This window comes from Apodemus sylvaticus, chromosome 21 (genome assembly GCF_947179515.1).
Source record: "Apodemus sylvaticus chromosome 21, mApoSyl1.1, whole genome shotgun sequence".
Taxonomy (NCBI): Eukaryota; Metazoa; Chordata; class Mammalia; order Rodentia; family Muridae; genus Apodemus; species Apodemus sylvaticus.
In genome coordinates, this window is record NC_067492.1 from 6670304 (window position 1) to 6948631 (window position 278328).

The following is a 278328-nucleotide window of genomic DNA, read 5'->3' on the forward strand; positions in this document are numbered from 1 at the left end:
CAGAGCTTCCCTGCTGCGCTGGAGTGCGGACAGGGGACCACATGGCTGGGTGGGGTTTGGCTTGGCTCTGAAGATCTGATTGCAGATCTGATGTGCACACAGTAGCCACTCCTCGTCAGCATCACCATGGGTTTCAGAAGCAGGGTCTGCGCACCTATAATGTTTAAAGAAGCACAGACGATCCTGTTAAATCTGTTTAACAGCACAGAAGGAAACAGGAGTCAAGAGTGTCACATGCATGTCCGCCCCAGTAGCTCATCACACACACACACACACACACACACACACACACACACACACACACACCGGCTCTCCATCTTCCTTTGTGTTCAAACTGTGTTCATGGGGGTATCTTTCTTCACATCTCTGAGGAGAGCCGTGAACAACTCTGAGGTACAACCTTCAGACACAGGTCTCCAGGGCAGCTCTGGGAAGGCTTGAGGTATGTGTGTGTGTGTGTGTGCATGTGTATGTGTGTGTGTCTGCATGCATGTATGTCTACATGCGTGTGGTGAGCTTGTGCATGGTGCGTGCACATCTGCATGCACACATGCATGTGTGTGTGAGTGTGTGTGTGTGTGTGTGGTGTGCATGCATGTGCTATGGGAGTGGTATGGTGGTGTGCATGTGCATGGGGTGGTGATGGCCTACCACAGCTGGCTTCATCTCTGAGCTGCTACACAGCCAAGGCTGTCTGTCCCCTTGCCCCAGGAGACAGTGCAGCTTGATATGAGACTTCAATGATTTATCTACCCAAGCCCCGAAGATATTTCTCTGCTACTTCCAAATTTATTGTTTAAATAAATTGATGTGTTTAATGCAATGCTTTACATGTGGCATTTAAACAAACTGATTAATCCAGCACAAGTTGTCCTGGGCTATGGCTTAGGTTCCGCTCTGACCCTTCAGGGACAGCAGCCGCCTGGGACAGCAGCTGGCCCTCTGCTCCTCAGCTCCCGCAGCCATTTCCACAGCCATAGATTCTGTTTTGCATTCTATCATGACTTCAGACTCACTTGCCCAGCCACTGGCACAAAGATCCACCTGCCTGTCTCTTGGGTGCTGGGGTTAGAGGTGTGTGTCACCATACCCTGATTGACACCACTTTGTTGTCCTGTTTTTTTTGGGGGGGGCATCAATTTTTGATAGCGTAGTTGAGCTGTGATTGACATGTAACACAATGCACATATTTAAAATGTGTATCCCTGGGCTCATGAGGTGGTTCAGAGGTTTAAAAAAAAAAGTGCTTATTATGCAAGTCTGACTTTCTGAGGTGAATCCCTGGAACCCACTGTGGGGAAAAAAATTTTGACTCCCAAACCTGTCCTCTGATTTCTACATGTGCACAGTGGCACAAGTGTACCCTTCCTTCTCTCTCTCTCTCTCTCTCTCTCTCTCTCTCTCTCTCTCTCTCTCTCTCCCTCCCTCCCTCCCTTCCTTCCCCTCCCCTTCCCCCTCTCTGCGTGCAAGTGTGTAATGCATGAGTGTCTGCACTGTGGCAGGTGTGTGGAGGTCAGGACAACCTCAGGTGTCAGGTGTCAGTCGGGCGTCAGTCCTTGCCTTCCCCCTGGTCTGAGGCACCATCGCGGTGGCTCTTTTCCATTCCATACACCAGGCTCGCTACCCCTTGAGCTGCCAAGGCGTCTCCTACAGGTGTGTTGGCTCTGACATGGATTACAGTGTATCACAGTGTACCTGCGGCTGTTTGGAATCGTCTTAGCTTCAGGATGGTGCTAAGTTCACAAAAATGTCTCAGAAATTGTTCCGTCCATTTGAAATTTCTGGAAGAGTTTGAGGGGTACTGGGGTTCAGAGTTTCCAGAATGCTTGACAGAGTGTCCCAGTGAGTGGACCTGGGATTGGAGACTTCCTCTGGAGGGCTCTGCAGGTGATAAATTCAACCTCCCCAGTGGGTGTGCAATATGCAGACAGCCCATCTCGTCTCGGTTGAGACTTGGTATTCTGTGCTCTGGGGCAATCCACTCGCCTTCTCTGGGTTGTGGAGTGTGTGAGCAGGGCATGACCATGGCGGTCCTCTGCTGCCTCTTCCTGTCTGCAGAAGCTCATCAGTGTTACAGTAGCAATCTCCTCAGTGAACAGCCTTTGCACTGAAATATACAAATAAAGCAAATGTCTTCGAAAAAACGTGGACAAAATCAATTATCTCAAGATTGGAGGTGACTACTAAAGTTTACATGGTCCTCTCAAACTTTGACTAATCAAATTAGCAAAAAGAAATTTTTTAGAGGAACTGAGAACTATTGTTAATTAAGTTAAACAAGTAGATCCAAATTTAACCTCTGCACCGTCCCTTCAGGAAACACCCTTCTTTTCAAATTCCCTTGTAGCAAGTCCTACAACGGCTCATGTTTTAGGTGCTTTGGAAGTTTTGGAAAATTCCCCAAAGCAGAGTGGCATGACCAAGCCTGGTTTGCCCAGGACTTGCCCAGTAAGAGCGGTAGAGGGCTTGTGTCCTAGGAAACTAAACCTGAATGACCAGACGTGCCTGAATCAACCAGGCCGCCTTCTCAAACCCCAGCACGCTAAGATCAATGGTTAGTAGCCTGCCACATCCCAACTTTGGAAGAAAAACACAATTTGCTTGATTATTTTAATAAAAAAAAAAGCACATACTTTTTATTTTTATTTTTTTTTTTATGTTTTGGTTTTTCGAGACAGGGCTTCTCTGTGTAGCCCTGGCTGTCCTGGAACTCACTCTGTAGACCAGGCTGGCCTCCAGCTCACAGTGATCTGCCTGCCTCTGCCTCTTGAGTGCTGGGGTTAAAGGTGTGTGCCAGCACCACTTAGCAGGAAACAAATACTTTAATTACACACTATTTAAAAAGAATACGCAGGCACCTAGACTTTTGTCTTATACAAACTGCTAAAGATTGTCGGCCACACAGTGTCTGTCACCTGGGGGAGGGTACACATGCAGGGGGGGGTATCTAAACCCGAAGTAAAGGTGACAAATAAAGGTAAGGCAGGACAAATCAAGCAGGGTAGAAAGTCTTGACAGAGATGTTGAGAGATGCCTCAGTGAAGTGGCAGCCGGCTGTGAACTAGGCCAGCACTTCTCCTTAGAGTGACAGGGACCCAGGGACAGGAAACAGGGGAAGTGACACTAGCTTGAGGACTTTCCAAATCATGAGGACATGTGCCCAAGCGCCCTCCAATGGCTTCTAGGGATTGTTGAAATGCACACATATTTGTAGGGAATATAAGAAACAAAAAGTCGCCTAAAGTAGTATAAAATGCAAACAAGCCAAAAAACAAAAAAAGAAATGGAAATGTTCCTTTAGAAGATACTCCAAAATGCACACACACCAGGTTCAGGAAATTTGATATTTAAATTCTTCATAATAATCAAAGAGAACTGATCTCCAAGATTATTTACAAAGATGGGGGAACCGGGCATCAAAACCAAAGCCATCATATTTCCAGAAAGGACCCCAGAGAGCCCACCCTGAAGAAACGTAGCCACAGCAGGAAATGGATACTAGAAATGGAATTTTATGGGAAACATTTTCCCACCCCTCCTTCTCCTCCACCTCCTCCATCTCTTTCTCCCCCTCTTCCCTTTGTTGTATGGAAGCTGGAACCAGGACTCCATGCATGCATACACAGGGGAGCTGGACCCAGGACTCCATGCATGCATGCACAGGGGAGCTGGGACCAGGACTCCATGCATGCATACACAGGGGAGCTGGACCCAGGACTCCATGCATGCATGCACAGGGGAGCTGGGACCAGGACTCCATGCATGCATGCACAGGGGAGCTGGGACCAGGACTCCATGCAGGCATGCATGCACAGGGGAGCTGGGACCAGGACTCCATGCAGGCATGCATGCACAGGGGAGCTGGGACCAGGACTCCATGCATGCATGCATGCACAGGGGAGCTGGGACCAGGACTCCATGCATGCATACACAGGGGAGCTGGACCCAGGACTCCATGCATGCATGCACAGGGGAGCTGGGACCAGGACTCCATGCAGGCATGCATGAACAGGGGAGCTGGGATCAGGACTCCATGTATGCATGCACAGGGGAGCTGGGACCAGGACTCCATGCAGGCATGCATGAACAGGGGAGCTGGGACCAGGACTCCATGCATGCATGCACAGGGGAGCTGGGACCAGGACTCCATGCAGGCATGCACAGGGGAACTGGGACCAGGACTCCATGCAGGCATGCATGCACAGGGGAGCTGGGACCAGGACTCAATGCAGGCATGCATGCACAGGGGAGCTGGGATCAGGACTCCATGCATGCATACACAGGGGAGATGGATCCAGGACTCCATGCATGCATGCACAGGTGAGCTGGGACCAGGACTCCGTGAACACAGAAAAAGAAAGTCCTTTCTTGGTTTGCCTTCTGTTCATGTGATAAACACCAGTACTGAAAGCAACTTGGGGAGAAAAGCTCTATCTCAGATTAATTTGTAATCCAGTATGAAGGAAGCCAGGGCAGGGACTCAAGGCAAGGACAGACGCAGAAGGCGGGAGGAACACTGCTTAGTGACTTGCTCCTCATGGCTTGCACAGTCTGCATTCTTGTACAACCCAGGACCACCTGCCAAGGGGTGGCCCCACCTACAGTGGCCTGGACCCTTCCACATCAATCAATCAAAAAATTGCTCCACAGACTTCCCTACAGGTCAATCTGATGGAAGTATTTCCTCAGCTGAGGTTTTCTTCTTCCCATGGGACCCTAGCTTTGTGTCAGGTTGACAAGACAAACAAACAAAAACCTAACCAGAAAAATCTCTTTTTCAGTTTTTCATTTTGAGAGAGGGCCTCTCCGGGCAGTGGTGGTGTATGCTTCTAATCCCAGCACTTGGGAGGCAGAGGCAGGCAGGTCTCTGAATTCGAGGCCAGCCTGTTTTACAGAGTGAGTTCCAGGACAGCCAGGGCTACACAGATAAACCCTGTCTCGAAAGGAAAAAAAAAAAAAAGCCAGGTGGTGGTGGCACACGCCTGTAATCCCAGCACTTGGGAGGCAGAGGCAATCGGATTTCTGACTTCAAGGCCATCCTGGTCTACAGAGTGAGTTCCAGGACAGCCAGGCCTATACAGAGAAACCCTGTCTTGAAAAAAAAATCAACCCCCCCCAAATAAATAAGAGATAGATAGATAGATAGTCTCAAGAGTTTCCCTAGGCTGGATTTAAACTCACTTTGTAGTCTAAGCTAGTCTTAATCTCTATCCTCCTGCCTTAGTTTCCTGAGTAGTTGCGATGACAGGCCTGCGTCAGGCCCTGGGACCTTGTCCACTGCCATCCTATAGGGGAGTGAACATTTACTTCTGATCAGGTTGACATAATCCCAAACTTGCAGACAATTTGGAAGAAGATGCAGAGAACAGACACGTTTCCCACCCAGGTTCTCTCCTTGTGTTTCTCTCCTTCCTCACCTCCGTCTCCACAGACACGATGTTGTACACTAAGACTTTACAATTACATTCACATTCATTCATTCATTCATTCATTCGTGTGTGTGTGTGTGTGTGTGTGTGTGTGTGTGTGTGTTTGTACCTAAAATAGCTCTGGGAAGCTCTTGTCCTAACAGGACAAGATGGTCCACCAGCCCAACGGTGTGTGCTAAGAGTCAGCAAGTAGGTACCAATCTCCAATATCCCAGGACATCCATAGCTATGGAAGGCAGGTCTTGACTACACTGCTGTCACAGGACAGAGAGGACTCCAGAAGGCTGGGAGGCTTGGGGGGGCTTGCAGGGATATAGAATTAGAGCACCTTTGCCAGACTTAGACTTGGGGTGTGGGTATGAACCAGGAGGGGATGGTTCCTGATCTTCATTTTGGGTGTGTTTCAAACCAGAGAAGAAATATCACCGCGAAGGCAAGTGGCTCCAGGAGAAGGCCTCGCTGCCCTGGGGCAGTCAGCTGGAGTCTAACCACATTCCTCTTTTCCCATCTTCAACCCTCAACCTCGGGCCGGTCTTGACTCTCGTGCGCTTTGGGGACCTCACCTGGTCTCCCCAGACTTACTTAGCTCAGGACCTGAAGGTGCGCCCAAAATATCTATCAACCTCTGTCCTGTAGCTGCTAGACCCGCTTGCCCAGCAAGCAGGCCACGTCAGAGTCCTCAGCATGGTCTCCAGAATTGGTTTCAAAAATCAATATCCTACCAGGAATGGGCACCAGGGGTGGACGAGGTCACCAAGCACGGGCCAGTTGGGGTGTCCGGCGGTGTAAAACACAATGACGGAGACCATCAGCTAGGCAGGGTTCAGGACAGCTGAGACCGGAGCATGCTTGGAAAGACCAAGCCGGTTATAAGGTGTATCCAATCAGGAGGCTCCAAAATGTGACATGGATTTGCGTTTCCTTTTGATTCCTTCCTGGTGGTTTACGTAAGAGGCAGCGCATTGGGGCCAGGAAGGACAGAACCATGGGGCTGGGTTTACACCAGCTATGCGAAGCCCCTCCGCTCTGCCCCTGCCTGCGAGGGGCTTTCTTGGCTGGGTCTGTTCCTGACAGAAGGGAAACGTGTTGTTGGGGGTGGGGGCTTGGCATGTGTTTGTGAGTGTGTGTGTGTGTGTGTGTGTGTGTTTAAAATACAAAAAAAAAAAAAGAAGAAGAAGAAGCATGGCTTTTCTCAGCTGCAGAGGCGGGCTGGGTTCTGTCTGTCGGTGCCAACTCCCTCAGAGCGGGCACTGTAGGGACACAGGAGGCACAAGAAGGCTGCAGAGGTGAGGGACGGTTGTGGAGAAAGATGGACGTTTGCCATCTCAAGCGCCAGCGGCTGCGTGAGGCCAGACCCTAAGAACAAAACCCACAGCAGATCTCTGGCAGCCCATGTTAGGAGGCAGAAGACAGTTGGCAGCGCTGCCGCAGAGGACAGCCTGGGATGTAGCCAAGGCCAGCATGGAACAGGTAAGGATGGGGTGGGGCTCCCTTAAGTATAGGCACCTGGTGTCTGTGCTGAGGTACCTGTGGGGGCGGAGTCGGATGTGGGTACGCGGGTGCCATGCCAAGAAAGCTTTCCGAGGGCCAGATCTGAGGGAGTCTGTCTGTCTAGTGTCCAGAACATCTCTGTGTAACCTCTGGGCCCCTTCATATGTCTTGGCGCCTGCTGCTTGCCTATGTGTGCCTCGCTGATATTCTAACGATGTGGGGTGGGTTGGCCTGGGTGGGCCATCTGGAACTGTGAATGCGGCAGCCGCGACCCATGGTGGTCTCATGGCTGCGTCATCTCCGCCGATGTCCGTCCTCCCAGGGATGGTCCTCTCTACACTGATTACGCTAGGTCCCCTGGCCGTGAAGGGATAGCTCTGTTTCCTTTTGCAGGTAGGTTAGGGTGGGCTGGGGCTATGCTGGGGGTTCCGGAGCGTCCGGCACTGCACTCTCTCAGTTCTCCCAGAGCCCTCATCCTTACCCACAGCCAGGCTTGGCACCTCGGTGCCTGTGTGCGGATCAGTGGGACTGCAGCCAAATGCTGTCAAAGGGATCCGGGTGCCAGTGCCAAGGAGCCAGCTGCTGAGGGCACGGGTGGGGTGGGCTCTGGAGGGGAGGAGCGTGTGGCTGGGCTTTCCTGACAGCTCCGAGGACAAAGCCCACTCCCTTGCTAGTGGTCATAGGCTGGGTGGGCTGAGGGATGGGGGACATTCCGTCCGGTATGGCTTGCGTGGTCCCAGGTGGCCAGTGCGGGTCAGGCAAAGCTATGGGCACTGTCCTTGTGCCCAGGTACTCTTCCTTAAGCCAGGTCCCAGGCAAACATAGAAATCCGATTTCTTCCTTTTCCCTCCCACCCTTCCTTTCCGTTCTCCATCTCCAACAGGGGCTGGCATGGGGCTCTGGGGTTCATGCCTCAGGCTCGTGGGATAGCAAGAGGGCCAGTGCGGCCATATTGGTACTCGGGCTGCTCTGTTCCAGTGTGATGCTCTAGGAAGTCTCTTTAATCCCAGAAAGGTCTCTCGAGGAGGTCTGGGCACTCAGGAAAGCCAAACCATTAGCTCTGGTGCTGGCTCCATGGTGCCCGGCATCCTCCGCAGGCAGGTTGGGCCAGGCTTTCTGACCAAGAGTGTAACTGGGAGAGCAGAGCAGCGCAGCGCAGAGGAGCCTCCCCAGAAGCACTGGGAGGGGCCTTGAGATAAAGACATTGAGGAGCATGGTCCAGAACCTGAGAGGAACAGGGACTGGAACAGGCATCTGGGAAGGAGAGAGAGAGAGAGAGAGAGAGAGAGAGAGAGAGAGAGAGAGAGAGAGAGAGAGAGCTAGCTTCCAGGGGAGGCTCAGAGCCCAGCAAAGGCTAAACTGTAGATGTCCCACGGGCAACCCAGTTGGAGAGGGCTACCAGGCATCCATACTGCCTGGTATGGATGCCTATGATTGCCTCAGGTCAATCAGAGACCTCTTCTTACAGCCCAGGGAGGCACCGCCACAGTGGGCTACAGCCTTTAGACAGACTCTGGCTAAAGCCTCGTGAGGAGTGAACTCCCTTTAAAGATCCTGGGAGGGGCTAGTCTCGTGTCCGTCTCTGCACAGCGCTGAGGATGCATAGGCATCCCCACAGGGCATTGGGAGACGTTGATGTGAGAAGACACGGACCTGCCGTGGTCATGGTACACACAGGGCCAGAGGGCTCATTGTCAGCTGGAAGCAAGGTGACAAATCTGTGTTCTCACGGGAAGGACTCAACGGGGCGTCCAGTCAGGCTTCCTGGCTCCAAACCACAGGCTCAACGTCATCAATGCTGAGTCTGGAATTCTCAGAAGTAAACTTTGGGCTGACAGTGCTAACACAATCTGACCTAGCTCTGGGCCCAGTTGATGACAAGGACCAGTCTGGTTGATAGTGCTCTGGGTAGAACCTCTGGTTCTGGGGACCAGGTGGATGATATAGTGGGATGGGCAGGAGTGAAGGAGCTGGAACTGGCTGCGGAGACTTTATTCGCTGAGTCTGGGTTCACTCAGCTGGCAAGTTGTTATTGGTCATATGTGCCCCTGCAACGGAACATGTTGGCCTGCTTTAGAATCCCTGGTCTGAGTTCCCAGGAGTCCTCAGGTGGTTCTAGCTGTCCACTGCAGCCCCATGGCCCTTTCCATAGCCTTAGTCCACAACACAAACACACTTTTCAGAAGAGAGACCCTGGCTACCCACTGGGCCTTCCACCCAGCTCCAGGCTGGTCACCTCTGCCTGTGGAGAGTATTGGCTTGTCCCCAGGATGGAAGGGACCCTCCCACCCAGAGTTGCTGTGGCCTGATCAGGAGCGTAAGTACAGGGGGTTGATTTCCCCATGCTGAGTAAGTCTGCTCTTGATGCTACTAGAGATAAAAACACAGTGAGGCTGGGGGCCCCTGGGTGCAGAAGAGCTGTGAACCCTGCTTCCCCTTTGTCCTGGCCTCTACAGCATCTGAGGATCGAGAGGTAGGCAGAGAGGTTGGCATCCACCTGCCTCCTGGCTCCTTCCTCCCGCTCTGCCTCCCAAATTTCACAGTGCCTGCTTTCTGCGCTGGCCCAGCTCCCTGGAGACTCCACCAGATGTTCCTGGGCCGCATGTTTGCTCCCTAATGAAATATTCATGCAGTTGGTCTGCCTCTTGACACAAAACCTCCTGCAGCTTCCCTACCACCAGGAGCCCCCCTTCCCTGCAGCGTCGCCCCAATGCCGACTGCGAGCAGGCACCTACTAGGAGCACTCCACGGGTTCTAAACTGGATCAGTCTTGTGTCCTGAGCAGGGTCAGGGTCTCTTGTGACTTCACCCTACCCTGGATGCTACTCTAACTCCCAGGGCCCGGGCTCAGCATCTAAGCATATCACCATGGTCTTGGTTCTGAAAGGCTGGAGAGACCATTCTGCATGGGACAAGCTAACCAACGGGGGACAGACACCCCAAGGAGCAGCCCACTCTATCCTGTGAGTCCAGGGAGGACGGGCTGTGGATGTCTTCCATTGTCTCATGCTAGTAAGCTCCTGTGACCCACCCATATTCCTCTTGATGGGAGTGGCTGACCAGCCTGATTCCTGACCTCCATCACTGGCTCCTCGAACATACAGACACAGGCTCTCTAAATGGAAGCTGGCCTCGCTAATATGGAGCAAAAGACCCGCTGTGCCTTCTATGCATCGAGCTCCCCCGCAGCCCTCAAAGGTCCTCAGGAAAGTGTAGCTACTGCATTCAAAGGAGAGTTGTCCTGCCTAGTCTGGCAATATGATGGACAGAAAGCAGAAAGTCGTGCAGAAAGTCGGGCACGGACTGAGGCTAGTATTGGCATCGGAGAGCAAGGTACCCACACCAGCCGTATATTGGGACAGGTTCCTGTGGTCAGTTTGTGTCTCTTCTTTTAGAGTCAGTGATCAGAGCCGATCTCTTGTCCCTCTACCCTGTGCTAAGCTGCTCTGTCAGGCCCTAGGCCTGGCTCCCTCCTGGCAAGAGCTTCAACTTGCAGGGTTTGACCATCACATAGGAACTCTCTGCCTGGTGGAACTCTGGGTTGTCACTCTGGGGATGAGTGGGATATTTAGTCTACTTTATGCCCTGGGTGTTGTGCTTTATAAAAATGAAAGGGATGCCAGGAATGTGTTCGGTAAAGGTGCACTATGGTGTGGGGGAAGGGGGTACCTCTGCAGACCCACGCTAAGGCGTCCCTTTTCCCTAAGGGACCAGCCATAGGATGGGCGTAGTATAGAATAGAGCTTATTAAGGGCATGGGGAAGGGAGTTGAGGGGGTAGTAGAGACAGAGAAAGGAGGAGGGAGGAGGAGGGGAGAGGGAGAGGGAGAGGGAGAGGGAGAGGGAGAGGGAGAGGGAGAGGGAGAGGGAGAGGGAGAGGGAGAGAGAGTAAAGGCTGGCCGTGAGCATGTGGAGGGGGAGAATGGAGAGAGAAGGGGCAGAGAGAATAAGAGGGTAAGAGAGCAAGGAGGGGGCAAGCAGCCCCTTTTATAGTGAGTCAGGTACAGCTGGCTGTTGCCAGGTTACTGTGGGGCGGAGCCTAGAAGAAATGCTAACACCAAAGAGCTCTGAGTCTGGCCTGTCTGGATATCATGCCCCACTCACGTCTCCTCTAGGCCTGAGTCTCCATATTCCTGACCTTGACCCTGGTACCTGTGATATCAGGACATCTGAATGTCACCCACTTGATCCAATGTCACTAACAGCCCCAGACAGCTCAGCAGTTACAGAGTCTATGGGGACCGTCCTTTTCACTGTCCTCACCTGAGGGTAGCTGTTGTTCTGCCTGCAGCAGAGACCCTCAGGTGGCTCAGCAGCTTCAGGAACCCCTTACCAAATGCCATGCTTAGGTTCCCACAACGTCAAGGCTCTGCCAGCTCTTGCTCCACGAGGAGAAGGTAGTGTGCCCACATGCCATTCGGCATGGGCGTGTGTGTGTGTGACTTGCTGAGTCTCTAAGCAGAGTCACAGAGGCGCTCCCATGACTCCTGGCGTCAACCTCACTGGTTCTCTCTGGTCCTGTCCTTTGATAGGATTCTCCAGTCATGGTTCTGAGTGGGAAGAAATGGGTGGGACTGAGAGAGAGGCCACGGGGGAGAGTTACATGGCCACGGGGGAGAGTTACATGCTGCGATCATGGCGCACAATCGATAGCCGTGGGTCAAGTTCTCCCGTGTGTGTAACGATGACCCCAGTCACAAACTCGAGCGAGAGCCCTTGGCCCAGCAGCTGCCCAAATCTCACCCTTCAGAATGGCAGCTGGTGGTGCACGGGGTCACTCCGCCACGGCCACTGACTTCGTGGGGTTTAGACATGTTCTTTCACCTTTTCCTGGAATCACCCTCATGGAGGACTAGGAGATGTAAGAGTCGCTGGTCTGACTACTTTCACAAAGGATGGGCCCGAGCGTCTGCCAGTGTCCCAGTAAAGAGGACCCAAAGTCCTTGAGAACATGATTCCTGGCCTTTAGATGGCGGCTCCTGGCCTCATGGTCCTTCCCTGGGTAAGCTATGAGGCTGTCCGGCTGTCCCGTGGGCTGCTACAGCGGAATGCCACTCTGAGACCCTCAGGACACTGCTGCACTTGGGGACCTGTAAATTGGGGCAAAGGTTCAAGAAGAGTAGGGTTCACTGAGATGGAGGGAGGTCTTGGGGCAGTGGCCGGGGAAGGGGTCAGACACTGTCCCCTGGAGAGGGTCTACACTCCTGGGTCAGAGGAGAAGGAAAGGGCTGAGTAGGCCATCTACAAAGACTCCATACCACCCAGTGGGGTTGCCAAGGCTCCCTGGTCAGCAGAGAGGCAAAGCCAGACCTAGATCATCGACCAGAGGGTAACACATGCTATTAGTCACTACTGTGGCACTGTGAGACTCTGGGGCTGCTGTTCTTGACTGACAGGCACAGTAGGTTGAATAAAAACTCATATTCTCTTCCCACCTGCCTGAGGACCAAGAAGTCCTTTGGTCTGACCAGGCTGGGGGAGGGCTAGTCCCATGGGAGTAGCCCGGCAGGTTCACTGAGATGCCAGGGCCATCTGCTTCCACATGGCCTTGTCTCTGTCAGTTGTCTGACTTGGTTGACTGTCTCTGACCAGAGAACTAGGAGCCATACTGCTGGATGCTAGTTCAGTGCCTCCTCAGCTAAAAAAGGAAACAGCTCAGAGAGGTTACACTGCTTCTGGGAGGCCACAGAGCTGCCCGGAGCCAGCGGCAGGATCGAACAGCTTAGGACCCTTTACCTGGAGCACTGGCCTCCTTTTGGGGACCAGCCACCAGGAACTGGAGTGGCAACCGCCCTTCCCTAGGATCTCCCCACAGGGACTCCCATCCCTTGGAAGTTCACTGAGGACAAGAATCCAGGACTAATGCCCTTCCCCCACCCAGGCAATGGGTTTGAGAGAATGGCTTTGAGTCAGGAAGGGTCTGGGCCACATCTTCCCTCCCTTCCCTAGCCCCCGCTGCCTCTCCCCACGCTGCCAGCGAGGTAATAAGCTATGCGTGTCGTGTAGAAACGAAACATGCTCCACAGAACAAATGGTGTTAATTTGCAGTAAGCTCCACAGCCCAGCATTACAGAGCGCCTGGAGGGCGGCTGCGGCAGCTGCGCCAGAATTAACAGCCTCGCGCAGCGAATTAGCGGGGGGCCATGCATCACCATCAGAGGGACAAAGCTCCCCGAACCCCAAGACTCCCACAGCTCTGAGCTCCAGGGAGGAAGCTGGCTCCTTGTGGTGAAAGCTGTGTCTCTTCCCTTTTGGAGGTCCTAGCCCAGAGGGGTCAGCGGCTCCACCTAGGCCACATGTGGCTGGACTTCCAGAATAGGGGGTCACTGCATGGCCAGCCGTTGTCCAAAGACATCTGGGGCCAGTCCTAGTGAGAGCCCGAGCTCTCGGATGCCCACTGAAGCGGCCTCACAAGAGAACACCTCCTCCTGTTTTCTTGCCTGTGGACTGTGCTCCAGGCCTCTCCCACCCCTCCCACAAGGGGCCTAATTAATCTGCCTGTCTATTTACTTCTGCTATTGCTCGCCTATCGGGCTGCTCGGAGCTGGAGCTGCCGGTCTGGATCGATCGATCGTTCAGAGATGCACCATCTCCCTGGCGATCCGTCTTCCTCTGCGGCCCCCGCCATCCATCCCGCTGGCTGACGAGTGTCTGCCCTGGGTGTTAGGAGAAGCTGCAAATTGCACGTTACATCTTAATGGGCAATTCCAGTAACTTCATTGCATCTGATGAATATTTAACATCACCCATCCATCCCCCTGTCACTACCCAACAGAGACTGGGGGGGGGGGGATTCGGGGGGGGGTGGCGTCCGAGACTTCCACTTGCTGCCTTCTGCCTTGTGCCTTCTGAATTTGGAAGTCTGGATGCTCCCCCTGGACAGGTGGGAAGGTGGCAGGTGGGGCAGGGCGGGCGGGCTCATCTGTCTGTGCTATGCAGAGTTTAGGCACTGTCTCCTTTTTCCCAGCCCTGGTCTTGCTTTGGCTATAGATCCTCACCTCTCTTCTCTGTGAGCCGTTCAGGAGTGCATGTCTTCTCTTGGAAACCAAGGTATACTGTTTTTGAGAGCCATGCTGACCACTGAAGGCTTCCTAAGAACACTGCTAGAGTGATAAACCAATGGGCAGATGTGCCAACAGGAGCCTGGGCTCAGAATCACAGAACTCCAGGCAAGTGTCTAGAAAGTCGCTCGTCTAACATCTGAGGGCAGCTGAGATGACTTGCTCAGTCACAGCTCTGGGTCTGAGGTGTGGCTTGTGGAAGTCCACTAGCCGCGCTTGCCTCCTCTGAGCCTGGTCCCACCAGAGGAGTGGACGGGAGGCCTGGATTCCCATCCAACCAAGATCAGGGATGGCGTGCAGGTCCTGGGTGGTCTCTGAGGCCACAGCCCACTGCCTCTTGGAAAGGATACCTGTATCAGAAGACACTACAGCTGAGTCTGATTCACTGCCCACAGCTGCCTCTGGCCCTCTGCACACATTCTGACAGAGAGGTAAGGGCGTCTGTAATTGCAAAATCATTCTTAGTTATCTTGATAAGTAAGAACACACACTGTTTCAAGTCCCCCGGGCCGTGAATTTGGCACACCACTGACTCAGCTTCCAGGCAGAAAGCAGCAGCCTCCACGTCTGGGGCGCACATTGCTTTGTTTCTCATCCCTAAATCGGAAGGCATGGCGCTGAGGGATGAGAAGAAGCAGGATGTAGAGAGAGCGTTTAACTTGGGAGGCCAGCACTGGGGCAAGCTCTGTCTCTGCCTTTAGCAAAGCCAATTACGTTATCTGTAGACAGAAGACTGTTATTCGGTGTGCGGAGTGTGAGGATTTGGTGAAAGTATAATTTGCACTTTTGGTACAAAGTTGGCCTTGTGAGGGTAATGATGGTGATGATGCTGATGCTGTTGATGGCGATGGTAATCAAGATCCTGACAGTGATGGTGATGATGGTGGTGGCGGTGATGGGGGTAGAGATGCTTGTGATAAGGACTGTAACTAGTACTGATGGCGGCACTAGTGGTGATTATGTGGTGACGGCAATGATGGCTGTGGTGGTGGCATCGTAGGGGTTGTGCTGCTTGACAGTCACAGTGACCGTTATGATTGTCACACTGCTTGCAGTGTAAGTGGATTTGGATCTCCAAATCCTCCCAGGACCTCCCACACTGCTTGGCCTACATTTCAGCAAGGAGTTTCCTCTTTTGTAGCTATACCTTGCGGTCTGCCCAGCAGATGGGGGCAGTCCTATCAATCCTTCCCCCAGCTTCCCGACAGGTAGATCTTTAAGTACATTGAGGTAAGGGCCTGGGCCCACGGTCACTGTTGAGATAACAGGACAGGTGTTCTGCAGACATGTAGAGATAAAGGGAAGGGCTCACACAGACTCTTGGAGCAGTAAACCTCTAGGCTCCATGCGCACTGAAGGGTTAGTGTGAATCCTCACAAGAAAAGCGGTCAGGACACGTTGGGAACAGAATGTGCCCTGGACTCAGGCAGTCAGTATTGCCAAACCCAGCAGCCAGGGCACTGAGATAGAACCAGAGCAGATGCTGTGCCAAGGCTTCCATGACCATAAGACCAGGCAGGAAGGGGCGGTAAGCCTCTCCACAGCAGAGATAGAGGTTGGGAGGCCGTGACTGGTACGCAAAGAGAGTAGACTTCATTAAGGAATGAAGAATTCCAGGTCCAGACCCATCTTCAGCTTCCAGAGGGTCCCGAGTTCCTGAGCCCAGCTCCTCTGCCACCCCTATGCATTGCTGGCACCAGACAATGTCTATTTTATGTTTCTTCCTGTTACTCAAATTCCCATTTTTTTTCTGAGAAACTCCACTTCAGATGAATATTCACCTACCACAGCAGCAAGACATTGAAGTGTGTGCCCCAAATGCTCAACCGTCATCTGCCCTGTACGGGGCTCCTTCGTGACCTTCGGGGCTCTACCAGAAAGGGCCTGAGAGACACCTCACCCTTCTCTCTACGGCTGGGCACTGCTGACAGTGCCCTACACAGCATCCCTTCCTGTGGTGCTGGCTGTGGGCAGGAGCAATGCGGAAGGCCTGTGGGGGAGGCTCGTGTTTGTCAGGGCCAGGATGGAGGTGCTTAGCTGGTGACTAATTGGGGAGGGGATGGCTAGGCATGGTCTCTGCTCTCCCTGAAGAGCTCAGTCAGAGCAGTCCCTGGCCTCTGAACCCACCTCCAGCCCAGGGGTGGCTGGCGGTTGGTCACCGCTTGGTTACATCTGCTGTGCACCGAGAGCACTTCCAGATGTCCCAGAAGGACCCGCTCGAATGTCAATTCCATCTTCTCACAATCATTTTCCGCATCCTCTTAGCGCCGCAAGAACGCAGCCTGCTCGTTTGAATGCATAATTAGCCCAAGCATTCTACCTCGCTAATTTCAAGGCAGGGGACGCCAGTGGAGGGGGCTTAGGAATTTGCATATTAATTTAGCCGAGGGAGAGAAAAATTGTTTACCACTTTCTTCTCGCAGTTGCTCATGGAGGACTTAACTCTTTCTGCACTCCATCTGGAGCCTCCAGCAGGGAGCATGTGGGGGTGCAGCTAACCCTCCCCGAAGATGCTACCAACTTAAACCAGACCACGGAGGCCCTGTGGGACCACTCCAGAGTGCTCCTGCACACACTTCTGGGTTCAGCTAGCTGCCCCTGGCTTTGCAAGGCTATGTATCTGGCTACTTCAATATTAGACTGTGTGGGGTCCCACAGATGACCCCAAGTATCCCTCCTTAGATGATCTGCATATGTAACCATTGGAAGTCAGGCATCTGGATCCCTTTGGCCACCCCGTTGACTTTATCTGTTTGCTGTTTCAGTCCACAATTGTTCACTAGGGCCAGTATAGCACTGGGTGCATAGGAAGTGGCAGGCTATGGCTGCCCTGCCTTCTCTACAGGTCAACCACTGGCTGCAGTGACTAACAATGAGAGTGATACAGCAATAGAAATAGCGGGGTGTTGTTGCTCCCTGCATCCTCTGAAGCGAGCATCCGCTGGAGAGTCCGTACCTGGAGGGGGTAGCACCCTCCTTGGCTCTGGCAGAGTGAGGATGCTTCTCCATCAATGGAGATGCTGTGAGGAAAGAGGCAACGGGCAACTGAGACACAGGGGGATGGGCCACTTGTCCCCACCATATTTAGGGGCGTGTGATATGTCAGGCCAGGACTGAATGGTGGACTCAAGTCTGTGTCCTAAGCATAGCCAGATCTCCCTTACCCTGTGTGCTGCGGGATACAGTGATTGCTGGTTCTCACTGAGACGGTGTGTTTCCACAGTGCAGAAATGACAGTACATGCTGTGCTTGATGATTTCAGAGAGGACCAAGCTGTGATGGTCCTAAGTACTGGACAAGGGCTCCATACGCTTCTGCTTTTTTAGAACAGGAAGCTTTGCTGGAGGCAGGTTAAGGCCTATCAGGATGGTCAGGCAGAGGGCTGCTAGGGTCCTGAGCACCTGTGGGGGACAGGAGGCAAAGGTCAGAAACAGAAATCAAGACTCTTGGAATCCAGAGTTCTAGGGAGCCATAGTTGAAGTCTTTTGGCCACATAATAAATGAACGGCAAGATGTCCCCTTTCTAAGGTCCTCTCTAGACAACAAGGTCCCCATGCAAGTTCCACAAGTCCATGTGGACCCCAGGGATGTTCCCACAGAGACACATGCAAGTTCCATAGATCCATATGGATCCTATGCAAGTTCCCACGGAGCCACACAGACTCCATGCAAGTTCCCATGGAGCCACACAGACTCCATGCAAATTCCCACGGAACCACACAGACTCCATGCAAGTTCCCATGGAAACACAAAGACTCCATGCAAGTTCCCATGGAACCACAAAGACTCCATGCAAGTTCCCATGGAACCACAAAGACTCCATGCAAGTTCCCACGGAACCACAAAGACTCCATGCAAGTTCCCATGGAACCACAAAGACTCCATGCAAGTTCCCACGGAACCACAAAGACTCCATGCAAGTTCCCACGGAACCACAAAGACTCCATGCAAGTTCCCACGGAACCACAAAGACTCCATGCAAGTTCCCATGGAACCACAAAGACTCCATGCAAGTTCCCATGGAGCCACACAGACTCCATGCAAGTTCCCACGGAACCACAAAGACTCCATGCAAGTTCCCACGGAACCACAAAGACTCCATGCAAGTTCCCACGGAACCACAAAGACTCCATGCAAGTTCCCATGGAACCACAAAGACTCCATGCAAGTTCCCATGGAGTCACACAGACTCCATGCAAGTTCCCACGGAACCACAAAGACTCCATGCAAGTTCCCACGGAACCACAAAGACTCCATGCAAGTTCCCACGGAACCACAAAGACTCCATGCAAGTTCCCATGGAACCACAAAGACTCCATGCAAGTTCCCATGGAACCACAAAGACTCCATGCAAGTTCCCATGGAACCACAAAGACTCCATGCAAGTTCCCACGGAACCACAAAGACTCCATGCAAGTTCCCATGGAACCACACAGACTCCATGCAAGTTCCCACAGAGCCACATAGACTCCATCACATCCCACAGAGCCTGTGTGGACCCCAGGGAAGTTTCACAAAGGCACATGCATTTCATGCAAGTTCCCACAGAGCCCACATGGCCTTGGCATTGAAGAACAGTAGAAGCAGGGAGTCAAGTCTTCATTGCAATATCAGTGGCCCAGAGACCCAGAGGCAAACCACTCACCGTTGGTGGCCTTCGTGGGATTCTTAGAGTCCCCGGTCCACCTATGTGCATTGTGGCCCATGGTGAACACCAGAGGGCCTTGCGCTGACCTGACACTTGGCACATGCCCAGTAAGACCAGTTCCCAGAAGAACTGATGCGTGTGTTCAGCAGATGGGTCTGATAACTACAGGTGCCTATCATTTGGCTGCAGAGTGAGGGTCTTGGTGACCAAAATGAAGGCCGAGCCACTCAAGGGCTATGACTGAAGTCAAAGAGGCAGGGTGATCGGAGCACCCTGGAGCAGGCCTGTGTCAGCTCTTCCAGAAGTCTATTTCGGGTAGGACAGAATAACTAAAGGTAAAATGAGACATAGAACGGGAAAATGGCCATGATGGAGGGGCTGTGAGCGAGGGGCTTCTGGGGCCATGCACACTGGCAGGTTCGTGCAGGAGGAAGGGACGGTGTTGAAGATACTCCTAGTCTCCATAGAAGGAGTCGGAGCCCCAACCCAGCTCCGCTCACAGACTCAGAGGGCTGGAGGCAGGGCTGAACCTTCTGTGGTTTAAGCAAGCTCAGCTCAGCTCTGTGCCTCTAACGCCAGAAGAAAAGGCACACAGGGGTCAGTAGCTCACCACATGGCTGCAGCAGAACATTCTCCCAGTGTGTTTGGAGGGGTAGTCTTACAGAATGAAGATCTGATAGTGCTGGAAGACCTTAGGGACACACCTCAGAGTCCAGACAGCCCAGGGGTTAGCTCCTAGGGAAAGAGATGGTCCAGAGAATACGTGAGGACCAGGTCATCTGGGGTCACAGTCACTATTCTGTTAGGTAAAGGGGAGGGATGGGCTGCGCCCCCAATCCTGTATCCACCTTTTCTGAGGCCACACACATCTCTTCTCCCATGATTCCCTGGGGCCTCCTGCACAGGAAGAGGCAAGGCCCATGAACTAAAAGTCCGAGGCCTTCTTTGAAAGAGCGGAGGCCCAAGGATCCCAGGTGTGCAGCCATTGCAGGCCCAGAGGCCAGACTCCCTCTGGGGGCCTCTACCAAAGTTCTCAACCACCTAGGGCCTCCAAGCTCCAGGGAGCTAAAGGAGCTCCCTCCACACCTCACCCCTAGCCAAGACCAGCTGAGAGAAAGTCGGTTCCAGCTGTTTGTCCTCTCCGGCTTCCTTCTCTCTGTGGCCTCCCTCTCTCACGAAGATCCCCTCTCCCATGGATCTCCATTTCTTGACTCTGACCCTCAATTCCCTTTGGTTTCTGGGGCCCTTGTTTCTCTCAGCGCAGTAGCTGCTCATCAGGGACTCCTGAGACGGATGGCTAAGAGACGGATGGGAAGCTGCTCTTTGACAGGAGACAGGGCTGTGTCTGGGAGAGGATCTTGTGCATCTGAACTCTGAGGGCCAGGGCCAGAAGGCTGTAGCCAGGCTGCCCTTATTATACAGGGGGGCAGGCGCTGCCCTGTGGCGGGGCAGGAGCCTTGAGGAAGCTGGAATGGCTTGCTCGAGCCTCCTGCTGCTTCTGCTCATCCAAGTGAGGCAGGCTGGCTTCCTTTGTGTGGCTGCGTGGGCGGTGTTGTGGGCTGGGTCTGGAGGTAATTTGTCTGCCTCCTGCAGCTGCCTGTCACCTCACATCTGTGAAGCAGTTTCACTTCACTGTCATTAAAAATCCCAGGTCTGACAGGTAGCAAAAAATCCAACGGGAAAACAACAACCTAGGGACCAGCCTTGGCTCCTGTGGGAATCCTGCGCCTCCCCCCACCCCCAGCCAATCTACTCCTTCAGGGAGGCCAGGTGGGAGTTGGCCTTCTGCTCTGTCCTGGCGTGGGCAGGCTCAGTCGAACAGGTGTTCCCTGCTACCCGATACAGAAGAATCAGAGAGTTAAAGGGATGGTATGTGTGTGTGTGTGTGTGTGTGTGTGTGTGTGTGTGTGTGTGTATGTATGTGTGTATGTGTGTGGTGTGTGTGTGTATGTGTGTGGTGTGTATGTATGTGTGTGTATATGTATGGTGTGTGTGTATGTGTGTATATGTGTGTATGTGTGTATGTGTATGTGGTGTGTGTGTGGTGTGTGTGTGTGTGTGTGTTGTGTGTATAAGGAGGGGAAGCTGTGGGAAGGCAGAGACCCACCCCAGACACCTGTTGCCTCGGCTGTACCACGCAGAAATCTCGAGGGGCCAAGTATTGCCCATCCATAGATGAGGTGAGGAGACCCCAGAAACCTGGGCACACATCCAGGTCCTATGCCTGTGGCCAGGCCGACTAACCCTCGGGATGCTTCCTTTGCCTACTTGACAGCTCTTTTATTTCTGACTAAGGGCAAGAAAGTCCCAGTCTTTCTCTCTCCCCCTTATCCCCTTGCCCCTCTGAGACCTTCAGTATAGGGTCTGGACCCCAGGAGCTGGGTGGGACTCCAGCCCCACCTCTCAAAACCTCTCCAGGAAGTGTAGCATCTGCCGGCTTCTCTGAACATCCGAGGGTTGCAGTTCTAACGCACAGCACGTGGAAGGGATGCACGCAGTCTTGGCGTGTGGAATGTACTGGGTCTTGAACTCAAGGAGGAGACAAGCTCTGCTGTGGGACCATTACCCACAGCTCTGCTGTGGTCGTTGGGAAGCACATGCGTCCTGGCATGGAGAATGGCAGTGGCTGAAGCCCTCCTCCCATGGGAGGTAGATACCAGGCCCCACCACAGATCTGGCACCTTGCCTATCCACCAAGAGTCAGGCTCAGCGGTAGCCTGCATCGTGGCCCTGGACCTGTCCCAGGCCACTGTAGGCCTGTATGTACCTATCCCCACCAGAACCATGGTCTCATCAGGACTTCCTCAGTGAAGGCTGTTACCTGGATATGGATTGGGCTGAGCCTGCAGTCTTGCCCCACCCATGCCCCCACCCCCACTTCCCACCCCCACCCCGCCCCACCCCATCCCACCCCCATCCCCACCCCCACCCCACCCCACGCCTGCCCCCACCCCCACCTCCCACCCCCACCCCACCCCCACCCCCACCCCACCCCTACCCCCATCCCCACCCCACCCCCATCCCCACCCCCCATCCCCACCCCCACCCCCACTTTCCCCCCACCCCACCCCACCCCCACCCGCCCCTACCCCCCCCACACCCACTTCCCCCCCACCCCCCACCCCGGACCCAGAGCATAACATAAGCACTATTCCCATCTAGAGATTTCAGCAGACTCTAAGCTTTAGAGATCCTTCCTGCGGGTGGGTAAGGAGCCCCTCCCAAGGCCCGGAGCCCCTCCTGGAGCAGAGGGGTCCAGCACACGGAGGGTTAAACGCTGATGATGGCTTTGTCTCTGCATCAGTGTACATAATGGGCTGTGCATTTGCATACTGCAGTGTGCGCTCAATTAAAATGAACTTTTAATTTCTTCTAAGTAAATTACTTCTTGCCGGTACGTGATGTGCACAAATGTCAGAATAATGGGAGAGCCTTAATGAGCTGGGGAGTGGATCTTGTGGGGGCTGCCTGAGACAACCCCCGAAACACACATGTCTACATGCCACGCCAACACGGGGCACACGCTGTCCCTCGGGCAGTCCGCACACCAACCTGTGACTGCTGGGTGTATCCATTCCACAGTCGCTGTACGCTCCCTAGCTGAGCCATGGACGCCCACTCACACCGTCTCTCACTCAGCAGCGATCTTCTCCTTGTGTGCCTCAGACACTTCACACTTACATATAGAGGGTTTCCCTGAGGGACGTGTGGATCCACCCAGCCTCAGTTTCCCTGCCTACTCCTTATTTTGGCTGTACATGATAGTGTAAGTTTAAAGAGCTTGAAACAATGGTCACTGAAATCAACAGGAAGGCAGTGGCAAACACGGCTCCCTCCACCCCCAGGGGTCCAGTAGCCTGAGCCCAGACGTGTAGCGCCCTCATGAGGGCAGGTAACGCACTGCATCTGGTCAGAGGAAGAATGGACGATCAGACCAAGACGCGCAGCAATTGCGGGGATGAGGCTGTCACCCCAAGGTCTCACCTTACCCATTTATTTTAAGTATTAGAAACTACAAGGAACACCAGTGGCCAGTACAATAGGCACGGACGGGCGGGGGGAGCCCAGCAGAGCTCCCAGGCCCCCCGGCACCTGGCACAACTCATAGGCCTCGCCTGGACGTGTTTCAGTACCTTGGAGAGGTCCAGAATCAGGTTGAAGACCTTCACCTCAGCCCTGTTAATCATGCCCTGCCCTTGTCCACAGAGGCAGCAGACCGGACACCAATGTGGTTTTGCGAGCCTAGATCAGCCCTAGCTTCAGCACCACAGGACTCATGGACCTGATGTAAATCCCTGGGAAGCTCTTAGCACCTTGTCTGTGCCTGGGCCTGCGGGTGCTCCAGGCCACATTTAAATCCCCTGCTCTAGGGGTCTGCAGGATGGCTCAGAGGGTAAAAGGTGCTTGCCACTGAGTGTGATGATCTGAGTTTGATCCCTGGGACCCACATGGTAGAAGACAAATGACTCATACAAAGTTATCCTCCCATCTTCCACATGTACTTGGTAGCGTGTGCATGCCCACATGCATGCATACACACACGCACACACACCTGCACACAGAAGTGCACATACACATGAATGCACACACACACACCTGCACACACGTACACTAAGAATAAATGAAATGCATATTTCCCCCTCCAATCCCAAGTTGTGTTGAAAGCTACTCCTAAATGTCTCTAGGACCTGAAACCATATGTGGAACACAAATGGGTCTCCCTGGGTCTGAGCCACTGCCTGGTATGTGGCCGCACCGTGGCCTCACCGTTAGCACAGCAGAGGCGACAGTGCCAGTCACTGCTCTCTTTAGCTGCTACGATTCAGACTTCTGACAGCCCCGACTTGGCCTCTCCTATCTCCCCCACCCCCCTTGGGGCTGGACTTGTCAACAGATCTTTCTGTGCCAGTAGCAACTGTGCCAGGAGGAGGAGGTCTACAGTCCGAGGCCTCCGTGGAAAAAGGTGGCGCCAGCCGCACAAACCTTGCTGATAAGGTATCACTGCGCAAGGCGGCTGCGTGCATCCTGCTCTGCAGGGGGAGGTCAGGGAGGGTTTCCTGGAAGACAGAAGCAGCATGCTGATTGTGGAGACTGTGTGAGGATGAGTGGCCCTGAGGGGACACGGGGTGAGGAGTCTGCCCGCCTGCCTGCCTGGGCAGGAGGAGTGTGTTCATTTTGAGCTCGCATCTGGGGAACTGCAAGGTGCAGTTAGCATGGAGGAGGGGGTGAGGGGAGCATCAGTGAGAGGCACAGGCTCCACAGCCCACATGGTTGGAGAGACAAACATGGGGTGGTGGTCCTCACGGCTATAGATGCTGAAGGATGCAGAAGAGGAACAGATGGCAAACCATTTTCATACTGGACAGATAGTGAGGGAAGGGCTTTAGGGGAAGCCTCACCAAGCAGCAGGGGTGGGGACTGTGCTGGAGCCCAGCACTGTGCACACACGAGGTCGGAAAGTTGAGTCTGGGAATGCAGAAAGTCCAGTGAGCTGGCATTGTTCCAGACAAGGAAGGTGACCCTGGTGGAGTCCAGTGTAGGGCAGAAACCTTTGGAGATATTGCCTAGGACCAGCCCAGGTTGACAGATGGGGAACCTAGCCACGATCCTCCCTGGGAAAGTATAACAATTAAAAACCAGCAGGCCACACAGTCACTGAAACAGAAGAAAGGAGCCAGTCCCAGCCTGGCAGGGTTGCCTGTGTGTGGTCTCTGTGAAGCAGTGCCTGGTGCTTCTGCATGTCTGCCTTCCCTGGGGTGGAGGGGGCCCTGCAGGCTCACGGGAGGTCTCCGGGGTGCAGGAGAATGGGAAGAGAAAGCAGTGCTCTAAACACACTCCTCAGCTGGGCACCCACCCTCTAGGACCTCTGACCAGCCAAGCTATGCATTCTGGTCCTCCCTCCAAGGAACTATCCGTCTCCTGACCCCACTTTGTCACTAGGTCCTGCCTGTCCCCCAGCCACAGTCCCCAGGAAGTTTTCTCTCTCTCCTTTCTGATCATATACAGCTGGGGGCTGAGTCAAGGACAGGCCCAGCACATGGTGGGGAGCAGGCCCAGCACACGGTGGGGAGCAGGCCCAGCACACAGTGGGGAGCAGGCCCAGCACACGGTGGAGAGCAGGCTCAGCACACAGTGGGGAGCAGGCCCAGCACACAGTGGGGAGCAGGCCCAGCACACAGTGGGGAGCAGGCCCAGCACATGGTGGGGAACAGGCCCAGCACACAGTGGGGAACAGGTTGGTGAGGCCCCAGCTGCAGCTTTATGTGCATTCAAGGTATAGATAACTGTCAGACTCCAGCTCTTGTGATGCCCCAGGACCCACCCAGCTCCACCAGCTGTGCTTTCTCCATTGAGTCTCTTCTCCTTCAGTGGGGAGGAAGCATCTTCCACAATCCCAGTGGCTGAATCTGACAGGATGATCTCTTCTCAGGTGCCTCCTTCCTGTTTCTCATACTCATTTTTTCCCTGAAGAGGTTTGACAACTGCCACTCCCTTGGAATTTCGGATCTGTGTATTCAGGTAGGTGTGTGTGTGTGTGTGTGTGTGTGTGTGTGTGTGCACGCGCGCACTCGTGTATGCATGTGGGCATGTCAGGTATGTAGGCACGCCTGTGTGCACACATGAGGTGACTACAGCCCAGCTCTACCCCCACACTGGTGAAATTTACATTGAACCACAAATTAATTTCATAATTTTTTTCTCTCTAATTATGCCAACATCTGTTGCAAGGCAAGCTGTGTGCGCGCATTTTAATGTCCCCCCACCCCCACCCCCCGCGCCGCTCGCCTGCCTGCTCACAGCCCTGCTGTCTGTCTCTGACTGAACTTTTCAATAATTATCACCAAGAGAAGATCTAGACTTTCATTTCTCTTGCCGCTCCTGAGGGGGAGAGAGATGATGGGAGAGGGAAAGGGAATGAGGGGCAGATGGTAAGGAAGACCAGGGCCGGCCAAAGGGAGTCATGGCCCATGGGTGCACTGGAGGGACTCCTTCGCAGACTGGGTGAGCTGGAAGCCACCTGACATGGCTGCTCTATTTTACTTTTTTAATAAGATTTATTTATTATTATATGTATGTACACTGTAGCTGTCTTCAGACACACCAGAAGAGGGCATTGGATCCCATTACAGATGGTTGTAAATCACCATATGGTTGCTGGGATTTGAACTCAGGACCTTCGGAAGAGCAGTCAGTGCTCTTAACCTCTGAGCCAACTCTCCATGGCTGCTCTTTCAAGGCCTGAGCGCAGAGGTGTGCAGTCACAACCCCAGAATCATCAGAGACAAAGGGATCTCCAGAGAGGATCCTCTGCCCTACCCTTGGACCAAGTGTAAGCATTCCCATGCCTGAATGTGTGAGGGCATGTGTGAGCATGTTGTATGTGTAAGCTTGAGGACTGTGTACACGTATGTGTGATCTGTGCTCAGGCACACATATTTAAGCGCAAGTCATCTGTGTGTCTATGCACATGGATGTGCCTGTGTGGACCTGCACATACTAACCTCTGCTCAGCCCTGCCTGGCAATGGACCCCAGGGAGAGTGTATCCACCAGGGCACTTGCTTGCAGGCAAGCCTGGCATCTGACTGTGTATCTTGTGTGCATCTTGTGAGTTTGGGCAGACACTGGCCCTCTCCCGTGAGCGTCGGTCCCCTCGTGCATTTGACAAGAGTCAAGCGTCCGACAGGCACAGAGAAGTCACGTGCACATAGCGACTGCTTCCTGCCCCAAGAGGAGAAGTGTGCTCTTGACTCTTCCTTGGAGATGGAGACTCATACTCCAGAAGTCTGTCTGCACGCCCCAAGCCTCACTTCCTCTCTTCTCATCCCTCAAACAGTCCCCATTTGTCCCCCTTGCAGCCCATCCACCCAACAGCAGCCACAGTGGAGGTTATGAGCATCATGACTAGCTTGGAGCCACCTGTCACTCCTCACTGACATTCAGATCACACCCACCGTCCTATGACAGCATTCTGAGCCCCATCCCTCATCCCTAGTGTTTGTGAAGTGCTCCAGAGCTCCAGCCTCTGGGGACTCCCAGCCCTTCCACACGTCCTCCTTCCCAACCCTCCTCCTCTGTGACTCATGACCTTGCTCGGTGCCTCCTAGGAGGGCTTGCAGACTTGCTCCAGGTGGGCTGAGGTTGCCCAAGCTTGTGACATACAGGCTTCCCAGCAGACATCACGAGCCTCTGACCTCCCTCCCCTCCCCCCGCCTCCACGCACACTTTTATTCTAGGCTCATAGCTTTTCAGGGCAGAGTGTTTTTCTCTCACTTCTAGAGCCTGAACCACTGTTGATGTTTAAGGGCGTTCTGTTAAACACTGAACAAATTCCAAAGCAGAAACACAAGTCATCTGTGAGTCTATACACATGGATGTGCCTGTGTGGACCTGCACATACTAACTTCTGCTCAGCCCTGCCCAGCAAATGGACCAGTTTCTGGGGTTGTGGCATCCAAAGACCCTCATATAAACATTCTAGATGTCCACTGTGCCCAACAGAAAGTAAGCGGGGGTTGGGAAGAGCGGCTGTCACCCAAAGCCATGTCTCTAAACACTGCTGGCACCACCAAGGTGCCCAGGGAGGTCCATGAGAACCTGGGCACTTTCCTCAAATGCCCAGGTTCTGCCTTTGGGCACCTGCAGATCACTGACAGGCTCATTCCTCTGGCAAGAGACCCCCAAATATACGCAACAGCATAGTATCGGAGCGATCCTGGGGCAAGGAATGCAGAAGGGTCTAGCAGGCCCAGGATATTGGAGGACTCTCATCACAGGGTCTAGCAGGCCCAGGATATTGGAGGAATCTCATCACGGACGGAAGGACAGACAGTTGTGGAAGGAAGTAGATTATGACACTGCTCTGGCCACGAATAACAGACGCCAGAATTCCACGCCTGCCAACGACAGCTGCTTAGCTGCACTTCTGCAGCACCATGGTTTGGATGTGGAATGCCTCCTGAAAGGCACGGCTGCGCAGTGCTTGGTTCCCAGCTACGGATCCAATCCGAGAGGTGCCAGGACCCTGGGGGTTCCAACCTCCTCAGAACCTAGATCCAACAAGCAATCTATGCTATGGTGGCGCTACTGGGAGGCAGGGCCTCGTGGGAGGCGGAACCCACTGGGTGCATGCCCTGAGGGACTACCTTGCCCAAGGCTCTTCCTGTCTGCTCTCTCCCCCTTCTTTCTCTTCTTTGCCTGCCCTGTCCTCCCCTCTTCTCTTCTCTTCCCTTCCTTGCCCTCTCTCCTCCATCCCCTCTCCTTCTTTTCCCCTACCTTTGTGAAACTTAAGCCAACCTGACTCTGCTCTCCTCTGGGTGCTGGTCTGCCACAGCAACAAAACTGTGATCAACTGAATGGAAGAAGTGTTTCCAGGTGCTGCACAGAGAGCTGCAGGCCACCCTCAGCTTTCTGCCTGGAGAAGGTTCTCAGGCCCCTGCTGAGTGCTGTGGAGGCCAGGACAGCACAGTGGTCTTAGGAGATTCAGGAAGCAGAGGTTGGCGCTCAAGGGTACTGAGGTGTGTGCAATTTACGAAGTATATAGAGAAGGAAGTAATACTATGAGAGGCCAGAGCAGCACACAGGAGTGCCCTGGAACCACATGCGCCATGGGTAGGACTGTCACCAGGTGATGTGGCACTACTGACGGTGTTCAGCTCAGACACACAGCGTGCAGATGTTGGCTAAAGGGCATGGAAAGTTGGGTCTTGAGAACAGCGTGGTGACAGTCCTAGCATAAGGCAGGCCATGTCACCCCTCTTTGTGAACAGCTTTGCCGGGTAAGGCTTCTTGGCTGAAACAAGCATCACTCTGTTTATAGCAATGATCTCAGAGGACAGACCCAGAGGTGACCCAGGTGTTGGAATTAGAAGGGAAAGATTTGAAAGAAGAACAGATGAGCAGCAGTTTGGACCACAGGAACGAAAGGTAAGGGGACATGAGATGGATCCATTTAAAGGACACAAATGTAAACATAAATGTGAAGGCTCAGTATGGCTGTAGGTGTGTGTCAGCCTTGAAGCTCTGGATTTGGTCCCCAGCACTACATAAACCAGGCATGATGGTAGCTCACACCTGTACAAGAACTCAGGATGTGGCTCTAGGGGAATCAGCAGTTCAGGGTCATCCTCAACTACAGATCGAGTTTGAGGAGGCCATTCTTGGATATGAGAAACCCGGTCTTAAAAACTAAACAAAGGGTCTGGAGAGATGGCTCAGTGGTTAAGAGCACTGACTGCTCTTTCAGAGGTCCTGAGTTCAATTCCCAGCAACTACATGGTGGCTCACAACCAACTGTAGTGGGGACCTGATGTCCTCTTCTGGTGTGTCTGAAGACAATGACAGTGTACTCACATACATGAAATAAATAAATCTTAAAAAAAAAACCAGAACAAAGATCCTACCACTTGTGGTAGAATATGAAGTCGTGTCACATCACATGTATGTGATTGGGATGTGGAAGAAGACAGAGATTCAGAGCAGATGAAAAACTTTACAAACCAATGAAGGTTACATGGCACTAAAAACTAAGAAGCAGGGCTGGAGCGGCAAAGAGCACCGACTGCTCTTCCGGAGGTCCTGAGTTCAAATCCCAGTGACCGCATGGTGGTTCACAACCATCTGTAATGAGAGCTGACGCCTTCTTCTGTTGTGTCTGAAGACAGCTACAGTGTAGTTAGTAACAAGAACAATAAATAAATCTTTAAAAAAAATCAAAAACAAAAAAATATGGAGCAGGTATGTCATAGGCAAACTACTGAAACCAAAGCTAAAGTGATCGCTCCAGAAGCAGGTAGAGACAGAGACAGACACACAGACACACAGACACACAGACACAGACACACAGACACACAGACACAGACACACAGACACACAGACACACAGACTGTAAGGAACACTGGTGACCTCCAATCAGAAGCAACGCGAGACAGAAGGCAGCAGGAGAGTGTCTTTAAAATGTTGAAACAAATGTATGAACAAAGGAAATTGAAACACCCTTCAAGAATTAAGCTGAAACATTTTCTGATAATGTCTGAGACAGTCCATCACAGCAGACACACACACACACACACACACAACATGCGTGTGTGTGTGTGTGTGTGTGTGTGTGTGTGTGTAGAGTGCAGAAGTCTTTGAAGAGGGAAGATGGTCTGGAACACCTTGGGCCTCCTGAGAGAGGAAGCTGTAGGAAGTTGGAATGTGGTAATACAAAGCCCTCATCTCATTTCCAACCTTCTTTTGATGCGAATGAGACAGACATAACAGTGTTTGGTGGGAAGTATGGTGTCTGCAGAAGAGGCATGTGGGCTTTCAACACAAGAGTAGAGGCACTGCACTATCATTTCCTTTCAGAGCATGAGATCATATTTATAGATGTGGTGTGAGTCCAGAATCAAGATATCATTATCCTCAGAGCAGCTGCCAAAAATAAAAGAAGCTAAAAGCTCTATCTCCTGAATAAAACCAAATGTTGCAGAGTAATCAAATAATTCAGGTAGGCAAGAAGGTAAATATGAAGCAAAACCCCAAGTTTCTATATAAAACAAGTAGCAAGATAGTTTTAGCTTATTCATGTTCATGATTAAATTAAATATAAATGTGTTAATATCTGAGTTAAAAGGCAGAAGTCGAAGGGCCAGCGTGTGTGGTTCAACCTTCCTACCATGTTAGAAGTCCCAGGTTGGTTGAATCCCCAGTACCATGAGGAAGGAAAGGAAGCAAAATGGGGACCAGTCAGATGTCTCAGTGGGAAGCGGTGCTTACCACTAAACCTGATAACCTGAGTTTGATTCCCCAAACTCACATGGTGGAAGGAGAGAACCGACCCCTGAAAGCTCTCCTCTGATCTCCACAAACATGCTATGACATTTGAGCATACATGTGCATGAATGGACAAACACACACACACAAACATATATACACACCACTTTTCAAAAATTGAGAGGAAATGAGGAAATGCTAATACACAGAGTCGCCTGCAGATGAGAAGTCCTATTAGCGCTGGAGAGGGACACACCAGTTATGAGTTCAGAGGAGGAGCCCCGGGGCCTGCTCTTAAGAAGTTCAAAACACATGACACAAATCCAAAGGGAAACAGACAAACTCATAGTCACCCTTGGAGGTCCCAAAATCCCTGCCAAATATATAACCAGAAAATCAGGAGGAGGGAGGAATAGGGAGAAGGCAGGAGCTTCAGCCACATGGCCTCATTGATAGAGATAGGGCCCTTCGTCCAGCAGCAACAGATTACACAAGGTTTCCCCCATAGGCAAACAGAAGAAAAGTGTAGCGATATTTTAACAATTTTATTTCAATACATTTGACACTGAAGGAGGTTGGGTAAATCTGACACCGTCAGAGACCAAGATCTCTTTTGAGGTTTCCACAGCTGACAGAGCTCCATCCGCCAAAGCTCCCCAGTCTCCCACCACAACACAAACAAAACCAAGAAAATCTGAACGTATATCTAACAAGTGCCTCTTCTTTCCCATGTTGCTTTAGGTGCCCGGAACCCAGAACAGGACCCCAGACTCAACAGAGTAATCTGTGGTGTAGACAACCTGCTGTTTCTACAACTGATATTTTGTTTTGTGACGTTTCTCAAGCTTGCATTGGAAGCAGATGTGTATGTATTATAAATAAAGTTTCCAGAGCAACCAGTCTTTGTGTACAGCAGACGTTGACATCTGCTGGCCTGAGTTTGGCATTCTGAGGACCATTCACCTGGAATGCCCAGCTGTGGCTTCTCTAGACACCTCTGGTTTCTGCACCTGAGGAAACCCCACCCTTACTCAGCCTGGCTCAGGTAACCCCATCCTATCAGCCTTCCTAAGCTCCAGCCCTGTAGCACAGAGGCTCGGGACCCTCCTGGAGCCACTGCCGCCAAGCACAGACTTAAGAACCACGGGATTCACTGAACACTGAGCGTGCTCTGCTCCGTCCACTCGCTCAGGGGCCCGGAGCCAGCCCCGCCTTTACTTTCAGCCCCTATAGGATTCTGAAACATTGAAGGGGTGTCTAGAAGCTCCTTCCGAGGCTAAGCCATGGCTGCCCCCTGCACGTGTGTATGTGTGAATCTTGGACTCTGCTCATGTGTCATCTGCCTGGACCCTGCAGACCATAAACATGCCCAACAGCTGGGTGGCTACCTGGCCACACATGTGACAATCGTTGGCAGACACATGTGGAAAGTTAAGTTGTGGCCTTCTGTAGCCTGAGTCCGCTCAACTTGGAGGGGTAAAGTGGCTGCCTGTCCCGCACAGAGAAGGACACAGACCATTCCTAGGTTGACGCCTTTCCTGGACTCAGTGGTGACAGTGTGCTTCTCAGACTGTCGTGGAGGGAAAGGCGGAGGCCAAGCATGTATACCCATCCCCAGTTCTGGAAGAAGCAGAATGCCCGACCACCCCTCCTCTGATGTTTGCTGTTTTGTTGTTGTTGTTAATCCTTCACCAGGTGGAACCAGCACTGTGGGGCTTAATTAAGCTCAGCCAGCTGTTGCTGAACACAGGAAAGCAGAGTGTGGCAGAGTCAGCCTGGAGCTGTGAGGTGGGGAGGGCTGGGGCCGCAGCATCCCTGGGCTGGAGCGAAGGTGGTCTGAGAATGAGGGGCAGAGAGTTGGGGCTGGCAGGGGGACTCTGGGCAGGTCCAAGGATGCTTCCCTCCCACCCCCCCACCCCCCCCACCCCCCCCCCCCCCCCCCCCGTGCATTGAAAGATCTCAGCTCCCTGGAGAACTGAGACCCTCCTGCCCTCATAAAGGACAAAGGGAAACCTCAGGGAGCCCGGGGGAGATCTTAAGAGTGCCACTGCCATGCTCAACCCTGGGGCTGGAGTTCTGGAATGAGTATACGAGATAGAGGTACAGAGAGATGGAGGGGAGGGGAGGGAGAGAAAGAAAGAAAGGAGAAAGAGGGAATCGGTGTGGTAGAGAGAGGAGTGCATGTAGTTTGGGGGGATGCATGTAGGAGAGTATATATACATGTGTATTGTAGGGGAAGTATGTATGTGGAGGGGATGTGTGTTTACACATGCATGCAGTTATATAGAACATGGGAACATATATACACAGGGCTGTGTGTATGGGAACATTATACATAGGGCTTGGGGGGAACATTATACACAGGTCTGTGTGTGGAAACATACATGAGTCTGTGTGTATGGGAACATGTATACACAGGTCTGTGTGTGGGAGCATGTATACACAGGGCTGTGTGTGTTGTGTTGTGTGCATGGGGACACTACACACAGGGCTGTGGGGGGGTCAGGGTGGGGCGTACAGAGGTTCTCTGCTCACACCTGCATTGCTTGAGGAGTTCCGCTGCCCCTCACATTTCCCTTGCGACATTAATAGATTAACAAACTGCTTATTTGGGAGCGCAGACCACGGCACCCACGAAGAGCTGCTGTGCTGCCATGGCTCATCTCCGCCCTTGCAGCCGTCCTTGCCAGGGCAAGGTGGGGCACCCCGAATCCCCCTTAGCCAAGGTGTCAGTGAGTTGAACACAGACTAGCAAATGTCTGTTTAGAGGCGTCGGGTGCATAAAGGTAGGGAACAGGAGCTGACATGCATAAGTAAACAAATGGGGCACATGCACGCCTCGAGCACCAACTCCCTCAAACCATCAGAACCCCAAAGGTATAAAGAACTTCTGGACCTAACGGAAGATACTCAAGTGTCCAACAGAGGTGCCCAACCCTGTGTGGGACACTGCCACACATCAACGATGACGACAAGAACTGTATAGCCAGGACTAGTGAGGGCTAAGAGTGATGGGCACACCTGCTCGCAGGCCGCAGGGGCTAAACTGCCCCTCGTTCTAGAAAGCTGTTGGCTAGAGGAGAAACAGCCACCCGTGTCATCTGCACTCTGCTTGTCATCCCTGCCTATCCATGGACCTGCACTCTGCTTGTCATCCCTGCCAACCATAACCTCTAGGGGTGAAGTGAGTTCACTTCTGTGGCTGGATAGGAAGTAGACTAAACATACTGTTCTGGGGTTACCCTCCAGTCTCATCAGTCCTTCAAACAGAGGGGGCAGCACTGCCCTGAGGAACGAGCAAGCCAGCAGGCAGGTGAAGGCTTCAGTTGGTGTGTGTCTGGATGGATGGAACTCTACGCAGTGTCTGGCTGGGGGCCAGGCATGTGCCTGGAGCACGGTTAGCTCTCACTTTCTCAGCTGTGCACAGCAGTCAGCTGGCCCCACTGCTGCTCAGTGTGTGTTCCTGTCACTACCCGGGCGGGACCTAAGGTCTTCAGAGCCAGATGAGGAGCAGGTATCTCCAGAGCCCACACAGATGTCTTTGTTCTGGCTAAGAACAGGACTCAGCCCTGGGTCCCAGCCCCCTCTCCACCTTGAAGAGGTGAGCCCTCTGCTCCCAGCTGCCTGTAGGGAAGAGACTGAGGGGCAGGTGGGGAGCCAGCCCCACTGCCCTCCTGGCGCTCATAGCCTGGCTTCACCTGCTCTGAGATCACCTGAAACCACAACGGAGCAGCTGGCTCTGGCCCTGCCCACAAATGTCCCTCCCCTCCCCCATATTACTAGTTTCCTACCCCGTTCCCAGGTGATAAAAACGATCTTTGGATGATTGACACTTATCTCATCCAAAGAGTTAGCAGGTCCATTTAGATGATTGACATATATCTCACCCAATGAAAAACCAGGTCCATTTTGACTCCTGCTAAGGACATGTGCTTTGAGACTGAAATACATCAGGGTTATGCTTTGTGAAGATGGGGTCTTTGGCTTTCTAGCATGGTCTGCAGGTAGATTGTTCTGACCTGGGCACTTTATACTAATCAGATGAGGGATAGGGAGGTTCCCAGACACCTTTTGTATCTGCTCTCTGTTGTGTCTTGGATTTTTTTTTTAATGGGTCTGCATTGCTGGGTTTGAATCCAGGGTTTTGTGCATCTAAACAAGCAATCCAGCACTGAACTACGATCCAAATTTGCTCTGGGTGAGATCATCTCCTTTAGAAAGATCCCCAAAATCGTGGTATTTTTGTAGGATGGCCGTGCAAGGAATATCTTTGGTGAGGTTGGAGGAGAGAGCCAGCACTGTCACTAGGAGTTTTGATGTGAAGTTGACATAGGCTGAGGAAGAAGAGCCCAGGGGAAGGGGACCTCAGAGTCCCCAGCTCCTGCCCAGTACCTGGGGGCTGAAGTTCCCTTAGAGCTGCAGGCCTCATGACAATGTGTAAGCTTCTGAGAAATTCTCTTTTGGGGAGAGCAGGGTTTGGCCTGCATAGACTGGGGATCCCCTGATGGGCAGGGAAGGTTAACCAGTCACTTGGTCCCAGGAGCATCCAGCCCCAGTGCTGGCCCTGCCCACGTTCTAGGAAGGGACTTTCACTCAGAAATAGCCAAAGACTAAGACAACCTTCCCAACACACTTATTTATAATTTGATTTAATTATTTTCTATTTAAAATAATTAAATAATCAAAGTCTCGAGTCAACAGACTTACTATCAGGTGCCTTTAACTGCTGAGCCATCAGCCCCAAAACAATTTAAAACAGCTTTTCTCACATATCTGTTCTAGTGAAGAAACACTGGCTAAACACAATACATGTGTCCACTTGTATATCCATATGTCCCCAATAACATAAATTGAATGCTTACAATTATATAAGTTGACGTGCCCTAGTTATAGATCCATATACATCAACCTATGCACCTCCAGGTAATATACCTTCAGATAACCCAATTGTATACCATCCATATCCAATCATCCATTCATACACCACCAGATATATACCCTCAGATAGCCCATCTCCAATCACACATCCCACACCCCGTGGATTTGAATGTGGTCTGTTCCCCCGAGTTCCAATGGCTGTTCATGCCACCTTCCCCACCAGCAACCTGAAAGGGATCCTGGGAAACAGATAGTGGGAAATAATCAAAGGAAAAGTCACACCCTAGAAACTTGAGTGCTGGGAAATGACATCCAGACACAAGCCTCTCCCTTTTCCTCTCTCCTTGTCTTTTCCTTCCCCTCTGTCTCTCCCTGTCTCCATCCCTCTCCGAGCCCTGTCTGGTGACTCCCATCCCTCTCCTGCATCTGCATATCCAGGCCTTGGACCAGCCACAAATGACCGTTGTGAAGGCTGCAAGGCAGATGCCTCCTTTCCCACCAATGAGAGGACAGTGTCATGGGTAGAACAGTGGCCCCAGGCCCCTTCTCAAACTTTTAAAAACTACATGGGGGAGCCCTGAACACCCCCCCCAAACTCTTTAACATTTCCATTTATCCCAGGCATGGATAAACCTGGGATATCAGGTTTCAGCCTGGTGTCTAGAGCAGTGTCTAGACACTCCTCTGTGTCCACATACGTTGTCTCCTTTTCCATCCCCACAGTGGCCAGCGGGTCCCACAAACCATAACAATGAGATTGTCACCAACCAGCCACCAGACCCCCATTTCCTGTGTCTTATTTGCACAGCTGAGGTGGTGGTGCTGGTGGCCAGCTCTGAAGGACACTGGGCTCATCACCCAGTTTGCTGCTCCCTGAGGTCACCTGTCACAGAAGTCATGCCCTTTGAGGATTATCTGTCCTCCAGAGTCAGCAGCCCAGCCATGGTACGGTTTCTTGCTTATTTTTGTTTCTTGTTTGCTGAGCTAGGTTAGCCTATTAGGAGCCATTTAGGAAAGACCGTGTTTATTTTAACTCATCGTCCCGGGTTATAGTCCATCATAGGAAGACTCAGAAGCAAGTGCGTGAGAAAACTGGTCGTGTTACTTGTGCAGTCAAGGGCAGAGGGCAGTGGGCTAGCTCACGCTAGCACTCGGCTTACGCTTATTCAGCCTGGGAATGCTGCTCCACACGCAAGGGGTCACCCACAGTGTGTGAACAACTATCTCAATTAGTGTAGTCAACACAATAATCCTCACCGACCATCCCAACCTTGGCAGAGCTTCACCGAGACTCCCAGGGGGTCCAGACTGCACCATGTTGACGATTCAAACTGACTATCACACCATCAGACTTTGATGCAGACATGTGGGCAGGTCATTGAGCCCCTGCCACCTCTATAACCCACTCTCAAGAGAGAGACCCTCTTGTCTCCGTTCCCAACCCTCTGCTTATTATTCTAATGGATGACAACATGGCTGATATTTACCTGAGTCTTCTGGCCCTTGCTGCTCTGCCATTTGGTCAATGGAGAGTCAGTCCTAAAATAGACGCTCTCTCGGGGAGCTGGGTGGGGGGCTGGGAGGGGAGTTAAGGCTGAGAACAGGCCACTGGGATGTGACAGGACCAGATTTAGAGGCAGGGCCAGGTTCCTCCAAAGCCTGAAAGGATCCTGTCAGTCAAAATCTCATCTCAAAGGGGAGGGTTCCAGCAGGTTCCTGCCCCCTCTTCAGAAGTCATTTCTCACTGTAATCAGGACACTTTCCTGAGGCACAGCCAGGCCTGGACCCTGTGCTGTCTGCTGACTGGCATTAAGAGGCAGCAAAGACAGCGAAGTGTGGAGCAGGGGGCACAGCCATGCTGCGTCCCCATTTGCACCCCCAGCATCCTTGTTGGTTCCTGTGTCAAGCTCACTCACAGGAGACCAGACAGTCTCAGAGGGTGACTTTCAGACATGTCTGAAGTCATTTAAGCAGGAAGGGTGTGTGATCCAGTTTTGCCTTTTCCAAAGTCCACCTAAGTTCAGGCAAAGTAGCCCTCTGTGCCTCGGTTTCCCCGGCTATAGTAGGGTTGTGAGAAGCAACTGCTCAGCGAGTCTGGCGCTCATCTCCCACGGCCCTTCTCAAGGCCTTTCCCAATTAATACTAGGACACTTCCTGGAGGGGAGGGAGCAGGCTGGGGCCTGGAAGATGGCCAGGGTTTCTTTTCCTTGGGCGACACCCTCGGCAGTCTTGTCTGCTTAGCCTGGAAGTACTTACATGTAGCTAGAGAATGTTTGACCCTGGGGTGTGAGGCAGGACCTGCAGGAGTCTGACAGGGGTGTGGCTTCCAAGAGAGGTGAAGCCCCATCTGGGCTCTTGGAGCTAAGCACCATGCCAGCTACGAGCTCTGCGGGGCACTGAGCTCATCCTGTGGGTATGGTGATGCCCCAACTCTGCCTTGCTCAGTGCAGGACCTTGTCTCTCTCTGGCATCTCTTTATCTGGCTCTTAGAGCCCTCTCTCGAGTTTGCAGCAAACCAGAGAGACGGGGGCAATGGAGAGACTGTTCAGCCAATGGCTAAGAGCTCTGGCTGGTTTTCCAGAGGACCCTGGCTCGGTTCCCAGCACTTATATGGCGTCTCACAACCACCTGTAACTCCAGTCCCAGGGGATCCTATGCCCTCTTCTGGCTTCAAAGCATCCTGCCCACACGCAGTACCCAGAAATATGTGCAAGCAAGACCTTCACACATGTAAAACAAAAATAAAGCAAATCCTGAGATGGGGCTGGGGGATCTCTTGAGCAGGGAAAGGGACATTGGAACTCCCACTTCCGCAAGTAGATTGGGGGTGTATGGTGTCTACACCTCATGTCTCTGGCATCTCGCCTGGACCGTGCTCTGGTACAAGCTCCTGCTGGGGCCTGGAGAGATGGCTCAGCGGTTAAGAGCACTGGCTGCTCTTCCAGAGGTCCTGAGTTCAAGTCCCAGCAACCACATGGTGGCTCACAACCATCTGTAATGGGATCTGGTGCACTATTCTGGTGTGTCTGAAGACAGCTACAGTGTACGCATATACATAAAATAAATAAATTTAAAAAAAAAAAACAAAACAAGCTCGCGCTGGATCTACATCCTTGGCAAATGGCCCTTCCAAAAGGCCATTTGGCCACAAGATCCTGCCTCAGGTATGCTGCTAAGGAGCCCAACTAAGATCTCCAAACACAAACTGCGTGGTACGTTAGGGCGCTGTGCCAGAGGCAGAGGCATGCCAAGCACCGCTCTCTCCTTTCCAGTCATTGCTCCACGCAGTGCCTCTGCCAGGACCATCTCTCCTGACCTGACCTTAGGCTGTCCATCCTGTATCTTCTGCTCCACCCAGCATCCAAGCCTGGGGAATCTTTCTCCTTCCCCTCCCAATGTGCTCGGGAGTTCCCAGCTCTGGGGCAGAAACACAGGTGAGACGGTGCTTCCTGGTGAGTGGGGAGAGCCTCAGGATGAACAAGGTAGGCAGAAGAAGGCCTCCGTAGAGGAGGTGTCTCAATAGAGACGTGACACGAGGAGCCAGCTGCCTGGGCACCTGGCCCCTGTCAAGGCCACTTACAAAGAGAGACTGGCACCGAAGTCAAACAGACCACAGGAGACCAAGTCAGGAGGCCCTATTGCACACTGTGCCAGCCAGGAGCCGTGGGGTGTGGGCAGGCGAGCAGCCTTGGCTGGCCCGGGTTCAGCAGTAACCCCGCTGCTCAGGGCATGTCCCTCTTCTCCCTTCCTGTGATAAATGTGCTTGTGTGCGCCAGCATCCAGTCAGGCTCTGACAGCGTGAGGGGAGAGGGAAGCTGGATGCCAGCACACACTTCTCAGAGCGGGTGAGGTCTGCCCTGAGAAAGCATTCAGAGCTCAGGAGGACTCCAGGGACAGCTGTAACCCCCGGCATCCCCACCCACCGCCAGGTGTTTGCATCCTCCCCACCTGGTCTCTCCATCTGCATGCAAAAAAACCTCATCTCTAAGAGAAAGTTGAGACCCAGAGACAATGGGGAGGAGAGGAGCTGCAAGGAAACCCTTTGATGATGAGTCGAGCTGGTGATGGTTTCGCTCACCGCCCCCCCCCCCCCCCGTATTTTCCACTGCCTTTAAATGCCCGCAAGCGGATTAATAAGGTCTTGGTAATAGCTGGCAGTCTGTATTTATTCTATCTGCGATGCCAGTTGGTCAGGCCCTGTGAATATTGATGATGGCCGGGATTGAGGGCAGCGGCGCCTAGCTTTATCTTGCCCGTGCAGGCTGCCAGAACCCTTATCAGCCCGGCCGGCTGCTGCAGCTGCGTCTCCCGCAGGCCCGCCCCACCCCGCCTCCACTGCTCGCTTTATAATCAGAAGAGAAGTTGCTGCCTTGATATTTCCATTTTTATCTCTCCTATTTACTTCATTTAATGTCTTTCACGGAATATTTTCTCTGCAAGAAGGCAAGTCTGCGGGTCGCCTACATCTTGCGCCCCCCTCTCCCCCGCCCCTTGTCTACTTTGGGGGAAAGGGGGAGAGGTGGAGCCCCCTCTAGCCCTTTGGTTCCTCTGTCTCCCTGTCTGTCTGCAGTGGGGACTATGGCTTCCCCATGGCTCCGCACTTTCTGCTTCTTTCCCCCCTGCCTGTTTTTTGCCCCTCACCCAGGGCGTGGATTCCCACGCCATCTGTCTCCTCCAAGTGACCCACGGCTCAGCATCCCCTTGGCGGTTAAGGAGCCTGACCCACAAGCCCCTGAGACCACACCTCATGCTGGCTGACCCTGCAGGCTCTGAGGCTGCTCTGAGGGCCTGGGCTGCCTGCCCGGGGTTCAGAGCTCCTGGCCTGTGTCTGCACACAGCCCCTGATTTCAGGAGATGTGGTTATCTTCTTTTCACAGATGAGGAAACCAAGGTTCTGGGAGGTTATCAGCTGTGGCCACTTGCTTCTGGCTGGAAACTTGTGACAGAGTGGGCGGGACAGCAGGCCGTCTGACAGGTCGCGTATACACCAGACTCTGGAAGGAGCTGGTGCTGAGCCTCAGCCCTGCTTACCTTCGAAGAGGGCAACGCTGCCCTTACTGCCCCCTTTAGGCAGCGCGAGGGAGGTGTACCTTGAGGCATTTCTTGGGGAAGAAGTCTCCTGGCCTGGAAGTCCCACTGCCTAACCCCACTCCCCCTGCAGCCCCACACTGCCTCATGTCTGTCTTCTTTCTGACAGTCTGTGCCCCTGGCCCTGCCCCCGCCAACTCTCACCCCCAACTGCCAACAGTTCCCTGGTCTTTGCAGATGACATTAAGTGAAGGCTCTTTGTGATGAGGTCACTGGAGCAGTCGTAAATCCACTGGCAGCATTCTTAGAAAAGAAAGATTCAGACACACTTGGGCACTGCCCTAGGAGGCCGGCACTTCAGGAGGGAGCCAGCCTGGCATCCAGGTAGTGGTGATGGGAGCTGTGTGTGTGTGTGTGTGTGTGTGTGTGTGTCACTGAACCTGAAACTCTCCATTTTGAGCCTGTTTCTCTGCCTACCAATACTGCAGTTACAGTCAAACACAGCCATGTCTGGCATTTACATGGGATCTGGGGATTTGAACTAAGATCTTGGTTTCACAGCAAATACTCTTATACACTGAGCACCTGCCCAATCCCTGCTTCTATTTTAAGCCTGCACTATGGAGTCTTCTGTTCCAGCAGTCCCAGGAAGCTTTCACTATGCCCGCTACAATCTGTGAACCTCTCTCGGCTCCAACAGAGACCTAGTCCACCCTTTATCCTCAATAGTGACTCCTGCCCAAAGCTGCCCAAAGGGGTGTGTGTGTGTGTGTGTGTGTGTGTTCGAGACAGGGTTTCTCTGTGTAGCCCTGGCTGTCCTGGAACTCACTTTGTAGACCAGGCTGGCCTCGAACTCAAAAATCCACCTGCCTCTGCCTCCCAAGTGCTGGGATTAAAGGCGTGCACCACCACCGTCTGGCCTTGTGTGTATAATAAATGGTTAACTTACAGGGAGGGGTTGGCGGGTTGTCAGGAGGCTCTAGCATGCCTGGAGCCAGCTAAGAGGTTCACGGGCGTCAAGTTCGGGAAACCTAGAACCATGTAGCAGCCATTACCATGGGTCTCCAAGCATGAACCCTGATTCACAGTTAGGGTGTGAATCATCCTTCTTCCTGGGAGTTCTGAGCCTCTGTCCAAAAATCTGAGCTCTGGCAATTCCCAACTCCCTCATGGAGGAGCCAAACTGCCCAGCTGATCCAGATGTTTCCACAAGGACCTATGAGTCCACTGAGACCCGACCTGAAATATTCTGCCCTGGGATTAGAAAGTCCTAGAGGGCCGGGCGGTGGTGGCGCACGCCTGTAATCCCAGCACTCTGGGAGGCAGAGGCAGGCAGATTTCTGAGTTTGAGGCCAGCCTGGATTACAGAGTGAGTTCCAGGACAGCCAGGGCTATACAGAGAAACCCTGTCTTGAAAAAAACAAATCCAAAAAAACAAAAAGAAAGAAAGAAAGAAAGTCCTAGAGCCCAGCAGAACTCCAAGTGATTTTTGTCAGCGAAGAGAAGGATCAGGGGTTACAGGGAGGAACGTCCCCTCATCCTCTTTCTTTGGAGATGGTGAAACTTTGCTCACACCTGAACAGCTCAGTTAGACACCTGGGGGTCAGATCCTCCTTGCATGGTGAATCACCTGCCCTGTGACTCTTCCAACACAGAAAGGGTCTGGCCATTCCCCAGTAGTTTAAAGGAGAATATCCAGATGTTCAGGCCAGAGGAAGCAGAGAAATAGACGGGATGGAGGACAAAGGGGCTGCTGAGATGGCAAGCTTGGGTGTCAGAGGGACATGCTGGACCCTGGGCGGGGCCCATGGCAGTGGGGACATCGGAGACAGTAGATCTCATAAGATGGATGCCTGACGTGGTCAGAGAGGAGGTTTCTTCTCCAGGTGGCCCTGTTAAGCAGGAGGTGCTGGGGAATCCCCGATGTGGCCCCAGCCTCAGGTCCAAGGAAGAGGCCCTAGGAAGCTGAGAAACCAGTTTTCTGTCTTACGTGCAGGTGGCCTGGCACAGGTGGGCACTGGGTGTTGAGAGGAGCAGATGGCGTAGGCAAACTGAGCTGAGAGGCCTGGAGTAAGAGTCACAGTACCCTGGAGTGGGGGGACCGGATAGAAACCAGAGACAGTAACAAAGGTCACCCGGGGCCACACAGGTGATGCTGTCAAGGGCCCATGTTTCCTCTCGATAGAAAGAATGAATTAATCTGGGCGGTGGTGGCACACGCCTTTAATCCCAGCACTTGGGAGGCAAAGGTCGGCAGATTTCTGAGTTTGAGGCCAGCCTGGTCTACAGAGTGGGTTCCAGGTAAGAAAGAATGAATTATACACCCAACAGGGACACATCTGGAATTGAACCAGGAGAGCTAAAAAGCTGCATGGAAAAGCCTGTGCTATGACCATTTTCATGGGGTCTTAAGCTGGCACCTCAAGTGGAGGCAGGGATAGGAATCACATCAAAATTACTAAGAGGTCGTGGATTTATGCAAGCTGACTGGGGTACAGTGCATACAGCAGACAGGGGACAGTGTATACAGCAGACAGGGGAGAGTGTATACAGCAGACAGGGGAGAGTATATACAGCAGACATGAGGACAGTGTATACAGCAGACATGAGGACAGTGTATACAGCAGACAGGGGGACAGTGTATACAGCAGACATGAGGACAGTGTATACAGCAGACATGAGGACAGTGTATACAGCAGACATGAGGACAATGTATACAGCAGACAGGGGGACATTGCATACAGCAGACAGGGGGACAGTGTATACAGCAAACAGGGACAGTGTATACAGCAGGGGACAGTGTATACAGCAGACGTGGGACAGTGCATACAGCAGACGTGGGGACAGTGTATACAGTAGACGGGACAGTGTATATAGCAGACAGGGGACATTGTATACAGCAGATGTGGGGACAGTGCATACAGCAGACGGGACAGTGTATACAGCAGACGTGGGGACAGTGCATACAGCAGACAGGGGACAGTGCATACAGCAGACAGGACAATGTATACAGCAGACAGGGGACAGTGAGTTCGGCAGGACCTGGAATTTGTCCAAAGGGATTTAGCTGTCAGCTTGTGATGTGTTCACTTTGCTGTGTGTAAATTCCACGGGGTGACACTGATTGCAGTAGGTCACAGTGTTTGGGAGATGGTGACACGGCAGAGACACTGGCTGCTGACTACTGCTCAGTGTGTCTGTCAGCCCTGCCTCAGGAGCAAACATCCTGTCATGGCAGGTCCCTGAACTTCCTGTGCAGTTATCAGGGCTGTCCCAGACTGATGGTGGCTGTTCCTCTCATGAGGGATACAGGCTCAGCACCCAGAGGCCATCGAGGAGCTGGTCGTGGGACCTCGCCATGCAGAGCTGCTGCTACGACATGTAAAATACAGACCCCGCATTTCACAGGCTTAGGAGACGGAGAGGTAGGGGAGTCCTCGGGCAAGGCCAGGAGGGAGGAGGGCTTGGGGTCCTGGTCAAGTTGGCACTACCTGACACCTGGGAGGTGCCATAGGCTCCAGGTGAGGAAAGAAGAGTAAGACAGACAGGGGGAGGGGGACAGACGGACTCACTCCAGAGCTCGGAGGAACAGAATCCCAGGTGGGCTGGAGCCACGGCCGGCACTGGCTTCTCTGCACCCTTGATGTGTTTTCACTCCCTTGTTCCCCTTGTGGCCATTGTGGATGGGATCATAAGGAAGAAAAAGAAGCACAGGCAGCTGTGTGCCAAGAGCGCACCCGCAGGAGGCGGAACAGTCTACCTACAGCTTTGCTGACATCTGGGACATGGGCGGCGGAGAGCGGTCTGGGGCTACCTGGGCCCTAGAGTCTCTGCCGTGGACCAGTCTCACCCTCAGCTTGCAGCCTCCTTTGCAGAGGATGCTCCATTTACTCTTCGTGCCAGTCGGGCGATCTGCCAGGCTGCACAGCTGTGTGCCAGATGCAGAAGGCCAGGGGGCAGCTGTCCGTCTGCCTCTTCTCCCAGGCTGCACCTATTTTTAGAGGCAAAGCCTCAAAGCTGGGAATCGGGCAAGCCTGCCAGCTGTGGGTGGGCCGGAGAGGGCTCGGCCAGGACTACTCCAGCAAGAGGCCAGCATCCACGACAGTGTGCCCAAGGTCTCGGCCGGGGTCCCGAGGCCCAGGCCGTCTGCTTCTTCTCAGTCTTGCTGTTCCTTACTCTCGCCTCTCTGGGAACACCTACGCTTGCCTGGCCTGCAGCTCCCCACTTTCCCAGGGCTTCTTGCCTATCACCTTCCAAAAGCTAGGGTTCGCTTTGGTCTCTTCCTTCTCTGTTCCACAGCTCTGGTGTCATGTTATGAGATAGGGGACATGACCCTTGACCTCTGCCCCACCACCCTAATATCTCCCAAGGGCCACCTCTACTGGCTCCTCCTACATGGCATCGTCTGGATCCTTCCGGTCCTGCCAGCAGATGCCATGAGTGTCTCGCTCGCTCTGCTCCGCCCATCCTGGATGCCGTTAGCTCTCACTCCCAGCTCCATGGCAGCTGCCTAGCTCCCCTGGCAAAGCCTGGTTACCCCGTCTCACCTCTGGTCTCATCTAACTGTGGCTTCACCCATATAGAGCCTGCAATGCCAAGTCATCTCTGATGGCGCCTCCACGCCAGCCACCCTCGCACTGGGCACCAAGACCTCCCTGCCACGGGCCTTTTTGCCTCCTGTGACCTGACACCGAGGTTCCCGGCCCCTCCCTTCCAAGCGCTTGCCCCAGCTTCCACTTTCCGAAGCTGGGAAATCCCTGACCCACACCCAGCCTCCCCTGACCTCTCCCTGCTATGGTGTTTTTCACTGGGTGTGGTCAGAAGTGCTCAGCGGTGTCCTCCAAGTTGACCTGACCGTCACCCTGTGGAAATGAAGCAGCTGTTATCACCCCCATGAGACCCTGTCAATGGAGGGAGCACGGAGCTCACGGGACTCATGGGACTCACCAGATCCCTTCCCCAGACTGTATCAGAGACAGGAGGTTGTTGGGGACAGGACTCTTGCCCGTAAATTACCTGGAAAAGTTCTGTTAGTATAGGTATCTGTGAGCTCCCCATGTCCCTGTAAGTAACTCCAATTCTTTCTTCGGTCTGTGAGTGTCTTCTCTATCTGGGGTGAGTGACATTTCTTCACCTCCCCTGGTGGGGATCACTCAACAGTAGGGTAAATTTCAGACTTTACCACCACCTTCCAAGGACTGGGAGAGATCTGGTGCTACCCTCAAAGACAGAGACTCCGGCATAGAGCCTTGTTACAACTTTGGGTCTAGGCCATATGAAAGCCAGAGAATGACTGTCACCAACAGAACCAAACACCCAAACTGTAGGTATGTGCCAGCTGTGGGCGCCATGGTGCAGTCCCGGGGTGTGACCCCCGTCTGCCACCACTTTTCCCAATTCCATGCCTTCGAGGGTCCCAGAGGTCGCCCCTTCATACGGGGTCTGTAGAGCAGTGGTACCAATGGCCATGCCAATTTGGGATACAAGACCTGCATGTCAACAGTGTGCCACCGCTGTCAACAGGTTCACGCGCTGTAAGCAGGCAGGGGAGGTCTGCTGGAGTGGTAGAGGGGACGTATTACCACCATGGTGCTGCAGCTATCCAGAGAGTCAGGAGCCCACCGTAGTGAAGCTTCTGCCCTTCCTAGGCCCTGGGACTCAGAGAGGACTCAGCCATACTTGGAACATAACTGTGCCTGTGTTCAGGGAAATAGAGGGGTTCCAAGCGGAGGCGGGCCTGTAGCTCTTGGTTAGCAGTTAGTGGGCACAGGAAGACACACAAAGCCAAAGGAAAAGGCCCAGCTGCCTCGGTGCCACATACCCACTGAGGAACCATGTGCAGCCTTCCTGACACTTAGGCAGGTCAGGATGGTCTAATGGCATCCTGCTGATGTCCCAAACAGGCCCATCGGGCCCCACGGAGGCTTGGAAGTCATCCCAGTATGTCGAATGACCTTGTACACTGCAGCCTGGGCCAGTGCAGCTCCTAGTGCCCCATGGTATCAGACAAGGCAGAGGAAGTTTGTCCCCAAGTGACTACACTGTCACCAAGTACAGACCCCATAGCATCTGCCTGTGCTTTAGGATCCCTCCACGTGGATGCTGGCTCTGACAGGCTTTGTTTTAGGGCCTTTGCAAGCTAATCCATCAGCGGTCCCAAGCCACTCAGACTCGAGGCCCTATCAAGGGTAACTTGAGGGTCTGTTGAAGCTAACAAGATTCAGGGGCCGGGAACAAATGTGTGTTCCTGTCTAGATCCTGGGGAACGGCCCAAGCCAGGGCAGAATGAGAAACAAGAGGTCGGCTCCTTACAAAGGAGGCAGAGCTGTGTCTGATCCTGCTCAGGTGGACAATAAGACCTCTGTTAAGGGATACTCGCAGACAGAGGGGAAGTGGAAAGGCGGGACTGTTGGAGGCCTGGTCCTTTAGGTGCGCACATCACAGCTAAAAGGCCAGGACGACACAAGACCAAATAAAACCAGAACCATGGCCACCTTTGGGGTGTGAGGGTAAGCGTACGTGGAGTAACGGGCACGTGCAAACAAGCTTTGCAGACGCATGTGCCTGTCAGTTACATGCATGTGTCAGTCACACGCATGTGCCAAGCACATGCTTGCTGTCCTCAAAACATACATGCCTGAGTACCGGGCAGAAATATAGTTAATAACTCTTCAGAGAGCTGGAGAAACCCCAGTAAAATACTTCCTTCTGGCATCCATTTTACAGATGAGCAAACCGGCTTCTAGTGGCTGAAGCCAGCTAGGGTGCTGCAGTTGGAGTGCGGAGCCAGGCCCAGGCAGAGTTCTCCCGTCGTCCTTGTCACGGCCCCTTGTGGGTACCAGGAGTCCAGCATGGTTCGGAGTCTGCTGGCTTAGAGGCCATGGCTGCTTCTGGGACGCCACTTCTCAGGGACCACATGGTGAAGACTGACAGGGTCCACAGCTCAGCTCTGCAGTTACGATTGTCCCACCTTGTCCTGAGGAGACTCAGCTTTATCATACTCATAGGAGGGGAGGGGGCAATGGTGTAGGAGAAAGTTTATCAAAGGGAGACAGACCCATCTGCCCATCCACAGTCCCGCTGCCCACCCACAGTACCCAAGCCACATGCAAAGCCAAGGCATGAGCTGAGAGGAGGCCATTGTGATAGTGCCTCGTCAGGGGCCTCCACTGTTCTGGTGCGATGTCCCACGACACTTGACCAAGCTCATATGTCTCCAATAATCTTCCCTAGCCTCAGGGACCAGGTTCCCTCTGGGCAGTTCCTGGCTCCTGTCCAGATAGCAGGACTTCAGCCACCCATAACTACATCACAGTGACTTCAGCAAAAGCCATGCACATAGGCGGCACCTGTCAGATCAAAGGGGGGCAGCATCGGTGGAACCCAGGGTGTCCCAGGGAACGCCGGGAACAGGACGTCTCACCTCCAGGAAAACACGGTCCTGATCCCTTCTACCATGTGTGGCAGCATCTCCACAGCACACATGGCCTCCCGCTTGTTCTGCCTCCTTCTGCATTGTCACCACTGGGGACTAAAGCACCAGTGAAGACTCTATGTGTGTAGACCTCTCTCGACATGAAGCCCAAGGCAAAACCCAAACCATCAGATTAGCTAAGCCCCAGCATGTATCTGAGCAGAGAACTAAAGGCAGCAAAGGTGAGGCCCGCCTGGCCCCTGGGGAAGGTGTTCTAGGCAGGAGGCAGGTGCAAAGGTCCTGGGGTGGCCATACCCTTGCATGCTAAGCTGTTGTGTCTCTCAGTTCAGAGGCACTGCATGGTCCAGGTCAGGCTCAAAGTAGGAGCACAGGTCAAAGGGCCCCAGCTGGACCCCAGATCCCCCCTACCCTCCCAGACGGTGGGTGAAACTTTTTGTAGGTCAGTCTCAGGCTGTTCCCTTGGCCTCTTCCGGGAGCTCTGGGGGCTGGGAGTAGGGCAGAATGGGGGGCTGGGGATCAGGCAGCAGGTGCTGCTTCTAACAGCCCTGACTGTCTGCCAGTCGCCTCTGAGATCCACAGCACATCTGTGCTCCTCAGTTGGCGGACAGATGGGCCCCAGCTTAGTATTTCTGGATTCAGTTAGACTTGGGGGCTGATGTAAGTAACACTCCACACAGGTGCCCTGGGTGGTCGGGCAGGAGAGGAAGGCAGGCTCGGAAGGAGGGACAGAGCGAGATGCTGATCGTGCTTGGGGCTGAGGACCATGTACTTAGGCCACTGCGGAGGACTCTGCTGTGCACCTTGGCTGTAGATTTCGATAGGCATGCCTTGTAGACCTGACAGTGCTGTGACACCCCCCACACCCCAGTTCATTCCAGTTGTGGCAACGGCTGGCTGCCAGGCTGAGCCCTGGAAGATAAACTCAGGCGAAGCTGAACCAAAGGGTGAGCGCCTCCGCCGATTCCGCCACCAGCAACTGCTATGCCCTTTAATCAAGTCGCAGCAGGAAAGCCCAGACCCACGCCCAGTACACCCCCCCACCTCCTGCACACACACACACCCCTCCGCCCCCCGCTCCCCCCAACCCCTGCCACCTTTCTGGTTGGCCAGGGGGAAGTTCCCAGGAAGGAGATAAGGCTTCGGATGTGGGTGTGCCCACGCTTCACAGTTCCAACCAGATCCTGTGAGACAATGACCCTGGTGAGCACGCAGGGTGGGAAGTGGGAGAGAGAAGGCTTGGCTGTGACGTCCGGCACAGGAAAGCAGCCTGCTCCTGTGGCCAAGGCCTCCTGGCTGCACTGATAGTTCCTCTCCCAACACCCTCCCAGGCCCGTGCGAGAGTGGAGAAACTGAGAGCTTTCGCGGTGAGGGAGCCTGGCCCACATCACAGACGTGTCTGTGGAATACAGAAGCTATTTGTCTTTGCCTGTGTACAGTGGCACCTCTGCCTCCTAGAGGGGGTACCCAGGAGACCTGCTGGCTGTGTGCCTTTCCATCATCTGTGAGGACCGGAGGGTCTGCTGCTCATCCAGCCCATATCTCGAGTCCCACATGTCACCGGCTGTGGACTATCTTTCCAGTAGGTACCAAACTCCTACCCTGGGGCTATGTGGAGGGTACTTCAATAAAACAACCCCAAGCCAGCAAGCAAGCTGTGCTCTGCATGGTGGAGCCCGCGGCCTGTGTGGTTGAATGCACAGCATCCAGATGGTCACACCTAGTCCTGGACGGGGACACAGAGCGTCTGCTCTTTCCTTAGTTATGTGGAGATGAGAGGAGCAACAACTACCCGTCAGGATTGAGCCAGGACCCTGCAAAGAAACAGCACAGGCTTGTGTTGTGCTGAAGCAGAGGATTGGAACTCAGGTCCAAGGGCAGGAAGAGCCTTCATCTGGGCTCCTCATATACTCAAAGATAGACTTCCAGCAGAGCCACGTAAAGACCTCATGGTCTTCAGAAGGGACAGTGGGGCTCTGGACTTGCTACTCAGCATGCACACAGCTGGCAGCAGGACAGCGTTTGATGGGTGGCCCAGATGGAGGGTGTATGAAGGGCACCCTGGGGGTCTGCATGTTTGCAGTTCTGGGCTTTGCCCAGGAGGGGAGGGTGTGGCTCTGTGGCCTGAGCTGTTCTCAATGTATCTAGGCTTGCCAGGGCAGCTGGAGCTAAAGTGTGGTTCACATCCAGGTAAGTCACAAGGTGTCTTGTGTTGACCCTAGTGCACAGTAAGGCCAGATGGGGTGTCTCTGTGGTACGTCCTCTGTGCTCACCCTACAGCTCCCCACTACTGTGTATCCCTTCTTAGATGCACACAGCATCTCTGTGCACTGCCCAAAGCAACAGCACTCTGGCCCCGCCAACCTCCCTGAAAAGCAATGCCCAGCCAACAAGCCCATTGACCAAGTACATTCAGAGAGCTAGAGTCCCCCTAAGGACACCATGGCCTCTACATGCCTCATCGAGACATCTGGACTAGTCATAGACATGTGGGCCTGCGCCTGGACATGGACCACACAACCTTAGAGAAGGCATCAAAGTCCTTGACTGAGACCCATAGGAACCATTGCCCCCCTTCCATATCTACGGGTTCTCTATCTCTTCCGGAACTTCATGTCTGTCTGGAAAGCCCTCAGATAGACAAGGAGGAAAGAACGGGTTGGGAGTCCATGGGTGCTGTGGGCACCAAGAGGGGCTGTCCAGCCTGGAGCGCAGAGATTGGGACTTGTACCTTGATTAGAAAGGAGAAGGAGTAGGCATGTTTTATTTTATTACTGTATTTTCTGCAGACATAGGCAGGAAGTTAGTGTCCTCTGATGCCAGGGAGCACTCACCACTGAGCCACACAGCCCAGCGCACGTCCTGACTGAAGACACGGGTACCATCTGTCCACGATTTGGTCTTCAGCAGTGCTCCAGGTCTTCTGAAGGACATTCAATCCTCATGGGGACACAAGACAGGAGTTCTGAGCTGCCTCACACAGCCGGGAAGAACCCTGAGGGCATGCTCCTGTGTGAGCCATCTGGCTACCACACTGGGCCGCCAGTCTCTTCCTAACCACAGCCCACCAGGGTTGGAGAAGCGGAGAAGGGAAGGATGGCATCAAGGGACGTGTGTGTCACCCTAGCTGGGTTGCTGAGGCCCCTCCTGCATGTGTCCTCACTTCGTCCTCACAGCCAGGGCAGCAGGTACAGCCTGTACTAGGTAAGGGAGGTGGGCACATCCAACCAGGGACAGGTTGAACCCAGGCCTGTTCACCAAGCTGCCAACAGCCTGTGCACAGCCTGGCCTCACCACCCTGCCTCACAGCCTCCGGAGGATGGTGGTATAGCTTGGGAGGAACCCATCTGGCCCCGACTCTGGGCTTCTGCAGAGACGCTCGCTCCCGAGGAGGGCCCCATCTCCCAGCTGCTCTCCCCGCTGAAAATATTTACATCCAAATATGTCCCCGTGTGCCATGCTTCTGCCTCAAGCCAGCCCGGGCGTCTGTCCTCACCACCTGGGAGGCACGATGTAACTTCATCAGCCGCAGCTCCACAGAGCCCAGAGAGAACAGGGAGCCAGGCTGGCTCGCCGCCACCCACCCTGCGAGGCGCTCTGCTCTGGGGCCTTTGCACCTGCTCCTGGCGTTGCTCCAAGCTGCTTCCCCCGCAGAGTGTGTACAGTTCACTTGGGTCACATGGGGTCACAGGCTCCTGTCACCTCCCCAAGAGGCCTTTTCTGCCCAACATCATGTCACATCTCCCTGTGGTGACGCCAACCTCTGGGACAGACGCTACACTATTAGCAGCTTCCGGTTTCCAGCTTCCAGATGGGTCTTGAGAAATGTTGGCGAATGGTTCTGATGAGTGGGCGTAGGGTGAGCGCACAGGGTACAGAACCCTGGCTTCAGATGCTAACAGGGACCTCCAGCAGTCACCCAAATCCATGCCACTGCTTCCTGATTCCAAATGAGGACAGACAGTAACCACCACAGAGCTGGCCGTGAGAACGGCCTGGAGCCCCCATCCTGGAGGACCACAGCTTTGGGGGTGGCGGGGAAACAGCCCTGTCTGAAGTCATGTCTGAGGTCAGGACATGAGGATAGGGCTCTCACCCTCAGAGGTTTGGGAACGAGTCACAAGCTTTAATGTTACAAGTTAAAATGAGGTCCCCGGGGACTAGAAAGATGTCCCAGTGGTTAGGAGATCGTTCTGCTCTTGCAGGTGACCTGAGTGTCGTTCTCAGCTCCCACACTGGGTGACACACAAACTCTTGTAACCCAGCGTCAGGGAATCCATCGCCTCTGGTCTCTTCAGGCACTATACTCACATGTGTGCATATACAGCGGACACATAATTAGAAGTAATAAATAATAAAATGAGGGGCTGCAGAGATGACTCAGCGGTTAAGAGCACCAACTGCTCTTCCGAAGGTCCTGAGTTCAAATTCCAGCAACCACATGGTGGCTCACAACCATCTGTAATGAGATCTAACACCCTCTTCTGGAGTGTCTGAAGACAGCTACAGTGACCTCACATATAATAAATCAATAAATAAATCTTTAAAAATAATAATAAAATGAAAACAATGAGCCGCCCCCCCCAAGACAGTGCCCTACCTCATTCAACCCAGATGTTTGTATGAAGACAGAGACATCCGGCTGTGTGGACATAGAGGAAGGTCTCCTAAGGATTCCACGGAAGATGGCCATCAGGAAAGACAAGGAGCGAGGCTTCAGAAGAACTGCAGCCTCCAGAACGTGAGCTGAGTGATACAGCAGCCTCCTGCCCCCTCCACACCCTGGGAACTATGTGCAGTTAATCCTGCTCGGCCCTAGACAGTGGCCACATTCCTGCAATATTTGCCTCTGTCTTCTGAAACCCATATGCCTTGTTCCCTCCTACACTGAGATGCCAGGGTAGCACCCAGGTGCCATCAGCAGCCGGGCTGGCAGTTCTATTCAGTGCAGGTCACTTGGGTCACATGGGGTCACAGGCTCACGTGACCTCCCCAGGAAGCCTTTCTGGTTCTGAAGAAACTGGTTCCGTTCAGTGGGCGGCGGGAAACTTCTTTGCTCCCAGCTCTGCCCTCTCCCCCTGTATGGCCAGGACAGCCCTGGGTCCTTTCTGGCTTACTTCCTTATTTCTCAAATGAGATATGGAATAGCTTCCATGAGGAAACGTCTTTCCTTGAGGCCTGAAAATAACCACAAAGCCTGTCACCCTCTCTGGTGAATAATAGGGTCAGTGTCCTCAAGCTTCTAAGACAGACCACAGGAAAGGTGCAATGTGGTTTTTCTAGGTTAGAAAGCAAAACACGGGGCTGGAGCGACAGCTCAGTGCCAAAGAGTGCTTGCTGCTCCCCCAAAGGACACAAGGCCGGTTCCCAGCTCACAACTGTCCCTAACTCCAGCTCTGGCACACATGCCACCTTCTTCTGTCTCTTCAAATATCTGTGTGCGCATTTGCATACACATATAGACACACACACACACACACAGAGGACTAGGGGATAAAAATAAATCTAGAAAGAAACAAAGAAACAGCATCTGGAACAACATAGCATCTGTTTTGTTACTTAAACACCACTCAGCGGCCCTGAGCTGTCAGGTGGATTCCTGATACTTTGGTCACGTCAGAATGGCACCTGGTAGACTAGAGGCAGTGGAGGAAGAGCACAGGCAAGGTTGGCCCTGAGGCGGAGGTTGAGAAGGCAGACTGAAAGAGCGTGCGGGCGGAGAGTCCTGACAGCAGGAGCAGTGTCAGGGCCCAGGGCCCTGTGTGTACAAAGGCCCTGGAGCAAGCTGTAGCTATACCTGCCAAGTCCTGACTAGCACACAGACCAGCGTGAGTGACCTCAGAAGAGTTCTCAGACCCTCAATTAGAAAGATCCCCAAGTCCCTCCCGTCCCCCACACCCTCAAATCGCTAAAAACCCAGAGGTCTGGCATTGGGTTAGCCCACTGGAATTCCTAGGAGAACCAGTGCCCCAGGGACCTTACATGAGTGTCTCCCCACACCAGGCATGCTTGACCAAACATACAAAAAGCAGAGTGGTTCCGGAAGCAGGGGACACAGGGAGGGTCCTTGGCTGAGAAGAGTCCTGACTGTCCTGCAATGCTAACTTCCTGGTGGACGCCTGTCAGACAGGGAATGGAGGGAGGTGGGGTGAGAGGGTCAGGCCCTCTAATGGCTATTCCTGGTTGTCAACTTGACTATATCTGGAATGAACTCTGGCCTGGGTCTTGGCTTGGAGATCTTGAGGTACAGAGGCTATGAATCCTAGAAGATAAAGACAGGGAGATCTCTGAATTCAAGGTCATCTGGGACAAAGCAAGTCCCAGATCTAGGCGTGGTGGCACACACCTTTAATCTGGTCCAAACCTTCTGCTGGAGACCTACAGAAGGACGTTAGAAGAAGGAAGATTCACTTCCTCTCTTCTTTGCCTGCTTGCCTTGTGAGACCGAGCGACTGCTAGATCCTCGGACTTCCATCTGCAGCTGCCGATGACCATTGTTGGGGAGTTGGACTGTAAGTCATCAACAAATTCCCTTGCCGGGTAGTGGTGGTGCACACTTTTAATCCCAGCACTCTGGGAGGCAGAGGCAGGCAGATTTCTGACTTCGAGGCCAGCCTGGTCTACAGAGTGAGTTCCAGGACAGTCGGGGCTATACAGAGAAACCCTGTCTCAAATCCAAAAAACCAAACCAAACAAAACAAAACAAAACAAATTCCCTTACTAGATAGAGACTACCCATACGTTCTGTGACTCTAGAGAACCCTAACACAGGTCCCTTCTCTCTCCTCTCTTCTGTCCCCTCCCCATCCTCCCTCCTCCCAGTCAGGTCATCAGGGGTCAAGTCTCATGTCCCCCAAGCTCAGTACTCTAGTGTTCTGAGTTCAGGAGGCCTCCGCAAACTCCTGCCTGCCGTGAACACAGACCCAGCATAATGGGCACATATGTGTCCCTCCACGGTGTGGCCGCTAACCCTGAAGGATGTCTGAGCTTGAAACAGGACAGATTTATAGGCTGTGCTGCCTCAGACTGACCTGCTTGAGAGGAGCCAGGAACAGGTGACGAGGTCAAGCCAAAATCAACCTATGCACAGATTGGCACCTGTCCGTCTGGACTGTCCTGACCGCAACAGTCTACCGCATGCATACATTGGTCACCCCTAGATCGTTCAGAAGCGCCTCAGACATTGTTTCCAGTGATTCAGTGTTGGCTCTGGTCTCCCAGTTGCCATTGTTCCACAACAGTCCCCCTGGGGCAGCTGCCAACTCATGCCCATCCTACTCCTAGAGGACAAAAAGAAACCTTCTCGACAAAGGCTTGTGGGCCAGCATCAGATGGGACAGGTGGGCCACACTGTGTCACCGTGGTGGAATGGGTAGACAGAGCAATTGGCCACTCAGAATGAAGTTCTCAGAAGAACAAAGAGGCTGCTGAGGAGGAGAACACCAGTCAGGAGCTCCTGCTTTCTGCTTGGTCCTCAATGCTCTGCTGACCTGAGGAGACCAAAGAGGAAGGGAGGAGGCGGGGGCGGGGGGGGGGGGACAGGGGAAGTTTGTGGAGGAGTCGCCCTGCAAGCTGTGTTGTGTCCCCCCAGGTCAGGGACTGGGGTTGCTTGTGTGGAACTGGCCCTACCCACGAAGAGCCAGGGGTTCTGAGGCCCTCACTCTCTGCCAGGCTGGAAGCTTAGACCATAGCAGAATCTTCCCTCACACTGAGGGCGAGTCTCCTTGTCAGCCTCTGCTGTCCTCACATGCCACGTGACCATCTCTTTCAGAGTCCCAGCAACATGTGCTCAGGTGAACATATGTGTGCTTGAGTAGAACATATGTGTGCTCAGGAGAACATACGTGTGCTCAGTCCCTCTGGCACAGAGACCCTTGCTTTGGAGACCACCCAAACCCCAAATCATCAATACCTACAGATGTGGCACGAAACACACAGTGACTACGTGTAGAACACTGCCGGACACAGAAGCATAAAGAAAAGGAGGCATCTCAGAGGGACTGAGAGAGAAGCCAGGCAAGGGGGGGTGTGTGTTCAGCACAGGGCAAATCAGCTGGCAGAGTGCTTGTCTATCACGGACAATGTCCCACAACATAACCTCACCACTGCATAAACCTGCCACGGTGGCCAACCTAAGCGCTCAGGGAGTGGAAGCAGAAGGGCCAGGGGTTCAAGGCCAGTCTAGGATAGATAGATGAGACTGCAAAAGAAGAAAAAGGGGAGGGAGGGATGGAGGGAAAGAGGAAGAGGGAGAAACAGACAGACAGACAGACAGACTTGGTATGTTGATTCTGACCACAGGAAATTCTAGAAAATGCAAACACTGTGATAGAGCAGGTGTGGGGGGGGCTATAGGGGGAGGGGAGGCCACCGGACTGTGAGGACCACCCTAGGACAGTGCGAGCTGTCCCAGCACCACCTGGACCCACTTCCAGCTCTTTCCCCTCTAGATGGAGGTTTGAGTAAGAATGGCCCCTATAGGCTCATAGAGTTAAACGCTTAGTTACCAGGGAATGGAACTCCTTGAAAAGCTTTGAAGGAGTAGGTGGTGTGGCCTTGTTGGAGGACGTATGTCTCTGAGGGTGATGCACCTGAGTGTCCAGGAGCCCAGGCCATCACTAGGCGCTCCCTGTCTACAGATCAGGATGTAGCTCCCCACCATGACGACAGTGGACTAAACCTGAAACCGTAAGCAAGCCCCCAGTACAATGCTTTCACTTCTAAGTCGCCTTGGTCATGGTGTCTCTTCACAGCAATGGGACAGTAACTAAAACAGGTTTGGCTGCCTTTGGCCCACATGTCTCTGAAGGAGAAGGAACTAGCTCAGAAGAGACTGGGAAACCAAGAAGCCTTCCAGAAGGACCACAAAGCATGAGGCAGGATCGGAGAGCATGTGTCCTAGAGATCAAGTGATGTCAGAAAAGACAGGTCCCTCGGTCCCTCTCTGTCACCTCCCTGTCACCTCCCCCTTGCATCCCTGCAGGTCCATCCCTTGCCCCTCAGTCCCTGAGGGCTCACGGGAACAGACTCAAATGCCCCCAGGGTGTCTGCCTCTGCGGGTATCATGACTAATGCCCTTGGTCAAGCATACTGTGGGGTGCCTGCCCCTCCCTTCCAGCCCTTTGCCTTCACCCCTCCGCAGTGTCTGGAACTTGTATGAAGACACGAGGTAGGACAGGGTTTGAGCCGTGTGTAGCACTTGGGACACGGGGACAGCGGGCATTCAGAGAGCAGAATCATGGGCTGGGCTGAGCCCTAGGGGTCCAGAGAGTCACTGCTCTGGAGATGAAAATGCTTAAGTTGAAGAGAAAAAGGAAAGTAATTTGCAGCCTAGAGAAAGCAACCCTCCCCTGCCATACCCTCTGGGATGAACCCCAAACTCTGAAGTGAAACAAAAGGCAGCAGCAGCAGCAGGCAGAGTCCATAGTGAGACCTTTGTGAGACCAGATACTCATCAAGGAGGCACCGGAGAGCATCCGGAAGCCATGGAGAGACTGCTGCTGTGTGAACAGTACAGTCTGGGCCTCCAGGGGGCCGGGACCTGATTTAAAATTTTCTATTACATTGTACTCTCTCTTTCTCTTTCTATGTGTGTGTGTGTGTGTGTGTGTGTATTTGTTTGTCTGTGTGTTTCTGTGTATGTGCAAGTGTGTGCATGTGAGTGTGTGCATCTGTATGTGTGTATGTGTGTGTTTATGTGAGTGTGTGCATCAATGTACATACTTGTGTGTAAGTATGAGTATGTGTGTCTGTGTGTATGTGTGTCTGTGCATTTGCCTGTGCATGTGTCTCTGTGTGTACATGTGAGTGTGTGTGCATGCATGCATGTGTGCATGCGTGTGTGTGTGTGTGTGTGTGTGTGTGTGTGTGTGTGTGTGTAGGTCAGAGAACAGAGAAGCACAGAGAGTTGCCTCTCTCATTCCACTTACTCTCAGGTTGTCAAGCTTGGTAGCTAGTGCCTTCACCCACCGACCAATTCCACCTGCCCTACCTGATGTTTAAGATTACAGATAAGAGCCAGACATGGTAGTGCATGCCTGTATTTCCAACATTCAGGACGTAGAGGCAGGAAAATCAGGGGTTCAAGACCTGTCTCAGTTATATAGTAAGGTGGAGGTCAGCCTGGGCTACTTGAGCCCTCATCTTAAAAAAAGAGAGAGAGATAGATAGATAAAGAGAGAGAGAGAAAGAGAAAGAGAGAGAGAGAGAGACAGAGTGAAAGCGGGTTGTCAGAGGAGCATGGGCACTACAGCCTCTAAACTGGAACGTGTCTGGCACGTGCACAGAAAAATGTTACTAGAAACTTCATTTTTAAAAAGCAATGCAAATTTGTTTTCCTGGCAGATACAGGTTCAGTCCCAAGGCCACTTCGACGGCAGCGCTAGTTTGCACTGAGGGGGCAGTTTCAGGAGGAAACCTGGCTGGCCACTTCGGTGACTAACCAGATCATACAGTTTTAACTCCAAGAGTCTCCCAAATCCTTCCAGGTGACTAGAACACCAGTCACCCTCTCAGCCAGGCCCATGACCATGACACACCTGCAAACAGTCCACCCATGGGAGGAAGGGCGGCACCCTTGGTGTGGCTGTAAAGGCGGAGTTGGAAGTCCTGAGGGAGGCTGGCCAGCGGGCACTAGATACGATGGCTGCCTGCTCATTCCGTGTCAGCTATAGGCAACGGAGTATTCAGAATGTTCTAGAACATGAGTACGCTGTCTAAGCCTATTTAAAGCTCTTTTAAAGCTACCTCCAACACCAAGGAAGGATAGATGGAACAAGAAATCACAAAGGAAACAATGACCGTGCCTAAGGCAGCTTCTCTGGCTCTGCCTCTGTTTCTGCCTCTGCGGTTCAGGCACCTGCTGCCCAGGCCAGCTGCACTGCTGGCTTCCCAGACTCAAAGGAAGTGAAATTAGAAGAGATTGCTGAGGAGAGCAACTCCCCAAGAAGGGTGAGCCTCCAGCCCCGACCTCACAGTCATAAAGAAACCAGGGGCTGCCCTACACACTGGCCCCTTAAAGAGAAAGTGGCTCCAGGAGGGGCTTCCCCACCGATGGGCAGGCGGCTCTCAGGCTCTCTGCATGCCTGCCTCTGTGGTCATTGCACAGTGTGCTGGGCCGTGTAGAGGCTGGACTCTCCCATAGGGAGCCTTGCTTTCCTGGGGCTGAGGGACCGGGTCTTGATGTAACAGTAGCCAAGGTAGATAGGACTTTGTGTCTGAAAGTGAGGGTCATAGATGCCTATAGATTCACCAATCTGGGTTAAGCCTGGCTGGAAAATCCCAGCCCTCTTACAGCTGCAGGGTGACCTTGCTGAGACTCTGGGTGATGTGCTGGTGGCAGTAATGACACCTTGTGACACTTGTACCTCACCAGAAGCTGAGTGGGTTCTCCGAGGTCACAGGCAGGCCTCGCACATCCAGGTGTTCAGCAGATGCGCTTCCTGTGTGGTTTGCTGAATTTATTTCTGTTCTCAGAAGCACCTTAAGGAGCAGCCATAGAGTTTACCAGAGGTGTAAGCAAACTCCCCCCAGAAGATGAGGACCCCAATTCTAGCCCAGCCCTCACAAGGGGTTAATTTCACCCTAGGGACCCAAAAACAGGCTTGTCCTCTCCAGATGTACATCTGGTGATCACAATCCCCGTCCCGGATTTCCACGTGTCACCCGGCCACATGCTAGCTATCTCACCTGCTCTCTGGTTCTGAGTTTGCTCAGCCCCACCCTGCGCTGGGCAGGGTTGGTGACCAGCACTGGACGGGCTCACCTGGCATCCTGCTACCCACCCTGACTGGACACACCTCACTTGGGACCTAGAAGCAGAAGTTGGTAGCCTGCCACTCAGCTCACAAGGAGTTGCACATGTCACTGTCCCCCCTAATCTGGGGTGGCAGGGACTTACGGCCCTCTTTTATGGGTTCAGTGACTAAAGACATCAACCTGCAGAGCCTGTCCGTTCTGTGTAAGGCGGGCTGCTATGAGACTTGCGTAGCCTCTGCTTTTCATCCATCTGTCTGTCCACCCATGCATTATCTGTCTAGTCATCTACCTACCCAGCATTCATGGAGTCTCACAACCTAGGAGAGGAGACCGAGTAAGTGGAGGAGACCGTGTAAGCGGAGGGCCTCCTTGTCCCTGCTCCACAGCCTCTGCACCCCTACTCCCAGCTCTCAGGCTAGACTGCAGATTCCTAAAGGCCTGGAAGGAAGGCTGCCTGGAGTCCCAACCTGGAGTCACTCAGCCACATCATCTGGGAACTTTGATGGACAACTGTCTCCTGCAGTTTCCAAAAGTCAGAAGCAAGGCCATCTCGACATCTGGCCACCCTGGCACGGGAAGAGTGTGAGGGAACAGGAGGGAGCCCCCCCCCAAGCCCTGGCATAACACTGGGTGCAGACTGCATACGGCCATGGCTTCTGCAGGGAACCACGGCCCCTCAAGCTCTCTGCAGCCACTTCCTTCCCCACTCCTTCCTTATCTATCGGACCACCCAGCACGGAAAGCCACAACCAACGTCTACTTCCCCACAAACACCAACTGCCCTCCTGGGGCATAGGGAGCGGATGATCACCCCCCAGGTGCTGGGGCAGCCCCCCACTTGTGAGTAACTTTCTTCTCTTTCAAACCCCACCTCCGTGAGAGCCGCTGATTGGAAAAGCATGCGGACAGGGCAGCGAGCAGATCTGGGCCTCCTCCTGAAAGCGGAAGTGTCCCATCTGCGGGCCCCACAGGTGCAAGCCAGGAACATCTGCCTCGGAGCTGGTGGGGAGCCGCCCACTCCCACCAGCCGCACCCAGGGTCCAGCCCTGCTGCCTCTTGGGCTAGGGGGCTGTCTCCCCAAACCCCTCACTGCCCCTGATCTAAAACCTTCCTTGGCTCACGCCCTCTGATATATTGAGGGCTGTGGCTTAGCTGCACTGGTTCTGGGGACCATGACACTGCTCTCTTCTTCAAAGGTTGAGGAACCTGGCCCCCAGCAGGACTGTTGGTACTGAGAAAAAAGAGACACAATCCGGTACCCTCCGTTGATTCCTATGCCCCACTTGCATCAGAATACAGGGAACACAGTGACACTGGTGGACTGTCCTAGCTCACAGCAAGGTCCTCTCTCCTCAAACCCTCAAGAGAGCAGTCATCCAGCAGGGTGGAGGGGGTGAGCAGACCCCATGTTCCAGACCTCAAGGCCTCTAAGCATGTAGCTTGTCGTGCTACCCTTAGTGTCAAGACACACAAAGGCCAAGACAGTGACATCCGGGGAGACATAAAACATGGGGCTTTTGGTAACCAACTATCTACATGAAAAAGCTAAATACAGAACCAAAGCAAAACACAGGAACGCTAGCAGCATCCTAGGACCATGTCTGGGAACCCCTACGGGGTTTAAGAGAACCTTATTCCTTTCCATCAAACCACCCGATAGCTTCATCGCCGTTTAATAAATGGCTTTCTCTGGAACCTGGAGCTATAATAGCATTATTTCTGCTGGGAGTCAACTAGAAAGGGGCCTGGAGTTTCCCCCAAGTAGACAGCCTTCTCAGCGAGTTCCAGGCTGCGAGGCAGAGAGGCCGGCTGCCTACGTGTGGCCTGTTGGGCTCAAGCTTCCGGGAAGCTAGTATGGGAGTGCATTTCCACAGCTGGGACACTGTGACCCTGATCCTGTTTGAGGCCAGGCACGAGGTGACCCTGGAGATTCTTAGAGGCAAGAGGTGACCAGAGAAGCCCTGATGGGGATGGAGAGATCACCTGAGCCTAGGATGAGCAGGAAGCTGGTCTCTCCATGCTCACTCCTGACTCTGCCCCGCCCCCCCCCCATAGGCCTTTCATTGGATGGCAATAGAAGGGGGTTCTTGGGCAAAGTCTGGCCAAAGGCAAGCAAAGTGGGCGGAGTCTCTGGACCTCCCAGGCCACAGGAAGGGCTAGGCCCCATGGGAAGATAGATGAGCCATGGGCTCTGGCCAGGATGGACATTACCCCAGGGTGGAGGAAACACACTCCAGTGAGCCACACCAGGCTGGGAGGTCTCAGGGCTACAGGCGGGATTAGGAGGAAGTTGTCGGACAGTGAGACCGGAATGGTGACACCGTGGAGGGAGAACCGGCAGCCAGGCAGATGGTTCCTGCCGAGGAAGCACTGGGCATAGCTGCGGGCCCCCGACCCCCACTGTATTATCGCTGCGACACAGCTGGCTGCCTCACCCCTGACGGCCGCAGGAGGACCTCCCCCATGCTGTCCCCAAGCCCGCCCCGTGTCACATGAGGCCCTGCAGCCTCCCACCCTCCATCCAGGGCCACAACCCAGGTCTGCCCGGCTGTAGTGCCTCCGAGGAACAGAGGCACAGGGGTCGAGACACCAAAGCTCCCCCTCTTCTTTCCAGACCCCAAGAAATCAGGAAAGGTGCTTCAGGGTGGGCTCTGGAGGCCAGTCAGCTCTCTCCAGCCCCAGTCCCGCTCTATCTGCAGCCTCATGTCCCAGGCGTCCACCTCCACGCTGGAGAGCGGAACACTCCTCTCAGGACCTCGGGGTCTTCAGAATGGAAGCCCAGGTAAGAGACCGGGGGTGGGGGCGGGGTGGGGGAAGATTAAAGAGACAGAAGCTGGAACAGGTGGAGCAGGTGACAGGAAGGTGACATCTCCAAGCTGCCGTGTGTGCGTGTACCCAGCTTTGTTGACAGCGTGGCTGTGTTGACCTACCTCAAATATCAACACAGTCCCCCCACCAACAGGGAAGCGTCCCTCACAGCTGGGGCAGGTGGCCCCGAAAGAGCATGGCAGCTGCCAAGCCTGAGTCCCGGCCCCACCCAGAGGCAGGTGCATGGCTCTGTGTAGGAGGAATGGGTTGTGTTTTCTGCAGCAGGGGCTTAGGCTAGAACTCAGGGGCTCTCGGATGCTTCTAAGTGCAAAGCCTCAGTGCAGGTTGGCTGAGGAGGCTAAGGGCAGGACAGCGCAGGCTCAGTCACAGGGACATTACTTCCAGCAGAGCATGGGGGGAAATGAGGACCTGTCCGCCCTCAGGAGCTGCTGGCTTTAGGGTGGGGAACTCAGCAAGCTGCCATTTCCTCTCCACCTCTCACCACACTCCAAGACTCAGAGAAGCAAGCAGGTGGCCCCAACCCCGGCTCACAGCCGCATGGCTACTCTCTAAGCGGCCTCTGGACCCTGCCTGAGCCCAGGGTTCTGGGTCCTGCGGTATGTGTGCTGTGGCAGTCAAATTCACGTTCAGACCCCGGGCCCACAGCACCCTTTTCTGCAGAGGAAAACACTGTGAGATTCACCCAAACCCGCCACTCTCCCAAGGCCCAGTCATGCAGACCCCATGTCACACGGTAGTGCCAAGGTATCTGTGGCCCAATGTCCCCAGCAACACGCGTTATCCTTGGCTTTTGCCAGGTGAGAACAGGGAGAATAGGCCTGTTCACAGTACCAGGTGTGATTGCCCTGCGGGTGGGTGCCAGGGAACTGCCTGCCCCAGAGGATGGCCTCGTAGACCCACTGCCCTGACAGCAGCAGCCAAATCTGTCCCCTCGCTTCCTGCCCTGGGACGGGTCCTTCCTCCCTTCTATCCCAGTTGCCCACATGGCTCCTCTGAGACTGGGAGGGAGACAGGAAGTGAGCTGGAGGGGGAGAGGGGCCACTGGGACGTTTGGATAGAGCAGTTTGGGTGGCCCTTGACGCCCAGGGCCACAAGATGTATGTGAACTTGGTTGTGCCTCCAATTGGATGTGCCCAGAGCAGATAGTCTGTGTATGTCTATGACAGAATACCCATCCACCAGTGTCATGTGCCCACTTGGTGCTTCCCAGCAACTCCCTAAGGAGTTCTTCCAAGGAGACAAACGTGGGGCTCTGCAATGCCAGGAAGCAGGAATACCACTAGGGGCAGCATGGAGCTGGGCCACATTGGCAGGTATGGATGACTGAGAAGGTTCTGGGCCGTCCGGAACCCTCCAGGAATCTGAAAATCTTGGAGACAGAACATGGGTTAATTGGCTTTGTGGATTGCCAATGACCTTTGCCCTACAAAACCAGTACGTACAGAGCACCGTAAGCCGGGTTCATGGTTAACGGCAACAGGGTAGGAATCTGCTGAGGGCTGAGCCGTGCAGGGCTGTGGGTGAGGCAGGTAGCAAGGGCAAGGGCTTTCATCGTCCCTGTGACTGAGAAAGGAGTGAGGGGTCAGCACTGCGTGAGGACACCCCACCCCTTGGAATACCGGCATGGTATCCCTGTCTCCTGCAGACCCCAGAGCACTGAGGAGCAGAAGCAGATCACAGAGTGTTAGAAGGCTTGCGTTTATTAGGCGTCTACTGTGTGCACGAGACATAGCATGGGCGCTCGGAGGTTTGGCCGGACGGTGGCTTGCTTCCCAGGAGTGGGGCCGGGAGGGTGCCGCATAGGGAGGCCTTGAACGCTACCCACAGGCTCTGTAGCTAGAGGATTCAGATGGACGTATCCCTTCCTCCATAGAGGAGAAACTAAGTCAAGCTTGCTGGTGTGGCCTTAGAGGAATAACACAGGACTCAGTTCATTGAGCAGGAGGTAGAGAGTGTCTCTCAGGAGGAGCCCAAGCAGAGGCAGGAGGGAAACCTGGGGCTCTCGGCCCAGACTGAAGTTCCGAGCCCAACCCTGGGCTAGCTGGATTCTAACTAAGCATCCCCTCCTCCCCCACCCCCACCTCCTCTCCCTCTCCTCTCCTTCTCCCACCAGTCGACCACTCACTGAGCCTGAATGACCGGGGACCCCTTCCCCATGCACTGATCCTACTAACCCTGAATAGAAAATACTCCAGAAAAACACTGGGTCTCTCGTGATCGTTCCTGTGGGTTTGCCACCCTGTGCAGACATTGGGCTGTTTTGTAGGAATGACTTGGGACCATGCGTTCTGATGTCCTGGTACAGCCAGCTCTGGGAGCATTCCCTGTGATAACAAGAGATGAATGGGGAGCTGGAACAGCGGGCTTCCACAGGGTCTCTCTCAGGCAAGCCCCAGGCTATCAGAGGGTCGGCCCCACCTCCACTAGAGCATCCTCCTGCCTCTTCCAGCTCCTGCTGGATCTAGGCACACAACCCCCCATCTATGACAGCCTTGCCCACTCTGCCTGCATCCTTCTAAGGCTGCCTCTCTGGCAAGGACGGCGGTCCTGGGATTTATGGGAAACCAGACCCCACAGGCACCAGCTGCCAGGGACACAGAAATCATCCCAGGACAGTCACAAGAAAGGCCAGCATAGAAGACCACCAATATGTCCGTTTCGCCTCTATGGAGGCTGCCGGGCCTCTGTGCTTGTCGGTGGGAACCGGCTTTGCCAGGGCATGGTGTGACTTGCTGAGGAGGCAGGTTCCCAACAGACGAGAGAGGACTAATGTGGGAGAACATGTCTAAGGTGGCATGACCCTAAAAGTGGAACTGTGGGGCTCATGGGAATCCGCAGTGACCTTTGGCCCTTGTCCTCTGGTAGGATGGTGACCTTTGGCCTAAATCTGTGTGAGTGACTGTGATCTTTCACCCACATCTGCTTGAAATGAGGTGACCTCTGACGGTGTCTGTGTGAAGTAACAGTGACCTCTGACCGGTATCTGCTTGAGGGGATGGTGGCTTCTGACTCAAGTCTGTATGGTGTGAAGTTGACCTCTGACCCATGTTGTGCCAAAACACTGTCCTAGAGACCTTCCTGTTGGGCTCACCAGCTCCGGTCCTGTGCTGTGACCTTGAGCTCCACCCTCAACCTCCAGCTCCCTCTCCCTCCTTACTCAGGCCTGATGTGTTCAGAAGCCTGAAGCATCGGGTTGTGGCCCGTCCTGCCTCCATGTCTCCCTCTGTCTTGCTGGCCACATGGTCTCAGGAGCTTCTTTCTGTGTGAGGTTGTGCCTTGAGAGACAGCGGAAGATGATACAGAGGCTCCCAAGAGCTCCCAGCATGCTTTGCTGACAGCCTAGAGTCAGGGATGCGTGGGCTCAAGCTCAAGGAGCTCTCCTGTGGTGAATGGCACAGCTCACAAGCTCAGCTCTGGAGTGAAAGGGCCAGCTGTGGAGCCTTGAGCATCCCTTGGTCCTTCCTTGGGGAGCCAGAAACACACACACACACACACACACACGTCATGAGAGACAGTTTGCAAAAGCCAGGCAAAGGGAGGAAGGAAGGGAGGAAGGTAGAGACCCAGTGGAGCAGAAGAGAACATGGGCTGAGTGGGGGCCACCTCCTGACTTCCTCCTCTTGCTATCACGATGGACTCACAGAGTCCAGGTAAGGTAAGCCAAAGGCCTCTGCTATAAGCCCTAATGTTCTCTCCTCCTGCCCTGGGGACAAGAAGACAGTTCCTCCAGGGAGACAGCCTTGTCATCCCCACACCACACACCATCTTCAGCGCTAAAACAAAGACAGAGACCAGGAAGATGGAGATCTGAGTAGGGCGTGTGCGGTCCAGGCCCGCTTCCCAGAGAAAGTGTCCCTGAGGGGCAGCTGCTGGCTTCTCCTCAGGCCAGGGCAGCTCTCTGTTCCTACTGCAGGTCAAGCAGAAAGCTCGGTGGGCGTGCTAACCTAGATAATCCTCTGGTCTCTGAGCCCTGAGGGAATGCCTGTCCTGTGCTCCCTCTAGAACAGTCTGCCACCTCAGTGGGGAAAGCTGGGGGTGGAGAGATGATGGTCTCTCTGAAAGTGATCTACGCACCCTTGGGAGTAGTATGGCCTTGGAGGTGTTGCCAGCATGCTGATCGACCACACGGAAGCTGGTGAATTCTCCATGAAGCTCCCAGATGCGGTCTACCCAGCCCAGAAGGTCCACTCAGAGGACAGGAACCATGCCAGGGAGGCTCTTGCTACTCTCTTAACTGAGCAAAACTGCGTGCTGTCTGCTGGAAGGATCTGACAAACACAGGCTCCCTCCTTCGCGGTGCCTCCTGACTCCTCAGCCCTGACGGTCTAGCTCATCCCTCCCGTCTGTGCTGTGGGGCCTCTGCCATCTGACTGCTTTGCAAACACCCGGGCCTTTGCACATTCTTTTTTTCCAGCAGCTGGTCCTTACAGTTCTGCAGTTCCCGCCCGACCAGTCCCGTGGTGCTTCCTAAATTCACTTGCGGCATACTGTCTGTCCCTCTCAGTTGCATTTAGGCTTCGTAAGGTTGGGTCTCAGCTGTCTAGACCAACAGAAGGGTGTGCCTAGTGCTGGAAAGGAAGGGGACTGTCCGGGGAGACGGACAGCCAGAAAAGGGCAGGATGCAAGCTCACGAAACAGAGCTTAGGCTGTGAGTATCCCTGGATGCAGGAGACAGGTGTCACCAGGGACTACAGTGAAACGAGAGAGAGAGAGAGAGAGAGAGAGAGAGAGAGAGAGAGAGAGAGAGAATGACATCTTGGTCATGGATGCAGGGATGCACCTTCTGCTTCATCTGCCGTTGACCACTGACAAGGTCAGAGCAAGCTATCCTAGATTCCACATGAGACAGAGCCCGGAGGTACGGACAGGGGACACAGTAGCCTCTTCCAGTCGAGGGACGTCTCCCCAGAGGGATATAAGGGGCAGCCATGACACAGGGAACAGTAGTGTCCTTTGGAGACCCAAGAACCACTATAGGCTTTAGCTCAAGCGGGGTCCCTCGTTTTCCTACCTTCTTATCACCATGTTGCTTACAGAGGATGACAGAGAACCAGAGACAAAGTGCTTGTACAGCAGTGAGGTGACACCAAGTTTTCGCCAACCTAACCCATGGTCCCTTCCAGCCACCAGCACACAGAAAGGCCAAGGGTCCTGCCCAGATTCAAACAGCAAGTCCTGGCCAGGGTGGACTCAGGGTTCTCTCTGCAGGGCTCATCTATAAGAGAAAACATGGAGTGAGGTATAATCTTAGGAGAGGGGCCCCTTGGCGCCGGCTCCTCTGTGTGGAGTCTGTCTCAGAAGCAGTCCCCTAAGCTCGGCTCCACAGGGCTTCTGCTTGCTCCTAGAAGACCGAGCATGCCCTGAAGCCCGCTGACAGTAATAATAATGTTGACAGCTGATGGCAAAAAGAGCCCCGGGCCCAAGCTGCCCTGCTAGGCCCCAGCGATAACGCGCTGACAGAAGACCTCCCTGTGTGGGAGCCTTGTCTTGGTCTTCACTCACGCCTAAAGTTCAAGTTGGTTTTTGCATTTCCCTAGAATGGAGCCCTGGGAGGGACAAGGACCAAAAGCTTCCTTTCTGCCAGAGGAAGAAGAAACTCCAGAACCTTTTGAGGAGCCCCACGAGGGTAGAGGCAGGCGAACAGAGCTGAACTCGGGCCTCTCGAAACTGGGCTCCCCCTAACGATGCAGCCTGTGTCCTGGCCCCACGGGCCAGACTTACCCCACATCTCTGGGGCCCCCAAGCTTCAGAAAGTCTGCCAAGGGAAAGCCACATGGGTCTATAATCTGGTGAGCTGGGCTTCCTGATCTGTACAGCGTGTCAGTGGATCAAACTTTAAAGATGGAAATCAGTGCCACCTGCTCCCACACCTGACGGTGACACAGATGGTGACAAGCCTGCCTAGTGAGCCTGAGGTGGAACTGGGTGAGGAAAGGCCCATTTTGGCACAGAGCCTGTCCTCCTCATCTCAGTCCCATCTCTCCCTCATCGCTCCCTAGGGTTCCCAGCTCCCACCCCACCATGACGGATCCTCAGCATACTGGGGAGGAGCCACGAGGCCTTGCCAGAGCCAGGAGGAACTGGGAGTCCACCCCACCCTCCAACCAGGTGCATTCTGAGTATCTGGAAAGCCCCGACTCTGGAGGGGGAAGGTGGAGGGCTGGTTACGGGGGTCAAAAGGCCCCGTGCTGTGTCTATGCAGCCGCCACCACCGGCACCCCTCACTTTAGTCCCTGGCCCAGTGTTCCTGTGCTCCCTGGACATCAGGGCCTGCTGGGCATGCACGGTTCTCCCAGAATCCAGAGTTCCTCAGAAAGTCCTTTGGCATCCCCATGGGTTCTGTTCCCCACCGCTCCGTCCTATGACAAGAGAAGGAATATGGTTTCCACACGGACCTTCAGGGAAAGGGGTAGAGGCTCAGAGGAGGCGGCTGTGTTTGCTCGGACCACACCCTGAGGCTTGCCTTCCCAGCTACATGTGCTGCTTGCTCCATGAAACCTTTCTAATGCTCTTGACATCAGGCAGACATCCCTGTTTTTTCACTGTAAAATGAGGACAGTAACTGTCTGGCTTTCCCCCAGACCCATGCAAGCTAGTGGGCAGTGCAGCACCCGGCTGGGCATGAGAACCCTCTGATGCCCCCATCTCATTGACAGCATTTCTCCCCGGTGCTACAGTGTTAGCTTGTCACAGGAAGAGCACTATGTCCTGCACTCTCTGCTGTTCCGTGCTGGTTCCCATAGAGGCTGCTGGTCCCCAGGGTGGACAGGCCACATAACCCCGCAGGAGTCCCCTGTTACAAGGATGCTCACATCCAAACACTGAGGCCACACCCTGGCCTTTAGCAGAGGCCTGAAGTGGCTTTGGGTTTTGCTCTCAGGGGAAAGAGGTTGGACTCAAAGGACGGTGATGGGAACAGGGTCTGTGTGGCCCTCTAAGCCACAGCTCACATCCAAAAGGGTATTTTGTGCCATCAAAGTGCCCAGTAAGAGTTCTTGGTGATCCTGCAAGCCCTGGCACAGTTTCTCAGACCTGAAGGACTGGGTACTTGGGTTTAAGCGGGCTGGATGCCTAGTGAGGCTGGGCAGGCTGAGCCAATGGGCCTGGCCCAGGTGTGGGAGATTCATGGAGGACACCCAGCTGTGCTGCGCAGCTGGGAGAGGAGCCAGGACTGGGCACACAGTCCTATCACCAGGCTCTGCCTACTGGCAGGTTACTCATAGAAGTCTTCTGACCCTGCGTGGGGTAACCTACCCTTGGTACCCTGCTAGACAACAGCTCCTGGCTAAGTCACTTCAGGGAGGCCTAGCCAGTGCAGACAAAACTACAGGCAAGTGCACGCTATGCCTAGGGACCCGGGAAAGTCTACACAGTGACCTGTGGGAATCACCTCAGCCCTGCCCCTAGGGCGGACGGAAGAGGAAAGGCTGCTCACTCTACTGCGTGGGTGGTCGGGGGAATTCTGGCCTTTCTGTGGATTGTCTGTGCAGGCCCAGGCCTCCCCCGCCCCACAGCCCAAGTTTAGCAGTTGGTCAGTGGGGGTGGGGTTGCCCATTCCAGAAGCCAGTGGTTCTGTGGTACTTTTTAACTTTGGACACACATTGTCTCTAAAATTACTTGTTCACATAATTACAAAATGGCCTCACATAGCTCGGCCACACAAGAACTTCGACTGTTTCTCTTTTGGTGGCCAACAAAGACTCAGCATCCCTGGAGTTGTCATGGGCTACTTATGCCTGTGACTTCACTGCTGAGTCCTGCAGATCCAGGTCAGAGCATCTCACATGCTACACAGAGGCATGCATTGGCAAGTGCCACACACCCCATAGGAGATGGGACAGTATCATAGCAGCAGCACACAGGGACTCAGTTATCCAGGTCAGCATCTTGTGGCAAGTATTGTTCTGAACCAGTAGCTGGGCTGGACCTTGGTGAGGGTGCCCAGTAGAGTGTGGGCAGAAGAGTGAATGTTTGATGAAGTATGTTTGATGTACGTATGATGTGTGTATGAATATGTATAGAGGATGGAGAGACAGATGATGGATAGATGGAGAGGGAATGGTGGATGGTAGAGAACAATGTTGTGGATGGGTAGTTGATAATGATTATTATATCAATGAATAGATAGATGGATAGAGGATGAATAGATGAATTGATAGCTAGATGGCTGGATGATGAATGGAATGGATGGATGATGGATGGATACATGATGGAGAGATGGATGGATGGAGAGATGGATGGATGACAGAAGGACAGAGGGATAGGAGGATGGAGAAATGGATGGATGGATGGAGAGATGGATGGATGACAGAAGGACAGAGGGATAGGAGGATGGAGAAATGGATGAATGGATGGAGATATGGATGGATGGAAGAGTGGATGGATGGGTAAGTGGATGGATGGAGAGATAGAGACATGGATGATGGATAGATGGATGAATGGATGGATGAAGAAATGGATGGGTGGATGGATGACGAAATTGATGGATGGATGGATGGATGGATGGATGGATGGATGGATGGATGGATGGGTGGATGGATGGATGGATGGATGGACGGATGGGTAGATGGATGGGTGAGTGGATGGATGGATGGAGAAATGGATGGATGGGTGGGTGGGTAGACGGATGGGTGAGTGGATGGATGGAGAGATGAATGGATGAAGAAGTGGATGAACAGATGAATAAAGAGATGGATGAATTGATGGATGGATGGATCTTATATTTTTATCTCTTGTTTGGAAACTCTATTCAGGAAGTATTTAGACCCTGGCTTAAATAGGATGGCTTTGAACTGAAGATAGCAGATAGCCTAGTCCATGACTGTGCAGTTTATGCGATGCTACATAGCAAAAGCCCAAAAGTACACAGTCCAGTTGGAAGAGCAATGATACTGTCTGGTACTCAGGTGTCTCCATACTGTCTCCCTTCCCATCCTCTCCCTTGAAGATGCCTAGATATGAGCTAGCTACCTGTAGCCCACTTAGGATCCATTCAGAGCCATGGTCCTACGTGCCAGTGCCAGGCATGAAGACCCCCTTACTCTGTGTCCGTCTGAGCTCTGGAGCAATGCCTCTCTGCCAATAAAGCCTACTGCAGAGGCACACAAAGCCTAAAGGTCTCAGAACCCAAAGGTCTACTTACCCCTCCACCTTGCGTCTGTCCACCCCACCCCCAGGCTCTACCACAGTCCCCGAGCACACACACACCCCAAGACAACTTCTCCTTTCCTTCCTGGAACAGTTCTCCTCCCAGCAGCCACACTGCCCTCAGCTTCTCCCCAACAGTTTCAGGCCCTGCAGTAATTTTAGATCCAAGCCACACCCAAAGCTCCCCCTCAGATAGGTCACCTCGCCTTGAGGACGCTGTACCCCCTGAGCATCCCCAGCACACAGAGTCAGTGGCTCCAAGGCACTTCCTGAAGCTCCACTTTGACGAAGGTGGTATCAGCCAGCTGTCTCTCACAGTGTACCTCAGGTCCTCGCCCAGGCTATAGCCAGTGTAGTCCATACCCCTGTCCATCTGTTCTCAGGAATATGCTGCTTCCTCAAAGAAGTCCTGTTTCCCTGGCTCTCACTCCCCTGGTCACCCTAGTCACCACTAACTAGCTCTCTAGCTCTTTGTTGGATTTGTCTGCTCTCTCTCTCTGTCTCTGTCTCTCTGTCTGTCTCTCTGTCTGTCTCTCTCTCTCTCTCTGTCTCTCTCTCTCTCTCTCTCTTTCTGGTTTTTCTAGACAGGGTTTCTCTGTCTAGCCCTGTCTGTACTGGAACTCACTCTGTAGACCAGGCTGGCCTCGAACTCAGAAATCCACCTGCCTCTGCCTCCCAAGTGCTGGTATTAAAGGCGTGCGCCACCACTGCCCGGCAACATCTCTTTTTAAAAAAGATTTACTTGTTTATTTTATGTATACGAGAACACTGTCACTCTCTTCAGACACACCAGAAGAGGGCATGGAATCCCACGATTGTGAGCCACCAATTACCATGTGGTTGCTGGGAATTTAACTCAGGATCTCCGGAAGAGCAGCCAGTGCTCTAACCACTGAGCCATCTCTCCAGCCCCCTTTGGGCACCTCTTATCAAAGAGATCATGTGTCCTGGGGGGGGGGTGTCACTTCCCATTCCTTTCACCTAGGGCCATGTTTTCAGGGTCACCCATGTGTGGTGGGCGTGTCAGTGCTTTGTTCCTTTACAGATAACTGGTATCCCATCCGGTGGGTTATGCCTCTTTTTTAGTTTATCTGCACTTTACTCTGTCTGAGGAGAGGCCATCCCCACCACCTATAGGCTACATGTCTCCTTCTTTGTTTCCCTGAGGGCACAGTGAGGGCGGTGGCCGTGGCGGAGAGGTAGAAGGCAGCGTTGTGATTTGACTGTCTGCCACCTTTCCCTACACTGCCCTGGTTGTGGAGAGGCATCACTCTCCCCACACAAGCTCTGACTCTGTTTACACTCTGTGAATTGATGGGTATGAATCTGGGGTATGGGGTGCAGCCCTGGAAGTCCATAGTGTTATCCAACAGGCTGTGAGAGAGAGGTAAGGGGTGGACACATTTCTGGAGTAGTTCTGACTGGGATCCTTCTCCAAGGACAGTGGCTGGGTATCCAGGCACGTACGTAGGTTGAGAGCTCTTCAGGAAAAAGGCAAGTACTTGCCAAGGGTCCTCAGGTGGTGCTAATGGACAGCTGGCCTTGGACACACCCCACCGGGGCATCAGAGGCCCCAAGAAACCCTTATTCCAGGTTGACTCATGTCAACCTCTCATTCCCGGCTGCTCCAGTCTTCAGATCTGGGGCACAGTTATGTGCTGTGTCTGAGGCTAAGGTGAACTTGGACGTGGTACTAAATGCCTAGAATCTGCACTCAGAAAACAGAGCTGGGAAGATGGCTGCGAGTCTCAGGCTAGGATACATAGTAAGCCCCGGGATTTGTTACTTACTTTCCCAGTTGCTGTAACAATATATCCGACAAAAGCAACTTAAGGAAGGCAGGGTTTGCTTTGTCTCACAGTGTGAGGGTGCACAGTTCATCGTGGCCAGGTCTTCACCGAGATGAGAGGGGCATGCGGCATCTGGTCACATTGTGTCTGCACCCACAGAAACACAGAGCGCAGTGCTGGTGTTCCCCTCAGACTCTTCTTTCTGTCTAGTGTGAGACATCTGCCTGCGCACCCATTCTGACTGTGAGTATTGGAGTTGATGGCAGGATGGGGGTCTTTAGAGGAGGGGGTGTCAGATTCCGAGGCAGAAGCTTTCTGTGGAAGACACCTGGAAATGGTCATGACACCGTGAGGTTGATCTTATACATGTGTCAGAAGCCAAGTGCGCCATTAGCACCACTGCAGCTCGGTATTCAGAAAAAGGCCTTCTTCCTAAAATGCTAGACACAGGCACAGAGGGAGTGTCCCAGCTGCTAACCACTCGGGGGTGGGAAGGGGACGAGCCTCCCTCCCCAGCTGCTGCCTTTCCTAATCCTGTCCTCCACATTCTTACCTGCCAACTCACATCAGCCCATACAGACAGTACCCCTACAACCCCACATGGGCCCCCCAAACTTTACCAGACCCATAGACAGCTTCTCTTGTGACATAGGAAGGTATGACAGCCAGCTCTGGCCAGTATGGTGGCATCCTTGGACTGACCTATCCCTCAGGACACTGAAGAAACTGAGGTAATAGAGAACATGGGATTCCTGGAGCTGCTGCAGAGGCTGGACTAAGACCAGACCAGGCGGGGGAGGCAAATCAGCCCCTCAGCAGAACCCAGGGTTTTGGATTAACATTCATGGGATGTCGTCAGCCAAACAAACGCAAATGTTTATTTTCCCAGCGGTAAATTGCAACTTCAATAGACAGAAATTACGGTCCTGGGCCTTGAAAAGCAGGGACAGGTGCCTTGTCCCGGGATGGTCACACGGCCTAAAAGTGTTGAGTCTAAGTGCCCCCAGCTCACTCAGCTCCCTGCTGCCCTCCCTCACGCCCCAGGCTTGTGCTACCCAGCGACCACACTACCAGGCCCTCAGCACACTGTGAATGGCACAGGAGCCCAGGGCCAGCTCTCCAGGCATGTGAATGCTCGCTATAGGGTGACTGTCACCATCTCTCCACCACCGGCCTTGTCCCCAGCACCCTTAGAAGCTCTAAGAAAGACGTGGGACAGAATGCACATGATCTAGTGTGACCTCCCATGAGGTGACAGGCATAGCAATGCCCAGAGCCTTGGGCCTTGTTTCTGGTCCTTTCTGTGTTCCCGTTGATATGGGGGTGCCTAGGCAGAGCAAGAGAGGGAGGTGGGGTCTTCTGCCTTTATGTCTTGACCCCTCAGGCTATACCCCAGAAATCCAGATCTAGCCCCACAATCTGACACATGATTGCCACCGATGCAAGGCACCCGGGTAAGACAAGGCTAGGCAGGAGGGGTAGCTCCCATACCCCTTTGGATGGTGTTTGGTTCCCTGAGCATGTTGGGTCATTTGACATAAGAACCCTACAGAGGCTCCTGGCCACTTTGGCCACACGCCCTTCTGGCCTACAGAAGCTGGGGTCTTATAAGATCAAGGGTCAGGGAAGTTGGGTAGCATAGGGCCTGCCTTAGAGAACTGGGAATTATGGGGTGCAGGTTCCCTTGAACCTTCCCCTCTCCGAGGCTCAGTTTCCTTATGTGCAAAGCTAATGAATTGTCTGGGGAGTTCTGCACCGTGTGATGAACATCCTCGAGTCCTCTCTCCCCAGATGCAGGGCAGTGCCTGTGACCTGCTTCCTTTTCTCTGGGCCCATGGCTGGGAATGGGCCACAGGATGAGTCTGTGGACTCATAGGGCTTATGAGAGGATCAAGCAGTATAGGAAACGTAAAAAGTGACTCCCCCAACCTAGACAGCAGCTCCAGTGCTGTCCTTGCTTGAGAAGGTGGAGACATTGATTGAAATAGATCAGGTCAAACTGGATCCATGGAGACTTACTTATTCCGTCATTTTTATTCAATGGCACTGTCCTTGCAGAGCCCAGGTGCTAATGGGTCCTGACTTTTTTTTTCTTGCACCTTGGCATCCAGTGGGGGGCAGGAAGCCACAAGCTCTGATGCTGAGGGCTTCCTATGAATCAAGGAGAACCCACAGATATCTGCGATCATGGGGGACGGGAGAGAGCAAGGTTTCCCAGGGGACATGTTGAAGCTGGCAGGACCCACATGGAGAATGTATGCCTGTAGAATGTTCCAGAGAGAGTGTCTGCAGAACTGGAGCAGGGAAGGGATGGAGGGGCAGCTCAGGAGCGGGGCCTTATCTGGAGCTGGAGGGGACAGCACCAGCCTCCCATGTCACACTCTCCCATGTGGAGATGGATGGAGAACGAAGCTCCCACCACCAGGTCTGGCTCCAGTGATAACAAACGGCCTGTCAGCGGCAGACACTGTGGGTCAGGAGATCACCGGCTGCCGGGGCTTGATGGATGAGCTGTGGAGGCTTCTCCGTGCTCCCAGCAAGCCCTGTTCCCACCATAGCAGGCGCTGACTTACCAGAGCCTCTCTCTCGGCTCGGAGTGTGCAGTGGAAGGACAGCCAGGTGTGGGCCACTTAGGATTCTGGGGCTACATGTGACAGAAACCAGCTCCAGGGAGTCAGGCAGACATATCTGTGACAGGAGGCCCAGCCCTTGTCGTCCCCTGTCCCTTCTGCTTCACAGGCCAGCAGATGGCCCTGGGCAATTCTGTCATTACCTCCCCTGTAGAAGCAGAGCCAGGCATCTTTTCCTGTTAGTCAAAACAAGCCCAGGGAAGGACCGTGAGTGGCCAGGTGGTCACTCTCCCTCCTTCTCCGAGTGCCCACATATGGTCAGGGACCGTGGACAGAAAAGATACAGAGCTGCGGCTGCTGAGGTGGTATCAGTGCAGGCAGTCTCATTGATTAGGGTGAGGTGCAAGCTGGAATGTAAACGCAAAAACAGTACCCGGGCAACCATTATAGTTGTGCATACCTGTAACCTTATCATTCAAGAGACTGAAACAGGATTGCCCACAAGTCTAAGGCCAACCTAGACTACATAATAAGCACTAGGCTAGATAGCAAGAATGTGTGTATATATGTATGTATGTGTGTATGTGTGTATGTATGTGTATATGTATGCATGTATGTATGTGTGTATGTATGTGTGTATGTATTTATGTGTGTATGTATGTGTATATGTGTATGTATGTATTTATGTGTGTATGTGTGTATGTATGTGTGTATGTGTGTGTATGTATTACCCATAAAAGCACAAACAGCAGTAGAATAAACCACATGTATAGAATATCCTGAAAAGAAGATGTATAGTTAGAGTGCGCACTGGGAAGCGGCGTGAAGTGGGGTGAAGTCCTGGAGTCATTTGTGAGTGTGTGCAGTGGTACTGCGCTCCAGAAGAGTCAAAGCAGCGGAAAGCAGCCAAACAGGACCCGAGAGCAGAGCAAGGAACAGGCAAACTGTGGGCAGACACAGATGAAGAGGGAGGGAGCAGGACCCAGAGTGAAGGCGGTTCTGGGGAGCCCCAGCTTAAGGGCGAGGAGTGGAGAAGCAGCCGACCTCGGGAGTGGTCACCCCACTTTACCTTCTTGTGGGGTTTGCTTATTCACACACTTTTCCAGTTTGTATTTTTGTTTGCATTTAGCTCATCTACCAATCTCTATCTGTCTGTCTGTCTGTCTCTCATCTATCGATTGTGTATCTCTCTGTCTACCTATCTATCCATCCATCCATCCGTCCTCTTTGCATGTGTGTATGGGTGCATGTGGAGACAAGAGCACAATCTTAGCTGTCTTTATCTTTTCTTTTGGTGGCAGGGTCTTTCACAGAACCAGAGTTTGCCAAGTGGGCCTCAGTGGCTAGCTAGTGAGCACGAGAAATCTGTCTCACCACCAGCACTGTGGTTACGAGCACTGGCCACCATGCCTAGCCTCTTTTTATTACTATTACTATTGTTATTGTTATTATTGTTGTTGTTATTTTCATTTAACATGGGTCCTGAAGATCAAGCTCGTGTCCTTATGTGTTTGGGGCAAGTGTTTTTCTAAGCACCACCTCAGTCGTGTTCTGCTTTCTCGTCCCTGGAGTCTTGCAGCCTTCAGTCCTTTGGGCACGTGTCCCAGCCTGTTTCTCATCTTTCAGGGTGACCCAAACCCCAGGGGAGTGCAGAAGCTGCCACCATTACACAGTCAGATGTGTTGTTCCTGCGCTGCTGCGATGACTTACAACCTCTCCAGACACTCTTATCTTCTGATGTTCACGGCGTCCTGTACTTCACATTGAATTCTTTAGCTACGGGAAGTCTATTTTGGCACGTGAACTGGGAAATACATAGTATATTTTTTCACAGTGGGACTTGGCCCTAATACAGTCTGCAAGAGCACTCCCCATCTCTGGGGACGGCACACGGTACCCGATCATACCCCTACTCCTTGCGTGTCAGCGGTTGCCACAAGTGAGCTTGGCAGTGTCTCATTTGAAGCTGAGCAAGGAGAACAGAAGCTGCCTTTGGTCGCCATGACACGTGTATGGCTGTGGCTCCCACTGATTCCAGGGTTTACAGTCCTGCGTGCATGCGTGTGTGCGTGCATGTGCACACACAGACACACACAGATACACACACACACAGATACACACACACACACACAGACACACACAGACACAGACACACACACACACACACACACTGGCCTAAAGGAGAGTGAATGGAAGATGCAATAGCTTGGAGGCTCCCACAGTACAGAAAGTGTCCCAAAATGAAAGAAACGATGAAGGGCTCACATGGGGCAGGAGGGGGCATGCATGCCCACTCAGCAGGGCACAGGGGACATGCACAGACACTCAGCCCCCGTCTGTCTGTCTGTCTGTCCGTCGTGGTCCCTTTCCCCCAGGGCATCCTCTTGGATCTTCCCTAATCTCCTCTTCATTCGGTGCCAGAGCGCGGTTCCGTCTCCTCTGTTCACTAGAGGACCGCCATAGCGCAGGAGGTTCTGGACCTCATTTCACAGTCAGGATGGGTGATGCGTCTTCCGAGTTCTCATTGCTAGTGTCAAGAACAGCAGAGACCTTGGTAGATGAATCCCAAGGTAGGAGTTTCTGGATTAATCTTAAATTTCTTCAACATGCACCACAAAGAAGCATCGCCCTGGGCGATTTTCCAAATCTTGATTTGCATACAGATGAGAAGCAAAGTCCAGCTAGCTCACCCCAGGGTCACAGCAGACAGGGGAGGCGTGCCCGTCTTCTGAGGCCGTCAGAGGTCACCAGTCCCTCCGAGAGAGGGACATCTGTGGAAGCCCCCTCTCCTCTCTGACTTCAGGAAGATCCTAGAGGAAGGTGCATATGGATAGTTCTGGGTGTGGAATGGGAGTTGCTGGTGTGAGGGATCGGTGTTGCAGCGGTTGTGGTGTGCACAGTGTCAGCCGCTCATCCTTCCGACAAAGCTTGCTTTGCCAAAAGCTCACACTTGTTCCCACCTCATCTGGAAGGGACAGAGGTCCATCTGTCTGTCCATCCTCCTTCCTTGACACTGTCATACTCTGCATGGTTGCCTGGTAGGTGACCTTAAGGTTATGGGGAGGAGGTGGGGGCAGCCAAAGGGCTGAGGGTGAGCCAGAAATGTCAGAAGATCGATGGGGAACGAACAAGAGGGAGGTCTCTGGGTGAAGCTAAAACCCATCCCAGGCACGACCACAAGACCTGAGTCTCCCAGGGCCAACTTCCTCATCTGCAGAAACGCATCATTCCCAAGGGGGTACGAGAAGCACCTAGACCTCAACGCAGGAGGGAGGCAGCAGGTGGTTCTTTCTAGAGCTGCACTTTTTGAGGTGGCTTGGCTGTTTTCTGTCCAGCTTAGAACTGGGATTTCAGCAAATAGATTTGCACACGCTGTGATCCATCGTTTTACCTAGAGAACCTGACCACGTGACTCCTTCAGCTCAGCCCTTCTCCTCTTCCCCCCACCACTCCCTCTCTTCCCCCTCCCCTTCCTTTCCCTTCCCTTCCTCCTCTTCCCTCCCTTCTTCCTCTTCCCCCTCCCCCTCCCTCTTCCCTTCCTCCTCCTCCTCTTCCTCCTCCCCCCCTCACCTTCCTTTTCTCTTCCTTCTCAGTAGTATCTTTCAACATTGCCCAGGCTGGCCTGGAACTCACTATCTTTCCTCTTCCGCTCCCAAATGCTGGGATTATAGTCACTGGACATTGCACCTGGCTAAGCCTTGTGGAATAGAATAGAAATGTGCATCACATAAGAGAAACTGTGAAGGCCTCCATCTGGTCTGACCAGACCAGAGCCCATTCCCCTATGCCTTTTCAGTGGCGCATACCCTTTACTATTTACAAGAGGGTTTAAAATGTCATTGATATCTATATTTTTGTTTCCTGGGCTTTTTAAAATAAATAGACTAAGTTTTTCTAGCAGATTTGGATTCGAAAGACTGATCAGAAGGCAGAGCTACCCCTGGGTCCCCGCAGCATGGGTAGTTTCCCTGGTGTAGGGGACTGGTAACTGAGGAGGGGACTGAGGCGCTATTACCCAACAGAACTCACCTTTATAGTGAGGCCCGGTCTGAGCTGCGTATTCTGTGTGTTTAGTTAAATGTCTAATGATGGTGCCCACCATCAAAATGTCACCCTGAGCTAGGAGCCATGACAAAAGGAGGTGTTACCCTTTTGTGGGGTCAGAATGGCAGAAGCAACCCAGGTGTAGCTGCAAGTGATTGAGATTGTTTTCCTTAGAGAAAGGGGTTTCTGTTCCAAGGAGGGCCTCCAGCTGCAAGCCAAAGCTCGGTGTCAGCTCTGCACTGTGAGCTTGGCCAGGCACAGCCCCTCTCAGCGCCTCATGGGAAGCAGGGACCAGATAAAGGTGGAGAGCTGACTTCACAGGGGAAAGCCACGATGCTATAAGCTACAGAAAGTGGCTCCTTTGAACGGAATCCAGCCCTTGCCTCTATAGACATAAACACAGTAAAAGGTTCCAGGCAGCTCCTGATGTCCTGATCCACTGTCTCTAGGGTGTCCAAGTGATCCCTGATGCTTGGGGATACTTTGCTGTTCTGAGAAGGCGTGAGTGTCTTGCAGAAGGACTGGATACACAGTGTGAAATGCCTAGGAGCTGACACCTGGGCATTTCCACAGGGAACCAGTCCTTCGTGAAGTAGCAGGGAGGCCACAGGCCACGTGGGAGGCCACGTGGGCAAGAGACTTGGCTTCTCTGAGTAACAAATGGGTTCTGGAAACATCTTTCCCGGTAGTGGGAAAATGGAGGGACAGGGGCTGTCAGGACTCACGGTGGCTGCGCTGCAGTGGTTCCTGCCCACTCCAGACGAAGGAGCCCTCAGGGCCTCCGCCACCTCCTCCCTATCCAGCAGCCAAGGCCCTCTCTCGGGAGAGCTTCCCGGGTGAGAGGGTTACCTGTCACATTGAATTCTGTACCTCCAGCAGAGGTGGTGAACACCTTTCTAAGTGCACACCACTCACGGGCCACTTGCCACAAAACAGACGTGCCACCCAGCAGCACAAAGTGGGACAGCCTGCAGCCCAAGCTGAGGGTCCAGCTCCCGTCAGACTGAGCTCCCAGTGACGGGCTTAAGAGGGCTGCTGTCAGGCCGCTCCGCAGGACAGTATCTCTGAAGAGAACTGACTTTCCTTTCTCGGCGCACTCCCCACACTGGCAGGCACACAGCTGGTGTCCATATGCCTGGGATAAAAAGTCTGTGGTCTCAAGCCTCAGAGCCAACCCTTCTAGACCCACATTCCTCTGTGAAATGGACTCAGGACCCTCCGCTCCTTTACAAGATCGATACATGAGGCCTGGGAGATCTGAAAATGTGGACAAATTCATAGGTGCCAGACTGGGATTAGACAGCATCCTCCCACCCCAGGAGGACGGTGCAGGAACGCCTTTCAAGAAGGCAGAGGTGGACCCCCGAGAGGAACCCCCAACTGGGGAAAAAGGGCCATTATGGCAAGCCTGGAAAGAAACGGCCATTTTTTTCTTTTTGGCACATTGCTAGATTTTTATCCTTCACATGCAGATTTATGCCTAATGAGATGAAAATCAAGGCCCCTCGATCTGAAGTTCTGGCCCCTTGCCCCTTGTCTCTGCAGACGGTGACCCTGGGTCTCTCCTCAGTCTCAAAGAAGCAAAGTGTGGGTGAAACACTGGGAAGGGAAGGGCAGGAAGGGCAGCGAGTTTGCTCAAATGTACCAACAGGAGGAAAGCATGGGACTTGTCGCAAGGCGCCTAGAGGAAAAGTGGGTAAAGTGGGTGGGGAGCAGTCTCAGAGGAAAAAGAGAAAGTAGGACGCGGACAAGCAGAAGCAGCGGCTGGGGGCTTTTCCTCAGGTTGACATTAAAATGAATGATATGCAAACGAATGCAAAGCATATGCGAACGCCGGCCCCGATGGCTTTGGGGAGAGCTGGATCCTGAGCCCACTTGCGGCAGGTCGCCTGGCGCCTTGGGGACCAAGGCCGAGCGCGGCGGGCGGAGCGCGCCCCCTGCCGGCAGAACGCGCAAGTGGTCCTGGTCCCCCGAAGGGCTTGCGAAGGGGTAAGGGGGGTGCGGCGGCCGAAGGAGGGGCGCCCGCCTCCCGTCCCGGAGTAGACACTGCGGCTCCGGGAGCAGCGACGCCGTCGGGCTGCGACTGCTCCGAGGTGGGTGTGCGCGTCGCGCTCAGCTCGCCCGCCCTCCCGGGGCGCGGCCTGCGCGGGGCGGGGGCGCACAGCGAGGAGTCCGCCCCGCACCGGGTTGCCCCGCGCCTCACGCCCTGGCTATGCGCTGGGACTCCTCGGCCCGCTCCCACTCCACGGCCCTGCTCTCCTACATCCGCACGGGGGTCCCACGCGCGGCCTGGCGCTCCTGAGTCGGACCCCATAGCCAAGTCTGCCGGGCGCGTCCCGGAGCCCCTCGGCCACCCGGGCAGTGGAGGCGGGAGCCGCTCTGGGCGTTGGGCGGCGCCGGGCGCACGGAACCGGGCCTCTCTCCGGCGGCCGGCGCCCCGGGGCGGAGCGAGCGCGATGGGCGTCGGGCTGGAGGCAGGTGGCGCAGCGGCGGCGGGGCGCGGGAGGCGGGGGCGGAGCGCGCGGGGCGGGGGCCGCGGGGCTCCGTGAGACGCGCGGGCGAGCGCGCGGCAGCAGAGCCGAAGGCACGGCGGCTGGACCCGGCGGCCGCCGAGGCCGAAACCGCCCGGGCGGTGTGCGGGCTTTGTTCCCGCGCTGGGGGCCGAACGCACTCGGCATGGCCAAGGCGGTCGCCCCGCGCGCCCCGACCCCGCCGTGCGCCTGAGCCCGGCGCAGCGCGAGAAGACAGCGTGCGGATCGCCCCCAAGTTATGGAGGTGGCGACCCGGTGAGAAGGAAAAGCCACTTCGGGAGCCGGGTTGCGAGAGAGCTACGGTCCTCTGGAGCTCCAGACCGTAAGTGCCTCCTCTGCCCCGTTCAACGCCGCCGCCGCTGTCACCCTACTTTGCCGGTGGCTGCCGTCCCGGGGGGTCCCCGCTGTGCACCCCCCGCTCCAGCCCCGCCACTTTACAAAGTTCGTGCCCACGGCAGGGTGGAGTCAACTCTGCCCACTTATTTGACTGAGTGCAGCCACCCTAGGTGAGCAGACAGCTTGACCTGTCCAGAGTGTGTGCGGTTTATCTTTAGTTGGGAGCTGAGTCGGTGGGGGAGAATAGGCTCCCCAACCGCCACCCACAAGCGCCCCCTGGGGTGCCGGGTTTCCTGACAAAGACTGGTGGTAGCCTGAATGACAGGGCTCAGAACTGACTGGAGAAGCGGAGAGCAACCTTCCTAGCAGATAGTGCTGGCAGGAGAGGGTCTGCTGCTTTCTCGAGCCCTTCCCCCCTCTTATTTTGGTCCCTGGATCAGCCATTAGGGCCTTGGGCTGAGCATCCTTCCCGATGGTGGGGAGGGGATCCTGACCGTCCTCCCTGGGGTCCTGACAGCCAGGTGCAGGCAACAGCCTCGGGCTCTGATCCTTCTCGCAGGCTTTGGGAACGGTCCATCTGTGTGTAGGGCAGGCCCAGAGCCAGGCTGTGGGAACAGCGGGGAGGAGGTGTGAGGAGGTGTGAGCTCCGCGGAGGGACAGATGGCTGGAGATTCAGCCGGAGTCGGGCTGACTAAGGTGGAGCAGAAGGCAGCCAGGCTGGCAGCTTCTGGCTTTGAGCCGCTGCCTTTCAACTCATAGCCCTGAACTTGGTGTGTCTGGGCTTCTTGACCACAGTGCTGGCTGAACCCCCGCCCCCCCCCCCATGAATAGAACTATCTGATCATGTGAGCCGAAGCTGACTTTCAGAGCCCAATTCCTCAAAATAACAATCTCATGCTCCTGTTTGTAGGGTTGATCCCAGTAACTGTCACACCCGTCCCTCCTATCCCGAGGCCAGGATGTGGCTTCATTATGTCTGGCTGGGTGTGTGCTTCCTCCCAGCGCTCAGAAACAGGAGGTTCCCAGGCAGCCACTCAGAGGATGGGGCTGGCAGAAGACAAAGGGAGAGGTCACTGTGCCCTGGCATTGCCCTCGCAAGTTGCTGGAAGGTTTCAGAAACTTCTCAAGGCTGGGACGCTCTCATCTCCCCGAGACCCCAGGGGCTGGTCTGAGGGAGTTCAGCCGGACCCAGCCAGAATGCACTTGGTTCCTGGCCTGGGAAGAGGTAGGAAAGCCTAGTGAGAGATGTCTGATCGTGTGCACGGCGGGATCTTGATAGGGGTACACCGGGACCATGTTGTCACCCCACCTCGGTCCACTGCAGGGCAGAAGCCAGAAGATGTGGCTGTCCTCGTGTCCCCAGTTGGCCCTGGGAGCCCACAGTTAGAGCACCAAGCTGAGAAAATGTCACTGTTTGGGGCTGTTTTCAGGGAGCCACAACCACTCTTGTGCATTGAGAGGGAAACGCAGAGAAAGGAGGAACCCTGTGAACAGAAGGAACAGATGTGGTGCTCAGCACTGCCCGGGAGCTAGACAGACACGGGGAGGGAGAATATCGCGTTAGAACTGATTTTCTGGCGGAATCCACCCTCCTGGGAGGTGCTGTGATCTTGATGAGAGGGGAGGGGGGCGTGTGTACCTGGCACACCACCATCTTTTGCTGTGTGCCAAGCCCAAGCTGGCATATGGAAGATACCCCTGGACAGCTCCTCCAGGATGCTCTGAGGTCCCGCCAGGCTCTTCCTCTGTCACCGGGTTATCCGTGTAATTGAGTTACGACCTCCAGGAAATCTCTCTGACTGGGTTCCACATATTCTCTTTTCTGCACGACTGAAAGAAACCCGTTTTCCTTCCTCCACAAGTGCTGGTGGGCTGGGCCACAAGATCTGAGCCAGTAGGTTTGCCCACCAGGGAAAGCCGGGCTCAGCTTCAGCCTCTTCTGATGCAGACGGGAGGGTGTGTCAGGGGAGGCGTTTCCCACCACCTTCTGGAATGGTCTGCCCTCCCCCTGCTGCACTGTAAGCAGGATGAGTGGGGGGGGGGGTTCTGATTCATTCTCAGCCTCCCACGTGCCTGTAGGATGGTGGTGAATTAAAGGGATCTAGGTATTCTCCACCACCAGGAGGAAGATAACCCACCGAGCCCATTCACGGCTGCACGGGTGTGCATGTGTAGCCCGCTGTGCGTGGGATCCAGCACCGGGCAAGAGGCATGTGGGCTGCTGGGCTGGCCGTGCCTGGGGCGAGGGGACTGACTCTATAGATCTTGCTTGCTTGGCCATTGTTCTTGCACTTACCTGACTTAAGGTCTGCCTGCTGCACAGCAGGGTCACAACATCTTCCTTTGCAATGACTGTGATCCTCAGAACCTAGCTCCTTGTCCTCTCCGGATCCCTGTGCCCTGTAGCTCTGCAGTCTCTCCTGCCTGTGTCCTGGGAGCCTTCTGTCAGGTCTTCTCCTCAGCATCCTTAGACTCTGAGTCTATCTATCCCAAGGGCTGCAAGGGACCAGGGTCGGAGCTAGGAGTGGGGAGCCCTCTGCTGGGCTGCCTCAGGCAAGTGGGGCCCAGCCACCTTACAGTCCTTGCTCAGCCACACCGATGACATTGATGGCCTTCGTGAAGCTGGACCGACCCGGTTCAGACCTCATAGGACTGGGCAGAGCTATTGGATGTCACTCAAAACTCTGTAAAAGCCACGGGATGGTGACTATTACAAAGGACACAAACCCACTGCAGGATAAATCATCATCCACTGGGTAGTGTCACACAGACACACGGCCCCCTGAAGGTGATCAGTAGTGGAGCCTTGCTGAGGCGACTCCACCTGTACATAGCCGTCCCTGGAGACCGTTGGCCATTGTGGACTAAAAGCCTGCTCCATGCTATGCAGAGGTGGATGACAGAAATAACCCAGGGGAACGTCTACCCCACCTTTGAGACCAACACTGACCATCCAGGGTGGTGGCCAACGGCACTGCTCCACTTTACAGACTCAGAGGGGGGCTCTTTGGATGCCAGAGGCTGATGGACACTGGGGTTCCCCGAGTTCTGACCCAACAAATGAGTTGGCTAACAGCCGTGCAGATTCTGTGTGTATCTGGGTTGACCAGCTGTATTCCCTAGAGGGGAGGAACTGGGGAGGGGGAACCGGGGAGGTGTAGGACTCTGTGGGGATAGGCCACAGGCCGAAGGCTCCTTTCTTTTTTTTTTTTTTAAGATTCATTTATTTATTTTATGTATACGAGTACACTAGCTGTACAGATGGTTGTGAGCCATCATGTGGTTGCTGGAATTGAGTTCAGGACCTATGCTCTCTTCAGCCCTGCTCGCTCCAGCCCAAAGGCTTATTTATTTATTATTTGTAAGTACACTGTAGCTGTCTTCAGGCACACCAGAAGAGGGCGTCAGATCTCATTACAGATGGCTGTGAGCCACCATGTGGTTGCTGGGATCTGAACTCAGGACCTTTGGAAGAGCAGTCAGGGCTCTTAACCACTGAGCCATCTCTCCAGCCCCTAAGGCTCCTTTCTACAAGGATGTCCAGCCTCTAGACCAGACCGGGTTGTGGGGTTCAGTTGTTACCCCCCAATAAAGCTGTCACTTGCTGTATTGCCCTCGTGTTTCCCAGGCTCCTCAGCCGAGTTGAGTGAACATCCTCCTATCCTGGTGGGCACAGCCTCCCTGGGCACAGTGAGCGAGCGCAGTTCTGTTTCTGAGGTCCCCAGACTGGAGCAGGGTGTGAGAGCAAGGTCGCAGGACTTCTCTTGTATAGAAGCCAGTTCTTGGTAGAGATGGCCGTCAGCCCCCGCGGGCATCCGGGTGCACACCTAGGAGGACGGAGTGGTAAGAACTGGCTTGTCCTCGGCCAGACCAGGTGGAGAGCTTGACAGAGGCTCTCCGTTCCCCAGAGCGAGAGCACACTTCCTGAGGCAATAAAAACAGGAGTTCAAGCTCCCGCTCTCTGTAATTCGTGGGACCTCAGGGCAAGCCAGATGTCACCGGGGAAAGGAAAACAAAGATGAATTTGGCTATAATAAGGAAGATGTCTCCGGGCCAAGTCTCCTAGAGCACAGCCTGCAGCCCCTGAGCTCCCATTCCTTCTCTGCCTTCCTTTCAGCCTCCTGGAGCCAGGTCATCCCTGTGCGCCAAATCTCCCAGGCAGACCCTGAGGCCCCTCATAGGGGAGGCAGAATAGTCAGTTTACTCAAGGGAGAAGCAACAGAGGGCATGGGGGGGGGGGAGGAACACTCCCTGACACTCCCAGAGACGGTCATATATCTCTGTAGCCACTGATTGACAAGGAATCAGAAGGACGTTCACCCCACTAGATCATCCAAAAGGCAGCCCAAGAAAACCTGATTTGGCTGTGGCTGTGGCAGTCCCGTGTTCCAGCCAGAGAAGGCATGTAGCAAGAGATTGGGATGGGAGGGAGGGGCTAACCATCTGTGGAATCTCTCTCCTGTCCTCAGAAAGGAAAGGGACAACATTTTGGCTTTCAGGGACTCAAGCTGTGTGACTTGCTTCAAAGTATTTGTCTTCTCTGTGCCTCCGATTTCAAATATGTCTGTGAAGGGGAAGAGACTGCCCTATCCACTCTTAACACCTAGGGTCATCTCTGGGTCTGAGGTAGATGTGAGTAGGCATACCTAGGTCTCCCTGCTCTCTTCCTGACCCCGTGCTGAATGCTTTCTCTCTTGTTCTAGTGGGCAATATGGCCTTGGCCTCTCACACAGCACCTCTCCTCTCATGGAGACAAGCCTTGGGGCTGTGTGTGTGGTACCCTTTGAATGCCCATCATGTGGGAAGGCTGGTAGCGCATACCCTGAAGCTACTCCAGTAGGAAAGCTTCGGCGCAGGGACATGATGCTCCACTGACCACTGTGGCTCTAAGGATGTGGTGTGTGCTGCAGAATGGACTGTGCACAGGGACCCAGAGTAGCCTTGCAGAGATTCAGCTGCCAGGGAGGACTGTGGCCTACGTCCCCAAGGCTTCCCTTCCCAGCTGGGGAAGATCTCTGTGAAGAGCCTGGGGAGGCCCTGTAGCATACCGACAGGAGTCACCGGGCAGTGCCGCAGGATGTGTGCCAGGCGGGACTGTGAAGGGGTCCTCAGCTGATGGTTTGTGAGCCCGAGGACCTGGTCAATCTGTCTGTGAGGCACTGTGTGTGGTGCAGGGCAGACGTGTGTGTGTGTGTGTGTGTGTGTGTGTGTGTGTGTGTGTGTCTAAGTGCATGCATGCATGCCCAAGTGTGTCATTTTGGCAACCACCTGTATTTCCAAGGCTCTTCCAGTTATAGCAATGTCTGCCTGCCCCATTCTATCCCTCACAGATAAGTTCTCACTATGTGTAGTTCTAGCTCCTTGTATAGACCAGATTGGCCTCAAACCCTTAGAGATTCACTTGCCTCTGCTTCCTAAATGCTGGGATTGAGTGGACAGCACCGTGCCCAGCTTCTAAAACTGGATAATGTCCCACTGTGTGGATGCGGCCTGAGTTCCGTTGTCTCTCGTTGAAAATGCGTCTCATTTCCATCCCTGACGCCGGGCAGGGTCTGAGGAGTGGACTTAATGTGTCTGTATCCGCTGGCTTTCAAAGGATAAACCAAAGAGAAAAGCCACTTGCCTGGTGGCTCGGGCTGGCTGTGTGGTTACGTGGTCCTCCTTGCCGGGGACAGGTGCCGCCCAAGGTCCCCTGCTGGCTTAGGGACACCTGACCAGTGCCGTAGCGGGTGTTTGAACAGCAGCTTTTCTGCTTGCAAGCTGTCATCGTGTTTGATTCCACAAACAGCCACCGGGCTCCCCGGCACCTGCTCTGTGACCAGATGTTCTAAACCCAGTTTTGTTCCTGGCCTCTCTGTTTCCACCCTTGCTCCCACGTCTGTCCTGTGAGCGGCCAGGGGAGTCGCCACCAACACCGATTGTATGTCCCCCCCCCCCCCGCCCCAGGAAGGAAGCTGAGTCACAGATTGTCAGACCGCAGAACCCTCATATCTCACCGGCCACTGGCTCTCCTCTGCTCCTCCACCCCCCGACCCCCCCGTTTCCCAGATGTACCCTTTGCCTGCAGGACCTCTGCCCATAAGACTCTCCTCTCCCCGTCTTCTTGTCTTCCCCAAACGTCTTTGGTCGCACCTGCCCACTTCATTTCCTCTGCTCCATTTTCTCAGTGGCAGGACTCGCCCTAAGCTGTGCCGTCTCTTTCCAAGTAGCAGGACCAGCCTGCTGCTGTCCACACACCTCCAAGAGTCAGGTTTTGTCCGGTCCGCGCCACCTCCTGGAGACAGGTGTTCAGCACTATCTTTGTTTACCTGCAGTGTTCCGGCTGGCTGGAAGCTTCCCACTGAGAGCATCGATTCCTGAATCCTGTTTGTTTGGTCCCTGTCTCCTCCCTACCCATCCATGCAAGGAGGCACAGCCTGGGGATCTTAGGCCCTGCCAGCCAGGGAGGAAGCTTCAGCTCGTTCCGGATGTTCCTGGAACTATTGACCTCCCGGATAGATATCTCCTGAGGGATCACCCCAGGTGGTGACAGCCCCTTCAGGTAAAGAGGAAAGAAAGAGAATGCAGCCCACTGCGGACCCCAGAATCCACCTCTTTGCACGTGATCTCACAAGATGGATGTTTTGCTATGCTCACAGGTTCTGGGGCAGAATGGGGACAGAGCCCATGGGGATAGCATCCTTGCCCCATGTCCTCCGGGTATCTCATGCCTTAGCAACCGGGACCCCCCCAGTGCATTAGAGGCTCAGTGTGGAGTTGTGGGAGGTTGGTGCTGGAGACACAGTGGTTCCTACACTGACCTTGGAGTCCCCCGGGTGCCTTCCGTGTGGCCTTGGGTGGACGTCTGAGCAGCTGTGCTGTCTGGGGAGCGGTGGTGGCTGCGGGGAGGGGAGGCAAGAGTCAGGCTGACCTCTGGGCACACAGGAGGGTCAGGACAGGCTGGACCTTGGGCATCCCAGCAGTGTCTGCACCCTGTGTGGGTGATGCCAGGCCTGAGGATGAGGCGATCTGGTTGGGGAAGCAAATGTTCTGTTCTCCGCCTGCCTCTCAGTCTACCCCAGAGGCTAGTCAGTCTTGAAGTCAGTGTATACCCCGCCCTGGAGCAGCTGAGATCCATCTCTGGCTGGCGTGCCCCCTGTGACCAAGGTTGCTGAGTCCCTGGCTACCTGGCTCTGACCTTCACAAGACAGGGAATCTGGTGGGGAAAGGTAGATGCCCTCATGGCCCAGCCCGACCTCCAGCTCCTGGACAGAGGGCAGAATCCCAGGACCAGACCCCCTGAGGACACAGTGAGCCAATTAGTTTTCACTCTTCTCCAAATCTGAAAGCAGTGAGCCTCTCAGTCTGCAGAGTGATGGGGGAGTTTCGCGCTCCCTGTGCGACCCCCCATGAAGTAGGGCTGGGGTGGGCTGATGTAGCGACTCTAGCATGGCTGTGGGGTAGCTCCAAGGGTTTCAGGAGCCCTTGGCTCCCCTCATGTTTCCGGAATAGTAGCCTGGAGCTGCACCCACAAGCTCACAGATGAGCAAGGACTCTACGGATGGATGAAGCGCTCGCTGTAGCAGCCTGTACTCCACACCAAGACCTGTCCTCAGTTAAAACAAAAAGCAGTAGGTTGGGATTGGTCCTTTGACAATGATTGGGACCTGATACAGGCAAAACCCAGCAAATTCTGCCCTGTGCTTGAGAAGGACAGCAAGTGGAGGGGCAAGTGATGGAGTCTCAGCCTGGGCTACGGCAGGTCCTGGGTGGCTCTGCTCCCCTGGTAAAGGAACTGGGCAGACACCTGCAGAGGGGCAGAGTCAGGGACCACTCTACAAAGGTTTTTGTGTGTATATGTGTGGTTGTGCAAAGGCCCTGAGGCAGGAACATGCCTGACATGCTGGGGGAATGGCGAGGAGATTTAGGGTGCAGACGCACTCAGGTGAGCGAGGAGAGAGTTGAGAAGTGCTTGGGAGACCACCCTGTGGTGCTGTGGAGACCCGGCTTCAGCAGGCATAAGTCACCACGCGTGAAAACGCAATGAGTGTTTCTCGTTAGCACTGAAGTACCCAAGGGCCTGATATAGTGATCTCTCACCAATCCCAACCCAGAAGGTACTATTGATATGTTTTACAGATGGGGAAACTGAGGTTTATGCGTCCCCACCCTCAAACCTCAAGCCAGCGGCCAGTTTGTCCCCAATGAAGATTCCTATCTGCTAATCTCCCTGCAGCCGCTTGCTTGGGTGGTGGATGCATACCACACTCTTGAGATAAAGGGATGGGGTCAACCACGGGTCATCGCTCTGACATTACACACAATAAACATGTGCCCCAAGGCTTGGCCTGGTGACTGACACCATCACAGGGACCCAAATGGGTGCCCAAATCTTGAAAATTGCTCTGTGGAATAAGGGTCAGATACTGGTATTAGGGAGGTCCAGCTAGGATGCTGGGACCCTCGGGCATCCTGAAGGTGGTGGTGGCAGATTGACATTCGTGATGCTGTCCTTTAGGGGAGGACTTAAGACCTTGGGCTGCACCTCAGTGGTGTGCACTCTCCTAGTACCTGCTAGGCCTTGCCTATCACTTTCAGAGCAAAAAGATAAAGTCAAAGGATCCCATCAGTTACAACTTTTAAGCCCCAGAACCACCCTGTCCTGGGTGGCAGTGGCACCCTGAGCCCCCCAGAGGCACCAGGTGCATTGGATATCACTGGTTGTTCTAGGTCCTTTCTGTTCTAGGATAAGACACCCCAACCAAAAGCAGGGTTTATTCCTGTTAACTGTTCATCACAGAGGGTAGAAACTCAAGGCAGCGACTAAGAAGAGGCTTGCTTGCCGTCCTACAAATACAACCCCAAGGAAGTGTAATTCCCAAGGAAGTGTAACCCCAAAGAACTACGGCTGGGACCACAGGGAGTGCTGCTTGCTATACAACTAGCTTATAGCCTGTGGGCTAGCTTATATACAACTAGCATTCTCACACAGTTCAGTGCCACCTGCCTAGGGAATAGCGCCTCCCACAGTGGAGCGGACCTGCCTACCTCCAGTAACAATCGGGACAGTGTCCCTCAGCCATGCCCAGAAGCCTGTCTGATCTAAGCAGTTCCTCAGTGGAGGAATTCCTCTCAAATGGCCTTGGGCTATGTTGAGTTTGATAGTTAAAGCTAACCACAATACCTGACCTCTGGGGGCGGAGTGGGGGAGGGGGAGGTCACTCCCTTCTCTGATGGGAAAAGTGATCTCCAGCGTGCAGTGAAGGTAGTGGTCCTTAACCCCTACAGTAGGCTCTCTCTCTCTCTCTCTCTCTCTCTCTCTCTCTCTCTCTCTCTCTCTCTCTCTTTCTCTCTCTTATACACACACATACACAATACACATGCACACACATACATACACACATACACACACACACACATACACAATACATATGCACACACACACACACACACACACGCGCGCGCGCGCACACACACACACACGCACACACACACGCACACGCACACGCGCGCGCACACACACACACACACACACTGGCCTCTATCCTAAGAACATCCTCATGAGCATCGTGAGACAGACCCTAGCACACTGGTTGCTTTTGCTACTGGCTCCTCTGCTCAGAAACGTGCCCTGCCAGGTTCCCATGCATGTTGGCATTCCTGGCTGTTTTACACACCCGCGGGTCCCTAGAGAGTCTCAGTGGAGTGACCTCAGGCAACTCCATGCCCTCTGTGACACTCTGTTGTCATTCCTGTTAAATGGAAGCTATCCCAGAACTGGATGCCTGGCAAGCGCCTCTTCCCAGGAAAATTCCCCACAGGCTCTGCCCCCACATCTCAAGGTCCCCTGAGACATTTGGTAGGATGAGTCAAAATACCCATAAGGTTCCCGCTGGAAAGGTAGGCAGCTTCGCCAGCCCCACAGCTCCCCCAGAGCAGCTGCACCAGCATCAACACCAACACCAGGCCCATCTGCCTGCCTGGAACCTTCCCAGGGCCAGGAGAGGAGATTGACTGGGATAGGGCAGGAAACCGTTTCCACCCACTGTGGGAAGGGAGAGGTGTGTGACTCTAGGGTCTCTCTGTGTGTGTGTATTTGTTCACTATGACATGGTATACAGCTGAGATGACATGGGCACCCCCACCTTTAGGCGTGGCCAGTGGGAGACACCTGTGCTCAAGGCTAGCAAATGTGCCTCTCTACGTACAATCCCATGGTCTTTATCTGTGGGGATCGCTGTATGCCCCTCAGGTCTGGGGCTGGGTAGGTGAGCCTGGGCATATACAGCATCTTATGCTTTTAATCTCAGCACCCAAGAGGCTGAAGCAGGAGGGATGCCGTGACTTCAAGGGCAGCTTGGGCTCTATACTGAGTTTCAGAGCAACCGGAGCTGCTGAGTGAGACCTTCTCTCAGAGAACAGAAGTTGACATCCGTGTGCACGCTGCAGTCTCAGCACCTGAGAGGCTGAGGGCCAGAGGTTGAGGCCAATCTGAGCTGCGAAGTGAGTTCCGGGTTGGCTGGACTAGAATGAGATCTCATCTCAAATGAACAGGCAAACAAACCAACAATGCTGACCCAAGAGTGGACCCTCCACCCGCCCCCAGCTATGTCCTAATTCCCAGAACAGTTCCCGCACAATAACCCAGGTAAGGATGCTAGTCTCTAGTCATCCTGGAGAGCCTCCTGAAGAGGTCCATGGTAGACCCTAGGGAGCTCAGTAGCTGTGTTCAGACACAGGACCTTATGTAGGGGCTCTTTCCCGCTCGATGGCCACTGTACCAACTGCAGGCTGCGCTGAGATCACTAGTGGCATGCTGAATTGTGTTCAGAAGACGCAGCCTCCACTTCCTGTGATACACAGTATGGCTGCAGTCTTGGCATCTGTGTAGGAAATGTGCCTCATGGCTCTGAGCAGAAGCAGCTCAGACCCTCACACCAACCAGTTGGTGTTCACGGAAAGCGTGGCTTACAGCCGCTCTGAACGGGCACTCCAGCTGCAGCTGCTGTGTGATCCTGCAGCAGGGGGCTGTCCTGGACCCCTGCAACTGGGAACTCAGGAGGCACTGCTTAGGAAAGGCTGACCCTGAGCAGGGCAGAAAGGCCTGTGTACCCATGCTCCCAGCAGAAGGGATAGCCTCCTGTTGCCCAGTAAAGAATACCAGGGATACCCCACTCCACAAAGTGGACCCCGATATCAAACCCTGATGCTGTAGCCTCCTCACCTCCCTGCTCTGGGGTCCATCTCAGGCCCCCAGTCTTGCCAAGGAGGGAGGGTGTGAGAAATTTGGTGGGCACTGTTTAGAGCCAGGCCACCGTGTGAACGAGGGCTTATATGGAGCAGGTGAGCCCCACTTTGCTGTACACATCAGCAGCACCTCAACCGCCCCCCCTCCTGTTTCCCCATCTATGAAATGGAGATTGGAAAACTCTTTCCTGTCGCATCCTTATCATCTACCGAGCACAGGCTGGGAGGCACAGATAAGCTAACGTTTCGCCCAGGGCACAGGCTGTGCTGCCGGAATTCGGTCTCCCCTGGACTCTGACCGGTCCTGGGAATTTGACCTTGGATGGGTCTCAGTTTTTGGCAGCCCAGCTTGGAGGTCATGATGGCTAGCTATGAGGCTCCCCAGGGGAGGCAAGCAGGGTTCCTCCTTCCTTGAAAACAAGCAAGGGGAAGATGTGTGTGATGATGAGGTTGTGTTGGAAGAAGGACCACATGCGGAACGCCGGGCATCTGCCTCAGGTACAGTGAACATATTCAAATTGTAAGGACAGGTGGAGGCGCCCAGTACCCGTGTGCTCAGTACCTAGTACTGGTGCCCATTCCCGCTCGCCCCGGCAGTAGATCAAGCCAAGACTGGCTGGGCGAAACCCTATGTTCCTGCCCTCCAGCCTCCACCCGCAGGCTCTGGGGAGCCATGCATGGCTGAGCTGTCCCTGGTGCCCCACAGCAGAGTCCTAGAGCAACAGCGTGAGAGTGGCAGAGGCAGCTCAGGCCAGACCCCACCCAAGAGACTCTGAGAAAAGGCGCCTGCTTGGCAACCTTGGATCAGGAAATCCCAGCTGGCAGGGTGCCACCACCTCCCTGCCACCCTGATCCGTCACCAGCCAGACATATTTCGGATCCTTGCCAGGCAAGGGGGAGGGTGTTGGGGGGGAGGGATGCACCCAGCCCCCCCCCTCCATGCCATCCTTGCTGCTGCCTGTGTGTAATTAACAGAGTAATTAAAAACAGGATGAGTTAATTGGTATTCATTTATGTGGCAGATGTTTTTAATTGAGGCAGGAAACAATTTACCTGTTTACATAAACAATGGCAAAGGCAGGCTTGTAAAACACATTTAAATTTTTTTTTCCTCCCCCTGCCTAAAAAGAAGAATTGAAAGCACTGGATCTCCCCTGTGTAGCCCTGGCCTCACAGTAAGAGCGGGAGCCCCGCCGTGGGGTGGGGGGGAGGCGGGCGGGCGGGTGGCTCCGGCCTGCCAGGAGGAAACATCTGTTTGCCGGTTGCTTCCAGCAAAGGCTGTTTCCTTAAATTCTGAGAAAGGATGTGTTGTTCCTAGGTTGTGGGAGCCTGCTCGAGGTGACAGCTGTTCAGGCCACTGTGGCCATCGGGAGGCCTGGCCAAGCAAGGCCCAGACAGATCTGGCCACCCTTCTGGATGGGGATGGGGAGCAGGGCTTCCCTTCCGTGCCTGCACTGTTAGTGCGGTGCTATGCCTGGCTCTGGGTAAAGGGCTACCATCCTTCTCGTGTGGCGACTGAGATTCAGGGTAAAATAGAAATTTAGATTCACTCGTCCCTCCATAGCCACCTGTCAAATCCTCAGTGCCAACAAAGGCTCTGGGGCGCTGGATGCACAAGGACTTAGCAAAGTTGGGGACTCAGTGACACGTGCTGGGGGGAGCACAGAATGCTTAGCACATGAGAAAACCTGCACCCCAGAAGTCGCCTGATTACAGTGGCACGAATTAAGCACTTACTGTATGCCTCACTTGCTTTTCACGGTGCAACACGCATGTTAATTACTCTAATTCTATATCGTGTTCCCATGGTAACACCAGAGAGGGGTAGGATGATCCCTTTGCAGGGCAGAGCCAGGGTCCATAGGAGAAACCACCTTGGCTTGCTGGGCGGAGAGACTGTGCTAGAGCAGTCGGCTTGGAGACACTTGGTTTAGGGGATTCGTTTGGTTTAGTTTGAGACAGTCCTCACTTTGTAGTCCCCGTTGCCAGGTAACTTACTACGTAGACCAGTCTGGCCTCATGAAGATCCATCCACCTGCTTGTGCCTCCCAGTGCTGGGATAAAAAGGTCTGTCACCACACTCTGCTTTGGGTTTTCTCTTTTTAAAGAGTAAACGTGACTGAAACAGCACTTAGCTAGAAATGCCAGAAACACCTGCAGAGGGTACAGGGACCGTTAAGCAGGGCAGAGCCTGGAAGAAGGGGCAGGCAGGCTGTCCTTCTGTCCTTCTGTCCTGCAGTCACCTGCCCAGGTCCCTCACATCTCAGCATCTGCCTCCTCACCTGCAGAGGAATGACAGCTTCAGAGGCAGCGTGCGGGGTGACTGACTCCAGGCCACGCAGGCAGCAAACCCTAAGAGTGATCTTTTCTTGAAGGCAGGGGCAGAGGGGACCTGAGGCTCCTGGTGTGCTGGTGTGGAGAATCTGGGCTTTTGGGGACCTTCGGCTGGGATTTTGCAGACCTCTGGGGACACTTAGGGCAGCACAGAGAATAGAATGTTCTGGAAGCCATCAAGCATGAAGACTTTGATGGGAGAAAGTGCCCTAGAGCTCTACCGTGGGTGGCAGAGGGTCCTCCCTGGTCAGCTTGTCTCTGGACTTCATAGACTAAGGCTCACCTGGAGCCAGCCACGGCGTTTATTGTTTGTTTGGGGGGGGGGGGTCATGAATAAGGAAGTCCGAGGACAGCTTGTGGGAAGTCAAGTCTCTCCTCCTCCTGATGGTGGAGTTGGAACTCAGATCATAAGGCATGGAGGCAAGTGTTTTTATCCACTGGGCCATCCCACCAACCCCACAGCCATAAATGTTTAGGTCACCCAGAGGACAGCATGCTGGACAAACAGCCTGTGGGGGTTCTGGGCCGGTAGCTAAGTGGCCTTAGAAGAATGTCAAAACTTTCAGAGTGCATAGTTGGGGACTGCCCAGGACTATATAAGCCCTGACCTCGGCAGTAGTGTCCTGACAAATCCCCAACAAAAGGCCTAGGCCCACACGGCCTCCCTGAGGTCTTCTGGCAGCCGTTGTCTCCTGTGCAAGAGCAGGAGGATCATGGGTTCTCTTTGATGTGGGCCCAGACCCAGGTCCTGGGCCTGGACCTTGCTGGGCCTCCTCAGGGTGGCCCTCTGCTCTGGATATGTTCTCACCTGGGCAAGACAGGAGAGAGAACGCTGCAGGCCTGTCCCCGTCTCTGAGGAGTTGCTGGGCTTCCCACAGTAGGCACTGGGTTGGCACCACATAAGGCTGACTCTGCACTGGCTGCAGCAGCCCACAGGGCACCCAGTGCACTGTGGGAATGAGGCAGGGAAGCCCCAGAAGTGAGATGCCCATCCACCCTCTTCTGCCCACCCCCCACCGCCGTGGCAGTCGGTGCTTGTCCTGTGACCTTCTGGATCATGTCCTCAGGTGGACTCTAAAATTCTAAAGTCCTCTGTGGACTCTAAACCCTGTCTTCTGAGTGTCACCTGTCCACCAGGATATCACTGGCATGAGCAAGAGACCCCCTCCATCACTTTGGGAAGAATGTTCTCCCCATGACTTTCATATACAACCACTAGTCCCCGGTCAGTCAGTCTTCGGCATCTATGAGAGCAATATTGTTATTTTAACTTTGCAGCACGCCTCTGTGGGTTTGAGGGGTGTGCCTCAGTGCACGCTTCTTTAAACAATGAAAACACTGGCAGTTGGTGGGACCCAGGGCTCCTTGCTTGCCTAGTACAGGGCAGACCTGCTGCTGGCCAGGTTTCCTTTGCTGGTCTCTTCTCAGAGTGAGAATCTATCCTGCTTTGGGCTGTCACGGGGATGGATGTCACTTGTTGATGCCTGGCTTATTCACGGAGACTGAGCCAGACAGGCTCACATCCCAGTGATGGCAAGGGAATTCGTTCCTCGGGTCTGTCGGTTCCTCATTTTGTCTTGTCTTCCTTTAAACAATCTATGCTGGTGTTCTTGGGTTCTGTCTTATTTTGTTGCTTTGCGGTTCTGGTGATTGAACTCAGAGTCTTATGCATACTCTACCACTAGGCTACAACCTCGGCTACTTGTTTTTGGGGGACAAGCCTTTGCTATGTAGCCCTGACTGGCCTCAAACTTGCTACCTGGACTAGGCAGGCTATGAACTTACAAAGATCTGTCTGCTGCAGCCTTCTGAGTGCTGGGACTAGAGGCATTGCCATCATACCTGGCTTAATTTTTTTTCTTTTTAAAGTACTTATTTGTGTGTGTGTGTGTGCACATGTGTGTATGTGTGTGCACGCCTGCATGTGTGTGTGTGCACACACGCACACACGCATGTTGCACATGTTAGTGCCATATCTGGGTAGGTACCCGCAGAGGCCAAAGGGAATGTTAGGTCCTCTGGAGCTGGAGTTATAGGCAGCTAGAAACCACCCAATATGGGCGCTGGGAACTCTGCAAGAACAGCAAATGCTCTTAACCACTGAGCAGTCTCTTCAACTGTTTTGAGACAAGGTCTCACTAAGTTGCCCAGGCTATCCTTGAACTTGCAATACTCTGGCTCCAGTGTCCCACGTGACATCTTGCAAGCCTGCACCCCCAGACCCAGGTTCGAGCTGGAGTTATGGGCTGTTCTGAGTCACTTGACATGGCCTCTGGGAATCGCCCTCCGAGCTGTAAACGGTGTATGTCTCCTTAAGCTGTCTTCTCTCTGAGCTGTCTCTCAACCCAGCTTGCAATGATCTGTTCTCCATTGTCACTGTCCCCCTACTGCTTCCAGCCCAAACAGGGCTCCTCCACTACCTAGAGGTGACCCAGGCTCTGCGGGTGACTGGTGTGAACTGTAACCACAAGGACACGGTTTAATGTGGAGGACAGTGGGGAGGCAGAAGGGGTGCCTCCTCACCTGTGCTTTTCAAGGCACCTTGTGACTAGCCAGGGTGTTGTGCCTTCTCTCTGGCTTGTGTAATCTTCACTGGAGAAGATGGATATGTAAACACTAGCCTCCACAACCGGTGCAAGCCTGCTCATACATATAGGTACATGCACACACATGCATATACATACATGCATGTATACACAGATGCATATACACATGAATGTACACACAGATGCATGCACACATGAATGTATACACAGATGTGTGCACACACATGCATACACACACGCATGTATACACAGATGCATGAACACATGTGCATGTATACACAGATGCATATACACATGCATGTATACACAGATGTGTCCACACACATGCATGCACACACATGCATGTATACACAGATGCATACACACATGGGCATGTATACACAGATGCATGAACACATGTGCATGTAGACACAGATGCATGCACACATGCATGTATGCACACATGCATGCATACACATGCATGTGTGCACAGATACATACACACATGGGCATGTATACACAGATGCATGAACACGTGTGCATGTATACACAGATGCATGCACACATTCATGTATGCACACACATGCATGTGTACATAGATGCATGCACACACTCTCTGTGGTGTGTGCTCAGGTGTATGTGCCACAGTGTGCATGTGGAGGTCAGAGAACGATGTAGGGTGTCAGCAGTCCTCATCTTCCACCTTGCTTGAGACAGGGTCTCGTGTCTGACAGGACATATCAGGCTAGATGGCCGAGAGCTTCTGAGATTGCCTTGCCACCACCCCCATGTTGTTATAGGAACACCAAGATGGGAGACGTGTGTCTCGGCTTCTGGATCTCACCTCAGACCCTCATGCTTGTGCGTCAAGCACTGTACTTGATGAGCTATCTCCCCTGCCCCACATTTTCCTTACTGATGGCTTTTTGCATGTCCCTTTGCTGGAAGATTTGGTTCTGGTGTCTTTCAGAGACATGGAGAGACACCCTCCCTAAGTATCCCCAGTCACAACCTAGCCATGGACCGTCAGCGGCAATGAAGCAGGTGGGAAGTACCCAGGTAGCCACAACCCAACTTCATTGTCATTTGTCTTTAATAAGCTGTGCCAGGCTGCAAGTGACATCTTGGTGACATGGTGGGGAGGGTGCAGATCCACCCATGCCCCCTTGCATGCCAGGACCCATGCTGAGTTAAGGGGCCCTTCTTCCCTGTCCTTCCCGGAGCCTGGCAGCCTCCTCTGGCAGTGGGCGGCCCAGATGGTGAGGCACCTCCCCCACGGCTCTCTGGGAGTTTTTGGCTGTGCAGACCCAGCAGCTGGGAGAGGAATGTGTTTCCTTTGCGAGCCAGCCGCAGGGTGAGCAGGCCTGGACATCTGGGTCCCATTTGCAGCCCCGTGGACAGCATGGAAGGCTTTGATTCCAGTGTCCCCATCCTCCCCTGCCTTTTAACTCTGTTTGGCCCAGGGTGCTGTGAGGACGGAGCATGCCAGGGTTCTGGGCGCTCTCACAGGTGGGCGTGGCCTTCAGCATCTTCCTTTGGGGATTCGGAGCTGAGATGCTTGCTCTGGAAGCGTCTTCTGTCCTGCAGGAGTGCCACCCCGTTAGTTTGGACTCACGGTCTCTGCATTTTTGTCTGCTGCTAAGATACGCAGAGTCACCTGTATGAATTCTTACTCAGAGGCCACTTCTCCAGATCAGTGAATTGGCATGTGTGACATGCTTACAAGAAGAGTCCTTGAGGTATAGCCACACAGGAAACAAACAAGCAAACAAACCACATAGTCTGAAGACAACTCTGTGTGCACACTTGAGGAACAGACATTACCTAATGGGGCCCCGGACCCCCAGGCCCCTCCTGACCTGGGAAAGTACCTTCCTGACTTTGAAAACCATACTAGGCTGTTTGCAAAACTTCATACACAGGCAGGGTGTGTGCTCGTTGGAGTCTGGCTTCTTCACCCAGCTGTGTGTTTCTGAGATGGAGCCACGCCACGCTTAGTTGCCTGTCCCTTTCTCATTGTGGTATGGATTTGGCTCTGTGGATATCACAGTTCTTGACAGTCAGGTTTTTTGGTTACCACTTAGGCCTCTCTCTCTCTGATTAAGTGGCTAATCTCATTCTCTGTTTATGAGTTACAGAGCTGTTGTGCTTCGGGTGTGACATTATGATTGACAGATGCTGACCCATGGGTTCCCATTACAAATAGACCCAGATGTCCCAGTCAGTTGTTGGTGTGTAACAAACCACCCCAGACTAAGCGCTCTAGAGCTACCACTGATCTCCAGCAGGGGGCGCCTCAGACAAGCTCCACCGACAGCTCTTCTGTCCTTAGCAGGTGGTGTGGGAATTTTCTCCTGGGGGGAAATGAGCCACTGAATCTGTCAGGCTTACTTGCAGAGTATGCATGAAGGTTACAGACAGAAGCATAGCTGTACCAAAGCAGTTGCAGTGGAGTGTCTGCACCCAGAATGGATGAACGCTGCCCCAGCCACAGAGATCCAAGTTTCTCTCCCTAGTCTCCCCAGCCTTTATTCTCTAGCACGCATCCTAGCCCCTGAGGTGCATTTACAGCAGAACGGCTTACAGATGGCTCGGAGAGGTGACTATCAGAATATCAGACAAGGGGCCATGACCCTCCCACCCCACCGTCCACAGGCTCAATCCTGGTGGACTCTTGCGAGTAGGCACAGCTGATCTGATGAAGATGGCGGTCGGTTGCTCAGAAGGTGGTGCCACAGCTGGCCCTGCCCTCGGCTCTGCGGTTGGCCTGGCAGCACTTGCAGATCTGTTGAGTGCTAGGCACTCTACTGGTGCCTAGGCCCAGCTGGACCAGCTGGACCCGTGTGTGTGTGTGTGTGTGTGTGTGTGTGTGTGTCTGCGCGCACGCGTGTCATGCCCCCCATAGTTCCACAAGGGAGCAGGTGGGGCTGGCAGCAGGTGACACCAAGCTGCACTGTCTTACATCTCTTTCACCGCATCCTGTGGGCCACAGCAGGTCTGGGGCTGACCCTGTTCAAAGGACCACTAGTGGCCTCACCTCGCCAGAATGGGCTGGTATAAAGGCCGCAGAGGAATGCTGGGATGTGATGAGGAAGGAGCAGAACAGATAATACAATAGTTCCATGCCTCGGTTTCCCCATATATAAATGGAGCTCTGACACCCCACAGCGTTATCGATGGGGAGTCATCCCAAAGCCCAGGATAGCACAGTTGCTCTCTGCAAAGAGAAACCTGTCCAACATGTCAGGCATGCTGAGGACAGCCTTCTTCCCCTGTGGCCCCCACAAACCCTCATGTACCCACTTGTAGAACCATGCACCCCACCCACACAGGGTAGGTACTCGTTCTAGATTCTTCTCTATCTCTCTTCCTTCAGTCCCAGTGGTGACAGCACCCAGGACCTAGCACTGCTTGGCAAGTACTCTTCCACAGCGCTACCTCCCAGGTCATTGCTTTTGAGACAGGGTCTTGCTAAGTTGACCAGGCTGGTCTAAAACTTGCAATCCTCCTGCTTCAGACTCTAAAGCAAGCAAGGTTACAGATGAACACACGAAGCCGCGTAGCCAGTCAGTACATGAGTTAGAGCACATGCACCGCTGGCTCTTGTGAAATGCGGTGGGTTCCTTCTCGTTCTGTAGGCAAGAAACCTGAGGCTCTGTGCAGGAAACGGCCAATAATGTTCCCACCGTGAGCTGGAACCCAAGCTGCTCGTTCCTGCCTGCCTCTTGTCCTCCAGGGCTTTAAAGCTGGGGGAGAGCCAGCCGTCCATCACAGGGAGCGTAGCAGACTCCGCGTCTGTGAGGCTCTCTGGCATTTGCTGCCCCAACCAGCCTCACCCCAAAATGTGCTATTTTGCTGGTGGGTACCAAAGTTCAGAGTTTTTCGAGGTAACCCCTTAGTTTTCACAGTTTCAGTAGGAACCAGGTCTCAAGCCTTCCAGCCCGCCACTGTTACTCTGGTGGCCTTTTGACCTTCATTGTTATCATGGACCAGGGATTGTGGGGTTCTTGGGTTCTTCTCGAGATGACTCAGTGCTGGACTGCAGGAAGAGCAGCGGCAGCGAAGCAGCAGAGGCAGCAACGCAGCAGAGGCAGCAACACAGCAGCGGCAGCAACACAGCAGAGGCAGCAACACAGCAGAGGCAGCAACGCAGCAGAGGCAGCAACGCAGCAGAGGCAGCAACACAGCAGAGGCAGGCAGGGTTAAAACCAGAGAATGGCACAGAGTCAGACCTCCAAGAGCACGGCAGGGCCAAGATCCAGCCCTGCTTGACTCGAGGTCCTGTCACCACTGGGGCAGAAGGGCTGCCTGGCCCGTGGAGCACAGGGCAGGAAACACTAATCCCTGTATTTTTGTATTATTACTTATTCATGGCGGTGGAGGCTGATGGAGACCAGATGTGGGAAGCCACTGACGCAGACACCTGGGACTCATTAGGGCTGCATCCCACCCACTCCCGAGTTCCCTGCCTAAGGGATCAAAGCTGAGTGCTTCTGCTCCTAGCCTTGAACAGGACGGGATGGAGCTCAGCCCCCAGGTCTGACTCCTCTCCTAGACATGGAGTCACCCAGAGGAAGCCCTCAGCTCTTTGCTGTGCCTCGGGCCTGGGAGCCCAGGTCTAACCCAGCCCTTTGCTGGAGACCAGGGCCCAAATTCCTTCTGTGTATCCCACAGGAAAGCTCTGGAGGAGAGCTAGCTGTGTCCTCTGGAAGTTTGAAAAGATGACAATCTTACACGAGCCCTCTAATGATTCCAGATGTTGTAGCTAGGCCTCAGTGTCCAGGACAGGAGCCTGGGGCGTGGGGGTGGGAAGGACAGGCCGACGCCTGTTACATCGGTGGCCTCAAAGGACTTGTACCCCAGTGGCTGTGATGCCTATCAGCCAACCCCTTTCGTTTTCAAAGGGGCCCATTTAAATGATAGGCAGTTAGAAACTCCTCAGGACCAGGACTGCCGGGACACATCCACAATGCATAACCCGTAGCTCTGAGCATTCAAGGGAGGCAACTCGGTCAGTATCGGGCTGCAATTCTTGAGAGTCGTCCTTTTGTCCCCAGCCTGTCCCCAGAGGTGGTTGTGGGTCCCCCATCACATCGCCCTGATGGTCCTGAGGTGTCCTGAAGCGCGTCTTTGCTGGGTCACTTTGCTCCGTGTCACTCTCACACACATCCGGGCTCACTGTTCACTGCTTTGTTTGTGAGTGTAAAGAATGAGAGGTGGGGGCTGGAGAGCTGGCTCAGCGGGTAAGAGCACCGACTACTCTTCCAGAGGTCCTGAGTTCAAATCCCAGCAACCACATAGTGACTCACAACCATCTGTAATGGGATCTGATTCCCTCTTCTGGTGTGTGTCTGAAGACAGCTACAGTGTACTCGTATAAACAATAATAAATAAATAATATTTAATAAAAAAAAAGAATGAGAGGTACTTGAACTTGCTGTTTAGCTTGTGAGGGTATCCGGTTATCTGTGATTAGATGAGGCTTTTGGCCTTCAAGGGTTGAAGGATGTTTAATCTCTTATTATATTTGTTTATGTGGCATATATGTGTAGGAACATACTCCAGGGTGCATGTGTGAAAGTCAGGGTACGTGTAATGAATCAATTTATGGAGTTGGTTCATTAACTTCCACCGCATGGGTTCTGGGGTTCAGTTGATCTCAGGTTGTCAGGTTTGGTAGCAAGCACCTTTTTTCACTGAGCCATCTTGCCAGCCCTGCAAAGTCATTTTAAATGGAGCTCTCTAAGTGGATGGATGCGTGAGTAGATGGATAACAGGTGGGTAGCTGCATGGGTTGTGTGTGAGTGATGCATTCATGAATTAATTCTGGGTAGGTATAGGAGGGGTGGATGGAAAAGTAGATGGATAGATAGATGGAGGATGGATGGATGGATGGGTGGGTAGATGATGGATGAATGGATAGGTGATATGGATAATGGGTAAATGATGGATGGATGGATGGATAGATGGTGGATAGATGGGTGATGGATGGATGGTGGATGGATGGATGATGGATAGATGGGTGATGGATGGATGGATGGATGGTGGATACATGATGGATAGATGGATGATGGATGGTGGATAGATGATGGATAGATGGATGAATGGATGGGTGGATGGATGATAGATAGATGGATGGATGGATGATGGATAGATGGGTGGGTGGATGAATGGATGGTGGATAGATGATAGATGGATGGATGGGTAGATGGATGGATGGTGGATAGATGATGGATAGATGGATGGATGGGTGGATGGATAGATAGATGATGGATGGATGGATGGATGGATGGATGGATTGATAAATGGATGGATGGGTGATAGATGGGTACATGGGGTAGACAATGGACCAATGGTTGATGGATGGATGAATGAGTGAATGGATGGATGACGGATGCATTGGTGGTGATGGATAGATGGATGGTGGGTAACTGGATGATGGATGAGTGGGAGGATTGATGATAGGTGGATGGATGGGTGGAAATAGGTGGAAATACTGTTGGAGACACTTAAGTAGCCTATGTTGGGGCATCAGAACACTGAAATATTCCAAACAGCCTTACAATCTGTGGTCTCTGATAGCTATGGGACTCCCCGCCTCTCAGTTTTCCCATCTTTCCCATGGGAATGCTGTTGCCCAACTTCCAGGATCTTCCGGGGAGCAGGCTCATCACAGTCATGACAGGATATGAAGGGAGAGAGGGAGAGAGTGGAGGTCTGGAGGAGGTAGATTTCCACAGAAGGACACTAGCCAGCGCAAAGGCTCTGGGACAGGAGCATCTGAGGCAGGGAGTAGACTGGACTGTGAGCAGAGAGGGGACAGTCAGCCTTAAGTGGCAGGCTTGGGAATGTGTCCTAGGAGGTTAGCTGACCCTGCCGAATCCAAGGAAATCCAATCTTGTGGGTTTACCTTGGCTTTGGTGGCATAGCCTTGGACCATTGCCCAGGCAAACGTAGAGGCTGGAGTCTAGAGATAAGGACTCTGCTCCTTACACACTGTGTGGCATTTCAGTGACCTCAAGTGACCTTGAGTATCAGGATAGTCTACTGTGTTATGAGGACAGAGGGGTGATCTCAGCCTCTTGGGGTCTCCTCTGCCTATGACACATTTCCTACGGAATGACACAGTATCTCTCATCTCTGTCTCCTCTCATTCCCTCTCCCCTCCCTCCGTGTGAGTGAGGAGATGCAGAGAGGGAGTTTGAGTGCACATGCTGTGGAAGCCTTGCATGTCATACCTCTTCCGCCCCCTTTGCACGTTTGAGACAGGGTCTCTCATTGACTTGAAACTTGCTGAGTAGACTGACCAGCCGGCCAGCCCGGAAGCCCTCTCTCCCCATCCCCACCCAGTGCTGGAGTTACAGGAACCATGTCCAGCTTCCTCCATGGGTGCTGGGGATCGAACTCAGGGTCTATATTTGATCTCCAGCACCAACTCACCCAGAGCCTTTGAACACTGTAGTTTCATGACTGAAGGAGGAAATAGCCCTTGCCAGCACACCGTCTCTCTCATCCAATGGCCGTATATCTTTGATTTTTTTTTCCACTGGGCTCCCCAAATCACAGAGGTGGAAACAGACTGCCCACCTAGGTCACAGTGTGTGAGCCATCCTCTCCAAGTGTGCTTTGGCCTTTTCCTTTGATTGAGGACTTTGTGCCTTGGGACACTGGGTCTCCATGCCCCGGTGTATGAGGGGTTGGCTGCACTTGCACAGGAGACACCTAGGCCTGGGAGCCTTGATACCACCAGGTGCCTTCAGGCCTCTGCCTACCCATGGTCAGCCAGAAGTAGAGAGACAGTCTGGTCCTGTCAGCAGCCCTGTCCAGTCTGCACTTGCAAGTGTTAAAGACTCCATAGAGAAGAAACCTCATCTGACCTCCTGGAGTGGAGGCCCAGCTTCCTACCTTGCTGTGCCTCAGTTTCCTCACCTGCCAACCTCGTGGGTTTATGGTAGGGACAGCAGGAGGTGACAGACACAGAGCACTGAGGTCAGGGCTGACTTAGTGCTCACAGCAGCCTGAGACCTGTCGATGTACACGGTGACCTAGGTCACAGCAGGGGTCAGTCAAGCCAGGCTCTGAATCTGCTAGCGACACAAAGGTCTGAAGAGACCCAGCCAAAAAGATGGTCAGCTCCATGCTGGACGTAGGCCAGTTCCCAGCTGGGAGGGCAGGCTGGGAACCACAGCCGACGGGGACAGTGATGGATGGAGCGGCCCGTGCCGGCACATTCCGTGTTCTTTCCCACAGGCTCCGCCTGGCTTTACAGAGTCACTTCCTGTGTGGATGCTCAGTATGGACAACACAGGAGCTCCCTGGGGCCCACAAGCAGCTATGGGGCCTGGGAATTTTCTGGAGGGTGGGAACAGGGAGGTAGCAGAGGCCGGGATGGCCTGGGGGAGGAGCCAGACCCTTCTCACCCCCTTTCTTCCCAGAGACCATCCTAGGCTTTGCCGACTCGAGGCACCGTGGTGTAGTGTAGTGCCACTGCCTGCAGGTTCCCTACTCGCCCGCATCCCTCAGGGGATCCCCAGATTCAGGTCCTATGTGCAGTTTACAGGATCCAGGAGAGAGAGACCATAGAGCCCCTTTCCTGGAGAGGATTGGAGAGAAGATACCATCAGCTTATAAAAATAACTTGGAAGGTTGGACATGCTTTAGAGACCTTGGAAGCTGGCTGGGGCCACTGGGCTGTAGGACCCCTGAGACCGGCAGGGCCAATCTACCCAAATCTAGTTATAGCGCTGCCTTCTCAGCGGGTGTCACTGGCCTACTCTGTGCCGCGGTCCCCACCCCTATAAGGTGGGGCAGGACTGAAGGGCTGAGGGCTGTTGGGAACATCAAATGAGGCCCTCGTAGAGCAGACATTGCTCACCACAGGGAAGAGAGCTATCTGTTAGGCTGTGTGATGTCATGGGATCCTTACTTCATTGAGATGAAGGAGCTGGGCGTGGGGCTCCTCCCGAAGCATCCCCTACCCGCCACAGCGCAAGAAGCACGGTACCATTCTAAGTCGAGCAGCGGGCACTCACAAGCTGGTGACACATGTTCCCCAGAAACCACCCTAGGGTAGGTGAGCACACAACCCCACGTGCTTTCTGCTCTGTGAAGGTTGGCCTGGAGGTGCCGGCATATGTGTGGCTTCCTTGGCTTCTCTGGGCTTCTTCCACATGGTTCTCACTGTGGCTGCCTCGCCCCAGTTGCCTGAACTAAAAAATTCACAGCGATGGCTTGGCTAAGAGCTGGTGCTCAGTGTCCATCCTGGCTGCCCCACCCACAAGTCATGAGACATGGCAAGACCCTGAAGGGGCCTTGACAGCATTCCCCTGGAGCACACGGTCAACAGGGCTACCCCCAGGACCGCTGTGATTTTTACTTGCACCTTCTCACCTCACAGGAAAAGTCCAACTGAATAGACAAAAGAGCCTCTGCCCAGCTACCTGGAAACAGAACTCAGAGCCTGGGGACACAGGCCTGGGTGGGTGGGGACAGAAAGGACAGCGTGGCTTGGGGCTGATGGACCAGACCTGCTCTGTACACACAGCTGAGTGGCTTTGGAGAAATCACTTCTTGGGTCTCAGTTTCCCCTTTGTGAGATGGAGCTGTAAGAGTACCTCTAGGGGACAATGGAGGGTGGAGATTCCTGCCTAAGTATGGCTAGGGGTTTGGCCTTGGTGGGACAAAAGGAAAAGACACAGCTCCAAGTTGCCCAGATTTCACGGTGGTCTGGACCTCTCTAGGACTGCTCTGCTGCGCCCGCCCTCCCACTAACATTTGCAGGCTTGCTGGAGAGCAAGGACTGCCTCTCTGTGGGTTCCCAGGTCATCAGATAGTGGAGCATCATACCTGGCCGGCTCCTGCCCGAGGGCACTGGGGGAAGCAGAGCAGGAAGATACAGTCTGGAAGGACACGTCTACTGGCCTCATACCTGCCATTGATGTTCTGAGGCTGTGGGACCCACGATACCTTCCCAACCACTACAGTGTGAAGAGGAACATCAATGAAAATTAGCATTGAGTCTGGAGACTACAGCTCAGTGGGCAGCTTCCGTAGCGTGCACAAAACCCTGGGTTTGAACCCCAGTACCCATACACTGGGCGTGGCGGTGCACACTTGTAATCCCAGCACTCAGAAGCAGAAACAGAAGTATCAGAAATTCAAGGCCATCTTTGGCTACACAACAAATATCTAAATAAGTAAAGTAGCTGTGGTATGGGTCCTAAGAATGACACACTCCACCTCTTTTGAAACACACACACACACACACTCAGGGAATGGATGGTTTACATACTTAGATGTGAGGCCCCAGGAGACAGCCTCTCTCAGCAGCCAGCCCCTCCCACCTGACCTACACCCACTGTCTCCTGACCTTGGAGCACCAGCATCCAGGCACCCTCTACCCTTTGCCTGAAGGTCCTGGCAAGGGACTTCAGGGAAATACTTCCTCACAGGACTGTCACAGTGATCCCTACCCTGAGTCAACACCTTTTGGTGGCTGCAAACCTTGCAGACCGGTTGACCCGGGAGCAAGGCCACTGCAGTGTGGTGACAGTCCAGAGGAACTGCCAAGAGGGGATAATCTGGAGAAGGAAACAAGATTCCCAGAGCATCCTGGGAGGTGGGCACCCTTAGGCTTCTAGAAGGGAGGTAAGGAAAGAACAAAGGCAGAGAGGGACAGCAACCCCACATCTGGGAGGCTGCTGACCGGTCCGAAGGAAACCAGCTGTCTCCATGTCCCCACGCTCACTGGCTTTCCATCCGGTGTCCATGTGTGCTCTGTGACTTAGAGCAGATCGTGACACTGTGATGTACCCAGCTCTCTCTCTCTCTCTCTCTCTCTCTCTCTCTCTCTCTCTGAAATGGGCTTTGAGTGGAATCAGGACCACAGGACTTCTGTGAGGACAAATGAAATCCATGAACTGCTGGGACAGAGTCTGCATGCAGTGGACATTTGAGGATCTGAGGCAGAGATGACCTCTGGCCTCGATGATTCATGTCCTATAAACAAGAAAGAAAATTAAGTCTCTGCGGGTCACTGGATGCTGTCTCTGCTGGTGCCTTTGACATTGTGGGCATGCAAGTGGTGGCCACTGCATCATGGTACCCTGGCCCGTGGCACCAGCGGGCCTATCAGTACGACACTGAACAAGCAGAGACGTAACAGCTAGTGCCCAGTGCCGCCCCAGCTGCCCACGGCGCCTATACTGAATTCGCTTTACTTTGTTTGGTACTTGAAGCTCAGGTGAAGCCACTTCCCCTCTGTGAAAGACTTCAGAGACACAGAGTGACCCCAATGTCCTGGGCCTGTGACTGGAGCCAGCCTGGTACTTGAGACATTTGGCCCTGGCAATGCCCTCCCGGGCAACCCCATCTGCCCGAGGGCCCAAGGGCAGACTGGCCAGGTGAAGGGCTGGTGAGGACGGAGCTCCGCGCTGAAGCAGCCAGTCCCAGTTGCCTTCTTTGGTTGTTGTCACCGGAGAGGCCATCAGCCCTACAGCCAGGCATGGTGTTGATAGGCCCCCACAGCTGCGGCCACACGTGTGCCCAGCCATCAGCCTTTGGACAGTTGAGGGAGGGGAGGGGCGGAGCGCCGGCAGGAGGGGGGCCAAAGCCACAGCTGGGGGACAGCAGGTGCCGCAGCCTGGGTGGCTGCTGCGTGCCATCTGCTCCCATCCTGCCCCTCCTCGTTGGCCCAGCAAGATGGGGGCTTCTTGCCTCTTCCATCACAGACTCAGACACAAGCCACCACGGACCACTGGGCTTGTCTAAAGTGTGTCCCCTCTGCAGACCAGGGAGGGGGTTAGGTGAGGTCTTTGCTGTTTCTGGCCTGCCGCCTAGTAGATGCCACAGAGGCTGGGTGACCTGGACTTAACGTGTGTCTGCCAATGCTGGGATCCAGAAACAGGGAGTAGGATGGGAGAGGCTGAGGGGTGGTCCCCATAGTTGCAGTGAGGACGGCCAAGAGACTCTGCGACTCTGTCTCCACACACACCCCCACCGCCCATGGAAGACCCTGTGGGTAGGAGCGTGGGGGGACAAGCAGGAACTGGAGCAGAGAGGTCTGCCTTCTGCTCATGGCAGGCAGGAGCCCACCCTTGCTGCCTCTGGATAGCAGAGCCAAGGGACAAAGAAACAGCTCACCCACTCTGCCTGACCACACCCAGGAAGCCCTGGGGCTCACCATCCTCTGCAGAGAATGCTCTAAGCAAGGCCTGCCCTTTGGACTTCCTGTTGAGCCTGTCCGTGCCCCTTTGCTTCATGGTCCTGTTCTGAAGCCCTTGGATACCCAGGGTTCACCTGGTCCTCCGTTCACCCTGGCCGTCCTCAGTGTCCTAGCTCCTTCCTACCCAGCTGCCCCAGAGCTGATGAGAGTCTGGTCCCTCGGACGTGGTTGGTAATGAACGTCCAGAGCCCACACGCCACATTTCAGAAATCAGGCTCTTGGCACTCTGCCGTTGTCCACAAACCTCCCATAGGGGTCGCAGGGGCCACAAGGCAGGAGATGGTTGAAATAGAGGTGCCACACCCCAAGCCAGTTCCCCTGTCCCCCAGAGCGGATCCCAGAGGAGAGTCTCAGCATCTAGAAATCTGGGGTCATCGCCCCTCGTATATCTTATGCATACAGAGACTCAGGTTGGTCGGGAGAATCGAGGTGGGGTCTGAGCACGGAAAGCTGTGTTGTGACTCCCCCCCCCACGCCCCGCCCCCGCACAGACACTAGCCCCGACGAGCCTGGCCCTCTGCCTCACCTGTGCTTCGATGCCAGCCACCTGTGAGAACACTCCGGGCTGCCACAGGATGGTTGGTGTCCGGAGTCCACCTGGCCTGTGGAAGCTCAGGCCCCTGCCCAGGTGCTGCCCAGCCTGTTCTGCCCTCAGCTGCTTCATCTGTCTCTCTCTCTCTCTCTTTCTGTCTTTCCTTAGCTAACAGGAAGGAGAAGGCTGCAGCAATGCCAGACTCCCCGGCTGAAGTGAAGACGCAGCCCCGGTCCACACCCCCCAGCATGCCGCCCCCACCTCCCACCTCATCCCAGGGAGCCACACGACCACCCTCCTTCACACCTCACACACGTGAGTCCCCCACCCCCAATCCCCGCCCATACCTCGAGCATAGAATTGGCGAAGTCATTTGAAATTCTGTACTCTAACGTAACACGACCCTGGGGCCGTTGGCAGCCTAGTCTTAGGTTCAGATCTCAGCTCCTCCTACTTGCTACCCAACTTTGGGTAAGCAAGTTACTTCAGAGCGCTCACCTGCCTTCTGCATTTGTAGAGTGGGGAGCCTGCTGTGGTTCCTGTCTTACAGCCATTGAGAAAATGGAGTGAGTTACCAGACATTAGCACCAGCTTACAAGCACGGATGTCCGGAGACCCCATGGACTTAGGGTCAGCTCAGCAGCCCAGAGCAGAGGCCACTGTGGGCATTCCAGGGAGCCTAGAGCAGAAGTGTCCCCTCTCTTCCATAGCCACCCCGTTCCTTTGAAAGACTATAACTTAGACTGAGCACTTGGGAAACTCCCAGAGTTGGACCATTAAAGGGGACAATGTCCACGCCCCTCCCCCAAGACAGAGGACAAGAGTATATCCTAAGTGTTCTGGGGGGACCCCTCTGTGGGAGGGGTCTCAGTAACTCAGCCTGGTGTCACCTGGTGTCCAGGACTTCCTCTGGCCTCTGGGTCCGTGGCTGTGAAGCACCTACTGTGCCCTTCAGAGTTAAAGCTCTCAGTAAACCCTGGATGTCTAAAGAAAGGCTGAAATGGCCGGGTGGTGGTGGTGGTGCACGCCTTTAATCCCAGCACTTGAGAGGCAGAGGCAGGCAGATTTCTGAGTTCAAGGCCAGCCTGATCTACAGAGTGAGTTCCAGGACAGCCAGGGCTATACAGAGAAACCCTGTCTGGGGAGGGGGAGGGGGGGAATACAAGCAAAACAAACAAACAAACAAAAAAAACAAAAAGCAAAAAAAGAAAGGCTGAGATGAGGAGCAACAGCTCAACCCCAGGCTAGCCTTGTCCCAGGCTAGCCATGTCCCTGTTGGCGGGCTGCCAGGCTCCTGCTTTGGGGGTAATATCATCTGCTTCCAGGTATAGCCACATGGAACCAGGGCCCTCTGAGAACACGCCCAACAGATAGCAGGTTGTCTCATGGGAATACCCATATATGCTTTGCAGTCTCCTGGGAGGTGCTAATCCCACTTGCTACAGTTAGCCCAGGGTCCAATGATGGGTGATCCCGGAGTGAGCACTCCTAGCCCTGCTTCTAGCTGGGAGTCTATCCTTAGCAGCCTGATGCCCTCAGAGAGAACAACTGGTCCTGCCAGGTCTTGGGTCTGCTGCTGGCCATGCTCCTCCAGGCCGAAGATCCCTGTGCCTGTTCTCCCAGTGCTCCTCCCTTACCGATGTGTGCTCCTGGCATCGTCACCCTCCCCCGCCCCGAGTATCCTTCCCTCTGGGCTGAAGAACAGGTAGACTGGCTGCTGGGCAGCCTCGGAGCTCATCCGGTGGGTGAAAGGGGACTCTGTGGGACTGTGCCGATGTCACCAGCCAGTGTGTTAACCTAGAAACAAGATGGGTGCGTAGGAGCTGCTGTGCCCCCTCCCACCCATGAGGCCATGACATACTTCCTCAGACAAGGGTCCTCCAGATGTTTGGAGGCCCCAAGCAGGAAGCAAGAACAGAGCAGCTGACAGACTGATCTCGGACTACGAGCTGTCACCTATTCCCCCAGCCTGCTTCACACACACACACACACACACACATACACACCCGTGGACCAGCTCCTATCCCGAAAGCTAGCCTGGACACCAGATGTTCCTGGTTAGGAGTGAGGGTGGGGTCAGCTGGAGCCTCCGAGCCTTTGATTTCATGAGGCCTGTGAACAGATGTGACAGTGGTCAGAGCATGTGCAACTGGTTCATGCGGAGGGCTTGTGCCCCTCCTGCCCCTCAGTCCCACCCTGGGGGTCTCAGCTCTGTCTGCAGAGCACAAGGCTTTCTTTTTTCTCTAAGCAGACACTTCCAGTCTGGGGGGGCTTCAGATTACTGGGGCTAGTTGGTGCATAAATGTGAAGCCCAGGCCTCCCGGGGTCACCTCAGGTTCATTCCTAATCCACATGGTTAACCACACACACACACACACACACACCCCTGCACCTGGCCGGTGGCAGCCCTGGTAAAACCTCTGCAGTCGGCTGCAGATTCCTGCCCAGCGCTCCAAGCCAAATGGAGAGACTGACCTTGAACCTACTTGAGGGCTGTGGTTTTCCTGGCCCAGTGACCACCCTGGGCACAGATTTGGTCTGTGGCTGGGGAGATAGGCAGGAGGCTGAGTGTGGAGACTTGAGACAATACAAGAAGCACTGACCCAGCCTACACTCCTCTCAGGCAGGGAGCCTGTAGGTGCCTTGAGCTCCCATCTGCCCTTGCAAGTTTCTGAGACAGGGGACTCGCTACTCCTAGAACTACTGTGTGGGTCCACTGACAATCCCACCTCATATAATAGACCTCAATCTCTGTCACTGAAAACAGCCTGGGCCCTCAGATCCCTCAAGGACAGTGCTGAGCGGGTAACCGAGCGCTCTCTGGGAAGACAGCTCTTAAGACTGAAAGGGTCCTGCTGACAGATACCCAGTGCAACCCATTTTACAGAGAAAACTGAGGCCCAGAGGAGTGGACCGGCCCCCAGTGGCAACAGTGCAGTCTCTAGGACTGTCACTAAACAGCAGAGGGGACAGCCACTGCGGCGCCCTCCTGACAGCCTGTTCTTCTTATTTTGCTTACAGATGGTGAGGATGGACCTGCGACGTCTCTACCCCACGGCCGTTTCCACGGCTGCTTAAAGTGGTCCATGGTCTGTCTCTGTAAGTAAAATAACAAGAACTGTGGGCTTCAAGGCGGCCGCCTGGGCCCTTCTCGGGCCTCTACACTCCTATTGTTGGATCTCCAGCCTCCTTAAAGATGAGAGGCCCAGGGGCTTAGGGCTAGAGACTGAGACCCTCAGACATGGTGCTGGAACCGTGGGGTCTTTGCATGTGAATGCCCACTGAGCTTTATCCCCCTACAGCCAGATAAGCTGACTGGAGCAGATGCCAGAGCTGTGGGGGGACAAGTCACACCCCACTGTTACAAGGGCCCTAGCTCCAACTGTTGGTAGGGTAGCTAATGACCGGCGGGGATGGTTGCCCTGCCTTAATTTCCCCACCTGTAAGGTGATGCTACCACAGTATGGAGCACTGAGGGTGATTCGTGCTCCATGCTGACAAAGCTGTGGCTCATGTGTCTGAACCATGCCGCGTGCTCTGGGCATATTGGTCACTAGTGGACGATTCCACCAAAGCCTGAGGCGACATTCAGAATGCTTGTCACCCCAGCAGCAGCAGCAGCAGCAGCAGCAGCAGCAGCAGCCTTGACTGGGCCAATTAGTTGCATGTCCCAGGCATGTATGGCTGCCATGTAACTTCTGGGCACTAAGAATGAGGAAGAGCTTACATGTGTGGGCTGTGTTCTCTGTTGTCCCTCTTGCTGCCATCTTTCCGTGCCTTGCTTGGCCACACGCTAGAGCCTGGCACACAGCCTGATTGGCCATCAACTGTTGGCCGATACTTGCTGTGGTGATAATGGTGTTCCCCATGTCAAGGAGAAAGGATGGAAGAGCTGTTAACGGGGTCCGTGTGCCCCTGGCTAACTCCCACCCAAGCGTCAAGGCTGGGGGAGTTATGGGGGTGCTAGTGTGTGCCCCCAAACATCAGCCGAGGACACGTGTGCTGTCTAACTTAGTAACACACCTGTTGTGGTAATGAAAACACTTGTGCCGGGGACTATTTTTGGCGTCTCTTTAGCTGCTGAGACTGCCCGGCAGCCGCGGGAGGGAAGACAGGCAGTAAAGCGAACGGGCCACGGGGGACCCAGGCGCTCAGAGCAAGGCTGGTAAGCGGGCCTCAGGGAGGACAGGACCAGGCCAGGCTGGGTCTGGTGGGTGGCACGGACTAGACCATGTATCCATCGGCGTGTCTTAGAAACTACTGGAAGGCCCAGAGTCCTGCTGATAGAACCTTTGGTCTTAAGACACAAGTCCACAGCTATTAGTGAGGTCTCCGTGGCAACAAGCCATCTCCTGGCCTGACTGAGGTGACGGAAAGTGACTGTCATTAGTGTTGACTGGGGCGTGTGTGTCGACTGTCAGAGCTCACCAGGAAGATGAAAGTCCACCCAGTGTGGTCCTCTGGACATGGTCTTAGAGAGGCTAGGAGTCCAAAGCTGTTAGAATGCCACCATCACTGACCACCCCAGAGCAAGATGGGTGCTCCCACACGTGGTGCTTATGCCTACCTGCTTCTACTAGCATACAGGCATTCTGGAGCTGACTGTGCGTCCTAGGCCCTGGAAAAGGCTCTTGAGATCATTTGGGGGGAGACAATTGGGAAGGCTTCTGTTTCCATGTATACCCCACCCCGGCACCAGGAAGGAGGAGCTACTTAGAACCGTAGGCAGAGGGTAGCCATGGCTGGTGACAACATAAAACCACCAGGTAGCCTGTGAGCCTGCATGTCTCTCCCCACATGCTTTGAAACGTGTGTTCCTCAGAAGCAGCTGTCAAGGGGTGCCTCACATAACCCCCAACATGTAGAGTCTGGCAGGGTTGTAACCTCACGAGGGCCAGCTTGCAGGTAAGCTGGTGGCATGCACACAGGCTCCGTAAGCCGTGGGTCGGGAAACAGGCCAGGCTGCTGCTCTGGTCCTGGAGCTCACCTCAGAACTTCAGAATGGCTTGGCACCGCTGGCAGACAGAGGAACCAATGCCAGGCCTAGGTCTGACCGACATTGTCTTGTCTGTACAGGCCTTGCTCCCCAAACCCTCAAAGGTTTATGATATGGGGGTGTCTCAGGGACCTGTGAGAGCATAACCCTTGTAGCAGGTGACTGTCAGACTAGAGGTGAGGACAGAATGGGGAGGAGGGTGTTCCCCTAGGGGATTATACTGGCAGCCACGCCCACACCACAACAGAGCATCTCTTGGCTTGGTCTTGTCTTAACTTGTGTGGAAGGTGGGGGTCTGCCCTCAGATCAGACAGTTGGGGGCCACCAGCTGGCTCTACCCATGAGCTGCTTACCCCAGATGGTCCCCCCACATGTTTGTGTGGAGCCACTAGCCCTGGCCCCAAGGTGGCTTATCTGAGCTAGAGCCTCAGGCAGTATCTGGACAAGATGAAGGCAGTCACTGCACTAAGTTAGCGGGAGAAGGTTGTATGGGGCCCACAGGAGAGACTGAAACCACAAGACTGACCGAGTTGGGTTAGGCTCCCCGATCCTGTGGCGCGAGCAGAGGTATAACAGGATCCTGTCAGAGCCACGGCAGCCACAGAGATCTGAGGGCCAGGAAGGGGGACTCAGGTCAAGCCCTACCTTATTGTCCAGGCCGAGCCCTTAAACTCCCAGTGCTTGAATCTAGATGTGTAGTCTGGAATGACTTGCAGAGGAAGCCATTGCCTGTGGCAAGCAATTAACCCAGGGGAATTCAGCTGAGTCTCTATCCTGGGCAAGCCTGGGGGATCTTAAGTGTAAAAGGGGGATCCCTCTCTCCCTGGTACTTCTGTCCCCACCAGGCTAGCCTCGCCACAGGTGGCATGAGACAGCTGGAGCTTTGAGGATTGTGACCTTATGGGCACCCAGAGCTACATTTCTCAGCCCAGACAAGATATTCTGGCTTCTGCACTCTCTGCCAAGGCAGGAGATGGTGGTGTATCCTTGAGGTCAGGGACATAGGACACAAACAAAGCCACAGTTGAGTGAGCTGGAGGTGTATGAACATGTCTCTATGCCTAGAGGTAGCATTTGTAACCTACATTCCCTGACCTGTCTGCAGACCCTGCTAATCATAGTTGGGGCCCACTGCCACAACTTTTAACCTTTGTCACTCGGGACTGAGAGTCAAGGACTCAGTGGCAGCCCCTGGCCTTGGCCCTGGGACACTGAGCCAATGGCGGGTCTATCCAGTCAGCCAGAGCTCAGTGACTTGCTGCAGCTATCCTGTAGCATGCTTATCAGCTGTCTCTTTGGTCACTTGATCGTCCTCAGCATGAACTAGCCCCTGGACACAGCCTCCTGTGTCACAATCCCCTGGAGAACCCAACCAGCTCTTCCAGGGGGGGGTCTCAGTCTCTGCCTGATGTTGAGTCCCATCAGCTCACACATTTGATCTACTTGCTGGCAATGGTGTGGCTCAGGGTTAGCAAGACTCAGGGTCCTCAGGGTTGGGGAGACTCTGGGCACATCACCTGGAGTTGGGAAAGAGATTGTATAGAAGGTGTTGCTTAGGGGTGTTGGAGCAGGGGCAGAGTTGCTAGCCTGCTCTTGGGGGGCATGGGAGTGATTTCTCATTTCCCACACCATGGGTGGAGACGCCCCGTGCTTGTTCATGGCGGAAACCTGAGCCAGTCTGGGAGGATGAGCCGGGCATCTGCTGCATGTGGAGTATCTAGAATATCGGCTGGCGTGAAGGTCAGGCTCAGGGTAGCCCCCAGGGACAGCATAAGCCAGCCCCACACATGTCTGTCTCTGCAGCCACTTCCAGCGTGTGAGCCCTATCACGCCCTCCTGGCTGGGGTACCTGAGGTGAAGGGAGTCACCTCCCCAGTATCTGTTTGCATATCTGTATAAGAGCACAGAATGGTTGTAGGGACAGAATGGCAGCTGTGCTGATCTGGACGCCACCATCATTGTCACTGTCATATGGGTCACTGGCATTGCCACCAGGTGTACTTATAACCACCGAGTGCAACTGTTATGCCTGTGCGCACGCTCACTCAGCGCTCTCCCACAGTGATGAACGGCAGCAGTCACTCACCCACGGCCATCCACGGTGCCCCATCTACACCCAATGGCTTCAGCAACGGCCCAGCCACCTCATCCACCGCCTCGCTGTCCACACAGCACCTGCCCCCGGCCTGCGGGGCACGACAGCTCAGCAAGCTCAAACGCTTCCTCACCACCCTGCAGCAGTTCGGCAGCGACATCTCGCCCGAGATCGGGGAGCGCGTGCGCACGCTGGTGCTGGGGCTGGTGGTGAGTCTACAAGCCATCGGGCACCCGTGTTCCCATGACAGCCTCTGTCACAGGCTCTTTCCCATGACAGCCTCTGTCGCAGGCTCTGTCGTGATGGCCACGACAACCCCATCATGCTCTACCCAGCCCTCAAGCCAGACCTGGAACCCCGTGTGGGTGGGGCATCCGGGTTGGTACATGGGAACCTTTAGATGGGGCGTGGAACTCAAATCTGACAATCTCAACCGTCTCTTTGCAGAACTCAACTCTGACGATCGAAGAGTTTCATTCTAAGCTCCAGGAAGCCACCAACTTTCCACTGAGGCCGTTTGTCATCCCCTTTCTGAAGGTAAACAGAGGCAGCACCCTACAGGCAGCAGGGATGGTGTATACAAAGGTCCTGGGAAAGGGGGAAAGCTACTTTCAAATGGAATCCAGTAAGGGGAACAGGTACGCAGAGGGTGAAGAACGTGGTGGACAGGCAGGGAAGTGGCTGGACAGCGGGGTGACGGAAGATGCTATGCCAAACTCAGAGCCCAGACTCAGAGACCGGGGACTCACAGACGCTGGTGACGCTGCACTAGGTCCCTTTGACCCTCTTTTGACCACAACCGCTGAGCAAGGCAGATTCCTCACCCAAGCCCAAACCCTCAGGACAGGGAGCCATGTTTGTTTGTGGGGATTGGGTAGGTGTTTGGTTGGCTGGGTTTTGCGGGCTTTTTCAGTTGTTTGGTTTTTTTCAGCGCCGAGGTGTGAGCATAGTCTCGTCCATGCTAGGCAAGCATCCTGCTGCTGAGCCAGGGCTCTGTTCCTTTTGAATTTTGAGGCAGGGTCTTGCTAAGTTTCCTGGACTGGCCTTGAACTCTATCCTCCTGCCTCAGCATCCAGTAGTTGGGATTGCAGGTGTGCACTACTAGGCTCAGTAAGAAGCTGTCAATCTGGTCGTCTGTGAACCAGCGACGCTCGGGAATGAGCCAGGTCCTCACTGGGCCCGTGACTCACAGAAGCTCTTTTACTCTGAGGGGAGAGAGGGCGGCGTGCTTCCAAATGTGTTTGCCCGTGTCATCGCTTTCCACTTAGACCTCTCAGGAGGATGACAACTTGCCCACCACTTAGGGCACCCACCTCCACTGACACCGGAGCCCGGGGTCATTCTTGCCATGCGCCTGTGCTCCACTTTAGGCTCCGCTCCTCCGTACTTGGCCCCTGAGGCTAGAGTCCTCCGTTCACACAGACCAGCTCCACACTAAGTTTTTAAATTGCCATCTTAGACCAAGAATGGATTATAAAGCTCCCTGCACAGATGCCCCTTGACCCCAGGAGGGGGAGGCACAGCCCTGACTCTGTCAAGTTAATAGGCAGGAAAACCGAAGCTTTCACTTTCCCGGCTGGTAGAGACCCAAGGCCGCGGTCAAGCTTGCGTCCCCACAACAGTCACAGTACATGCCCTACCAGCCTCATCCCCTATGGCACCTCACAGGGGGACCCCACATGACATCCATATCCACTCCCCTCCTCCCTCCCACGCACACCTTGCTGGGCTCACACTGGAGTTAGTGACAACAGAAAAGCCTTGGGTACCAGCACGTAGAGCCACCTGGCAGTGCTTTGGTGTGCATTGGAGGCCCCATTCTCCTCGCCCTCCGCGTACGGCTGACTCTGCTGCTGCCTGTCTTTGGGATGCCATACGCCTGCTTACTCTGTCTGAGCCAATGTTTGCAAGAGATGCCCCGCAGCACTAGCTGCCCCGCCTGCGTCTGGAATATCCCAGCTTCCTTTTCCCATGGTCCCTACCTCAGCTCCCTTCCTGCCTAACCTAGCACAGGATCACCTAAAGTAAGCACTAGGTGGGCCACCTTGCCAAGCACTGCTGTCTCAAGGGACCTCCGCCATTTCATTTCTCTATGCCCGCGTTGGTGGTGTGGGGGCCAGCCCATGTCATAGCTCACCCAGGACCTCTGCATCTCATTGTTAGGGACACTGGGGGGTACTTCTGTCTTCACGATATGGAGCTCCTGGGGTGGAAAGGCAGAAAGAGTCAAAGGTCAAACCTAAAAATACAAGATTGCAGCCAGTACTTCTAACCTTGTTGCCAAGACACCAGCCAGAGTCCACTGTGTCCTGTCAAAGAGGCATGGCTGCTTTGCCAGGGTAGGTGCCCAGCCCCAAAACACAAGCCAGAGGAAGAAAGGCTCGGGCAGCTCCAGATGCCTCCCTGCCCTCACTGGGTGGGGTCCCCTCTTGGCAGGGCAGAGAGCCCCACAGCACCTTCCCAAATAGTTATGGCCCTCCTGCTTCTACAGAACTTCTCGTGGCTTCCTCTGGAGATCGCTGGGCACGGAGTGGCTACACAGAGCCTGGCTCCAATGGCGGGGCCCTTTTGGGTCCTTTCCTAAGCAAGATGAAACTGTCAGCCCCACAGGTGATAGGGCCACACTGCATCAATTCACGTGGAGTTCACCAGAGCCTGTCACACCAGGGCTTCTAGAGCTCTGGTCTGCCAACGAGTCAAGAGAGCTTGCGTGACCTTCCCAAGACCACACAACTCCTCGGTAGCCCAGCCAGGGTGAGGTGACCCAATCTCATTCAACAGCCTGTGGTGGAGAGGCTCTGTAGAGCAAAGGGAAGCGACACAAAAACTCAGGGCTTAGCTGTCACCTCGGTGGTTCTAGGTGCATTCTACACATCTTTCACCAGAGTCCCATTCAGGACAAAGATGGTTTAGGTTTTTTTTTTTTTTTCCTACGCATCAAAATCTCCATGCCAAGTGAAGTTGGGGGCCAGACACCCTGTGACCAGCTTGGTGTGACCTCTAAATGATGCCCGGGACTTATGAAAAAGAATGGGGGCTTGTTCTTTCTGGGAAGGAAGTAGTCCTGTACTCCCAGCCAAGGGCTACCGTGTACCTGGACTGTATGGTGGGGCTACCTGATCCTGTGTCCCCTCCACTCTGCCCCACACTCGTCTCCACATAGCTGGACAGTGGAGCTTCACAGAAGCCACCCTACCCGAGGCTCCAGCTCCCAGCTGGCCCCAGCTGGCCAGGACCCCAGATGTTCCCCCACCCGAACAGCAACCAGATGGTGCTTATGCCCAGCCCCCGCCCCAACATGCTGGCCAAGCAGAGGGTGGGGGACTGGTGAGGGAGGAGACTCCGGACTACCGAGACCTCCCAGGACCTCATCCCAGCTCATGCTTCTGACGTGGTCGGCAGATGGTGGGCTGGCCCCCGTTCAGCTATCCAAACAGAAAAACAGGCCTGGCAGCCATACCGCTCAACAAAAACGCATCAGCTGCCTGATGGGCCGCGTAGATGCGCCAACCGAGGCTGAGGAGGTGGAGGCTGGGGAAGGCTGTGCTGGCAGCTTTGAAACGCATGGGAAAGTTTTAGATTGTGTTTATTTACAAATACTTAGAACTGCTGGCTCTCCAGAGAGCCTGCCACTGGGCCCCTGTCCAGCATGCTGAGGGCCAGCCTGTCCCTCTACCCACAGCAGCTCTGGAAAGGCTGACCACAAGCGGTGCATGCCTGAAGACCCTTACCCAGCACTAGGGAGATGGAGTCTGTGAGCTCGGGTGGCTTCGTCTGCAGATGGAGAATCTAGTTATGATGTCATGGCTGAGGCTTGGGTTCATGAAGGTCATATTCCTTATGTGCTGATGTCCCAAGTTCCAGCTGTGACCTTTGTTTAGGGCTGAGACTGGAAAGTGGGAGGCAGTAGGGAGAGGAGCTGGGCCTGTGGGGCTTCTGGACGGTGCATTTTGGGAGCTAGAGCAGAGACCCTGTAGCAGCATAGCACCTCGTTTACATCCCTATCTCCCCCTCCCCCCCCAGGTTGCCTGCCCCCTCTGAACTTTGCCTTCTTTCTCCACACCAAGGATGATACGATGCTTGCTTACATGGGGTACTAGTAGGGAGTGTTGGCTGCAGACAGTAACTCAGGAGGTAGCAGCGTCCCTACATTGCTGTGTGCCCAGCGGAGCTCAGGCCTGTCAGTTCCCACTGTGCCATTGGAAGGAAAACCCTAAGGGGACCCAGAGCAGCCCTGAGTCACACACAAGCAGCTCTGGGCTGTCTGCTCCAAACTGGCGCTGTGGGTTTGCACCCCAGTTGATAGCTGCGCCTAAAGCCCCTGTCCTGCCCACAGGCTAATCTACCGCTGCTGCAGAGAGAGCTCCTGCACTGTGCCCGCCTGGCCAAGCAGACGCCCGCCCAGTACCTGGCCCAGCATGAACAGCTGCTGCTGGACGCCAGCACCACATCCCCTGTCGACTCGTCCGAGCTCCTGCTGGAAGTCAATGAGAATGGCAAAAGGCGGACACCTGACAGGTACCAGCCTCTCACACACCCACAGGACAGGGAGGTGACCCAAGGAGGCCCTGGGTTCCACAGCATCTACTGCTCAATTAGCTATGGACCTCTGGGGTCCCTGGAGGACAGCAGCTCCGGGAGGGGACTAGAACTCATCAGAATTCACTTTTCTCTGTGCTGTTTGTAAACCCTGAGTGACCTGGAGCCTAAGTCCTACGGTGGCTGGGCTGGACTAGAGCTCTTGACTGGCCACAGAGATCCTGGTCCTACCATTACACCACAGTGGGGACCACACCTAGCCCTGGGTGTCTCCCTCTAGCCATTCTTCACCAGGAGCCCCAGAGGAGGTCAGAGTGGGGGGACCAGAACCCAATGGGGCTCCTCTGAGTTTCTGCCTCCGTCCTGTCTGTCTCTCCTCACCTCCATTATTGTCCTCTATCCAAGACTGGGGCTGATGTCCATTGGCCACCTATTTTCTTGGTCAGGACCAAAGAGAATGGGTCAGACCGGGACCCCCTGCACCCCGACCACCTCAGTAAGCGGTCCTGCACCCTGAGCCCTGCCCAGCGCTGCAGCCCCAGCAATGGGCTGCCTCACCCTACGCCACCCCCGCCCCCGCACTATCGCCTGGAGGACATGGCCATGGCCCACCACTTCCGGGACTCCTACCGACATCCTGAGCCCCGAGAGCTACGGGAACGCCATCGGCCCCTCGGTAAGCAGTGTGAGTGTACCGTCAACCACTCGAGGTCTGAACACGGCGTACGAGCCTGTGTGTCTGTGAGCCTACGCCCATGTAGACGCCTGCATGTGCTTGTGTTGGAGAGAGTCTGCATGTACTTATTGAGGGGTCCAGTCAGCACCTGCTTGTACCTGTGCTCCAGTGGAAGACGCTGAAGCTGTCAGCACTGCCTTAGCTGTCCAGTAAGGAAATGGGTATAAGGAGCTAGCAGCTGCCCCAGCGCCTATGTAGCCTGACTTGCCCCTCCTCACACACTGAATAGCACTTCAGCAGAGGACCCTAATCCTAGGGTCACCCTCTTGCCCTGGGCAGCCCGAGGCCAGAGTGGCTGAGGGTAAGACTACCAACACGACTGCCTTCCTTTCCTTGAATTCAGAAGTGACCCTCAAGTGGGCCACGTGACCTCTCTGTGCCTCTGTTTCTTCCTTTATCAGAACAGGGATTCTGTGAGGAGGGGGTATTGATAGAGCACCTGGCACACACTCTATGCTAAGGCCAGGCCACTGGTGGCAAGGGCCACAGATAACACAGAACACATGCCGATGATCTTGCACGCTGTCATTTCCCAGTCTGTACCCACACCTCAAAGGAAACCGAGGTCCAAGGAGTATGTGTCTGGCAGCCATGGATGGGCACTGCAACACCTGCGTAACTCCCAAACTCCATCTGTAGAAACCCAGAGATGGCCACCCCTGCCATGCCCTGGTGTGATGGAACATAATGTTAGAAATGACCATCCATGGGCTGGAGAGATGGTTCAGTGGTTAAGAACTCTGACTGCTCTTCCAGAGGTCCTGAGTTCAATTCCCAGCAACCACATGGTAGCTCACAACCATCTGTAATGGGATCCGATGCCCTCTTCTGGTGTGTCTGAAGACAGCTACAGTGTACTTGTCATATATATAAAATAAATAAAATTCTTTTAAAAAAAGAAAGTAAAGAAAAAATGACATCCAGGGTCACTCAGAATGCCAATAGGGTCCCAGAGCAGGGTCAGAAGAGGCCTTTCCCCACCCCCACACCTTGGAAGCTTCCAGGGCCTGGTCCTAGGCAGCAGGTGACGGCGTCTGGCTCAACGCAGCCGGGTCAGGCAGGTGCTAATTCCCACCCGCTTCTGCTAATGCAAAAATAAACGCCAGCTGTCGTACAGATCTCAGCCTCTATTTTAGTTTGGGCGTTGGCACAGGCCCCTCGTGGGCAGCCAGAGAGGGTGCTGGATGACGGCTGTGGCCACTCCCTGCCCTTCTGCAAACCCAGGGAGGCATTTCAGGTTAGGGTAGTAGGAAGACCTACCTCAGGCGCTGAGACCTGAGAGGCTTTGCCTCCAGAAAGTCTGGATTGGTGCCAGGTCACCTGCACAGCCTCAGTGATGACACTGGGAGCATCTGACACTGCAGGAAAACCAAGACAGGGCCATAATGTCCCTCATGCCCCAGCCAGTGACAACCCACACCCACCGCACCCCATTTGGTCATTCCCGAGGTTACAGATCCAGACTGGCCTTACACCCAACACCGACCTCCTCCGCCACTTTCTGCCTGGTAACTATGGACAGACATGACCCTTCACCTGCCTCAGTTTCCTTGTCTGTCTGTCATATGGGGAAAAGGACCTTCCCTGCAAGGTCAAGGCTGAGAGAAGGGAACAGCACTGCTTGGGCATACCCCACAAGGTTATTGGGTCAGCTTGGGGCATTTCTTTCTAACTGCTTATTATGCAAGAACTAGGCAGGATTGGGAAACTGAGGCAGGGAATGGCAAGATAAGGGCCCCAGCATCCCTTGGAGAATGAGCCATCCTGGATCACTGCTTTGATCCCAAGATCATACTTGGGGCTGGCAAACACCCAGGTCAGAGTTCAGCCTGGGACACTGAGGTAGACACAACCTCCATCTTTCTCCATGGAGCTGACAGTCTGGGAGTGGAGGTCGTAGAATAAACAGGGAGATCTTGTACCTAGAGGCCAGAGACACACATGGCCTGAGGAATTCCAAAGACTGCAGCTGTGGAGGGGCCCTGTGGCCTGGACTTTGCGGAATGCATAGGAGTGCAGATATCTAAGAGGAAGTCATAAACACTCAGAAGTCGAGCAGCTGCACAGAGGCCCTGAGGTTTCTAGGCCGTGATAAGAGAGACCTTTAAAGTGAGTTCCTCTAGAGCTGTCTATCAGAAATGGGCAAAGCGTGGGGAGCTGGGTTAGAACTTTTGTGGGAGGCAGTGAGTCACTGAGGCAGAACCGGGGTGACCTGGTTTTAACCCATTCCCGACCCCCTGGTGTAGGAAGTAGGAGGCTCCTAGGAGTAGAGGGTAGGGGGCGTGAGAGCCAAGTCAGGGCTTGGTTATGGGCAAGGCTGGGACTTGGCATCTGCACGGGGGCCTAACTGTGTGTCGCCCCTTCTGCAGCTATACCTGGGTCTCGACAGGAAGAAGTGATTGACCACAGGCTCACAGAACGTGAGTGGGCGGATGAGTGGAAGCACCTCAACAGCGTGAGTGCCCGGGTGGGGTTGCCAGGCCCTTGTGACTGCAGGAATGTCTGCACTGCTCTGGAGCCTAAGGCTGGGGGGGGACCCACACTGAGTTTGGGCTCCTCTGGGTTCAGCGTCTCCTGGTAGGACCTACCTGCATGCCTACTGGCTGCCCGCCCTTTTATGTGAGGCCTATCTACTGCTGGCCTCTCAGGATGCTGCCAAAGAGTAAAGACAGGGAGACTAAGCCACACACTCCGGCTCTTCCTCCTCTACTGCTTCCTGCTCAGACACGTGCAGAGCAGAGCCCCAGTGATGTAGGACATCTCTGTGGTGGGCGCCTGAGGCCCCGGCCAGGGCAGCTGGATCATGTCTTAATGTTCCCAGGAGCCCCCATTCCTCTGGCCCCCATGCACCTTTCTGTTCGCAAGGCAGACTGAGAGTTTTGAAGGAAACACCCTGAACCCCTACCCTGCATCCAAAGAAGCTCCCATTCGAGTCGGGTGCCCACAGGCACTGGGAGCCCATTCCACTGTTTGTGAGGAGCCAAGGTAGCTTTCTGTGCCCCGCCTTCAGGGACGATGAGCTGGCTCCCTGACCAGCCCTTCATATTGGATGGCCACATCTGGCCACAACCCTGGTTCCAACGTACTGAAGGCCCTGCCACCTGCCTGCAGCTCCTGAACTGCATCATGGACATGGTGGAGAAAACACGGCGGTCCCTCACCGTCCTGCGCCGGTGCCAGGAGGCAGACCGTGAGGAACTCAACCACTGGATCCGGTGCTACAGTGACTCCGAGGACGGGAAGAAGGGCCCCACCCCTATCTCTGCCCGGTCCCTCAACAGCTGCAGTGGCCCTGAGGGGTCTCAGCTAGGTGTGTACTGAGGAAGACCATGGGGACCTGAAGTGAGAGCTTGTAGCCCTTCTCAGTCTGTGGGATGCCACCAGTTCCCCAGAAAGGTAGCCAACACTCAGTCCTTACTTAAACAGAGAGCCGCACTTGGAAAGGGGGTCCTTTCCCATGACATAAAGATGTGCCTGGCTTGCTAGCAGGCCTGAACCTCCCAGATTCTAGTAGGTACAGGCCAAGCTTAGGAAGAGGCACGTAAGGGCTTCTATTTACCCATCCATCACAGCGGTGACCACAAAGATGAGAGGGAGGGTCCAGGACACGCCCAGATCCCACCTGAAGCCATGTTCACTGTCTATAAAGTATGCCACTCGATCCCCCCACTCTCCTAGTGGCATGTGAAGCCCACTTTCCCAAGAGGAACATTACTTCTTACCTTCAAACGCTGGCCAAACTGGAAGGGAACCCGGTGTGGAAGAAGGTAAGTGATGACCACACCTTGTGTATGACACTGTACCCCGCCGCCTTATTTCAGATGTTCACCGGGACTTCACGCCCAGGACCCTGTCTGGCTATATGCCTGAAGAGATCTGGAGAAAAGCTGGTGAGTAAGGACAGACCCTGGGGACAGCCGTGAGAGGTGGCTGCGACTCAGATGGTCTCCACACACAGCAAGTTTGAGATTTAAACATTGGGCCACACACAGGGGTATATAAAAAATGCGCATGGGTGCACATACACACACACACACACACACACACACAGAGAGAGAGAGAGAGAGAGAGAGAGAGAGAGAGAGAGAGAGAATATGAATTAGGTATTTATATGTGTTTACAGTCAGGGTTCACATAGTATATGTTTTTTTAAAAACATTTTTTTTTATTTATATGTGTACTCTTTAGCTGTCTTCAGACACTCCAGAAGAGGGTATCAGATCCCATTATACACGATTGTGAGCCACCACATAGTTGCTGGGAATTGAACTCAGGTCCTCCAGAAGAGCAGTCAGTGCTCTTGACCACCGAGCCATCTCTCCAGCCCACATAGTGTACATCTGGCTCCCTGTGAATAGGCCCAGGCAGACCTGTTATTCTCAAAGCAGGTCCCACACTGTAGTGACTTGCCTGAAGCCTGTTAGAACAGGATCCTGGACACTACCAGAACCTGCTAGATCACACTATGGGTAGGAACTGGCCCTTGCCCCGCCCACGGAAGACGCACACCGGAGTAGGAACTGTGATGCTGACAGTGGAGTGTGGACTTTGGGAAGTGTACCCATGCCTCTGTTCCTCGTGACCAGGGTTGCACACGTGTGCCCAGGACTCACACATCTGCCCACATACAACCTTTCAGCAAAGGAGTGGAGTCACGGACCTGTGCCTTTGCGTGTGCACGCACAATGTATGGTAGGCATGCGTGCACACAGCTGCATTTGGGTGCCTGCCCAGGTCGTGAGTGTACAGGGTCCTGAAGCCCAGGGGAGCCAGCCTGGGTGACTGACGGCCACCTACATTTGTGCTTCACAGAAGAAGCTGTGAATGAGGTAAAGCGCCAGGCGATGTCCGAACTCCAGAAAGCTGTGTCTGACGCAGAGCGCAAGGCCCATGAACTCATCACCACAGAGCGAGCCAAGATGGAGCGAGCCCTGGCTGAGGCCAAGCGACAGGCCTCGGAGGACGCCCTGACTGCCATCAACCAGCAAGAGGACTCCAGCGAGGTAGGGCTACCGAGTGCCAGGCGCGCTGTTGTCTGTGGGCTGACCAGACCTGGGTTGGAACCCCACGCTCGCACAACCTCTAGGTCTCCATGAGCTCTCTGCTCTCAGTGGCTATCACTGTCACAGGTACCATGAGCAAGTATGCAGTCCGGTCAGCTCTGACTGTCCATAAATATGGAGACACGTGAGGCCTGGTAAGGTGTCCCTCAGGCCTTCCCAACCTGCAGGGGCAGTAACTGAAGGTCCAGAGAGTAATGGCTTCTCTGGGGTCTGACATCCCACCAAAGCCCGTTGATGTCAAACCCTCGGTTCCTTACCATGTGAACGCAAGAGGTTCAGGACCCCGGGCTCTGCCTCAGTTTCTGGCATGCAGGCAGATGCTCAGTGGCCAGGAAGAAGAGAGCCATGGGGTCTGACCTTGTGAGCCTGGATGTCTGAGCACGGAACTCCATCCAGCAGGGCGGGTGAAGGAAGACTTTCTGAAGACTTTCCTCTGCTCCAAAAGTTTGGTTGGCAGGACATCAGAGAAAAAGGAAAAGCCATTTTGGGAAAAGTCATTCGTAGGTTGCCTTTTAAAAGGGCCAGGTCGGGCGGTGGCGGCGCACACCTTTAATCCCAGCACTTGGGAGGCAGAGGCAGAGGCAGGTGAATTTCTGAGTTTGAGGCCAGCCTAGTCTACAGAGTGAGTTCTAGGACAGCCAGGGCTATACAGAGAAACCCTGTCTTGAAAAAAAAGAAGGGCCAACTCAGGCTGGAGAGATGGCTCAGCAGTTAAGAGCACTGACTGCTCTTCTAAAGGTCCTAAGTTCAAATCCCAGCAACCACATGGTAGCTCACAACCATCTGTAATAAAATCGGATGCCCTTTTCTGGAGAGTCTGAAGACAGCTACAGTGTACTTAGATATAACAATAACTAAATCTATCAACAAAAGAAAGAAAGAAGAAGGGCGAGGTCTCCGACATTGGACAAACAAAGCCCAATTCATTAGCCAATGAGAGACCCTCTTTTATAATAAGGTTGACAGTGCTCAGGAATAATATCAGATATTGTCCTCAGTCCTCCACATGTACATATATATGTATATATCTATGTACTCATGTGCACATGCACACAAACATACAAACATACACAGGATCAGGATCTCAGAGCTGTCATGAGATGGGCAAGGAGCCAGGCAGAGTACTGGGTATTTGGAGGTGAGGATAGCACCTCACTAGCTGTGATGACCGAGCAGACCTGGGGAAGGGGCCGAAAGAGCCATCCTGGGGGTGGGGGGGACAGCAAGGCCTTTGTGAGGACAGCTGGCAGTGGTGAGGCCAGAGACTTTAGAAGTGGACTTTGACTCCTGAAGCAGTGACAACCTCCCAGCTCCATGGCCCTGCCACCTTCCAGGGATCTCTAGCCATCCCCTCAGAGAAATACAGTCAGAAAGGGAATCCGGTCCATGGCCCTCTCCTCCCACAGGGACTGCTCGATAGCTCAGTTACCTCCAGGGGCCTTGAGTTCTTTCCCCCCCACCCCCCGCCCCGGGTCTTGGCAGCTGGGGGTGGATGCATAGCTCTCCCCTGCAAAACATACCCACCTGCACACACACACACACACCCCTGCACACACACACTCGCATACACACACATGCATGTTCCTTTTCATCAGTGGGCAGGTTATCTGCACACACGCGGTCCGTCCTATTCTGACCATCTCCTTTGCCCCCTCCACATCCAGAGCTGCTGGAACTGCGGGCGCAAGGCCAGTGAGACTTGCAGTGGCTGTAATGCCGCACGCTACTGCGGGTCCTTCTGTCAGCACAAGGACTGGGAGAAACACCATCATGTGTGTGGCCAGAGTCTGCAAGGCCCCGCAGCTGCAGTAGCTGACCCACTGCCTGGACAGCCTGATGCCACTGCCAGCCCCAGCGAAGCCGGCTCAGCAGGACCCTCTCGTCCCTGCTCTCCAGGCCCACCGGGCCCACTGGACGCTGCTGTGCCCCGCTGACCTCCAGATCTGACACCCAGCCCATGGACGCAATGCCCTGCCAACCTCCTGGCCCCACCGTGGCCCACCAGTTGCCTGGAGCTGGCCGTGGGGGGCCACTGCTGCTACTGCTTCTCTCCAACAAAACCGCAACCATGCTGTCCCAGACCGGGTCTGCCGGGGCCTCTGCAGCCTCCCTCGTCGCAGCACCCTCAGAGAGCACCGCACAGCTGCAGACGGCGGCACCTGCAGGAGTGCAGCCAGCTCCGCCGCTGTCTGTCCCCTCTGTTTGTCTCTCTGTGTCCGTCCGTCTAGCTTTCTATGACTGCCTGTCTTTCTGTGTCTCTTGATGTCTTTGTCTCCTGCTGTTTCCTTGACTCTCCTGTGTCTCTGTCTTTGTAAAGTCCACATGGTTTCTCTGTCAGCAGAGAAACCTAATTGGTGGCTTTTATTTTCCATGAAGAACTCTTGGAAATTTTGTTTTGTTTTGTTGGGCAAACAAACTACTTAGAAATGGACAAAGAAGACTGTGGGGTCCCCCATTCCTCATGTGTAAGGAAGAAACTGTGATTTTTCCATCCAGAGCTGCTGGATCACCAGCCAGCCCTGGGGGGATCGGCGCGCACACAGCAGAAATAATAAGAACAATTTCAATTTCCAACTCAAGAAGAAGTTTTTGTTTCAGGTTTTATTTCGTTTCTTTAATGTCAAACTCTTTGGCTTTAAGTGAAAAAAAAAAAAGAAAGAAAAAGAAAAAGAAAAAAATCCAAAAAGTTTTTTTTTTTTAAAGCAAAGGAAACATACCTGTAAACTACCTTGCCAGCTAGCCAGCCAAGGATGCCGGACACACCTCGCTCCAAAGGAAACCCAAAAAGCAAACTCAAGAAATCAAAATCCAAAATTTATTTTTATCACTGCCAAAGTATTTTCTTCATGGTCTCTCCACCCTGGGTTGGTTTGGATGTCGGTCTTTGATTTTGGTTTTGATTTTGTCAGGGGGTGTTGGGATACTGGGATGTGGTGGGTTGGGCCAAGAAGAAACCATTTGTTCCTGGCGGACAGCATCCTTGCTGGGCAAAGCAGCCAGCAGCAAAGTCACATGACCCTCAGCACCACATCCAGAAGCCCCAGTCAGTGTGAGCCTGAGAGTCATGCCCGAGGGCTATGTCCATGGGTCCCTCCACGCAAGGGAGACACCACCGTCCGTCCCCACACCTTCCTGGGACTTCTCATAAGTCATTTCCACTTGTGAAAAGAAAAAGTGCTAAAGTGTTCTTCCCAGAGAGAGCACAATTCCTAAATGAAACTGTGACAATCTTTCGGGTTGATTCTTGACTGCTTTTGAGAGCATAAGGAGACGGCGGACGACGCTTTCTCTCTTTTCCCTCCTCTACCTCTCTGCTCTTCCATCCCACCCTACCTCCATCTCGGCCCCGTCACCCGGCCCCCAGTGTCTTGCTGTGGCTACCCTCGTTTCTTTCAAACTTTTACAGAAAAGAAAACAAGAAAAAAGAAAAAGAAAAAAAAAAACCCACAAAAGCCAGCAGCCGCCCGCACCTCACCTGGAAGACTCCAGCCCAGCTGTACATATCCCTGAGTTGTAACCCCAATGTTGGTCTCCGGCCCCGGGGGTGACGGTGATGCTTGCCCACCTCCACTCCAGCCCTTGCCCGCCCTGCCCTCTGCCCGCTCGACTCCCTCAAGGATTCATGGAGGAAATGAAGGAAGAAGGCTCATGCCTGTACCAAACAAAAAGAGACAGCAGACACAGTCCGGGTCTGCACCTCTGTTGTGGCTGCAGCAAGCTGCAGGCCTAGCGTGCAATACAGGGGGATTGCTCCTGAACCCTGGACCCAGGGCGCCCTGCCCAGAGCAAGGCGTGCAGCACGAGTTAATGTGAATGTAAACAGTCTCCACAGAGGTCCCGACCATGGCATCAGTACCGAGGAGATGTTTGCCAAATAAAAAGAAATTAAGACAAAAACCACAGAAGTATGTGAAATTTAGGAAACACTTTGGAAGGAATCTGAGCTGTGGTCCTATGGGCTTGTTCGGTGGCTGGTATTTCTTCACAATTGTATACTCATTCTTTAACAGAACATTCTATGGAAGGATCCTGTTAGGCACCATCAACCTGGTGCTACCCTGGAACGGAGCCTGACAGCAGCCCTTGCTCTGAAGGCTGAGGTAGATCTCATTCCCTGGAAGGTTCCTGAGGCCACAGCCCTCCAAGGCCACAGAGATGTATTTTTGTGGGTTTCACGGGAGCCAGGACACAAGGCGGTCTCCCACCCTTCCTTCTAGTGGACAGTCCTCCTGAGTGTCTGCCTGCGAACACTGAGTCTGTGCTGGTAGAGACCCGCCTCCCGTCACCGGGAGCGTCGCTGGATTCCATCCCCAGCTGTGCCCCTTGTCTCTGCTTCCCCTTGGCCCTTCCAGAAGGGCAGGCCAGTGAGCGCTGGCAGGAAAGAGGTCTGGATGATGGGGCGGTGGACGCCATGGTTGTTGGGGGGGAAACAAAGAAATCCAGGCCCTCAGGTTGTGCTTGAGAGCTGTAGTCTCTAGAGGTCTAAGCCAGGAGTCCTGAGGTGGCATCCCTGATGACCTATGTCCCTGGTGTCAGGACTTCAGAGTGCCTGCTCCTACGTGCAGCCATTCTGAGGTAGGTCTCAAAGGGCCGCCAGCTTGCTTTGGTTCATTCAGATACATCCTTTCCTACTCTTACCAGCCTTACCCACTTTTTAGGGAAAAGAGAGCCCACCATAGACAACAAAAACGCTGCCCAGCCAAATTTGTCTCCATGACTCTATATTTAGAGTTCAGCAGAGACCCCATCTATACCCTAGCTGTTGGGAGGAGAGCCCCTCAAGGCAGCTATCAGGCGGCATTCCACCACAGCGAGCCTCTAGTGCATGCGATTTGGCCAGCAATCATAAGACATCAAGGGTGAGAACCTGGCCGTCTGCGTGGCAGAGCTCAGGAGACAAGGCAACTGCAGAACTGCTGGTGGTGAGATGGGACCATGAAGGTTTAGGTGAGGACACCAGCGGCTGGGAGCAGCAGATGAGAGTCCAAGGTATATCGATGAGGTCACCTGAGGCAGGGTCGCCTGAGGCAGGGGGATGGAGGATAAGGTGGGGTACTGAGCCAGGCACTAAGGCCCTGGCAAAACTGTGAGTGCCTGGCTTGGACTCCAGCTACCCAAAGACCTTATGGCAAAACCAGACAGCCTCCCGGCTGTGGAAGGAACGAGGTCCGTGGGGTTCTTTATTAGGAGGTATACCCTGGGCCACCATAACCACGGCCTGCCCTTGGCTTCAACCTACAGGCTGCCCCGGGTTCTACACAGAGCTGAGTGCGGGGCATGGTACTCCACACCTGACTCCTGCTACCTTCTCCAGTTCACAAACCGTGGACCTAGGAACAGCTAACAGCCAGACCATGCCTCCCGGTAAACCACAGCCAGACATGAGCCAAACCCCCTAGGGGATATGGTGCTCTCTCTCTGTCCCTATCTGTCTCTCTCTCTCTCTCTCTCTCTCTTTCTCTCTCAGAGCCTTGCTTCCCCAAAGTCCCAAATCACAATGCCACTTCCTGTTTTGTGACCAAATCTGAACCAGGAAGGCTGAGTGGGGAGGGCAGGGAGCAGGCAGAGCTCTCCACCCCCCACCCCACCCCCGCCAAGGCCCAGCCCAGATCCCATCTCATGACCTTAGGGCTTCTTGACACAAGTCCTGTCTGTCCCAGCCCTGCCTCAAACCCAGATGGCCTTTCCGTGAGCAAAGTCCTCAGGTCTGCACAGCAGAGGCCGCGTTTCTCATCCCATGTGTGGTCACAGCTGTACAGGAACAGGCTGGATGGTACCACAGCTCAGGTCCCACTGCCTGACAGGTGACAAAGGGAGAAGAGCCCCCCACAGGAGGGCCCAGAAGGATTCAGGCAACAGGGACATCTGTCAGAAGACCCGAGAGGGTCTCTGGTCAGGGAGAAGGCCAAGAATGGGAGGCAGGGCTGTGGGCGGTGTTATCTTGGGGCCATGGTGGGCCAAGATCAGGATGGGCCCCAAAGTTCTCATTTAGTTTTTCCAAATAAACCATTTGGCTGACACCAAAGTATCATCGCTGGCATCCATCTGTCTACTCTGGTACTCCTCAGCCTAACCACATGGATAGATCAACGCTTTCCTGAGCTCCTCCTTCTGACTTGCACAGCCATCTTCCCATGAGCCCTTTTTCCTCCGCCCATTCGTTAACCCCTGCCTGCCCTTCCAGCCAACTCCCCCCACCCCGCCCCTTCCCCACCTGTCCTTCCAGCACCCCCATACCCCCACCCCCACCCTCACCTCCTTCTATCTACCTTGACCCATTGGCAAATCCATCTGTCCACCTGCCCATGGTTCCATCCAAACTGTCTCCACCCACCACCCCACCATCCCATTCTTTTATTTTTTTTTCTCTGTGTAGCCCTGGCTGTCCTGGAACTCACTCTATAGACTAGGCTGTCCTGGAACTCAGAAATCCGCCTGCCTCTGCCTCCCAGAGTGCTGGGATTACAGGCGTCGCCACACCGCCCGGCTCCACCATCCCATTCATATATCCATATGCTTTCCGTCCCCACGCATACAACCATCCCCAGGCCCGTGTTCCCTATCATCTCCGTGAGAATGTACTCACAGTTCTGTCATCTCCCTCAATGTACCAAAGACACCAGGTCCTCCCAAGCCCCCCACTCTGCTTGCCCTAAATTGCCCAGGGCTGCTCTGGGAATACCTACCTACCCCTGAGGCAACAGACATCTCCCACCCCACGGCATGCTGCCCCACCATGGTGTCCAGACACCTCTAGAGGTACGGGTTCTTACGTAGGCATTATGCCAGCTGTGATACATCTGGAGCTGCTTGGGGAGAGGAGGGAGTAAGAACTGTGCTGGGGACGGGTCTGCACACCTGCTCACAAGCCCCGGAAGGCTGTGTTGGGCAGCGTGTTCCCTGAAAGTAGAGCAGAGCTTGTTTCCAGAGGAGGGATCTCTGAAGAGGAGAGCAAACCAGGGCCGGCCTCCCTTGAGACAGGGGTGCTTGGTCCCCTGTGGCCCTGGACTCTTGAGCACTGTTTACTGTTCCCATCTTCTGTTAGGATCTCAGGGGGCTCAGAGATGGACTGGTTCAGCCTGCCCCTAATAACCCACTGATGGTAAGGAGTGTTGGCTGGTGTCTGGGGCCACCCCCAAGCTCCCCCATTAACTCACTGCTCATCCTGAAGCTCCTACTGTGTAGGGAAGCTTCTGAAATGAGGCTGGGGAGAGACCACTGGGTTACCATCCTGCTGGCAAGAGTAAAAGGAGATAGGGAGAGAAATCTGAGGCGAGTCAGGCTCAGAGGAACCGTCTATTCTGGAGACAGCTCACAGACAAAGCCCAGGACAGTCAACCAAGAACTCGCACAAGTCCCCAAATCCTAGAAACCTCTGTCTTGTGTTCTGTTCCTTTTCCTTCAGTTCAGCTGGCCCTTAGGGGACCAAGCCAGACTGGGAGATAGGAATGCAGCATCTGACCCCAACTATGGCCCGTTCATCACACCCTCCGGCTCCCAACCCAGACAAGAGGCCCAGCAGCCCTCAGCTCACACCTCATCTGGGGTGGGCACAGCAACACACAGCCTGTGGGAGCCTCGGCTTCTCCCCCTACAGGAGCTGGAAGGAGAGCACTGGGTGTTTTGTTCATGAAACGCTGTGTTCCATGGCCGTGCACATCTGGGTGCTGTGTCTCGCCACCCACCGCTATCCACTGCTGTCCTATATGTTTGCCCCATGGGCCACGGATGCGGTGATCAGGTTAATTACATCTGTGTAATAAAGTAAGTGTTTGCTATGCCGGCTCTGCTGCTCCTCCAGATCATTGCACACGCCGGATCGCCGTTCAAAGCCCTGAGGCACAGACAAGGGTAGTTGGGGTTGCACCCCGGACATGGTTGCTTGCTTGTACCAGAGAAGACGGGGCAGACAGAGGAGGGGAACTTCAGGTCCTTGTGATGCTGCTATATCCTTGGCAAATGGGGTCCATCTTGGACCTTAGCCTTAGGGAGTTCTGGAAAAATCTTGGACCCTCAAAATGACCCTGAGTTTCCAGGGCCTGACCTATAGCTTACTGCTGGGGCCAAGTTCTTCGAGCTGTCCATGCGAGGGAGATGGTGAGACCTGGCTGAGAAGACTAGCGAAGGCTTGAGAGACACTGAGGGCTTGGTGGAGACACTGGGTCTGAGAGAACACTGAGGGGACACTGGGAGCCTCAGAGCGGCTCAGCAGAAAGACCCTTCTCTCACTCAGTCTGCTCCCGTGGCAGCTATGTCCTGGCTAAAGGGAAGCCCCTCTAGAGCCAGACGCCGGTCATAGTGCTTCAGACTGCACCAGTAGATGTCTGGAGGAAGCGACTGTCATTGATACTGTCCCAGCTTGGGACATGGTGTATTTTTGAGGGCATCGTTGGGAAAGGCCAGCATCGGGGTAAGCTGTCCCTAGGCCAGGCGCCTGGCTGGAGCCCCACTGGGCCTGGTGTGTCAGCGATCTCAGGATAGCACGGAGGGTGACAGGCTTTTTCCACTGCAGACACTGAGCTCAGAGGGGAGACTGGCCAGGGCCTGAGCTCCGTCCAGACGGTCTCGGCCTGGGAACAGCCATGTCCTCCTGCCTTCCACATGGACAGACAGGAAGGATCCAGGCAGGACCCCAGCAGAGCTCCATACAGAGAGGGGAGGACATGCAGGAGGACAGCAGAGGCCACTTGTCTGTCCCTGTCCAGCCCGTCCTGGTCTCCGTGGAGATGTGGATACTGCCCCTAGCAGCTCTGGTCTGTCAGGAAAAACCTAGGGAAGTAACTGAAGCAGGGCTGGGTAGGCCAGTGGCCACTCAGTCTCTACATCTCGGGTCACGTGACTGGTCTCTACTCAGACTACTTTATCTCTGGTCATGTGACTTCCACAGAGTCCTTCCTTCCTTTATAAGGCATGGAACCCAGTTTTTATTACTTTTGAGTTGTTTATGAATGACCACACTCTGGGTCCCAAGGTGGCCTTGAACTTGTGATCTTCCTGCCCCAGTCCTGAGTGTAAGCCATGCCATGAAGAGTGATAGTTTTCAGCCACCTTGGAGAATAGAATGGGTACATGAGGGGTCAGGCTAGGGTCAGAAGCCCACAGTTTCCCGGGGCTGCACCAGTCACAGCTGTTCCTGCCTCAGCCTCCCAACCCCTCTGCCAATCCCAGGATGTGGGGAATGTCGGCCACCAGACTCCACTTACAATGTAGCTAAACCCATCAAACTAAACCCATCCCCTACCTGAGCCCAGATTCTCAGAGAGACCCTATTGCCTAGCCTGTGGGCAGGGGTCACAGAAGTGCGCCTGTGAACCTGAGGATACGGAATCACCAGAAATTCCCCGTGGAGACCTCTTAGGCTCGGGGTAACACACACAGCTGACCCTGAGGCTCTGCAGGGTAGCCTCAAGAAGCATCAGTGTCCGTGACTAGCCAAAAGCCAGCAATGTGCTTCTAGATCTGCCCCTCTGCCGGAAGCCCCAGGAGGAAGTCAGTGGATGCAGGCTGGCCCGGCCCCGCGGCAGTCCTGGGGGGTTAGGGCGAGAGGCAACCGCTGACCAGGGCTGGAAACTGCTGGGCCTGCCGGCACCGCCAAGTAGCTGTCACCCAATTAGTACATGTCTGTCTGAGCCTTCCTTGTGGCGACAGGAACCATCCAGCTAGTGCCCTGAGTGGAACTGGAAGGGAGGAGTCTTTGAGAAACTCCGCGTTAGAATATGGAACTCTGCCCTGGATGATCCCAGGCCTGAGCCCTCTGGGAAGGGGGGAGCAGCTTGCTCAAACTGACCCTGTGTATCCAGATGCCCACAGTGCCACCTCTCCCTGAAATCTGTCCTTTTCATAGGACAATTAGGTGACTTGAATTAGAGCCGGTTATCAGTTAGGTTCTACTGTCAGAGCAGTGGTGAGGGCGTGCGGCATGTGCCAAGGGGCAGGCAGACCCCAGGAAGCTCACAGCGTAGTGGCGCTCATATGAGTAAGGCCCTGCCCACCCTGCTTTGGACTCACCCACCCTTCCCTGAGTGTTTCCAGGATGCAGCTGGTGAGGAGAACAGAGAGGAGATCTATGACCTTTGACCCCTCTGGTCAGTAGCCTAGCCCAAACATGGCGGCCTGGGGAGTGCTTTAATCTTTAGTGCTTCAGTGAGAGCAGCTGGTCAGGGGGAGGACTTAAAAGGGCCGGCCCCGGGGGCCACAGCTGTGGAGGTGAGCAGACCCGGAGAGGCGAGGTTCGCCCGGCCTGCTCTCCCTGCGGACCCATGTGGCCTTACCTGAGCAATGAGCTCTTCCCACCCCCCACTGAAGCCTGGCTCCAGACGGTCTCCTCAGATCCTGAGGCCCAAGGCTGGGGGGCCTGGGGTGGGACCGAAAAGACCTCTTTGGCGCCAAGTGCTGGAAGTGAGAAGGGAGCAGAGGAAAATGAAGATGCGGCCTTCCTGCTCTCCCTGCTGGAGCCAGAGAACCTGGGCAAGTCCCCAGCATACAACCAGGTAGCACCCGTCACAACCCGTGGAGGAAGGTGTGGACCTGGGCATGGAGGAAGGGCCACAGCTGACAGGAGGTGAAGGGGCCTTTCTGGCTAGGGCCAGGAGAGGTGTGAGGGGCTTCTGGGGCCTTAGCTCCTAGCCCTGGACTGTGGCTACAGGAAGAGCAGGGTGATCTAAGTTCTCCCCTGATAGCGATGGTTGTCTGCTGCGGCTGGCCGGCTGGCCACACCCGCCCTCTGCTCTGGAGGGGCCTGCGGGCCACCTCGAGCTTACTGTGGGGTGGTCAACAGGAACTGGAGGCCATCAGGCTGAAGCTGTGGGCCATGGAGCACACCGAGGCCCTGCCAGAGCCGCCCTGTGTGCAGAGAAAGGCCACAGAGGAGGAGAGGGCTGATGTCAGACAGCTACTGAGCCCCAACGCCGCAGGTAGGAACCTGGGGCTCCTGCTGACCCTGCAGGTAGGAACCTGGGGCTCCTGCTGACCTGCCTGCTTTCAGTGGGAAAGCCCTTGGCATGCGCTCCATAGGAGGACTATTGAGGGGACATTCTGGATCACACCCACAATCCACAGTGTGACCTTGGGAGCCTGGGTGACCTTCCTCGGGGTCACCTTCCCCGGGCTCACGAGGAATGTGGTCCCCTCTCCGTACAGGCTGCTGTTTCTCCAGGATCTCCAAGGAAAATGTGGAGGCTGACCACAGATCTGTCTATGTAGGCAATGTGAGTAGAAGGGGGCGGGGCGGGCAGGGCGGGGTGGTCACAGCCCCACTCCCGTACCTGCCCCCAATCAGAGCATTTAGCTGGGCAGGCCCCTCAGTGACTGCCCTGGGCGGGGCTGGCTAGGCGTCTGGGAGATCTGGTGCAGAAGGAAGGTAAAACCCACAGGGCCGAAGAGCGCCCAGGCCTTGGCTGTTCAGTCAGCTGAAAGCGAGGTCAAGCACTGACCTTGGGTTGTTCAGCATGAGCTGAAATTAGTAGTCCTGTGAGGTCTCCCGCCTTTAATGGGCCACACACCTGGCATGAGCTAATACCTGGAGCCAACCAGCTGTCCACAGAGGAAACACTTATCTGTCTCTCAGCACTAACCCCTGAGCAGGAGTGGATAAAGCCTCAGCCCATGCCCAGCCAGAGGCCAGCCAACCCTAGGGGTCCCTCCAGCCCCTTTCTGCCACAACCGACCACCTCAGCAGGAGGTAGACGCGGAGGGCTCAGCACTTACACCAGATGCCCTTTCCGAGAGCAGGTGGATTATGGTGGTTCAGCTGCAGAGCTGGAGGCCTACTTCAGCCCCTGTGGGGAGATTCACCGGGTCACTATCCTGTGCGACAAGTTCTCTGGACACCCCAAGGGGTCAGTGTGGGGCTATGGGGGCTGGGCGGGGCGGGTGGGGCTGGCCGCTCACTCCTTGCCTCATTATTCGCCACCTCTCCCCTCCTCCAGCTATGCATATGTAGAGTTTGCTTCGCAGAGCTCTGTCAAGGCTGCTGTGGGGCTGGATGAGAGCACCTTCCGAGGTCGGGTCATCAAGGTAGGTTTCCCCAGGTGTCACCTGTGGGCCACCACCGAGCTTTGCACGCTAACTCACGAATCCTTCAACAGGCTCGGAGAGGTTGGAGTGCCTGCCTTAGGATCCATAATCCTTTGGGCATCTTAGCTGGGTGGGCACTGATTAGTTAGGGAAGTGATGGAAACTCATCGGACCCAGGGCGGAGCTTGGTGTGGGGCGGAGCCTGCGGGAACAGGCCAGATTGATCAGCTGGAAGACAGTGGCCGTACCCAGTATGTCATGTGACCACAGTTGCATCCAAGCGAAGGTGGAGATGTTATTTCAGTCTAAATGATATCACAAAGTCAGGAACCCCAAGCCCTGGTCTCAGCCTGGGCCCTGGCTTCATGCCACCCTGGCAAGAAGGGTGCAGAACAGTGTCTTGGACCATGGCATGGATTCCGTCCAGGTACTTCCCAAAAGAACGAACTTCCCAGGAATCAGCTCCACAGACCGTGGTGGGCTGCGGACACACTCGGGCAGCAGGGCCGCCTTCCTGCACGGTAGCCTCCATCGAAAACCTCGGTTAAGACCCCGTGGACAGAGCCGGTGAGTGGGCCCAAGTGGGAGTCTGAGTCTGGAGATCTGAGCAGCAAGGTTCTTGGAGCCTGGCCCTGATGCTGGCTGGAGCCGGTCTGCACAGTGTCAGCTAAGGGAAGACTATTGTGCCTCACATGAGCCTTAACTGGCCAGGGCACTTGGCAAGGGGCTGAGGGGAGGGTGGACTGGTGGTTTTTAGCAGCCTGAGCAGGCTCTGTGTAACCTCCCTGCCTGGGAGGGCTACTTCTTTCTGGGCACTGGAACTCTGCAGGTGACAAGCAGGTGACAAGGTGGTGGGATCCTCAGAGGGCTCCTCTAGCCTGAGGCATAGGCTAACCAGTACAAACAAGGCTGTAGCTCAGCCCACGGGCCACGTGTGACAAATTCTAGCCCCAGGCATCTCCCCTTCTCTGGAGCCACCCTCTCAGGAAAGCAAGGAGCCCAAGAAAGTGTCCCCAGTGTCCCCAACAGTTCCTGGGCAGCGTGGTGGTAACTTTAACCCTTGCCCTGATGTCTCCAAGCCTCTCCCCTCTGAAGGCAACTGAGCTGCCTCTGTTCTCTCCCCACACCACCCCCACCCCTCTGCAGGGACCATGGACGAGCCTCACCGTGGTTCTCACCATACTGAAAGGACAGCCCAGTTTTTAAAAGTGTGAGCCAGGAGATGGGTTAGGAGTAAACTGCTGTCTCTCCACTTACTCCAGACGGGTCTTCAAGCCTGGCAACCCACAGGGGCCTTTGAAGGTGCCTAGATCACCAGGTCCCAGTGGGAAGGCACTGGGCTGGGAGATTCGGAGGGGAGGAGGCGGCTCAGGGTATGCTGGGATTGGCATACTCAAGTACTTTTAAAGAAAAATAGACATGCGTGTTAATAGTAAAACATAAATTATTAAACTTGAATATATTTTAAAAGCATGTAACCAGTCTCATTTCTTGATTCGCCCTCAGGTACAGGTTTGCCTTGCCCCTCTCTGCAGGGCTCCCCACACAGAGGGTGGTAATGGGAGATAGCACGAGTCCAGAAGAGGGGGCTCTGGCTCGGCCTTCTGAGTCAACAAAACCTGAGCAAGATTCCACCCCCGCCATTCTTCCTTCATGCCCCACATTGGCTCTCTAGATACACCAGCGCTTCACGTCCATCCTGCCCGGAAGTTATCTGTGCTAGTCAGTTCGAGAAGCAAAAGTGGGGCCTCAGCGCGGAACTGTGTGTGTGTGTGTGTGAGAGAGAGAGAGAGAGAGAGAGAGAGAGAGAGAGAGAGAGAGTGTGTCTGTGCCTGTAAATGTGTGGGAGTGTATTTGTGTCTGAGTATGTGTGTCTGAGTGTGTTCGTATGTCTGTGTCTATAAATGTATTTGTGTGTATCTGTTCATGTGTGTCTGAGTGTCTGTGTGTGTATTTGTATCTGTGTGTCTGAGTATATGTGTGTGTGAATATGTGTTTCTGTGTGTGTGTTTGTGAATGTATTTGTGTGTGTGTGTGTATCTGGCAACGACAGGCCACCCTGCTCTGCCACTGTCCTCAGGAAGAGAGCTGGTCAGGCCCAGGTCTGCCAGTTCACACAGTCGTCCGCACTTACCACCTTGCCGTACGTCAACGCCATTCTTTGAGCATCAGTAGAGCTGCCATGTAGGCCCTGCCCCCAGCACCAGGAGACCCCTCTGAGAACAGCCGCGCCCTTTACTAGGCTCCATCAAGGCCTGATCTCCCCAAGGCATTCTCACATGTCCCCTGTCCTCAGTGGATAGTTCGAGGCCAGCCTGGTCTACAGAGTGAGTTCCAGGACAGCCAGGGCTACACAGTTCATTAAGCTCCTATCATCCCAATCACAACTACACCAGGACATCCCAGACTGCCTGTGGACCACACATCCCACAGCAGGTGAGCCGGAGCCTGAACTCCAGAGCCTGAGCTGAGGTTTGTAATGAGTCGCTGCAGCTCCAGGAGCTGGCCAAGCCTGGAGTAGATTCTCTCTGGGCGTACAGGAGGTAGCCCTGCTTCGTTCTGTCCCGACCAGCCGGGAGTGACTGCCACCCGGTGGGCAGATGGTGAACAGCAAATTGGCCCCAGGGTGGCCTTGCAGGAAGAGGTGGGAGGATTTCCCCAGTATCAAAGTGACCTGGCAGAGCTCCCGGACAAAGGTGACACCTGCTCCTTCACATTCCAGCGTCAGGACTTCCACACCCCTGGCCCCTGTCTCCTGGCAGGGTATTTGCTCCTGAGCCTTGGGCACCTCCCACCCAGGGGATGGTTTTAGTCTTGACGTCATTGCAGACAGCTCAGTAACTCCTGGTCCTCTTCTGAGATATATACATACATACACACACACACGCACACACACACACACGTGTGTGTGTGTGTGTGTGTGTGTGTGTGTGTGTGCGTGTGTATATAATATACATGTGCCTATATAATATATACATATGTATTATATATACAATATATGTATATATTATATATACATATATTTATATCTATTTCTCTTCTTGGGAAGGGCCCGGGAGACCTTCCTTTCTATGAACCTGGTCTGTCTGAGCCAAGGATAGAAGGCTGAGGTACAAACACCCCTCAGCACAGCATCTGCACAGTAGTGAGAACCCCACCAGCCCCGCAGCCTCTGCCATGCGCATTGTTAGCATCAATCCATAGCTTCCTCTTCCACAGAGTAGGGCAGCCAAACACACCTGGACCCAGGTTTGTAGAAGGACAGTACCAGAAGGGAAGACGGGCAGCAAATCACAAGCTAACCAGAGCCACCATCCTGGCCCCGGGGTGGACAGCCTGCCTCACGACAGGCAGGTGGTGGCCATGGTCACCGAGGACCACCTCAGGATGAGGTTCACCTGCAAGTCTGATGCCCACAGGCAAGCAGAGCACGGTAGAAGCCTTTGTCTGCTAGAGCGTGATAGAAGACTCATAAGGCACACACACGATACATTGCACATCATCTGTCAGAAAACCCAAACAGGAGAGAGCTGTTTTATTGCCTCACATAGGAAGGGCTGACGTGAGCCGTCCAGGACTGGCCCCTCAGCTGGGACTCCGGCTCCTTTCTGCTCCGTCCTCATGTCTGCAAGTCCTCATCTCCATGCTCTCAAGAGGGAGGCATCGCCCATGTCAGGAAGAAAGCAGAGCGCCCTGAGTGTTGTACACATGGGCCGGCCTACTGCTAAGGTCTCTCTCCTGCAGGCTTCCCAGTGCCACCCTTCAGTGCCTGCCCCGGGGTGAAGGGGGGAACAAATGGCATTTAGCCAAGTTTCTCCAGTAAACCTGAGGCTCTGTCTGGGAGGAGGGGAGAGAGGGGTACTGGACAGCAAGGCGCGATTCCCAGTGCAGCTAATAGGAAGAGTGACCTCCCTTAAAAACTCAAGATCCCGCGGTGGAGGCGCACGCCTTCACGCCTTTAATCCCAGCACTTGGGAGGCAGAGGTAGGCAGATTTCTGAGTTCGAGGCCAGCCTGGTCTACAGAGTTCCAGGACAGCCAGGGCTACACAGAGAAACCCTGTCTAGGAAAAAAAAAAAAAAAAAAACCCTCAAGATCCGGAGATTCCACCTGACTGGTGCTGCTTCCTCCCTTGCCAAGCCCAACCTCCTGCTAAAGCCTTTGACCAAGCACATCTGGGCTCCGTCCACGCCAGTCCAGTCGGCTGCGTGTTGAACTTCTCAAAGCGACTTCATTTGCTGCTTTCATTGATTAGGTGGGTGGTCTGGCGGCTCACTGCATTTTGTAATAACCTCGTGCTCTTGGGAAGAAGCCCCGAGATGCACAGACATGAACTCTCCTGCTCCACCCAGCTCGTGTGGACAAGTCCCAGCCTGCTGGGCCCAGGCATGAGATACTCTATGGGGAGGGGGAGGTCCTTGGCTGAGGACTTGGGGAAGCCAGAGACTCTGAAGACAGCATGGAGCCATGACAACTAAAGGGGACTCAGGCTCAGGACAGGTCCTCTTGGCCTCTGCCTCTCCCAGGACACACAGTGTTAGCTACACCATCCAGTGGCGCCACCTCCACACAGCACAGGACCTCTGACCTGAGGAGAGCCTGGTTTGTCCTCGGGGATGAATGGCCTAGGGGCAGCACTGGGGGACCTTGCCACTCTCCATGCTCACAGACGCATGCCCACAGAAAGGCTCCTGGCACATGGGAAGCGTTCCGTCCTTCATCACCTCCTGAAGCTAGCACTGGGCTAACACCAGCGATGAATGGTAGGTCCAGAGCGCTGGGGGCCCTTGCCCAGGAAGGAAGGTGTGTGTCTGTCCGGACGCCTTGGACGCCTCTGTTCTCTGAAGCTGGCTCTAGGCTCCCCATACCCTGCCCCCTTCTGGACCACCCACCTGCTCAGACAATGGAGGCCCACAGCTGCCTACACACAGCATCCTCCCTCACAACACCCGGCTGCGGTCACAGCCCCTACATCGCTCCAGACTGGCTAGCAGGTCCTCAGCTGAGCCCTCTCTGCTGACACAGGACAAAGTGGATCTCATCTTGTGCGGCCTTTAGTAGAAAGGCACAGGACACACAGCCCTGCCCACAGGTTACACTCAGGGAGCAGACAGGGAATAAATAAGTATCATCCGACAGGGGTGAACACAGGTTTCTCTTCCAAATGACTGGGGCAGAGGTCCCCGCTCAGCACACCTGGACCATCATCGATGTTACCATGGTATCAAAGGCCCTGGGAAAAGAAGCCAGATTTAGAACAGGACAGGCTATGGCCTTGCACAACCAGATCCTCAGGATTCTGGGACTTATCTAGGGTTCAGGGAATCAGACTGTGTGCCCACCATATTGGGCAGTGACACCCACCTAACTCCACCATCCTACACAGCCACCACAGGTCTATTATTCCAGACTTTCCCCAGCACGTCTCCCACGGTAACGCCCACAGGGGTAGGGGTAAGCAATGAATCCCAGGAGCAGGCAGTGCTGTCTTTGCCCTGCACAGCTCAGGGACCCCTGGATTCTCCATCTTAGGATCTAGGCAGACCTAAAACAATGTCTCAGTCAAAGGAAGGTGCCGCTAAAGAGCCTACTGGAGCCACCTGTCAGCTGAAAGCAGCTCCCCGGGGGACAGTCCTTGAAAAAGAAAATTCTGGAAGCAGGTTTGTAGAGCCGTCATATGAAGTCCCTGCCTCCTGAAGACACACCTGCATGAGGGCCGTCCAGCTGGAAGGGAGGCACCCAAGCCAACACAAAAGGCACACCAAGCTCCAGCAGGAGGACATTGCCTCCGTAAAGGGTATGGCCACTGCATGAGCCCTTGCTGAGCCTTCTGTAGGTCCTCAAGTACCCAAAGACACACCCAGGGGATCACATGGGTGAGCTTTGGCCAACCTGCCATACACACTAGAGGTCTGTGTCAGTGCCAATACAGAAAAATGGGGCTGGCTGCTTTGAAAAGGCGGCCTTCGGATAAGCACTCCTAACAGGCTCCCTTACTTTCCTAATGACCATGTTATCAAAAAGCAGGCCCCACCTTGACTGGATGCGGTCTCCTGGGTTGTAGAAGGGGTTGCACATCACGTCTGTGTAAGAGTTATGCAGCTTCCGGAACATCTAAAAAAAGAACCGGACACAGTTTAGATGAGCGCGCACGGGCCTGCTGCATTCCCAGTGAGGAAAGGGAAGGGCGAACGCCCACCTCAACCCTCTGCACTTACACTGCGGATCTCATTGTCTCGAAGGGCCGTGTTGGAGGAGTCCACCACCATGACAAATTTCACCTTGGAATTGGTCACATAGCCGTATCTGTGTGGCTGGTTAAAGGAGCAAGCTTTGACACAGAGGCTGTATGACTGCATATCTCACACACACACACACACACACACACCCCACATACACATCACACAACACACACACAAGCTTCGACACAGAGGCTGTATGGCTGTATGACTGCATACGACACACACACACAGGTTGTATGACTGCATACAACACAGACACACACAGACACACACACACAAGCTTCGACACGGAGGCTGTATGACTGCATACGACACACACACACAAGTTGTATGACTGCATACAACACAGACACACACAGACACACACACACACACACAAGCTTCGACACGGAGGCTGTATGACTGCATACGACACACACACAGGTTGTATGACTGCATACAACACAGACATATACACACACTCACACACACACACACACACACACACACACACACACGTGCACATGCGCGAATCACAACCAAGAGCCTGCGAGCTGGGAGAACCTTGGGACCGCTCATTTCAGAGAAGCCCAACAGCTGGAATGGAGGCGGGGCCCAGGCTCAGCAGCAGCCACGCGGGTGTGCGCCTGAACTGGGAATAGCTCAGCCTCTCTCTGCACTGATCCTGGGCCTGGGATCTTAACTTTTGCCAAAGTGTTAGCATGGTGACTCCTACGCCAATCTCACTGGGGATAGGCTACGATTAGTGCCCATGCAAATGTCCTTGGACTCTATGGTCTTAGTAATTCATGCAAAAGGAATGGCCAAGAGTTTACAGTGTCACCTGAGACTGAGCCTAACGACAATATCATGAAACAACTGCCCTTGATTCAAAGTCTGTGGCCTCTAGTGAGCACAGAGAAGCCCGTATCCCCACTAGGTCAACGTGCACCCTCCTGAATCCTTGGCTTTGTTTTTCCCAGTGACTCTTTCAATTAAAAAATCTGTTAGCGTCACCTGCCTGCCTGACCAGCTGAAACGCCCACACTTTCTCTTTGCCAGCATTTCCTCCCAGGCCCCACTCTGGGAGTGTAGGACCGGTGCTGACTCTGCAGGGGTGGATACACCTTGTAGTCCTCGGTTGGGTAGAGCAGGCCCAGGTACAGCTCCCTCTGGTCCACTAGTGCTTTTCCCATGGCCGAGATCTTCTCATCCACCACATCCAGAGACGTGTGCACCATGTAGTGGAACTTGAGCTCATTCTCTGTGGGAGTGCTTCGGATGTACAGGGGGTAATTCTGCAGGAAGAGATGGAGACCCGCCTAGTGAGCTCCGGCTCTGAGGACAATGTCAAAGCACTCCTGAGGTTGTCCTCAGCCTGCCATCGGCTCGACTTCTCTAAGATCCACTGCTTGATGCACTGTGGCAGGCTGTCTTCGGGGGCATAACCTAAGCTAAGGACTGTGCGCTGTCTGCAGAGGGGACTAAGGAGATAGAACTGGGTGGCGTGGCTCTTGCCTGATATGCACAGGGCCCTAAGTCTAATTCCCAGTAGCAAAAAGAAAAACAATATTGGACTAGAGATGTAGCTCGGTGCTGGAGAGCTTGAGTCGCAGCATTGAGCCCCAGTTCTCGCACCTGTACCAGAAAGGAGGAAGAAGAGGAAGAGAGGACGGAAGCAGGAGAGGCGAATGCACAGGGGCAGGAAGTGAGCAGAAAGGACGCCAGAACAGCAACTTTAACACAGCCTAACATACCCTGAGACACCTCTTCCTAGGATCATCTCTGCCTCAACCAACCACCAACACACTCTGTCCCGTCATCCCAACAGCAGGGACACTTGCTAGTTCTTAATGTGCCACACTAGGGCAGTGGTCTGTTTCTCGGTGCTTCGAGCCTCATCTGGAATCTTCGCCTCTACACATCTGACCATCCTAAGCCCACAGTCAAAAGTTCCACTCCTGGCCTCCCTCATTCACATTTCACTCTGTCCAGAAAACCTCCTGGTTTTCTAAAATTGAATGAGTCTCCAAATCGAGACATTTAAACACAGATACTGGACTTCCTCGTGAATTTATCAAAGCAGCAGTTGCTCTTTTAACTGAGTTTTGATTTTGGTGGGCTTATTGGGGGTATAACTCCCTCTTTCATACTGACAGCTACACAGCAGCCTAATCCCTAATGGCAGGTCTCAGGGAAAGTCCGGTAGGTAACAGGCTTCAGACAACAGGATACTGTGGACGTCTGGAGCTGTCTTAGCATCTATAAACAGCTTTCCAGAAAGAAATGGATTATACGTTGGCCAGCAAGGAGATGACAGTTGGAAAGAGAGGATACAAAGGGGAGAGGCACGCTGTCTAGCGGTTTGCAGGCCTTCACAGTGGTTGGAGTAGGAGGGTGCAAAAGGCACGAAGACAAGCACTTGGATTCTACGCTGACTCGAGCCGCGCCAGGCTTATATTTAAATATCACCGGCTGGGTGGCCTGGGGACAGAAAGACCGGACGCAAGAACGCGTAGAGCGAAGGAAGAAAGGCTGCAGCGACCGGCTAAGCTTCCCAGTGGATCTCAAAAAGCCCAGAGGCCTGCAAGCTGGCGGCAGGTACGCGGCGGACGGCTGTCAGCTGTCAGCGAGAGCGAGCAGGAAGGATCCTGATCTGGTTGAGGCTTGGAGCTCAGAGTTGAGAAGATCAAGAGCATGTCTGAAAGGAGGCCCGCCGCCCGCCCCCCGCCGCCCGCCACTCCCAGCTTCACACGCACCTCCTTGGCGATCACCGCGATGCACACCGCCATATTGGCAGGCCGTGCGCCGCATCATGTGACCCGATGGGGGCAGGCCCCGCCCATTCCCCCTCCCGTCATGGATCAGACCCCGCCTCTCTCTATCCTGGCTCCTCCCTGCCCTTCTGGTCCGCCCTTGGTCCCGCCCCTTTCCCATAAGGCCAAACCCACTCGTCTTGTCATTCCTGCGGCCTAGGCCCCACCTTTCCCTCTTCTTTCCTCCTGGGCCCTGCCCCTCCTCTCATTCTGCCACCAGGGCCCGCCCTACAGTCCAAAAGGAACCGCGGCGGACTTGAGACTGGGTTTTGGGTCTGTCTCGGGACCTTGGTTTGCTATGGTCGCCTGTACCACAGCGATCAGGGCCCAGCAGCTGCTGCTGGTACTGAGTGCTCTGGGACTCTTGGCCGCAGGTGCTCCGCAGCCCCCCAACATCGTGCTACTGCTCATGGACGATGTAAGTGGGGCCGCGCGGCGGGGGGGACACGGAAGACACAGGGCAGCCACAGCGGAAGAGCAGTGACCCGAGGGAGGCTCAGGCCCCAGTGTCACATCTTTCACTGTTTTCGCAGTGGGGGTAGGTGTTCAGGGAGGCTGTTTTCTTCTTACTTCCCCTCCTGGGAGGGGGGCTGACATTTCCCTCCCCTCAACAGGTGGCCCTGCCTCGGTGCACACCTCCAGCCTGACCTCTGGGAGAACTCTGACCAAAGTCAGGCATGGAATGCCACCTGGGAGAGGTGTGCAGCCTGTGGTCATTTATGGATTCTGCCCTGGGGCAGATCTCCCTCAGCGTTTCTGTCTGAGGAATCTGTCTCCTAGAAGTGACATGAAAGCTTAGAAATCAGTCGTGTAGAACACTAGATCAGTTAGAACTATCCAAACTGGACTGGACCCTGTCTTCCTCGAAGTCTCAGCCTGCCAGCCCCAGCACCCCCAGACACACACTAGAGTGGCACCTGTCGGCTATTGTTAGAATCACAGACATATCTAGTTCAGGCTGATTTGGAACAAATCAGAGGCTAATAACCTGCAAAGGCTAATTAATAGTCAAACCTGCCCTCTGCAGGGCCTTCAGACCTGTGCTGATCCACACTTACCTCCTCAAAAAGGGGAAAGGGATGCTGTCTCGTGGTCTGTGGGCCCACGGAATGGAGAGGGGGTGCCACGTATGTGAAATAAGTTGGATTTTAGAGACTTAGTAGGAGAAAAAGAAACATCCCACTTGATAAACATTAAGTTAGTGATTCTTTATTATGAAGAAAAATATATACCTATAAAGTCCTGTACATAAGTCCCACCACCATAGAAACCCTTTCCGGCTTCTGGTTGCTGAGAGCAGATTTTGCACAGTAATGAGCACTACTGACTATATATATATATGTGTGTGTGTGTGTGTGTGTGTGTGTGATGCCCTTCAGTATTAAGTCCTTTGAGAACCAAATCACACAGGTTTGGTTTGTTTGTTTCCACTGATGTGTTTGATCCAGAGATGCTGACTACAGGCTTGTCTGACAGTTTTCTGCCCTTTTCCAAAAGACAGCCTGTGAGGAGAGGTCTTCTCTGACACCCCCTCAGGCTATGAAGAATGTTGAACTCATAGACTTCTGGATAACTGAGTTAGGTAAATGCTCTCTTAGCCTTCCTTTTTTTTACGTCCTTACTTTTGTTTTGTTTGTCTGTTTGCTCTCCTGCTTACTTTGTTTTTGAGACAGGGTCTTGCTAGGTAGTGTCGGCTAGCCTGAAACTCACTCTGTGGCCCAAGCAGGCCTCAAATTCAAGGCAATCCTCCTGCCTTGGCCTCCCCAGTGCTGGGATTACAAGCACGAGCCACCACACCTAAAGACCTGCTTTTCTGGCGTGGTGACTAGAAACTATAGTTACATGTAAGACGACTTACAGTGCATTTCCATTGGGCAGCCCCAGATGAGCAGAGAGATTTTAGGTAACTGAATGTGACCAGTAATGATTGCTTTATCTGAAGGTGGTTTACTAGGAACTACCACCTCAGGTACTCTGGATAGCCTAGGGCTGTGGCTGGAAGGTTCTTTGGAGCCGAATCCCAGAGCATTCTACAAAACCTGGGTGTTGTCACGTAGAGACTTTTGATAAAAGTAATGGAAAAGGAGCTCAGTTGACTTCAGAACTGGAAATCCCTGGCATTGCCAACCAGACAGCAGGGTGCTCTGCTTTGAAGCAGGGAAGCTCCAGGCTTCCCCTTTCCTAAGGCTGTGCTGTCTGTAAGCTGACCCCTGGGAGCCCCGTGTCAGCCTCATGACAGCCCTAGGCACTGCCCAGCTCACCTAGCCTGCTGTTAGCAATCTTAGTGGGACAAAGGACCTACTTCTGGGCCAAGCATAAGGTGGGGGAGGGAAGACTATCCCGGACTGTCCAGCAGGGTAGTTGGAGCCCATCTCTTGAAAGGACACCTGTGTAGGGAGGCCTCCTGGGTTTATTCTTGACCTACTCCAGGTTGCCTGTGCCAGAAGAGGCAGGGATACCAGATGGTGAGAAAAGTCCTGAGGTGCTTCCTAGGCGGCAGATAAGAAGGTAGAGCCTCAACAGCCCAGGAGCCTCCAAACTAGTGCCTTCAATACAAACCCCTCCCTCTGGCCCTCTATTGCTGCCTTCGCCTGGCGGATCATGTCTGAGGCTGCAACAGGTGCTTGTGTGTGTCTGGCTTCCCAAGGGTGCAGGGCCCCCTTGGCACTGCCTCACACTTAAATTCTCAAACTTGTTACAGGGTTACAAGTTCAAGGATTGTCACTGACTTTAGACTGGTTGACCATGGTCCTGTCCTACTAGTCATATTGTGAATGAGTGTCCCCAGGCATGTTCTAGGTAAACCCTGTTCCCTGAGTCCCTTGGGGGCCAGGGTGGGGTGCTTCCCAGCTGCCTGCAGAGGAGAGGAGGAGTCAGAGGAGGGAGGGAGTCAGGCCACGCTCAGGGACATTTAGCTGCTCTGACTGACTAGCAATTGGGGGGCTTTTTTTATTTATACAAGTTTCACAGAACTAAAGCAGACTAATGATTATCAAAAAAGCACAGATCATGTGTTTGTTTATTTATAACATGTCCAGGGTTACAAGTTCAGTTACAATTAGGAAATACAAACAGAAAAGGTTTTTTTTTTAAGATTTACTTATTTATTATATGTAAGCACACTGTAGTTGTTTTTAGACACACCAGAAGAGGGCATCAGATTTTATCACAGATGGTTGTGAGTCACCATGTGGTTGCTGGGATTTGAACTCAGGGCTTTTGGAAGAGCAGTCAGTGCTCTTACCGCTGAGCCATCTCTCCAGACCCAGAACAGATTTTATTCTTTTTTTTTTTTTTTTTTTTTTTTTTTTTTTTTTTTTTGCCACTGGTGACTTTGTTACATGATTATTACATTCAAATAAAAATTAAAATTAAAATTTGGTCGAGAGGCTGGAGCCAGAATCTGAGAGTACTGCTCCCGTCCCTAGACTCCCTGGCCAAGTCATCTCCACTAATGAGCTTGACTCTACCCAGTTCTTCAATACTTGTATCTGTAGCATGGACATTGCCTCTGTTCCCGCTGGAGCTATGGGCTCCGGGCACTGGGGCTGTGGTGAGAGCCCCACGGACACCCGTGGCCTGGAGGACTGTGTTGGAACCCTTGGCCAATTTGCACTGCTCAGCCACCCCTGGCGAAGCCACTGCATCTCCGTTACGTTGAGTCAGAGCCCCAGCTGGATTTCTAATCGCTTCAACTTTAGCCTTGGCCTTGGCTGGAACTGCACTGGCTTTTCCTGCCGCCTGATTGGTCTGTTCAACCTTTTCCATTTCAGAGGCCAAAATCTGAGCCTGTTTCCTCCCCTCTGCCACGTTGCTAGCTGACTCTCATGTCCCTTCAGACTCTAGAACTGTGGCCCGCTTCCGCTGCTCTCCCTCTACCTGCATCTGCGTGGACTCTTCCCTCGGGGTGGCACTTGGATATCCTTGATCTTGTATCTCGGGCATCGGATACCCTAGCGGTCAGCGGCCTGGTTGATGGCATCCACGATGTTGGTATTCAGCGACTTGCGCTCCCGAAAACTTTGTCCAGAGAGAGTTTGCCAAGCTCTGATCTCATAGTCATCTGAGCTAAGTGGGTGACAGCATACTCAGGGTCTTCCTCACCATAACTTGCCTTGTAAGGATCCATGATGCACAGATAAAGGACTCCAGCTGTTTGTAGAGTTACATTGTCAAGAGTTACAGCTGACTGCTCAGGCATGTTGATAATTCCCTTGAGACTCTGCACACACTGGATTCGGTCTAACTCGGGGATGAGGACATTCAAGCCAAGTTCCAGGATCTGGTGGAATCGACCCTTTCACTCCACCACCCAGGCCTCCTGCTGAGGCACAAACATTATCACAGTGTTTCAGGGCAGTCCAGAGGAGGCTCGGTGCAGAACGCAGCCAGAAGCCTGCACGGAGCCCCTCAGCAAAAGGGCTCCAGTGCCCCGAGCCACGCGCGCCAGCATCTCCCACAGCCTCAGCTCAGATTTTATTCTTATCAACCCTGTAACTCCAATTTAAAGAATCTAAAGAGCTGGGCAGTGGTGGCACACACTTGTAATCCCGGCACTTGGGAGGCAGAGACAGGCAGATTTCTGAGTTCGAGGCCAGCCTGGTCTACGGAGTGAGTTCCAGGACAGCCAGGGCTACACAGAGAAACCCTGTCTCGAAAAAACCAAATCCAAAAAACCAAAAAAAATAAAAAATAAAAATAAAAAGAATCTAAAGAATGTTTATGTTTCCTCCAAGGTGAATGCATGTTATTATATGACAAGCCTGCCATAGGCTGGCAGTGCTTGTGGGGATTTTCATTATTATCATTTTATTTTTATATGCATAGGTGAGAGAGGGTGTCAGATCCCCTGGAAGTGTAGTCACAGACAGGTGTGAGCTGCCATGTGGGTGCTGGGAATCGAACCTGGGTACCCTGGAAGAGCAGTCAGTATTCTTAACCACTGAGCCATCTCTCCAGCTTCCTAGTGTTTGTAGTTTTAAAGCACTCCAGACAAACAGAAAATATCTAAATGCATCTTTTTATGAATAGCAAACACTACCTCCTAACTTCTTTTACAATATGTTTCACCATCTGCACTAAAAGTAGGAAAGGCTTATTTTAATCTATCTTATTTACTGAGTTTTATTCCTCCAGGGTGTACCCTGTATGACCCCCCTACCTTTAAACTGTATGTTCAGAGAGCGCTAAGCCTGTAATAAAAAGAGATCTTAAGTTCATTTGCAGATTCAGAGTTTGCGCCCCCCCCCCCCCACACACACACAAAAAAAACAAAATCCCAGAGTTGAACTGGAGAGATGGCTCAGCAGTTAGGAGCACTGACTGCTCTTCCGAAGGTCCTGAATTCAAATCCCAGCAACCACATGGTGACTCATAACCCTCTGTAATGAGATCTGATGCCCTCTTCTGGGGTGTCTGAAGACAGCTACAGTGTACTTAATAAATAAATCTTAAAAACAAACAAACAAACGAAACAACCCTGGAATAATGGCCTCATCTAGCTGTGTGCTTATCTGGACTTAATGGTCTCCATGGCATTAGGAAGACTTCCACATCGTGGCCAGATAAAGTTATTTTTAGGACTTTCCTAAAAAGACAATAGGAAAAGTTATTTTTAGGACTTTCCTAAAAAGACAATAGGAAAAGACATAAAGCGAATCATAATGCAGGAAGTCCTCAAGAATGCAACACGAAAGTGAGAGACAACGACAGACAACGACCGCAGCTTTGCTGGAACTGTGTCCAGTGTCCAACAGCTGTGCTGGCTGCATGACTCCCACTGTTTCCAGTGGCCACGGCTGTGACATGTGAGAAGCCACCATTATAGAGTAGGGGCTGGGTTCCCAAAACTAGTATACTGAAACGTACAAGACCTGTTCCTCTGCCCAGTCACATTGACTTGCCAAAGATTCTACAGTCTGTTCATGCAAATGTATAGCATAACTGGAGTGTGTGTGCAATCCCTTACCCCCTCCCAACTCACATTGCAAGCCCCACCCCACAGCATGGAATGTAACTGTTTATTCCTCAAGAGTAACTCAGTTATGCCCACCACTGCCTCTGCCTCTGCCTCTGAAGGCTGACATTAAAGGCATGTGCCACCCTGCCCCCTTGTTCTTTTTTTTTGTTTTGTTTTGTTTTTTTTTTTTTTGGATTTGGTTTTTCGAGACAGGGTTTCTCTGTGTAGTCCTGGCTGTTCTGGGGCTTACTCTGTAGACCAGGCTGGCCTCGAACTCAGAAATCCGCCTGCTTCTGCCTCCCAAGTGCTGGGATTACAGGCGTGCGCCACCACTGCCCGGCCCCCTTGTTCTTAATTGAGATAAAATTCACAGAGTACATCTCTTACATTGTGGGTTATGTAGGTTGATTCTTTAACTCCTGATAACTGAAGGGTGGAAGGCAGCATGCTTGTGGTAAGGAATGGGTTAAACACGGAGGAGAAGCATGCCTCTGGACTGCCATCCTCAGGAAGGCTATTATGGGATGTTGCCTCCAGTGGGCACTGGGTATCCCCACCCTGGAAAGAGTGGTTTCCTGCACCTAAGCTGTGTTTCTAGGTACCTTGATTCACGGGAAACACCAGCTTCCCCTTTCACTGAGATCTTCCCCTGGATTCTCCTCCACTCCCCAGCTCCTGTGCTCTCTGGAGACTGGCTCCATGGAGCCCTTGTTGTTTGGAGTCAGATGGCCAGGGGCACTCACGTAGTCCTGGAGGGCAAGTTTCAGTTCTGTGGGCTCTTCTTTCAGAGGCACCTCGAACTTGCTTTTGAAATCTAAATTTGCATAACAGCTTTATGTTGAAAATAGATGTGTATTCTTAGACACCAAGACTCTCGGAGCATACAGCTGGAGAGGAAGGCAAACACAGCTACCATCCCCGCCGGTGGTCAAAATGAGGTAGAGTTGAGAGTCGGCAAATTCCTCGTAAGGCCTGCAGCAGCTCACAGAAGCTGCCCGGGTTCGTGTGAGCACTGTGGCTCTTCCCTGTCACGAAAGAACCAAAGAACCGTTTGTGGGGCTGGGCGGTGGTGGCGCATGCCTGTAATCCCAGCACTCTGGGAGGCAGAGGCAGGCGGATTTCTGAGTTCGAGGCCAGCCTGGTCTACAGAGTGAGTTCCAGGACAGCCAGGGCTATACAGAGAAACCCTGTCTCGAAAAAAACAAAAAAAAAAAAAAAACAAACAACAACAACAACAAAAAAAAAAATCCAAAGAACCGTTTGTGGGAAGGGCTCTCTCCTCATCTCTTTGATCTTCCCTGCAGATGGGGTGGGGTGACCTGGGTGTGAATGGAGAACCTTCCAGAGAGACCCCAAATTTAGACCGGATGGCTGCAGAAGGGATGCTTTTCCCAAGCTTCTATTCTGCCAACCCTTTGTGCTCACCATGTAAGTTGCTGCCGCCCTCCGACCCCACCCTTGGGACCCAGTCAGCCCGTCTGGGACCCCAGTCTGGCACACCTGCCCCTCCAGCCCTGCTCTAATCTAAGTAGGACAGCATTTTCTCAGATGCCAGGAAGGCTGTAGGTGGAATGAGGCCTTTGTTACTGGTTATACTGGCTCCCACCTCTGAGTCCTCTGGCCACCATAGTTTGAAGTGTATTAGCCCTTTAAGGACACAGCTTGCCCTAGGTTCTGCTATTTACCTCCCAGCAAACAGAGATCACTCTGCCCGGGGGAGGGGCTAACATCTGTCTCCTGGAACTGCCACACTGCCCTCGAGTCTTGTCTGCACTTCCTGGTCACAGGATATGGATGTTGTGAGGAGGCAGTGAGGCCATGTCCTCTTCCCAGGGAATGTCCCTCCACTGTACTGGTGCTAAGAAAGAGCAGTAGATGGGCTGAGCGAGCAGGAGGCAGTCATGTGACCTTCAGCCTTGTGGCTGACCCTGAGCTTGAGAGCTAAGCCCAGGAACAGGACCGGAACTGACTGACAGCTTTACAACCCTCCATCGACCCTCAGGCCATTATTCCTTCTCCCAGTGCCGAGCTTGGTGATGCAGGCAGATCTCTGAGTTCAAGGCCAGCCTGGTCTACAGAGTAAATTCTATGACAGCCCTGGCTACACAGAGAAACAAGGTCCAAGAAACACAACAGCTTAGTGTCAACCTGACACATTCAGGACAGACCCATCCCAGGATCCGTGCACATGGGAGGCACTGTGGAGCTGTCTGAGGGAGCTACCGGATATATTTCACTGTCTGTTTTTATCTTATGTAGCTAGAGCAGCCCTACTCACGGGACGGCTGCCCATCCGCAATGGCTTCTACACAACCAATGCGCACGCAAGGAACGGTATGCCTCCCTGCCCACCTCACCCCCATGGCCCTGCAGCTGCCCCTGTCTAGACTAGGGAAAGCGGGTGTCCTGGGCCTCAGTGTGAGAGGTTTGGGGCCTGGAGTGGTAAGTCAGGACAGCCTAAGCACTACAGTGCAGATGCCCTGTCACAAGCTTCTTTTCTGAATTGGCTCAATGAGAACCGCACTGGCGCTGAGATACCTCAGGTACCACCCAGCACCTCCCACCACCCTTGGCCTGCTCCTGGGGCACTGCCTGGCATGACTCCTATTCCACTGGGAAGTCAGGGCAGGGTCGTTCTGGAAACCAGCTCAGGAGTGTGGGTGGGGTCTCTCGGGATACGGTTCCAGATGAGGTGGATTTCAAGAGGCCTTGAAGAACTGGGCTGTGGTGGCGCACGCCTGTAATCCCAGCACTTGGGAGGCAGAGGGCAGTGGATTTCTGAGTTCGAGGCCAGCCTGGTCTACAAAGTGAGTTCCAGGACAGCCAGGGCTACACAGAGAAACCCTGTCTCAAAAAAAACCAAATCCAAAAACAACAACAACAAAAAAGAGGCCTTGAAGAAAAGGAATGTGGGAAGAACCAGGAGCATAGCCTGTGGGCAATGATGTGGTGACAAAAGGTGACAAACCAGGCTGGGAAAGGTGAGAGGCAGGTCGGAGTGGAGGCACCACAGCCCCATCCCCACCACACTGGTGCTGACTCTGAGGGCCCTTGGGAATATCCTGGGAAGTGTCCCTACGGTGACCGCAGCTGTGCCTGTCCACCTTAGAGGTCAGCGCATGCGTCCTTACAGAGATGTGGTGCTTGTTCTTCCAGCTTACACGCCTCAGGAGATCATGGGCGGGATCCCTGACTCAGAACACCTCCTGCCGGAGCTCCTGAGGAAGGCAGGCTACACGAGCAAGATCGTGGGCAAGTGGTGAGTCCCACGCCTACCTCTTGGGAGGAGCAGAATCTCAATTCCAGGTCCATTTAGATTTTTGTAGGGAGTTGTTTTTGTTTGCTTGTTTGTTTTCTGAGGCAAGGTCTCAAGCTGGCTTGGGGTTCCTGATCCATTGCCTGAGCCCTCCACATGCTGGGATTATAGTCGGGTGCTATCTACAATCTCTGCAGGGAGCTTTTAGGAATTTGGTGTTTCAGGCACACAGATACTACACAGACGTGCACGCACATAGAATAAATACATCTTTTTTTTTTCTTTTCTGTAGACCTGTAATCCCAGCACTTGGGAGGCAGAGGCAGGTGGATTTCTGAGTTCGAGGCCAGCCTGGTCTACAGAGTAAGTGAGTTCTAGGACAGCCAGGGCTACACAAGAGAAACCCTGTCTAAAGAGAGAGAGAGAGAGAGAGAGAGAGAGAGAGAGAGAGAGAGAGAGAGAGAGAGAGAGAGAGAAATCAATCCAGGTGTCCCGGAGGCTGTCTAAGAAACACCTGTCACCTTTCAAGCAAAAAAAGGAAACCTAGCCACGACAAGGGATGTGGCAAAGAAGAGCCAAAATGGACATTGGAATCCCGCTGGCTTCAATGCATTCGGGAGATTTCTCCCATGCAACTGTCTTCAGGCTCATCCTTCTAAAATCCTGAAGGATCCCTAAACTCTCTTCTGGGTCTCATGGTGCCCAGATGCCACTGGCTGCGCTGAGACACCCTCAGCTGTGCCCAGAAGCCCTTAGCTTTGCCAGGGCACTGTGCTTTGCTGAAACGCCCTAAGCCATGCTTGGATACCCTTGGATGCCCTTGGATGTTATCGCTATCCAGGGCACGCGGATGGGTTCCTGTGCTCCCTCTTAATGTGAGGCCTTTTTTCCCCTTTTTTTAGATTTATTTATTTATTTATGTGCGTACACTATAGCTGTCTTCTTCAGACACACTAGAAGAGAGCATCAGATCTCATTACAGATGGTTGTGAGCCACCACGTGGTTGCTGAGATTTGAACTCAGGACCTCTGGAAAGGGCAGTCAGTGCTCTTAACCACTGAGCCATCTCTCCGGCCCTTAACGTGAGGTCTTAACCTTTGATGCCTTGGTGTGTCCAGACCAGGGACATGCTGGCAGGATGCTCATACGGTTAACAATGGTGCTGGTGCTGGCTTTGTGCTGATCAGAACTTTGGATTATCCCCAGGGAGGGAATCTCTGAAGTGTCCTGGTTCCTGTTTCTAGGCACCTGGGTCATAGGCCCCAGTTCCACCCCCTGAAGCATGGATTTGATGAGTGGTTTGGATCCCCCAACTGTCACTTTGGACCATACGACAACAAGGTCAAGCCCAACATCCCTGTGTACAGGGACTGGGAGATGGTCGGCAGGTAACAGACAGAGCCTCTTCCCTTCCCCCTGCCCCATCCCTGTGGCCTTCACTTCTGTCTTTTGCCTCTGGTGCTTGATGAGGAATAGGGCTGGTCGTCGTCTTCTTCTTCTTCTTCTTCTTCTTCTTCTTCTTCTTCTTCTTCTTCTTCTTCTTCTTCTTCTTCTAAGATTTATGTATTTTATTTTATATGAGTACACTGTCACTGTCTTCAGATACACCAGAAGAAGTCATCAGATCTTGTTACGGATGGTTGTGAGCCACCATGTGGTTGCTGGGAATTGAACTCAGGACCTCTGGAAGAGCACTCAGTGCTTTTAACCAATGAGCCATCTCTCCAGCCCAGGCTGGTGTTCTTGAATGACCAGCTGGCATCTAGTACCCTATGTGGAGAGCGCGAGAACTCTGTTTCCCAGCCATTTTGCACAGGGCCTCATGAGGCTCCCCTGGGACCATTTCTAACCTTTCTGTAGCCATAGATTTCTTTCAGACATGTGACTCAAAGGACCTCCTGCATCCAACGTGTGACCATAGCTTTGTACTGGGGTCTGGGACCTGTGTGGAGTAGCTTGGTGGAGTAGCTGTCATCTTCAGCACTAAGTTGGCCTATGAGACTGTAGGACTACACTGATGTGAGAGCCACTCCAAGAACCACAGTTGTCACCATGAAAAGAGATCTAGTCAGGAGAGGAGCCCTCCCGGGCCAGCCTCAGAGGGTGCCTCCAGCCTGCAGCTCTGGGATCAAGGACCTGACTGATCTTTCTTGAATTTTTGGTTGCTTTTTTTTCTTTTCCTTCTTCCTATGTTCCTTGCATAGAAGTTCTATCAGCAGACCTCAAGGCTGAGACAAACATTGCCCTCTTAAAAATGAGGAGCTATTGAAGGGCCCTTGGGGTACCTCTCAGCTGCAGGACATCTTCACCTCTCAGGAAGCAGCCTGTGGAGCTGGGAGGATGGCTCAACTGATAAAGTGCTGGCTTCACAAACACAGGGACCTTAGCCCAGTCCTTGGTGCTGGTGGAAAAAGCTGGGCCTTTGTAATTCCAGTTCTGGGGAGGCTGAGACAGGAGGATTCCCTGAGGTTCACTAGCCCATGAGTCTAATTGATAAGCTCAAAGCCCATGAGAGACCCTGGCCCAGCATGGCGGTACACCCCTTTAATCCTAGCACTTAAGAGACAAAGGCAGGCAGATCTCTGTGAGTTTGGAACCATCATCACCTGGTCTACGTAGTAAGTCCCAGGCTAGCCAGAGCTATAGAGTAAGTCCCTGTCTCAAAACATTAATGAGAGAGAGAGAGACCCAGCTCAAAGGATACTGTCCTCCATCTTGTACATACATGTGCACCTACTGCATGAACAGAATACCTGCACTTACATGTGCACCTGTACACACATATGTACACCTCCTGACCTTGTCTCATCTCTAGAGCACACTTACCCCCAATTTTTTCTACACTCATCTGACATGCTGGGGTCGTCATAGCCTTGTCACCTCAGACAGGATCGTCACCTCAGACAGGATCGTCACCTAGGAGCTGTGCTTTATGTGGAACACCCCTGACTTTTCAGGGAAATCGAGGAAGGGGCTTTCTTGACTAGATGCTCATATTTTGTTTTTGCTTTCAGATTTTATGAAGAGTTCCCAATTAACCTGAAGACGGGGGAAGCCAACCTCACCCAGCTCTACTTGCAAGTAAGGCGGAGTGGGCTGGGCGAGGCCAGGAGGCTGGAGGCAGCTGGGGAGGCGGGGGATGAGTTGGCTGTGGCAGAGGAGAACGGAGGCCTCCTCCACAGGAAGCTCTGGACTTCATCCAGACACAACATGCGAGGCAGAGCCCCTTCTTCCTCTACTGGGCTATCGATGCCACGCATGCGCCAGTCTACGCTTCAAGAGAGTTCTTGGGTACCAGCCTTCGAGGGCGGTGAGTCGTGAGCCCCCGGAGGCTTCAGTCAGACTGCGGATGGATTATCAGGCAGCTGGTCTGTGCCATCATGCAAAATCCGAAACATCTGGGGTGCTTTCCAGTGGAGATGCCTAGTGCGCATGAGGCCCTGGGTTCAACCCCAGCAGCATGAAAGAAAGATATAAAACATCCGTGCCTCTGAACCCTCCTCCAGCCCAGCATCGGTGGTGAAGGGGAAGCTGTGATACTTTCGTCCACGTCACTGCCAATGAATCATTTGTACTGAGCAGGAACTCCCCACCCCAGAAGCAGCTAGCTGCCCCACTGGACATCTCTGGAGTGACATGATTAAGGTTTGGGTCACACTAATGCCTTTGACTGCCTGGTAGAGTGTCATCTTCCCCTGCAGGTATGGCGATGCCATTCGGGAAATAGATGACGGTGTTGGGAAGATCCTGAGCCTTCTGCAGAACTTGGGCATCAGTAAGGACACCTTCGTCTTCTTCACGTCTGATAACGGTGCAGCCCTCATTTCTGCTCCCAAACAAGGCAAGTTCTGTTTCCTATACTCCGCCCCCAGTTCACTGGCTAGAAATGGACTCCCAGACCTCCCAGGAAGAATACCCAGCAGCAAGGTCTTGACCCTGCCGACCCAGGCCTGCTCTGCATTCACATGAAGCCAGTTTCCCACAGCCTCAGGAGACTGGCAGCCATGGCTTTGGCAGAACACCTGGTGGTGCTGTGGGAGAGTGGTTTGGCTGCTACAGAGGTGGCTGCAATCACACCTTCAGCCTTGGGGTGGGGGTGGGGCTAGCCAATGAGTGAATCAGGGACAGTCACCCATGATGCTCTGCAGTCAATACAAGGCTACCTGTCAAGGCTGAGGGCCCAGTGACCTTCCCAGCCTGTTCCACACTTAGGCTCTGATACCTCAGGTGGCTCAGTCAGTCCTGCAGCCCAGTGCCCAGGAAGGCCATCCTGCATCTCAGGCAGAAGATGGTAGCCACAACAATGCTGAAGAAAGTCTCTGGAGTCTGTCAGCTCTGGGCTCCAAGTTGTTATAAAACATGGAAAGTACAGGCTGGGATACAAGCAGACCCTGAAGATGATCAGATGGGGCAAAGCACAACTGGCCAGCTTTGAGGGAACCGGAAACAGAACACTGTGCCACGTTGGCCAGCACTGGTGTCCATCACCACAGTGGCAATAACATTGATCTGGTCATCAGCTCAGACTTCAAATATTCATTTCAGTTATTTCAAAGTGGAAAATACTACAGAGTATACACGCTGGCTATCGTAACACAGGTGATTCTCATGTTGCTAGAATCGTGCCCAAACAGATTAATGCAAAGTGAACCAGGGAAGGTTTTCTTGAACGAAACTTGCCAGAGTTTGATTTTAAAACACTTTTAAACAAATTAAATTCCCACAAGCTCCTGCCTATCTTAAAAAGTAGAAATAGAATTTGGCCGCCTCCAGCCCAGGTGTCCTCGCCGACACAGATCTCCTTACCGGTACCCATGCCTGTGTCTCATTGGTCAGCCTGGCTCAGCGTGGGAGTGAACAGAGCTGCTGGGTTTCTGATCTGATGACAGCTTTTCATGCTGCTATGTCTGCTGCGTACGGAGAAGAAAGCGGGGTTCCACGGAAGCCACAGGGCACAGTGACTGTCACTTCCATGGGGGAGGAGAGTTTTGTTTGACTTGTCACTAGGAAATGCTTTGATTCTCCGTGCCCCTGCGCTTTGGGGGCCTGAGACAGAGCCTCAGCAGCTCATGCTATGACATCTTCTCCTATGGAACAGGTCCACACGGCTCTAAGAGCCTGGGAAATCTTCCTTGAATTCAGGGTCGAGATAAAAAGGAGCTTTACCGCTGACAGCTCCCTCAAGCTTGTGTAGGGCCTAGTGACTTCAAACTCCAGCTGTGTGCTCTGCCTCTGTAGACTGAGTAAAGACCAGAGGGCATCTGGGGTAGGACTCCCCCTCCCCCACCCCATCCCCCTACCCCACCACCCCACCACCCCCACCCCCGTCCCCCGGTACACAATGCCTGTGAATATTAGCATCTAAGAACACACACTGAAGCATCCGTGTCTGTGGCCTATGACAGGAAGTGGCTTCTGTGGCAGTTTCTTGTAACAGTGGCTCCTACTGGGCTGGTGGCTTTAATTAGGCAAGACTTCTCTGTTCTCTTTGGAAAGCTGCAGCCAAGGCATCTTAGCTGCCTGGCTCAGAGCCACCCAGGTTTCCTGACCTGTGTCTGCAACGTGACCTCACCCTCTTGGTCCTTTGCCTCTGTCATGACCTCAGCACTCAAACGTGCCCAACAAAGAGGTCAGAAGTCAGGAGAGGCCACTTGCCAGCCAGGGGTGCTGTGTGTCCCTGATCTCCCAGAGGACCTGGGCCCTGACATCTTATGCTGACAGGTGGTGTCTCATCCCCAGGTGGCAGCAACGGTCCCTTCCTGTGTGGGAAGCAGACTACATTTGAAGGCGGGATGAGGGAGCCCGCCATCGCCTGGTGGCCAGGGCACATTGCTGCAGGCCAGGTGAGTCTCCACAGCACACTGGAGCTATATGTGCTGCAAGGTCTCAGGGGCATTGGTCCCCGGGTGATGAGGAGGCTTCTGTGGGCAACTGACTGCCCATCTGTGGACTCACTACAAGGGACAGCTGCAGCCCTACATGGAACCCTGATGCCTTTGTGGCAAAGACCAGAAATGGGGCCTCAAGTGGGTGCAGTGTGTATCTTTCTGAGGCTGCAGTCTGGCCACCTTCATGCCAGACAGCACCCTCAACGTCAAGCCCTGGCCCCAGGTAGGCCACCCCTTGTCAAAGAATCCACTGTAGAACTTGTAGTCAGCACACTAGGTGCTCGCTGCTGAGGGGAGCATTTACATCACTGCTTCTCAGCCGGCCTCTTTCCCCAGTGGTGTCGGAGACAGTGAGTGATGTCGGAGACAGTGTCGCCTCTGGGTCCCTCAGTTCACCCTGCAGTGGTGAATCCTCCCCCCATGTACCTGGGGCTGGACCAGAATAGTTGACTCTAACAATCAGGAGCAGGGATCTGCTGGCCTCTGTGATAAGTCATGGGGTTGGCTCCTCAGAGAGTCTGGGACAGATCTGTTCCTTAGCTCTTGGCCTCTAGCTAGTGCTGGGCTAGCCTTCCACCATCTCCTTACCTCCACCCTCTGCTTCTCCATTAGTCTGCTGTGAATACTGGCTCGCATGGGCAGTATAAACCTGTCTCCTGCTACAGGCCAGATGATGCCAGTCCTGAGTCCCTCTTACCTTCTTACGTCCCTACTGCTGAGTGGGACTCTGCAGCCACAGAGTCCAGAGATGGTAATGCAGGTGTCCGTGGTGGCTGTCATTCTGCCAGCCACAGTCCTTACCCTCTAGCAGCACATCTGGAAAGGGAAGCCCACAGAGCTCTCCTGTCCAGCCTGCCAGCCACTAGGGCAGAACTGGCACCAACCATCCAGCTGTGGGACCTACACACCTGTCTCACCGTGCTCCAGACAGTCTCCACGTGTCCCCAGCAACAACTGAGACCTGCCCTCAGTGCCTGGCTTCTAAACTAGACCTGACTGAACCTCTGCCCCTCATTACCCTCTGCTGAGGACCTCTTAACACAGGACTCCCAGGTCGCACTAGTTACCAGAGCCTTGCAGGTTGGTGGGTCTCCCCGTTGGTTGAACAGGCCTGCCTGTCATCTGGCCAGCTCCCTTTATAGAACAGAGTGCCTGTGGCAATAAACACATCACATGTGTAAGAAGCATGACTAGTGGGATACTAGTGGACACTCAGATGGCCACGACCATCTGACCCTTAGGAGAGGGACCTGGCCCACAGCTGTGCCTGATCTTCATGCCCCAGTGCCATCTTTGCCAGCCCTCATGTAGCTGTGGAAACACTGGGCCAGTTGTCACTGGGTGAGAAATGGGAGACACATGAGGTGTACCTGGGAAGGGACAGTTCTCACGGCCCATGAGGAGCTGTATTCAATCCCAGTTATGCCCCTGCCCTGGCACTGGCAAGGCTCCCACAGGCCCAGGATGCTAACCTACCCTGCCTATGTCCAGTGGGGTCAGAGCATCTGCTTCCACAGCTCTTCCTGCCAGATACCCTCAGGAGGCACAGCTGAGGAGAGAGGTCTGACACAAGTCGGCCTTGCCTTCTGAGGAAGCGTAGCGTGCTCCAGAGCTAAGGCTTTCTCTTCACAACAATCTCCACAAACCGGCATGGAATCACCTGGGATTCGGGCTGTGCTCTGTGCTAAGTAAGATCTTAAACACCCTAGCATTCATCTACCTGGAAGCAGACGCTGATGCTGCACCTGGCAGCAGCAGTATAATTGCAGTCTTTCCTCCACCTTCCTCTCAGAGGAGCGGACGGCGTCCTTCTGCTGTCGGATACACAAACAGTTCGTCAGACCCCTCCTTCCAGTCACCTCAGTCATGCATCAAGCTCCCTTCCTTCACCTTTCCTCTTTTCTGTATGGAAATATCCAGAAGGGGCTGTGAACCATTCAGAAAGCTCTCTCTTCTCCACAGAGGCTTCAGAAGGCCTCTGTTCCCCTGATACCATGGGAAAGTGAGGCCTGCAGGAGCTGGTGGAGCTAGCTGGGATCTTTTATACGGAGGCTGTGGGCTTTGGGAATGAGGAAACAGGCTCTACAGCAGAGAGTACATGTGGATTGCAAGGGTCTCTCCCATGGCTGCTTGTCCAGACACGGCCATTTTATCCTTAGAAACTGCCTCTTCCCCAACCCCCGTCAGGATAAGGGTGATATGTGACTGAGTTAGTCAAGGGCAGTAAGGGGTTTCGACATAGAGGTGGAGGATTGCAGCCAGCCTTAGCAGGGTCTGGTCAAGTTCACGGTTTATTCGACACACAGAGAGGTCAAGGAAAAGAGACGAGCATGCATGTGGCAGGTGTAAGTGTTGGTGCATTTGCATATGCACCACTGGAGACCGCAGCCCCCAAACACCCTCTGCTCAGGATGGAGCGTCTCAAAGATTCCTGCATCCATTCAGGTCAGCCACCAGTTGGGAAGCATCATGGACCTCTTCACCACCAGCCTGTCCCTTGCAGGCCTGAAGCCCCCCAGTGACAGGGTGATTGACGGACTTGACCTCCTCCCCACCATGCTCCAGGGCCAGATGATGGACAGGTTGGTACTAGACAGTATCCATTCCACCCCTAGTCCTGCCCCCTGCCCCAGCTCCTCATGGTGAGGCCCAGAGCCAGAACTTCCCGCACAGGCTCTGACTTCCTCATTGGCTCGCTATGACCATAAAAGAAGCAGTGTAGATGCTGGAGTGGGGGAGACAAGGTGGGTCTGGAACCTTACAGCCAGACCTGGGGTGTGCACCTGGGAAAGGGACCAGGCTGGGCGCATCAGGGCCCTGGGGAGCCCTGACTCATAGGAAAGGATCTTAAGGCTTTGGGGATGGCAGGCGTCCTTCCAACAAGTGTTGGCTTTTCCCAGCCCCAGACCATCCTACTTCCAAGAAGGGGATCTCACTGTTAGCCGCACATCTCTTTCTCAACCCCATTTCCCAGGTCTGAGTTTTGCCTCCACAAGGGCTAGGGGATGACTCGGGTCGGTCCCCGCAGCCTGGTTGGTTGTCACACACACTGGGCCAAGTAGGACCCCGGGACCTCATGCATGCCAGGAAGTCATTCTCCTGAGTCACATGCTCCAGTTCCCTCCTAGTTTTTATACCCAGTGGCCTTAGCACATCTTTAAAGTGTCCGCTGATGCCTCCCTGGAGGCACGGGCAGCTCACCGCTCCCCAGCCGGGAACTGCACGTGTAAACACGCGGACTTGGTCTTCACTCTTTCTCTCCTCGACGCGACAGGCCCATATTTTATTACCGTGGCAACACCCTGATGGCAGTCACTCTTGGCCAGTACAAAGCGCACTTCTGGACTTGGACCAACTCCTGGGAGGAATTCAGACAGGTACAGGCCCCTGGCAGCAGCCTCCTGGGAGGGGGCACCACTGGGAGACCCCCAGAGAAGTGGGTTGACTCTATCTCTCAGCTACCATCAAGGGAAGCACCATGGACCCACAGCCTCCCTCCCTCGTGTGGCCCAATGGGTCCTGCACAGTCTTAGTTTTCATGTGCAGATGTAAAGATTGTGCATGTGGGCTCTGGAAAGTTCTAGGGGTATATGAGTGGCATCCTGCTACAGGGCAATACTCTCTCCGGGGATGTCCCACCTTCATAGGTGGTCTTCAGAGAGCACAAGGTCCAGGTTCAGGCAGAGGGCCTCCCCGTCCACCATGCCCCGAAGGCTCTACTTAGCACTCTGCTCTTGCTCCGTCCCAGGCTGGTAGCATCAGCAGAGGCCTGCCCAGGCCCGGATGCTGATGGCCGCAGCTGGGGGCATCCATTTCTACATCCTGGTGCCTGGTCTGAGGGTGAAGTTCCACGCCACACATAGCCTAGGCCTCTGTCGGCCCCTCGGCCCCTCGGCCCACGTGAGGCTGTCACAGGCCTGTGTCCCGCAGGCTGTTGGCCCTACCTCCCCCACCCCCTCAGGCTCTGTAAGGTCCTTAAGCACATGAAAACCTTCTAATGAGCCTTAATAGGGAAGAAAATCACTTACTGAAGAGCCTAAATGCTGGAACATTCTGAACACATGAGGAAGCAAACTACCAACGTCTCAGCTCAGGAGGCTCCGGCTGGGCAGGGAGGGCTCTGGGCTGGGCAGACCGCCAGGTTGCACTGGGTATGTGTGGGCAGGTGAACAGCGCATACTGAGGTGGACGTGTGACTATGGCTCAAGGCCACTGAGTCCACCGTGCCAGGTTTGGAAGACTGAGGCAGCCTAGGGCAGTGTCCATGACCCCTGCTTCGCCCATCCTTCCTGACCCGTGCTGCCCGAGAGTCATATGAAACATCCGTCCGCCATGCCTCGGAGACAGTCCTAATCAGACACTGAAGCTGTCTTCAGACACTCCAGAAGAGGGTGTCAGATCTCGTTACAGATGGTTGTGAGCCACCATGTGGTTGCTGGGATTTGAACTCAGGACCTTCGGAAGAACAGTCGGTGCTCTTAACCACTAACAGCCCCAAGCCTGATCTTATAGAAGCATTTTCTCAATTGAGGTTCCCTTTTCTCAGATGGCTTTAGCTTGTGTCTCATTGACATAAAACTAGCCAGCACGGGCAGGTGGTATCCTAAAGACACCTGTTTCCTGGGTGCTCATGAATGCTTCTGGTCCCTGTGATCCACAAGTGCTTTTGGAATTCCCTCACGGGATCTGAGGTTAGAACCTTAGGGTTGTCACACATGCCCCGTGCTCTCCTCGGGGTTTTCTCTCGGGTACCCATGGTTGGCTTTGCAAGAGCTTGGGTAGTTTAAAAGTCAGAAGAAAGAAATTCCCTCTCATGCTTGAGCCCTGGATGTTAAGTGGGCCCCTCAGCTGTTTGTTCTCATTTGAAACCTTACACCTCCCTCCCAAGACAGTGCTAGAGGTTAGCCAGGCCTGGTGGAGGTGAGGAGAAAATACACAGAAGGGCAAGGCTCCTATAGAAGGCCTTGTGGGGAGATGCGAGGCGCCTGCCTCCCTGCCTGCCTGCCTGCCTGCCTAGGGAGCTGGCGCTGGTGACAGGGATGAACACCTGGGATTCCAGTGAGGTCACTAGGCCCTGGGTGTTCCTTTCCACTCACCGCTGGTCTAGCAGCAGCTCCTTGTGGACACTGACTTACCCAGGCCCTTGCCTGTCCTTTGCTGCCTTGAAATCTGACTAGCCTGGTAGCCTGGTAGCCTGGTAGCCTGGTCTCCACTGCCCACACCCGCACTCAGGATCCGTCTCTGTATGACCATTTTGAGCACTTCCCCCTTCCTGCCCCGCCCTAGATTGCCGAGTGCCTAGGGTCCCGTGGGTGCCCGCCCAGGCGCTGTGAACTATGCTGGCCACCGCCCTCGCTGCACGACCTGCAAGCCTGCTTATGTCACAAGGAGGGAGTCTGTTCTTCCATTTGTATTTCATTCATTTGTAATTAGTGGTGGCGTTGATGGAGGGCAAAGGATGTCTCAGTCAGAACAGTGTCCAGGGTTCCGCACCACAGTGCCCGTGCTGAGGGGGAAGGAGAGCAGTCTCTGCAGCTTCCCCGGAGTGAGGAGAGCTGATGCTGTCGGGGAGTTAGAGAACACCTGAGATCACCTGAACTACTGAGTTGTAATTGTAAAAAGCCCGACTTTTTCATGTAAACTGCAGCTGTTCTCAGTTCTCATGGTGACTCAGCACTGAGGCCCAGGTAAAGAGCCTTTTTTTTTTTTTAAGACAAAAGGCTACAATCTGGCCTGGCTGGTGTGTGCTTCAGGCATGAGAAAACACCCGGGTCTTTGGCCTTCTCTCTTGGATTCCTGGTGTTGTCTTAACAACCTCAGGTTTTAGCTTCAGACCTAAGATGAGGCCTCAGCCGCTTCACCTGACCTTTCATCTATCTCCCAGGAGAGCGAGCCAACCTGAGGGTTGTGTCCCTCACCACCTCTCCAAAATCAGCTCGTGATTTCTAGCAGCCTGCCTGTCCCCATCCGCTGGTTGTGCATCCAGAGCCAGGCCAGAGTCCAGCTCTGTGGGGAAGATGAAGCGTTCTGTACAACAGGCTGACTTTCCTGCAGTGCCCTGAGGGTGAGGCACTCAGACAGCAGCAGCTGTAAGAGAAACCCTAGACCAATTAGCGGGATCTTAATTAAATAGCTTATTTGATTTGCATCCAAATTATAATTTACGAGTTCCATCTAGACTTCTCCATTAACTGTTTGGTAATTTCAGGCTAACCGTGGCGGTTTCCCGCTGTGCGCCGCCCGTTAGTCCCCTGGCAGGGAGCTCCAGGAGGCCTAGACTCTGGGACCCACTTTGACTGTAATATAACCCGTCCTTCCAGTCCCCAGCTAGGCTCTGCAGCTCTGTGCACTTAGAACACCACAGTCTGTGGCTGCCCTGCTTTGGAGACTGTAAACCGCTGAACCAACAGCTGCCCATCACAGAGGTGTCAGACAAGGTGTTACAGATGTTTGCTTAGTGAACTGCATGGTATATTGAATGTAAACAGACCCTACAGTAAGGTCCCCCATTGAGCTGGCTGACGTGGGGGTACCTGAGTCACAGCTCCCGCCTGGGGCTGTTGGAGAGTGATTAGGGACCCCTACACCATCCCTACATCCGTACATCCTACATCCGTCCACCCCAAGGAATAAGCAGAGTGACCTGGTGGGGGGGTGGGGTGGGTCAAGGGCAAAGTTCAAACTGTACATGGGAACCTTCTACTGGAATCAGGCTGTGCCCGCGAGAGGCAGCTGCAGCAGCCAAGTTATCTGAGAAGCTGTGGTGACTGGCTCCGTGTGGCAGAGTGTCCAGTCTTCACTCCGCACCTCTGAATGCAGTGGTCGTAGTTACACAGCCTGTGCCCTTCCCCTGAGCTAGGCATTCACGGCTGTTTTGTCCCTTTCTGCTCCCATGTTGAGTTCTGGCTCTGTGTTCTCTCAGCTTTCAAGCAAAAGGTCCTTCTTCCGGTGTCTGGTCTAGTGACTCATCCTGACTCATCCCCTGCTGAGAGGCCTGCTGTTCCCGCCACCCACCCGGAGGGCTTACGGTGTTCTCAGGAGCTCCCCTCTGCACCTTTGGTCAAAATCAAAGCGTTAGACTATCCAGACGGTTTCATTTGTTTTGAGGCAGAGTCTCGTGTAGCCCAGACTGACTTTGAACTCACCTACGTCTATCTCCTAAGTGCCGAGATTACAGCCCAGCTACCCAGACTATTATAAAGGAAACTTAGGGAGATGCCAGAGCAAGGGCTGAGCCGCTCTCCGCCTGAAGCTTTTCCCCTCAGCCAGGAAGTGGCCATACTCTACCCCACTCCTGGTCATTCCCCAGTGAATGCTGCAGTACCAGGGATGAGGGGTGTGTGGGGGAAGCTGGACCAGCAGGACATCTCCGCGGGCATGGGCAGGATGCTCACTTGCTCTGCCTCTCATTGCAGGGCATTGACTTCTGCCCCGGGCAGAATGTTTCAGGAGTCACAACCCACACACAGGAAGAACACACGGAGCTACCCCTGATCTTCCACCTGGGACGTGACCCAGGAGAGAGATTCCCACTCAGGTGAGGCAGGGGCAGGGTCTCCATGCTGCAGAGGAGGCGCTGGCCAGACAGGCCAAAGGTGGGAACCACATCTGGGTGCTCTGCTTTCCACAGCGTTACCCTTCTGGTCTCACGGGGAATGGGTGCCTTTGTGAGGAGATGAAAAATGCAGACATGAAACCCCAGGCGCCCAACCAAGGCCAACGTAGAGCCTACTGGCTCACAGAAACCTACATCTCCACCTTAGCCCGTGGCTGCCTTGTCTCTGGGAACTCTCCTCCTGCTTTCTCTTCTGGTTACCCTCTCACCCCTCCCCATTCTGGGCAGAGAGTTCATTGACAGCCCCGCCCTGCCCCCTCCCCCCCATGGATCCTATACTCTAAGCTACCCTTCAGGTATGGGTAAGAACAAGGTAGTTACCACAGAGAGGCCCCAGTTGGCAGGACCCTGATTCTCCAAGCCGCACTGCTGAGTTTTCTTCACACACAGGACACAGCTCAGTACGAGGAGGCCTTACAGGCACAGCTCAGCTTCCTAGGGCCCCATTTCCCTCCCCTGGGAAAGTCTGACGAGGGGAGAGCTGCCCACAGTGCAGACAGCTGTCCAGGAAGGCTCAAGGGTCGCCAGAGGGGAACTCCAAGCCCACTCTTGCTTCACACTGCTGTGCTTCCTCTTCCCACCTCTAGAGATCAGCTCAAGAGCCCAGGCTCTCCAGGCTAGACCACTTATGTATGTCCTAGAACATCTGAGCTTCCTGCCAGGAGCTGGTTGGCCCTGGACACAACAGCCTTGTAACCAGAGCCGCCTTCTCTCCAGCTTCGACAGTGATGAATACCAGGACGCCCACAGCAGGGCCACCCAGGTTGTCCAGCAGCACCAAAAGTCCTTGGTCCCCGGACAGCCCCAGCTCAATGTGTGTAACCAGGCGGTCATGGTGAGTGAGGAGTGCAGGCTGGGGCTTGCCTGTGCTCGGCTGCTGCTGTCTCCATGCTAGACATTGGCCCCATGCAGTTTTGAGGACCCCTGGGCTCCCTGCAGCTCTGCCTGGCAAGGGGTCCTCATTGTGCCGTGACATGTGGGAGGGAAATGCAGGGCAGCATCCGACTGACACTGCAGATTGTCAGAGGGTGAGCAGCCTCCGTCAGGGCTGAGCTGGGCACAGTCTGAGGATCCCACTGGGGGACAGCATCAGTACATTCACAGACTGTGCCCGTGATGCTAGTGATTGCTAAACTCCCTCCCGTGGGGATATGTAAACACCTACCTCACCTCCTAAGGTCCTAATAACCAGCAGAGGTACAGTCCACCAGCGTTTACTCTGCAGAACTCTGAGTTCACAGGCTTTCTTGTGGGACAGTGAGTGAAGACAGGCGGGCACACGGAGGAGGGACACTTAAAGCACCCATGCTGGAAGACCTGCAGCCAGCAGAGATGACTCCCTGGGTCCTTCCCCACCTATGTACTCTAGCCCCTCCCCAAGGCTGCCTGGAATTAGGGCAGAATTGTGTGCACGGGACTGGGAGGAATGGCTGGATAATCAAGAGAGAGTTCTGTGATTGTCATGGCAGCCCTTAGAGAGAGTCAATAGTCAACAAACCAAGCCGTGATGACCTTTTTGCAAGCACAACCAGCTAAACTCATGGAGACGCAGCTGTTTGGCTCGGGGGATAGTCCCACACACACAGCACTAGTATTCTGAGCTCTGAACAGCAGTAGTAGATCAGGAGGCTCAATCTTAGACTGCCAGGTTTCTGGGGTCTCAGGAGCCTGAGTGGCCTTCACCACGGTCTGGTGCTGCTGTTCCCACCCAGGCTGCAGCCATGCCGTAGCAAGTATCAGAGGAATCTCAAGGGCCACACAGAATCAGCAGCTGAAGAAAGGCGTTTGTTGGGGGTGAGGAAACACACATGCAGCAGACACATGGGAGGAAGAGTTTAAAGTCTCTGACGCATTTTTCTTCAATAATTTAGGGTTGGTCAGTTTAGCTAGGATGGCTGATTGGCCCAGGACTGTTCGTGGCCTGTCCTGAACAGGCCCGAACTCACTGAACCCATCTGTCAGCGGGGATCTGCTACTGGGAGGTCGAAACCTTTATCTTAAGCTAGCATGCTTCTGTTTCAAGTGAGGAGGCTCAAAATGAAGCCAGGCCAGCCACTCGGAAATTCAGCACCTTTATCACCTAGACATGCATGGCCCCTCTCCCTGACTACCAGGGAGGCTAACTCTAGACTCTGGTGTGTGGCGGCCTCTTTTTCCTGGCTTCCCCCACTTGGAAGCTGCCTGAGACGTAGGCTGTTAGGTAGAAGTTCCGTCCTGACGCTTGGCTCACCCTGCTCATTTTTCTTGCTACTTGCCTGCGAGTTGCAAGAGTTGCAGCCCCACCCACCCCGTTTTCTGCAGAGCCAGAGCTGCTGTTTAAAGCAGGTCCTGGGGCTCCCCATTCCTAGGATTCGGGAAGGCATGGAGAGAACGGTGTCTCTGCCATGCAGCCAAGCGGGTGGGTGAGGTGTTAACCGTGCCCAGACTGGAAAAACCTAAATAACCAAAGTTCATGTTCTTAAATTTCACTTTCCAGAATTGGGCACCCCCAGGCTGTGAAAAACTAGGGAAGTGTCTGACACCTCCTGAGTCTGTCCCTGAGAAGTGTTTCTGGGCCCATTAGCCAAGACCAGAATCTCCAGCCAGCCCTGCAAGTGCCTGGAAGGCCTTAGCTTCGGGACTGCTGGATGGAAGAGACCAGCTGCCCTCTACCCACCCATCCCCAGGTGGACAATCCTGCAACCAGTCGCAAGGCTCCAAGACTGCCCCGTCTGGAGCCCTGACCCTGCAGTCCACTCTCTAGCACTGCAACCCATCTTGCCAACTGGACGCTGAAAAAGATGTGGCTCTCCTACCCCAGGTGGCCCTAATCACCATACGAGCGCCAGCCCAGGGTCTGAAGCACTGTCACTGTCCCTGCATGCATTTCAACCCTAGTGCTGTAGACAGAAGTGAAGATTTCAGCACAATGCCGAGGAGCCGCTGTCTATCTGGACACCACTCTTCACCCCCTGAGCCACCCTGACTCTTTTTCTACTGGCTACAAACAAAAGACAAAGATAGCACATTTTCCAGTCAAGGTGAGGTCTGCCATTGCCTGCCCCATGGAGACAGGAAGGTGATCTAAGTTTCTGGCCCTGCTCAGTGCACCATGGGCTCACTTCTGTACCTGTCATGTGCTCCGCAAAATCTCCAAGACCCTTTCTCCAAAGGCTGATGGGAGTTGTCCGTCGTGAACAAGTTTTCACATCTGTGCAATAATTGTAATGCTAAACCTGAACTGGGAGGTTGGAAATGATGAAGGGATTGAGAGGAAGAATAAAGAAACAGGACAGGTGTTAGCACCAATAGCCTTAGCTTTATTTTGGGTTGTTTATTTGTTTGTTTTAAGACAGGGTTTCTCTGTGTAGCCCTGGCTATCCTGGAACTCACTCTGTAGACCAGACTAGCCTCAGACTCAGAAATCAGCCGGCCTCTGCCTCCCAAGTGCTGGGATTAAAGGCGTGAGCCACCACTGCCCAGCATATCCTGGTTTTTAAAATAGAGATTATGCTGGAAGACTGTGTGTTAGATATCCATGTAACCTGTTGCACGAAGTTTCCCTGGGGAGTCAGACACATGTGCCCCAGGTAAGATTCCAGTGACAGCCTAAAGTAACCATTACATCCAGTGAGTTCATTGCTTACAAGAACATGAATGTCCCCCAAAGCAGTCGCATCACCCAAAGGGAAACATCGCAGTCCAGCATGACTGACAGGTTCCCTATAGATTCATAACAGAGCTTCCCTTCGGCTAATCTTCCTGTGTGTGTGTGTTCGCGTGCACTTGTATTCTAGTGCCTTCAGAGACCACCTCAGATGGAAGAATTGCAGCTCACAGCTCACAGGCTCACAGGGAGGGTCCAGGAAGGAATGGTTGGAATCCATTGGACCCTCCCATACACTCTCCCTTAACCAGCACCGAAGATGATAATGGCCATTATACTCAGAGGACAGTCTTCCACACCACTGCCTGTAGACCCAGGTACTATGCCGGGAAGGTAGACCCCAGTTCTGTCTGTCTCTGGCTCTCCGGATCTTCTGGACCCCACCCCAAAACGAGGAAGGCCCACCCTGTCGCAATGCACAGGAGGGTCTGTGGCCTCAGAGCAAGCATTCCTTACGCCGCCATGTTACCCTGCTTTTCCCCTCCACTCTAACCCATGCACAATGCACTCCTACCTCTGGACCCCAGACTGTCCACCAGCTCCCTTCCGGGCTAATTCCAGGAACGCAGGGCCTGAATCTCAGGCCCCTTGCACTGCTCACCGGAGCACAGTACCCGGAGTAAAGGAAGGGGACCTGGACAAGCACCGTCCCTGCTCTCCCCACGTCCAGAAGGCTAGCCCCGGGAAAAGGAGAAATGGAAAAGCGTGCGGGAAGCAAAACCAAAAAAGGGTGACAAGGCGCGCACCCCTTCTCCACCCACACAGCTTTGAGGTAGGGATGCTTGTGTTTAGGCAGCTCAAGAAATTTAGCCCCCGGGTTTTCATTGGACGTCACCTAGGGATTCGAGTAAATGAATCACTTCCTGACTCAGGCCACACACCCAACCTCACAGAGGCCACGCCTCCCACTGGCGGCCCCGCCCATCGAGGACGCCCCGCCCTTGTTTCCCGGATTGACGTGAGCCTGGCCCGCCGCTACCCACCTCCTCCCTTCCTCTCTCTTGCACGCGGCCATGTCCGAATCTGAGTTGCAGCTGGTGGCGCGGCGCATCCGCAGCTTCCCCGACTTCCCCATCGCGGGCGTGCTGTTCAGGTGGGGTCACGAGCCGGCGAGGCGTTGGCGCCATGCTCTCAGCCCCCGGCGCAGGCGCGTGGGCAGTCTCGGGGATCTTGCTGGGCCTCTGCCTGGCCACACGCGGGTCACTATCTTGTCCTTGTCCCCAGGGATATCTCGCCCCTCTTGAAAGACCCGGACGCCTTCCGAGCTTCCATCCGCCTCCTGGCCAGTCACCTGAAGTCCACGCACAGCGGCAAGATCGACTACATCGCAGGCGAGTGGCCTTGCTAGGCCGTGCTCGTCCCCCACGACCCAGCCTTCCAACCCCTTTTCCCCTCGTGACACCCAGTCTACCCCATGCTCATCCCTTCTTTCTTCAACCTCTGACCCTCCCTCCTTGTTTCCTCCCTGTCTTGGTGTCTTGTTCACCCTGGATGACTAGAGTCTCCCTTCCCCCACCCCCCACCCCCCCCAGGTACCCCACGGTATCTTATTCCTAGAGATGAACTCTGCTCTTTCCTTATGTCCAGAATCAGTCCTTCCTCTTTTAGGGCACGAGGCTGGGCTAGCACCCTGACAGCAGGCTGGGAGGCCCTGGAACCTCTAGATGATGGACATCTTGCTTAGGGGTAGCCTCTGGGATGAACTAGATATTAAGAAATGAGGTAACCTTGGGACAGACTAGGGCGTGCCCCAGTAGACCTCAAGTCTGGTAGCCTTAGGAGCTGCTTATCCCCAGGACCACACCAGGGTACCTTTCTCTTGTTCCTCTGCGCAAGCTTGTGATGGACAACTACTGGGTACCAGGCTCCACACTTGAGCTTCAGAAACACTCTAGGGTGGCCGGATGTCTACCAGAGGGAGGGTGAGCACCCAGAGGACAGAGTGGTCTGGGCAAGTGCTCAGGTGCTTTTGTCCATTTCACTTCCTATCGGTACCCCTGGCCACGCTCCAGAAATCAGGGCTTGTATGTCTCCTCCCCACTACAGCTCGGGCCTCCTGGGAATGACCTATAGATAGGTGCGGGTGCTCCCGGGCAGATGCTGCATTTAAAAGATGGCAGGAGTCACTGTAGGTGGCCCTGAGCTGTACAGAAGGCAGGTAAGATCCCCAAGGCTAAGATGCCACCCAGTAGCCATCAGCAGTCTTGTAGCTATAGTCAGCAAGACCTAGTGTTCCTAGCCAGTACTGCTGACCTCTCCCTCCTTGGCCTGTAGACTCCCATGCCCCTCGGCTCCATCCAACACCCTTCCCTCCTTACCCTAACAGGTCTAGACTCCAGGGGCTTCCTGTTTGGCCCTTCCCTAGCTCAGGAGCTAGGCGTGGGCTGCGTGCTTATCCGGAAGCGCGGGAAGCTGCCGGGCCCCACTGTGTCAGCATCCTATGCTCTGGAGTATGGGAAGGTAAGCAAGCTGCCTGGGTAGAGGAAGGGCAGGGTCGAACCATGCTACCAGTGTCTAGGAGTAAATGTGAGTGCTCAGAGAGGTTGAGACGTCCGGCCAGGTTTACACCGCCAGGAAACGCTGGAGGCTAGGGAGGTGGCCATTTGTTCGCACCTAGACTCTCTCTTACACTACTTCCTGTCTGCAGGCTGAGCTGGAAATCCAGAGAGATGCCGTAGAACCTGGGCAGAGAGTGGTCATTGTGGATGATCTCCTGGCCACTGGGGGTAAGAACCATCCTAAGACATAAACTGACTTCAGAGGGCCAGGCCCTGTCCCTGCAGAGGGTGCTGACCAAGCAAAGAGCTTTAACACCCTCTCTTCCTGTCTCTCCACCCCAGGAACCATGTGTGCGGCCTGTGAGCTGCTGAACCAGCTCCGGGCTGAGGTGGTGGAGTGTGTGAGCCTGGTGGAGCTGACCTCCCTGAGAGGCAGGGAGAAGCTAGGACCTATTCCGTTCTTCTCTCTCCTGCAGTATGAGTGAGAAGCTGGTGAGGGGGCCACACCCTTTGGCAACTAACTGCACGGTAGCTCAGCCCCGGGCACCTAAGTGACCTTTGTGAGCTACCAGCCGCCCTTTTGTGAATGTATCACGCCTTGTGCTGGTCAGCTGACCGCCATGCCCAGGGATCGCCTGGATCCATGCATTTTGTATACAAGCCACACCCTGGAGTAGAGCTGAGCTGTGCTACTGGAGATCAATAAACCGCTTTGATATACTCGCTGCTTCTCACCTTGTTTCCTGGGTCACATTCCATGGCCTCCAGAGTGACATGACAGGGACCGGGGGTTCAGTGTCACCTTGTGTGGATGGACTTCCTCAAACAGGTGGGAGCCCATGGGCTCAGCTTGGTATAGAAGTCACAACCCCTACTAGGGAGCAGATGTTACCTCTGTAAGTCCTGGCGACAGCTGACTGAGTAAACAGTCCTGTCACTTCACTACTACTAAAGTAGGCTCTTCCATTAGGACCAAGACAAAAGCAGTGGCCCACAGCCACCATAGTTTTTTGTTTATTCAAGACAGGGTTTCTTAATGTAACCAGCCCCTGCTATTCTGGACTTGATTTGTAACCCAGGCTGGCCTCTAGAGTACTGAGATCAAAAGTGTGCATCACCACGCCCAGTTCAGTCACAATCTCAAAAACCCTATTTTGTTGCAGGGCATGGTGGAATACATCTTTAATCCCAGCACTCTGGAGGCAGGCAGACTGCTTCAATTCAACGCCAACCTGGTCTATATAGTTCCAGGAAAAAAGAAAAAAGAAATCCCATGCCAGGCAGTGGTGACTCATTTGAGTTCAAGGCCAGACAGCCAGGGCTATACAGAGAAACCCTGTCTCAAGAAATAAATTGGCGCACACACCTTTAATCCCAGCACTTGGGAGGCAGAGGCAGGCGGATTTCTGAGTTCCAGGACAGCCAAGAGCTACAGAGAAACCCTGTCTTAGGAAAAACAAAAACAAAAACGAAACAAAAAAAAAAAAAGAAAGAAATCACAACAGCAGGGCACCATTTTAAGACATTTTATAGTGACAGGTTCAGTATAATCTCAGTATTTTATTTCAATTTTACATGTACAGAAGTATAGAAGGTTTAAAACGAAACCCAAACTTCACATATTTACACAAGGCCCAATTTCACTCTCAGATCACAGTCCTGTGAAGTCAGGCCAGAAGTCCCAATCTCTGTGCGATTCTTAAGGTTCTGAACTCTTGCAGCTTCCGGAAGCAGAGAGAAGTGAGGCTGTGCTGGCCTAGGCCTCCATCTTGGGCTCGACCATACTTAGTACGGAGTAGTGTGTGGAATGGCCGTCCAACATAGCCTGCTCTCCGGAGTCTACCTGCCCTGGAGCAGTCTGGGCTACCCCAAAGCCCCAGGAACCAACTTAGCGCCAACCAGCACTTCCTGAGACCCATGGGCACGATAGCTGCCCATGTTGGCAAGGCTTAAGTGCGTTGTGTGCCGATAAAAGAAACAGGCCATCGGGCAAGGAGTTCAGAGTCACGGCCCCTCAGCCTGGACATGGCGGGCCAGCCTCGCTGTGAGGCCAGCCAGGTCGGCGGCTTTGTCCAGCTTGACGTAGGTGTCCGTGCGAATGGGATGCAGGCTGAGCCAGTCTGGCAGCAGCTCGGCCAGGAGCAACAGGTGTTTCTCCATCTCCCCTGCACAAGTGGATTGTGGGATTGAGCCTAGGTGGCTCGCCCTCTCACCCAGCCAGGTGCCTGACACCCCACAATAGGCCTTTGTCAAGGCTCATCTACTGCGATGTGCAGTGGATCCAGGCAGAGCCACTGGGCCCTGGACACAGCTCAAGCATCGGGAGAATGAGCAGCCAAAAGGCAAGACAGGCGTGCTGAGCCCAGTGAGCTCTAAGTGGCAGAACTGGGAGTCCACCAAGACCATGGCAGGCAAATGGGTCATGCCAATCAGAAATGAGCCCAGCTCCTTACCAAGGACACGACCAGGCCCACCCCCACCCTCACCTCTCTCTTTTGCTTTGTTTGCACAAACCTGGGCTCAGGGCAGCTCGGCAACTGTCCGCCATCCTCGCGCAGACCACCTCCATAGTGAGCGCCGGCTTCCGCTCGGACACAAAGACGCCGCGCAGCACTCGGGCTAGCTCTGGCAAACGTTCTAACCGCTGCAGCCGAAGCTCCTGCTCGGGGCACCTTGTCATCTTTGCCAGCTGCCTCTGGACCTCCTTGGCCCTTATCTGCAGAGGGATGGGGTAAGCCGCAAAGGGTCACAGCCCCCCTCATGTTGCCTCGCCCCACACCACCATGCACAACCTGGGACTTACCCTCTCTAGCAGGGCTTGCGACACACCCTTCAGGGCACTTGGAGAGGCAGCAGGTGGGGTGGAGGGTGGGGTAGTGGGGAGTGCTGGAGTGGAGGGCCCAGGGCTACCAGACTCAGCTGAGCGCAGGGCCAGGTTACTCAGGGCTTTCTCCATCTGCAGAGTAGGCACAGGTCAGAGGTCAGAGTTCATGAACTTCCCAGCCTTGGGAAGCAAAAGCCGCTCTTAGCAACGGCCCCACCCTAGCATATACACTCAGCCTACAAAGCGCACCAGCCTCCTTTTGCCCTTAGCTGAGGAAGTATCAGGTAACCTAAGGCACTCAGCTGTTACCTCCACCCTCCAGGCCAAGGCTGCCATACTCCTAGGCCAGACTCCTAAGAGAGAAAGGAGAAATTAAGAGGCCAGAGAACCTCACCTTGGGTGTCATCAAGCCTCGGGCACGGGCCAGCACTTCCTGGGCAGTGGTGAGCTTCTCTGTGACCGGAGGCTGGGGCAGCTCAGCTGGTTCGATATCTGGCACCTCGTCCACATTGAAGCGCGGGTGCCAACGTGTCAGCTGGTCCTCCGGCACCGTCATGGGGGGGTTCAGGGAAGCCAGGAAGGCCTGGAGGAAAGGAACTCGGGCTACTCGGTTCAATATTTCCAACCAGAAAAATCAACTTAGCTTTTCTGTGCCTAGACACAGTCAGGTATAGTATAAAGAAAGGCACATGGCCATGGTGAAGTAAATGACACTAATGCCCTCTCGGGGTCTCCAGGTAATCCTGACCCACCCCCCAGCTTTGGAGTTCCAGGTAGCTCTGCCCCAGCTCCAGCCTATAGGGTAGGTAGGTATCAGCCCTCCTTATATTTGCAGAGAACCACAGCAAGGGACTGTGATGGTATGTATATGTTTGGTCCAGGGAGTGGCACTATTAGAAAGTGTGGCCCTGTTGGAGTGAGTGTGTCGCTGTGGGCGTGGGCTCTAAGACCCTCATCTTAGCTGCCTGGAAGCCAGTCTTCTAGCTTCCTTCAGATGAAGATGTAGAACTCTCAGCTCCTCCTGCACCACGCCTGCTCGGACACTGCCATGATGATACTGGACTGACCATCTGAGCCTGTGAGCTAGCCCCAAGTCAATGTCCTTACGAGAGTTGCCTCGGTCATGGCATCTGCTCACAGCTGTAAAACCCTGACTAAGACAGGGGCTGAGAGGAACCTTTATATTTGAGGCCAGAACAGTGGGTGATTAGGGAGCATGAGGCAGGCCACTGTACACTCAGAGCAGTTGCCTCCACAGATCCAGGCATTCACCTTGTGATGCTCCTTGACGCGTTCCACCAGGTTCTGCCGGAAGACTTGCCTGCGCTGCAGGAGGCACGTGGCTGTGAGCTGGGAGGCACCTCCAGCCTCTGTAAGGCAAAACCGTGGTGAGCCCAGGCCGTGTCCAACTAACTCCCCAGCCCATGACTAAGATAAAAAACCAGGCCTGGAACCCACACCGCAAGCTCAGCCACAAGTCCAAGGGCCTCACCAAAGACTCACCCTGGTCCAGCAGGGGCTCAATGGTGAGTTGGTAATCAGATCTCTTGATGCTGTCCTTGAAGGTGGGGACATTGCACTCCTGGCGGAAGCAATACGACGCGGGATACACAGTTTTGATCTGGCCCACATTGCGTTCTTCAAAGCGCCTGCAGGAGAGAGGGCTGAGTGAGAAGGACCGGGCAGGCCGGCACCGGGCGGCCACCAGGGGCAGCTAAGCCCCTCCCCTGCACCACTCACTTGCGCATCATCTCCTGTACACCTTGCTTGACCTTGGCAAAGGTCACCGTCTCAGAGCGATTGTGGAGCATGCTCACGATGGTGTCCATGCTGCGGAACATCTCGGCCAGCACCTGGTACTTGTACGGCAGGACAAGGCCCGGGAGGCCAGGCTGGGCCAGGGCATGGAAGCGCTGGTAGGCAGGAGCTTTCTCGACACTGTCAGAGAGGAGCGTCCCCATCAGACTAGCAAACGCCCTCCACCACCAGACAACAGGGTAGGAGGAGAAAATGACCCAGAACCTCAAAACTACCCATTCTGCAAAGTCCCAGCAGATCTAATGCTGCTTGTGAGGGCAGGCAGCATCGGAAAGGGACAGGAAGCCTGGTCCACACACTAGCGCTGCACCCTCAGCTTGGAGAGGCAGGCACACAGGCACTGTGAATCCACGGCTGTACACGGTACTTAGGAGGAGCCAGGGGCAGGAGTGACAATGTCCCTTTTAGGTGGGGGACAAGGGCACAGTGCCAGGGAAAAGACTGGAGTATGTCCAGGCAGTCTGCCTTGAAGCCCCACAGCCATCCACCCACTCAGACCCCACAGTGCCTTCCAAAGGCCTGTCCTCCCCTGGACCTCGTGGCCCACTAGGACTCACCATGGTTGCTCTGTGGACACCTTGTCATCTGTGGTACTAGGTTCCACAACATTCTCTTGGACTCTGGCTCTCAGGGCCCGTGCCTGGGCTCCCAATTTCCGTGCCCGCCTCAGGCAGGTCTGGAGCTCGGAGATGGAGTCCTCTGAGGGGACCTGGGGACACAGGTACTGTCAGTTCTGCAAGTTACGCACATCCCTGCCCACTGCCCACCCTCAGTCCAGTCTCCTCACCTTGCCCCGCTGTGGGCCTCCAGAAACAGCGGTACTCTTTGTTTTCTTGGTGGGGGATGGGCAAACAGGGGAGCCGGGGTCAGCTGGTGAGCTGGGATCAGCTGGGGAACTGGGATCAGCTGGGGCACTGGGGCAGGAGTCCTGGTGATTAAGAAGGGCAGAACAATAAACTGGGGTGTGTGGGGGGGTACCTGCTCGCCTGCAGAGCTAGGCTGTCAGTTCACTCGACCCGGTGGGCAGGAGTCAGGCGCTAGGGGGTGCCTGTCTATTGAGAAGCTTGATGAAGCAGTTGGGAAAGGTCCACCTGGTCTGTTGAGCCTGTCCCCCCTTGTTCCAGGCCTGACTCTCCAATGCCCTCTCTCCATTTCAGGAGCTCCAGCCCAATTCTTTGCCGAACACCCACACCATCACAATCACCCCCGCCAGCTGCGGCCTCCCAGGAAGCCCAGGCACCCTCTCCAAACGTCTACAATGGCTCACTCCCCTGGGGAGAGAAAGGAGCGCCCAGCCTGTTCGCGACTCTATTCCTCCCTCTATCTCGGCGCCCGATAACCAAGTTTTCCTGTCCTAACCAGGGTCCTCTGGGGTCCCGCGCGCGCCTCACCAATCCAGGCAGCCGTAGCCTCCGGCGCGCGGGTGGCGCGGGATGGTCACTCCCGGGTTCGGCTGGGGGCCGGGCGCGCTTGCGGCTGCTGCTCCGGGTGAGCTCAGCAGCCACGAGCCCACCAGGGCTCGGGGTGAGACAGGCCGACTTGGCCCGCGGAGCAGTAAGGCCCGGGCGACGGCAGGCATAGAAATCGGTAACACGACTCTGCGCCATGGCGCCAAAAAGGTAGTTCCCGCGGATCCCGCGCAATTTTCGCGGCTTCAGCCTCGCCCCGCCCAGGCCGTACCACCATGCACAGCTCTCGGAGGGGGAAATGGGCAGGCTCCGGAGCATGCGCGCTAGTGTGCACCAAGGCACGCATGCGCCATGCCGGGCCACCTCCCCCCCGGCAGCTTTGGATTGAGTGACCGAGAATGGGAGCGGCCGGGGGTGGAAGGTCGGGGGCAGGATACAGTTTGACTCCTGTGCACTGTATTTCCGCTGTCCGCGTCGTTTCCGCGCGCTGCCGGGCTGTGGCACGTAAGGTTCTTAATGCCACTTGGCGCGCAGCGTGGATAGCGGCGGCTGCTGCCCGACAGTTCTTGGCCCTGCAAAGAGGCGATCACGTGAAGGGAGACGCTTGTGCTCCTCTTGTTCACATTTACAAAATAATAGCCTGGTCTTGAAGGCTGGGTCTGAGTCACACGCGACTGCTGAGTGTCCGGTCCCTTGCGCCAGATGAGTACACAGGACGACTCATGCGGCCTAACGGGGCTCCAAAAGGAACTCATTTTCCTGGCCACATCCGGGCTAAGGAGTGCAGAGGTTGGAGTTACGCCAAACCAGGAAGCGGCCTAGAGGCATGGGAAATCCAGAGAGGCCATGCAGGACTGCCTTCCTCATCACCTGGCAGTCACCGCCACCCAATGCTCCCAGCATTCCTGGAGGGAGTGGCCATGCACACTGTACAGTCATTTTGGGCAAAGGTGGTTCGCATGAGGAGAGGGGACAGCGGAGGAGCGGGACCTGGGAAACCCGGGTAGCTGTAAGCACGAGTCGACCGGACGGAGACTTCTCAGGATGTGGGAGAATGTATAGTCCAGCGCATCAGTCTAAACTGCGTCTGCAGCTGTGAAGTAAAGGGCCAGGATTTAGAAGTTAGTAAGTTTGGAGACTTGGTGTTCCTGTCTTCTGAATGGGCTATACCCTGGAGCCTCGCAGCCAGCTTCCTTTCTAGAGGCTTAAATGCAGCCATAGTAACAATTCTACGTTTGTAAGGCCACCCCTGCAAAGTAGGCCTTTGGGAGGACACAGCATAGGAGCCGCTTGGGAATTCTTGGTTTGGCCCAGTGACAAGGCAAAGTCAGCTGCCTCCTGGTCGCAGCTGATTGGATAAGTGACACACCGCTGAACTAATCGGATGTTCTGGGATCAGAGACTGCTCTGCTGTAGGAGCTGCCACCCTGCATACTCGTGGTCCCCTGTAATGTAAGAGTAAGCAAGCAAGCAAGGGCAGTCCCAGAGGCAGCGAGCTCGCACAGCAACTCAGCCTTTGACATCTGCAGCAATGGGGAATGGCGCCCAGGCCCGTGGGCGTGTCCATGCGGAATTTTCTAGATTAGGCTAATTAAAGTGGGAAGGCTCACCCTAATTTGGATGACACCATTCCGTGGGCTGGGACCCCTGACTGAAATTAATAAAAAAGGAGAAAGGGCTTAGGTGTGGAAACCTGGCAGCTCATGCGTGTGACCCCAGCACTTCAGAGGCTGAGGGAAGAGGCTCCAGTTCTACGCTGGTCTGGGGATACATGAAACCCTGTCAAATCACTTTTAAAAAATCAAACTAGAGCTGGGTGTGGTAGCGCATGCTGTATTCCCAGCACTTGGGAGGCAGAAGCAGGTGGGTTTCTGAGTTCGAGGCCAGCCTGGTCTACAGAGTGAGTTCCAGGACAGACAGGACTATACAGAGAAACCCTGTCTTGAAAAAAACAAAACAAAAAATCAAACTAGTCCAGGTGGTGGTGGTGGCAAACCTTAATCTCAGCTCTTGGGAGACAGAGGCAGATAGATCTCTGAGTTGAAAAACAGCCTGGTCTACAGAGTAAGTTCCAGGACAACCCGGGGTTACATAGAAAAACCGTGTCTCAGGAAATAAATGAATTTAAAAAATCTTTCTGCTGGGCTAAAGAGATGGCTCAGCAGTTAAGATCACTGACTGCTCTTCTAAAGGCCTGAGTTCAAATCCCATCAACTACATGGTGGCTCACAACTATCCATAATGAGATCTGATGCCCTCTTCTGGGTGTGTCTGAAGACAGCTACAGTGTACTTACATAAAATAAATCTTTGGGCCAGAGTAAATTTTAAACTATGTAACTGGGGCTGTCCAAGAATCCCTGTTTAAAAAAAAAAGAATCCACATGAGGTGTGATTAAAGCAACTTGAGGAAGGAAGGAAAGTTCTTAGCTTTTAGCACATTTTTTTAAAGATTTGTTTATTATATGTAAGTACACTGTAGCTGTTTTCAGACACACCAGAAGAGGGCGTCAGATCTCATTAGGGATGGTGAGCCACCATATGGTTGCTGGGATTTGAACTCAGGACCTTCAGAAGAGCACCAGTGCTCTTAACCACTGAGCCATCTCTTCAGTTCAGTGCATGGCTTGCTAGTACAGTTCATCATGCTAGCCAAAGCATGGTAGCAGGGACAGCGGGGCAGGGCACACTGGCCGCAGTCAGGAGACATGAGGGCCGATGCCCAGCTGGCCTTTTAAATTTAGTTCATTCAATGGTGCCACACACACACACACACACACAGAGTAGGCCTTTCCTCCTCAGTTAAAGTTTTTTTGAAGCATCCTCAGAGACACACCCAAAGGTATGTGTTCACGGTGACTCCAAATCCAGTTAAGTTGCTTTTGTTGGGTTGGGTTTTCCTTGTTGCTGCAACAATGAAAAAAGTAACCATCATCTGCATCCTCATCTTCACCCTCATCTCCACCTTCACCATCACCCCCACCTTTGCCATTTTCCTAATCACCTGAGGATGGGTAAGGTTGCCATAGATCCTCAGTATTAATGATAGCCATGTTCCAGCCTTGCCTGACTTCCCTAGAACCCACCCAGGTTCCCTGAAACCTGCTCTCTGCCAAGCTACAATCTCCATACAGTTAGAGAATGGTTAGCTTGCAGGCTCTGCCCACCTGTGCATCCTGGTGTCTTCTCTAGGAATCAACGACAAGCAGCCTCTGCTGCACTTCCGCTGCCTGCAGATACATTTAATGAACAAGCACAGCTTCCATCCAGGTTTGCTGAACAGATGGGCGCCCCCACCCCCACTCCCTGTGCTTGGAATGGCTTCTCTGTCTCATTCAAAAGGCTTCTCTGGGTCAGACCTACCTCGCAGGTGAAGAAGCCCAGACTGCAGGCAGACAGCTGGTTAGCCAGTGAGCTGGACCTTCACTGTGACTTCCAGCCCCACCTACAGCTCACCCCCACTGTCACAGACAGGAAACAGTAACTGACTCTGGAACACAGGCTCGCGGAAGCCCTCAGACACGCCCCCTGAGGACCTCAGACACGCCCCCTGAGGATCTCAGTCACGCCCCCTGAGGACCTCAGACACGCCCCCTGAGGAACTCAGTCACCAGCAGCCACCAAGGAGCTCTTTGTGGTCTTGGCTTTGCACTTGTGGCCAAGTGTAGAGAGGAAGCTTTCACCTTCAATGAAGGCATCTGGGCCTCAGTCAAGATTGGCCTGCACTTGCTCTGTCAGCCAGACAACCCTGGGATCCATTACGGACAGGACAGAGCAGGATGGAGCGGGGAAGACACTGCAGCTCGGCACGTCGGGAGACGGCCACTAGCACTTTCTGCTCCTTCCAAGATGCAGATTCCTCAACAGTTCCGGGGCGTCCTGTAGAACCTGCTCCACAGCTAGGTTTCTGTGAGACTCCTCAGAGGAAGAACTGAGAGCCCCTTTTTAATCTCAGAGATGACAAACGCCTTCTCCTGCGTTGGGAAAGACGTATTAGGTGGGGAGAAGGCTAACTCTGCCTTCACCACTCTTAGGTCCTTTTCCGTTGCTGTGATAAAGTATCCTGACAAAAGCAGCTCCAGAGAGAAGCCATTTGGCTCACAATAACAAGGAGGTCGCAGCGACAGGGGGATGGAGAGGGAGCTGGTCACATGACAGCCCGAGCCAAGCACAGGGAGCAAGGATGCAGTGGACCCTGGTGCTCAGCTTGCTATATCCATGCATGCAGTCCAGGGTCTCCTGCCAAGGGGATGGTGCCGCCCATGGTGGGCAGGTCTTCCGTTTAACCTTAATTCATGTAGTGGCCTGCCTCTGAGGAGGGTAGGGGTGGGGATTCTGCAGTCTGTCAAGCCAAGCCAACCGGTAACGGTTCCTCTTCTTGTGTGGGCATCTAACATTGCTCTAACATTCTAACATTTGATAAAAATGTAGTGCGAGCTGGGCAGCTTCGAATTTTTAAGACTAGAACATTACAAAAAGTAGTGAGAATTGGGTGGCAATAAGTTTGTCAAACTTTTGTTTTCAGTTGTGTTCTGTTTCTATTCTTTTTTTTAAAAAAAAGATTTATTTATTTATTTATTATATGTAAGTGCACTGTAGCTGTCTTCAGACACACCAGAAGATCTCATTACAGATGGCTGTGAGCCACCATATAGTTGCTCTTACCTGCTGCACCATCTCTCCAGCCCATTTCTATTCTTGTATGTCTGTTGCTGTTTTGCCTCATGTGTCTGTATGAGGTTGTCAGATTCCCTGGAAGAGGAGTTACAGACAGTTATGACCTGCCTTGTGTGTGTGCTGGGAATTGAATCCAGGTCCTCTGGAAGAGTAGCCAGTGCTCTTAACCACTAAACGGTCTTTCCAGCTGAGATGGTTTGTATACACTTGGTTCAGGGAGTGGCACTGTTGGGAGGTGTGGCCTTGTTGGAGTAGGTGTGTCACTGTGGGTGTGGGCTTTAACACCCTAGCTGCCTGGAGGCCAGTATTCTGCTAGCATCCTTCAGATGAAGGTGTAGAACTCTCAGCTCCTTCTGCACCATGCCTGCCTGGATGCTGCCATGTTCCCACCTTGATGATGATGGACTGAACCTCTGAACCTGTAAGCCAGCCCCAATTAAATGTTGTCCTTTAGAGGAGTTGCCTTGGTCATGGGGTCTGTTCACAGCAGTTAAACCCTCTCTAAGACACCAGCCCCTGTTTTGTTTTATGGGTCTTTTACCTGAGTGTATGTCTATCACGTGCATGCACTGCCAGAGGACATCAGACCCCCTGGGTCTGTAATCACAGAGAGTTGTGAGCTGCCATTTGGGTGCTGAGAATCAAAGCTGAGTCCCGTGAGAGAGCAGCCGGTATTCATAGACAAAGAGCCATCTCTCCAGCACCAGGTCACAGTACTTGCAATAATGATATCAGTTATGCCCCCAAATGTCTCTTGGAATGAAATAACATCATGTATTTATGTATTATTTGGTTTGTTTAAGACATAGTCTCTCTTCATAGCCCTGGCTGTCCTAGAACTCACTATGTAGATCAGGCCGGCCTTGAACTCACAAAGATCTGACCACCTCTGCCTCTGCCTCCAGATACTGAGATTAAAGGCGTGCACTGCCACACTCAGTTTATTTATTATTATTTTGGGGGGGGAGTTCGAGACAGGGTTTCTCTGTGTAGCCCTGGCTGTCCTGGAACTCACTTTTAGACCAGGCTGGCCTAAAACTCAGAAATCCGCCTGTCTCTGCCTCCCAAGTGCTAGGATTAAAGGCATGCGCCACCATTGCCGCCATCACCCAGCCTATTTATTATTTTTGACAAAGAGTCTCATTATGTGGCATTTGTTCTAGAACTCACTATGTAGTCCAGGCTAGCTTCAAACTCACAAAAGATCTGCCTGACCTCTGCCTTCCAAGTGCTGGGGTCAAAGGTGTTCGCCACCACGCATGGATAATATGATTTTTTTAAAGAGACATTTGACGGTTTCCTTTATTACCAACCACCAAGGTCATCACCTTGGTTGTCATCAGCATCTGATTGCATAGCCTTGGGTAGAGGGCGGAGTCTCTCAGGATTCAGTTCCTCTCCTGTATCTCCTGTTTCAGATGGCGCAGTAGAACTTGGTGAAAGTAGGTGTCTTAGTTGGGGTTTCTATTCCTGCACAAACATCATGACCAAGAAGTAAGTTGGGGAGGAAAGGATTTATTCAGCTTATACTTCCACATTGCTGTTCATTACCAAAGGAAAATAGGGCCTGGAACTCAAGCAGGAGCTGATGCAGAGGCTTACTGGCTTGCTTCCTCTGCCTTGCTCAGCTTGCTTTCTTATAGAACCCAAGGGGGCTGGAGAGATGGCTCAGTGGTTAAGAGCACTGACTGTTCTTCCAGAGGTCCTGAGTTCAAATCCCAGCAACCACATGGTGGCTCATAACCATCCGCAACAAGATCTGAAGTACTATTCTGGGGTGTCTGAAGACAGCTACAGTGTACTTACATATAATAAATAAATAAAAAAATTAAAAGAACCCAAGACTACCAGTCCAAGGATGGCCCCACCCATAAGGGACCCTCTCCCCTTGATCACTAATTGAGACACCTTACAGCTGGATCTCATGGGGGCATTTCCTCAACTGAAGCTCCTTTCCCTGTGATAACTCCAGCCTGTGTCAAACTGACACACAGAACCAGGCAGCACAGTAGGGCTTGGTGAGAAGCCGAGCATGGACTCTGTCAACAGGAAATGACTTGTGGCTGTCAGCCTAGACAGCAGCCCATCCTGGCTACAGGTGGAGCAGAAAAGGTTCCATGGGCACAGAGTCCTCACTAGCTGCACAGTCAGCTACAAGTGCCAGCCATGACCCCCGGCCCTGAGTGCACAACCTGCACAGCCTGTCCCATTCGGTGGAAGGTCACACGGTTATAGACTTGGTGGAGCAACTTGGATCTCAGGGCTCCGGTTATTTATTCCAGTTATTATGGGAAACTCCCATGATTCTCTGGCTCCCAGAACACGCCAGTTCATATGAAGTGCTTAATTTCCTGTTTCCGGCTGGAAGTCTATGTGACCCCAGAAGCTGGAGAGCAGCTGATGTAAGTTATTTAGAAAAGCCTACAGATTGTATCACAGGAGGATGGCATTTAAGATAAAGTCACTCGGGCTGGAGAGATGGCTCAGTGGTTAAGAGCACTGACTGCTCTTCCAGAGGTCCTGAGTTCAATTCCCAGGAACCACATGGTGGCTCACAACCATCTGTAATGGGATCCAATGACCTTTTCTGCTGTGTCTGAAGACAGCAATGGTGTAGTCACATACATTAGATAGATAAATAAATAAATACATCTTTTAAAAAAAGATAATGTCACTCAGGACGCTGAGGCAGGAGGATTGCCTCATATTTGAGCTATAATGTGAGACTCTTGTCTGAAAGAAAAAAATTCACTAAGAAAAGGCATGCTGCCATATGCCTGTTTTTGTTTTTGTTTTTTTTTGTTTTGTTTTGTTTTTGTTTTTTGAGACAGGGTTTCTCTGTATAGAAGAACTCACTCTGGCTGTCCTGGAACTCACTCTGTAGACCAGGCTGGCCTCAAACTTAGAGATCCATCTGCCTCTGCTTTCCAAGTACAGAAATCCACCTGTCTCTACCTCCCAATGCCATATGCCTTTAATCCTAGTACTTGGGAAGCAGAGGCAGATGGATCTCTGAGTTTGAGGCCAGCCTGGTCTACAGAGCAAGTTCAAGGACACTGAGAAACCCTGTCTCAAAAAGAAAAGGAAAGATCAAACCAAGTGCAGCATATTCAGGACCTGCTGTGTGAAACTCAGCCCCTCTTAAAGACAGTGCTCCCCAACTGACCTCGCCAGGTGAACCATAAGCCTATGCTGGCCTGCGTCTTAGGCAGTGTTGAAGAACAGACCCCACCCACAGTTAGTAATGGTGGCAGATGTGATATGATATGCGAGGCAGCTAACTCTGGCATTCGGGACCTGGGGCAAAGGAGAAGAATTTCTAAGATGAGGCCCTCGGGCTTTGAAGTTGTGTGGCTGGATTCATGACCTTGGAAACAAGCCAGGGGCATTCATGGGATCTGCGTTGGCCTGCACCATAGATGGGCCCCACACTTTGTCCTAGAGTGGAATGCTGGCTATCTATCCATGTTGGCTAGACCATGACCAAACGGAATAGTGGAGCCATTTTGACCTTCCTCCTGAGGCTGGGATTGAGGCAGAATCTCTGTCATGGCATGGGCAGGGGAAGCCACACAGAAGGTGGAAGGCACAACACAGCAGCATGGTGACCAGCACAGAGCCTTTAGGCCTTTGTTGAGGTCCTGCCTGTGGTAAGGAAGGAAGAAATAGACACACTTTAAGGAAAGAGGAAGATCCCAGGCCCTGGGAGGGACCTAAAGGAGCAGATGGCAGCAGCAGAAGGAGTCAGCGGTGGACCCCACCCCTGAGAAGACATTCTTGAGCTCCGGACAGTCCATCCCTAACATGGAATCTAGGAGGGAATTCTCAGAATTCCTGCACCAAGCTGTGCCTGAGCGACTTCTGAGAGGGTATCACCTACCTCTCCTCTTGGCCTGTTCCACTTTCAAATGTGCCTCCTCACCAGGAGATGGTGAAGGAGGCCTGCAGGCGATCTTACCTCTCAGTGGCCTGTGTAAAAGCTCAGGGCTGAGGAAACGGGATTTCACAGAACCAGTCTTTCATTGGCAGGGAGTGAGGCATGCTGATTGCTGGCAGGGGCCCTCAGCCTGTTGACTGATGGCCCTGTCTTCAGGTCTCCCCGAGATAATAAGAAACCCATTATTTATTTTATGTATATGAGTACCCTGTAGCTGTACAGATGGTTGTGAGCCATCATGTGGTTGATCTCACTCCAAGATTTATTTATTTATTTATTTATTTATTTATTTATTATATGTAAGAACTCTGTAGTTGTCTTCAGACACACCAGAAGAGGGTGTTAGGTCATTACAGATGGTTGTGAGCCACCATGTGGTTGCTGGGATTTGAACTCAGGACCTTCAGAAGAGCAGTCAGTGCTCTTAACCGCTGAGCCATCTCCCCAGAGATGGCAAGAAACCCATTATAATTAGAGAGCAGCCTAGTGAAGGGCTCGGTGGTGAGAGGGAGGTCCTGAGCGAGAGTGAGGGGCTGTGTCAAGGCAGTGGGGCGGGGTTGGAACCCCCAGGGATGCTGCCTTGGAGGGCTGTATTTGCTTTCCTCAACAACCGCTGTAGTCGGTGACTGAGGAAAATGAGGGGCGACTGCTCCCAGGTGTGGCTGAGGAGGAGGTTTCCTGTAGCTATGAGGGGGAGCAAAGCCAGAGGCATCTGGAAGGGTCCAGACTGAACGTGGCCAGCGGACTGACCTGGGCCTGAGAGAAGAGGGGGTGGAGGAAAGAGAAAGAGGAAGAGAAGAGAGGGGAGAGAAGAAGGCCAAGAGAGGGCATGGCTGAGGTTACCCAGGAAGGAGGGGGGGGGGGGGAAGCAGAGCCTAACCTCTGGGAGGGGGAGGTGTGGGTGGGGGAAGGGAGAAGTGCTGGGAGAAGCCACAGGTGCTGAGGGAAACCTACCAGTAGGAACTACAGGAACTATGACACACACACACACACACACACACACATACCACACCCATAAAAGCCAGACCTACACACATGGCAGAGAGTACTCTACCACTGAGCCACCCTCCCTCCCCAACCAAGGACTGGGGACCTGGAACACAAAAGAAGCAGAGGTGGAGCCAAAGGTTCTTGGGACAGAGGTCCCTCAGGAGCACTGTGAGAGGTGAGGAGGACTACTGGGCAGACGAGGCTCTAGAGGCGGGTCTAGCCTGGACTATCTGCAGGAAGTCATACATTCAGTCACCATTAAGGGTACCACAGACATCTCATTCTCTGTACCAACAAAGAGCTATAGCAGGAGGTGGGGACAGGAGAGTCGCTAACGCTGATTTATTGATTTATTACAGGTGAGTAGCTGTCTTCAGACACTTTTTCTTCTTGCTCCGGCCCTGCTCACTCGCTCTTAACTGTCTTCAGACACCCCAGAAGAAAGCATCAGATCTTATTACGGATGGTTGTGAGCCACCATGTGGTTGCTGGGATTTGAACTCAAGACCTTTGGAAGAGCAGTCTGTGCTCTTAAGCACGGAGCCATCTCTCCAGCCCTGCCATGAACTCATTATCGTTTATGGATACAAGGAGTGCAGCTCGCTGGTTAGGGCCGGCTGCCAGCCCTTCACAATGGTGTCTGACCTGATGTAAGGATTCTCTGGGATTGGGTAATTCTCTGTGTTGGCCCTGGAGATGCCAAGTCACGGAGATAGCCCAGGAGCTCTCAGACGTGTGGTCGTGATGGTTCACCCAGGAGGTAGGGCCGTCACGGGGTTCATTTGCCTTGGCTGTCTAGACACGGTAGTGACCACTGGGCAGTTGAAGGGCTCATACATCATTCAGAAGAATTAGGAGTTGAGGTGGCATCCAGGTGGTTGTATGGTGGAGGGGGACACTCTGGGGGCTCTCTGGGGTGCTACTGTGCAGGTGCACAGTAGTTTAACCTGTTTACCCTGAGATCTGTAAGTACTGTTCATTGTCACCTATAAGGAGTTACCTAAAATGAGCAGAGAGGCCCTAGATGCCCGAGTCCTTTTCTCTCACTTCTGCTCCTTACCGGGCCCCGTGCAGAGGGCCATCCTCACTGTGGCCAGCCTGAGCATGCTTTCTGCCCGTCCCTGAGAAGCACGTGACATCTATCTGGGGGAGTGGGAGGGCTGGGAGACACCTGGGCATCCTCAGCCTGAAGAAAGCCAGGACATCAAGGGGTAAGAAAGACTTCCGGTAAGAAAGACTTCCAGAGTGCGGCTGGACCTTTCTCTGTAACCTCTTGCAGCTTCCTGAAAAGGAGGAAGGGGTGGGGTTTGTTAGCAGTTCCACACCCCCCCAGCAGGGCCCGCCTCCACACCCAGCTGTGGGCAGGAAAAGGGTGAGAGGCAGCCTGGTTCGGGTAGCCAAGTCTGCACACAGGGCTCTCTATCCCTCCTTCTCTCATCAGGTCTTGGAGGAGGCCATGCTGTGGCTCCCCGCCTCTAAGAGCCACGATGCGGGGAGTCGGCCCCAGGAGGAGGCCAGGGATCCTTACAGGGGCTGGAGAGCAGGTGGGAGAGTTAACCAGCGCACCCTTTGACTCTGGGTCACTTTGTTCCAGTGTTGGCCTGTATTGGAAGACCTGCCCAGGGAACTAAGTCCCTGCTGCTTACCTAGGAAATAGTGCAGTGGTTCAGGCTGGCCACAGGCTGTCAGTTATAGCTCTTCAACGGCCTGTTTAGAAACAACCTCACTGGGACGTTTGTGTGCAGCCGGAGCTTGGGTCTGGGCCATCAGCCTCCAGTTGGTTTGGGTTCATCCGTCCAAATCCCCCACTCCAGCCCCGATCTGGTTTCACTGTCTGGATGGGTTAGTATAACCACAGACATCCTTCTGATGCTGAACTCATTTGGAAAATGCAGATGACTAATCTGGCTGTCTTCCCCCATCTCCCTCACATGAGTGTGGGCTGAGCCCTCGCTCCTGCCCCTAACCCACTCCTAATAGTAATTTGCCAAAGGCTCCTGACCACAAGCCCTACTGGCAGGCTTCCCAGAGGGGTCTCAACTCCCAACCACATTTTTCTTTATTTTTTTTTGAAAAACATCTATTTTTGTTAAAATCACAGGACAACTTTTGGGAACCGATTCTCTCTTCCCCATGGGCGTCCTTAGGGATCCAGTTCAGCTGGTCAGACTCAGTTACAAGCTTCTCTACCCGCTGAGCTGAGCCATCTCTCTGGCCTTTAGACCCTTAACTGTTTGTTTGTTTATATATTTATTTAAGACTTAGTTTCAGGTAGCCCAAACTGGCCTTGAATCCCCCCACCTCAATATCCAAGTGCTGGGATTTTAAACCACCACCTTGAGCTTTTTGTTTTAAGACAAGGTTTTATCTAGGCCGCGGTTGTGCACACACCTTTAATCCCAGGACTAGAGGGCAGAAAGAGCCAGGTGGAACTCTGTGAGTTCAAGGCCAGTCTTGTCTACAAAGCGAGTGCCAGGGCTGTCACACAGAGAAAACCTGTCAACAAACAAACAAACCAACCCTGTCGCCCAGCTTTGAGTTTGCTGTGACTCCTGTCTCTGCCATCTGGATGCTGGGCTCACAATGTACTACTGTGCCCAACTCCAAGGGCCAACTTTATAATTTCCACCTGGCGTTTAGGAAATAGGAAGGCTCTACATACAACTCCAAATAATAGACATGGACTTTGGGTCCTCAACACTCGTGTCCAGTGTTAGAATGAGCAAGGACAGACTTGAGACAGGTCTTCAAGTGGGAAAGAGTAGGCAGAGGCCTCTGGGCTCCTGCCAGGCTCTGGAAGGTGAGTGTGCCTATGAACATGTGTAGTGGCTGGCTGGTGTGAATCCTTTAAACTCATGGTCCCTGGAAGGGAAGGGGACAAGTGATATTCCAGGTGTATTCCCCAACATGAGTGTCCCAGGTCCTCTCAACCTGGAGAGGTCTTCTGGGGTCACCAGCTGCTGGGGACCTAGACAGAGGGCGGAAGGAGATGGGGGTGGCCTATCTCATGGGGTGACATCTTGATAGTGCCTGTTTCTGTGTTTCTCTGGAGTTGTCCTGCAATCTGCAGGCAAAGGCAGGTACTAGCCAGGTTTCTAGATGAATTTTGTTTTCTGTTTCCAAGAATGGGAATTGGCACTTGGTAGATTTGTACTCAGGGAGCTGAAATAATGGCTCCCCAAATATCACATTTGCTGGCCAGGCGTCAAGGAAGCAAGATGCCGAGAAGTTGGCAGCATTGGCTCTGGGAGTGGGTGGAGGGGTTGGGATGTGCTATTGGAAACTTGTGTCAACAGGCATGTGCGCCTGTGTGTGTGTGTGTGTGTGTGTGCGCGCGCGCCTGTGTGTGTGTGCGCGTCTGTGTGTGTGCCTGTGTGTGTGCGCGCCTGTGTGTGTGTGTGCGTGCCTCTGTGTGTGTGTGTGCGCCTGTGTGTGTGTGTGTGTGTGTATGTGTGTGTGTGTGTATTCTTCTGTCATACAATACATCGAAATCTTGGTTTCCCTTCCCTCTTCTTCTCCCAGCCCCCCAGATTCACTTCTCTGTTTCCCTTCAGAAAGAGCAGGCCTCCCAGGGATATCAACCAAACGGGGCATAACAAGGTATGTAAAGACTGGGCACAGAGCCGGGCGTGGTGGCGCATGCCTGTAATCCCAGCATTTGGGAGGCAGAGGCAGGTGGATTTCTGAGTTCGAGGCCAGCCTGGTCTACAGAGTGAGTTCCAGGACAGCCAGAGCTATACAGAGAAACCCTGTCTCGAAAAACAAACAAACAAACAAACAAACAAACAAAAAGCAAAAAACAAAGAAAAAATCAAAAAACAAAAAAACAAAAAACAAAAAAAGACCACACACACGCACACACACACACAAAAAAAAACCAACCACAACAACAGCCACAACAAACCTGTTGCTATAGTAAATCACACAGCATTAACTTGGCATCTTTTTTTTTTCTTTCATTTTTTTCAAGACAGGGTTTCCTTGCATAACCGTAGCTGTTCTGGAACTTATATATAGACCAGGGTTAGTCTCGGGCTCAGAAATCTGCCTGCTTCTGCCTTTTTCTTCTCCTCCTCCTTCTTCTCCTTCTCCTTTTTGGTTTTTTTCAAAACAGGGTTTCCGGCCTGCTTCTGCCTTCTGAGTGCTGGGCCTAAAGGTATGGACCATCACCTTGGCTATTTTAGCCATTTATATATATATATTTGAATACACTGTCATTGTGTTCAGATCCACAGAAGAGGATGTCAGATCTCATTACAGATGGTTGTGAGCCACCATGTGGTTGCTGGGATTTGAACTTAGGACCTCTGGAAGAGCAGTTGGTGCTCTTAACTGCTGAGTCATCTCTCCAGCCTCATTTTAAGCATTTTTAAGTGTGCGACTGAGGACCTTTCAAGGGCTTACACAGCCTTCCTCTTCTTTCTCTCTCTTCTCCATTTTTAGAGATGAAATGGCCCAGCCTGGCCTCAGACTTGAATTCTCCTGAGAGCCTCCACAGAGCTGGTGAGACTGTTGTACCACCATGCCTAGCTCTAGAACCTTCTAAATTCCCGGTCACCAATCTCCTTCCTCCCTCACTCTTCTGTGGTAGCCAGGCTCTATTCTCCCCGTCTGATTCCCTAGCTGACTTAATTTAGATACTGTTTATAAAGGCAGATGAAATTCCAGCACTCAGATGCAGAGGCAGGCAAAGCTCTAAGCTAGAGGCCAGCCTGGTCTACACAACAAGTTCTAGCCCAGTCAAGGCCACCTAAGCAGACACTGTCTCAAAAAATAAAGGGGCTGGAGAGATGGCTGAGTTCAAATCCCACAACCGCATGGTGGCTCACAAACATCTGTAATAAGATCTGATACCCTCTTCCGCGGTATCTGAAGACAGCTACAATGTACTTACATATAATAAATAAATCTTTTAAAAAAATTAAAAGAAAGAAAGAAAGAACGGCTAGTCGGCACTGGATAGATACAGTTTGTCTCCAGGGTCCTGGGCTGATGACCTTTGGCCTGCTTTTAGCTTTTGTCCACTGAGGGCAGTTTTGTTCTCAACACTCAAGTTCCAGCTTCTGCTTGATCATCGGTGCTTGGCTCTGTGGTTTCCAGATGTTTGCTTTGCCGTGGTGCCATACTTTGGTTCCTTTCTATGGCCAGGTACAACCCACCTGCATGAAGAGTCATGTTTGCCTACCCATTCGCCCACTAATTGGCACTTGGAGTGTGTCTTAGTGAGGGTTTTACTGCTGTGAACAGACACCATGATCAAGGCAAGTTATAAGGACATTTAATTGAGGTAGCTTACAGGTTCAGAGGTTCAGTCCAGTATCATCCAGGCAGACATGGTGCAGGCAGAGCTGAGAGTTCTACATCTTCATCTGCAAGCTGCTAGCAAAGTACTGACTTCCAGGCAGCTAGGAGGAGGGTCTTAAAGCCCATACCCACAGTGACACACCTATTCCAACAAGGCCACACCTTCTAATAGTGCCACTCCCTGGGCCGAGCATATACAAATGATATAACAGGGTGTTTCTGCCTACTGGAATGTTAATTCCAGTATAGACAAGTAGGGATGACTGGCCACCTCTCAGAAAAAGTGAGGACCCTCCTGGAAGAGCTGAATCCCTCTGTCTACTCTGCCCTCTGTGCCATCCCCCACCTAGGGAACAATCCCCAGTGTGATGGTGCACACCTGCAAACCTACACACCCCCGTTGGCTGCACAAAGATCAGTTCAAGGTTATCCCTGGCTACACAGCAAGTTTGAAGCCTTGTCAAAAGAAAGAAGAGAGATGGAGAAAGGAGGTACCAGGAGGTGTGGCCAGGCAGGGTGTGGCCAGGCAGGCTGATGCTGGTCCTGTCTGCTCTCCCTCTCCCTGCTTGGCAAGGGACATGTAGGAATGTTCTGATACTAAGAATCTGGTCCATTTTGTGAGTTTTATTTGATCTAGGTAATACATGTGTGTGATTGACCAGAACATCAAAGGGAAGGAGACTTGCTTGTAGGTGAGGGTGTTGCCAGTTTTTCAATGGTAACATTGTATCTTAGAAGCTGCTCCTACAATACAGGGAGTCTTCAGATGTTCTTTAAACTGCTACAGAGAACAACACTGTAGATAGATTTTAGTTTCTTTCTGTGTTTGTTCCCTTCTGTTTCCCCCCTTTGCTACTTTGGTAGTTGTGAGACTCAAACATTTCAGTCCGTCTAGAACAGTGGTTCTCAACATTCCTAAAAATTGCAACCTCTGAAGACAGTTCCTCATGGGCTGAAGAGATGGCTCAGAGGTTAAGAGCACTGGCTGCTCTTCCAGAGGTCCTGAGTTCAATTCCCAGCAACTACATGTGTCTCACAACCATCTATAGTGGGATCTGGTGCCCTCTTCTGGTGTGTCTGAAGACACCTACAGCATACTCGTACACAAAATAAATAAATCTAAAAAAAAAAAAGACAGTTCCTCGTGTTGTGGTGACCCCTCCCACACACCATAAAATTATTTCATTGCTACTTCATAAGTATAGTTTTAGTACTCTAAGAATCATAATGAAAACATCTGTTATATCTGCAGGATATCTGATATGCAATCCCTATGAAAGAATCATTTAACTCGCATAGGGGTGGTGACCCACAGGTTGAGAACTGCTGCTCAAGAAGCAGGTCTGAATGAATTTCTGAACTTTCCCCATGTCTTAGCAGCACCCCTTCAGAGCCTTGTAGACACAGCTAGGCAAAGTTTAAACACTAGATGTCTGGGGAAAACCTGTATTTCGGGTGGTTTTGGAAAATTGATGGTTCTGAAGTGTGATTGATTAACTGTAGTCTGCTAGTGCCTTGAGGGTCAAAAGTGATCACACCATCGCTCCTGGTCCCTAAGCCTCTGCCCCTAACTCCATTCATTTCCCAGTGCAGCTGGGTCAGGGCATCCTGAACTTGGTGCAGCTGTACTGTACAGTTGTTGGCCCCTTTCATTCGTCTTTCCTATCCACCTCAATACGGAAGACTGAGCCAAACCAAGGCGGCTTGGGTGAGGTGCCTGTCACATGCAGGACTCAGACCTTGTCTGACCACCAATGGGACAGCAGGTGCTCTGGCAGCGTTTGCTACTGTCTATAGCACACTGACCAAGGTCAAGCCACACAGTGGGGGCAGGTCTGACTGGAAGCAGTCCCAAAGCCCCAAAGCAGACCACAGTGGGATGCCACTGTCCGATGCCATTGAAGTACAGTGTCTCTCCACTCCAACCACCAAGGCCTAGCCTGCGTGGCCGCCAGTGCCACAGTCCGGAACTCTGACAGCCCCCAGGGGGCGCTGCGCCATCACGGCTTGGAAAGCAAAGCGAAAGTTGCTCCAGCCACGAGGGGCGCAATTGCGCGTGGGTGCCACAGGGGGTCAGGGGAGTCAGGTCCTTGGGAATCTTCTTGTATTGCCCCCACCCCGGGTCCCAAGGAGAAGCGCCCCACGGGCACTGTGCGAGTGACTGCGCTGGGCTGCAAGGGGAGTTCGGGGGCGAACGGACCGAGGTCTCCGGGCCACCGGCACCAGCCAGGCCCAGAGGGCCGGCGTGCTCGCGCGCGGACTGCGCTGGGCAGCGAGGGGTGCCTGGGCGCGCCTGGCCGTCGGGGGAAGCGCGGAGGCGGGCACTCCAGGGAGGGCGGGGGCCGAGCTTATAAAGGCCCTCCGGCGGGAGCAGGGAGAGAGCCGCCAAGTCGCCGTCCGGCCCAGCTCCGCCTCCGCCAGCCGCCGTGAGTTCCGAACCGGGCGGGCTGACACCCCAGTGTGCGCGGGCTCCGGCCGTCGGGAACCAGAGGGCGCGGCCGGGCCGGCCGGCGATCTGAGATCGAGGCCCACGGGAGGTCGCAGCGGCGGCGGCGACGCGCCGCACGTGCGGAGACCCGCCCTGAGTGCCATGGCGCGCGGTTCCCCCGACCCTCGCACCTTGCTTTAGCCACGGCGGCGCGACCCCGGGCGGTCCCCGGGCCGCGGGGCATGGAGCCGCACGTGCTGGGCGCCGGGCTCTACTGGCTGTTGCTGCCCTGCACACTCCTGGCCGGTGAGTGGAGGGCGCGGGCGGGAAGGCTGCGTCCGCATACCCCGGCGCCGCGCCGCCCGGCCCCGCGAGGGTGGGTGCGCGCGGGCGAGCATAGGCGAGCAGATTCCGCGGGACTCGCGGCCCGGGGCGCCCGCATTCCAGAGGCGTGAGCGCGCTGGCGTCCTCGGCGGGCCCGGGCACCGGGTGGAAAGCCCGGCAGTCAGCGGCGAGGCGCGGGTCCCCGAGAGCCCCAGATAGGGCTGGGCGTCTCCGCGCGGGCTGGGAGGAGAGGCCCTGGCGAGGGGCTGTTAGTGTCTGCGATGTGAGGGGGAGCGCGACTTTCTCTTCTCTTTCGTGGTTAAGAAAAAAGAAAAACAGAAAAAAAAAATCAAACTTGCATCATGACTTCCTGACCAATCTGGGAGAAGGTGGCTTTCTGCCTGGAGCTTTTCAAGTCAGAAATTTCCTACCAGAACTAATGTTCCAGCCCTAGGCGCAGTCCTCAGTGTTCTTAGTCCTAGTTCCGAGGCTGGCTGGCTGTCCAATGTCTTGGAAAAGGCTCCTGTCTTCCTCGTGCCCTACTTGGTTACCTTCCAGAGGGACTGGGGCACAGGGCACCCCAGGAGGCTCTGCCTGATGTCAGAACTGGAGATCCCCTTCCGTGTCCCTTGCTTGCAAAGAGCTTCTCTCTGGTGTCATAGGTGCTGGGCCCCACTGCAGCTGTCCCAGACTTACCCAGGGTAGCGTGCCCAGCCCCTTCCACCTCCTGAAGCAGTCAGCACCCATCCACATATGACCTTCCTCAGGGTCTGATTAAGTCCGCCCACGGAGAGACAGTGAACCCACTGTGAAAGTTTGTCTGTCTCGTGAAAATTCATCTGTCGGAGGTGGGGGTGTGTGTACGATTCCCTCAGTCTCTGAGTGAGTGAGGGACACTGCTCACTCACCCTGTTTAGGGACGGGCTCCCGGGGAGTCAGGCAACCCAGGCAGACCCTACTGCGACTTCCACAAAGGAGTTTTGATTTGTAGGACCAAAATGTGGTGAGACGTTGGGGAATTTTTCAAGGCAGGAATCAATGAAAACCATTGAGCTCGGAAAAGGAGGGGCCAGCGGACACTGTCCTCGGCCCAGCCCGGACTTAGGAGAGCCAAGGTCTAGGGCCCACATTTGTGGCTTCTTTTCCTCACTGGCCTGTGGACCAGTGAATAAGCTGAATGGTGGGTGGGTGAGAATGTAGAAGACAGGTACCCTTCTTAAAGGGACAGTCTCAGCAGGACTGCTGCTTCTCGGGCTCCTTAACTGTCAGCGCTGCTTGGGGACAGGAAGAGCCTAGCAGGGAGTCAGTGGTCCAGTTGTGTGGGAAGAAAGGCTTCTCCGTTTTCATGGAAGAGGTCCTCTTCCACAGACAGGCCGTGCTTAAACAAAACTGGCAGACTTTTCTCTGACAGACCAGATGGTAAGTGTTTTCACATCATGAAATACTCTTGATACTCTTTCCAGCAGTTAAAGAAAAAAAAATTGCAAAAAACATTCTTAGCTCTTGGGCAGTACTGAAATTGACCGTAAGCTCGGGTCCAGCCTGCTGCTACCCGGAGCTTAGGACAGCCCCCAAGGATCAGTCGGGGCTCTGAGATCCCCTGGCTTTTCAGCTGTAGTGTGTGGCGGCAGAGGAAGAAGCCTCCAGTCTGAGTCTGGTTAGGATGTGAAGGAGGCTTTGCCAGCTCTGGGGGTTCCCACCCAGCCTGTGTGTTACTGTGTGTTAGTCACCTGGGGAGCTTTCAAAAGAATATTGATGACTAATGCTCCTGTCTTTCCTTAGGCCCAAACTGTCCCCCCAATAAAGTCCATTCATGAGCATATATCCAGGCACAGGCCACACCTACCTACCCTGACACTGAGCCTGGGTGTGGGCTTGGCCATCAACAGTTTTCTTTATGCCTGAGGAGGTGGGCAAGGGGCACGGAGCCAGCCAAGAGCTCTACGTGGTGACGTAGGAGATGCTGGCATCCTGCTCATTTCTATGGGTGTGGTCATCGCTGAGGGACCTCTTGCTGGAGGTGGGACATTCACTCCATCTTTTGTGAGGGCTCCCTTACCCTCCACCCTCTGAACAGTTTGAGTCCTGTGTTTTGGGAACAAGGTCTTCACAGGTTAGTCATCTTAAATGCTAGGTGCTGGCTGGCTCAGGCCTTCCTGAAGGTTTGAATCATCCTGGGGTGCGTAGCCTCTCTGTCACTCCCCTAAGAGGACGTCGGTCTGGAAAGTCAAGGGAGGTGATGCCCTAGTCCCCAGGGAATAGTGACCAAGCCAGGCAGACTTAACCTGGTGACCTGGAGACCTAGGCATCAGGGCCCAGGAGGGATGTTTTGTGCTTGGGAGAGAAAGGACCAGGTCTCCTGATTCTTGGCCTCACAGGGGGAGCAGGAACTTAAAATCTAAAGGAGAGCCAGGTAGTGAGAAAGCTCCCTCCTGTGCAGTGAAGAAGACCTGTGTGTGGTAAGCAACGTGGCCTCTGCTCTCTGTGCCCGCCATAGCATAGGAGGTACATCCGTGACAGAGTGGTAACTGGGCTTGACGGATTGTCTCTGAGAAGTATCACTGTTTACAGTGGGGGCCTGTCTGTCATGTCTTCCTTCCCAGAGTGTGTTCTCTGTCACCTGTGAGGCTGGAGGTGGGAAAGGTGGGATGCCAGGCTAGCCCTCCTACTCCCTTCAGACAGGAACTGGTCAGCCCTCTCAGTGGTCAGAGCTATTGTTGAAACTCAGGGCCAGAAAGAGCAGAAAGATGAGAGAGAACCGAGCCTTTCCTGCCACCAGTACTGCAGTCTTGGTAGCCACACAATGGGTGAGGTCCCGCTTCCCCCTGCAGCTGTGGGGGACTCCCTGCTGAGCCTTCAGTACCAAGGCCTGGCAGAGGGGTGGGACCCTGACACTGCTGAGTCTGGGAGGGAATGAGTAAGCAGGACAGGGGAACCCACTGGGTCCCAGCGTGTTTAGGGGGAGGAGCTAGGGACCTGAGAACTGAGGGAGATCCCCGTGTCACCATTTTCTCGTTGCAGGTGGTCACTGGCAGCCAGGGGGAGGGTCCTAAGGAGGAAGTGACCTTGCTGGGGTGGGCAGAAGTGCTGGCTTCTGATCCTGGCCCCAGGCAACTTCCTGGGCGGTGTCTCTGCCTGCTTGTACGGATGACACTGACTTGAAGTTTGCTCTCTGACTGTCAAGAGTTGGGGAGGGCTAGCCCTTCGATTCCATGGCTGGGCCCCATGGGAACCGCCTCGCTGTGCCTCTGAGATCCCCTTTCGGTTCTGTTACCTAGTCTAGAAGTGTAATTAGGTGTTTACTTTTTCATATACATTTTTGTTCTTGCTTCTTCTTTTTTTTTTTTCTTGGTTTTCCGGGTTTCTCTGTGTAGCCCTGGCTGTCCTGGAACTCACTCTGTAGACCAGGCTGGCCTCGAACTCAGAATTCCACCTGCCTCTGCCTCCCGAGTGCTGAGATTAAAGGCGTATGGGTGGGAAGGGGCAGCCCTGGGATGCCCATTGCCCTCTTTGCTGGCAGTTACCCAGTTCAGGTCACTAGGAGGACAAGGGAGTGGAGTATGTGCCACGGGTGGATGAGTTTGTGGGTGGAAGACAACAGCCAGTGCGCCAGTCCCTTCTCGCTCTGAACTCGCCTGGCCTTTAACCTCTTTCCAGGCCTCATCTCCCCATAAGTGGGCCTATAAAAACTTTAAGGCCACTTCCAGACTCTGATCTCCGGTCCCTGCGCTGTGATCTCACACCCAGGCTGGGGAGGTGGATAGGTCAGCTGCGTTTGGAGAAAGGCCAGTCCTTCATCCGGAGATTCCTCCTCCGCCTGGGTGGCTCGGGGGGCCCCCTCCCCCCAGTGCTTTCCCATGTGTGCAGCGTAATGTGTGATGGCCTTCAGCGGCTAAATCAGGTCCCTGGGGCTTCCCACTACTGTGATCCCTTCTGCACAGAGGACTCTTCTTAGGATAGGCAGGGGCTGGTGCCCTCATTTCTCATGCACAGGCCCTGTCTCTGAGGGGTCCTCTACCCTGCATGCAACACCAGGCTGCACTCCTGTGTGGCTCCCTGACCCCTCCAAGTTCATTCATGCGTCCCCTCATCGAGGTCTTGTGGGACATAGTGCTGGGTCGCAGCCAGGAGCCCGGTGCTGGTTCCAGGCCAGCGGTGCCTGGGCACGGGGTGGGGGTGGGGCGGGATTGATGTAAGAAGTAGCGGTAAGAGCGCTCACCTCTTCCTCACCAGGCCTGAGGGCACTGTGAGGCCCCGCAGCTGCTCATAGACGGAGAGAGGAGTAAAGGCACACCTACACCTACCAACAGGCTCCCCGCAGCTCCTCCACGGGGCCCCAAGACACCATCCAGCCCGGTGTTCCCCAGGAATAGCATCCAAAACAGAGCCCCAAATAGTGCCACCCCAAAGGACTCTCTAATAATGACACTCCAAATAGGTTTCTCCAGCGAATGCACCTTCTAAGTGGGGCGCCCCAGAGGGCCTTCCAAGGTTTGCTCCCTCCTTTTCTGGTCAGAACAGTGTGAGTGGACAGGGCAGATGCCCTAGCTGCCCGGTGCTGAGCTCCGAAGGCCTGGGAAGCAGCAAGAACTCAGGACAAGGCCATGAGTTGCAGGAAGAGGAGGGTATAGGATGGGGGCGGGGCCGGTCCAGAGGAAAGGATGGGTCACCAGGCCTGAGGATGAGGTCACCGTAGCATTCCAGAGCCCTCTGCCTCCTTAGAAGGGTGCCAGCCAGGGCTTGCTAAGTGGGGCGCTGCTAGAGTTGGTGTCCGTAGGACTAGGTGGGGCTGGGGAGCCCTCCATGTGCCTACCGCCACCCCGCCCCCTTTCCACCCCGCCCCCTTTGTAGAGAGGCTTCCAGGAGCAAGAGCAGGGAGTGGCCGCATGGGAGGGAGGCTGGGCAGCGCCTAAAGCTCCCCCCACAGTCGAGTTTCAATTCTAGTTGTCCCCTTATCTGTACAGTACATGGTCCATGACAAGCCTGTTTTGGTGACCAAAGCCTGTAATCCCAGCTCCCTTGGAGGTTGAGACAGGAAGATCATAGGTTCGAGGCCCGTATGGATCACTTATCAGACCCTGTAGAAAGAGCTGCTAGTGCAGCCCAGTGATAGGATGGTGGCCTGGGATGTATGAGACCCTGGCTTCTGTCCCCAGCACCAGGAAAAGCAAACAGAAAACCCTGGCGGACCTCTTGTGGTGTAGTCCATAAACCATTTTTTCCTAAAGCAAATACCTATGGTAGATGTTGGAAACCTGCCCTTGTACCAAACAAACTCTTGATGTAGTTCATTTTTCTATGCTGTAAGATCTAACTTACATATTAGGCACACAGGTTAACCTAATAGTTAATAATAAGATTAAATAATTACCACCATGTAGTGCATTAAAGTTTTGCTTTTTGGGTTTTTTGTTTTGTTTTGTTTTGTTTTGTTTTTTGAGACAGGGTTTCTCTGTATAGCCCTGGCTGTCCTGGAACTCACTCTGTAGAGCCTCGAACTCAGAAATCTGCCTGCTTCTGCCTCCCAAGTGCTGGGATCACAGGTGTGCACCACCACCGCCTGGCTGCATTAAAAGTTTTTTAAGCCAAGCAAGGTGGCACAAGCCTTTATTCCTAGCACTAGGGAAGCAGAGACAGACAGATCTCTGTGAGTTCAAGGCCAGCCTGGTTATAGGTGTCAGAGTTCCAGGACAGTCAGCACATGACATGATGAGACACTGCTTCAAAACAAACAAGCAAACAAACAAAGAGGTAAGGGTTAGTAAGATGGTTCAGTGGGTAAAGGCTCCCAAAACTTTGTATAAACCCCATGTACACACCACCCATACACACGCACACACACACACACACACACACAGAGAGAGAGAGAGAGAGAGAGAGAGAGAGAGAGAGAGAGAGAGAAATACATAAACAAAATATTTTTAAAACTTATGAAATGCATACTTCTGGAATTTTTCATTTAATACTTTTGGGCTGTGCCTGGGTGTGGCTCAGGTCAGCTGAGCATAAACTCCACCTGAACCCTTTGAATTTCCAACCGTCACCCCTATTCCCAGGAGGCCTTGGTCCTTCCTAGCTCTTTCTGGTCTCCGTGTGGGTGGCCTCTGCTGTCTGTCACCTACTGCTATGGTCTTGTCACCTCATCTCTTTTGTAGTTGGAATATCCGTGGTTGTTTCAGAGTTCTCCTTACTGCCTCCCTTTCAGTTATTCCTAGATTTCTGGCGTCAAGGGTCCCTCTGAGGTGATACTGGGTGGGTCCTATTGCATTTATGCATGAAAATCACAGGCTGTCCAGGTAGCCACTCCCGCTGGTCCCATGGAGAACTGGCCACCATGGGAGGCAAGCACCATCTTAAAGGGGACAAAGGGGCTGGAGAGATGGCTCAGCGGTTAAGAGCACAGACTGCTCTTCTGAAGGTCCTGAGTTCAAATCCTGGCAGCCACATGGTGGTTCACAACCATCAGTACAGCTACAGTGTACTCATATACATAAAATAAATAAATAAATCTTTAAAGGGGATAGGATAGCTGTCCAGTCAGACCAGCCTCTTGGGTGATATCAGATGCCTTAGCCAATATGTGCAGCCTCCCGATTCCCTGTAGCCATCCCAGGAACCCCTGCTGAGTGGGGTGGGTCCGTTTTTTTCTGGTATGTTTTAATAGCATAATTATAGGGGGTATTTTTGGTTCTCTCTAACGGGCTGACAGGGTCAGCCACGACTGTTTACCAGGCTGCAGTGTGCACGCTATTTTTCTCCCTGAGTATATATAGCTGGGACCATTTCTTCCCTGGGTTCAGGCTGCAGAGGCATGGTGGCCACCTCGGCCTCCTGTGGTTTTCTTAGCCGTGGAATGGGAGGCTAAAATGGGCCCCGGGAACAGCTGCTGGGCTCTGAGGAACGCGAAGCCGGGCCGGCCTCTCTCAGTTACTGCTCTGTCGCTGTGAAGAGATGCCATGGCCAAGGCAACTTAGAAATGTTTCAATTGGGGGCCTGCTTACAGCTTCAGAGGGTTAATGACCACCGTGGCAGGAAACACAGTGGTGCTAGAGCAGTATCTGAGAGCTTGCATCTGATCTACCAGGATAGGGCCAGAGAGAGCATGCAGCTGGGCCTGCTGTGGGCTTTGGAAACCCGGAGCCCACTCATGACACACTTCCAACAAAGCCACACCTCCTAATCCTTCCTATACAGTCCACCAACTGGGGACCAAATTTTCAAATATATATAAAATTGGCCTATGGGGGCCAATCTCATTCAAACTGCCATATTTCCTGTCCATCTCCCTGAACTGTACCAACAGAGTTCCTGCTCAGCTGGTAAAGGCCTTTTTTTTTAAAAGATTTATTTATTTATTATATGTAAGAACACTGTAGCTGTCTTCAGACACACCAAAAGAGGACATCGAATCTCATTACAGATGGTGGTGAGCCACCATATGGTTGCTGGGATTTGAACTCAGGACCTTCGGAAGAGCAGTCAGTGCTCTTAACCACTGAGCCATCTCTCCATCCTAGTAAAGACCTTAAGCAGGTGAGCATTAGGTTTTCTTCCTGCCACCTGGTTCTCCTGTGCCTAGAAGCTACCTTCATCCTCCAAGCCGAGGCCGTCCTTCCAAGAATCTTCAGCGGGAGTATTGAACTGCTAGGGAAGCCAACCCCAGGGTCTGCACTGAGAGCCTGTGCTTGCTGGGGACCCGAGGAGGAGGTGTGGGTCCCGAGGTGGGCTTTGGAGGCTGCGAGCATAGGGTTTGGTGTTCCCCTCCTGGAACCCCCGAAGCCTGCTGTCCGTCTGCTGACACCCCGCACCCCAACCCCAGCAGGTGTGCCTGCCTCTGCTGGGCTCCAGCCTGCTCCCCGCCCTTCCTCTCTCTCATTTACTTGATTTCTGTTTATGGTTAAAACACTGTTTAACAGAAACATCCCGACAGCATGACAGCATTCCAGGGAGTTTTAAAAGGGAAGGGAGGGAGCTGGACACAGATGATGGCTCGGCAGCCAGGAGCGTGGACCGCTCTTGCGGAGGACGGACGGACGGAGATTCAGCTCTGAGCGCCCACACTGGGCCTCTCTCAGACTCATCCACGACCCTAGACCCAGAGACTCAGACATCCTCTTTGGGGCTTTAAGGGCCCTCATGCGTACCTCCTGCCTTCTCCCACTTGAACATTCTGTAGACCAGGCTGGCCTCGAACTCACAGAGATCCTCCTGCCTCTGCCTCCCAAGTGCTAGGATAAAAGGCATGTGCCACCGCCGCTTGGCTTCCTGCATGTACACGTAAATTAAAAATAAAGCGAGATCTTTAAAAGGGAGATGAGACCATCCACTAGCCTGACGGCTGTTTTTATCTTTCCTTTCCCTCGCCAGCATGTCTGAGGGCTGGTGACACTAATGACCCTCATGGCCCCTGCACGTTCTGTGCTGAGTTCTGTACTAAGCTCTCTGTCCTCTGTAGGGTTTTTCTTGTCCTATTTGGGCAGGTTATCCCAGTTGGCCCAGATCCCTCAGGATAGCTGAGTCCTCCCAGTCCTGGCCAGCCTCCTGTTACCCACATCACCTTCAGCGAGATGCAGCCTTCCGCAGCCTCGCAGGCTGCGGCCCATTGCCCAGCCCTGTCTCCTCCGTCGGAGTGGGGCCAGGACTGTTTTCCTCCCCTCTGATGGAGTCTACCTTGAGTCTCTTGGGTGCAAGCTTTCTTCCAGCTCCATGGGGATCCAGGCCCTCCTGCCTGTGCTGCTGAGGCCTGTGGTACCCACTGCTCTCCCTGCCTTCTCAAGCACACACCAGTGTCCTTTCCTCCAAGCAGGTCCCGTGAGAAGCATTGCCTACTATGAGAGCCTTGGACCTGTGGCTTTCTAGGCTCGCCTGTCTCCCCAAGCCGTGGTGGCAGGTGGCCGGTGGGAGAGTGACCTCTAAGGGGGCAAGGCCTTGCTGCTTTTTTTCAAGTTTATTTTTGTATTTGAATGTGCATGTATAAGCATGTTTGTGTGTGTGTGTGTGTGCGCGCGCGCGCGCGCGCGTGCAAACATATATGGATATCAGAGGGCAACCTCAGATATTGGTCCGCACCTTCCACCTTGTTTGAAGCAAGGTCTATCTTGTTTGCCACTGCAGTGTGTCCTCCCGGCTAGTTGGATTGTGAGCTTCTGGAAGATTCTCCTGTCTCTGCCTCTCTCATTCCAGGAGTGCTGGGATCACAGACATGTACCACAGGATAAGCACTCAGGCTGTCAGGCTTTCGTGACAAACACTTATCCACCAAGTCTCCACAGCCCAGGCAGCCAGCTTGCCTTTTGGTTTTGATTTTCGAGACCGTTTCTCTGTGTAGCCCTGGCTGTCTTGTAACTCACTCTACAAACCAAGCTGGCCTCAAATTCACAGATTCACCTGCCTCTGCTCCCCTAGTGTTGGATTAAAGGCATGTGCCACCACCACTAGCTAAGCCTGTTTCTAAGGAGACTGTAGTAGGATGTTTAGCATAGTTGGGGTACGCAGTCCTTGCTTACCGCCAGAGTTCAGAGTTCTGCCATCAGCCCTGCCCTTCAGCCCTAGCTGTATCCTGTCAGCAATTTCCCTGCTCTGCCTTCCTGGGTGGGTCCCCAAGGGTGTCCTTCCAGACATGTCCCTCATCCAGGGCTAGGTCACTTTGTCCCCACCCCCCCTCGCCTCCCCCCTCCAGTATCTCCTCACCTGTCCTCTTCCTCCAGATGTCTGGTCACTGTCCTCATCATTCTCTTGGCAAATGTATCTGGAAGACCTGCTCTGCCCCAGCCTGTCTGGGGCTCTGGGGTCCCCCACCACTGCCGTGTTGTCTTGCACCTGAGCACTGCGGCCTGCACAGAGCCCTGAGTGTTAGCAGCACCAGCGGAACCCGAAGTTCGGTCACACTGCCTGGTGAGGTCCAACAGCTGAGGATTTCCAAACAACCATCCCAGAACCAGACAGTGAAGGGACCCCCACGCTGCCCTCCTGCCCCAGCTGCCTTGCCTGCATCTGCACTTCAGAGAGCCCTCGGGTCACGAGCGAGCTCTCTGTCATCTTTGCTCAGGCAGGGCTGAGCTGCTGTGTGGTACTGTTCCCTTTTTGTGTTTTTATTCAAGGTCTCACTGTGTAGCCCAGGCTGTCCTGCAGCTCCAAATCCTTCTGCCTCACGCTCCACAGACACAAAGTTTACTGTTCTGTTTGTGTCCTGGAGTAGCTGTGGGGAGAGGACTTCTCGGGTGCACAGGGGAAGAGGGTGTGTGCACAAACTCAGAGACACCTCGAGCCTCTAGACCCTGGTGCCCACAGCCTGCGTGCAAGTTGCTGAAGGGGGCGCGCCTGTGGCTTCAGGTTGCTTTCTGTGGATGCCTTGCTTGCTGAGCGGGCCCTCAGGCCCAGCATGTGATCCTTACTGACTTCATTGTGTCTCCTTATATCTTTCAACCATTTAAAAAAATTGGGTATCTTCTGTTTTGGTTTCTCTTTCTTTCTTCTGATGTGTGTGTGTGTGTGTGTGTGTGTGTGTGTGTATGTGTTTATGTATGTGTGTATGTGTGTGTGTGTTTATGTATGTGTATATGTGCATGTGTGTGTGTGTTCATATATGTACACAGGTGTACAAGGAGGTCAGAGGTCAACCTCAAACATAGGTGTTTGTCCTAGAAGCTAGCCACCTTCTTTTCTTTCCTTTTTTAAAAAAGATTTATTTATTTATTATATATAAGTATACTATAGCTGTCTTCAGACACACCAGAAGAGGGCATCAGATATCATTAGATGGTTGTGAGCCACCATGAGGTTGCTGGGATTTGAACTCAGGACCTCCGGAAGAGCAGCCGGTGCTCTAACTGCTGAGCCATCTCGCCAGCCCCCAGCTTCTTTTCTGAGAGAATGCTAAGTAACCTGTAACTGTCCAGTTAGACTGCGACTGCAGGAGGCCAGGAAGCCCCAAGAAGCGACCTGTGGCTGTCCCCCTAGCACTGGTGTGCACTACTACACCCAGCTTTAGACTGTCTCATTTATTTTTTTACACAAGAATCACCATAAAGCCCTGGCTGGACGGGACCTTGCTGTATAGAGTAGGGCAGCGGCACTCTCACAGAGCTCCGTCTGCCTCTGCCTCTCGCACTGGGATGAAAACACTCACCGGTAGCCACCCCAGGCTACCCAGCTTTTTAAACATGTGGGCTCGTGAGACTGAGCTCAGGTTCTGCTCACGGCACAATCTTTCAGCTGAGTTATCTCCTCAGCCCTGTTTTCAGTTTTGAGACAGGGCCCTCTGCAACTCAGGCTAGCCTCAAGCTTCCTGTGTAGCCAAGGATGTTCCCTGACTCCTGACCTTCCTTTTGTATGCTGGGATTCCATGTGTGTGCCGCCGTGCCTGGTTTATATGTCACTAGGGATTGAACCAGGGTTACATGCGTGCTGGGTAATGAGATGATCGTCCGGGCTGTATGCTGAGCGCCATGTGAGACAGGATATCCCCGAGTAGCCCAGGCTAGCCTCAAACTCTTGTGCCCATTCCCAAGGGCTGGCACTACATGCCCGTGTGTGCCATCTGGCCTCCTTTAATTTTGACCCTTGGGGTTGTTATAAATTTGACATTGAGTGTTTTTCTGTCTGCATGGCACACCAGTTTCAGTATTCATGGTGTCATGTTAGGGGCAGGCCCTGACCTGTGCGACTGTTGTCTGCTCTGTGTAGATGGCTGTCTTTCCACAGAATGTTTTTCACTCTTTACCCATGTGGCTCCCCCTTCTTTGCTGTGTGGCTGGACCTTGGCTGTCCTGCCGACCACCTGCCTGGGTGCCTTACAGAATGTCCCGCCCCATCACCACCCTACCCCACCCCATCCACCTGCTCAGCCTTCAGTCAGTGGGTCAGCTTCACACCCTGGGGTCTCGTCCTGCCTCAGAGCAGCTGCTCCTACGTTCTTGCATTCCTGTTCTGGTTCACAGGCCTGACCAGGGCCCTTGTTCATTCTGTCCTTGCAACACGGCCTCCTTGGTCTGCCCGGACCTGGGGCCTTGTGTGTTGGTGTCTTGACCCCTCTGGTCCTTGTTCCCAGAGGTTGCCATGGCTACCTCTGTACCCTGCCTTCTTTCCCTACTTTGCACTGAGTCTGAGAAGACCCCAGGCATCAGTCTGAAGGGTAGGGTAGTTCCTGTGCTTGGCAGATGCTGCACCAGGGGTCTACAAGGTGTAGGTGTGGCTTACTCTAATAACCAATGTCCTGTGGATCCTCTAGGGAGCCCAAGCAGTCCATGGCCCCCAGGCTCCTCAGAGGCTGTGTGCTAACCAGCCGAGTTGTCCTTCAGTCCTCCGTCCCTGTCCTTATCTGGAATGGCATGCCTTGTGGGATCTGGGTGCAACTTCTTGCTTCCTTTTCTGCCTCCAGAATCCAGCTTGGCCCTTGGCTGGCCCTAGAGGGCTGGCCCTGTTCCTGCTCCACTGTGTGGAGGAGGCTGGACCTACTGCGTGAAGCTTGCACCTGGGGATGGTAGCTGGACCTTGCAAAACTGCAGCCCCGTGTTACATTCCTGCCTGCCTGTGCCCAGCGTCATGCATCTGTGGTTTCTTGTTTATATTGCTTACAGGGGTCAAGGAAGGCTAGGAGTGGCCATCCTGTAGGTGGGAGAGAATGTCAGCAGAGGCCAGGATGAGGTGACGAGGTGGCTGTTGCTCTAGGTCTCAGAGGTCACACCTGTCTAGTCTTGCCTGGTGACATGGTCTCGTGGTGACCGCATTCTAAGCTGTCCTAATTTCATTTCTGTGGCTGTGATAAAAGATCCAGACCAAAAAGCAACTTAGGGAGGAGACAGATTTATCTTTAGCTCCTGGTTCCAGGTTACAGTTCGTCACTGGAGGGATGTCACCGCAGCAGGAACTCGAGACAGCAGGTCACATCACCTGGACACAGTCCAGGACCTTCTGCCTCGGGAATAGTGCTGCCCACAGTGGGCTGGGTCTTTCCCACAGCAATTAATAATCAAGTCAATCCCCGCAGACATACCCACAGGATAACCTCACGTAGACAACTTCTCAGTTAAGACTTTCTTCCCAGGTGATTGATTCTAGCTTCTGTCACGTTGACAGTTAAAGCTAGCCATCACACAGACCTTATCAGTGGCCACAGACCTTCCCAGCTAGGGGAGGAAAGCTGGGTAGGCCCTAATCTCCGAGGATCAGGGGTGTGGGGTAGAGGCTCCCAGTTCTGTGGGAACAGAGACCTAAGAAAGCGGTTGGTGATCAAGGCGGTACTGCCTGGGGGAGGCTTGGCGGAACCGAAGCCCTAGGCTGCCTTCCTGGAGCAGCCGACTGGCTGGGTGACCTCCGTCAAGGGCCTCCTGCATCAGTTTCCAGTTCTCACAGTGAAAACAGGCCTGGAGAGTAGATACCTGAAGTGTGGGGTGGGGGTCAGCTCTGCGTGGTGGTCAGGGCTGCTGTGGTGACACGTCCCTGGCCTGCTCTGGATCCTCTTTCTGACAGCTTAGGTAGACGGCAGGTATAGGTCTCCTTTGCAGCCTGTTGTTACACTGACGGTCAGTGGTCACCCCCTACCTTCTGGGACTCTATCCTTCAGCCTGTGGAAGTACCAGCCACTGTCTTGGTTGCACACTCTTGGGTGAGGCTGGGTTTCTGCCGGACCACATAGCAGGGGGTCTACACTCCTGTGCTTCTGACTTTCAAGACAAGCTCCTCCGCGTCTCCCACCTCTCCCACCTCTCCCCTTGACGCATAGTGTGTGGGCAGATGTCTCCCATTACCTGCAGTCAGGTCCCTCAGCGCCTTTCCTGCATCCTCCAGCTCCTCCACGGCTAAGTAAAGCACAGGGCTTGAAGCCAAACTAAAGCTCCTGCTGTGTCAATCTGAGAGACCCTGGTGACTGGAGACAGCTTGGCCTTGGGGCCGTGGGAGGAGCCAGAATCAGTGCTCTAAGGATAAGGAACTCTAAGCTCCTAGGAGCGCCTGGACGAGCAGGCCGAGTTACATTCCAGAGATGACGGGCCCTTCCAGAGAGGCCAGTGAGGAAGCACAGGTACTCCTGGCCCCAAGTACGGCTGCAGTGTTGAGACAGAGTGATCCTTCTCACTCACTGGCCCTGTCAAGTGGCCTCAACTGCTTAGAGTTTTGCTTTGGGCGGTGATGGTGGTGGTAATAGACCTGGGTGGGGACCTCAGGAGATGGTGATGAGGTGAGGTAGGTGTCGCCAACCGTCTTATGGGGCAAAAAAGTGAAGACTTCACCGCTCTGTCAGACTCCGGCTCAGGTGCCTCCCTGAGGTACTTTAGATCACACAGCCCACCTACGTGTGGTCAGGGCCTGGTGTCAGGAATCAAAGGGCGTCTGTTCCCCATGCTAAATCTCCAGGTCGCTCAGGATTGAGCCCTTGTATTTGATTATTTGTGAAGTCTTCACGGAACTATGTTCTGAGTTACGTTAGCTTGGGGGGAGGGTGGCGCTAGCCACAAGAGCTCCCCTGGGCTATGTAGACCCAGCATTTTAGACCTGTGGCTGATAGTGCTGTGTAATGGCTTCGTCCTGCAGGGTAGGAAGAGGACAGTTCCAGGCTCAGCCTCCTGTTGTCCCCCTGTCCATAGACGTCCTGACTCTTGGCTGTGCCACAGGATGCCTCTGGGCAGTCTACAGAGCTTCTCTGAGTTCTGAACTCTTCGTCTTTAAGAAAAAGAATAAATTAACATAATCTTTGTGGGGTTTTTTTTGTTTGTTTTTTGTTTTGTTTTTTTTTAATTTGCATCCAGGGCCAGAGCGTGGCTCAGAGGTTAAGAGCACTCTTTGCTCTCCTAAAGGACCTGAGTTCAGTTCCCGGCTCTCACATCAAGTGCTCACAGCCGGCTGGGAGGCATCCAGTGCCTTCCGGCCTCCACTCCTGTGCATATATAGAGGCACACATATAACACATAATTCAAAGTAGATTTGAAAACTTAAACTGGCACATAAGGTATTAATTATCATTAGATGTCACTATTGTATATTTTTGAACAAACTGAGGTTTGTATTTTTTTTAGGGGGGAGTGGAGAGGTAGAGAATTTTGTTTTGTTTTCTTAGTTTTTCAAGACAGGGTTTTTCTTTGTAATAGCCCTGGCTGTCCTGGAACTCACACTGTAGACCAGGGTGGCCTTGAACTCATAGAGATCCTCTGTCTAAGTGAGCACTACCACTCCTGGCTAAACTATGTTTTAGCAAATTCTCCTCCCCCATGATTAGATGTTGTATATCTATCTACCTATATATCTATTTATTTTTAAATATTTATTATATGTGAGTACACTGTAGCTGTCTTCAGACACTCCAGAAGAGGGAGTCAGATCTCATTACAGATAGTTGTGAGTCTCTGTGTGGTTGCTGGGAATTGAACTCAGGACCTCTGGAAGAGCAGTCAGTGCTCTTAACTGCTGAGCCATCTTTCCGGCCCCAATTATATTTATTTTATATGTGTGTTTGCACGTGGAAGTCAGAGGACAAGTTGGGGGAGTCAGTCTTACTCCCACCTTGGGAGGTCCTGGGGATCGAACTTGGGCTGTCAGGCTTGGCAGCAAGCACCTCTGTCCTCTGAGCCATCTTGTTAGCCATGAACCCTTCATCCTTGGAAGTGGGACGGCCATCTGGGCATGGCAGCTCACATCTATAATAGCAGCCCGTAGGAGGCCAAGGCAGAAGGGTTGTTGCTAATTTAAGGCCAGCCTGGACTACCTAATTCCAGGTCAGCCTGGGCTACAGTGTGAGACCTTGACTCAAAAACAACAACAAAGCAGGCAGTGGTGGTGCACGCCTTTAATCCCAGCACTTGGGAGGCAGAGGCAGGTGGATTTCCGAGTCTGAGGCCAGCCTGGTCTTCAGAGAGTTCCAGGACAGCCAGGCCTATATAGAGAAACCCTGTCTTGAAAAAACCCAAAAAACCAGCTGGGTGTGGTGGCACACGCCTGTAATCCCAGCACAGAAAGAAAGAAAGAAAGAAAGAAAGAAAGAAAGAAAGAAAGAAAGAAAGAAAGAAAGAAAGAAAGAAAGAAAGAAAGAAAGGAAGGAAGGAAGGAAGGAAGGAAGGAAGGAAGGAAGGAAGGAAGGAAGGAAGGAAGAACAAAAAACCAACAACAACAAAACTGTATGCCTTTAATCCCAACACTCAGGAGATGTAGGTAGTGGTTCTCTGAGTTCAAGGCCAGCCTGGTCTACATAGTTTCAGGACAGCTAAAGCAATATAGTGAAACCCTGCCTACAAACAAACAATCAAACAATAGCAAGAAAACAAAAGCAGTGTCTGCTGCACTACACCGGATACCCCTCAGCTCCTGTGGGGCTGAGTGTTGGCCAGCGGTCCCTGGAGCAATTGTTCAGCACTGCAACTATTCGGTGGTAGAGATTCGCTCCCCCAGCCGGTCTTTCTAAAGTCTTCAGATGTAAGCTGACCAGCTGTACTGCTTGGCCTCCGCACCTCTCGGGGGACAGCCCTGCAGGTTCCGTGGGTGGAAATGCCTTATGAAATCCGATGTGAGGGAGGCAGGGCTGGTGCACGGCCGGATATTTCACTCTGTGGGCCAGATTACAGCTGTAGGGAGCTGTGCATCTCGGAGGGCAAAGGTTAGCTATCTACTCACACATTGCCTGTTGGGCCTGTTGGTGGTTTGTCCCTTGGAGCATTCTGTTGGCTGGCCAGGTGAGGAGAGCATCTGGGTGTCTCCAGGAGACAGGGGTGATGTTAGATGTCTGTTGCTGGGTGCCCTTATAGGCAAGTTACATAGCTTTTCTTTTTTCTTTTTCTTTTGTTTTTGTTTTTGTTTTGTTTTGTTTTGTTTTTTGAGACGGGGTTTCTTTGTGTAGCCCTGGCTGTCCTGGAACTCACTCTGTAGACCAGGCTGGCCTCGACTTCAGAAATCCGCCTGCCTCTGCCTCCCAAGTGGGGATTAAAGGTGTATGCCACCACTGCCTGGTTACATAGCTTTTCTTTTCTTTTCTTTTTTTCTTTTCTTTCTTTTTTCTTTAAAGATTTATTTATTTATTTAATGCATATGAGTACACTGTAGCTGGATGGTTATGAGCCATCATGTGGTTGCTGGGAATTTGAATTCAGGACTTCTGCTCGCTCTGGTTGGCCCTGCTCTCTTCGGCCTAAAAATTATCCTAAGTACACTGTAACTGTCTTCAGACACATCAGAAGAGGGCGTCAGATCTCATCACAGATGGTTGTGAGCCACCATGTGGTTGCTGGGATTTGAACTCAGGATCGGCAGAAGAGCAGTCAGTGTTCTTAGCCGCTGAGCCATCTCTCCAGCCCCATAGCTTTTCTATAGTTTGAACCCTTCATCTTTTTTTTTTTGTTTGTTTGTTTTTTGTTTTGTTTTTTGGATTTTTGGTTTTTTCAAGACAGGGTTTCTCTGCATAGTCCTGGCTGTCCTGGAACTCACTCTGTAGGCCTGGCTGGCCTCGAACTCAGAAATCCGTCTGTCTCTGCCTCCCAGAGTGCTGGGATTACAGGCGTGCACCACCACCACCCGGCTCCCTTCATCTTTAAAAATGGGCTTGGACCAGTGAGATGCCTCAGTGGCTAAGGGTATTCTCTGCCAAGTCTGATGACGACGACGTCCTTGCTCAGGGAACACAGCTCAGGGATCGGAGGCGGAACTGACTGTTAGAAGGAGCAGGGCCGGGCCACCCTGTATGCCTTTATCCACGTTGAGGCCTTCTGGCTGAATGTCTGTGGGCAAGTCCTGCTCTGAGCTGGTCTATACCACATTGTCATAGCAGGTGCTGGCCTTGGCCTTACAGCTCTCAGGCCTGGGGAAGCTGAGTAAGGATCTGTCCACGGGGTGTGGCCAGCTGCAGGGTAGGTGGGTCTGCCTGGCTTTAGCTTCAGGCTGAGACATGCTAGGTGAGCTGAGCGCTGGCTGCCGCTTCCCTCTGGGCTTAGCAGGTGAAGACCGAACCATGCATGCATCTTTCTTTGAAAGGGAAAGTGGTGGGTAGACGGTCAACCGTAAGGGCGAGTGCTATCTCTGACCCAGCAGGAAGGATGCAGGAGGTGTCCGGCTCCCTTTGCTGAGGCCTGACTGTGAATTGATGGCTGCAGCTGGTCTTAGAGGACACTGTATGACAGATGAAATATAGATTTTTGTTTGTTTTTGTTTTTCTATCCTGCTCACTCTGTAGACCAGGCTGGCCTGGAACTCAGAAATCCACCTGCTTCTGTCTCCCAAGTGCTGGGATTAAAGGCATGCGCCACCAATGCCCAGCTGAAATATAGATTTTTAAAAAGGTATTAATTCAGGAATACCGGAAGGGTGTGGGCACTAGCTGTGGGAAGTTTAGAAGTGCCCAGCCATTGGCTGTAGGACAATTCTTTATTACCAATCAAAGCCAGCTTGGGGCAGGCACCCTCAGCGTCTGGTAGTGCAACTTTTGGGAGCTGAATTAAGACAAATCATTAGGGGACTGGAGAGATGGCTCAGCGGGTAAGAGCACTGACTCTCCAGAGGTCCTGAGTTCAAAATCCCAACAACCACATGGTGGCTCACAACTATCCGTAATGAGATATGACGCCCTCTCCTGGTGTGTCTGAAGACAACTACAGTGTACTTACATATAACTATAAATTATACATATGACAAATCATTAGAACCAATTCCCAGCATATGTCTGATATTGGGGTGTGAATAGGACCCAGAGACCCCAGTGATCTATCCCTTGCCCTCTGCCCACACTGCCTTCAGTAGCAGCAGTGTGTGGCAACCTCATTAGCCAGTCCCTCCCCTCTGTCTGTTTAAGGAGTAGAGGTAATTGCGGCCTGCCCTAGCCTCCCCCCTCTCCCGCCGCATAGGTGTCTTGCTGTGGAGCCCTTTAGGAAGCCCACCTGTCCTTCCTGTTACCCCTGCAGCCTGGCCCTGCAGCCTGGCCCAGGGGAAGCCCTGGTTCTGTTGTCTTTAGGCCTTTTCCTTCCTGCGAAGAGGCTGAGCTCAGCCTTGACCCTTCACAGTGACCCTCCGAGGCCCACAGGAAACCAAGGAAGGCTCTTTGTGGTCAAAAGCCATGGGAGTCAAGAGTCAATCTCAGAATCCCGTAGCCCGGTGTTTCCAGGGCTGCTCAGAGATTCAGCAGCCTCACCTGCACGTCGGCTCAGAGAACAGCCTCTGGGAGGTGAGGAAGGAAGCTTGGGGCTTGGGGCTGGAGAGATGGCTCAGCAGTTAAGAGCACTGATTGCTCTTCTGAAGATCCTGAGTTCAAATCCCAGCAACCACGTGGTGGCTCACAACCATCCGTAATGAGATCTGACGCCCTTTTCGCCTCCTTCTTGTGTGTCTGAAGATAGTTACAGTGTACTTATATATAATAAGTAAATCTTTAAAAAAAAAAAAAAGGAGGCCTGGTGCAGTTCAGAACCAACAAGATAAGCTGTCAGCATGTCACAGTACGTGCAGTGACTCTAGTTTGGTAGTCTTTAAGGCACATAGAATTGTTGGACACAGCTGGGTCCCAGGAATACACAATGACTAGTACCTCTGATCTGCCTGCCCTGAGTGGCATCCCCAGGTGGCAGCTGTCCCCATCCCTAGACCCTCTGAGGCCGTGTGGGACAAAGTCTGGTCCAAGCTTGGGCTGAGGGTAAAAATCAGCCTGCATTTCACTGGTAGGGAGGCCCACTGACGCGGCTTCTCCCCGGGAGGGGAGGGTGTGGCTCAGATGGAACTCCACCTTCCAGGGTGGGACTGGCAGGGAGGGTGGCCACTCTGGACACTGGGCACAGGGGCCTGACTCTATGGGGCTGACAGTGAGGCCTCTGGAGACCCCCGGGGGATGTCTGCTGCTGGCTTCACCATCAGGAATTAGATTAGTTTTCCATAAAAACAGGATGTGGCGGGAGGAGGACTGCCCGCCCGACATTTCTCTCACTCCTTTTTCCAGGAACTGAACATATAGCCTTTGGCCAGCACCGTCCCTGTCCCCACCCTGCCTGCCTGTGCAGGGAACAGCCCGCACTCCGCTCTTAAGTGGTTTCTTAATCAGCTCCTCCTGCTGGCCAGGGGAAGCCTCTGTGGGGATACTATGGCAGTGGTCAAAGGACAGACAGGGTATAGCGTGGGAGGAAGGTTTGGATCACTGAGGGTGACTGACCTCCTTGTGCCCCGGGGCCGAGGACACATCACTGGGCACAGAACTGGGGTTCTTGGGTCCTTCCTGTGAGCCTCTAAGGTCAGAGAATCAATGCCTGCAGTAAGCCGCCAGGGCTTTGCTGAGGAAGAGTCTCCAGGCCTTGGCCTGAACCTGGGGAAAGTTACAGAAAGTGACGTGTGCAGGCTCCCGTCCATGTTCGGAGAGTCCGGCCATTTGATGGGAGCACGGGGCGAGTTGGGTTCTGTTCTGTGGCTCGCAGGTCCCACGAGAGAAGCCAGTGGGAACAAGTTCCCGACTTCTTCACTTTACTCCTGCAGGGTGGGGTGGGATCCCTGGGGCTGAAGCTGGCTTCGTGGTACATTCCTAGATAGCTCTGTCCCTCCTGGAATACTTCATCCTCCATGGGTGGGGACTGCAGTGAGTCCCCGCTCCTAGGTGTCCCAGGTTTGTCCCTTAAGTGCGGGGGGGGGGGGGTCCCAGGCTGAGAGTTGGTAATGCTGTGAGGCTTTGAGATTTGAGGGGAGGAGTGGAGGCAACCCCTCAGCACTTGGTACCTCAGCATCCTCCAAGGCGTGGTGATCAGAGCCAGAGGGAGCTCTCAGTGGCTGTGGAGGACTGGGCTGCTCACCAGTCTCTTCCCTGGCAGGTCTGGGCTCCTGTGGCCTCTGGTCTTGAAATGACTGCCGAGGGCTGGGCCATAGCTCTCCCGCCAGGCTCTACTGGGTCCCCCCTCAGGCCAGGAATCCAGCTGTTTTCATCTGTTCCAGTCCCACACATCCTGCAGCCACAGGCCTGGAGTACCCTCGAAACTGACCCTGGGTAAATCTCATTGCTGAAGCAATTCCCTGGAAGTTTCTGGGAAGTCAAGAGGACTGTGGGACCCAGACAGAGAGCACTGGCTTCAGTTGGTTCTAATGGGGAAGGTATGATAGCAGGAACTGTGTCCCACACTCTTCTGTGCATTTTAAAGTCTTGAAAATTAAGACCAAAAAGTATTCTGAGAGCTGGGCAAGGGTCTTTCATGAAAGGGGAAACTGAGGCTTGCTGGGCCCAGGTCTCCAGCCATCCGTCAGTGGTCATCTATGCGCCCATGTGTTGGGGTGGAACCAGGCATGGCCACCACTGTGGTGGTTAGAGCTGACAGTGTTGATTGTTCCCTTGGTCACCTGCCTTCCACAGCACATGTGGGGCCCAGCACTTGGTCACCCTGCCTGTGACCACAGCTGTTGAGAGTAGAACTTGGCTCCAGGCCTCCTTCTAGCTGGCTGGTACTGCTCCCCCCTGCACCCCCCTGTGGTGGGGTGCTGAGGCTAGAGAGGGGTCACCTGCTGCAGAGTCTCAAACAGGGGTGTCCCATCTGTCTGTATCCATCTCTCTGTCCGTCTGTCCGTCTTCTCTCTGTCCTCTTATGATCATTTCCTTCTCCATCGCATCTACATCCACTCTCTGTCATCTCTTTGTACTTATGTCGTCTGCCCATCGGTCCTGTGCTGCCACTTATCAAGGTGTGGCTGAGAGAGAAGAGGGACCAGACGCCACATTGCTGGTGACAACACAGAGGACCCTTCCCAGCTTGGGAAGGGAACTCCCTCCACCTGTCTGCTTCTTGGGACAGTGGCTATTCCCTGCCGTGTTAGCAGCAAAAGGCAGTTGGGTAACATTCTTCCAAGGTGCCGGGGAGGCCCTGGAGAGCTGGATAGCCTAGGACCAGGCCCTGGACAGCTTACATCAGGGCCAAGAGGTGCTGTGGTGAATCACAGGGCGGTGGTCAGAGTCCGTGCATAGCCGGGAGTCTCAGCCAAAGCCGCATGGGAATGTGGGGTGGCTGGAGCTGTGTAGCCAGGTACCCACATGTACCAGGAAAGCTATGGCCCTGATGAGGGAGCTTCCAGGTATCAGACCTCCTGTGGAGCCCACTGCCTTTCTGGAACAAGATGATGCAGATTATTGCTGGTGGAGTTCATCAGAGCCGGTCATGGTCTCCTCTCAGCAGCTGTGGTTCAGCGCAGCTTGCTGTGGGGTGTGCTGCTAATGCCATGTGTGCATTTATACAGGCTGTAGCAGGCAGAGCTGGCTGGCTAGAGGTGTGGCCTGAAAATTGTCTCTTGTCCTCAAGGGAGCCCTGAAGTCTACTGTCATAGGGAGGGTACCCCAGGACTGGACTGTCTAGGCAAGACTGAATGTGGTGGTTTGAAGGAGAATGGTCCCTACAGGCTCCTGTGTTTGAACACTTGGTCCCTAGTTGGTGGAAGTGTTTGGGAAGGATTAGGAGGTGTGGCCTCGTTGCAGGGGGTGTGTCACTGGGGGTGGGCTTTGAGGTTTCAAAAGGCTGTTCCCAGTCAGCTGTCTGCCTCATGCTCACAGATCAGATGTAAGCTACTGCTTCTGTAGCGTCATGCCTGCCTGCTTGCCTGTTAGCACCACACTCCTTGCTATGATGGCCGTGGACTCTAACCCTCTGAGAGTAAGCCTCAGTAGACTCTCTCTTCTATACGTTGCCTTGGTCATGGTGTCTCACAGCAACAGCAACAGCACACTGACTAAGACATTAAGATTCTGCATTACCAGGGCTGGAAAGATGGCTCAGTGGTTAAGAGCACTGACTGCTCTTCTGAAGGTCCTGAGTTCAAATCCCAGCAACCACATGGTGGCTCACAACTGTCTGTAATGGGATCTGATGCCCTCTTCTGGTGTGTCTGAAGACAGCTACATTATACTTAGATATAATAATAAATAAATCTTTAAAAAAAAAAGATTCTGCATTTCCATGGGTTCTCATGTGCTGCTGAAGAGGCATGGCTGGAAACCCCGCCTTGAGGACTCCTGTTCTGGGTGACACTTAACTGGGCACAGCAAAACAGATAGTGGGGCATATGCCCAGTGAGGGATCCCGTTCTGTGATTGATACCCAGGGCCTCACGGCAGGTCCTGCTCTACTACCTTCCCACATGAAGCTCCCTCTGCTCAAGTCCCACAAAGCAGGCCGGCCCTCCCAGCACGTCCAGCTCCAGTGCCCCCGAGGTCTCATCCTGACTGATGTTCCCTATATGTCCTGCCTTATTCTCCACCATGGCTCTGGGAAACCATGGCCTTCTAAAGGTGGGTGGGTCTTGGCCCTCCTGCCCACCTCCCACCTCAGGTAGGGTTCCTCTGTGTAGCTCACTCTGTAGACCAGGCTGGCCTCGAACTCAGAAATCCGCCTGCCTCTGCCTCCCAGAGTGCTGGGATTACAGGCGTGCGCCACCACCGCCCGGCCCCTTGTTTCTTATTACTCTGTAACCACATGACCCGTTGGGCATCGCCTGTGTTGTTGGACCTCATATCTGCAAATTCTGCATATGTGGACCTCGGCTCTCGTTCCTCTGCTCTGAGGTCATGGTAATTACCTTTAATTTTTATTATTTAAGATTTATTTATTTATTTTACATATATGAGTACACTGTAGCTGTACAGATGGTTGTGAGCCATCCTGTGGTTGCTGGGAATTGAACTCAGGACCTCTGTTCATTCTGACCCGTCTCACTCGGGCCAAAGATTTATTTAAATACACTGTAACTGTCTTTAGACACTCCAGAAGAGTGCATCAGATCCCATTACAGATGGTTGTGAGCCACCATGTGGTTGTTGGGATTTGAACTCTGGACCTTTGGAAGAGCAGTCAGTGCTCTAACCACTGAGCCACCTCTCCAGCGTGGAATTGCCTTTGTACTAAGCTGTACAGACTGTTTTTGTTGTCATTATTCCCGAACAACTCAGTCTAATGATTGTTTGTGTTGCGTTTATGCCGTGTTAGGTATTGTGAATTATCTAGAGTACTGGAGAAGGGAAGATGGCCGTAGGCTCTGTGCAAACCATTTTATTAAAGGGGCATGACCAACATGTTCCAGGCATTCAAGGGTCCCAGAACCAGCCTGTCCTGGGTATTGAGGTTACCTGTATTGTTTTTGTTTGTTTGGGGACAGGGTCTCACTTTGTATCCCAGTCTTGCTTGGCACTTTCCATGTAGACTAGGTTAGCTTTAAACTCACAACAATCCTCCTGCCTCAACTTCTCTAGTGCGAACATGACAGGTGTGCACAGCCACACCTGACCTGTATTTTTGGCAGATCTGCATCTCTTACATCTACAGTCTAATGTTCTTCCTGCCATTGTGAGCAAGCTCGCTCTGGGCTGCAGGTATCTGGGGTTAGAGCAGTGGACATTCTTTTGTGACTTCTACAGCCTGGGCCAGGCCTGGCATTGCAGGTGGGCAAGTGCCCTTTCTGGGAGGAAAGGGGCGGCTGCTCCTGTCTGAGGCCAGAGCAGTCTCACTAGTGCAGATCTGGGGGGCACTGTCGAGTGTCAGCTTCAGGGAGGTTTCCACTGTGAGAACCGTGGGGCCCAGACCTGTTCCTCAGCCTCAGACTTGAGCGTGGAGGTGTGGTGACGGAAGAGCTAGTTCGGCTCCGAGAGGTTCAGGGGCCCCGGGCCAGGCACTGCAGAGTGTTGTCTAGGTTTTCTAAGCCTCTCCACCCTCCTCAGGTACCCGGCTTAGCTGGCAGTGAGGAATCCTGCCTTCTGGCAGCTTGGAATTCTGGGGGCCGTGCCTCTGGGTCAGGAGCTGTGTTGTTTACCCAGAGCGAAAGGCCAGCCCTTCCATGCTAATCAGTGTGGTTCAAGAGGCTTCTGGAATGTGCCGTCCACTCTATAGGGAAATCGCCTGTGGTAACCTATTCCCTGCCCAGCAAGTGATTGGGGTGCTCCGTGATTTGACCAGGAGGCGCTTCCCCCGCCCCACACACACACTTGTCTTGTTAGAGGACCCCTCCCTGTGAGAGAAGAGGTGAGGCCAGAGCTGTCTTTCCAGGTCCACAGAGATGCAGGGGCTCACCCTGAGTTTGGAGCCTGACCCACTCACCAAGGAGTCTCTTATATGCTCCGGCTGGCAGTCACCAAAGCCCCTGGGGGGCCTGGGACCCAACTATGCCATCACTGAGCATTCAAGAGCTACCGTGCTGGCTTCATCCTGTTGGCTGCAACTTCTTAACAGTTGGGTACTGGGCGGGTTTGAACCATCATAACCTGGAACTCTGGGTGACATCAGGTGCCACACGCGTACGCAGGTCCTGGGGCGGGGTCTGTGGGCGAGCTGCCTCAGTTTGCCTCTGAGATACTCTCAGAGGGCTCTAGGTGGAGAATTATGGAATTGTAATCGACTACTGACTGTGCTAACCTGGGGGCTGTGTGAATGTCCCCCTATGGGACGTGTGGGATCCCAGGGTCTCTGTGTTCCGAAACATGTCTGCTTCTTGCCCTGGCCTGGTTCTTTTGTTTTGCTTGTTTGTTTTTTGTCTTGTTTTGTTTTTTCCTCTAGATAGACATAGTGTCTAGAGGAGTAGGTGGAGCTGTGGAGGGGCTGTACCCACAGTGCCTCGGTTTCCCCCATCTGACAGGTGGCGGGCATTGGGTGGGGAAGGAGGGGCTCTACCTAGGACAGCCTTCTGTGGATTGCTAGGTCCCTCCTCCTCCTCCCTGTGTAAGCCTTTGCAGCTCAGCCCTGTGCCCTGCACAGCCCAGCAGGGAGGCCCGGGGAGGCCCAGGGAGGCCCAGGGAGGCCCAGGGAGGCCCAGATGCCCTTTTTATTCCTGGCAGTGGGAGCTCTTATCCCTGGGAGTCTTGAGAAGCCACATCTGGGAAGGGGTGACTTGTGGTCAGGCGAGGGGAGTTGGCAGGGACGGCCCTTGTGGCGGGAGGCTTGTCCCAGGCCCCAGAGAGCTCACGGTGTATTAAGGGACGAACTCACAGCCCGAAGCTAAGTTTGTCAGTGTCTCTCACACACACAGTGTACAGGGCCAGCAGTGGCCCCTTCCTAGCTAGGCCAACTCCCCTGAGCTCCAGGTGGTCTCTGAGGAGGGTGTCGCCTTCAGGATGGACAGTTCTGCAGGTCAACTCCCTCCCAAATGGAGTATTCTGGACGAATGCACTTCCTGGGGCCCGGCCCATGCGCTACCCTGCCTGTTTATCCTGACGGCCAGTAGAGATGGCTGCAGATAGGTCTGCCTTCCTCCCTCCAGGGAGGAGTGGGTGGGGATGACTGATACGGAATGGGGCCCACCCCGTACCCTGAGTTCCCTCCTCTTTTGTTGATAGTTGTCACCTGTGGGTAGTCAGCTTGGGGTGGCTCCAGTCCCAAACCTCCAAGGGACCAGTGTGAAGTACAGACTGTCCTCTGTATGATGGGCAGTGTGGGTTGTGTGTGTGTGGGGTGTGTGTGAGCAAGGTCACCAGTTAGTTAGCTGACTAACTGGGATCGACCCAGCTTCTGCTGGGAAGAGAGCCTGTCATGGTCAGATTGAGTTTCTCCTCATGCCTTCTGTAGCACTGTCCTGAGAAGTTTGGGGTGGGAGGCAAACAGCCCTCTGCCAGCTCGTCTCTGCTGCCAGCGTGCCAGCGTGCCAGCAGGGGCTGTGTCACCCTCGAGCACTTTGCCTGAGCAGTCCGGGTTGAGGGCTAGGGCTCAGCACCAAGCCATTTCCTGCTGGTCTTCTGGGCAGCCACCTCCGTCAGCACCTCTGATCTGCTCTCCTAGGAGCGGGTGCTGGGGAGTTGCCCCAAGTTATTGAGAAGCTGAGAGGCAAGTTACCACAGCGCCTTGCAGGCCGCATCCAGCTGGCTAGGCCGTGGGCATCCCTCCCACCTCCTCCAAGGCTCCATATTCCGTCGCATCCACTGTTTGTTTGTTGTTTGTTGGTTTGTTTCTTACCTGTATAACCTACCTCCTCTCAGCCCGTCCCCTCTTGCCCTGGGATTTCCTCAAAGTATCACAAGGTCACTAGGGGCAGACCGAGGGAAACATAAACGTTGGCTATCTGTTCAGACAGGTGGGAGAATGTGACTGTGAGCCCCTGCCTCCTCTTCCTACACTCTGGCTGCCGGGCCACCCTCCGTGTTGGCCGTTTTACTGTGGTGCAGAGCGAGAGGATCAGGATGACTCTACCTGCGCCATGCAGGTCAGTTGAGCGTGAAACCAAGTTTCCCAGACATCGAACTAATTAAACCCCCAACTCTAAGGTAATTAAATGCTCCAAGCGCTCCCAAAGCCCCAGGCAGTTTGGCCGGGCTCCTAGTAGGTAACGTGATGTTCCTGTGCCTTTCCTCTGACTGCTCAGGCTGGGGCAGCTCCCAACTTGACCCCCTCTCCTCGCTCAGCCAGGACTGGTCCACGCCCTCCTGACTGCTCTTGTCTGTCTCCCGCCACAGGCACCGATTTCTCTCCAGCAGAAGGAAAGTCCTAGAGCTTTCTATCCTCCATGTGCTTTGAAGCTGCCCCTGCGCCTCAGGTCAGCTTCGGAGCCTGAAGAGGTGTCAGCTAGGCATTCTCCACCCCCTTGTCTTCCCTGTCTCCAGCAGATCAGGAAGGACTCAGAGAAGGGGCCAGCCAGATCGGATGTCTCCGAATAGCGCTGAAATTACCAAGGGCCTGAAGTCCCTGCTGTGTGAATGGGAGGGGCTTTAGGTGCAGAAGGGGGAGCCTGGTTCCCGTGGCCTTCTCACGGAGAGTTCCCATGACTGCCAGGCCCAGTGACTACCTGGGGCTGGAGAGGTGACAAGGGAGGATAGCTCTAAATCAGCAATGAAGTCACACATTAGACCTGACTTTCTTTCCTGCTGGTTGCACCTGGGCCTGATCGCCATTCCCGGCCACACTGCCCAGGCTAACCCAGTCTATGAACCTTAGTCGCAAGCCTTAGGGACTTGTCCGGGCAGCTGGCTCGTCCTGCACCCTCAGCTGACTGTACCAACCCTCCTCTTCCAGGAAGGGGGATTGACCGGAGCCTTCTCGGCCTGGTTTGGCTTAAGTTTTTGTTTTCAGCCTTCCTGGTGGTGGCAGGTGTGGCCACTGGGTTTCATTGACACCAGCACAGAGCGGAGCCGGCCTGGCCTGGCCTCTGCTGGAATCCTCTGCCACACACGTCTTCCTCCTCCTTCCTCTTCCTCCTCGGCCTGGCCCCACCCGCTGGCAGAACCCTCACACAGAAGTGTTTATAGTTGCAGCCCAGGCCAAATAAGGCAGATGGGAAACCAGGAATCCCAGCAGGTTGTGGGGAACAGCTGGGTTGTGGTTCAGGACCCCCTCCAGATAACCCCAGTTGTCTGTTCCCCTCTCTTGTACTTCATGCAGGGAACTGGGATGACAGAAGGCAGGATCTAGCACAGTGCTTCCCTAGATCTGAAGATCTGGGTTTTAGTGTGGTTAATACACTCATGTATTTTGTGGTGGTTGACCCTGGGGGTGGTTTCACACGCGCTAGGCAAGTGTTCTGTCACTGAGGCACTAGGCCACATCTGTAGTCAGGTTCCGGGGGGGGGGGGCGCCCCCAGACAGGGATTTTCTGTGTAGCCCTGGCTGTCCTAGAACTCACTCTGTAGACCAGGCTGGCCTCAAAATCTGCCTGCCTCTGCCTCCCAAGTGCTGGGATTACAGGCGTGCGCCACCACCGCCCGGCTCTGCAGTCTTGTGTGACCTACACTGTCCTTGAATTCCCTAGGTAGCCGAGGTTGACCTCACCTGATTTCTCACCCTTAACCTTTCTGGCCTTGACCTCCCAAGTGCTTAGAGTGTAAGCCATTTTTATTTTTTGAGACAAGGTCTTGCTGAGTATCCCAGGCCAGACTGGAACTTGTGATCCTCCTGCCTCAGCATTCTGTGTGGCTGAGATCTCAGGCCTGAGCCACCAGGTCCAACTAGGAGTCTAATCTGGTAGCCTCTGTGTGCTCTGGGAGGAAGAGAGTTTGTGCCCCGCCCCCGCCCCGCCCTTCACCTCTGTGAAGGACGGACAGGGCCCGATGTCCCAGCCTGACCATACTCAGCTGACTGTTTTTCCAGTCATCTCATGTGTTAGCCACTCTGGTGATGTGTGGCAGCATTCTTTTTATGAGAAAAGAAGATGTCAAATTCAAACTTTTAAAAGAATTATATTTATTTTAACTTTATCATGGATGTCTATTAGGTGCGTGGTATGCCTGTGTCATGGCGTGTTGTGGAGATCCCAGGACAGATGCCGACAGTTCTCTCACTGTGTGCAGCCTGGGGATCAAACCCAGGTCAGACTCAGCCTTCCCCCACAGGACCTTCTTACAAGCCCCAAGGACTGTGTCTTAGTTAGGGTTTTGATTGCTGCCACGAAACACTGTGACCAGAAAGAAAGCTGGGGAGGAAAGGGTTTCAGCTTACACTTTGATCACTGGAGGAGCTTGGGACAGGAACTCAAGCAGGACAGGAACCTGGAGCAGGAGCTGGTGCAGAGGCCATGGAGGGGTGCTGCTTACTGGCTTGCTCCTCATGGCTTGCTCAGCCTGCTTTTCTATAGAACCCAGGACCCCACCCCCCCACCCCCCACCCCGGATGGCCCCGCCCACAATGGGCTGGGCCCCCTATCAATCACTGATGGCCCCCACCCACAATGGCTGGGCCCTCCCCCATCAATCAGTAATTGAGAAAAATCCCCTGCAACTGGATCTCATGGAGACATTTCTTCAACTGAGGCTCCTTCCTGTCTGATGGGTCTTAACTTGTGTCAAGCTGACACACAGAACAAGCCAGTTTAGAGAGGTCTTCGTGAGATGACTCTGGGCCCCCTCATACAGAGATCATGTGGACCCTCAGAGCCTTCCTCTCTCTTTCAAAGATCAGATACATGGGCAGTTTCTTGGTTACGTGTGTTTATTTTTCAATAAAAGTTCTTATTATTTTAAATGTATAGATGCATTGCCGCCTACCTGTCTGTGCACCAAGTGCCTGTCTGGTGCCTGCAGAGGCCAGGAGAGGGTGTTGGATCCCCTGAAACGAGTTACAGAGGTTGTGAGCCACCATGTGGGTGCTGAGGGCTGAAACTGGGTCTTCTGGAAACGCGACCAGTGCCTTTAACCACTGGGCCATCTCTCCGGCCTCTGCTTTACTTTAGAGTTTGTTTGTTTAAGATTTATTTATTTAATGTATATAAGTATGCTGTCTCACCAGAAGAGGGCATCAGATCTCATTACAGACGGTTGTGGTTGCTGGGATTTGAACTCAGGACCTCTGGAAGGGCAGTCATTGCCCTTAACCACTGAGCCATCTCCCTAGCCCCTGCTTTTAGTTTTTACATAAAGGAATCAATGGTAAACTTGGCTCACATGTCTATAATCTTTCTTTTTTCTTCTAAGAAGATTTATTTATCTACTTAACGTGCATTGATGTTTTGCCTGTGTGTCTGTGTGAGGATGTCAAGTCCCCTGGAACTGGAAGGACAGAAAGTCGTAAGCTGCCACATGGTTGCTGGGAATCAAACCCAGGTCCTCTAGAAGAGCAGCCAGGGCTCTAACCACTGAGCCATCTCTCCAGCCCCGTGTCTGTATCTTTTGTTCAGAAGCCTGCGTCATCTCTCGGGTGCCTGCAGGAGCTCCATAGACGGGGACAGCTGGGACTCTTGAGGTTCAGCTGAGCAATCTGAGAGAGACTGGGCTTCTCTGTGGCTGTCAGACAGTTGGGAGGAATCCAGGTGCCCTGCGGGGCTGGTGTTGCAGGGCGTGTCCCAGTATCTGTGGGGTCCCTGGTGCTGTGCTCCGTGCGGACTCATCCCAGTGGACACGAAGGCTATTGCTGATACTGTTTCCATGGTTGCCAGGTTGGTCACCTCTCGCAGGGCCACAGCTGTGTCCCCCCGGACACTGGACGAGGGACAGTGATGAGGGACAGTGAGCTGCTTGCTTTGCAGGGGACAGCGTGACAGATGGCAGGAGAGAAGGAGGCCAGGCCACTGACCCAGCCCAGGGCGAGCGCACCGGCTTGTGGAGGAGCAGCAGATGCTCGCCGGGCTAGGCGGTCACATGAGGGCCGACAATAAGGATTCTAAATGGCGGGCAAGAGATCAGGCCCGCACCTGTCTTGGAGCTGTGGGCACCATCGTCCCTTGACTGACAATGGGAGGAAATGCAAGAGCAGCCCCCGCCTGGGGATGCAGTGCGGGGTACGGGCACGAGGCCAAGGGTGGAGGGGCGTTTCCCTATCCCTTCCCTCCCCATCCCACCTTGCCAGAAATAGAGATGGTTGGGCTAGCTGACCAGGTCTCCCTAAGGCATCTTCTGGGGTTGGCTGGACTCTGTGACACTCACACGGACTAGCTCTAGATTTCGCTGCTTCCAGGACTTTCTGCAGGCGTAGGGCAAGATGGACGAAAGTCACTTACTGTCCTAGACTCACCCAAAGTGTCCCCTGCTTTATTCAGCCTCCCTGGTCCCCGCTGGGCACACAGTGCCAGGTTTAGAGCCTGGACCTCTGTCTTGTATTTATTTTTTTTACGCCAGTCCTTTGGTGCTTTTTACAGAGGAGGAAAAAGGAAGGCCAGGTTTTCAGTTGGGTCCTCCAGGCTCACTTTCCATACCTCTTCTGGGATCTCTTCCTGTCCCCCTGTTCTGAACGCCTTCCCCTCGGCTGTGCCCAGCAAGTACTGTATCCTCCCCTCCACACTGACGGGCCCCACCGAGCCCTCATCCTGTGCTGCAGGCCACAGTGACCAGCCCTCTCTGGTGGTTGGAATTAGTTTAGACACAGTCCCATTCATCCCAAAGACACATCCTGGGCTCCTGGGCCGCTGTGGCCCCTCACCGCACATTGCTGTGATCATGGCACACATGGGGTTCCCTCTAGTCCCAGGGCTCTACTTGGCTTCTGTGGGTTGGAGTTGAAAAATTGTGGTCTTTCCTGAGTCCCAAAAGATCCTTTGCCTGTCCCAGTTCCTTCTTACTAGCACACATAAATCACACTGGGGACAGGGACACACCTCAGGGTACTCACCACAGCCACTGGTGACTAGGCTCTCCGTGGTGCATTGTGTGGGAAGGTGCCCAGTTCCTAAAGAAAAACTACGCTCATAGATCCTTATGATCTATCAGCTGCCCAGCTCCAATGGTAGTCAGTGCCAGCCACTAATGTGTCCAGGACGCTGGTCAGATGGACTCTGGGGCATAGAGATTGCTTCCTCTGACCCCTGTCTCTGATCCCTGAAAAACCAAGGTTTCGGGGACATTTGTGAGACTAATATCCACCCCCAGGACTGTGCCAGACACTGGGCTGCATGTGGCACTGTCCAGGCCTTAAGGCATTGCTGTGAGATGGGGCAGATGCTGCCCCCCTTCCTGGAAGAAGACTTCTGAGGGTGTAGGCTCCACACACACCCGGCAGCTGTGGCCTCTCCAGACAGCGTGCTCACCTGTGGGACCCAGGGTCTCCCGGTGGAGTCTCTACTCCTCCACTGGACAAGCCTGTTGCATAGCTGGGCTGCAGCCCTTGAGGGCTCCAGGCTGCACTGTGCCTCGCAGCTCCTTGCCGGTCTAGACACCGCTTCCTCCAGGGCTAAGACTGTGGCTGCCCCAGGGTCCCAAGCAGGCCCTGCCCAGCCCTGCCCAGCCCTGTCCTGCCCTAGAAATGGGTCGCAGTCCTTTGGGTTAGCCTGGTCCCTCTCCCGCCAGGGCCTCTCTGTTCACTGAGGACTTTTGGCCTAGAGACACTTTCCTCCCAGGGTACCTTCTGTTTCCTCCTCAGAGGCAGGTAGCCTAGGGGCCGGGAGGGCAGGCCGGCTGTACCTGTTCCCTCTCTTGTGCAGACAGGAGTGTCAGTGGTGGGGTGGGGGACTATATGAGACCCTCAACCTTGTGTCTGTGCTGGGCCGAAGTAGTAGGGTGAAGTAGGTCTGTTCCTCACCCCGTCTTCCCTCGAAGACACCATGCCACCGCTTCCACACGGGAAGCTTGTCTATGCTTGGGCCTGTCTGCCCCCTGTGCCGGTGCAGAGCAGTGTGCGCCTTCACCGTGTTACAGCCCAGCCCTCTCAAGGATCCCGTTACCTCAAGCGCAACACTGCCTCCCTGCACCTTTCCTTCTGTCTGTCCAGCACTGACTGTGGCAGGGGAGTCCCCCTTGTGCTTCAGACTATTTCAGAGCCATTTTCAAATGAGGCTGGCAGCTGCCTCCGGGGTAAGGCTTCTTTGACCAAGAAGAAGAAGTGGGGGCGGCTCTCTCAAAGAGCCTCCACGGAGTGGTGAATCCAGCAGGCCCAGGGATTGTCATGTCCTACCTCTACCCTCAGCCAGACTGGGGGATTGTGGGAGCTGAGGTCTCTCTCACAGCTCTGTCTGCAGGCCTGACTTCACGCTCGCAGTAGGAGGGATGGTAACAAGCCTTCTGTGTGGTGTTCTCCAAAGGTTGTGTGTGGTCCTATGACCCCTAACCCTCCCTCCCTGACACAGTTGCCGCTAGAGGCAAGCATCGCTCTGCTCTGGGCCACTCAGAGTCCAGGGGAGCCACTCTGAGGGCTTCACTGCCCCTCAGCCATGGCTTGAGGACCCCAGAGTGGGTGTTAGCAAGGGTGAGGGTCTTCAGCTTCATGCTGTAGGGCGAGGGTCTACAAAGGGTTAAGCGTGAGCTGGCCTGGCCTGCAAGGGGCCCTTCCTGCTGCTGCTGGCTGTCCCATTGTTGCTGGCTCAGGAAAGGCCTGTTTCCTGTGAAATCACAGGCTTTGCCCAGCGGCTCCACCAGAGCAGGCTGAGGCTCTGCCTTCTTTTAGGAATGTCTTTGTCCCCCACCTTCAAGAACAAAGGCGAGCCTGTCCCCTCCAGTCTGCTCGCCATGAAGGATACCTCACCTCTGACCTCCGGCACAGCTCATCTTGGTTATGACAGTCCCATCAATGATGTCAACCACTACCCCACCAGGACCAGGGGAGCACCCTGGCGTCCCAACACAGCCTGGCTTTCTTGCCTCTCAATGTTTCTTTCCTGCTCTTCCCAGAAGCAAGAGCTGTCCCGCTGGCCCGAGCGAGCGAGCGAGCGAGGCTCGCTCTTCTGGCTGGCTTCTTGCTCTTGAGGTGTGATGATCTGGGAGGAATGATGGCTGGCGTGTCAGGCTGTGCCTCGGAGCCTGTTTCCTTGGGTGCAGTGTTAGTCTCTGGACATAGCCTGTGTTTATCTGTACAGCGATGGGGCAGCTCTACACTGAGGGGCCAGCAGGAAGGAAAAGAGGTGGGAGAAAGGGAAGAACTTGGGGCTTGTGCATCTCCCAAGCTGCCCTGTGTGGCTGAGGCAGGGCGGGGCATTATCCTCAGCCTGGTCCCTCGATTTGCATTTCCTACCTTTGGCCATATTTAGGGTTCTCCTGGCCCCACTTGGGGTTGGGAGTAGTGGGGAGGCCAGGCCTCACAGGAGACCATATCACACTCCCTTGTTGCCAGGGGGCTAGGCATGGAAGTTTCTACCCCTTGCCATCTTGGCTCTCTGGTTTCAGGAGCCCTTCACAGATTTTTGGACAATATTCATTTATTTATTCCGGTAAAACATATGTCCACGAAGTTTGCCATCTTAATCTATTTTTAATAGTGCGGTGGCATTAGGCACATCCTCATATGTCACTAATGGCCACCTCAGGGCCATCTCATTTTTCTGACTGAAACTTGATAACAGTTAAACTTTAGCCTCTGAGTTGGAGAGATGGCTCAGCAGTTAAGAGCACTGGCTGCTCTTTCAGAGGTCCTGGGTTCAATTCCCAGCAACCACACAGTGCCTCACAACCATCTGTAATGGGATACAGTGCCCTCTTCTGGTGTGTTGAAGACGGCTACAGTGTACTCCTATACATAAAATAAATAAATAAATATTTTTTAAAAATATATACATTTATTTATCTTATGTATAGGAGTACACTGTAGCTGTCCAGATGGTTGTGAGCCATCATGTGGTTGCTGGGAATTGAACCCAGGACCTCTGCTCGCTCCGGTCCTGCTTGCTCTGACCCAATGATTTGTTTATTGTTATATATAAGTTCACTGTAGCTGTCTTCAGGTTCACCAGAAGAGGGTGTCAGATCTTATTACGGATGGTTGTGAGCCACCATGTGGTTGAACTCATGGGATTTGAACTGAGGACTTTTGGAAGAACAGCCAGCGCTCTTAACCGCTGAGACATCTCTCCAGCCCAAATAAATAATTCTTAAAAAAAATAAATAAACTTCAGCCTCCCCCCCCTCCCCAGGACACGCAAGAGCCTCGGGGTCTGAGTTTTAAGCTTGCCAAGCAGGCTGCAGGGTAAAGCATCTGTCTCTGCTCCCCAGGGCCATGTTGGCCGCCATTCACAGGATGTGTTTGCGGAAGCCAGAATTCAAAGTCAGGAGTCTTCTTCAGCCATGTCCCACCTTATTTTGGAGTTTATCAGTTGGCCTGATTGGCCATTGAGCTCTGGGGATCCACCTGTCCTTGTCTCCACACCCTCCTCTCCTGAAGTTAGAGGTGTGCTAACTACCACACACAGCATTTCATACCTGCGTCAATCTACTGCTCATAGTTTAAGTGTGCGTGTGTGTGTGTGTGTGTGTGTGTGTGTGTGTGTGTGTGTGGTGTGTGGTGTGTGTGTGGTGTGTGTTTGTGTGTGAACACAGGTACATGCACGTCACAGCGTGCTCGTGGAAGCCAAAGGGCGAGTTTGGGTGTCGGCTGTCACCTTCTGCCTTGTTTGGCACAGGGTTTCTGTTAATCCCTGATGCTTTGGCCAAGCTAGCCGGCCTGACTGCTTCTGGTGAGTCTCCTCTCTCTCTCCCATCTCCTGGTAGAGGTGTGCTGGGATTACATCTGGCTTTTGCATAATTCTGGGGATCCAGACTCAGGTCATCAGGCTCCTTCGGCAAGCCACCAAGACACGCCCTAGCCTGGCTTTTCATCTTTTTTTGTGGGTTCTGGTGATCTGAACTTTGGTTCCTCAGCCCATGCCACACGTCCCCTCAGCTCCTGTCATGGGCTTTTGATCACTGCCCCTCACGTACTTGGACTGGTTCCGTGCTGGCATTCCCGGGCTATGAGGACATTAGACCAGTGTCCTCAGAGGCAGGACCTGGCACATCAGGGGTGTTAGATGGGAGGATTCTCAGGGGCCTGTGGATGAGTGGACAGGTGGGCGGTCGGCTGGATAGACAGGTGGACAAGCGCGATGAGCCGATGGACAGCTGTGTGGACGTCTACCTGACAGAGGGCGCTGCCTCTGTGAGACGGGGCCGGACTGCCCTGGCTGGGCTGAGCAGTGAAGCCCTGGAAAGCAGGGGATTTCGGGAAGCATGGCCACAAGTGTGCTTCCCTCCTGCCTCTTGGGCCTGGAAGACCGATTTTTTTTTTTTGATTTTTTTTTTTTTTTTTTTTTTTTGAGACAAGGTTTCTCTCTGTAGCCCTGGCTGTCCTGGAACTCACTCTGTACACCAGGCTGGCCTCGAACTCAGAAATCCGCCTGCCTCTGCCTCCCGGAGTGCTGGGATCACAGGTGTGCGCCACCACCGCCTGGCCGATTTTTTTAAAAAAAAAAAGTATCATTGTTGTAAACTTCAGATTTGATTTAGGAGAGCTGAGCCTTGCATGGTAGCCAATGTATGTCAGGAGGAAGACAGAACCCTGACTCCAGGGAGGCCCTTGGGAGCCGAGAGAAGTGCAACCGTGGTCAACACGCCATCCTCCCGACTACCACCCCCTCCCGCCCTCCCCACTACCACCCCCTCCCGCCCTCCCCACTACCACCCCCTTCCCGCCCCCCGCTGCCAGGCTCCTTCAAGCAGCGGTTTGAATACATCTTGGGAGTTTGGATCCTTCTCGTGTCCACTATGATCCTGGAGGAAGACTGTGTCAGGGGTTTTGAAACAGTACAAGCTGAATTCAGATGGAGTCACCCACCCAACGTGGGCAGTGTTACCTGAAGAGGTGACCTGATTCAGCTTAGGTTTTTGTTTGTTTGTTTGTTTTTGTTTGGGCACTGGCAATATCATTTATAGCACAATTTAAAAAAATTTTAATGTACTATACACTCTGGGTCCCCACCACTTCCTTCCAGGGGAGCCTGTGTCTGTGGCCAGTTTCTGTCCCCAAGGTCAGGTCTGCCCTAGCTGTCCAGGTCTGTTGGTGGGTTCATGGTTCACACACTTGGGGAGGATGCGTGGAGGATGCCTGCTCTGAGGAGGGGACCCTCAGAGGGATGGTGAGGTGGGGTTGATGCTCCTGGCCACAGAAAGTCCAGTCTTGGGGTTCCTTTGTCCAGGAGGGAATCGGGGTTCTGGATGTACCCTGGCTCTAGCTCACGGTCTGCTAACCCTGCCTGTCTAGGGCAGGCCATTTCTGAAAATAGCACTTGCCTGAGTTGTGGACATCAAGAGGACAGCTTGTAGTGAGGGGCACTGTGGGTAGCTGGGCTCTCTCACACAACATGTAGACCCTCTTTGGCCTGGCTCCTTTTGTACCCCATAGTACGGGTAGAAATGGCTGGGAATGAAGACTGTGTAGGGTCCCAGAACCTTGTCTCCTAGAAAACCCCGCGTTTCTGGGGAGAAACGTGCTCATTTGGTCAGTGGCCAGCCACCTTATCTGCCTTTGCTTCAGGTTCTTTGGCCTCCCTGGCAGACGTCACCAGGACGGTGTAGGGCAGCAGGGTATCAGGGAAGTTCCCAGAGGGAAGCTGGGACAGGTAGGGGACACGTGCAGGCAGAGAGGTGCGAGGAGTCCGCTTTAGAGCCACACACGCCGTTCCCCAGCTCCAGGGACTTCCCACGTGGAACCATTTCTTAGTTGAGCTACCTGTCAATCAATAAACGAAACGTCAAACAGAAGGAAAAGCAAGTTGAGGAGGAGTGGGCGCCAGAGCCCTGCATGGGTAGGATTGTGTCGAGTGGCCTTGTGCGTATCCGTGGATGGGTACATGGGTTACTTTGGGAGAGTCCTGGGGTATCAGGGACCTGGGCGTCGGGTGACGGGAACATGGATTTTCTGTCTGTGGTGCACAAGCCTTATATACGCAGGCTTACAAGTGTGAGAGAGGGGCACGGGGGGGGGGTACTGCTCCCCCAACCCCTAGGCGAGGGCTGCCCCTCCTGTTGGTGTACTAACTGTTTTCTCCCTTCTAGCCTCCCTGTTACGCTTCAATGCCCTCTCCTTGGTCTATTTGCTGTTTCTGCTGCTGCTGCCCTGGCTTCCAGGTCCCTCAAGACACAGCATACCAGGTAAGGGGCAGGATCGGGGGTGGGGATGGAGCCCAGCTCCTTGGGGGGACTCTGGATAGGTACCCTACATACAGTCACAGACTTGGCTCAGTTTTAGCAGCCTGGGTAAGTCCTCTGGGGTCTAAGGGTTCCTTCAGTGCACCCCTGTAGCTGGTTCCGTTTTTTGAATTCTTGCCAGTTGCTTGTTGCAGGCTGCTCTGTTGTCCTTGAAAGTGACAGGGGAAGGGATGTATGTCTGTCACTGAGTGTCCCTCAGAAGGCAGAGGGAATCAGTGGGTCCTAGTTGTCCCAATGCAGGTAGAAGGTTTAGGGATCTGCGCGGTAGTCCATTCCTCCTTCTAGGTAAGTTGCCAGGACTGACGAAGTTGTTCTACCTGGAGAGGCTCCTGCCGGCTTGTCTCTATCACCCTGTAAAGTCAGGCCTTACTTCGGACCACCTTGCTATGTAAGGAATTGGGCCACAGCGGGCTTTGTCAGGATGTGAGCAGGGCAGGGGTATGCTGCACTGTGTCCTGCCTTCCAAACAGTGGAGGACATGCAGACCATCCTCAGCTTTGTGTCCATGCGTGGGAGTGGACAGTGGGATCACGACAAAACAGGACAAGGTCACTGCTGTGCCTCAGGTTTCCACAGGATGACGTAGGAAGTGTCCTCATAGCCCAGGCAGCTGAGGCAGCAGCCTCAGAGGGGTGGGACATCCTAGGGCTCTGCTCAGCTGCGCTGTAGGTGCCTAGAGTCTGTTTTGTGGTGTTTGGTACATGCTCAGTGACCCATTCCCAAGTGTACCCCATTCCTTCTGTTTTTAAAAAGATTTACTTATTTATTATATGTAAGTACGCTGTAGCTGTCTTCAGACATCCCAGAAGAGGGCGTCAGATCTCATTACAGATGGTAGTGAGCCACCATGTGGTTGCTGAACTCAGGACCTCTGGAAAAGCAGTCAGTGCTCTAACCGCTGAGCCATCTGTCCAGCCTGCACTCCTAAAGTAGAGAAGACCCTTTGTTGTCTTCTGGGTTTGTGGGGTTCAGATCCGCGTGGCAGTGATCTGGGGAACATTGCACTGAACTGAGAGACCCTGCCCGTGTCACAGACCGTGTCTGAGGGTCAACAAAGGTCAGGGCTGGGTCTAATGTGACGGCCCGGGGCTGGGAAGGCACTTACAGCCTTGGCTCCGCCCTCAGAGTGTGGTGTGAGCATGTGTGGGCCCTAGTGAGAGTGAACTTCCTGTAACAAGCCACCCTGCCGGGAGCCACACCCACTGGCTTATGGGGCTGCAGTCAGGTTGTGAACCCAGTTGTGCCTTTCCAGGGGGCTTCAGAGATCGGCTTCCTGGCTCTTCTTCTTTTGGGGGCATCTTTGGCTCCTGGCACCGCCGGCCGGCCGAATCCTCTCTGTGTCCCATGGCTCTATAGCTCCCTTCACTGCTAATGCTCTGTGATGACAGCCACCGGTGCTTCAGGACAGACTCCCCTTGTTGTTAGCTGTGACATCAGACCCACCACTCTGCCATGTGAGTCACATGTGTATGGGGACAGAGATGGGGCAGGGCTGCCTTTGGGTTCCCCATTCTGCCAACCATAGCAGGGAGATTGCCCAGTCTGGCGTGCTTTGGAACTAGAAGGTCTTAGAGGATGGGTGGCATCTGGGGGTGCAGGGACAGATAGATACTTAAGGACCGCAGCCTGAAGAGCGTGCTGGCAGCCCCTGGACCCTGAGCCAGACACTGGGCCCCTCTGAGACACACAGCCTAGGCACCAAGTCCTTCCTCCTGGGTTGAGCCTCTGGCGAAGGTCTGGTTTCCATACTTTGCTCACCACAGAGCACAGGCCCTCTGTCCCCGCCCTCTGTCCCCAGGATCTCTTTGGAAACATCTTGTCTCAAGACCATTTCATGCCCTGCGAACAGCTGGAAATACTCCTGATCAGCCGTGGGAGGCACAGACTCCCAGCCAGGCGGGCGTAGCGTGAAGGAGACTTGGAAAGCAGGGTGGGAAACCTTTCCCTCTCGACCCTCCAGCTCTCTATCTGCCCAGCCTTAGAGGCCCTTCGGGGACACGATGCTGCCTGGTTTTTCCGGGTGTGAGAGGAAAATGTGAAGCCCGCCGGTGCAGAATGGAGCGCCCTGTGCGTGTTGATGGTTTGCGCAGCTGCTGCCCTGGCACTGGCTCCTGGAAGGTCTGACACTGCTGGGCCCTGTTCCCCACGTAGGCGGCTGCCTGATTCTCAGAGGCCGAGCCGAAGCCGGGCTGCACAAGAAGGAGATGCTAGACCAGCTTAGGACTGGGTGTCCCAGGTAGGACAAGGCAGGACAGGGCAGAGTTGGGATATATCAGACCCCGGGGTGTGCGGGATCTGCACCCAGCGGCCTGCTTGTAATTTAGAGCTAGGAAGCTGACTCCAGGCCCTAGCAGAGGTTACCTCCCAAGCTGCCCCTGATCTTTGACACCCCACCCCATTCGCTACTCATTACTCTCCCAGAGGGGGCCTGCTCTAGTCTTAGCCTCTCCAGTCCATTGGTGTAACACACACACACACACACACACACACACACACACAAACATGCATTCACACACACGCATTCACATTCACACACATACGCATGTACACACATGCGCATGCATGCACACACAGGCAGGCACACATACACACACATATACACGTACACGTGCACACCCACGTGTGCACACATGCACACATACACACTCATGCACGCACACACATATATGCAAGTGCGCATGCACGCACACACGCACATGCGCTTGCACACACACAATACACACATACAATACATGCACACACGCGCATGCACACACACACACACACACACGCGCGCGCGCGCATGCACTCTCTACGGCTCTCGGCTGTCAGGTACCATGTGACTGGGAGAGGGACAGTGGGATGATGAACAGTTGATTGGTAGGTAACTGGATGACACTGGGATCCTAGGCCTGTGAGCTGACTGCCTCGCCCTCTCAGGACACACACCTGTCCCCTGCGATGTTGGGTCACAGCTGGCTTCTTGTTCTCTGGTTTATCCATGCTTTGCTCCAGAGTAGACAAGAGCAGCCTTCCCCGGCATCTTCTCCTCACCAGGTGAGCCTCAGTTCAAACTTTTGGGGTGATTCCCCACGCGATCCTCTCTTCCTCCTGTCGGTGTGTGGAGTCAGATGTACCAAAGGCACCCCTTCCCTCCCTAGAACCCTAGGCAGTACTCCCTGGAGAATGTGCTCCCTTCTGCACACATCAGAGGGACAGTGTCTGCTAACAGTTCGTGAGATAGTGTTGAGGGGCCAGGAAGTGCTGCTGAGTCCAGCCAGTGTGAGGCCCAGGGCGGGCTGTGGGCACTGGGGACAGGGCATGAAGGTGGCAAGGAGACAAGAATTCGGGGAAGCAGGGGAGAGTGAGAAGCACCTCCGAGCCTCTGCTGACCCCTCCTTCAGTGGTTTTAGAAGTCCCAGCAGGGTCGAGGCCACAGGTCAGGGGTCAGGTCTGCCACTCTCTCTGCTGTTAGAATGCCCCACCCCCACCCCTAGCTCACTCCCTGTTTTTTCTAGGGGGCACCTGTAATCATGCACACTTTCACCAATGGTTACTCGTTGCCATGCTAAACCCCTTACTCGTCCAAATAGTACAGGGGTGTGGCATGTCCTAGTGTGGGGTGACAGTTCCTTCTTTGAAGTTGTGTTCCTTCTATCAAGCCAATGGGTCAGAGCCCAGGCAGTGGTAGGAAAGAAAGGTGGCCAGGGACAAAGGTGGCTGTCCCTCCAGGGCCTTGGGTAAGTCTGGTTAAGCCCAATGCACTCTTCCCCATGACAGGGGAGTGGCTAGAAGCAGTCAAGCCGGGCTAGTAGAGAGGCCCCGCCTGGAGAGGAGCCAGGTCACTGCTACCTCACAGCTGTGACAAGGATCAAGCGAGGACTGACTCTCAGTGCAAGTGGAGACTCCCAAGGCTCAGCAGGAAGCCCTGCTCAGCTCTGTGGTGGCGACTGTGATGGTGGCGGTGGTGGCGACTGTGATGGTGGCGGTGGTGGCGACTGTGATGGTGGCGGTGGTGGCGACTGTGATGGTGGCGGTAGTGTGCTCATTCCAGAGTGGTCCCCACTGCCGTCCCCAGGAGTCAGGAGGTCAGGGTTTATTCTGTAGAGCCTGCCACACTGAGCCAGCTCGTTCTCTCCCTGCTGCGCTAGGCTCCGCGTGCAGTTAGCCTATGTCACCCTCACTGGACTTCAGGGCCTACCGTGACCCAGGAGGCCTCCCCCAGAGACCCGCTGCCCTCTAACTTCCATGGGGCCGTCTCCCAGGCTGGTCCACCATGGCCTACCCAGGCTGGTCCACCATAGCCTACCCACCCCCCCACTACACGACACGCCTTCTGCCCTCACTCAGATCTGCCCTGACATGCCCTCTCTGTGACTGTAGTTGTGGTTCCCAGTGGTGATAGTTTCCAAGGAGGACCGTGTCTCCACCTGCATTGTTCATCGCTGGGATGGTCAGCGTTGACCTCCTGTCTGCCCACGCTGCACCTGCCCTCCCTCGCACTCAGGACCTTCCATGGGGTCCTCAGGACCCTCCCTTCTGGTTCTTCTGACAGGAACCAGCACACCTTCACCTCTCTCTCTTTCTCTCTTTTTTGTTTTCTGAGACAGGGTTTCTCTGTGTAGCCAGGCTGTCCTGGAACTCACTCTGTAGACCAGGCTGGCCTCAAACTCAGAAATCTGCTTGCCTTTGCCTCCCAACTGCTGGGATTAAAGATATGTGCCACCACTGCCTGGTTAAGATTGATTGATTGATTGATTGATTGATTGATTGATGATATGTAAGAACACCATAACTGTCTTCAGACACCAGAAGAGGCATCAGATCCCATGACAGATGGTTGTGAGCCACCATGTGGTTGCTGGGATTTGAACTCAGGACCTCTGGAAGAGCAGTCGGTGCCCTTAACCACTGAGCCATCTCTCCAGCTCTCATACCTTCACCAGAGGAAGGGCCCTCTGGCTCTGATGTCAGGGTTGCTCGTGGTGATAATCTCGTCCTGTGGTGAAGCTTGTCTCTCATTTGTTCTGATGCCTTCCCAGAGGCTGGACTTGAACCACTGGAGCCTCACCCTGCCCTCTGGTGCTCAAGGCTTAGCTCAGAGCCAGCGAGACAGAATGCACAGTGTGGCTGAGTACTAGAACCTTCTGGGGTGGGCCCACAGGGAGGAAAAAATGGGATGGGTGTCACCAAGGAAGCTAGCCCCCGGGGGACCAAGGTCAGTTCTGAGTCTATTCCGCACATTTGGATTGTGCCCAGGAAACTGCGCAGGGCAGACATATTGGCTGTGGTAGCCCCGTGAAGAGATGACCGGTGTGACTTTTTTGGGCTGCCCTTGTGGGAGAGACCTGTGGCTCTGAGGTTTTCAGCGATGATGGCCTCAGTGGCCTGGTGGCCCTGATCTGACAAAGCTGCTACAGCAGGATGACCACCAGCAGGCAACGGGTTAGAGGCTAACCCCAATCTCTGTCTAGGTGTGAGATGCCCTCCCCCTCTCAGAGGGCAAACGCAAGGACCAGGGCCGTATATCATCCCTGACCAGGCTATGAGCACCTAGCCTGGTCTACAGCCCAGGGCCTCCCTGCTGGGTGAGCTAGCTGGGGTGGTTGGAGGCCGGGCATGGCTGTGGAACATACTTAGTGTGAATGTATAGCCTGCCAAGCACAGCGTGCCCTGTGTGACAAGGGTCCCGTGGTTTGATGGCTGACTCCTGGCCTGTGTCTTTCCCATGAAGTGATCAGTAGAACGCAATCTTAGAGGGCTGCTACTCAGCGGGGCCTGAGGTTGGGGCCGGCTCTGCCCTGTTCGCCATGGCTTTGTGTGACTGAGTGCCGGACGCCTCTGCTCTGCAATACTCCAAATGCAGGCAGCTGGCAACCAGCAACCCACTCATTAGGAGGCGTTTTCCCCTCTCTCCCCGGCCCCTTCTCTGGGATACCGCCCTTCTCGTGGCTTCATTCCAGCCTCCATGCAGGGGCAGGTGAGATAGCGGTGGTTGGTAATGGTTTCTTTTCTGTTTGCTTCTCCTCATTCCCAAGACCTAGCAGTGATGTCCCTATATGCTCACTAAATAAGAAAATTCAATTGCGTCTCCCCTGTTCAGGGGGCTTACTCTTTGGGGGACAGGATGCCTCTGCATGTACCAAGATAGAAGGGAGCCAGAGTTGCCCCCTAAACTTCCCCAAACAGTCTCTAGCAGTCCCTTCCCCATTCCAGGCTGACATTCCCATTTAGAAACTAGAGTCACAACAGTGTCCGCTAAACAGGCATCAGTCTGTGCCCCGCCTCGAGGGAATAAGCACCCCCGTGGGTCACTCTTGTCACCAAACGCTTCTGCTGCCTCCTGGGTGGCACCGAGTCCTAGTCCTTGCAGCTGTGTCCACACTTGGCGTGTCTCAGGCACATGGACAGGACATGGTCCACCTGGAGGTTGTCAGTGTGAGCGGTATCCCGCTGATCCGTGTTCCACCCACTCTGTCACAGGTCACACAGGTCGCCTGCTTCGGGCACTACTCTGCCTCAGCCTCCTCTTCCTGGTGGCCCACCTTGCCTTCCAGATATGCCTACACACCGTGCCTCACCTGGACCAGCTTCTGGGACAGAACTGTAAGTGGTGGAGGAGCGACTGGGGGTTGGTAGCAGACCTGAGGACAGCAGTCATGGGGTAGAGGGGGTGAGGAGGCCAGCCGGGAACCTCAGGCCCCCAGCCTCGTTGGACCACCCTGCCTCACCCAGGCTTCACCTACTATGGGCTGCACCCAGGTGCCTGACCACGATTTGTGTGTGGCCCAGATGGGCCCAGCTCACATGCTCCTGGCGGTGATGTGGTCCCAGAACAGCATCAGGGGGAACAGCTCAGGCCTTCCTTGTCCGCCTGTCTACATCTTCCTCCTGTGTAACACCAGGGGTCCTCAGGGTCCCCGTCCGTCCGTCCTCAGGGTCCCCGTCCTTGTACCTGTGTATAGTGTCTCCAGTGGGAACCTGCCTTCTAGTCAGGCAGGAACTGCTATCAGCTTTATGTGCAGAGTGTACCCCAGCCTTATGTGTAGAAGTCCTGGGCTTCAAGTCTCCACCACTCTAGAGCTCCGTGCAGCTTCCTAGGCCATTCCCAGCCCCGCCTACCTGTCTGAGAGACTTCCTGCCGTCCTGCCACTCACAGCCCATGGACCAACCAGGCAGCATGACTCTACCTGGCTACCTTCAGTTCCCCTGTCTGTAAAGATGGCATTTTCAGCCAGGCATGGCATTGGGAGGTAGAAGCAGGAGGATTGCTGTGAGTTCGGGGCCAGCCTGGTCTACATAGCAACTTTCAGCCAGGATTATAATAGACACTGTTTCCCCCCCCCCAAAAAAAAGTGACATATTCAGCATTCCTGAGTCACTGATACTCTGTTCTCTGTGAGATCACTAGCAGCCCTCAGGGTCCCTGGGTCTCCCAGGAATAACCACTGGGTGCCCTGCCTGGCCCAGAACCTTCTTCCTCAAGCCCTTTCTCTACAGGCAGCCTTTGGGTGAAGGTGTCTCAACACATAGGGGTTACAAGGTAAGATCCCCATTCCCTCCGCACCCCTCTGAGCTCCCCTCTGGGTCTCTGGATCCTAAGGATGCCCTCACATCTCACACCCCTCCATCTCTGCTCTCCCTGCCCTTCTCCCTTCTCAGGCTGGACCTGAAGGACATCTTTAACACCACCAGGCTGGTGGCACCTGACCTGGGAGTGCTGGTGGCGTCCTCCCTTTGCCTTGGCCTCTGTGGACGCCTCACGAGGAAAGCCCGTCAGAGTCAGCGCACCCAGGAGCCGGTAAGGGACTGCGGCAGCTATGATGGGGGTGAGGTGTTAGTGCTCAAGACCCTCTCTGACAGTTTTAATTGTATTTATTTGGTTTGGTTTGGTTTGTTTGAGACAGGGTTTCTCTGCGTAACACAGCCCAGGCTGTCCTAGAATTCAATTTGTAGACTAGGCTAGCCTTAAACTCACAGAGCCCCATCTGCTCCTCCCTCCTGAGTGCTGAGATAAATGGTGTGTGCCCACCACCACTGCCCGGCAACAGTCTTGATTTTAGCACACATAGACTTTTAATGTTAAGTTTGGAGGATATTTACTTATAGCAAGAGAAGAGGGATGTGGGAGAGGAAACTTCTGTTACATTTTCAGAAGTATGTGGCTCTGTCCACTGGAAGCCTGCCCTGCAGGTCCCCGGTTCATTTTTTTTTTTAAAAGATTTATTTATTATTATATGTAAGTACACTGTAGCTGTCTTCAGACACACCAGCAGAGGGCGTCGGATCTCATTGTGGATGGTTGTGAGCCACCCTGTGGTCGCTGGAATTTGAACTCAGGACCTCCGGAAGAGCTGTCAGTGCTCTGAACCAGTGCTGAGCCATCTCTCCACTCCCCAGTTCTTAAACCCCAGAAACCCCAGTATATCTGTGCTGTGGAAACTGCCGCTCGTGTACATCAGCCAAGCTGAACTATACCAAGCCGGGTTAGGACCGGAGGGGCCTCGGTTGGCTCCCTGCACGACCTGAGGCTGTCTCAGGGTTATTTCTAGGGTGAGCCGCTCCTGACACTGTCCCAGGGGCCACAGCTGGACACCGAGCACCCTTGGGCCCCGTTTGGGGGGCTGTGTGCTCCAGCTTCCCCACGCCATGGCTGGCTTAGCCTGCCCCCATCCCCCGAGCTGAGTTAGGATTTATGACCTCCCAGGTGTCTCGGTGCTGTGCGGGCACACCCTGCTCTCAGACTGCAAGTCCCAGAACCCATTCATCAACACCTGACACCAGCTGGGCCCTCGAGGGTTTTGAGGAAACCCGAGAGGACTAGGGGCTCCAGAAGCCTCAGGGGTGGGTGCTGGGCGGAGCAGTGAGGGTGGGGAGCTGGGAGGGGCATCTGTCCCTGTCACCCGCAATGCCTTTCTTCCTTTGCCTGGAATTGCTCCTTTGACAAGGTGCTTCTGGAGAGGTTCCCATGGCCGAGGCCAGGTCATCTTACCTTCCAACCCAGGGGTGTGTCCTTCCCCCTTGACTAGCAGGAGATAGCTGTGCCTTCTTCCCTCGGACCCTCCTCACCCATGCCCCCATTGGCCTTACTTCTGGCTTCTATGTGCTTGTCGAAGGGGTGAGCTCAGAGACCAGCCATTCTCCCCTGGCCTGGCCTCCAACCTTCTTGCTTCTAGTCTGTGATCCCTGGGATCTGATCGCTGCCTCAGCCGGATGGCCGGTGAGGGCAGGGCCTGCAGGCTCTTCTGTCCTGCCCAGGCTCCCTATCTTGCAGACGGGAGGCAGACAGAAGTTGAGCCCCTTCCCTAAGGCTATACAGCACGGCGACTATTGGAGCTGAGAGCTCCCATGCCATCTTGCTCCAGAGCCAAGGCACTTAGCCTGAGTACCCAGCATCCCTCAACTGTTCCCACAGGCACAGCTGGGGCCGTGGGCTGCCAGAAGCTGGCTTGAGCTAGGGCTGCTGACAACAGCCCATGTTCCTTTCCGCCATACTCTGGCCTTCTCTGAGACCTAAATCCAGCTCTGTTCTGGGAAACCTTCTATCAGTGCCAGGGAAAACAGGTCCTGTTGGGTCTCCATCTGCTGCCCCAGGCAGGGACTGTCCCGTTTCTTCCCAGGTAACTAATCATTCTGTCAATCTGACATTCTGAAGGGTCAAAGAGGACTCGTGGCAATCCCAAACATGGTACCTCCTCTGGGATACAGAAAAGCTGGGGAATGCCCGGTTGGAGGTGCTGATGCTGCTGTGTCCCCCAGGGTCCCCCTCACTCCCAAGAAGCCCCACAAGGTACAAATGTAGCCTTGTTCTCCCTGACCTGTGGGACTGGGCAGTTGTCTGTTACCACTGGATCAAGGATTATGGATCTGAAAATGCTGTAAAAACTGTAACGTAGGGCACACGGTCTGTGTGTTTGAACTCTTTCCCAGACTGGAGAGATGGCTCAGCTGTTAGGAGCACTGACTGCTCTTCCAAAGGTCCTGAGTTCAATTCCCAGCAACCACATGGTGGCTCACAACCATTAGTAAAGGGATCCAATGCCCTTTTTTGTGTCTGAAGACAGTGACAGTGTACTCATATAAATAACATAAATAAATAAATCTTTAAAAAAAAAATCCAAAAAACTCTTTCCCTCTATCCTAAAAAAGCCTCTTCCCAGAAACCCAACAAAAGTGACACAGGATCTTCAGGGACAGATTTGGGACCTGGGTGGCTGTCTTGTCTTTTAGGACATCATGTCCAAGATGGGATGCTTGTCCAGGATCCCAAAGCAAAAGGAGTTGCTTGTCCCCAGAGTAGCTGGGACATGCTTGCTATACCCGGCCTGGCGGGATTTTGTCTCCGAGTAGGATGGGGCTGTGGGCATGCCCGCTCTGTGAGAAAGGAGAAAGGCTCGTTTCAGGCTGTGGGCGACATCAGAGGGGCAGCTGTGGGACAGGCCTCATCTCTTACTTCAGCTAGGCAGATGAGGCTGGAGCGGCCTCGGTGGTGATGACCCTGACGTCACTTCCCCATGACTTCAGCAGGATGATGACGACGACATAGATGCTGCCCCAGCTGCGGGGACGCAGGGAGCCCCTGCCCTAGCAACCAAACGCAGGCAGTGGCTGGCCTCCCGCTTCCGGGTCACAGCCCACTGGCTGCTGCTGACCTCTGGACGCATGCTGGTCATTGTGCTGCTGGCACTGGCAGGTACCGTGGGGCAGGGAATGGAGTCCTGGCACTGACTGGCATGGTGGTGGTGGTGGTGGGGTGACTCAGGGCTTCCCGATGGGCTAGGCCAGGAGTGATTCAGATGCCTGTGCTCACCCCATCCCCTGCAGGCATAGCCCACCCTTCGGCCTTCTCCAGCGTCTACCTGGTGGTGTTCCTGGCTATCTGCACCTGGTGGGCCTGCCACTTTCCTCTCAGTCCCCTGGGCTTTAATACCCTCTGTGTCATGGTGAGCTGCTTCGGTGCCGGTCATCTCATTTGTCTATACTGCTATCAGACACCATTTATCCAGGACATGCTGCCACCTGGCAGCCTCTGGGCCAGGTAAGGCTTCCACACAGCCCCACCCCTCCAGCCACAGCCCCGAGACCCGCAGACATGGCAGTCTGACACGCCCTCTCTGAACAGGCTATTTGGTCTCAAGAACTTCGTAGACCTCCCTAACTGCTCCAGCCCCAACACTCTGGTCCTCAACACTAAACACGCCTGGCCCATCTACGTGAGCCCCGGGATCCTGCTGCTGCTGTATTACACAGCCACCTCTCTCCTGAAGCTCCGTAAGAGCTGTCCCCCAGAGCTGGTGAGTCCCCGCCGTCAACTGTATTGGCATCTGGCACACGGGTGAGGCGGATGCCCTGAGGACTCCCAGCCCTGGGACTGCACTCAGAGTTGTGATCTCTGCAGAGGAAGGAGACTCCCAGGGAGGATGAGGAACATGAGCTGGAGCTGGACCAGCTGGAGCCGGAGTCCCAGGCTAGGGGTGCCACCCAGGTGAGCAGGCAGGCGGTCAAGGGTTTGGAAAGCAATGGGAGCCGTCTGGAGTGGCTATCTGACCCGCGTATCCTCTGCAGGGTGAGATGCCCATGACCACGGAACCTGACATCGACAACTGCACCGTGCATGTCCTAACTAGCCAGAGCCCCGTCCGCCAGCGTCCAGGTGAGTTTCCGGCTCTGTGGCCATGGGCTGCCCTCCTGTGAGCATTGACTAGCCGGGACCCAATGTCTCTGATCTCTCTGTGGACAAGTCGAGGCTGCCCCCTGGTGGCCACTGGTCTTATATGCATTCCTTGCCTTCTGCTTGAACCTCCTAGGGCTAAACCGCTGACCACCTAGACCCGTTGGGTGGCCCTCCAGGTCCCCCATTTTCTGTTCTCAGATGGGATTTGGCTACCCATGGTTCAAGGCCCCTGGAGCCTCTGTCATTCTGAGACTTCTAGGTCTTTTTCTAGGTCCTTATTTCTTTTCCTTGAACTTAAAGAAAAAAAACTCTTTCATGACATTTATTTATTTAATGCATGCGGGGGTGACATCAGAGGACAACTTACAGACGTTGATTTTCTCTTTCTACTACGGGGCTTGAACTCTGGTCCTTGGGCTTTGGCGCCAGACTGGTACCTTACCCTGCTGAGGCATCTCACAGACCCCCCACTTTTACAGCTTGTCATTGTGTGATACGTGGGAGTCACCGATCTGAAAGGGCCATCTCCTGCCTCAGACTCTTAAAAAGTGAGGCCAGGAGGGTTTGACCAGGGTCCCAGCGACATTTAGAAGGTTCAGATTCTTCTGTCCTTCTTGGCCTGGTGGGCCTGCCCCCTCCTGCCTGTAAGGTCCTGACGCTGCAGATAGCCTGCCCCTGTGCTTTAGGGACACGTTTGAGAATGGGGAGGGGTTCTGTGGTTCCTATTTGGTAGCTAATCTCAGTCCCACCCCCAGCACGCCCCAGGCTGGCTGAGCTGAAAGAGATGTCACCACTACATGGCCTGGGCCACCTCATCATGGACCAGAGCTATGTATGTGCCCTCATTGCCATGATGGTAAGGAGCAGCCCCTCCCCCACCCCACCCCCCGGGGCCACTGAAGTCTTCTCACAGAATGCAGGGAGGCGGGGTGTAGTTCATTTCCAAACCTGAGGCCCAGTCACCAGAAACAGTGCTAGAACTGCCCATGCAAGTCACCAACATCCTGGAGCTGTGCAGTGTGTGAATGCACGAGTTGTGCGTGGGCCACCTCATGGGAGGCCTTCCCGTGGGGGGCTGAAGCGTTGGCTGGGTGTCCCATGCAGTCCCTGCTCACTGACCCTGGCTGTGCAGGTGTGGAGCATCATGTACCACAGCTGGCTGACCTTCGTCCTGCTGCTCTGGGCCTGCCTCATCTGGACCGTGCGGAGCCGCCACCAGCTGGCTATGCTCTGCTCCCCCTGCATCCTGCTGTATGGACTGACGCTCTGCTGCCTGCGCTATGTGTGGGCCATGGAGCTCCCCGAGCTGCCCACCACCTTGGGCCCCGTCAGTCTGCACCAGTTGGGACTGGAACACACGCGCTACCCCTGCCTGGACCTCGGCGCCATGGTGAGTGTCAGCGCTGTCTCTGGGTAGTGGGCAGATTTCTCCCTGGGATCCCGGGAAGGTGACAGTGCTCTGCTAGTTGACCATTGGTTTAGTTGGGTAGAGACTGGAGGAGACTGTGTCTGAAGCTGACAGTGGATTCCTGTGGGTCAACCCTAGAATATAGACATTGTTTTTTGTTTGTTTTTGTTGGTTTTTTTTTGGGGGGGGGGATTTGTTTTTTTTTTCCGAGACAGGGTTTCTCTGTGTAGCCCTGGCTGTCCTGGGATTCACTCTGTAGACCAGGCTGGCCTTGAACTCAGAAATCCGCCTGCCTCTGCCTCCCAAGTGCTGGGATTAAAGACATGCGCCACCACTGCCTGGCGAATATAGACATTGTGACCGAGTGAGTGGCACGCTGTCACAATGTCCTCCATGCTGTGAGTGTCCGTGTGTGTATTCTGTCTGCCCTGACAGGACTCCGCTGTGTGGCACTGAGTGTCTGTGACTCAGGTCTGGTGTGTTTGGCTCTTGGGTCACCCAAGTGTCCCTGCATGAGGCAGGTGTGGTGTTGCCTGCCCACTGTAACCTGGTGGATTTTAATACATCTCAAGTGAGACTGTATGCGTACTAGTGTATGTGTGTACATTTGTACACACGTGAGTCTGGCCGAAGAACATAAGATTGTGAGCCCGTGTCCGTGAGGCTTTCACGTACATCCGTGGATCTGTGTAAACCTATACATGCGAGTGAGGTTGAGTCTGAGGTCATGGAAGAGGCTGAGGGTTTTCGGGGGCCCCCGGCTCACAGGCTGAGCCCTCGGTGACACCCCTGCTCCCCACAGCTGCTCTATCTGCTCACGTTCTGGCTCCTCCTGCGTCAGTTCGTGAAGGAGAAGCTGTTGAAGAGGAAGAAGGTGCCCGCAGCGCTGCTGGAGGTCACGGTGGCAGACACTGGTGAGTGGCACGCGAGAGGTGGAGCCTCACCTGCACGGTCCCCTCTCTGCCCGGGCCACCCCTTCACCCTCTGTCCCGCCCTGCAGAGCCCACACAGACCCAGACACTGCTGCGGAGCCTGGGGGAGCTGGTCACGGGCATCTATGTCAAGTACTGGATCTACGTGTGCGCCGGCATGTTCATCGTGGTCAGCTTTGCCGGCCGCCTGGTGGTCTACAAGATCGTCTACATGTTCCTCTTCCTGCTGTGCCTCACGCTGTTCCAGGTGCCCGTGCTGACCGGGCAGGTAGGGCTGGCGAGCGAGAGGGGCTCTGTCCCCGGCTCGCCAGCTCACCGTCACCACCCGCAGGTCTACTACACCCTGTGGAGGAAGCTGCTCCGCGTCTTCTGGTGGCTCGTGGTGGCCTATACCATGCTGGTGCTCATCGCCGTGTACACCTTCCAGTTCCAGGACTTCCCCACCTACTGGCGCAACCTCACGGGCTTCACGGATGAGCAGTGAGTAGGGCGCTCGCTCCCTCAGGGCAGGCGCTGAGCCTTCCTTGTCTCCCTCTGCTCCTGTTCACGGTGGCCCCTGGGGCAGGGCGCAGTGAGGGGCTGAGGGCGCGCTCTTCTCCAGGTTGGGCGACCTGGGCCTGGAGCAGTTCAGCGTGTCCGAGCTCTTCTCCAGCATCCTCATCCCCGGCTTCTTCCTGCTGGCCTGCATCCTGCAGCTGCACTACTTCCACAGACCGTTCATGCAGCTCACTGACCTGGAGCACGTGCCCCCGCCAGGCCCTCGCCGCCCTCGAGGGGCTCGCAGGTTTTCTGCCTTCCAGGGTCACGGGTGGTTTGGGTCTGCGGGAACTGGGGGTGACGCTGGGGGCTGTCACAGAGTTAGCCGACGGTCCTGAGCTTGAGAGGGAGCCGTGAGGTGCCTTAAGCCATGCTAACCTGGGTTAGGGTTTACAGACGCACCGTGGAGGGGTTGTGGGGGAAGGGGGGCCAGGGGGGCTGCCTCAGGGCAGGGAGAGCCAGGAAGGCGGGGCAGGAAGTGACTCTTGGGCTTCCCCAGGCAGGATGCAGTGAGCGAAGCCCCTCTGCTTCAGCATCAGGAGGAAGAGGAAGTCTTCAGGGATGATGACGGGCAGAGCGTGGATGGGCATCACCAGGCCGCACAGGTCCCTGAGGGTGAGTCTGGAAGGGGTGAGCGGAACACAGCCCCACAAGGCACACGAGGTGCTAAGACGCGTGTTCAGTTCCGCGGCCTCCTGGATGTCGGTTCGAGGAAGGCCGACAGGAGCTCCAACCCCCCTTTGTGGCCCTTCCTCCTCCTTCTGGAGCTGTCTCCTCACCAAGATTTACCCCTTCATACCGAGCTGCACCGCATCCCCGTCCTCCTAAACCTCACCCTCCTCGCCAAGGCCTGCCCCTCCTCACTGAGCCCACCTCCGCAGGCGCGGCCAGCAAGTGGGGCCTGGTGGCTGACCGGCTGCTGGACCTGGCGGCCAGCTTCTCCGCCGTCCTCACCCGCATCCAGGTGTTCGTGCGGCGCTTGCTAGAACTTCACGTCTTCAAGCTGGTGGCCCTCTACACTGTCTGGGTGGCCCTGAAGGAAGTGAGTGTCCCAGCCTGGCCTGTTTCCTTGTCTGAAGCAGGGTTTCTCCAGCCCTGGCTTTGTTGGCTGCTCGAGAGCCAGACCTGCAGGGCGGTGGCGGGCGTCCTGCAGTCTAGTCCGCCCACCGCCGCCTGTTCCCACAGGTGTCTGTGATGAACCTGCTGCTGGTGGTGCTGTGGGCCTTTGCCCTGCCCTATCCGCGCTTCCGGCCCATGGCCTCCTGCCTGTCCACCGTATGGACCTGTATCATCATTGTGTGCAAGATGCTCTATCAGCTCAAGATTGTCAACCCGCATGAGTACTCCAGCAACTGCACTGAGGTACAAGCGTGGGGCGTCCACCTGAGGAGCTGCCCCAGCTGGAGGGATTCCTCATGGAATGTAGAGGCGGGGGCCAGCGCCTCCTGCAGTGACAGCTACTCCAGGATTCACCTGGCTTCATTCTATTTATACCTCTGGCTTTGACCTATCCCCTTCCCCATCAAGGCGGCCCCAAGACTGATGGCCCTGTGGACCTCTGGAAGGGCAGCCATTGTCTACCCTGGAGCCAACCTGGTGCTTCGGCTGTGGGATGGCTTAAGATAGCACCTACAGGGCCTGGAGAGATGTTTCAGGTTAAGAGCACTGGCTGCTCTTCCAGAGGTCCTGAGTTCAATTCCCAGCAACCACATGGTGGCTCACAACCATTTATAATGGGATCTGATGCCCTCTTTTGGGCTGTTTCTGAAGACAGCTACAGTGTACTCATAAATAAAATAAGTAAATAAATCTTAAAAAAAAAAACAAAAAAAAAAACAACCAAACCCGGGTGGTGGTGGTGCATGCCTGTAATCTCAGCACTCTGGGAGGCAGAGGCAGGTGGATTTCTGAGTTCAAGGCCAGCCTGGTCTACAGAGTGAGTTCCAGGACAGCCAGGGCTATACAGAGAAACCCTGTCTTGAAAAAACCAAATCCAAAAAACTAAAACAAACAAAAAAAGACAGTACCCACAATCCCCATTCCATCCTGGCCTGGGGCCTGGGGGCTCACACTCACCCCTCTTTTCAGCCTTTCCCCAACAGTACCAACTTGCAGCCCTTGGAGATCAACCAGTCTTTGCTGTACCGTGGCCCTGTTGACCCTGCCAACTGGTTTGGGGTGCGAAAGGGATACCCCAACTTGGGCTATATCCAGGTGAGTAGGGGCACTGGCATCCAGGGTGGATGGTCCCAGATGGTCCCCACTGACCTCTGACCCCCACTGACCCCTGACCCCACCTTCACAGAACCACCTGCAGATCCTTCTGCTGCTGGTGTTCGAGGCTGTGGTGTACCGGCGTCAAGAGCACTACCGCCGGCAGCACCAGCGTGCCCCTCTGCCGGCCCAGGCCGTGTGCGCAGACGGCACCCGCCAGAGGCTGGACCAGGACCTACTTAGCTGCCTCAAGTATTTCATCAACTTCTTCTTCTACAAATTCGGGCTGGAGGTGAGGCTGGGCGTCCTTTCGGCAGGAATGGTAGTAGGAGTCCCCTGAGCATCTCTAAGGATGTCTAAGCATAGATAGTCCCGAGGCTAGCCCAGAGACCTGCCGCATGCCCAGGAAGGTCAAGGAGGTTGGATTGAGTCCTCCCTGGCAGGGGCAGACCAAGGCTGGCCACTGTCTGAAGCTAGCATCTACCCCAGGCGCGGGGCTCCTCATCCCGGAGTCTTGGCTTCCGCTAACTATGGTGGAGATGTGTCTAGGCTCTGCTGCCCTGGGACGGTGGTCTGGGAGGCTGCTCCCCTCACCTCCAGGAAAGATGAGCCGCTCTCTGACCTCAGGCAGGCAGGGCTGCTCTGAGCCTAGACCCAGAGCAGCTCCCTTCCTGCTGGTGTACCCACCCGTTATATCCCCTCCAGATTTGCTTCTTGATGGCCGTGAATGTGATTGGTCAGCGCATGAACTTCATGGTGATCTTACACGGCTGCTGGTTGGTGGCCATCCTTACCCGCCGGCGCCGGGAGGCCATCGCCCGCCTCTGGCCCAATTACTGTCTGTTCCTCACACTGTTCCTGCTGTACCAGTACCTGCTGTGCCTGGGCATGCCTCCCGCGCTATGCATTGGTAAGCCTCAGGCAGAGGGGCTTGGTATGTGTGGTCGCGTGGAAACTCCCGGTCTGTTTCCTGTTCACCCTCCACACCTACATTCCTGCCAAGGGAACCTGTTATAGCTGCTGCAGTCTGTATAGGCTAGTTTGGCCTATGACATTTTTGGACATCCAGGTTGATGGCTTTGCTACGTGCCACAAAGGTTGGATGTTCCTGATTAAGCAAGAGGAACTTTATGGCCACAGAGTTCATGGTGGTCCATGTGTTGGTGCCAGGGGCCTGGTGTGGCCCATGGCTGCCCATTTGACCTGTTCACGCAACCTTGCCTGCCCACATCCGGGTGCTACAGACCCAGGGGTAACACAGGGCGGCTGCTCACTGCTCCGGTGACGGTTTTTCTTTCGTTCTCACGTGTCTTCAGTCTTCCACTAGCTTCTCGGTGGGGGGAGCTTGCATTTTTCTCTTCTTCTTTTTTTTTTTAAAGATTTATTTATTTATTATACATAAGAATACTGTAGCTGTCTTTAGACACACTAGAAGAGGGCATCAGATCTCATTACAGATGGTTGTGAGCCACCATGTGGTTGCTGGGATTTGAACTCAGGACCTTCGGGAGAGCAGTCAGTGCTCTTAAACGCTGAGCCATCTCACCAGCCCGAGTTTGCATTTCTCAACTGCAAATTTAAAGTTTTTTTTAATCATCCTAAGGGTGGGTGTGGAGCCTGTGATTTACACGTTAGGCTCAGTCACTGGGCTACGCCCAGGTCCCCCTCTTTGGTGTGGTTGTTGTTGTTGTTTGTTTGTTTGTTTGTTTGAGCCTGTTCTTTGTTTTAAACAGAGTGGAAAGTGTTTCAGGTCCCCAGATTGTCAGATTGTCCTCTTGTCCCAGCCGGTGACATAAGTAGACATGCCTGGCTCACACCTGTCTTCCAGCTGGGTGATTCCTGGGGTTTTCCTTGTCCTTCGTGTCCTTGGTGAATGAACAGCCTGTCCTCCCTGTGAGACTGGCAGGGATACCCCCCTCAGCTGGGCTGTGTACCTGGGACAGCTCCACACGTTCATTTCAGACATGTTCTTGGCAAGTGTGCCCTACCCGCGTGTCCCTTCGTGCAGATCTTTGAAGCCAGCCCTGCCCCCTCGGGCATCGGTCCACAGCCTGTCCAGTTCAGTGATGTCCCAGTGCAGGATGGTGCAGTGTGACTCTGCTGCAGTTAGTGGGTGCAGGAGAAATCCCTCAGTTGTGATTTCTGTGAGAGGTTATGACAGGGCCCTTGAGGTCTTCCTGTTCACTCAGGAGCCTCCCAGGTGTGGCTGGCGAGGTAACCACATCCAGGGTGTATCGTAGTTGTAGGATATCTGGGCTAGTTCTCGCTTTGTGTTTTATTATTTTATGTTTCATGCTATTAAATTGTATGAACCATAATTCATCCCAAACACTGGCATCTTCTTGGGAGGTACCTGCCCTGTCTCAGGTAAAGCTCACCACAGTCTTGCCCTCTGGCCTCTCCATAGCTTCCAACCTTATCCCCTGATCCCTCCAAGCCTGGTGTAGTTTCTGCTTAAAGATCATGGCCTGTTAGAATCGCTGAATCCATGGGTCAGTGTCCCTGAGACCGAGAGAGTGGTGTGAGAACAGGTTCTGACCACACCGGCATATGTGACACCATCGATGGCCTCTGGGGCTCCTGGGACATTGTTGCCGGGCTCTTAGGCCTTCCGGCAGCAGAGAGGATAAGGAGAGCTTTTGCCCTTTCTGACGGCTCCCTGATGTGCCCCCTGTCCATAGACTATCCATGGCGCTGGAGCAAGGCTATCCCCATGAATTCCGCTCTCATCAAGTGGCTGTACCTGCCTGACTTCTTCAGAGCCCCCAACTCCACCAACCTTATCAGTAAGTGCAACCCCATCCTTATCCCAGGGCCTCTGTCACAGGAGAGCGTGAGGACTCAGAGGCACGGGGACCTTTGCCTGGGACCCAGAAGAGGACAGGTTGTCTGGGTGTTAACAGTTGAGTGGCACCGGGCAGTGGTGGCCCATGACTGTAATCCCAGCACTCTGAGAGGCAGAGGCAGGCGGATTTCTGAGTTTAAGGCCAGCCTCGTCTACAGAGTGAGTTCCAGAATAGCCAGGGCTATACAGAGAAACCCTGCCTCCTCCCTTTCTCCCTCCCCTCCTCCTCCTTCTCCTCCCCCTCCTCCCTTTCTCCCCTCTCCTCCTCCTTCTCCTCCCCCTCCGCCTTTCTCCCCTTCTCCTCTTCTCCCTCCCCTCCTCCCTTTCTCCCCTCTCCTCCTCCTTCTCCTCCCCCTCCGCCTTTCTCCCCTTCTCCTCTTCTCCCTCCCCTCCTCCCTTTCTCCCCTCTCCTCCTCCTTCTCCTCCCCCTCCGCCTTTCTCCCTTCTCCTCTTCTCCCTCCCCTCCTCCTCCTCCCTCCTCCCCTTCTCTCTCCCCCTCCTCCTCCCTTTCTCCCTCCCCTCCTCCTCCTCTCTCCTCCCCTCCTCCTCCTCTCTCCTCCCCTTCTCTCTCCCCTCCTCCTCCTCTTCCCTTTCTCCCTCCCCTCCTCCTCCCTCCTCCCCTTCTCCCTCCCCTCCTCCTCCTCCCTTTCTCCCTCCCCTCTTCCTCCTCCTCCCTTTCTCCCTCCCCTCCTCCTCCTCCCTCCTCCCCCCTTCCTCCTCCCTTTCTCCCTCCCCTCCTCCTCCTCCCTCCTCCCCCCTTCCTCCTCCCTTTCTCCCTCCCCTCCTCCTCCTCCCTCCTCCCCTTCTCTCTCCCCCTTCCTCCTCCCTTTCTCTCTCCCCTCCTCCTCCTCCCTCCTCCCCTCCTCCTTCCCCTCCTTCCCCTCCCTCTTCCCTCCCCCCCTCACAAGCTGCATGCCCCGCAGCACCTCTCCTGTCCTGCAGGTGACTTCCTCCTGCTGCTTTGCGCCTCCCAGCAGTGGCAGGTCTTCTCGGCCGAGCGAACTGAGGAGTGGCAACGCATGGCGGGCATTAACACCGACCACCTGGAGCCCCTGCGCGGGGAGCCCAACCCTATACCCAACTTCATCCACTGCAGGTAGGTCCTGCGCTGACCACTCGGAAGCACTTGCTAAGGGGCTGCCTGGGGCGACCCAGTAACCTCAGTGACGTCCCCCCTTGCCAGGTCCTATCTGGATATGCTGAAGGTGGCCGTCTTCCGCTACCTGTTCTGGCTGGTGCTCGTCGTGGTGTTTGTCGCGGGGGCCACCCGCATCAGCATCTTTGGGCTGGGGTACCTGCTAGCCTGCTTCTACCTGCTGCTCTTTGGCACCACCCTACTGCAGAAGGACACACGGGCCCAACTCGTGCTGTGGGACTGCCTCATCCTCTATAATGTCACCGTCATCATCTCTAAGAATATGCTGTCGGTGAGCAGCCCGACCCCGCGGCCCCGCCCACACCGCCCCGGCCCCGCCCACACCGCCCCGGCCCCGCCCACACCGCCCCGCCTCCGTCCACCCTGTAGTCCCTGGGTTAACCTGCCCCTGCTCCCGCCCCCCAGCTCTTGTCCTGTGTCTTCGTGGAGCAAATGCAGAGCAACTTCTGCTGGGTCATCCAGCTCTTCAGCCTTGTGTGCACAGTCAAAGGATACTATGATCGTGAGTGGGCGAGGGACGTGGGTGGGTGAGGGGCGGCACAAGGAGAGCCGCTGCTTCTGCTGCTTACCCCTGGCCGTGCTGGCCTCTGCCCTACAGCCAAAGAGATGATGACCAGGGACCGGGACTGCCTGCTGCCCGTGGAGGAGGCCGGCATCATCTGGGACAGTATCTGCTTCTTCTTCCTGCTCTTGCAACGACGCATCTTCCTCAGCCACTACTTCCTGCACGTCAGCGCTGACCTGAAGGCCACGGCCCTGCAGGCCTCCAGGTCCGCCCAACTGCTTCTCCTTGGGGTGGGGAAGAAGACCCCGTCCTCAGCAGGGGTTTCTTCTACCATAGTGTCTCCACTCGATCCTGTCACCTAAAGGGAGGCCTAAGGACCCCTGGCACTGTGGCATCGCCAGGGCTGCCTTTGTTGCCCATGGCTGGACACAGTAGCAGGCAGTGTGGCGCCCAGTGGCCTGAGTGTCCCCCAGCTGGAGGGCTGTGACACGGTTTCATGCACCCAGCAGAGGTCTTTGCTCTGGAGCTAAACGTAGGGTCAGCAGTTTCAGCTACCTACCCCAGAGGTGCCACCCAGTGTTCTTGTCTGTGGTTTTCTGCCCCAGATGAAGAGGTGACAGGTGTTTCCTCTCTCGTGACTGCAGATGTCAGGTGTCTCCCAGACCATGCCTCAGTATAAGGAGGGCCAGGCAGGCTCCCTAGGCACTGGGGTTGAGCCCAGGCAATCCCAGAGGTAGAGGGACAACACCCGTGTCTGAGCTAAGTGCTAAGTGAGGCCTGGCTCTTCCTTGCAGGGGCTTTGCCCTCTACAATGCGGCCAACCTGAAGAGCATCAACTTCCACCGACAGAGTGAGGAGAAGTCCCTGGCCCAGCTGAAAAGACAGTAGGTGTCATCTGGGCTAGGAGCCCTTTGACCCCTCTGGCCAGCCTAGCACTCAGAGCTCCTTCCTCCTTGCAGGATGAAGCGCATCCGTGCCAAACAGGAGAAGTACAGACAGAGCCAGGCAAGCTGTGGCCAGCTCCAGTCCACAGACCCTCAGGATCCCAGCCAGGAGCCAGGTGAGTGTGGACAGAACCCTGCACCTCAGACACACACACAGAGCACACAGACACAGCACACACACACACACACAGAGCACACAGACACAGCACACACACACACACAGAGCACACAGACACAGCACACACACACACACGCACACACATACACACACACATACACACAGAGCACACAGACACAGCACACACACACACACAGAGCACACAGACACAGCACACACACACACACACACATACACACACACACACACTCAGAGAGAGAGAGTACACAGACACAACATACACATACACACACACACACAGAGCACACAGACACAGCACAGACACACACACACACACACACTCACACACACAGAGCACACAGACACAGCACAGACACACACACACACACACACACACTGTATCCAGGCATGTGTGCTGCTGAAGTCTCCTGTGCAAGCGGTGTGCCACAGGGTCCCACTCCCTCGTCCTGTGCTCGGTGTAAGTGATGTGCCATGGGACCCTGCCCCAAGTCCTGTGCCGTGTGGTGTGTTCCTGTAGGCCACATGGCCACCTGGGACTGTCTACCTGCACTTGTGGCCCCTCTGCATCCCTCTGGGACTCTGAGACACTGCCACTGCAGGAGTCCTGTCTGTTTCTGTCCCTGCCACGTGCCCTTGTGCCCAAGACAGGCTGCCCTCACATCCTCTCCTGCTTGTTCACGCTTGCCTTGCCCCTCCACAGGGCCTGACAGCCCAGGGGGCTCCTCCCCGCCACGGAGACAGTGGTGGCGCCCCTGGCTGGACCACGCCACAGGTACCCTGCCTTGACCCCTCTGTACTGCTGTTGTCCTTCCCGCCTTCTCGCTTCTCCTCGTCCTGTCCTGTCCTGTCCGGTCGTGTCAGGCCCCCTAGCCTGTGCATGGTTCTCTGTTCTGTGCCTGGACCGCCTTCCCCACCCTGCTGAAACCTGCATGGGCTGGTCCTAGAGGGAAGGGCGTGAGGGTGGAAGATGCTGGGGGGGCGTCATTCTTAACAACGGGTTTGCTACCACCCAACTCAAAACTGAACATAGGAACTCCAGAGCTTCTGAGGGTCCTGCTGTGGAGACTGGGGCTCTCCCACACACTCTTTCCTCCCCCTGCTGATTACAGTCATCCACTCTGGCGACTACTTCCTGTTTGAGTCGGATAGCGAGGAGGAAGAGGAGGCCCTCCCTGAGGACTCCAGGCCTACAGCTCAGAGTGCCTTCCAGGTGAGGTGGAGCCACACCTTCCTGCTCTGTCTGTGGAGTTTGAGTGGGCAGTGTGCAGAGTCAGACATCTGAGGGCCAAAGAAGCCGCCTCCTACATCCCAGGAAGCTCACCTAGCCCTTTAGACCTGCCCAGGCAGCTAGGGACACAGGATGTGACGTGAGGGTCACAGGTCACCAAGTGCCCCTCCACTCTCACACCTCCCTCTTTACCCAACGGGTCTCTATGACTGCCACCTGCTATAAGGCCACACGGGCCTACTGGAAAATGGTGTCATGGGACCAGGAGAGGCCCTTGTCCATCTTTGAGGCCCTGGCACTTGTCATGCTGGGCGGCTGCATGGCCGTCTCGAGAGTCCTTTTCCAGAGAGGGCTTGGGGAACTGAAGACCCACAGTGGGATAGAGAACAGGATCTCGTCTGTGGCTGGCCCTCCGTCATCTTCCTTGGGAGGGGACTATGTTGCCCGGCTGAATGGGTATCTCAGCTAGAGATGCCAGACTCCTAAAAAAGAAATCTGGCTGGCAGATGGCGTACCAGGCATGGGTAACCAATGCCCAGACAGTACTGAGGCAGCGCCGGGAACGGGCACAGCAGGATCGGGCGGAGCAGCTGGCTTCTGGTGAGTTGTGTTGGGGGCTGACGGTAGGAGAGCTGTAGGCCTACCTGATACTGATTATGTGTGTGACCAGGAGGTGACTTGAACCCAGATGCGGAGCCAGTAGACGTCCCAGAGGATGAGATGGCAGGTGTGTGTGCTTTCTGGGAAGGGGGCATAGGGTTGAGGGCTCTTGTGGCCAGCCAATCCCCCAGAACCACCTTGCCCTCCCTGTAGGCCGTAGCCACGTGATGCAGCGTGTACTGAGCACCATGCAGTTCCTGTGGGTGCTGGGCCAGGCCACGGTCGACGGGCTGACACGCTGGCTGTGCACATTCACGAAGCACCACCGTACCATGAGCGACGTGCTGTGTGCAGAGCGCTACCTGCTCACCCAGGAGCTTCTTCGGGTAAGCGCCGCTCGGGCGAGCCCTTCACCCCTACCCGCAGCCTGCTGGGCCCATCCCAGGGGCCTGAGAACTTCTCCGTCCGTCCATCCGCCCTGCAGGGTGGAGAGGTCCACCGGGGGGTGCTAGACCAGCTCTATGTGGGTGAAGATGAGACCACACTGTCAGGTCCTGTGGAGACCCGTGATGGACCCAGCACAGCCTCAAGGTTGGTGCAGGGCCCATGGGGGCTGGGGTGAGTCCGGGTCCTCTGGAGGAGTCATGGGCACAGCACTGTTCTGTCTCCGTTCCTCCTTGTCCTCCTGGCACCAGTCCTCCACCCTTCCCTCTAACCTCTCCCCCCACAGTGGGTTGGGAGCCGAGGAGCCTCTGAGTAGCGTGACAGATGACACCAGCAGCCCCCTGAGCACAGGCTACAACACCCGCAGCGGCAGTGAGGAGGTTGTCACCGACGCCGGGGACCTCCAGGCTGGAGCCTCCCTGCACGGCTCCCAAGAGCTTTTAGCCAACCCTCGGACCCGGATGCGCACAGCCAGCGAGCTGCTACTGGACAGGTGGGACAGACTAGGCTGGGTGTAGGAGGCAGGAACTGGGGAGGCCCAGGCCTGGGATCAGGGTCTGTCTGTTGCCATGGCTGCGGGCAAAGCTGGGCACCCCGGGGTTGCCCTGTGCCTCTTGCCCCCAAACTCCTGTGGTCCTGCCGCAGGCGCCTGCATATCCCCGAGCTGGAGGAAGCCGAGCGGTTTGAAGCCCAGCAGGGCCGGGCGCTGCGGCTGCTCAGGGCCGTGTACCAGTGCGTGGCGGCGCACTCGGAGCTGCTCTGCTACTTCATCATCATCCTCAACCACATGGTGACGGCCTCGGCCGCGTCCCTGGTGCTGCCCGTGCTGGTGTTCCTGTGGGCCATGCTGACCATCCCGAGGCCCAGCAAGCGCTTCTGGATGACTGCGATCGTCTTCACGGAGGTGGGTAGCGACTTGTGGGGCGGGGGCTGGACCACGCAGCCCGCGCTGAGTGCCCTGTCCCGCAGGTCATGGTGGTCACCAAATACCTGTTCCAGTTCGGCTTCTTCCCCTGGAACAGCTACGTGGTGCTGCGGCGCTACGAGAACAAGCCCTACTTCCCTCCGCGCATTCTGGGCCTCGAGAAGACGGACAGCTATGTCAAGTGTGACCTGGTGCAGCTCCTGGCGCTCTTCTTCCACCGCTCGCAGCTGCTGGTGAGCCCATCAGCCAGTGCGGGGCGGGGCGGGGCGGCTGCCTTGGCAGTCCCAGGCATCCCTGAGCCCGGTCGCCCAGGCCGGTCTCGGCATGACCTGGGCCAAGCTCCTCACCACCCTGTATTCTCCACAGTGCTATGGCCTCTGGGACCATGAGGAGGATCGTGTCCCCAAGGACCACTGCAGGAATAGTGAGAAGGACCAGGAGGCCGAGGAAGAGGCAGGGGCCAAGCTAGAGTCTCAGCCCGAGACGGGCACCGGGCATCCTGAGGAGCCGGTGTTGGCTGGCACTCCCAGGGACCACATCCAAGGGAAAGGAAGTGTTAGATCCGAGGGTGGGGTCCACGATCCCCCAGAGGACCTTAAGCCCCAGCACACGAGGAACATCAGCATCCGCTTCAGGAGGAGGAAGGAAACTCCGGGACCCAAGGGAACAGCAGTCATGGGTGAGAACCCGGGCTAGATCCTTGCATGTTCCTGGGAGGGAAGGAGACACAGGTGACCCCTCAGTTGGAGGTGGCCAGCCCAGCACAGGGACAACCCACTAGGACACACACAATCGCTCAGTGCTCTCCCTGTATCCGTCCTTGGAGTTGTCCCTACGCCCAGGACGGGCATCTATGGGCTGAAGTCTCAAGGTCACCCCAGGAGAGGACACAGTAGCAGTTGCCCGTCACTGGTGACTGGGGAGTTTTCTGTGCTGTCCCTGAAGTGGGGTGAGGTCAGCCTGTTGGACACCCAGTCCCCAATGGGCTCACTGGTACCTCCCTGGACTTACATACACAGAGGCCGAGCACGAAGAGGGAGGGGGAGGAAAGGAAGCTTCCGGAAGAAAGAGGCCCCGTCACACTCCAGAAAGACTGAAGGTTCGGGAGAGAATGAAGGCGGCTGGGCGCTGGCTGCAGAGCTTCTGTCTGTCACTGTGAGTGGCCTGGCTGGGAATGGTAGGGGTGTCGGGACAAAGAGGTGCACCCGGCTCTACACCCTCTGAGGGCTGTCCATCCACAGGGCCCAGAGCTTTTACCAACCCCTGCGGCGTTTCTTCCATGACATTCTGCACACCAAGTACCGAGCGGCCACCGACGTCTACGCCCTCATGTTCCTGGCCGACATTGTCGACATCATCATCATCATCTTTGGTTTTTGGGCTTTTGGGGTAGGTTGACCTGGGACCCCGGAGTGGATGACTGGCCTCTAGGTCTTTGGAGTGCATGGGCTTAGAACCCTGAGGTAGACTGCGGCTCCATCTCCCCGACCTGTATCCTCTGCTACAGAAACACTCCGCAGCCACAGACATTGCGTCCTCGCTGTCAGACGACCAGGTGCCACAGGCCTTCCTGTTCATGCTGCTGGTCCAGTTCGGCACCATGGTCATCGACCGCGCCCTCTACCTGCGGAAGACCGTCCTGGGCAAGCTGGCCTTTCAGGTGGTCCTGGTGGTGGCTATTCACCTCTGGATGTTCTTCATCTTACCAGCTGTCACTGAGAGGTAGGTGACATGAGGCGCTGCACGCTGGGGCCTCAGTCTGTCCTGAGGTACTGTATCCTCTGGGCGTGGCGCAGCTTGGGTTGGCCTCTGGAACTGTTTGTCATGTTCACCTTTCCCTGACACCCTGTCCTGTCCCATTCAGGATGTTCAACCAGAATGCAGTGGCACAGCTGTGGTACTTCGTGAAGTGCATTTACTTTGCCCTGTCGGCCTACCAGATCCGCTGTGGCTACCCCACCCGTATCTTGGGCAACTTCCTCACCAAGAAGTACAACCATCTAAACCTCTTCCTTTTCCAGGGGTGAGTGAGGTCTGCCTAGGGCCCATGAAGAGGTCAGAAGCCATGGCAGGCTGTCCTGCTGATGGAACCCTGGCCTTGGCAGGTTCCGGCTAGTGCCATTCCTGGTGGAGCTGCGGGCTGTCATGGACTGGGTATGGACCGACACCACGCTGTCCCTGTCCAACTGGATGTGTGTGGAAGACATCTATGCCAACATCTTTATCATCAAGTGCAGCCGAGAGACAGAGAAGGTGCCCGGGCGAGGAGGGGGCTGGGTGCTTCCTGGGAACTCACAACCTGCACGCGCAGCAGCTCAGAGAAGGGAGCTTTCTGGAACTCCTGTGGACAGCGTGCAGTGGTTCTGTTGGGCAGTAAGGGACAGTGGACTGGGCCATTGGGTTTGGGTGGTAGGGACTATTAGCTGTGTGTTACCAGGACTGTTTCGTGGTTTAGCAGTCACAAAGGACATGTGCTCACCTCTGCAGCCAGCTTAATTAACCATCACTTAATGCCCACAGGACATTTAGACACGTCTTTCTTCCTTCCCGTCTCCCCTCCCCACCCTTGCTGGTCTGTGGTCCCCATGCTCTGAGTCTGCCTGTTTGCTTACACACAACTATTTCGTCCCAGGCTCCCTCGGCTCGGCAGCACCCCTCCACCTAGCAATGCGCCAAGGTTCCCTGTAGCAGGTCAATGCTCCCGCTCAGAGCCACGCAATCCTTCCCGTGCAGTGCAGAACCCCTGGTGTGTCTGCTGCTTTTCTGTGGACGCAGTGCTGCTGTTGTCACTGTGTCGCCCAACACGTGGCACATGTGACGTCACTGTCCAGTGAGAAATACTGCTCAGATCACAACCTGCTGTTGTCAGGTCCACTGGTCCACCAGAAAGCTTAATATGTCTGTGTGTGGTGGGTCTGTGCACGCGTGCAGGTGCCCAAGCAAGCCAGAAGAGGGCGCCAGATGCCCTGGAGCTGGAGGGACAGGCAGCTGTAATCCACCCAACATGACTTCTGGAAACTGAACTCTGGTCCATGTGATAGAGCAGTGCGCTTTCCGCTCACTTCTGGTGCTCCCCGAGTGTCCTGGCCACGCCTAAGGCTATCCCACCATGTGGTGCTCCCTGCGCCCATGGCCCTGCCTGCAGCTGTGTAGGAAGTAGCCTCCTTTCCCCTTGTGGGTGTGGCACGTAGCCAATGTCCAGCTGACTGCACTGAGGGTTATCTCTGGATCTCAGGCCTGTGGCCAAGGGGCCGGGAGGGTAACCAGTGTCTCCCTTCCAGAAATACCCGCAGCCCAAGGGGCAGAAGAAGAAGAAGATCGTCAAGTACGGCATGGGGGGCCTCATCATCCTCTTCCTCATCGCCATCATCTGGTTCCCTCTGCTCTTCATGTCACTCATCCGCTCCGTGGTCGGGGTTGTCAACCAGCCCATTGATGTCACTGTTACACTCAAGTTAGGTGGCTACGAGGTGAGTGGCCGCCCGCCATCACACGAGGTCCTCGCGGTCCTCTCAGCCTGGGGGCTCCATGCTGACCGTGCTCCCGTCCGCAGCCGCTGTTCACCATGAGTGCCCAGCAGCCGTCTATAGTGCCGTTCACGCCCCAGGCCTACGAGGAGCTGTCCCAGCAGTTCGACCCCTACCCAGTAAGTGACCTGCCCTGGGCCCACTGGGTGTGAGGTGGGCTGGCAGGGAAGGGTGGCCTGGCCCCTAACTGAGCGTGCCCCACAGCTCGCCATGCAGTTCATTAGCCAGTACAGTCCTGAGGACATCGTCACGGCACAGATCGAGGGCAGCTCGGGGGCACTGTGGCGCATCAGCCCGCCCAGCCGGGCCCAGATGAAGCAGGAGCTGTACAACGGCACAGCCGACATCACACTACGCTTCACCTGGAACTTCCAGAGGTGGGTGCTGTGCTCATGAGGGTCTGGGGGACACCCCGCACGGCCTGACACTGCCTGCTCCCCAGGGACCTGGCCAAGGGGGGCACCGTGGAGTACACCAACGAGAAGCACACCTTGGAGCTGGCCCCCAACAGTACGGAACGAAGGCAACTGGCCCAACTGCTCGAGGGCAGACCTGACCAGTCAGTGTGAGTGGAGGCCACTGTGGGGCACGAGGGCAGGCGGGCGGGAAGGCCAGATGCCTGACGTGCTGACTCCTCCCACAGGGTCATTCCCCACCTCTTCCCCAAGTACATCCGGGCTCCCAACGGGCCTGAAGCCAACCCCGTGAAGCAGCTGCAACCGGGTGAGTGTGGGAGCCGGAGTGTGGGAGCCAGGGCGGGCTATAGCCTAGGCAGGGGCAGACTATAGCCCGACTAACTGCCCCACTCAACTCAGATGAGGAAGAGGACTACCTTGGTGTGCGCATCCAGCTGCGGAGGGAGCAGGTGGGCACAGGGGCCCCTGGAGAGCAAGCGGGCACAAAGGCCTCCGACTTCCTCGAGTGGTGGGTGATCGAGCTGCAGGACTGCCAGGCTGACTGCAACCTGTTGCCCATGGTCATCTTCAGTGACAAGGTCAGCCCACCTAGCCTGGGCTTCTTGGCCGGCTACGGGTGAGTACCGCAGAGGGGTCTCTGAGAGCCCCAGGGGAGCTGGGTGGCCCCGGCTCACACGCCACTCCCCTCCCGACAGGATCGTGGGGCTGTACGTCTCCATCGTGCTGGTCGTCGGCAAGTTCGTGCGGGGCTTCTTCAGTGAGATCTCGCACTCCATCATGTTCGAGGAGCTGCCATGTGTGGACCGCATCCTCAAGCTGTGCCAGGACATCTTCTTGGTGCGGGAAACCCGCGAGCTGGAGTTGGAGGAGGAGCTGTACGCCAAGCTCATATTCCTATACCGGTCGCCAGAGACCATGATCAAGTGGACACGCGAGCGGGAGTAGGAGCCCAGCCCCTGGGCACCGGGAATGAAGGAGCTGCCCCAGGGCAGCACGGCCACCAGGCCTGGCAGAGCCTTGGGTCGGAGAGTGGCTGCCCGAGGCCACGAGCTGTGACACGTCCTGGCCTACGGAAGCCCTGACGATGCTGCTGTCAAAGGGACGCTGTGTCCCTGCCTATTGTGTCCCTGCCAGCTGGGCTGGGGGCCCAGTGTAGCCCAGGGCTAGCCACACTGGGCCTGGGGGCCTAGCTCCCCCTTCCCACAAGTACTGTAGGGTTTTCTAAGTAAAACATTTTTATTTATACAAGTGGACAGTCACAGACCCTCCCCTTTGTCCTCGCCTTCCTGCTTCAGGGCTTCGCGTGACTCAGCTGTGTCCTCCTCCTCCTCGTCGTCTGTAATCAGACACTCCTGGATGTCTTCAGAGACCGAGCCCCTATGGGAGAGTGCAGTGAGAACCAGTCCTGGGGGGTCCCCAGAGGTCTCCCCAAGAAGCAGGCATTACCTTTGGCTGCGGAGCTGAGCCTCAGCCAGGACATAGGGTGGCAGGGGGTCCAGGGAGGGCTACAAGAGATGGAGAGTGAGAAGCACGGCACCATGGGGACAGGTCACAGGGGCAGATGGACAGCCACTCACCAGGTCCTTCATGTTCACCCGGCAGCTGTAACATAACTGCTCTGTGATGCAGACCCGTGGATCCCCCCTGTGGAAACACAACTGGACTTGTGTGCCTGGTCTCAAACAGGACAGTCTTCCTGCCCGCTCCATCCCTGCCCACGGGGCAGGACACAGGCAGGGTCTCACCTTGTGCCGACTGCCCTATGGCAGCTCTGGGCCTGACCCTCCCCTGCACCACAGCAGGGCCGGGTAGCCATCGCAGCCTCAGCCGGCAGCATCTGGGAGAGATGTGAGGAGGACTGAGCCCCAAAGGCCGTGGCACTGTCTGCAACAGAGAGGGGCTGAGGGGACCCTGGGGCAGCCAAATAACCACCCACACAGCATCCAGGAAGGCCCTGCACGCACCAGCAGTGTCGATGTCCAGGGCACACATGCAGAGGAGACAGCTGGGGCCCGAGGGGCCAGTGGTACAGCCCTCCCGGGGGGCTTTGACCAACTTCTCACTTGTCCTGTGGGCCAGTGCGTAGGCAAACAAGGATGGGTAACAGGCAGCAGCAAGCTCAACAGCACCCCAGGGCGCACACACCTGTCCAGCAGCAACCCCCCAGGGCACACACACCTGTCCAGCAGCACTCCAGGGCACACACACCTGTCCAACAGCACACCCAGGGCACACAAACCTGTCCAGCAGCAACCCCCCAGGGCACACACACCTGTCCAGCAGCAACCCCCCAGGGCACACACACCTGTCCAGCAGCACTCCAGGGCACACACACCTGTCCAGTAGCACTCCAGGGCACACACACCTGTCCAACAGCAACCCCCCAGGTCACACAAACCTGTCCAGCAGCAACCCCCCAGGGCACACACACCTGACCAACAGCACCCCCAGGGCGCACACACCTGTCCAGCAGCACACCCAGGGCGCACACACCTGTCCAGCAGCAACCCCCCAGGGCACACACACCTGTCCAACAGCACACCCAGGGCACACAAACCTGTCCAGCAGCAACCCCCCAGGGCACACACACCTGTCCAGCAGCAACCCCCCAGGGCACACACACCTGTCCAGCAGCACACCCAGGGCGCACACACCTGTCCAGCAGCAACCCCCCAGGGCACACACACCTGTCCAACAGCACACCCAGGGCACACAAACCTGTCCAGCAGCAACCCCCCAGGGCACACACACCTGTCCAGCAGCAACCCCCCAGGGCACACACACCTGTCCAGCAGCAACCCCCCAGGGCACACACACCTGTCCAGCAGCACCCCAGGGCACACACACCTGTCCAACAGCACCCCCAGGGCACACACACCTGTCCAACAGCAACCCCCCAGGACACACACACCTGTCCAACAGCAACCCCCCCAGGGCACACATACCTGTCCTGCAGCACTCCAGGACACACACAGCTGTCCAGTAGCACTCCAGGACACACACACCTGACCAACAGCACCCCCAGGGCGCACACACCTGTCCAGCAGCAACCCCCCAGGGCACACACACCTGTCCAACAGCACACCCAGGGCACACACACCTGTCCAACAGCAACCCCCAGGGCACATACACCTGTCCAGCAGCAACCCCCCAGGGCACACACACCTGTCCAACAGCACCCCAGGGCACACACACCTGTCCAACAGCAACCCACCAGGGCACACACACCTGTCCAACAGCACCCCCAGGGCACACACCTGACCAATAGCACCCCCAGGGCACACACACTTGTCCAACAGCACCCCAGGGCACACACACTTGTCCAACAGCACCCCAGGGCACACACACCTGTCCAACAGCACACCCCAGGGCACATACACCTGTCCAGCAGCACTCCAGGACACACACACCTATCCAACAGCACCCCCAGGGCACACATACCTGTCCAACAGCAACCCCCAGGGCACACACACCTGTCAAACAGCACCCCAGGGCACACACACCTGTCCAGCATGACTCCAGGACACATACACCTGTCCAACAGCACCCCAGGGCACGCACACCTGACCAACTGCACCCCCAGGGCACGCACACACCTGTACACAGTGCTGACTGTAGAGGGGAACTGTGTCTGCAGCCTCAAGATAAAGGCCTCCATCAGTCGGTGGATGCTAGCCTTTTCTGGAGCCTAGGGACAATCAGATGGGAGACGTCAGAAGGGCCCAGGTACCCACACAAGTCCCATGGGCTTCACGTGGCTAGCACTGAGACCAGTATGGGACTCGCAGTGTCATCTTGCCACCCTTTCACCTCAGGGACAGACCCTCTCCCTCCAAGCCTTCCTTAGCCAGCTTGCTCTTCTAGGATACAGGTCATGCCTGAAGGAGCCTCGGAAACATGGATACTACTTCTGGCCTCGTCAGAGGCCGGGTGTCAGGTGCTAGGGTCACAGAGAAAAGCCCTGGGGGAGGAAGGGCTGAAGCTGCCAGGTGAGGACTTGAGGCCCTGAGGATGCGCTGGGGATTTCTGACTACGTGGAGAGGTTGCCCCCAACCAGCTCACGTAGTTCTCTGAAGACCCACCTTGGTATCAATGGCTGGTGTGAAGACTGAGGGGACTCCAAACAGGTGGTTGTAGAAGGCCACTTCCTTCAGCGTGTGGTCCCGCATGGGCCTCACCAACACCACATCCCCATGTCGCTCGTCTGAGAAGCCCTGGGGAGCAGACACCGTGTGGCTCCAATCTGAGCAGTAAGGCCTCCTACTGCAACCACCATTCATGCTTGGGTCCCAGGGCTCTCCATTTGGAAGACCCCAGGAGAACACAAAGGTGCCTTCAAATGGAGGAGGCCAGAATCAAGGGACACCCGTCCTCCAGACCCTGCATACCGTGTCCCAGGCGAGGAAGGCGCCTCTCCCCAGGGCCAGGTTGGTCATCAGCTTGATGGCCAAGCGGGTGCAGCTCTCTCCTGTCATCACCTTGCAGTAGCCATGGGTTCGGGCTACATGCACAGTCAGATGGGTCCTGAATGGGGGCATCACAAGAGCTGGAGCCAAAGTCCTCCCATGAGCCAGGCAGGGCTAGCGTCAGTGCGCTTACCTCAGGGTCTGCAGAAGCTCCTCTTTGGCTGTCAGTGTCTTTATGGAGTTGAACAACTTCGACAAGGCCTCAGTCTGCGCAGCTCTGGGGCACCCGGCCGTGCCTAGGGGTTCCTGGCTGTGGGATGGATGCAGGTGACCCTGTCCCTGAGTCCCCAGCACATGCTGCTGCTGCAGGAAGCTGTCCACAGCTGCCTTGTAGGCCTCCTCTGTCCCTGCTGGCTTCTGGGATACACGTAGCACTGATGGTGGCAAGCTGAACACCTGTCAGGATGAAAGAAGGATCACTGAGTCTAAGGCCCGTGGAGCCTGACGGGTCCACGGTCACCACAGGACCCTTTACCAGGGGCAGACCCACCTACCTCTTCTAGGGCAACCACATGCCATGGGAAACCAGTGTTCTCCAGGATCTGCTGCACCTTGGCCACCGTCTGAGCTCTGTCCTCTGAGCTCTGGCCACAGGCTGCTCCCTCTGTAAAACCCAGGCAGGACGCATGTGGGTTTCACGGAGGGAGAGCCTGATACGACAGGCTGAGGGGTCAGGGCCACACACAAAAGTCCCACCAAGTCTGTTCTGTAAGAGCAGGACTGGCTTTTTGTGGACCTTATACGGCAGTCTGTAGCCTGGTTGAGCAAGGCTTACTCTGGAGACCCTGTAGAACATTCTACAAGGGACGGAACCTGTGAGCCAGGCTCACAGACTGCTGACTCCTCAACTCTATAATCCTGTGGCCATCAGTCATGTATGGCCACGCCCCGGACCTCTAGTGTTCTGGCTGGACTCCACCCTACAGTCACCAGGCTCGAGCCAGGCTTGCCCCCGCCCCACGGTTACCTGGGTGTTGCCAGGTAACCCAGCTTACTATAAAAGGAGGTTTCTTGTCCCTCCTCCTCCTCTCTCTCTCTCTCTCTCTCTCTCTCTCTCTCTCTCTCTCTCTCTCTCTCCTCTCTCTTGTCTCTCTCTCTCTCATCTTTCCCCTTGTCTCTCTGTTCCCCTCTTTCCATGTGGTCATGGCCAGCTCTCATCTCTCTATCCTCTTTCTCTCTTTACTTCTCTATCTTATTTTCTCTTCCTACCTTTTTATAATAAAGCATTTGGTGGTGCACGCCTTTAATCCCAGAACTCTGGGAGGCAGAGGCAGGTGGATTTCTGAGTTCGAGGCCAGCCTGGCCTACAGAGTGAGTTCCAGGACAGCCAGGGCTACACAGAGAAACCCTGTCTGCAAAAAACCAAATCCAAAAAAAAACAAAAAAAACCAAAAAAAACAAAAAACCAAAAAAACCCAAAAAACCTATAAACTGTCTCTTCTTATCATAACCTGCCATGTAGAAGCATGGAGCAGGCCTCAGTGTTTCCAGCCACCAAGAAAGGAAGAAGCCTCCTCTCAGCCAAGCTTCCTCAACAGGTACCCAGGAGGTCCATGCCAGAACGGCACTGCCTTCTGAGCGAGGACCCCCCCTCCCACTGGCCAGGCAGCCTGTTGCTCTACAGGTCCTCGGGTGCCCGCCGTGCCCATCCCGGTGTGGTGCGCAGGCCTAGCCAGTGTTCCCCCATGTGGGCCTTGCCCGATAGTTCTCTCCCATGCGGGCCCTGCCACCGCCGCTGCCCCTGCTCCCACTCCCCCCCCCCACAGTTTTTTCTTTAGGGTACCTTCAGACAGGCTCCCCTCACAGCTACAGAAACTGGCTAGTCTTTCTGCCCCAAAGACCAGCTCTAAGCTCACCTTCCTCAACCCTGGGCCCTTCAATACAACTGGAAAAGCCGGGCGATGGTGGCGCACACCTGTAATCCCAGAACTTGGGAGGCAGAGGCAGGCGGATTTCTGAATTCGAAGCCAGCCTGGTCTACAGAGTGAGTTCCAGGACAGCCAGGGCTACACAGAGAAACCCTGCCTCGAAAAAACAAAAAAGCGAACAAAATACAACTGGAAAGGCAGCTCTGTCCCCAGTCTGTACCCTGGAAAGCCTGGGGGTTCACGCATTGCTGGAGACTGGAAAGATGAGTGGCCACACATACCATCAACATAGATGACTCCGGGCACAAAGCGTAGCCGTTTTGCAGAATCCTGACTCAGACCCTAGAAGGGAAGTATCAGAACTCAGCTCTGGCCAAAAACACTTCTCTGAACTTCAGACTATCCAGGCAGTGGACCAAACTGCCTAGGTCTTCCTTCCTCACAGGGGTGTGTGTGAGCCAAGTCTTCCCTCCTGTATGAGGGCATAGTCTATCTATATCAGAAACTTCAGAACTTCCCCCAACCCCCAGCCTGTCTCTGACACCTAAGCAGCCTGAGACAGCGGCTGAGCCATGGGGCGCTTTACCATCTGCTGGGCACCCCAGGATCCTCAGAAAGTGTTTGGGACATAAGAACTGAGGTGACATTATGTGGAGAGCAGGGGCAGAGTCTCCCAAGAGAAGCGGCTTCATGGTGAGTTCTTACCTCCAGATGTTCAGGTCTAGGGGACCAGCAAGTGAGACAAAAGCCACTCAAATGCCGCACAGGTCATTCATACTGGAGCATCACTACCACTGACACCTACCCTACCAACACAGCCTCTCCACTGGCCCCTCTAGCTGGTACTCCACAGTGAGAGAACATGCAGGTCCCTGTTCTGCGCGGTGTCCCTCAGGGAAACCCTGTAGACCTCTGCAGGTTCAGACATTCTTAGCTCGAGGCCTGTGCATGGCCTCACTCCCTTCTACCTAGGCTGCTTCTCCTGTTGTCTTTTGACAAATCCTTCTCTCTGTTCACAGTCGTGACTGGCCAGACTTTGAAACTGTGTCCTAACAAATAAATCTAAACAGAGATGTCGCCTGGGACCCTGCATGGGGCTTCTGGATTGCACACCTGCAGAATATACACGGGACATCCTAAAGGTCCCAGCTGGGGTGGGGGGTGCTGTCTAGTGTCAACCCAAAACTTCTTCCTACAGGTTGAGGAAGGAGGCCCCTGCTAACTCAGTCCAGAACGCCCAGAAGATGGTGCAGCTGTACCTCAAGAACTTGCCAGACCATGGAGCTCGACGAAGGCCCCCCAGACCACGACAAGAGCACCTGGGGGTGAGGAGAGAGCGTGGACATGAATCTTCAACATGAGCCTGTCTGGCCCATTTCTTGGACAGCCCCAGACACCAAGTCTACCCTCCAAGTCCAGAGACAGTAGGCCAGCCGAAGGAATGAGGGTAAAGAAAGACAGCAGGGCTGACAGCAGGCCCCACATGTACCTTCTCGCCAGGAAAGATGACCCGGTTCTTCCCAAGCATGGCTCTGAATTTGTGGACATAGAATGCCTTGAAACAATCTCTGTAACACAGAAGCAAAGGAAGTCTGGTTGCACCTGCCCAAGAGATTGTAGGATTTTGACAGGGTCTCTCTGTAGCCCAAGCGGGCCTCAAATCGGAGGCAATTCTCCTGTCATGAAATCTGTAGTGTTGAAT

At 54.3% G+C, this 278328-nt stretch overlaps 8 protein-coding genes, 1 long non-coding RNA gene and 1 pseudogene across 71 annotated transcripts in view; 5 read left to right on the forward strand and 5 right to left on the reverse strand.

The window, feature by feature from the left end:
- Positions 1-61701: 61701 nt before the first annotated feature.
- Positions 61702-131700, forward strand: Cbfa2t3 (CBFA2/RUNX1 partner transcriptional co-repressor 3). 6 transcript variants are annotated; one of them, XM_052167248.1, is made up of 12 exons: positions 61702-62264; positions 111738-111884; positions 114591-114668; positions 118628-118869; positions 119108-119197; positions 122997-123178; positions 123646-123875; positions 126305-126390; positions 127047-127245; positions 127757-127825; positions 128748-128938; positions 130663-131700. In XM_052167248.1, exons 1-12 carry the CDS (start codon positions 62186-62188, stop codon positions 130930-130932), a joined length of 1863 nt encoding a protein of 620 aa, XP_052023208.1. In that variant the 5' UTR covers positions 61702-62185; the 3' UTR covers positions 130933-131700. The 6 variants fall into 6 exon arrangements, with proteins under 6 accessions (XP_052023208.1, XP_052023210.1, XP_052023209.1 ...); XM_052167249.1 differs by lacking the exon at positions 61702-62264 and adding an exon at positions 81740-81955; XM_052167252.1 differs by lacking the exon at positions 61702-62264 and adding an exon at positions 82418-82715.
- On the reverse strand, positions 63991-64677 carry LOC127672047 (uncharacterized). The gene is made up of 2 exons (XR_007974822.1): positions 64486-64677; positions 63991-64216 (listed from the first exon to the last, which is right to left on the reverse strand). It is a non-coding gene; the product is annotated as an uncharacterized LOC127672047 (long non-coding RNA).
- Positions 131701-139202: 7502 nt separating the features above from the next.
- Positions 139203-142464, forward strand: Pabpn1l (PABPN1 like, cytoplasmic). The gene is made up of 7 exons (XM_052166724.1): positions 139203-139488; positions 139776-139911; positions 140138-140205; positions 140729-140835; positions 140926-141013; positions 141441-141580; positions 142160-142464. Exons 1-7 carry the CDS (start codon positions 139258-139260, stop codon positions 142197-142199), a joined length of 810 nt encoding a protein of 269 aa, XP_052022684.1. The 5' UTR covers positions 139203-139257; the 3' UTR covers positions 142200-142464.
- Positions 142465-146048: 3584 nt separating this feature from the next.
- Trappc2l (trafficking protein particle complex subunit 2L) lies at positions 146049-150071 on the reverse strand. The gene is made up of 5 exons (XM_052166917.1): positions 149993-150071; positions 148359-148531; positions 147231-147318; positions 147047-147126; positions 146049-146245 (listed from the first exon to the last, which is right to left on the reverse strand). Exons 1-5 carry the CDS (start codon positions 150023-150025, stop codon positions 146200-146202), a joined length of 420 nt encoding a protein of 139 aa, XP_052022877.1. The 5' UTR covers positions 150026-150071; the 3' UTR covers positions 146049-146199.
- Positions 150072-150182: 111 nt separating this feature from the next.
- Positions 150183-177386, forward strand: Galns (galactosamine (N-acetyl)-6-sulfatase). Of its 5 annotated transcripts, none has more exons than XR_007974824.1 (16): positions 150185-150467; positions 157313-157436; positions 158268-158342; positions 159165-159267; positions 160510-160653; positions 162280-162346; positions 162448-162575; positions 162967-163106; positions 165005-165108; positions 167599-167735; positions 168428-168530; positions 172569-172690; positions 173486-173603; positions 175245-175788; positions 176545-177186; positions 177308-177386. XR_007974824.1 is itself a non-coding variant. In XM_052167262.1 (14 exons), the coding sequence occupies exons 1-14, from the start codon at positions 150348-150350 to the stop codon at positions 175329-175331; spliced, it is 1572 nt and encodes a 523-aa protein (XP_052023222.1). In that variant the 5' UTR covers positions 150185-150347; the 3' UTR covers positions 175332-176070. The 5 variants fall into 5 exon arrangements, 3 of the variants coding, with proteins under 3 accessions (XP_052023224.1, XP_052023222.1, XP_052023223.1); XR_007974823.1 differs by lacking the exon at positions 177308-177386 and having other exon boundaries at positions 176545-176731; positions 176976-177104; XM_052167262.1 differs by lacking the exons at positions 176545-177186; positions 177308-177386 and having other exon boundaries at positions 175245-176070.
- Positions 153378-154536, reverse strand: LOC127672055 (stomatin-like protein 2, mitochondrial; annotated as a pseudogene).
- A 1-nt stretch (position 177387) lies between the features above and the next one.
- Aprt (adenine phosphoribosyltransferase) lies at positions 177388-179632 on the forward strand. Its single transcript, XM_052167266.1, has 5 exons — positions 177388-177507; positions 177639-177745; positions 178741-178874; positions 179062-179140; positions 179255-179632. The coding sequence occupies exons 1-5, from the start codon at positions 177428-177430 to the stop codon at positions 179395-179397; spliced, it is 543 nt and encodes a 180-aa protein (XP_052023226.1). The 5' UTR covers positions 177388-177427; the 3' UTR covers positions 179398-179632.
- Positions 179633-180452: 820 nt separating this feature from the next.
- Positions 180453-188432, reverse strand: Cdt1 (chromatin licensing and DNA replication factor 1). Of its 3 annotated transcripts, XM_052167259.1 has the most exons (13): positions 188326-188432; positions 188130-188192; positions 187799-187869; positions 184946-186056; positions 184342-184482; positions 184112-184263; positions 183477-183674; positions 183240-183385; positions 183009-183106; positions 182131-182319; positions 181716-181868; positions 181427-181628; positions 180453-181077 (listed from the first exon to the last, which is right to left on the reverse strand). In XM_052167259.1, the coding sequence occupies exons 4-13, from the start codon at positions 185279-185281 to the stop codon at positions 180917-180919; spliced, it is 1776 nt and encodes a 591-aa protein (XP_052023219.1). In that variant the 5' UTR covers positions 185282-186056; positions 187799-187869; positions 188130-188192; positions 188326-188432; the 3' UTR covers positions 180453-180916. The 3 variants fall into 3 exon arrangements, with proteins under 3 accessions (XP_052023219.1, XP_052023220.1, XP_052023221.1); XM_052167260.1 differs by lacking the exon at positions 188130-188192 and having other exon boundaries at positions 188326-188424; XM_052167261.1 differs by lacking the exons at positions 187799-187869; positions 188130-188192 and having other exon boundaries at positions 188326-188430.
- Positions 188433-202511: 14079 nt separating this feature from the next.
- Positions 202512-271540, forward strand: Piezo1 (piezo type mechanosensitive ion channel component 1). Of its 3 annotated transcripts, none has more exons than XM_052166765.1 (51): positions 202512-202604; positions 240667-240762; positions 247282-247404; positions 248299-248341; positions 248461-248599; positions 251323-251491; positions 251623-251836; positions 251921-252092; positions 252197-252283; positions 252364-252451; positions 253228-253328; positions 253605-253862; positions 254683-254794; positions 254881-255059; positions 255144-255292; positions 255414-255596; positions 255849-255964; positions 256231-256391; positions 256535-256711; positions 257438-257563; positions 257655-257855; positions 258269-258473; positions 260245-260349; positions 261351-261504; positions 261592-261835; positions 261970-262066; positions 262163-262334; positions 262864-262953; positions 263029-263129; positions 263853-263924; positions 264262-264362; positions 264887-264980; positions 265051-265107; positions 265194-265366; positions 265465-265571; positions 265711-265917; positions 266070-266328; positions 266394-266582; positions 266716-267028; positions 267369-267504; positions 267591-267738; positions 267857-268071; positions 268214-268372; positions 268455-268602; positions 269631-269819; positions 269903-269995; positions 270081-270253; positions 270319-270441; positions 270520-270599; positions 270692-270908; positions 270988-271540. In XM_052166765.1, exons 1-51 carry the CDS (start codon positions 202541-202543, stop codon positions 271235-271237), a joined length of 7629 nt encoding a protein of 2542 aa, XP_052022725.1. In that variant the 5' UTR covers positions 202512-202540; the 3' UTR covers positions 271238-271540. The 3 variants fall into 3 exon arrangements, with proteins under 3 accessions (XP_052022725.1, XP_052022726.1, XP_052022727.1); XM_052166766.1 differs by having other exon boundaries at positions 251326-251491; XM_052166767.1 differs by lacking the exon at positions 263853-263924.
- Ctu2 (cytosolic thiouridylase subunit 2) overlaps positions 271534-278328 on the reverse strand; it is a 7369-nt gene continuing 574 nt past the window's right edge. Inside the window, exons 3-20 of one of the 50 annotated variants that reach the window (XM_052166791.1) lie at positions 278116-278194; positions 277886-277945; positions 276908-276968; positions 275253-275362; positions 274892-275154; positions 274681-274816; positions 274375-274506; positions 273796-273980; positions 273425-273487; positions 273329-273392; positions 273140-273170; positions 272947-273076; positions 272850-272915; positions 272257-272818; positions 272038-272129; positions 271870-271936; positions 271739-271797; positions 271534-271669 (exon numbers count right to left, since the gene is read on the reverse strand). In XM_052166791.1, coding sequence (XP_052022751.1) covers positions 271549-271669; positions 271739-271797; positions 271870-271936; positions 272038-272129; positions 272257-272818; positions 272850-272915; positions 272947-273076; positions 273140-273170; positions 273329-273392; positions 273425-273487; positions 273796-273980; positions 274375-274506; positions 274681-274816; positions 274892-275154; positions 275253-275362; positions 276908-276968; positions 277886-277945; positions 278116-278194 — 2281 coding nt within the window. In that variant the 3' untranslated portion in view covers positions 271534-271548. Of the gene's footprint in view, positions 271670-271738; positions 271798-271869; positions 271937-272037; positions 272177-272256; positions 272916-272946; positions 273488-273795; positions 273981-274374; positions 274507-274680; positions 274817-274891; positions 275155-275252; positions 275363-276907; positions 276969-277885; positions 277946-278115; positions 278195-278328 lie in introns of all 50 variants that reach the window. The other 49 variants (XM_052166790.1, XM_052166789.1, XM_052166783.1 and 46 more) reach the window with 49 other exon arrangements.

Excerpts from the sequence above, each read along its gene's own strand:
- Pabpn1l (XM_052166724.1), top strand. The coding sequence starts at position 139,258 with ATGTGGCCTTACCTGAGCAATGAGCTCTTCCCACCCCCCACTGAAGCC. Across the intron at positions 139,912-140,137 it reads ACTGAGCCCCAACGCCGCAG|GCTGCTGTTTCTCCAGGATC; the intron begins GTAGGAACCTGG and ends CTCTCCGTACAG. Across the intron at positions 140,836-140,925 it reads TTCTCTGGACACCCCAAGGG|CTATGCATATGTAGAGTTTG; the intron begins GTCAGTGTGGGG and ends CCCCTCCTCCAG.
- Cdt1 (XM_052167259.1), bottom strand. The coding sequence starts at position 185,281 with ATGCTCCGGAGCCTGCCCATTTCCCCCTCCGAGAGCTGTGCATGGTGG. Across the intron at positions 183,386-183,476 it reads GTACAGGAGATGATGCGCAA|GCGCTTTGAAGAACGCAATG; the intron begins GTGAGTGGTGCA and ends TCTCTCCTGCAG. Across the intron at positions 181,078-181,426 it reads CCGAGCTGCCCTGAGCCCAG|GGGAGATGGAGAAACACCTG; the intron begins GTTTGTGCAAAC and ends CCACTTGTGCAG.
- Cbfa2t3 (XM_052167248.1), top strand. The coding sequence starts at position 62,186 with ATGTCCCAGGCGTCCACCTCCACGCTGGAGAGCGGAACACTCCTCTCA. Across the intron at positions 111,885-114,590 it reads CTCCTTCACACCTCACACAC|ATGGTGAGGATGGACCTGCG; the intron begins GTGAGTCCCCCA and ends TTTTGCTTACAG. Across the intron at positions 127,826-128,747 it reads AGAGATCTGGAGAAAAGCTG|AAGAAGCTGTGAATGAGGTA; the intron begins GTGAGTAAGGAC and ends TGTGCTTCACAG.
- Aprt (XM_052167266.1), top strand. The coding sequence starts at position 177,428 with ATGTCCGAATCTGAGTTGCAGCTGGTGGCGCGGCGCATCCGCAGCTTC. Across the intron at positions 177,746-178,740 it reads CAAGATCGACTACATCGCAG|GTCTAGACTCCAGGGGCTTC; the intron begins GCGAGTGGCCTT and ends TTACCCTAACAG. Across the intron at positions 178,875-179,061 it reads ATGCTCTGGAGTATGGGAAG|GCTGAGCTGGAAATCCAGAG; the intron begins GTAAGCAAGCTG and ends TCCTGTCTGCAG.
- Trappc2l (XM_052166917.1), bottom strand. The coding sequence starts at position 150,025 with ATGGCGGTGTGCATCGCGGTGATCGCCAAGGAG. Across the intron at positions 147,319-148,358 it reads CCAACCGAGGACTACAAGGT|ATACGGCTATGTGACCAATT; the intron begins GTATCCACCCCT and ends CCAGCCACACAG. Across the intron at positions 147,127-147,230 it reads GAGACAATGAGATCCGCAGT|ATGTTCCGGAAGCTGCATAA; the intron begins GTAAGTGCAGAG and ends TTCTTTTTTTAG.
- Galns (XM_052167262.1), top strand. The coding sequence starts at position 150,348 with ATGGTCGCCTGTACCACAGCGATCAGGGCCCAGCAGCTGCTGCTGGTA. Across the intron at positions 157,437-158,267 it reads CAACCCTTTGTGCTCACCAT|CTAGAGCAGCCCTACTCACG; the intron begins GTAAGTTGCTGC and ends TATCTTATGTAG. Across the intron at positions 159,268-160,509 it reads AGCAAGATCGTGGGCAAGTG|GCACCTGGGTCATAGGCCCC; the intron begins GTGAGTCCCACG and ends TCCTGTTTCTAG.
- Piezo1 (XM_052166765.1), top strand. The coding sequence starts at position 202,541 with ATGGAGCCGCACGTGCTGGGCGCCGGGCTCTACTGGCTGTTGCTGCCC. Across the intron at positions 253,329-253,604 it reads GTGCCCTCATTGCCATGATG|GTGTGGAGCATCATGTACCA; the intron begins GTAAGGAGCAGC and ends CTGGCTGTGCAG. Across the intron at positions 255,965-256,230 it reads GGCCGCACAGGTCCCTGAGG|GCGCGGCCAGCAAGTGGGGC; the intron begins GTGAGTCTGGAA and ends CCACCTCCGCAG.